At 41.8% G+C, this 273,992-nt stretch overlaps 14 protein-coding genes, 2 long non-coding RNA genes and 1 pseudogene across 43 annotated transcripts; 4 read left to right on the top strand and 13 right to left on the bottom strand.

The window, feature by feature from the left end:
- Positions 1 to 11,123: 11,123 nt before the first annotated feature.
- Positions 11,124 to 18,335, bottom strand: LOC146662667 (uncharacterized). Its single transcript, XM_085417457.1, has 4 exons — positions 17,928 to 18,335; positions 14,705 to 14,810; positions 12,351 to 13,367; positions 11,124 to 11,987 (listed from the first exon to the last, which is right to left on the bottom strand). Exons 2-4 carry the CDS (start codon positions 14,720 to 14,722, stop codon positions 11,409 to 11,411), a joined length of 1,614 nt encoding a protein of 537 aa, XP_085273583.1. The 5' UTR covers positions 14,723 to 14,810; positions 17,928 to 18,335; the 3' UTR covers positions 11,124 to 11,408.
- A 14,434-nt stretch (positions 18,336 to 32,769) lies between these two features.
- Positions 32,770 to 39,926, bottom strand: LOC146662666 (uncharacterized). Of its 6 annotated transcripts, XR_014913148.1 has the most exons (5): positions 39,366 to 39,926; positions 38,955 to 39,140; positions 37,418 to 37,477; positions 35,924 to 37,344; positions 32,770 to 35,570 (listed from the first exon to the last, which is right to left on the bottom strand). XR_014913148.1 is itself a non-coding variant. In XM_085417556.1 (3 exons), the coding sequence occupies exon 3, from the start codon at positions 37,307 to 37,309 to the stop codon at positions 36,275 to 36,277; it is 1,035 nt and encodes a 344-aa protein (XP_085273682.1). In that variant the 5' UTR covers positions 37,310 to 37,344; positions 38,955 to 39,140; positions 39,366 to 39,923; the 3' UTR covers positions 32,770 to 36,274. The 6 variants fall into 6 exon arrangements, 1 of the variants encoding a protein (XP_085273682.1); XR_014913146.1 differs by lacking the exon at positions 37,418 to 37,477 and having other exon boundaries at positions 39,366 to 39,923; XR_014913149.1 differs by lacking the exon at positions 37,418 to 37,477 and having other exon boundaries at positions 39,401 to 39,923.
- A 15,972-nt stretch (positions 39,927 to 55,898) lies between these two features.
- LOC146662665 (uncharacterized) lies at positions 55,899 to 62,050 on the bottom strand. 2 transcript variants are annotated; one of them, XM_085417458.1, is made up of 3 exons: positions 61,865 to 62,050; positions 61,392 to 61,577; positions 55,899 to 58,938 (listed from the first exon to the last, which is right to left on the bottom strand). In XM_085417458.1, the coding sequence occupies exon 3, from the start codon at positions 58,901 to 58,903 to the stop codon at positions 57,323 to 57,325; it is 1,581 nt and encodes a 526-aa protein (XP_085273584.1). In that variant the 5' UTR covers positions 58,904 to 58,938; positions 61,392 to 61,577; positions 61,865 to 62,050; the 3' UTR covers positions 55,899 to 57,322. The 2 variants fall into 2 exon arrangements, with proteins under 2 accessions (XP_085273584.1, XP_085273585.1); XM_085417459.1 differs by lacking the exons at positions 61,392 to 61,577; positions 61,865 to 62,050 and adding an exon at positions 59,012 to 61,339.
- Positions 62,051 to 62,521: 471 nt separating this feature from the next.
- LOC146662664 (uncharacterized) lies at positions 62,522 to 98,938 on the bottom strand. 4 transcript variants are annotated; one of them, XM_085417492.1, is made up of 5 exons: positions 98,819 to 98,938; positions 80,811 to 81,105; positions 80,683 to 80,775; positions 76,387 to 78,836; positions 74,866 to 76,354 (listed from the first exon to the last, which is right to left on the bottom strand). In XM_085417492.1, exons 2-4 carry the CDS (start codon positions 81,068 to 81,070, stop codon positions 77,597 to 77,599), a joined length of 1,593 nt encoding a protein of 530 aa, XP_085273618.1. In that variant the 5' UTR covers positions 81,071 to 81,105; positions 98,819 to 98,938; the 3' UTR covers positions 74,866 to 76,354; positions 76,387 to 77,596. The 4 variants fall into 4 exon arrangements, 3 of the variants coding, with proteins under 3 accessions (XP_085273618.1, XP_085273616.1, XP_085273617.1); XM_085417490.1 differs by lacking the exons at positions 80,683 to 80,775; positions 80,811 to 81,105; positions 98,819 to 98,938 and adding exons at positions 80,104 to 80,204; positions 80,409 to 80,610 and having other exon boundaries at positions 76,387 to 78,972; XR_014913138.1 differs by lacking the exons at positions 74,866 to 76,354; positions 76,387 to 78,836; positions 80,683 to 80,775; positions 80,811 to 81,105; positions 98,819 to 98,938 and adding exons at positions 62,522 to 62,558; positions 80,104 to 80,204; positions 80,409 to 80,594.
- On the bottom strand, positions 93,844 to 98,956 carry LOC146662663 (uncharacterized). 3 transcript variants are annotated; one of them, XM_085417481.1, is made up of 3 exons: positions 97,935 to 98,781; positions 97,758 to 97,817; positions 93,844 to 97,684 (listed from the first exon to the last, which is right to left on the bottom strand). In XM_085417481.1, exon 3 carries the CDS (start codon positions 97,647 to 97,649, stop codon positions 96,225 to 96,227), a length of 1,425 nt encoding a protein of 474 aa, XP_085273607.1. In that variant the 5' UTR covers positions 97,650 to 97,684; positions 97,758 to 97,817; positions 97,935 to 98,781; the 3' UTR covers positions 93,844 to 96,224. The 3 variants fall into 3 exon arrangements, with proteins under 3 accessions (XP_085273607.1, XP_085273606.1, XP_085273608.1); XM_085417480.1 differs by lacking the exons at positions 97,758 to 97,817; positions 97,935 to 98,781 and adding an exon at positions 98,819 to 98,956; XM_085417482.1 differs by having other exon boundaries at positions 97,758 to 98,781.
- Positions 98,957 to 102,094: 3,138 nt separating this feature from the next.
- On the bottom strand, positions 102,095 to 103,579 carry LOC146662662 (uncharacterized). The gene is made up of 3 exons (XR_014913166.1): positions 103,244 to 103,579; positions 102,358 to 102,484; positions 102,095 to 102,192 (listed from the first exon to the last, which is right to left on the bottom strand). It is a non-coding gene; the product is annotated as an uncharacterized LOC146662662 (long non-coding RNA).
- Positions 103,580 to 118,238: 14,659 nt separating this feature from the next.
- Positions 118,239 to 133,809, top strand: LOC146662660 (uncharacterized). 2 transcript variants are annotated; one of them, XM_085417468.1, is made up of 4 exons: positions 118,239 to 118,535; positions 126,600 to 126,705; positions 127,991 to 128,839; positions 132,195 to 133,809. In XM_085417468.1, the coding sequence occupies exons 2-4, from the start codon at positions 126,688 to 126,690 to the stop codon at positions 132,768 to 132,770; spliced, it is 1,443 nt and encodes a 480-aa protein (XP_085273594.1). In that variant the 5' UTR covers positions 118,239 to 118,535; positions 126,600 to 126,687; the 3' UTR covers positions 132,771 to 133,809. The 2 variants fall into 2 exon arrangements, with proteins under 2 accessions (XP_085273594.1, XP_085273593.1); XM_085417467.1 differs by having other exon boundaries at positions 132,192 to 133,809.
- Positions 118,975 to 119,662, bottom strand: LOC146662661 (uncharacterized). Its single transcript, XM_085417590.1, has 3 exons — positions 119,492 to 119,662; positions 119,288 to 119,405; positions 118,975 to 119,156 (listed from the first exon to the last, which is right to left on the bottom strand). Exons 1-3 carry the CDS (start codon positions 119,561 to 119,563, stop codon positions 118,996 to 118,998), a joined length of 351 nt encoding a protein of 116 aa, XP_085273716.1. The 5' UTR covers positions 119,564 to 119,662; the 3' UTR covers positions 118,975 to 118,995.
- A 4,902-nt stretch (positions 133,810 to 138,711) lies between the features above and the next one.
- Positions 138,712 to 142,014, top strand: LOC146662659 (uncharacterized). Its single transcript, XR_014913160.1, has 2 exons — positions 138,712 to 139,158; positions 140,848 to 142,014. It is a non-coding gene; the product is annotated as an uncharacterized LOC146662659 (long non-coding RNA).
- An 11,740-nt stretch (positions 142,015 to 153,754) lies between these two features.
- Positions 153,755 to 162,321, bottom strand: LOC146662658 (uncharacterized). Its single transcript, XM_085417493.1, has 4 exons — positions 162,043 to 162,321; positions 159,864 to 159,969; positions 156,815 to 157,495; positions 153,755 to 155,150 (listed from the first exon to the last, which is right to left on the bottom strand). The coding sequence occupies exons 2-4, from the start codon at positions 159,879 to 159,881 to the stop codon at positions 154,533 to 154,535; spliced, it is 1,317 nt and encodes a 438-aa protein (XP_085273619.1). The 5' UTR covers positions 159,882 to 159,969; positions 162,043 to 162,321; the 3' UTR covers positions 153,755 to 154,532.
- A 3,787-nt stretch (positions 162,322 to 166,108) lies between these two features.
- LOC146662657 (uncharacterized) lies at positions 166,109 to 170,957 on the bottom strand. Of its 5 annotated transcripts, XM_085417515.1 has the most exons (4): positions 170,786 to 170,942; positions 169,766 to 169,951; positions 169,289 to 169,350; positions 166,109 to 168,311 (listed from the first exon to the last, which is right to left on the bottom strand). In XM_085417515.1, exon 4 carries the CDS (start codon positions 168,274 to 168,276, stop codon positions 167,074 to 167,076), a length of 1,203 nt encoding a protein of 400 aa, XP_085273641.1. In that variant the 5' UTR covers positions 168,277 to 168,311; positions 169,289 to 169,350; positions 169,766 to 169,951; positions 170,786 to 170,942; the 3' UTR covers positions 166,109 to 167,073. The 5 variants fall into 5 exon arrangements, with proteins under 5 accessions (XP_085273641.1, XP_085273640.1, XP_085273639.1 ...); XM_085417514.1 differs by lacking the exon at positions 169,289 to 169,350 and having other exon boundaries at positions 166,112 to 168,311; positions 170,915 to 170,957; XM_085417513.1 differs by lacking the exon at positions 169,289 to 169,350 and having other exon boundaries at positions 166,112 to 168,311; positions 170,870 to 170,955.
- Positions 170,958 to 184,607: 13,650 nt separating this feature from the next.
- On the top strand, positions 184,608 to 189,820 carry LOC146662656 (uncharacterized). Of its 2 annotated transcripts, none has more exons than XM_085417454.1 (4): positions 184,608 to 184,920; positions 186,822 to 186,927; positions 187,261 to 189,031; positions 189,385 to 189,820. In XM_085417454.1, exons 2-3 carry the CDS (start codon positions 186,910 to 186,912, stop codon positions 189,028 to 189,030), a joined length of 1,788 nt encoding a protein of 595 aa, XP_085273580.1. In that variant the 5' UTR covers positions 184,608 to 184,920; positions 186,822 to 186,909; the 3' UTR covers position 189,031; positions 189,385 to 189,820. The 2 variants fall into 2 exon arrangements, with proteins under 2 accessions (XP_085273580.1, XP_085273578.1); XM_085417452.1 differs by having other exon boundaries at positions 184,609 to 184,920; positions 189,382 to 189,820.
- A 1,285-nt stretch (positions 189,821 to 191,105) lies between these two features.
- Positions 191,106 to 197,568, bottom strand: LOC146662655 (uncharacterized; annotated as a pseudogene).
- An 8,287-nt stretch (positions 197,569 to 205,855) lies between these two features.
- hhla2b.2 (HERV-H LTR-associating 2b, tandem duplicate 2) lies at positions 205,856 to 217,742 on the top strand. Of its 2 annotated transcripts, XM_085417553.1 has the most exons (7): positions 205,856 to 206,870; positions 210,696 to 210,887; positions 211,439 to 211,753; positions 211,878 to 212,144; positions 213,869 to 214,165; positions 215,502 to 215,595; positions 216,742 to 217,742. In XM_085417553.1, the coding sequence occupies exons 2-7, from the start codon at positions 210,812 to 210,814 to the stop codon at positions 216,887 to 216,889; spliced, it is 1,197 nt and encodes a 398-aa protein (XP_085273679.1). In that variant the 5' UTR covers positions 205,856 to 206,870; positions 210,696 to 210,811; the 3' UTR covers positions 216,890 to 217,742. The 2 variants fall into 2 exon arrangements, with proteins under 2 accessions (XP_085273679.1, XP_085273678.1); XM_085417552.1 differs by lacking the exons at positions 210,696 to 210,887; positions 216,742 to 217,742 and having other exon boundaries at positions 205,914 to 206,870; positions 215,502 to 216,703.
- A 2,501-nt stretch (positions 217,743 to 220,243) lies between these two features.
- On the bottom strand, positions 220,244 to 237,006 carry LOC146662653 (uncharacterized). Of its 9 annotated transcripts, none has more exons than XM_085417471.1 (5): positions 236,862 to 237,006; positions 236,389 to 236,574; positions 222,866 to 223,152; positions 222,667 to 222,726; positions 220,244 to 222,593 (listed from the first exon to the last, which is right to left on the bottom strand). In XM_085417471.1, exon 5 carries the CDS (start codon positions 222,556 to 222,558, stop codon positions 221,188 to 221,190), a length of 1,371 nt encoding a protein of 456 aa, XP_085273597.1. In that variant the 5' UTR covers positions 222,559 to 222,593; positions 222,667 to 222,726; positions 222,866 to 223,152; positions 236,389 to 236,574; positions 236,862 to 237,006; the 3' UTR covers positions 220,244 to 221,187. The 9 variants fall into 9 exon arrangements, with proteins under 9 accessions (XP_085273597.1, XP_085273600.1, XP_085273596.1 ...); XM_085417474.1 differs by having other exon boundaries at positions 222,996 to 223,152; XM_085417470.1 differs by having other exon boundaries at positions 222,667 to 223,152.
- Positions 237,007 to 238,512: 1,506 nt separating this feature from the next.
- On the bottom strand, positions 238,513 to 252,044 carry chrnd (cholinergic receptor, nicotinic, delta (muscle)). Its single transcript, XM_085417455.1, has 12 exons — positions 251,909 to 252,044; positions 249,965 to 250,110; positions 249,797 to 249,841; positions 249,574 to 249,683; positions 248,486 to 248,641; positions 248,217 to 248,329; positions 247,157 to 247,357; positions 246,596 to 246,707; positions 245,619 to 245,733; positions 244,159 to 244,369; positions 243,779 to 243,897; positions 238,513 to 240,736 (listed from the first exon to the last, which is right to left on the bottom strand). Exons 1-12 carry the CDS (start codon positions 251,964 to 251,966, stop codon positions 240,554 to 240,556), a joined length of 1,569 nt encoding a protein of 522 aa, XP_085273581.1. The 5' UTR covers positions 251,967 to 252,044; the 3' UTR covers positions 238,513 to 240,553.
- Positions 252,045 to 254,085: 2,041 nt separating this feature from the next.
- On the bottom strand, positions 254,086 to 273,081 carry cip2a (cellular inhibitor of PP2A). 2 transcript variants are annotated; one of them, XM_085417411.1, is made up of 22 exons: positions 272,936 to 273,081; positions 272,612 to 272,744; positions 272,246 to 272,393; positions 267,587 to 267,699; positions 266,930 to 267,024; positions 266,724 to 266,820; positions 266,367 to 266,489; positions 265,809 to 265,954; positions 265,658 to 265,733; positions 261,922 to 262,143; positions 261,618 to 261,780; positions 260,739 to 260,886; positions 258,976 to 259,075; positions 258,734 to 258,852; positions 258,462 to 258,642; positions 257,167 to 257,241; positions 256,831 to 256,941; positions 256,180 to 256,376; positions 255,592 to 255,705; positions 255,414 to 255,496; positions 254,964 to 255,103; positions 254,086 to 254,383 (listed from the first exon to the last, which is right to left on the bottom strand). In XM_085417411.1, exons 2-22 carry the CDS (start codon positions 272,711 to 272,713, stop codon positions 254,237 to 254,239), a joined length of 2,700 nt encoding a protein of 899 aa, XP_085273537.1. In that variant the 5' UTR covers positions 272,714 to 272,744; positions 272,936 to 273,081; the 3' UTR covers positions 254,086 to 254,236. The 2 variants fall into 2 exon arrangements, with proteins under 2 accessions (XP_085273537.1, XP_085273538.1); XM_085417412.1 differs by having other exon boundaries at positions 272,612 to 272,733; positions 272,936 to 273,036.
- Positions 273,082 to 273,992: the final 911 nt, after the last annotated feature.

The following is a 273,992-nucleotide window of genomic DNA, read 5'->3' as shown; positions in this document are numbered from 1 at the left end:
ATGACACACGAGGAGTAACTAAACAAAACACAATTGTAAACAACAAACATGGCAGTACAGTCTGGTTTGTCTTTATCCTGTTTTCCTTCTCTCACCCCAACCGGTCGCAGCAGATGGCCCCGCCCCTCCCTGAGCCTGGTTCTGCCGGAGGGTTCTTCCTGTTAAAAGGGAGTTTTTCCTTCCCACTGTCGCCAAAGTGCTTGCTCATAGGGGTTCATATGATTGTTGGGCTTTTCTCTGTATCTACTGTACAATATAAAGCACCTTGAGGCAACTTTTGTTGTGATTTGGCGCTATATAGATAAAAATTGAATTGACTTGGTTCTTTAGTAGGTCTAGAGGGGTTAAACTGCGTCCTCACATCTGCTTCATGAATATGAAGGGCTGTAGTGGGAGAAGGTGGTTTGAAATCCTCATAGGTGTGAAGTGAGGAGGGGGCTCCTGTGGGTGAAGTCTTTGATAGTGTAGATGGCTCTGTTGTGGGGGGAGCAGGGAAGGTGGGGGGATGATGGACCAAAGTGTATCTATTGTTGGGGAAGTCTCTATTGAGGTGTGAAAGCCGCTTGATGGATCATCAAACCGACAGTAAAAGTCGTTGAGGGTGTTGGCCAACAGCAAGTCGTCAGTGGAGTGGGGCTGTGTGCTTCCTGAAGTAAAAATCTGGCATTTAAACATAAATAGGAAAAACTCGCTCACAGCTGACTAATGAACATTTGCATGCATGCTTAAGAACTGCATTGACCCCATTTCACCCAAGTAGGGATGGGTACCGGTATCCGGTGCCATGATGGCACCAGTTCTGTCATAAACAGAGATGGGCAGTAACGCGTTACTTGTAACGCGTTACTGTAATCTGATTACTTTTTCCAAGTAACGAGTAAAGTAAGGGATTACTATTGCAAAATCGGTAATTAGATTACCGTTACTTTCCCGTAGGAACGCTGCGTTACTGCGTTACTAAAACCGTGATTTTTTTTGCGAGAATGTCTCATGACAGTGACGTAAGCAAGTGCGACGTTGGTGACAGCAGCTGTGTGCAGATCAACAATGGATAATATATCGAGTGCGGGAGAGAGTATGAGCGTGCAGCGTTTAAAGTGTGGAAGTACTGACCTTACTTTGAGTTTGATTCCATAAAAAGTGACAAAAACATTAGCGTCCATCGTGCGTGGGAAGAAAACTTCTTTTTACAGCGAAAAAAACCCCTAAACTTCCGAGCAAGCACCGAGTAGCTACGACGTGATGGGAAACTCACAGAGACACTCGCGCGGATTCTTCAACTGACCGCAGCACACCTGCACCAGGGTAACCCTCCGCCTACCCTGCTCCTGCTTTACAGGTGAAAATAGAGCAAAAGGACCGCTGAGTCTTTGACTTTATTTATTTTCTGCTGTGTTTTACTTGCATGTGTTTGAAAGAGTGAGTGAAAACACAAAAAATATTTTATTTTATGTGCTGGAATGTGCAGAAAATAGGTTTAAATGTTAAACTAATTTATTCAAGTCAGAGAATGTTGCATATAATTAAATGTTTTGCTTGATGCATAAAGTTAAAAGATTAAAACTGATAAAACAAGTTAAAAAAAGAGACTTTTCCATTTGATTACATTTTGTATGATGGATTATGTAGAAAAAGTAGAATTGGGCTGAAAGATCTATCACTTTATCACCTCTTCAGGTTGTAAATCGTGTTTTTAAAAAGTAACTAAGTAACTAAGTAACTAAGTAATTAATTACTTTTGAAAATAAGTAATCAGTAAAGTAACGGGATTACTTTTTTGGGGGAGTAATCAGTAATTAGTTACTGATTACTTTTTTCAAGTAACTTGACCAACACTGGTCATAAACGGTAGTAACCAGACCGAAAAGCAGCGCACATTTCGGTGCTTTTTTTCCCCTGAGATGTCATATACTTTGAATTCTAGCCAATCATTTTATGTTTCAGAGGACAGTAGGCGGGTCCAGGTACGTACGTTCTTTTAGAGCAGAGCTACAGATTAAAAATGCCCAAGGCAAAGCGGTCTAAAGTCTGGCTGTACTTCACAGCAAAGTATGCAAATTCAGCAGCCTGCAACAAGTGCTTTAAGCTGATACTGTGATACTGTCAAAGGAGGTAACACCTCAAATCCGATGAAACACCTGGCGACACATAGCATTTTTTTTAAAAGAGGATGACGATGGCAGCAGCAGCCGTTCTTCTCTGCGTGAGTAGCTTAATGTTGTTCGTGTATAATTTACGTTGAGTACTCTAGCCACGTTATTAAATTAATGCATGTAAGGTGAACTAGCAAACACCGTTGTTGTTACATGCAGCTGTCTTCTTGTTTGATGGCAGATACTCCCTTCACCCTGGCCAAAAAGACTAAAATGACCAAAGAAAAAAAATGGAAAACAGTCAAACATGAGAGGTTTTTGGACAAAATTGGTGTTTCTCCCATTGTTTAAGCACTGCTTCCAGCCAAGAATGATACCATATATGCCCTCTAGCTGCAGAAAAGGCAGAATTTTTTTTTCAAAAAAACAGCTGAACATGAGAGGTTTTTGGACCAATTTTGTCTTCTCCATTCTTTAAGCACCGGTTTGAGCACCGTTCAAGCACCGGCACCGTTTCAAAAGTACCGGTTTGGCACCGGTATCGGATAAAACCTAAACGATACCCATCCCTACACCCAAGGTTTAAAATTCTGCCTGCAAATGTCAGAGGTGTACTCGTCTGTGTCCATATTTTCTCCAGCATACGGGGGATTCCCATCATAATGAGTCTTTTGGTAAGAGGTGATAAAGAACCTAATCAAAATTTTCCATCCAAATTCCCTCCATCTTTGTGAGGTAGTGCATTTCCATTGTTGTTTCCATATTTGAGTCCATTTATCCTGTGTTATGCACACTAGTAGTAGTAGTAGTAATAGTAATCCAGTCTAGAAGTAATAAATTAATGAACAGCATCACTCTGAGATGGGATATTTTGAGATGTTTAGAGATATTGCGCATATGAAATAAAGCAGCTCTACATATTTGTATAATGTCCTGGTCAAATATTACTCCAAGATTCTGACAGTGCTACTGGAGGCCACGGTAATTCCATCCAGAGCAAGTATCTGGTTAGATATTATATTTCTAGGAATTCCAGGGCCACGTACAATCAGCAGCAGAAAGTTAGACATCACCCAGGTCTTTATATCTTTAAAACATTTCAGCAATTTAATTAATTGGTGTGTGTTACCTGGTTTTATGGATAGACAAAGCTCAGTGTCATCTGCATAGCATCTACTGCAGGGGTCCCCAATCTCAGTCCAGTGTCCCTGCAGGTTTTAGATCGCACCCTGGGTCAACACACCTGTATCACATGATTAGCTCATTACCAGGCCTCTGGAAAACTTCGGCTGTGTCCCAATCAAGAGACCGCTCGCTTGAAGTACGCGCACTACGTACGGTGCGTACTATAAGTACGAGAAGTGCGGAAGTGAGAGGCTTGTGAAATGGGACGTTCTAGCCTTCATCGCGCTAGCAACCATGATACTAACCACGAGAAACGTTACATACAGCTTTGTTTGACAGAAATGAAGGAGAAAAATGTTTTGTTAGTCATTCGTTTTAGTCATGACATCACTCTGATTAGTTGAGTATCTGAGGCTGAGACCACGGGACTGTAAAACATGATTGTTGGGCTTCATTTCTGTGCTGAACTGTCATTTAAGATTAGTTAGTAATAACAATTAGATCACGTTGTTCATGAGACTGAAATCATCTCACTGTTGGGGAGAGAGAGGGGGAGCGAGAGAGCGAGAGAGGGAGAAGAAAGTATACAAACACATAACATCCTTATAGAATATGATGTTACACTATAGATCACATATAAACAATTACAGCAATATGATGCAACAAACACAGCAGTGCTACTGATCCAAAATACTCAAAGCTTCATAGAACTGAAACAAACATTTATTTTTAGCTCCATCCTGCTGCTGATACAGACTTTAGGTTTCTGAACATTAAACTTGTTGCTGCCTTTCATAGTGTGTAACTTGAAGGCCCTGAGTACTTTCTCCCACACTGAAAACACTGGAATGATAAAATGATTTGAACATTACCTAATAAGACTGATTCAGGACAGACAGTTATGTTAAACTTTCCTAGCAGTCCTTCACAAACAGGGAACAGTCTGTCTATTCTCTCCATCTGTCAGCTGCTGCTGGCTCTTCCTCCTCCTCTTCCTCACACACTGCTGAGTTTGTCCTGGTGGATCATCAGGGGTGCAAAGCCTCACAGATGATGTGCAGCAGTGGGTCCCTCAGTCTGTCCTCACTTTGGACACTTGCAGTCGTCACACATGGAAATCAAATGTGTGATAAGCTGCAGGATTCAAACACAAGTGTAACTTATAAACACATGTTCATACTTTTATTCCACAATCAGAGAGAAACGGAGAGAGAGTGCAGGACAGACAGACAGGTGACAGTCTCAGGTGTACACACTACTACAAAACAGGAGGATTTAGTGTTTGTGTTATTACGAGTGTAAACAAGAAGAGTTCCCAGATGGTACAGTGGACACATGTGTGACTCCTGTGATTAAAGCATCTTTCTTTCAGCTTAACGAGTGAACCGTCAGCTCGTTCAAACACACGTTCAAACACACGTTAAACTGACGTCTCTACCTCCCATTCTACTTTTAAATACTAAAGGAACAAGAAGTAAGCGCTGTCAGTATTCTTGCTGCAGCAATTTTAGATTAACTGAAGGTGTCTCAGCGAGTTTTTCGGACATCCTGATAGTAGCAAATTACAGTAGTCCAGTCTAGAAATAATAAATGCATGGAGTAGTTTTTGAGTGTCACTTTCACAGGATACTCCCAGAAGATGGAAGAACAGCTCTCAGCCAACAACCCAGCGTCAGTGTGGAGGGACCTGCAGGAAATCACCAGCTACAGACGCCCCCCACCCACTGTTGAAGAAAACAAAGACCTCGCCAACGAGTTAAACACATTCTACTGCAGGTTTGAGACGGACCGACTCCCACGCCTCACCCTCCCCTCCCCAGGGACACTACTTCAGACACTGACCCCCAACACACCTTCCATCTCTCCCCCCTTCACCCTCACCCTCCCCATTCCAGTCTCAACGACCAAGTGAGGCTGGGGGAGATCACCTCTGAAACTCGGTCCCTAAGATTCACATCATGACGTCCAGCCGAAAAATCAGCTGTCATGTCAATATAGACCAACAACTTCTGAAGAGAGGCAGTGCCAACAAAGGAAACTCTGAAACTGAGCAACTCAAACCACAACTTTAAAAGATTATGTCATGGTCCCTGTGCCCTGCTGGTCAATCCTCTATTGGGCAATATGTTTGTGGTTTGTTTGCTCTCTCGCCCTCTCTCTCTCTCACTCTCTCTCTCTCGCCACGGCGATGCTCACTGCGGGCTCCCGCTGCTGGCCCACATACCTGCTCATCACCACACCGGCCGCTGATCCCAGCTGATTACTGCACTACTTAGATGGCGAGTCTGCACTAGTCTTCGCTGGATCGTTGAACTATCAGCGTCAGTCAAACTTGTGTATCTGCCAACCTGTATCTTGAAAGCCCTTTGTTATTATCCCGCTAACCCGACCTTTTGTGTTTAGATCGTTTTTGGAACCGGATTCTGAGAGGAGTGACTGAGGAGGAGCTTTTGTACAGAAAGTGTGGAGCACCTTTTCCCCTAACCCTGTTTCCCACGGACCCTGGCGACCCGGACCTGTTTCCCCTGCACATTGTACATAGCCACTTGGTGATTGTGTTCACTGTGAATAAACGCACTGTTCTTCGCTTAAAGGGAAACCCTGGCCTGCGCCTGAGTCTCTTTCGGAACCCCTAACAGAACGATCCAGCCATTATGGACTCAGCAGGACAGGACCCCGTGGGCCGGGCTCTGGCCGCCCAGGAAGCCGCGCTGGCCCGCCATGAACAAATGCTCGGGCAGCTACGGCAGGATGTCGCCGCATTGACCCTGGCAGTGGCGCAGTTAATACCGCTGGAGGGAAATGCGCAACCAGGGAATCCCCAGCCGCCCAGCCCGGCTCCCCAGGCGGCACCGCCCGCCGTAGCGTCAGGTAGCTCACCGCGGGTCGGTACGCCGTCTGACGGACCTTTACCCACACCGGAACCATTCTCGGGTGAGTCTGACAAATGCGCCGGCTTTTTGGCTCAGGTGTCTCTGACGTTTCGCGAGCTGCAGCGTTTTCATGGCAACGATGGGGCGAAGATCACTTATTTCGTTCAACTTCTGAGGGGCCGTGCACTAAAGTGGGCCCAGGTTGTGTTAAACTCTGATCCTGTCATCACCTACGCTGACTTTCTCTCCAAGTTTAAGAATGTGTTTAACCCAGGCACCGGGGCAGAGGCCGCTGCTCTCCGTCTCCTCAACTTCAAACAAGGTAGGAGAAGCATGTCTGATTACGCTATCGACTTCTGGATTCTGGCAGAAGAGGCAGGGTGGAATCAGGAGGCGCTACGGAGCACGTTGCTGAACAATGTCAGAGAAGAATTAAGGGACGAGCTAATCATGCGTGATCTCCCTGCCTCCTTTAATGAGCTAATGTCCCTGTGCATTAAGGTGGATGAGCGGTTACGGGCTCGCCGGTCGCAGCGGAACTACAACTTCCATGAGGCTGCGGGAATCTCTGGCACCGGCGCCATGGCGGATGCCGGCCCCTCCCGGACTCACGAGAGCGGGGACGGAGAGGAACCCATGCAGCTGGGCGGCTCCCATCTCACCACGGCGGAGCGTCAGCGCCGGATTACCGCCGGTGAGTGCCTCTATTGTGGTCACAGGGGACATGTTGTGGCTACCTGCCCTTCGCGGGCAAAAGGGCGCGCCCGCCAGTGATGGTAGGAGTACTGGTGGGCGAGCTGAGCCAGGAAGAAGCTCCTCCCCGTTTAACACTACCGGCCACGCTTTCCATTCACTCTAAGAGCCGCTCCCTATCGGTGTTAATCGACTCTGGGGCGGAACAAAACTTTATTGACTGTCAGTTAGCCCGGCAACTTGGGTTACTATTGGAGCCCCTGCCTCATGCATTACGTGTTACGGCATTGTCAGGTCAACGCCTTCCAGACATCACTCTGGTGACGGAGCCTGTCGAGCTCACCCTCTCTGGCAATCATTCTGAAGAAATCTGTTTTTTGGTGTTTAAAGCAACTCGCACTCCACTAGTTCTCGGCCATCCTTGGCTACAACAGCACAACCCTCACATAGATTGGCTGAAGGGGCGTGTCACTGGGTGGGGGGAGGACTGCCACATGACCTGCCTTAAAGCAGCCTCGCCTCCAAGCGTTGAAACGCCCTCTTCTGGGGTATTGGAATCAGCTGATTTAACTAATGTGCCCTCTGTTTATCACGACCTAGCTGAGGTGTTTCAAAAGGCCCGCGCACAGTCACTCCCTCCGCATAGACCCTATGACTGTGCTATCGAACTGCTCCCGGGAGCTCCTTTACCCACCAGTCGGCTATATAGCATCTCACTTCCAGAACGAGACGCTATGGACAAGTACATCACGGAATCCCTGGTTGCCGGCCTCATTCGGGCCTCCACCTCTCCAGTCGCGGCAGGCTTCTTCTTTGTCGAAAAGAAGGATAAAACCCTCCGGCCATGCATTGACTATCGCGGATTAAACAACATCACAGTAAAAAATAAATACCCTCTGCCGCTCCTCAGTTCTGCCTTCGAGCTCCTCCAGGGGGTTACTGTTTTCACCAAACTGGATTTGCGAAACGCATACCATCTGGTTCGCATCCGTGAGGGCGATGAGTGGAAGACCGCCTTCAACACCCACCTCGGCCACTTCGAGTACCTTGTCATGCCCTTTGGTCTCACTAACGCCCCTGCGGTGTTCCAAGCCCTGGTGAACGACGTGCTCAGAGACTTCATTAACCGTTTTGTTTTTGTCTATCTAGATGACATCCTGATCTTTTCCAGAAACCAATCCGAGCACGAGACCCATGTCAGACAGGTCCTGCAACGACTCCTCGAAAACCGATTGTTCGTCAAAGGAGAAAAGTGTGAGTTCCACGTCTCCACCGTTGCATTCCTGGGGTACATAATCGACCAAGGAAACCTCCGCCCGGACCCTGTGAAGGTAAAAGCCGTTGTTGAGTGGCCGGAACCTCCTAATAGGCACCAACTGCAACGTTTCCTTGGATTTGCCAACTTCTACCGGCGGTTCATTCGGGACTTCAGCCGAGTTGCCTTGCCGCTGACCCAGCTAACCTCTCCCAAGCTTCCTTTTCAGTTGAACAAAGAAGCTCAGGCAGCTTTCCAAGAACTGAAGAAACGATTCGCCTCAGCCCCCATCCTGATCCAACCCGACCTCACGCAGCCATTTGTGGTCGAGGTCGACGCGTCCGACTCAGGGGTTGGAGCGGTTCTGTCGCAACGGAAGGACGGTAAGCTCCACCCTTGTGCCTTCTTCTCCCGCCGTCTGTCCCCTGCAGAGAGAAACTATGACGTCGGGGATCGGGAACTGCTGGCGATAAAACTAGCCCTGGAGGAGTGGCGGCACTGGTTGGAGGGCACGGCTCAGCCTTTCCTCGTCTGGACAGACCACAAGAACCTGGCATACCTACAATCAGCTAAGAGGCTCAATGCTCGACAGGCCAGGTGGGCCCTGTTTTTCACCCGTTTCCACTTCTCCATCTCTTACAGACCCGGTTCCCGGAATGTCAAACCCGATGCCCTGTCCCGTCAGTTCTCAGTCTCGGAGGACACCACTGAGCCCGCTCCCGTTCTCCCCGCCACCTGTGTCGTGGGCGCCATCTCCTGGGGGATCGAAGCAGCCATTCGGGAGGCTCAGGTGTTGGAACCGGATCCGGGAGGCGGGCCAGCCCAACGGCTCTACGTCCCTCAATCAGTACGTTCTCAAGTGCTTCAATGGGCCCACACTGCCCGCTTTACGTGCCACCCAGGGGTCCACCGCACTATCAACTTCCTCCAGCGCTACTTCTGGTGGCCCTCTCTGACTAAAGACGCTCGGGAGTACGTCTCCGCCTGCGCGACCTGTGCCCGGAATAAACCATCTCATCAGCTGCCCGCTGGACAGCTCAATCCCCTGCCGACTCCGTCCAGGCCGTGGTCCCATATAGCTTTGGACTTTGTAACCGGACTGCCGCAATCAGCAGGCAACACTGTCATACTTACCATCGTGGACCGTTTTTCTAAAGCTGCCCACTTCATAGCTCTACCCAAGCTTCCCACGGCCATGGAGACCGCACGACTGCTTACCCGTCATGTGTTTCGTTTGCATGGGATCCCGGAAGACATTGTGTCTGACAGAGGCCCCCAGTTCACGTCTGGCGTCTGGAAGGAATTCTGCTCCTCATTAGGAGCAAAGGTCAGTCTGACCTCCGGTTACCATCCCCAAAGCAACGGTCAGTGTGAGCGAGCTAACCAGGAGCTCGAGGCAATGTTGCGGTGCACAGCGTCCTCCAACCAGTCCATCTGGAGTGATGAACTACCCTGGATTGAGTACGCCCACAACAGTCTGACTTCCTCCGCCACTGGTCTGTCTCCCTTCGAGGTCTCACTGGGTTTCCAGCCGCCTCTCTTCCCCTCTGTCGAGGGTGAGCATTCTGTGCCATCTGTCCAGGCCCATCTACGGAGGTGCCGACGAGCTTGGCGGGCCGCACGGACGGCGTTGCTGCGCACGAAGGACCGAACCAAACAGACCGCAGATCGCCGCCGCACACCAGCTCCAGCATACAGCGTGGGACAAAAGGTATGGCTGTCCACGCGCTTTGTTCCTCTCAGGACTGAGTCCAAGAAGCTCAACCCAAACTTCATTGGTCCTTTTGAGGTTTCGGCGCTGATCAACCCCGTCTCTCTGAAACTCCGGCTGCCCCGCAACATGAGGATTCACAATGTGTTCCACGTCTCCCAAATCAAACCTGTACAGAATAGCCCCCTGTGCCCTCCTTCCGGGCCTCCTCCGCCCGCCCGGCTTGTGGACGGCTTGCCCGCCTATTCCATCACGCGGATTATGGACTCTCGCCGCCGCGGGCGTGGCTTCCAGTACCTTGTGGACTGGGAGGGCTATGGCATTGAGGAGCGATCCTGGGTTCCGCGGGCCGCTGTCCTGGACGAGCGTATGCTGCGGGCCTTCCATCTGTCTCATCCTGGTAAGCCTGGTGGGTCGCCGGGGGGCTCCCGTTGAGGGGGGGGTACTGTCATGGTCCCTGTGCCCTGCTGGTCAATCCTCTATTGGGCAATATGTTTGTGGTTTGTTTGCTCTCTCGCCCTCTCTCTCTCTCACTCTCTCTCTCTCGCCACGGCGATGCTCACTGCGGGCTCCCGCTGCTGGCCCACACACCTGCTCATCACCACACCGGCCGCTGATCCCAGCTGATTACTGCACTACTTAGATGGCGAGTCTGCACTAGTCTTCGCTGGATCGTTGAACTATCAGCGTCAGTCAAACTTGTGTATCTGCCAACCTGTATCTTGAAAGCCCTTTGTTATTATCCCGCTAACCCGACCTTTTGTGTTTAGATCGTTTTTGGAACCGGATTCTGAGAGGAGTGACTGAGGAGGAGCTTTTGTACAGAAAGTGTGGAGCACCTTTTCCCCTAACCCTGTTTCCCACGGACCCTGGCGACCCGGACCCGTTTCCCCTGCACATTGTACATAGCCACTTGGTGATTGTGTTCACTGTGAATAAACGCACTGTTCTTCGCTTAAAGGGAAACCCTGGCCTGCGCCTGAGTCTCTTTCGGAACCCCTAACAGATTATTTTCCAAAATTAATCTTTTTTATACACACAAACACAAATCAGAATGTTTAATACCAACAGCAACTTTGTTAAAAAATTAAAAGATTTTAAAGATGATCTTATTTTTTCATAAATTTCAGGTCAGGATTTTCAGTAAGCTGCAGGAACCCTGTTTAGTGTCAGAACAGCCAAGTCTCCTCTGATAAACCTTCATCTGTGTCACTGAGAACATTTGTCACGTCAGTTTTTGGTTTGATATACAGGAAATGACATCATGGGTCAAACTCTTTGTCATTAAACCATTTCTTTATTTAACATTTCAAATTTGTTTTAACTGTTGAAGGATTTCATAACACAAACAACCTGAACACACACAAAAAAAAAAAAAAAAAACACCCAACAAAAACACATGGATCAAAATACATTCAATAAAAACATAAGAGGAAACAGATTTTTTGATTCGACTGCTGGAACAAAGCTAACCACTCAACACCAACACTACAGTAGAACAGTTTAGAAAGCTTAAAATGTAACGAGAGGCACATTTTCATTCATAGCTGCCTCATCAGATCTTTACAGGAGATTCACTGTGAACTCTGTGGAGCCTGATTTCAAGGGTTTTAAGTCTGACCCTGAAACCAGACGAGGATCTTTCTGTCTCTGCAGATTCACAGAGATGGGAGTGATTTCAGTCCTGCATGATCACGCTGATGTTTGCACAGAGCAGACAATGTGGTGAATATTTTGGCACATTGGTAACAGTGAAACAGTTTATTAGTAACGTGGGATCGTTTGTGTTCGGAGTATGAACTGAAATTCCTGAAGCTCTTGTCACACTGGTCACAGCTGTAGTTTACTTCCATGTGTGTACGTTCATGATAGTTACGATTAGTTGATTGTGAGAAGCTTTTGTCACAGTGTCTGCACTTGTATGGTTTCTCTCCTGTGTGGACTAATTTGTGTTTTTTAAGGTGAGTTGCAGTGGTGAAGGATGACCCACACTGATCACAGACGTGCTTTCTAACCCCATTGTGATAGAGTTCGTGTTGTTTTAACTCACTTGTTGTGGGGAAGCCTCTCCCACATTCTTTACAGTAGTTCATTTTGTCTCCAGTGTGTCTACGTTGATGTCTTTTTAGGGTGATTTGATGTCTGAAACTTTTCCCACAAAGGTCACAACGAAAGTCTTTCCCACCACCACAGCGATGACAGGGTTGAGAACTGGATCCATCTGTGTCGCTCTGCTTCTAAACAAAGACACAAAGACAGTGTAAGTCAGTCCTTCAATATTTTTATTGCTAACGTCACCTGAAAATGACAAAAAACAAAACATCATCTGTGTCAACATCCAGGACTAAGACAAGACATAAAATAACATCCATTTACTTTTTGCATTATAATACTCAGCTTAATGTGTTGCAAAAACTATAATAGAAACAATACTACAATAACACTAATATAATTCTCAACTGCTACCACTAAAATACTGTAATTCAAATCTGAATAATCACTCAGAGCTGCTTTTCAATGCAGCAGAAATGCTAACACGTTGCTAACAGATGTTTCAGAGAGTCTGACTAAAAGCACAACATAAAAATAAAAATACATACCTCACAGTAACTGCACTTGGAGAGTGTCTTTCTGGTGTGGATCTGTTGGTGATCTTTCAGGTAATATGGAGTTTTAAAAGTCTTCTCACACAGGTCACATTTATAAGGTCTCTCCTCGGAGTGGGTAATAATATGGTTTTGTAAGTTTGTGTTTGTAGCAAACTCTTTGCCACACTGACCACAACAGTACACATCATGTCTGGTGTGAATGCGTAGGTGTCTGTTTCGGATCCCTAGCCGGCTGAAAGTTTTTCCACAAATGTCACAGCTGTATGCCTTAATTCCAGAGTGGGAAACTAGATGACTCTGTAAGCTGCTACGCTGAGTAAAAGCTCTGCCACACTGATCACAGCTGTATGCTTTAACTCCACTGTGGATGACTTGGTGTTTTTTTAGAGCATCCTTCCAGGAAAAAGTCTGTCCACACAAGTCACAGCTGAACGGTCTCTCTCCAGTGTGGATGACCTGATGGTTTTGTAGTGAAGCCTTCCTAAGAAAATCCTTCCCACACTCGTCACAGCTGTACACTTTAACTCCACTGTGGACGAGTTGGTGTTTTTTTAGACTACCCTTCCAGGAAAAACTCTTTCCACACTCGTCACAGCTGTATGGTTTAACTCCACTGTGGATGCGTTTATGATATTCCAAGCTATCCTTCCGAGAAAAACACTTCCCACACTGATCACAGATGTACACTTTAACTCCACTATGGATGAGCTGGTGTGTTTTTAGGTGTCCATGTTGGCTAAAATCCTTTCCACACTCATCACAGCTGTATGGTTTAACGCCACTGTGGAGGAATTGGTGTGTTTTTAAGCTTCCAGAGTGGGTAAAAGACTTTCCACACTTGTCACAGCTGAACGGTCTCTCTCCAGTGTGGATGAGTTGGTGGGTTTTTAGTGAATCCTTCTTAGTAAAATCTTTCCCACACTCGTCACAGCTGTATTTCTTCTCCCCCTTTCTTCTGTGAGGTTTGTCGGCCTCCTGAGAGCGCTGACTTCTCGCTCCATGTTGGTCCTGCAGTGACAGAGATACAAACACAGGCAGTGAGTGAAATGTAGGGTTGAGCATCATCACTGATTTCGATTCGGGGAAATTTTGCCTCAGACAATCAGAAATATTAGAATTCTGATCACTATGTACTTATCCATATTTTATATTTCTAAAATGAAAGCTGACATGTGTGAGACTTCATCAGAGGTGTAAGCATCACAGCAGATGCCTTTGTGTCAAAGTAACTGAGGATAAAACAGAAAAACATGAAGGAGAATTTTCTGGCCTGGGTTTAAAAATATTCTGCAGTGGATCAAACACGAAAGAAAACCATTAATCAACATATGAACATTACCTGATGCTGCTGAAGTGAAGCAGAGCAAAGTTACAGACGTTTTATTACAGACACAGCTCAGCTAAGCATTTTGAAATTTTGCATAATTTCAAAAACTTTACATTTGTTCTGTATTGAACAGCAGAAATTAGGCTTTGTTGCTGGGAGTGAAAAAAAAAAGAGAAACAAAAAGCAAAACAATAACAAAAAAGAAACAGCACCCGGCAGCGCTGTAAACAACAGTCTTCTTTTCCTGCTGGTTCAGTCAGTTTTGTTTGGAGAGTGACAAAACCTGCAGCTTCAGAACCTAGCGCCAAGAAAGATGTAAACATAAAGGAACTGAGAACGCATCAGAATCAGTGAGCAGCCGGCTTTCAGCCCCGACGGCACGGACGTCTTTGTGCAGAATCCGTGCACATGCTCTCATTTACTGTTTTAGCCGTTTGGTGGTTGTTGAAATTTTCTGAGGTTTAACCTGAGATTCTGGCGTTTTGGGCAAAATTAATTTATATTTAAAAATCAAGTCAGGATTTTAATGAATTGATATCATGTTATCCAAGCTACAATCAATTTTAATCGATAATCAAAACCCAGTGAAATGCAGTCGTGGAACAAACTGTCATTACTTGAAGCTTTTCAACAGTCCTCTTTGGTGACATCTGCTGGTCAAAATATGAAGAGCAGCTTGAATCTACAAATTATAATGAAGCGCTTCATTATGTTTAGTATCATGTGACAGTTCTGTCTGATATCAGGCTACTGTTGTGTTGCTTTGCACATGTATTTTCTGTGTGATTGAAAAGGTTTTGAAATTTCATTAATAAATAATTTTGATGAATATCCTTATTTAAACATGTGCTGTGGTGTGGTTTCTCTTTGCTTGTGACTTCTTGATGTTTGTAAACATAATAGATATAAAATAAAAACATAGTACATAATAAAATACAACACAGTCATATAACAGGTTGGGAGGATGAGAGTTTTAGACGTGACTGATTATTTGGTGAAACTGTGATACTTTCCTCACCTCCTGTGTTGAGCTCATTGTTTCCTCTGTAGTGACTCAGCTGAGTCCAGATGGCTGAAAATGTTCCTCTGCTGCTCCGTCAGACTCTTCTCCTCCTGCTGATCAGCTGGGACACAAAACAGATCTTTGTTAGGCTCCACACTGCACTGAAGAGTCAAAGTGTCTCATATGTTCATCTGACAACACAAAGTACAAATTTCACTCTGATTGCTTGTAGAAATCTTGTGAGACGTGTTGTGCTGCAAAGTGAGGAAACTCTCTCACTCACTTATACTTCAGGAGGAACTTTGTGACATTGGCTCTAATATTCTAAGCAGCCCTTTACTATGACAGGGCCAGAAAGTCCTATTTGAAGGTTTGGGAGAAGGACCATGTTAAAGGTGGATTGGGGTTTATACACTTTGTTATGATACAGGTAAGGCTGTAAGAGCCTGAGAAGGTGTCCTGAATGAACCTCTAAAACCAGTTTTCAGCTAACGACTCTGCTTCAGTCTGGAAAACAGCAACTACAAGTTTAAAGACTCCATCAACAATTCACACCCAGCAACAGCCTGAACAGCTCCTCCTGTGGTTTCCACAAACAGGGACAGACCTGTTACTCCCCCACCCCACACTTTCAACTCCTTCAGGCCCCCAGTCCTACCACCTCCACCATGCAAACAGACTCTTTAACATACAGACCCCAACAAAGCAGCTGAACCAGACTCAGGGTCTCCATCATAAACCATACAGTGGATCACAATATGAAGCAGTTTAAGACGATTGTTGCTGTGAACTTTCACTACGGAAAGAAAACTGAACAGAACATCTGAATTCACTCGATGCTGAACATTCATTTCATAGAAAGAAGAATTGTAATTATACTCAGATCTACCTGTGCTTTAATGATGGGGCCTTTAAACTTACACATTCAACAGTTTTAACCAGCTTTCCTTCCTGCTTTGACTGCAGCTGTGTTTGACACAGGAAGACATTTTTACATTCTTCAATATTATAGTTTATTCTTTTTGGGGGAAGTGCAGCTTTAAACCTTCACATGGTTCAAGTCAACCAAAAAAAAAAAATCAATCAGAAGGATCACAAGTGGACAAAATATGTATAGATAAAATGAAATCAAACCCAACATTCAATCCACAACATGATTAAAAACATGATTCTCCCAAATCACCAAGAGCTGCACATTAACCACCACAATATATTTTTATTCTCTGTGCTTCCAAATATGAACACTGTTTACCGTATTTCCCGGACTACAAAGCGCACCTAAATATTAGCCGCACAAGCTAAAATCAGGGGAAAATCCTGTTTTGTACATACATTAGCCGCACCTGACCAAAAGCCGCAGGTGTTTCAATGTTGACTTATCATATGTAAGAGAATATGCACAAAGGGAATTGTCAGGAAAGAGATGGCTGTTTGGAGACATCACTTTTATTAATATTTTGAAAAACAAGTTATGGGTACATATTTGCACATGTAGTACATAACAATAACCTACAGCACACCAGAACAATAGATTCGGACTACCTTTTAGGCTCAGGTGCAGTGACACAGCTTTAACAAGAAGAAAAGTCAGTCATTCACCACCATCTTTCTCTTCTTCCTGCGCACTAAAACCACCAAAGTCCTCTTCTCCAGTGTCGGATACAAACAGGCTCATGATGGCTTCGTCATCCACTCTTCTTCTCTCCTTCGTTGTCACTTTCAAAACCAAAGAAATCCTCATTGTCAGTGTCAGAGTCGAACACCCTCAGAAGGGCCGTGGCGGTGTCCTCCTCTCCATCATGCAGCAGTCCAGCCCTTCAAAATCCGTTGGTGATCGTGGATGTTTTCACACTTTTCCACGCTGTCAGAATCCACCGGTGGAGTTGGGCATAACTTGCTTTTTGGGCATAACTTGCAAGTTTATCGCCGCTCGTCATCCACGCCTCCCGCTGAACGCGTAGCGCTACTTTGAAGTTTGTTTTTCGCGCTACTTCGTACGGCACTACGTTGCCTGGCGGACGGACATGTGACTAACATACCACTCTTGAACCCCGATCCTTCCGCCAGGCAACGTAGTGCCGTTGTTGTGCCAAAAAGTGATTGTCTGCCAAAAACTGATTTCCGGTATTTGCCAAAAAGCGATTGCTCATATTTAAAGTGCTATAAGTAACTTGTTGGGCTATAATATGTTAAACATATGTCAAATGCATCCCTTATGGATGACATAAAGTCATCTTGAGCCACAAACAACATTCGTGTAGCAAGATACAAGCCGCAATCAGTTTTTGGCAGCGACTTTTATATAACCTTTATTTATGCAGTAAAAAAAATCTCATTAACATTAAAAATGTATTTTGTAAGAGTAAGTTGCCCAACAGGACAGCAGAAATGTCAGCAAATATTACAGTAGTTCTATAAAAATATTTTAAGTGGGGATAAAGGACCGGATTGGTTATAATGTAAGTACAAGTTGTAAAGATACTTAAAAAACAGATAATTTTTTAATTCTTTATGTAACCCCTTTGTATCCCCTGTTCACCGAAGTCTATTTACGAACATACGTAAAGATATTACACATAAAAAATACACAGAAACACTGGAAATCAGTTTTTGGCAGACAATCACTTTTTGGCACAACACCGTACAACAGCGGAACACACAAAACAAATCGTCTTACGATATGACAAAAATCACGGACAATCCATAGAAAAGCCGCACCTGACTAAAAGCCGCAGGGTTCAAAGCTTGTGCAAAAAGTAGCGGCTTATAGCCCGACATTTACGGTACTTTCATCTCTGTTTCATTAGTTTTTGTTAACATCTTCCTGTGCATCACTTTACAGCAGCCACACTCATTAAAATGAGACTTTGTAGGAGTTCACTTCCTCTCATGTGTTCATCCACAGCAGCTGGACAATAAAGTTTATTGTGACCCTGATACTGCAGCAGATCGCTCTCATCCATTTCCTGTTATCACTTCAAATAGAAATGAGGCTGTAGAGGTTTGGTGCAGGCAGAAAAACAGCTGCAGGGACAATGAAAAGACTTTTCTGCTCCAACTTCTCCCAGCATGCTGAGCTAATGGTTAGTTGGTGTTTTTCTCCAAACACTCTCTCACTCTTCTCTCAACGTGTTCACAATAAACTGTGAACAGACACCGAGGAGAGCAGCAGAAGACCTCATTCAGGAGCTAAACTCAACATGAACTGAACTCACAGTAAAGTTAGCTCGGTGCTTACCTTTAGATGAGCCCACAAACCGAGAGAAACTCCGCGATGAAGCTGCAACTCTTTCCAAACACAGGAAACAGATCAGGGAGCAGAGACCCACGTGGTTCACGCTGATCTCAGCTACGATCCAGGAGACAAGGGTGGGCAGATCGATGCAGATATCGATCAGGACGTTGGTAGTGGTTTATGATCGATACTTTACGTTCGTCTCACTCGTCTAAGTTTAGAACTTTACTCTCTTTGGATGAAAAAGCAGCTCTGTCTAGTGATGGGACGTTCTGTATCGAGGCTTCGGAGCGTGTGTCGAGTAATGGAGGGGGCGTTTCCGCGAAGCGCGTATCGAGGCTTGCTTCATTTATGGGAGGAGCTGAAAATGATGACGTCCGAAGCCTCGCTGCCCGGCTGTACCACGTGACTGGTTCATGAAGTGGTTCGAACTTTGCCGCGAGATATGACAGCGATATAAACCCCTCAGACTTCATTCAAAATGTGGGTGTTTGATGGAGAGTTGCGGTTAGAGAGAGTTTGGAGACCGTTTGGAGGTTTATGAGAGTGAGGAGAGAAAGTCAGGAGAGAATGGAGCCAGCTAAGAAGAGGAGGATGTCCTCCCCTGTGTGGGAACATTTTGATTTTATTCCTCCCAACAAGGTATGTAAATTTCTACAGAAGACGTATTGTCATGATACTGATGGTGCAATACAATTTATGTTGAGCTGTCTTGACTTTTGTACAAGGTGAAGTGTTTGCTATGTGCCAGGGAGCTGGGATATAACAACACCTCATCCATGCTTAGGCACTACAGAGCTTTGCATGAGAATAAGGGGAACACCGATTGTGGAGCAAGACCAGGTGAGCCATCAAATGCAATGATAATATAGCATGCAGTAATGTTACTAAATGATATAACAATATTATACAACTGTTATAAGTTACGTGTGTGATATTTATATTTGTGCTTTATCTTTATTGTCTTTCCTCAGGAGCACAATCTCAAATAGATGAAGACCTGGTCAGCATGGTGATTGAGGACTCCCAGCCATTTAGCATTGTGGAGGACAAAGGATTCAAAAGATTTGTTAAATCATTAAATCCCAGCTATGTTCTCCCCACTAAAAAGGTCGTAAAAGCAGTGAAAATTTAGTTTTTACAGAATAAAATGTGAACAGGCAGGACTGAGGCTCAAAGCCTCAGTGTGTAGCTGTCCATACCTCAACGTTACAAAAGCACAACTACTGTCCACACCCCAACCACACCTCACCTCACAGTAAATGATCATTTCCATTTCAAGCATTTCCAAATAATCATTTCCCATACTGCCACTATAAATATACACAGTATACTGCCATCACTACAATATACATGTTTTACACACTCCTTTTGTTGTTGACATTTACAGGCTGTGTGCAAAATGCCACACTCTTCAAATTCATGCCAGCTATTATTTTTACGTCCAGTAGGTGTCCTGCTAGAGCAAATGAAGCTTCATGAAGCTTCGTGTTGGGGTGAACCAATTGGATGAAAAGCTTCAGTGCTTCATGGGGCTTCATCTGCCCATCACTAGCTCTGTCTGTGCAAACACCGCTTCTTATGCTGCAGACTCACTTTGCTCCACCCCCTTCTTTCTGCCCTGCTGGGATTTGTTACTGTGCTGGCACGTGACTCAGCTACGCACAAAAAACCGCATTTGAGCTGCAGAGAGTAGTGATGGGATTTCCGGCTCTTTCTAGAGAGCCGGCTCTTTCGGCTCGACTCACTAAAAAGAGCCGGCTCTTTCGGCTCCGAACCGGCTCTTCAGGTTGTTTTGTTGCTTTAATTAATTTATCTTTAACAATAATATAAAATTATGCAATTTGAATTACTAATGTAAAAAAAGTGGTTTTATTTATATATGTTTATATATGGCCCCTAGAGACAAAGCACGTACAAACTCTAAAGCATATACAAACTCCAAAACACATTTCTAGCGTTAACTGAACTTCCAAAACAGAGCTACCCAGATCACTTAAATTACACAATTGAAAGCATGTGTGTATTGTTTGTGTATTTATAAACAAGCACTCATATTTATTCAAATAATAAAAAAAAAAGTTCATTTACCTGTTACTACCACACACCAAATCTGGTTGTTGATACTTCCTGGCTTGTGTAGCCACTAGGTAACAAAAGCTCAACACTGCGCCTAGCATCCTGGAGCACTTCTGTTGTCTTTTGTAGGTGATTCTGAGTTTGCACATGCTTCTGAGTTTTTACGTGTTTTGGAGTTTGTACGTGCTTCGGGGTTTGTAAGTGCGTCTGAGTTTTTACGCGTTTTGGAGTTTTTCCGTGCTTTGGAGTTTTTACGTGTTTTGGAGTTTTTACGCGTTTTGGAGTTTTTACGTGCTTCAGGGTTTGTACATGCTTAGGAGTTTGTATGTGTTTTGGAGTTTGTACGTGCTTTTTCTCTAAGGGCCACCATAAATATACTTTATTTATTCATTCCACATAAAATGTAATAAATAAAGCATATAATACAAAAAACAATTATTTACATTGTAAACTTTTAACTATTTAAATTTTCAGCTTTTTCTTTTTAAACAAATTTAACATGAAACAACACAAAACACTGCAAACCACAACACAATTAAATATAAATTAAAATATTAAAACAAAAAGAAGATGCACATTCTCTCTCATATGGGCCTGCATGATTTCTGAATCCTTTATCATCTGCAACTGAAAATAGTGGATGATTACTATACCTTTCTAATGTGACGTTGTTGTCCCTCGCTCTCTTTCTCTCTGGCTCTGTTCCTGTGCTACTGCGAGTGTAACTAACGCCCCCCCCCCTCTTCTGAGCGCAAAGTACAGGCCGCGCGTGTGGAGTTTAGCGGAAAAAAGGGTGAGAGAGAGAGGGTGAGAGAAAGAAAGAAAAACCTCACGGCTCGCGTCGTTCACTTCAAAGAGTCGGCTCTAAGAGCCGTTTCGTTCACGAACGACACATCCCAAGCAGAGAGAAAGAGGAGCATCATGTGGAAATATTTTATGGCTGTAAATGAAAATGCTGGAGAACAGATGGAAGGCTTGTCATCACCTAAAGCCACAGGAGACCACAACAAGCTGCAGAGTTCAGCTTTCAGCTCGTTTGTTTGCAGTGTTGAAAAATAGGCAGCATAGTGGCTCAGGCCTGACAGGAGGACTGGAGGAGCTTGTGCAACCTCAGTCTCTTCCTGTGAGCAGTTTGCATGTTCCCGTATTTCCAGGTTCTCCAAAAGTTGATTCTGTTCATATGGAACGGTACGTCCAGGTAAACAGAATCAACTTTTTGAGTTTTACTTACCTGGATGATTGAGCATGCATCACGATATTTCCGGGTTGTTCTCCGGGTATTTTTCCAGCTGTCCAAAAACTTACGCCATGTAGTGCTTGTATAATCTCCACAGAAATATCAGCTGTTACACTCCTTCTTTAATTAGCATTTCATCCACTTGTAGTGACTGTATTACTCATGTTACATGCAGCTGCACTTCACAGACATTTCCTGAACGAACGCCTCATATGGAAGAAAATAAGAGATGTGAGATGAACAAATACAAGAAAAACTCATCCAAATGACTTCGTGCTCAGTTAACGGCCTGTGAAGAACAAACACATTTCCTTCTTACTAGGAAATATGCAGAATTATATTATACAGCTGACACGACCTCAATATTAAATACTGTGATTTTATATTTTTTCACATCCCAGTTAAAGGCTTTGGCTGAATTTTCGCTTCACACATTTTAATATCAAACTTAGTGTTTGTGTACACCTTGGACATTATAACCTGACTCTGATCAGTGCTGCTCTGACGATCACACTCACATCCATGTAATCATTTAACTGGGATGATCTGGGTTTACTGCACAATGCTGAATGTGTCCTTACAGTACAGGGAATAACTCTGTCTGTGTTCCTGTAGAGAAACTCTGGGTTTGTGTGCTGACGAGCATCACTCACAGTAAGATACAAAGGCTCACTCTTAACTTTCCACACATGTGACAAATTCAAAAAGCTGCTGAAACTTTTATAAAATGATAAACTACGCAGTGTTGTAATCCTTTAGGATGGAACAGCTTTCAGATTTAATTACTCTTAAAAGGTAAAAGTTGTTTTTAAGAGTTTTGCATTTTGGAGAATGTTTAAATAAGTCATACACATGGGAATTACAAAGTCTGTGGCACACCATTAACCTCAAATTTCACTAAACCAGACTCTGAAACAATCTTCTGAATGTTGATGTGTGACTGTCAAGCTTTGGCTCTGTTTTAAAACTCCTCAAGCTGAGTGTTCAGAGGCAAGCCCTCTTGTTGTTCCTCAGTAACACTTTTTTCATCAAACAGAGCAGAAATGAACAGACATGAGCGTCTTTTTTCTCGGCTCTGTGTGCACAGCGATCGACTCCTCTCTGCTAAATCTGTGACAAATAAAAGTGTTAGTGTGTTCTTTTTCAATTGGATTTTACTTTAATCATAACAACAGTCTCCTCAAATCACTTTATATGGTAAGGTAGACCCTACAACAGGATCCCCAATCCCATGACTTCGGTCCAAACCCGGACCCCAAGAGGGTTTTGTCTGAACAGCCAAACAATTTTTCATTTAGTATGTAGTTGGAGATTTTATTCCTGCCATCTGCTGTGGGCAACTCTTGAACAGGCATGATGCAGCCTGTAAAATAAATAAATAAAAATAAACATTTTAAATAGTGCGAAGCAGATTGGGATGTACATGAATGCAGGCGATGATAAGTGCAAAAATGGGACAGATGCAGAGAACACAGTATAGGTCATGTGTTTGTGGTTGGAACAGTCTTATGTTTATTGTTCATGAGTCCAACAGCAGAGGGGAAGAAACTGTTCTTATGGCGACAGGTTCTGGTCCGAATGGACCGGAGCCTCCTGCCTGAGGGGAGCAGGTCAAACCGACTGTGTCCAGGGTGAGAAGGGTCAGCTGTGATCCGAGCTGCACGCCCCAGTGTCCTGGAGGTGCAGAGATGGGAGTCTGCAGCCAATCACCTTCTCAGCAGAGCGTACAACACACTGCAGTCTCTGTTTGTAAGTTTGTAAGTGGTGGCGACTCCAGCGTACCACACGGTGATGGAGGAGGTGAGGATGGACTCGATGATTGCAGTGTAGAATTGCATCATCGTCCGTGTTGGCAGGTTGAATTTCTTCAGCTGCCTCAGGAAGTACATCCTCTGCTGGGCCTTCTTTATAATTAAGGTGATGGTGGGCACCCACTCACTCCAGGGTGAGGTCAGGAAGCGGAATGAGTCCACAGTGGCGATGAGGGTGTCAGTCAGGATGATGGGGGTAGTGGGGCTGTGTGCTTCCTTAAGTCCACAATAATCTCCACTGTCTTCTGGTTGTTCAGCACCAGGTTGTTGCAGCTGCACCAGGACACCAGACGTTCAATCTCCATCCTGTAGGCAGACTCATCCCTGTCCGAGATGAGTCGATAATGGTGGTGTCTTCTTCAAAGTTAATTAGCTTGACCGACTGGTGGTTGGAGGTGCAGCAGTTGGTGTACAGCAGGGGTGGACAACTCCAGGCCTCGAGGGCCAGTGTCCTGAAGATTTTAGATGTGTCCTTGATCCAACACAGCTGATTCAAATGGCTAAATGACCTCCTCAACATTTTTTGTAGTTCTCCAGAGGCCTGGTAATAAACTAATTCTTTGATTCAGGTGTGTTGACCCAGGGTTATATGTAAAACCTGCAGGACATCTGCCCTCGAGGCCTGGAGTTGCCCACCCTGGAGTACGGGGACAAGAGCAGAGGACATTTGGTGGATGACTAAGGTGGAGGACTTGTAGCAGGCAGGAGGAATTGAAAATGCCAGAAAACACTGGGGCCAGCTCATTTGCACAGTGAGGCAGGAGACACACCGTCTGGGCCAGGAGCTTTCTGAGCATTCGGGCTCTTAAACTGCTTCCTCACATCTGCTTCATGAATATGAAGGGTTGTAGTGGGAGAAGGTGGTGTGAAATGCTCTCAGGTGTGGAGTGAGGAGGGAGCTCCTGTGGGTGAAGTCTTTGATGGTGGTGATGGCTTTGTGCTGGTGGGAGTGGGGAGGTGGGGATGTCAAGGCTGCTTGATGGCTCATCAAACCAGCTGTAAAAGTCATTGAGGGTGTTGGCCAACAGCAAGTCATCAGTGGAGTGGGGCTGTGTGCTTCCTGAAGTGAAAATCTGCAATTTAAAGATGAATGGGAAAAAAAATCACTCACAGCTGACTAATGAACATTTGCATGGATGCTTAAGAGTTGCATTGACCCCATTTCACCCAAAGTTTAAACTTCTAGCTGCAAATGTCCATGAAACTATCTCCCACTGAAATGAAAGCCAGCTCTGTCTTGCAGTATGATTTAAGTTACATTGTGTTAAGTTTGTCAAACATGTTTACTGCACAGTTGAAAGCACCTGTCAATTTTCCTGGATATTTAGTCTTTTTGTGGTGAATTGTTTGTACCTAAATGTTGTCCCGAAAAGTTGATTCTGTTCATCTGGACGTGGCGTTTTCAGTGTTCCGAGTGACTTCTTCAGAGAAGAAAACAGGATAAAAGACATGCTGTGGAAGAGAGCCAGAGATTAATAACAAGTATGATTCAATGCAGAGAGGTCTATAAACCAGTGTTGGTCAAAGTACATGAAAAAGTAATCAGTAACTAATTACTGATTACTTCACCAAAAAAGCAATCACGTTACGTTACTGATTACTTCTTTTCTTTTCTTCAAATTGTTTTATTTGTTTTCTACAATACAACATCAAATAAACACAGTGGGGGGGGGGGGGGACAAAACAAAACAAAAAACAGAAAATACAATGAGATTATACAGAATCGGGCCTCCCATTTTGTACATATTTCAACCACTAATCTTCAAATGAGTCCGCCTGCCACTTTAGCCTAAAAATTGTTCTTTCCATAACAAAAATAGTATCACATCAATCCACTCATTTATAGTAGGAGTGTCCTCTTTAAGCCAATGGCCTTTTTAGCAGCTACCAACAGCACACTCAACAAATATTTATCCGGTTTGCATAGATTAAGACTCTCTAAGTTACCTAGGTACAATACTGCAAAATGAAATTGTATTTTCTTTTGAAAGATTGTTTCCAGGACCTTATGTATTTCCTTCAAAGATTGAGCCACACGAGGAAATTCCCAAAAAATGTGGAAATGATTTGCTGCTGCATGTCCACACTGCCTCCAGCATGTTATTTTATGAGAATAATTGGATTTTTGAGCCGGGGTATTAAAATGATGAATTACATTCTTCCAGCTGAATTCCCTCCACGAGGGGGAGGTTGTTACCGACCACTGCTGCCTACAGATCCCATCCCATTCCTCTCCTGTTAGGGATAGATTACTCTCTGTTTCCCATCTTGCTTTAACATATCTTGTATCATGACCTCTTAGATTGGTCAGTGAACAATATCATTTGGAAATAATCTTTCAATAGGGTGCATCTCTATATGCATTCTCAAATATATAAATAATTTCTTCATTCCCAGTTGATAACTGGGGATGTTTTAGTTTTTTTTATTCAGGAAGTCCCTCAGTTGCAAATATCTATAAAAATAATCTTGATTTTGCAACCCAAACTTTTTCTTGAGATCCTGGAAACTCATCACTTTTCCATCTTTCAACAAGATACTGTATGTGGTGAGGCCTTTATTAGCCCATGTTTTAAATGTCGAGTCGGTCTTACTAGGCAAAAAATCTGGTCTATATGCAAACCACCTAAGGAATCCGGCCCTTTGGATTAATTGATACTTTTTAAGTACTCTTTTCCATGTTTTTATTGAGCTTACTATCCAAGGGTTACCCGGGTCTTCCAGGTGTCGTAACTCTGAGGGATCTTGTATCAGTACCCCAACAAGGAAGTTACCTCCCAAGGAAAGTTCCACTTCCTTCCATCTTGAACAGTATCCAGGTTTACACCAGCCCACCAGATTTCTTATTTGGGTTGCCCTATAATAGTCATGTAGGCAAGGGAGGCCTAGTCCTCCTTTATCCTTTGAAAGCTGAAGTGTTTTAAACTTAACTCTTGGCTTTTTACTCGCCCATATAAATCTAGAGAGGATCCAATCCCATTCTGCAAAGTATCTATCAGGGTTTTCTATAGAAATTGTCAGGGTCCTGGGTCCCATGACCCAGCATGTTTAGTTCTTTGTGATTTTTGTATTATTGTACTTGTGTGAGTTATTCTATGGTTTCTAGTTTCGATCCCTTGCCCTTCATGTTTCTCTGTGTACCCTCTGTTCTGTGTAAGTCTGTGTCTGCATGTGTGAGTTTCCCTCTGTGTCTTTCGGTTCTTAGAGTCCTCTACCTTATGGTTTGTCTCTGTGTTTCTTAGTTGCTGTCTCCACCGTGTCTCTATATCATACTTCCTGTTTTACTTTGAAGGTCCGTGTCTTATGTGAATGCGTCCTGCTTTTCTTGTCTCGTCAGTCCTGATTTCTCCCAGCTGTGCCCTCCTGTGTCTCATTCCCCTTGTTACTTCCCAGTGTATTTAAACCCTGTGTTTCTCTGAGTCAGTGTCGCGTTGTCGCTCTTGCTGTGTGGAGCTCCCTGTGAGTTTTAGTTTGTTTCCCAGTTTTAGTTTGTATGTTTTTTTTCCCCTGCCAGCCAATAAAGCTGTGACTTTGAGTTAACACCTTGAGTCTGAGCGCCTGCATTTTGGGTCCTACTCCTGCCTGCCACACTGCACTCCTTTTTTTTTTTTTTTTTTTTTTCGTCCCGTTTGGATCTTCAGCCATCAGAATTGTTGTCTTAAGGTCCATTTGATTGACCTTTATTATAATTATGAATTTATTTTATTTTCAGTTGCTACAAACGGGACAGACATGACTGGGGGATAGGACAGGGAGAAAGAATGAAAGAAAGAGAGGGAGAGAAAGAAAACCAAAGGGGAGAAGAGACTGTGAGAAGGGGGGGGGGGGGGGGGGGGGGGAAGAAAGAAAAAAAAACAGAAATAGACTGGAATAAGTATAATATCTTTGGAAGCATTCTCAATTTTATGGTGTCTACTCTAGAAGAGATGCTTAGATAAGGGGTTAATGACCATCTGTTAATATCTACCATAATATATTTTTTAAATGGGGAGTAGTTGATTTCTTCCAAACTGGTAATATCCATTGATAAGTTAATGCCCAAATATTTCATTTTTTTTTTTTTTGTCCCAGCCTAGTTTGTATTTGTTGAGCAATTTTTTTGCGGGGGGGGGCTTTCAAAAGTTACTAAGAACTTTCTGTAGGTTTTGATAAGTGAACCAAAACATCATCTGCGAACAAGGCCAATTTCTGCTCACTTCCAACAATATTAATCCCTTTTATTTTATCATTCTGCCTAATCCTTTGAGCCAGCAGCTCTATAGAAATGGCAAATGAGAGTGGACTCAGGGGGCATCCCTGTCTTGCGGACCTTTCAAGCTTAAAAGCAACTGAAAGTTCACCGTTGGTCTTTATTTTTGCAGTTAGACTATTATACAAAGCCCTCAATATTGTAATGATGGATCTGATTACTTATTTTCAAAAGTAATTAATTACTTAGTTACTTTTTAAAAACACAATTTACAACCTGAACGGGTGATAAAGCGATAGATTTTTCAGCCCAATTCTACCATTTCTGCATAATCTATCATACAAAAATGTAATCAAATGGAAAAGTCTCTTTTTAAAACTTGTTTTATTAGTTTTAATCTTTTAACTTTTGCATCAAACAAAAATTAAATTATATGCAACATTCTCTGACTGGAATTTGTTTAACATTTAAACCTATTTTCTGCACATTCCAGCATATAAAATAAAAAAAAATTTGTGTTTACGCCCAGTCTTTCAAATAGATGCAAGTAAAACACAGCAGAAAATAAATTAAATCAAAGACTAGCGGTCCTGTTGCTCCCTTTTCACCTGTAAAGCAGCGGTCAATGGAATAATCTGCAAATTTCTCTGTGATTTTTCCCATTGCATGGTAGCGCACTTGGTGCTTGCTTGGAAGTTTAGGGTTTTTTTCGCTGTAAAAATAAGTTTTCTTCCCACGAACAATGAACGCTAATGTTTTTGTCACTTTTCATGGAATCAAACTCAAAGTAAGGTCAGCACTACCACTCTTTAAACGCTGGATGCTCATACTCTCTCTTGCACTCGATATATTATCCATTGTTGATCTGCACACAGCTTGTAAGTGTCACAGAAATGGCTTATGTATACAGAAGTTTAATAGATTGTTCCAGCAGTTAAAATGTTCTTGCTTGTACATTTCTGTGGTCAATATTGTAAAGGTGTGTTTATCTTGTCACAAAGAACAAGTTTTGTTACACCGCTATTATTGCGAGGTTTGGGCGTGATAATATAGGCTGTGAGCCCACGTTTAATAATCACACTAAGGAGTTCAGCGAGCTATTGGCAAAGCCCTGTTTAGTCTACCAGCTGTACAAGGTATTTGTCATTTGCTATAACTGTATTGTAATATTGTGAAAATTTGTAATGTACGGTGTTCTAATTATTTTATGTTTTAATTTAGAATCCGCAAGACTGTAAAGGTATTCTTCTAGGACCTCCGAAGTGGCAGGCGGCCATGAGGTAAGTTTTTGTTGTTAAAGCACAAGTGTTATTTCTGATAGACTGAAGCACTTAAAGCCTTTGAGTTTTATGTTTATAGTTTTCACGGCGTTCAATAAATGCAGCGAAGCGCCCGTCTTGAAGAAGCTGTGCCTGTGTTGTCATTTTGGAGTTACAGTGAAAACTCGCCCTAGCCAGTGCCGGTGAGAAGCTAATTACGAAGACGGCAGCTGCAGAGAGTGACGGTGAAGTGGAGCGACACAAGAGGGCGCAATTGCATAAGCTCACCATTCTCAAGCAGCCAAGCACAGCAGCAGCAACGTTATACAACTGGAGTAAGGTGTAAATTGTTAAAGGACAGTGTTAAAGGTAGAATAAGAGTGGTTTAAGTCAAGTTTAAAGAGCCACAATAAGTTTCTATAACACATTTGTCAAAGTTTATTTCATTTCTACTGTACTTCAAGGTATGCTTTGTAGTTTGGTGAATAGTTCTGTGTGCTTGCTTAAGGTCAAAGTTTGAGTGAAGTTTACAAGGTCCTTTAAGAAAAGGTGCACTTAAAGTATACAGTAACAGTAACCCCAAAGTAACTTAAGTCACAAATATAAGAAGTATTTGAACTCTGAACACAGTGCGCTCAATGACATTTAACTAGACTCCGAGATCGTTGACAAAGATCTCGAAGAGCACCATGCTGTACCACTTACCGAAGTGGAAGAAAATGATGATGAACAAATTACAGAACTACAGACTGTTTGTAAAAGTGAAAGAGTAAGAACACTAACAGAAAAGGGTAAAGAGCTTCAAGAGAAGAAACTCAAAGGCCTCCAACACAGATATGCCATTGTTTTTGAAAAATGGAGATATGAAGCAAGATTGAGCAAAGTAATATTAAGAAATGAAGTTTCCGAGAGTGGATTGAATGAGCTCATCAACAATGTAAATGTTGCTTGCAAAGATGTACAAATCATTTATGAACAAATATGGCAAATACAAACTCCTGATGCAGATGAAAGATGCAAAGTGGATACATGTACATCACTTTCCTCGTTCATTGTCAGAAGAGCTAAAAAACACTTACAAGGAGACCTTGCAGATGGTGATGAAGAGCCATGGCCAGATGTTGGGTCGTGCTTAGGATCTGAAAGTACTAAATCAAGATCAAGATCACAAAGGTCTAAAAGTGGTTCAAGCCAGTCATACTCACAAATCAATAGAAGCAGAGGCTGAGGCAGCTGTGTGTCAAGAAATATTAGCAGTAATGGAGGATCAAGAAAGGGAAGCAGCTGAACTAAAAAAGTTGGAACTTGAAAACTTAGAAAGGCAACAAGCAATGGAGGAGCAGCGCAGAAAGATTGAACGCTTGGAAGAGGTTAAAAAACTGAATGCTGCAAGAGCTAAAGTAAAGGTTTATGCAGAAGCTGAAAGTATTTCTGAAAGTCGTAGTTTAGTGCGCAGTACCAAAACTGACAGCGAAACCTCAGCAATCCCTGCTCCACCACAAGTTCCCTCTCAAGCGCCAAATACAACCCAAGCCCATAATGCCACAAGCCCTGCATTTGTTCCACGTACTCCCACAGTCATAAACCAAGCCCAACAAAATCCTGGTGTGCAACCTAAGGGCACCACAGGCCAAGCAGTTAACGCATCAAGTCTGCCATTTATCCCTAAAGCAACACAAGCTGCCGCTTCAGCAACTCATCCACAGCCAAACTTGGATCTAGTCAGCATACTAGCAGACGCAATAAGTGCTAATCGTCTTCCAACTCTGGAACCTGCACTGTTCACTGGTGACCCTTTAAAGTTCAAGGACTGGCAGTTGTCATTTGAGACCTTGATTGAAAGAAAAAACATTCCAAAGAACGAAAAGCTCTATTATCTCAGGAAGTATCTTGGTGGACCTGCAAAGAGAGTGGTTGAAGGATTTCTCCTAGTGGGCACAGATGAAGCGTATGATGCAGCTTGGGAAGTGCGGGAAAGGTGCTTTGGAGATCTGTTCACTATAGGAAAATGCTTCAGAGACAAACTTCACAGTTTACTTTACTGCAAAAGAAATGGTCACACACTGGATAAATGCTTCAAATTCACGGAAAAATCAGTCCAGGATCGTATCAAGTTTGTACAAGCAGAAAGGTTGTGTTTTGGATGTTTAAAGGGGGGACATCATTGTAAGAAGTGTGATAAAAGGAACACGTGTGAAAAATGCCAGAAGAAGCATCCCACGTGTGTGCATGATGACAAGTTTGTAGAGCGTAGAAGGATAATGCCTGAAACGAATGATAACTCTCAAGACAAGGGCGAAGGAGATGAACCAGCAACCGCAATCACTAATAGAGTAACTCAAGTAACTTCGAGCACACTGACATCCACCATTCTACCGGTCTGGGTTTCGTCAAAAAAAAAAAAAAATCACCTAGACAGAGAAGTTCTAGTGTATGCCCTCCTCGATTCTCAGAGCGATACATCCTTTATCTTGGATGAAGTGGCCCAGGATCTCGACACAGATAAGAGTAAGGCTCATCTAAGACTATCGACCATGTCCGCCAAGTCAACAGTCATACCATGCGAGAAACTGGTAAATCTTCAAGTTAGAGGCTACAAGCAGGAAAAGAGAATTACATTGCCACTGGTCTATACAAGAGAGTTCATCCCTGTGAACAGATCACACATCCCGACGTCTGAAACTGCTTTGAATTGGCCTCACCTTGAAAAGGCTGGCAGATAGGTTACCTCCAATGCTTGAATGCAAAGTTGGTCTGCTTCTCGGCTATAACTGTCAGCAAGCCCTTCTTCCATGGGAAATTATTGCAGGTGAGGAGAGTCAGCCTTACACACAGCTAACTGATCTCGGCTGGAGCATAGTTGGTTATACATTAAGTTCAAAATCACAATGATGATATTGGCATAAGCCACAGAATCATTGTTCGAGAAGTTACTCCTGCAGTACAACAAGCAGTTGAACTCAAGCAAGAAGTGCATTTTGTATGCAGAAGTGAAGGAAGTTGGTCCAGTTGATGTAATAAAGGCTTTGGGATCTGATTTCTCTGAGCATGCAACAGATGACAATCCAGTCTCTCAGGAAGACATTTTGTTCATGTCAAAGGTGACCAAAGGCATAAGGAAAACGGTCACTATGAAGTCCCATTGCCATTCAAAACCGACAACCCAAATCTTCCAATCAACAAACAATGTGCTGAGCATAGACTGTCTTCGTTGGAACGTCGGCTCAGAAGAGATAAGAAATACTATGAAGATTACGTCAAGTTCATGGACAACATCATAGCAGGTGGAGACGCAGAGAAGGTCCCAGAGCAAGAACTGGATAATGAGGCAGCATGGTATATACCGTACCATGGGGTCTACCACTCCCACAAACCTGAGAAAATACATGTGGTTTTTGATTGTTCGGCCCATTTCCAGGGGACATCTCTTAACGATCACCTTCTGACTGGACCAGATCTTACCAATGCACTGATTGGAGTGTTATGTCGATTCAGAAAGGGCCCCATCGCCATCATGTGGGATGTGGAGAGGATGTTCCACCAATTCCACGTCACCAAGGAGCATCAAGACTATTTGAGATTTCTTTGGTGGGACAAAGGCGATTTAAACTCTGAGCCTTCAGTGTACAGGATGAGAGTACATATTGTTTCTCAAGGTAGAAACAGATTCAGCTTAAAAACCTTTCAATGGATCAGAAATCCCAGTTTGCAATTAATACAATACAAAATATTACATAGAGTGCGCTATACTGGTCATAGGATGTTCAAGATGGGCTATACGCCTTCCAACAACTGCTCACACTGTCTAGCAAATACACCGGACAATTACATCCACGCTCTTTGTTTCTGTCCACCAGTTCAGAAGTTTTGGCGTGAGATATGTGAAGACTCATCAAAGTGTCTGACAGCACCTCCGTTCTCGTATTGTGGTGTCGACTGTTTTGGTTCATTCATGGTAAAGGAAGGAAGAAAGGAAGTCAAAAGGTATGGACTATTGTTCACGTGTTTATGTTCACGAGTTGTGCACATTGAAACGCTAGATGACTTATCGACAGATGCCTTCATGAACGCTCTTCAAGTTCTGATAGCCGTAAGAGGTCCTGTCCAGCAATTAAGATGTGACTGTGGCAGCACAAAGTGAGAATAAAGTAAATACTCTTCACAGTTTAAAAGACAACGCCACTCTGGGAATTTCACCCAGAGAATACTGGAAGTAACACTAATCACCAAGAAGGCAGTTAGGTTTGTTATACTCAGTACAGAGACGAGGTTCAATGATAAAACAAGTTGACAATTTATTAATAATCATTTAAAACACCATATAAAAGCACAATCATAAATATCCATGTACAAATATGCTTAAAAAGGTATTCAGAGCTGAGGCTTACCAGTGGAGGGGCAGGGATGCCACGCACAAACTCAAAAAAAGAAACACACCAAGATACAAGTGCAACACAAAATCACACGCTCACACTAATGAACTAAACGAGGCAGGTGTGTACACTCAAAGGATCCCACCACCAAGGCACCCTAGTCTACTCCATGTCGGCACTCCGCATCTGAATAAAGGAACAAAGAAAATTTTAATATATTACAACAAAACTAATGTAGCACCGGGGGATAACCCAACTGCAGGACCACACTGGTGATCTTCAGCTAGAAAAAGGGCCTCCCACCAGTGGCGTAACAAAAATCCAAACTACAAATCAAAACAACAGAAAAACAACGTACAATCTGGATAAAACGTTAAAATCTGGAGCAAACGGAATCGCCGTGTTGCTCCAACTTGCCGCCTGCCCAACTATAAGTTAATCATCCGGTCAATTAATATGTACGCCAGCTGATTCCCATAACCGGCATGCATATGGCCGCTGTCCATGCTGACGTCCACTTTAAAAAGCTGGCAGCAGCAGGAAGAGAAACCTCGCAACGGGAACAGACGGTAAAAGCAAAGCAAAGCAGCAGCACTTCAGTTAGCGTAGCGTTGCGTAAAACTAAGGCCCACACTTCCTGCAAAGCATAATAAGTAATTACTATAAAAGAACAATAAAAGGCAGAGATCGTAACAAAATTGAATTACGTACCAAGTAAACCGCGTCATGAAACATGAGCAGAGTGGCTCATAGGAGGCTTCTACAGCTATGACCTAAAAACAATATCTGTTTACCACCAAGTAAGGTAATGTACACACTACAATGAGTAAACACCTACCAGTCGCGATGGAGGCTTCAGAATGATCTCTGCAACACCAAAGGGAAGTCAGGTGACCAAAAAGGAGATCACAGGTAAGCGATCCAGGAATGCTCAAATGGCCACTATTTATACTAGCGCCCCCTAATGCGCCAGGCTGAAAGTGGGTTGAACCAAGGAATAACATTCATCCTGCCACATGACCAAGGGACAAACTTTATGGGCGCCAAAAGAGAATTTTTGGAGCTAATGAAGGATATGGATCAAGAACCACAAAGAGCTATTGGTTGTGAATTTGTGGTGAACGTTCCGGCAGCTAGCCACATGGGGGGCATCTGGGAACATCAAATTCAAACAGTACGAAGTGTACTGACAGCGATGCTGGACAAGTTCTGAAACAGACTCGATACAGCTAGTCTAAGAACACTGCTTTACGAGACAATGGCCATCATTAACAGCAGACCTTGTTGAGTATCTCAACAATCCCTTGGGACCAGAGCCATTAACTCCCAATCACATATTAACGATGAAATCTTCAGTTATTGTTCCACCTCCAGGAGAGTTTTGCAGAGAGGATTTGTACTTGAACAAAAGATAGAAGAGAGTACAATTTCTAGCAAATGAGTTTTGGCAAAGGTGGAGGCGAGAGTATCTGTTAAATTTCCAGCGGCGAAGGAAATGGCAGAACGTCTCACGAAACCTGCGAGTAAATGACATTGTGATACTGCAGGATGATAATGCTCCAAGATGTAAATGGAAACTTGCTCTAATAGTAGAGGCTATAGAGAGCCCAGATGGCAAGGTTCGAAAGGTGAAGCTCAAGACCAGCGAAACTACCTTTGACAGGGGAAAAGCACTGACAAGGCTGATATATCTGGAAAGACCTATTCACAAGGTAGTGACTTTACTGGAGACTGACATGGAAAGTGAACCAGACTTTAATGTTGACACATTAGAAAGTCACATTGCAAACAATGAGTGATTTTGGTGGGAGTGTAAGTGTCACAGAAATGGCTTATGCATAAAGAAGTTTAATAGATGGTTCCAGCAGTTAAAATGTTCTTGCTTGTACATTTCTGTGGTCAATATTGTAAAGGTGTGTTTATCTTGTCACAAAGAACAAGTTTTGTTACACCGCTATTATTGCGAGGTTTGATAATATAGGCTGTGAGCCCACGTTTAATAATCACACTAAGGAGTTCAGCGAGCTATTGGCAAAGCCCTGTTTAGTCTACCAGCTGTACAAGGTATTTGTCATTTGCTATAACTGTATTGTAATATTGTGAAAATTTGTAATGTACGGTGTTCTAATTATTTTATGTTTTAATTTAGAATCCGCAAGACTGTAAAGGTATTCTTCTAGGACCTCCGAAGTGGCAGGCGGCCACGAGGTAAGTTTTTGTTGTTAAAGCACAAGTGTTATTTCTGATAGACTGAAGCACTTAAAGCCTTTGAGTTTTATGTTTATAGTTTTCACGGTGTTCAATAAATGCAGCGAAGCGCCCGTCTTGAAGAAGCTGTGCCTGTGTTGTCATTTTGGGAGTTACACAGCTGTTGCCACGAACGTCGCACTCGCTTACATCACTGTCATGAGACATTCTTGAAAAAAAAAATAAGACGGTTTTAGTAACGCAGTAACGCAGCGTTCCTACGGGAAAGTAACAGTAATCTAATTACCTTTTTTGCAATAGTAATCCCTTACTTTACTGGTTACTTGAAAAAAGTAATCGGATTACAGTAACGCATGCATTACTATCCATCTCTGCTATTAACAAGTAGTGAGAGAGAAAGGTGACTGAGGAAGAAATACTCAATGCATCATGGGAAATTCCCAGCAGCCTCCACCTATTGCAGCATACCTAAGGGAAGATTCAGGGTAACCTGAATTTACCTCATAAGACTTTGTTGTTACACTTTCTCTTACCGTACACTACTAAATCTCCATTTGCACTATTTGCCTATTTGCACTACTCTGCCTGGTTTACACTCAATGTCACTTACCCATTATATTGTATATTGTATAGCTTTCTTGTTATATGTAAAATTGTATTTATTTAAATTTTTACTTTTTAATTATTTTACTTGCATTTTTAATCACTTTTATATTTAAATATATTTAAATGTTCATTTGCTATTTATCTAGGGATTGAAGAGTAACGCAATTTCTATTCTCCGTATGTCCTGTACATGTGGAAGAATCGACAAATAAAGTTGACTTTGACTTTGACTTTGACCTGTCTAGCCATAACTACAGTGGTTTGAATTTGAATTTGAATTTATTTATTTAGGACAGTGCATGTTAATGAATACAAATGTAAAAAAAAAATTACATGAATGTAAACATACCAGATTATAGCCAAGGGCTAATTTCCATCTGGGGCTCAGAATTGATGTAATCCTCCCCCCACCTTCAACCCAAGTATGTGTGGTAGTCACTGCTACCACACAAACATGTCCTGAACCACGCTCACATACTTCTCTGTCACTTCTGACTTCATCATGCAGTACCACAGTGCCTCTTTTTGCACCCTTTCATGTTTTCACTAGATCTACAAAGACAGTGAAGCTCTGACTTTCTCAGGAAATTAAAGCTGAATTCTGTGAAGCCTGATCTCAAGCTTTTTAAGTTTGACGCAGCATCCAGAAGAACTTTTGTTCAGATCCCCCGTTTCTCCCACTGTGTTCAAATGAACCCTGTCAGGGTAATGTCCCATTGGTCTGCCACTTTTCTCACAGGAGGACACTTTGTGGGTCTTTTGATGCCTCAATAGACTTTTGTAATGGATGAAAGCCTTTCCACAGTCACCACATACAAATGATTTAACTCGAGAGTGGGTGCGCTGATGTAATTTTAAGCCAGTCATACGAGTAAAAGCCTTTCCACAGGGACCACATACAAATGATTTAACTCCAGAGTGGGTGCGCTGATGTGAGTTTAAGTTGCTCTTCTGAGTAAAAGACTTTCCACACTGATCACAGACAAATGATTTAACTCCAACATGGATCATATAATGTTTCTTTAAGTCACCTTTCAGAGTATAGCGCTTTTCACACTGATCACAGCTGAATGGTTTCACACCGGTGTGGATCAGCTGATGTGTTTTTAAGTGAGCTTTCTGAGTAAAAGACTTCCCACACTGATCACAGCTGAATGGTTTCACACCGGTGTGGATCAGCTGATGTGATTTGAAGTGAAAAATCTGAGTAAAGGTCTTTCCACACTGATCACAGCTGAATGGTTTCACACCGGTGTGGATCAGCTGATGTCTTTTTAAGTTGTTACTGTGAGTAAAAGACATCCCACACAGATCACAGTTGAAAGCTTTAAATTTCGTGTGGACGAGCTGATGTGATTTTAAGTTGCATCTCAGAGTAAAGGTCTTTCCACACTGATCACAGCTGAATGGTTTCACACTGGTGTGGATCAGCTGATGTGATTTTAAGCTACCAATCAGAGTAAAGGTCTTTCCACACTGGTCACAGCTCAAGCTTCTCTCCTCCCTGTTGGCGCGCTTGCGTCTTCTGGGCTGCTTCATAGCAGGAAAAGTCTTTTCCACAGGGATCGCCGCTGGCTCATCTTTACTTGCTGGTGCTGGATGTTTTTGGTTGATGTCATCCATGTGCTGAGGTTTGGGCCTGCTTTCACTTCTTTCTCCTGTAATGACAAAGAACCCAAACAGTGACATCAGGTCTATATCTTCAGCTCATCCACAAGTGCCCCCTCTTACCTCACAAAGATAAACAGTTTCACCATCTGCCAAACGTCTCAGGTGCCTGGGGACGCTATGCTGTGGTAAATATTTGAAGTGAGTTCATTTTGGGGATAAAAGTAGTAAAAGTTCAACATTGTGAATAAAATATTGGCTCGTATGACTTCAAAGTTTTTTAGTTTTTACTTTGTTCAAATTTGAAGAACATCACACTTACAATGTGCAGTTCAGGTTGTATGTGTGAGAGCTGTACAACCAAATCCACACTGACTCAGATTTCCCTCTGATTAACCACGAGGGTGTCACAGTTATCAAAGTCTGCAGACACTGTCAGCTGCAATCAACACCTTTTATTATAATGCACAGGTGAGTTATAATGCATCTCCACTAGAAGATGGTCCCGTGTTATCTAGTTTTTCACAGGCAAGCGTGGGCGAGAGTCTACAGCTTTCCACCCCCCAAGGACACGTAGTCTAATGCCTTTATTTTTCAGGGCCATGTCCACTTAATACTACACTCAGTGTTGGGAAGGTTACTTTTAAAATGTATTCCATTACAGAATACAGAATACATGCCCCAAAATGTATTCTGTAACGTGTTCCGTTACGTTACTCAATGACAGTAACGTATTCTGAATACTTTGGATTACTTAATATATTATCATGCTTTTTACAACAACGTTAATGTACTATTGCTGTGTGATTTATTACTGTTACTGAAGGTCCGCGACGCCGAACCGTAGTAAAGGGACCTCTGACTAATACGGCGGGGTCCCTGTCGGCTCGTAGCCGAAAAATAGCTTTACTTTGTTGTCTGGGTCAACTTTGCTTGCGAGAGACAGAGAGAGGCGTTGAAAGACTGCTCCAACGGAACTTATTGTTTTCGGAGGAAAACACGAACACAGCGTACAGTCGAGTCTTAATAGCGTACTTACAACTGGGCTCGTCAGGCACTCTTCTTGGCTGAAGTGGTTATTATTATATTTACATGCTTCCAGCTCCCGTTTTTCCTCGATGACAACTCGTACCTTTCCACTCCCCTTTTTCTCCCTCCTCGCGCTCACAGACCCATAACGTGTATGGCAGTCCATTCTCCCTGCAGCACGGACTACACTGCCCATGATGCTACATTCTTTAGAGCTATGCTTGTAGCATTCTGCCTGTTAGCTTAGCACAACAACAACGAAAAGGCGCTCTCTCACCCAGGAAACACACAGTCGCAGAGAGAGAGCATCGCCCTGTAACCATGGCAACCGTAACGCTGCCTCCTGGAACAACACAACGTAGCTGTCAAACAAAACCCAAACAGTCCTGACCCGCGACAATATGAAACAGGAAAGTACCGCAGTGTAATCCATTTATTTCAACAAAGTAACTGTATTCTGAATACCACCTTTTTAAACGGTAACTGTAATGGAATACAGTTACTCATATTTTGTATTTTAAATACGTAACGGCGGTACATGTGTTCCGTTACTCCCCAACACTGGCTAAGAGAGAGAGACCCTGTAGAAAATGATAAAGTTAAGCAACCAGTGTAGTTATAACTGACTTACTCTGGATCTCCTCTCAGACTCAGGAGGGGGCGAGCGGGCCGGCTTTGTAGTTGGAGTCGGACCAGCAGAGACAATGGGCTCACTGACCTCCACTCCCCAAGTCAGTCACCACGAGGACAAGTTCTTTGTTTAGAGATGATTTAATCCAAGCTCACCAACAACATCATTCAGCTGTCCTCGTCAGAACTAATGAAATAAAAGCAGTTACATTTAGAAACGTCAGTTTACTACACATAAAAATATTGCTCTTTTAGCCTCGCTCACATGTTCTGTAAAGATTAAATGACTTAAATCATCACGTGGTTTACAAAAACACATTGTTAATCTCAGCAAATAAGTGCGCATCCAGAAATAACTGTTTCATCTCGTTTGACATGGAAACTTAAAATTACAAAGACACACTGAACGCACCTTCCTACCAGCTGTAACCTAACAGGAGAACGTACGTTCGTCTTCGCAGCTGCAATACATACTGTAACGTCGGGTTGTGTTGCGTGGTTGAGAGGAGGCGGCAAAACACCTAGCAGGCTAGTCGGAAGAACACACACCCACGCTGGTATCGGTAATCCACGGTGGTTCTTTAATACGCCTTCTTCAACAACCATATAAAAGCCCGGTTGAACGGCTGCGGCTCAACAACATAACGCCCAGCGTTCATACAACCCAAGCGTTGCAAATAAAACAACAACAAAAAAAAAGGTCTGGAGAAGAAAACATAAATCCGTCCTTCGTTAAGCACAAGCGTGAAGGCACGTGTCCTCATAATCCCGGAGCGAGAGAGCAGTGGCACAAACTGATGACACCATCAACCCTCGACTTGGGCGTCTTAAAGGGACACCACACCATAGTGGCTGTTACAATACTTCACAACAAGCCGTTCATCAATTAGATTTAACACGACGCTTCTCCACAATACTTTGATGCGGGTTCTTCAAAAAGTGCCCATTTTTAAAACGGCGGCAAGACACAGCAAAGAGCACAGTACGCACACTCCTCCTTCTTCGTCTTCTTTTTTTTTTTTTTACAAACCTTTATTTAAACATCATTATACAAAGTAGAATTAAACAGCACTATATTAAAGGTATTGCACAAGCTCGTGGGAAAAAAAACATAAAAAGAGGGATGTCTTCCTAAACATTTGGATTTGTGAATATGAAATTTAACCATTAAGATTAACAAGTTAATCACACATCTGTTGTGGTTTTGGTGTTTGTGTAGACCATGTTTGTAAATAAGAGTCCATGCTAAAAAAGCTTGGCGATGAAATGCAGAGATTTATATAGGGATTTTATCAATATTAAAATTATAAGTAAGGACACCTTCCTTAGAAAACATGTACATAGGTATAGTATCCAAATGGATGTAGGATTTGTAATTATATTTTTAACCAATTTATTTTGAATGTGTTATTTAGAGTGTTAAAATCGAACACATTAAGTCCTCCATTGACACAGGAGTTCATAAGAACTGTTTTAAAAAAAAGAAAAAAAAGTAGTGTGTCCTATTTTTTCAAATAAAGTTGAAAAGTAATTCTTCCATTCTTTTTATACTCCTCAGTGGCTCTTTCCAGGTACATCTCAGTTTCATATGCAAACTGTGGAATGGGAAACTGTTTCGGCCAGGGCTCACAACGTTCTGTGGTCTTCTGCCTTTTGAGAATAATGGTGTCCTGAGAAGAAGTAGTTGCAGCAGAGTCTGCATTGGATACAACTGACTCAGCATATGAGGAGTCATAGTCAGACAGTTGGCCAGAGGGGCTGCCAAAACTGTCATCAACCGGAGTCAAGTTTATCATGACCGGGGTGACGCCAACAACCTTCACAGTGTCTTTGTCTTTTATCTGGTCAGCTCTGTGAAGAGTGAAGTAGTCCTGGAATTCTGGGTCAAAATACTGAAGACTGAAGTCATTTGAAATCCCAAAAGTATCCTTCACAACACTCTGCAGCTCCTCCAATGTTGGTGGGATCCCTGATGGAAGAACCAACTTCTCGATTTGGTCATCAATAATTACACGAAGCTTTGCCTCCATCTTGTTCAACCTAGAATAAAATGTAAATGGGCAGAGTTAAATTTCCCTTCAATTAAATAAAATTAGTTATTACTTTTCATTTATACAATAGTTGAGATATAAAACTATAAAACAAAAAGCACACTTCAACACACCAAATGTTGCAAATAACAAATACTTGGGAGATGTACATGTTATCAAGTTTTTGTTGTTGTCGTTTTGTTTTTTTTTACCTATTATTCACAGCAGATGTAACGTTTCAGGGTTACCAAGCGTTTTCTTCCCACATTGTAAGAAGCCAAGGGCCACATGTCACCAAGTTTCTGCTGCTCCAAAAGACTGATCTTGCCAGTGTCCTCCAGTTGAAAAGATCTCAGATGCTCTACATACCATGCAGCAAGTAACTTCACAATGAAATATACACAATTGTCCAAAACGACTATCTGTATTATCTCAGCAAAGTCTGGTAGTCCACATGTTGAACCATTAGACAGGATCATCCCAGCAGTGTATCTTGTTCCACTGTAGGTGACAGTGGTGGCAAGCTGCACACAAGTCAGAGATGGTGATCTTGCTCTTAAATCTGCCTGTATGTCTGGATGCAGCACATCTACAGGCATTCTGGATATTTTTGTGACAAGCAGGGCAGGTTTCACCTCTTTTGATTGCATGTGGTATGCCATCATCATTTGATGCCTTGTAGAAAGGGTCAGCAACACATTTTTGAAATTGTTAGTGTGTCTCACAACTTGCTTGAAAAATCTGTGTTTCGCCTCAAAGCGCATTGTCCATACTCCAACCAATGGCCCATATTTTTCTATTACAGCAGGGTAGTGCTCCAAAAAATGGTGTTTTGGTGTGAGCCTTTGATCAGGAAAAACTTCCAAATATCTGACACGATGTTCAGATATTTTAAATTCAAGGTAGGCAATACTTTGTGTTGTGTGAACAGGGGCAACCACTAACTCAACAATGTCCTTCAAAGTCAGAAGAAGTTGCCAAACAGGATCATCTTCAGGTACACGTAAACCAACAAGGAGAGGCAACAAACGTATTAGGGCCCAGTTTTCATGAGCATTTCCTCCTACAGTTTTGCGACCAGCAAAATTTGAAGGGATTGCTTGTGGACTGTTCAATTTGTCTGAGCCCTTATATGGAAAACATGTGATTATATTATTCAGTTCAGTCAAACTGAAGTAGTGCTTCTTCAAAAAAACTTGAAAACACAATGCTAACTCTCTTGGCACTATTCCCTCAAAAAGGTCATGAAGGACATCTGGTGGGTATCCAGACACAAAGTGAAAATTATTAAGTTGATCAGTTAATGGACATGACCGCTTTAAGCCAAAATGAGGCACTAAATTTGGATTTTCTTTGACAGCTTGTACGTGTAAATCATAGTCATCGTTTTTTCGAAGTGGGAAGACCCCAGACCGTACTTCATATGTCTGGTACTCTGAAGAATGTCCAAGGCAAAATCTACAAACATATGGCCCGTTAAAACTTTCAACAAGTCCACTAATTGCATGAGCACCAAGGTTATCAGCTACAACACAGTGTAGGGCGCCTTTAATATTTCTCCCTAAACATGAAATAAAAACCCCCTCCTGTTCAAAAGTGACAAGATCTTTCAAAAGTGGATCCAATACTACTTTGTATTCAAACTGTTTCACATCAACAGATTTGCAAAGTAAAGCTAGTTGTATTGATGTTAAGGCAGACTGTAATCTCAATGGCAAATTGGCCAAAACCCAATAAACTGCAGTTATTTTATGTTTTTTTCGAGAGGTTCCTAATGGGTTACACACCTCAAATTCATCAACATAAATTATTATAGAGAGTCTTGTTTCTTCTACAGCATAAAAGTCATTGTCCTTAAAACACGTACCATCAAAAATGGACTCAAAATGCCCAGTGCTACTTGAGCACCTCGAAAAGGCTTCCACTGCAATATCTTTGTTCTTCAGTACTTCTTGCAAAGTCTTTAGAACTGGTACATATTGAAAGCTCTTTTTTTGTTCAGCATCAAGAATATATTCAATAGGATCCACAAACTGGAAATGCTCCTTAAAATACTTATTTCTCTTGAAAGCTGAACCAAGTGGCCCGCCTGCTCCAAGAGCTCTGCTAATGGGATGAGAGCTGCACAACTGTTCAGCCAAGTCCTTTATGATAGTGTGGTCAACTGTGCATTTGTTAGATTTCAGTGCTGAATCAATTATATTTTTAACCGCCTCCACAGATGCTGAAGAAGAAATATAGAAGAGATCTTCAACCAAAGCATTAATGCACCTCACTGAAACATTGTAAGTGCTTTCTAACTTGAGTAGAAGTAAGCCAAGTCCTTGAAGAACAGTACGAGATGCACTTTCTGGATCAACATCACTAGAGCATTCATCACTGTTGAGTTCAGGGACATCAGAATGGTCAGTGTTCTGACTAGGATGACTTTCCAAGACCTCTTTCTTAAAATCAGTTAAGGAACAACATGTATGTCTCCTGCCTTTGTGCTTTAGAAATGTATTGTATATATTTGTGCGAAAGTCACATCCATTAAAAACGCAAAATACAGTTTCGTGTCTCTTCAAGTGATTTCCTATATGCTGAAAATAGTCCTTCTGAGTAGAGCAAAAAGCAGTGCAAGCCAAACACTTAAATGCAGTGATCACTCCAGGCCTTGGACTCTCTTCAGCGGTATGGTATCTGGACAAATGTGTGCGAAGGGCTCCTTGTGTTTTAAATGTGCAAGGACAACTGCCATACAGACATGGCTGGTGCTGTCCACGACCAAATGTTGCGTGTTGTAATCTGTAATGACGTAGAAGATTCCCCTTTGTAGTAGAAAAAGATTTGCATATCTTACACTGCCATCCCATTTGCCAGGTCCTAAAGTGATGGAAAAATATATATCTAAGAATCTAAATAGTTTTTCATGACAAATGTAAGAGCATGGGTATCTATACACATGTTGAGATTATAGAGAAGAAGAAAAAAATCCTACAAATAATAAGCAATTATTTTCTACTTATTGTTTTTACAAAAACAAATAAGTTAGATTAAGTGGGGTCAACTTGGTAATTTCATGCCGCTTCAATTTCAAAACCATTAGTTTAATTTAATATAACATGTTATCACAACTTACTTTATAATGCACAGTCTACATGCTGATCAGGTGAATTTAAGTTGAGGGATCTTCCATTACCTGAAAGGAAAGCAACATTATCATTAATCTCAGCCAAACCGATTTACTCACGAACAAATAAAACACTGAAAAAAACCAAACAATAACATTTTTAGGTTGTCTAAGTGACTTATACATTACGTTTAAACTGAGTAGCGAAACCCCGCGGTGATCTGAAAATGATGTGCCGGGAGTTGTGCCGTTCTCAGCGGCTTCAGTGACCCTCGAGCTCCCGGCTTGCTATCAAGCTGGTGGGTAGCAGATGCTCCGAAAACGTCGAAGCACTTTTGCAAACATGCGATATCTTGATAAACAGAGCAGATATTTGATGTTTACACAGCTACTTTCGCGCCTGAAAATATGTTAAAAGTTTATTTTGTGACCCAGAAAGATTACTAAGAGTAATTTTAAAACTTAGTAGCGGCCGACATTATTGGAAACTGGAGTTCGAAAAACTGACTGTGGCTGACAAAATCACTCACAACTGACCGCAAAACCTTTTCATGAACTTTTAAACGTGGATGAAAGACGTTAAAACTCATCGGAATATACCGTTGATATTTTTTAATACGGTAAAACATGTGGTTAGTTAAAGCTGTTCAGTAACACAGTTGTGAAGGCTTGGAAAGTGACCTTGTGCTAGCAGTCCACTAACTGCCATTTGTGTAAAAATACGATACTATCATTACAGTGATGATTATTAATAAAATTTCGACGTATCATACTCTTTAAAACCTTTACTCAAAACCAATATACGTTATTGTTTAAACCGTGTCTTATATTTGAACAAATTAAGAAGTCTTACCTCTGACAAAATGGAGACGTCCACTCATGAAGCGCGTGTGTCCTGCACGTGGCACAAAGGATTATGGGCGGAAGTGTACAATGATTAAAATGAAAATGCTTTCATCAGTTAAATCTATTAGATTTCTTAAATTTTTTTAGTACTCAAACATTTTTTTAAAATCTACTCAACAAACCATTGCTGAATTTACCCCAAACAAAACTGTGTAAATTTAAATAACTGAACATCTCAAAATTGTTGAATTTTGCTTAGATTTGATTAAAACTACTCATACACGTTTTTACTGAGTAATAATTACCATTAATCTCCTATTAGATTCTAATTAACCCCAATCACAGTTTTTACAGTGCACAGATCATAAAGACAGATAATACCAAGACAGGAAAAGGGAACAAAAACACTAAACAAACAAACAAAAAAACAAACAAACAAAAAGCACAGCAACAACAGCAAAAAAAAAAGAAAGGGGGGGGGGGGGTGCACCTCTCTATTGTTTTTACAGGACTGTTCTAGGGCAAACAAAAACACTGAAGATTCCAGTTCCAGACCGGATAAATTGTTGACGTATGTTAACAGAGGGTTCCACGTTGTGTGGAATTTGCCGATGGATCCGTTCAGAGTACATCTGATTTTTTCCAGTTTGACATTTTGCATAACATCCGTTATCCAGCGGTGGTGTGATGGAGCAGTAGTAGACTTCCATTTAAATAAAATCAGGCGTCTCGCTAATAATGACAAAAACGCAATGACCCTCTGTAAATGGGCAGGGGGAACAGAAGTCACAATACCAGAGAAACAACCAAAAACTGTCACCAAGGGGGAGGCGAGATGTTATAGGCATAGGCTTTAGAGATGACTTCAAAAAATGATGACCAGAAAGGAGCAATTTTCGAACAGGACCAATACATATGAAGGGAAGTAGCTGGAGTCTGTTTGCATCTATCACACGATGGGTCTATGGCTATGTTCGGAAATATTTTTGCTAGTTTAACTTTTGAAAAATGTAACCTGTGTAACACTTTGAATTGTATTAGGGAGTGTCTTGAACATATAGAAGACGAATGGACCCTGGTAAGAGCCATATCTCACTCTTTGTCAGACAGCTGGGCACTGTCGTGGAAAATTTAACAATAACCTGCAACACACCCAGCAAGCTTGATTTGAAGTGGGTTTAATAAACACATTGCGATGTGGAGAGAGCATCCCAGTGAAACACCAGGACCACCTCCGGATTGTGGCCACCGTCCTTACATCTTATATACAGACACACAGACAAAGAACATTCCACAACCTCACATGTTGGCCCCTCTCACAGGGGGGCCAACATGTTCATACCCTTCACATTCCAACTTATAATTTTTATGTCAGCATTATCTGTGACAGGGTCCAATTTACTCTTTGTCAGAACCATGTAATTCAAAAATATAGATGTTTGCCCAATTTAAGCGATAAAAAGTACAGTAGGTGCACACGGTGAATACAAAGCAAATGCCACACCAAAACAACACATAACACATAAACGGGCCTTAAAAAGGCTACCCCCCCCCCCCCCCCCCAAAAAAAAAAAAAAAACTTCAACAGGGTACAAACTGTAACATCCTTTCATAATTTGAAAAAGAAAAAAAGGGCAATAACATCAGTAAAGAAGAAAAGAAAAAAAAAGTTGAACATTTAAGAAGATGTTCACCGTCAAATATAAAATGTTCATTGCCACTATGACCAATGATAACAGCACACATTAAGAGTAAAGAAATATTCAAAGTTTGACAGAGTAGCCATGTCTAATGATGCCACCTTCTGTGAAGTGATCTTCAATGTAATCAACCCAATCGTTACCATTACCTCGGTCACCAGTCTCTGCAGGGTGCGAGGCCGGGCGTCCGTTATCAATAGTGATATTATTATTAATGTAGGTCAGCGCCTCTACAGGGTCGGTAAACCTCAAGTGTTTCCCGTTGTGTGTGAACTGCAGAGTGGCTGGGTAGAAGAGACCGAACCTGACCTTCGCAGCGTGGAGCTTCCTTTTGGACTCGGAGAAGGCCGCGCGTCGTTTGTTGACTTCTGGGCTGTAGTCAGGAAATATGTGGAATCTCGATCCGTTGAATAGGAGTGGGCCCTTCTGTCTGACAAGGCGTAGGATAAGCTCTCTGGTTTGGAAGTGGTGGAGTCTGACAATGAACGGACGTGATCTGTTGTCGCCATCTACTGGTTTAGAAGCCAAACTCCTGTGGGCTCTATCCACCGATGGCGGTCTCTCAAAGTTGTTCTCACCAAGCACATCAAAGAGTAGTTTGGTGATGAATTCCGTTGGTCGTGGGCCCTCCGCATTCTCTGGTATCCTCACAATGCGTATATTCTGCCATCTGGTGTAGTTTTCCAAGTATGCCACTGTTGAAGTGAATTGTTAAATGTTGTAATTTTTATGCTTACCATCTTTACATTGTTTTAACTCTGTGATGAAAGGAATTCATTAGTCCCCCTCCCCAGCTTCTCGAGGTTCGGGGGGGGGGGACCTGAATATTCATGTGTGCTGTCCATCTAAGCCCCTGGTTAGAGACTTTGTTTCACTGTTGGATTCCTTCAACCTTACTCAGTGTGTGTCTGGCTCCACACATGAGAAGGGTCACACTTTGGACCTTGTCATGTCTCACGGCTTGGGTATCCACATCTCTGAAATTTGTGAGAGTGCGTGTATCTCCGATCATTTTCCTGTTCTATTTTCTGCCACTGCACATTGTTCTGATGCTGCAGTTAAACCTCCTTCACGCCGTCACCGGATCATCAATACCCATGTACCATCTCAGTTTTCTGCTGCTTTTAGCAACTCTGAGCTCTCCACGGTGGACTGGATTGATTCCTTGTGTGCAGAAGATTTAACTGCTCTTTTCAACTCAACATGTACTTCTATTTTGGACCTCATCGCTCCCCTAAAAACACTCCGTCCCAAAGCTCACGCTGAACCCTGGATTACAGACTCTGTTCGTGCTCTCAGGCGCACCTGTAGGTGTGCTGAGAGAAAATGGAAAAAGGACAAGCTGCACATTTCTTTTAATATCCTCAGAGACTCTCTTTCAACCTATCAGAAAGCCGTTAAAGAGGCCAAGTCCTCCTACATATCAAACCTGGTTAGCAGTAGTGTCCATAAACCTCAGACTCTGTTTCGTGTTTTAAATTCCATTGTAAATCCTTACACACAGTAGTGTCCATAAACCTCAGACTCCTCACACCTTCTGCCACCCTCTGTAATGACTTTCTAAAGTTCTTTGTAAACAAGATTTCCTCCCTGCAGTCTGTCATTCCATCTTCACCTTCCAATCCCTGTATTTTGTCTTTGTGCCATTCTGCCTTTAATCAGTTCGAACCAATCTCTCTCTCTCAGCTGCATGAAATAGTCTGCAAGGTTAAGACTACCAACTGTTCCACCGATGCTATCCCCTCTCGGCTTCTGAAGCAGGTTCTGGACTCAGTCGGACCTTTCCTTCTGGTCCTGATCAATGCCTGCCTCAGTTCTGGTTGTTTTCCAACACCCTTCAAGCACGCTGTTGTTCAACCTCTCCTTAAAAAGCCTAATCTAGATCCATCCCTACTCTCTAACTATAGGCCCATTTCCAACCTCCCTTTTCTGTCTAAAGTACTGGAACGAGCCGCCCTCACGCAGCTCCAGCTATTTCTTGACAATAACAATCTCTATGAGAAGTTCCAGTCTGGTTTTAGAGCTCGGCATAGCACAGAAACCGCCCTTCTGAGAGTTTTTAATGATTTGCTTTTAACTGTTGACTCTGGTTGTGCTGCTGTCTTAGTAACCCTGGACCTGACAGCAGCCTTCGACACTGTTGATCACAACATACTGCTATCCCGCCTTCAACATTGTGTCGGTTTAAAGGGCACTGTCTTAAAGTTTTTCCAGTCCTATTTGAATAATAGGAGTTTTTCTGTTCACCTTGGTGAACTGTCATCTCCCAGAGCTCCTTTAACCTGTGGCGTACCTCAGGGGTCCATACTAGGCCCCCTGTTGTTTATTCTGTACTTGCTCCCTCTGGGCGATGTGCTCCGTAAACATAATGTGTCCTTCCACATCTTTGCCGATGATATTCAGATCTACCTCCCTCTGAGGTTGAACTGCAATGTTTCTTTGCAGCCGCTACTCTCCTGCTTGTCTGACATTAAGACTTGGATGACTCTTAACTTCTTACACCTTAATGAAAGCAAAACTGAAGTCATTGTGTTTGGGCTTCCTAAAGATCCCAACTTCTCTCTTGACTTTTTGGGACCCCTAACCTCCGATTGCACTTCTTCCATTAAGAGTCTTGGTGTTATTTTTGACAATGCTTTTAAACTTGATAAACAAATCAGCTCTGTAGTTAAGGGATCTTTTTATCATTTGCGGATTTTAGCCAAAGTCAAGTCTTACCTTTGCAGGAACGATCTAGAAAGAGTGGTCCATGCTTTTATTACTTCACGGCTAGACTACTGCAATTCCCTCTATGCTGGCCTAGATCGTTCCTGTCTACATCGCCTTCAACTGGTGCAGAACGCTGCCGCTCGCCTGTTGACCGGTTCAAAAAAAAGAGACCACATCACTCCGGTTCTCTGCTCTCTCCACTGGCTCCCAGTTGCCTTTAGGATTGATTTTAAAATCTTATTGCTGGCTTTTAAGGTTTTAAATGGCACTGCACCTTCTTACCTGTCAGAACTCCTTAGTACTTATCGCCCCAGGAGATCTTTGAGGTCAGCCGACCTGATGCTTTTAGATGTTCCCAGGTATAAATTAAAGACAAAGGGAGAGAGGGCGTTTGCTGTGGCTGCACCCAGACTGTGGAACAGTTTACCTCCTCACGTCAGACTCTCCAAAAGCCTAGAAACTTTTAAAACCGCTCTTAAAACTCACCTCTTTTCATTGGCTTTTAGAAAGGTTTAATTTATTTGTTTTATATATTTTTATTTTATTTTTATCAGCGAGGTGTTATTACGAAATTGTGTTCTATTGTATTTTATCTGTATTTACTGTACAGCACTTTGGTCAGCCTTGGTTGTTTTTAAATGTGCTCTATAAATAAACTTGACTTGACTTGACAAGCACATCCTTGTGAAGATCTGTTTCTTGTGATGTTGCTTCCTGCTTTTATAACCCTTTTGGTCAGCAGGAGGTCACACACACATTCTCGCATGCATACAGATGTTTACACACACATACACACGCACATTCGTACGCACATACACACATTCTTACCTGCACACACACACACACACACATACATAAAGTGCATTGTCTTTGTAACCAAGTGGGGTTTATGAGGGGAGGTACTATTGTTTTGTGTCAACTGTTTTCCCAATAAAAGGCAGCAAGCAGAGGCCGGATTTGGGGTCATTTTGTGGTAGACACCGACTAGGCCTCCCTTGCATGTAAATCGATTGATCGCTGACTGTCTTGTTTTCTTCATGACAAATAAGTCTCTAAACCAGCGGGCCTTGTGAAAACACAGACCCAACAGCCACCTTCTCTCTTAAAGCCTCATTCTCTTTAACAAGCAAGGATTGGGAGGTCTTCATGCTGCTCAGTCTCTTGTCGAACTCATTCATTCCTTCTTCCATATCGGTAATTCGTTGGCCGTACCCACTCAGGATTGAATGTAGAGAAGCAATAGATGCCCGGTTCTCCTCCCGAAACGAGTTGATAGAGGCTTGTACCGCCGTAACCGCATTTGCTAGCGCATCCATGCTGTTAGCTTTAGCAGCTGTTTCTGTACTGGCCGAGGAGTTTGAATCGCCCCGCGCTGTGGCTTTCCCACCCTGTCGTTTGGGCAGTTGAGGAGGCATTCATCCACTCATAGGATAATAAAGTCACCTACTAAATGTTCAAACGAAGTTCAGTCAGTTGCAAGGTGCAGAATGAATGAATTTAATATATTAAAGCGGGAGCTGTGGAAGACACGACTACTTACGACCTATGCTCAAGCGCCCCCCCCCCCCCCTCCTCCCAATGTAGTATTAATTCTGTTCGAATGTCCTGGAGGAAATTTATCTATTTCAGCATCCATAATACAGTTAAAGTCTCGACCTAGTAATAATTTGGCATTTGGAAATTTATTTAACCAGCTAGATTTTTTTTTCATCACCGTCAAAAATAAATGATCATTTTCTAGCTTTGTGTTAAAATTGGCTTTATGTTTAAAATAGGTTTGAAGACCCCTAGCATTAAAAAAAAAGAAAGTACACAAATTGACAAAGAAATTAAAAAAATATGCCCTTCGGGCCTGGGGAGGGTGCCAGAGGACGAGCGTCTGGTGGCCGGGCCTTAGTCCATGGGGCCCAGCCTGGCACAGCCCGAAAAGGGGACATGGGCCTATCCTCCCACAGGCCCACCACCCGCAGGAGGTACCATAGGGGTCAGGTGCATGGTGTGCCGGGTGGCCCTGGCGGACTGATCCCCAGCTGCTAAAACTGGCAATTGGGACATGGAATGTCACCTCTCTGGTGGGGAAAGAGCCTGAGTTAGTGCGTGAGGTTGAGAGGTACCGGCTAGATATAGTCGGGCTCACCTCTACGCATGGCTTGGGCTCTGGAACCAGTCTCCTGGAGAGGGGCTGGACTCTGTCTCAGTCTGGAGTTGCTCCTGGTGAGAGGTGGCGGGCTAGGGTGGGTATTCTAATATCCCCTTGGCTTGCTGCCGGTACGTTGGGGTTCTTCCCGGTGGATGAGAGGGTTTGTTCCCTGCGCCTTAGGGTCGGGGAACGGGTCCTGACTGTCATCTGCGCTTATGCGCCGAGTGGTAGTTCAGAGTACCCAGCCTTCTTAGAGTCCCTGGGGGGGGTGCTGGAAGGTGCCCCACCTGGAGACTCTGTTGTCCTGCTGGGAGACTTCAGTGCTCACGTGGGTAACGACAGCGAGACCTGGAGGGGCGTGATTGGGAGGAATGGCCTTCCTGACCTGAACCTGAGCGGTGTTTTGTTATTGGACTTCTGTGACAATCACAGTTTGGCCATAACGAACACCTTGTTCGAACCAAAGAGTGTCCATAAGGGCACGCGGCATCAGGACACTCTAGGCCACAGGTCGATGATCGATTTTGTAATCGTGTCACTAGACCTGCGACCATATGTTCTGGACACTCGAGTAAAGAGAGGGGTTGAGGTGTCAACTGATCACCAATTGGTGGTGAGTTAGATCAGGTGGCGGGGGAGGACGCTGGACAGACCTGGTGCACCTAAACGTGTAGTTAGGGTGTGCTGGGGAACGTCTAGCAGAGGCCCCAGTCCGCGAGATCTTCAACGCACACCTCCGGCAGAGCTTCAACAGCATTCCGAGGGAGACTGGGGACATTGAGTCCAAATGGACCATGTTCAGCATCTCCATTGCCGAAGCTGCTTCATTGAGCTGCAGTTGCAAGGTGGTTGGTGCCTGCTGGGCACCCCCCCCCCCCTACTTTATCAAAGTAGATGTCTTTCTGAAAGTGCTGTAACTAAGTTTAAGAATATAATCCACCCACTGTTATCATCTTCAATGCCCTGTACCAACACAGAGCAGAGCAGCAATCTGAACGCTACCCCAACAGAGGTCGATTATCTTATTAATAATTTCACCTCCTCACTATGTACGACTCTGGATACTGTAGCTCCTGTGAAAACTAAGGTCTCTAATCAGAAGTACCTGACTCCGTGGTATAATTCTCAAACACGTAGCCTAAAGCAGATGACTCGTAATCTGGAGAGGAAATGGCGTGTCACAAATTTAGAAGATCATAATTTTGCCTGGAGAAATAGTTTGCTGCTTTATAAGAAAGCCCTCCGCAAAGCCAGAACATCTTACTATTCATCACTGATTGAAGAAAATAAGAACAACCCCAGGTTTCTCTTCAGCACTGTAGCCAGGCTGACAAAAGTCAGAGCTCTTTTGAGCCAACCATCCCTTTAACATTAATTATTAATGACTTCATGAACTTCTTCACAAATAGATTTTTTATCATTAGAGAAAAAATTACCAGTAATCATCCCACAGATGTAATATTATCTACAGCTACTCTTAGTACCATTGATGTTAAGTTAGACTCTTTTTCTCTAATTGATCTTTCTGAGTTAACTTCAATAATTACTTCCTCCAAACCATCAACGTGTCTTTTAGACCCCATTCCTACAAAACTGCTCAAAGAAGTCCTGCCATTAATTAATTCTTCGATCTTAAATATGATCAACCTATCTCTAATGATCGGCTATGTACCACAGGCCTTCAAGCTAGCTGTAGTTAAACCTTTACTCAAAAAGCCATCTCTAGACCCAGCAGTCTTAGCTAATTATAGGCCAATCTCCAACCTTCCTTTCATATCAAAAATCCTTGAAAGAGTAGTTGTCAAACAGCTAACTGATCATCTGCAGAGGAATGGTTTATTTGAAGAGTTTCAGTCAGGTTTCAGAGCTCATCACAGCACAGAAACAGCTTTAGTGAAGGTTACAAATGATCTTCTTATGGCCTCTGACAGTGGACTCATCTCTGTGCTTGTCCTGCTAGACCTCAGTGCAGCATTCGATACTGTTGACCATAATATCCTATTAGAGCGATTAGAACATGCTGTAGGTATTACAGGTACTGTGCTGCAGTGGTTTGTATCATATCTATCTAATAGACTCCAATTTGTGCATGTAAATGGAGAGTCCTCTTCACACACTGAGGTTAATTATGGAGTTCCACAGGGTTCAGTGCTAGGACCAATTCTGTTTACATTATACATGCTTCCCTTAGGCAGTATCATTAGAAGACATAGCATACATTTACACTGCTATGCCGATGACACCCAGCTCTATCTGTCCATGAAGCCAGATGACACACACCAATTAATTAAACTGCAGGAATGTCTTAAAGATATAAAGACCTGGATGGCCGCTAACTTTCTGCTTCTTAATTCAGATAAAACTGAGGTTATTGTACTCGGCCCTGAAAATCTTAGAAATATGGTATCTAACCAGATTCTTACTCTGGATGGCATTACCTTGGCCTCCAGTAACACTGTGAGGAACCTTGGAGTCATTTTTGACCAGGACATGTCCTTCAACGCACATATTAAACAAACATGTAAGACTGCGTTCTTCCATTTGCGCAACATCTCTAAAATGAGAAATATCCTGTCTCAGAGTGATGCTGAAAAACTAGTTCATGCTTTTATTACTTCCAGGCTGGACGACTGTAATTCATTATTATCAGGAAGTCCTAAAAACTCACTGAAAAGCCTTCAGCTAATCCAAAATGCTGCAGCAAGAGTCCTGACAGGGACTAGAAAGAGAGAGCAGATTTCTTCTGTATTGGCTTCCCTTCATTGGCTTCCTGTTAAATCCAGAATTGAATTCAAAATCCTGCTCCTCACTTACAAGGTCTTAAATAATCAGGCCCCATCTTATCTTAATGACCTTGTAGTACCATATCACCCTATTAGAGCACTTCGCTCTCACTCTGCAGGCCTACTTGTTGTTCCTAGAGTATTTAAAAGTAGAATGAGAGGCAGAGCCTTCAGTTTTCAGGCCCCTCTTCTGTGGAACCAGCTTCCAGTTTGGATTCAGGAGACAGACACTATCTCTACTTTTAAGATTAGGCTTCAAACTTTCCTTTTTGCTAAAGCATATAGTTAGGGCTGGACCAGGTGACCCTGAATCCTCCCTTAGTTATGCTGCAATAGATGTAGGCTGCCGGGGATTCCCATGATGCATTGAGTTTTTCCTTTCCAGTCACCTTTCTCACTCACTATGTGTTAACAGACCTCTCTGCATTGAATCATATCTGTTATTAACCTCTGTCTCTCTTCCACAGCATGTCTTTATCCTGTCTTCCTTCTCTCACCCCAACCGGTCGCAGCAGATGGCCCCGCCCCTCCCTGAGCCTTGTTCTGCCGGAGGTTTCTTCCTGTTAAAAGGGAGTTTTTCCTTCCCACTGTCGCCAAAGTGCTTGCTCATAGGGGGTCATATGATTGTTGGGCGATCGTGGCTCAAGAGTTGGGAGTTCGCCTTGTAATCGGAAGGTTGCCGGTTCGAGCCCCGGCTTGGACAGTCTCGGTCGTTGTGTCCTTGGGCAAGACACTTCACCCGTTGCCTACTGGTGGTGGTCAGAGGGCCCGGTGGCGCCAGTGTCCGGCAGCCTCGCCTCTGTCAGTGCGCCCCAGGGTGGCTGTGGCTACAATGTAGCTGCCATCACCAGTGTGTGAATGTGTGTGTGAATGGGTGGATGACTGGATATGTAAAGCGCTTTGGGGTCCTTAGGGACTAGTAAAGCGCTATATAAATACAGGCCATTTACCATTCTCTGTATCTATGAAGCGCCTTGAGGCGACTTTTGTTGTGATTTGGCGCTATATAAATAAAATTGAATTGAAATTATATTGGTTTCACTGGTAAAAATAAATAATTGAAATGGGTATATATTTGTTTTTTGTTAAGTTGCCTAATAATTATGCACAGTAATAGTCACCTGCACACACAGATATCCCCCTAAAATAGCTAAAACTAAAAACTACTTCCAAAAACATTCAGCTTTGATATTAATGAGTTTTTTGGGTTCATTGAGAACATGGTTGTTGTTCAATAATAAAATTATTCCTCAAAAATACAACTTGCCTAATAATTCTGCACTCCCTGTATTAATGATTAACAGCCCATTGTTCATTAGTATGCAAACATACTCTTTATAAGATTGGAGAAACCTGCAGTCAGCTGAGACTGAAGAAGTCTCTGGGATGAGTTACGAAACGTTTGTCCCACTGAAAACGCTACGTCCAGATGAACAGAATCAACTTCTGGGATTTCCTTACCTGGATGATTGAGCATGCATCAAGATATTACCCACAATTACTTAGGTACACGGGAACAAAGGGACAGCAAGTCAGTTTCTTACAGAGGAAGAAAAAAAAATTTATACTGCAATTAATTTTAAGCAGTGTGTAATTATTCAGAAAAAAACCCCCGGAAAGATACATCACATCTTTCTACATTTTATTTTTCATAGGATTCAGTTAATCTTTTACATACTGTCTAGATAAAATGACTACAATTTATGACTTACAATAAAAATATTTTTACTGCAACATAAAAAAAAATGTAGGTTTGTCTCTTCATGGAGCAAAACACACTCACATCCTGTAAGAAAACACAGACCACTGAAAACTTTACACATGGGTAAGAAAATATTTAATTTTCCACATACTGCCTGTTTAAAAATGACACAAATTTATCAATTTACCTTTTTTTTTACTGTAACATTATAAATTGCAGGAGGGGTTGTGTCTTTGTGGAGCAAAACAGACTCACACAATATTGTACGGCAATAGAGCCCATTTAAAACACATTTCATGTGAGTTACAACAGAAGTGGCGCAGCACTGACACTGATAATTACCTCACGATGAACAGCCAAATAAACAGTAACAGGTCTGACAGTTTGATCCAGAAGGTGAACTGTTCTGACATTTTGCTTTTCTTGTGATCAGATGATGGGAGTAATGTTTGCTCTGCATGCTGTTTGTGGACACAGCCAGTGAAGTTTAACTTGCTAAACTTGGAACAAGTTGAATTGTGAAGCCTGATCTCAAGCTTTTTAAGTTTGACGCAGCATCCAGAAGAACTTTTGTTCAAACCCCCGTTTCTCCCACTGTGTTCAAATGAACCCTGTCAGGGTAATGTCTAGGGCTGCCACGATTAGTCGACTAGTCACGATTACGCCGACAACTAATTTAATAGTCGACGCGTCGTTTGAAGCTTTGCAAGATCCCAAAAGACGCAGGAATAAGTAGTAGGATTTAAGAGTGTAATAACGGACTGAAACAGAAGATGGCAGCACTGCATGTACAAGGATGACAGCTGCCATTAAACCCCGAAGAAGAAGAAGCTGTGTCCCAGAATTCATAGCACAGCTCAGTTTCCAACAATGGCGGCAGCTAGTCAGTTTTATTCTTATTATTCTTTCTGGGTCACAAAATAAACGTTTAACATATTTTCAGGCGAGAATGTAGCTGTGTAAACTTCAAATATCTGCTCACTTTATCAAGACACCACATTTTTTCAAAAGCTCGATAGCGAACCGGTGAGAACACCGGACTCCCGGCAAATCGTTTTTCAAACCCACCGGCGTCTCTCACTACTCAGGTTAAACATGATATATAAGTCACTTAGATAACTTAAAAATGTTACTGTTCGGGGTTTTTTTGTATTTTATTTGTTCCTGAGTAAATCGGTTTGGCTGAGATTAAAGTTATAGTTTTTACACAGCTGAATAAACGTCAAGCAGACAGCTGATTATCAGAAGTGTGAGATGCTCGAGAATTTACTCCGGTGTCCTGTTATATTTTAGATAGCAAGGAGTTTATTAAACTTCACCGAAACAATCTGCACATTTCATTAAAATTTAATAAACTATCACCTTGTCAGAGGAGGACACTTTGTGGGTTTTCTGATGCCTCAATAGATTTGTTTTATGGATGAAAGACTTTCCACACTGACCACATACAAATGATTTAACTCCAGAGTGGGTGAGCTGATGTGATTTTAAGCCAGTCATGTAAGTAAAAGCCTTTCCACACTGACCACATACAAATTGTTTAGCACCAGAGTGGATGAGCTGATGTGATTTTAAGCCAGTCATGTGAGTAAAAGCCTTTCCACAGTCACCACATACAAATTGTTTAGTACCAGAGTGGGTGAGCTGATGTGATTTCAAGGCAGCAATGTGTGTAAAAGACTCTCCACACTGCTCACAGCTGAAAGGTTTATCTCCACTGTGGATGAGCTGATGTGATTTTAAGCCAGTCATGTAAGTAAAAGCCTTTCCACACTGACCACATACAAATTGTTTAGCACCAGAGTGGATGAGCTGATGTGATTTTAAGCCATTCATGTGAGTAAAAGCCTTTCCACAGTCACCACATACAAATTGTTTAGTACCAGAGTGGGTGAGCTGATGTGATTTCAAGGCAGCAATGTGAGTAAAAGACTGTTCACACTGCTCACAGTTGAAAGGTTTATCTCCACTGTGGATAAGCTGATGTCTTTTTAAGTTACCAACGTAAGCAAAAGCCTTTCCACACTGATCACAGCTGAGAGGTTTATCTCCACTGTGGATAAGCTGATGTGTTTTTAAATTGCCCATCTGAGTAAAAGACTTTCCACACAGATCACAACTGAATGGTTTATCTCCACTGTGGATGAGCTGATGTGTTTTTAATCTACCAATCTCAGTAAAAGCCTTTCCACACTGATCACAGGTGAAAGGTTTAACTTCACTGTGGACGCCCTGATGTCTCTCTAAGTGATCTCTATAATGAAAAGACTTTCCACACTGATCACAGACAAATGATTTACCTCCAACATGGATCTTATAATGTCTCTTTAAGTGACCTTTGTGAGTAAAAGACTTCCCACACTGATCACAGCATAAAGCTTTAAATGCAGTGTGGAGGCGCTGATGTACTTTTAAGCTGCATCTCTGAGTAAAGGTGTTTCCACACTGATCACAGCTGAATGGTTTAACTTCACTGTGGACGAGCTGATGTGCTTTTAAGCGGTTACTCTGAATAAAAGACTTTCCGCACTCACCACAGCTGAATGGTTTCACACTGCTGTGGATCAGCTTATGTATCTTTAAATGATATTTCTGAATAAAAGACTTTCCACACTGATCACAGCTGAATGGTTTCACATCGGTGTGGATCAGCTGATGTCTTTTTAAGTTGTTACTGTGAGTAAAAGACATCCCACACAGATCACAGTTGAAAGCTTTAAATTTCGTGTGGACGAGCTGATGTGATTTTAAGTTGCATCTCTGAGTAAAGGTCTTTCCACACTGATCACAGCTCAAGCTTCTCTCCTCCCTGTTGGCGCGCTTGCGTCTTCTGGGCTGCTTCATAGCAGGAAAAGTCTTTTCCACAGGGATCGCCGCTGGCTCATCTTTACTTGCTGGTGCTGGATGTTTTTGGTTGATGTCATCCATGTGCTGAGGTTTGGGCCTGCTTTCACTTCTTTCTCCTGTAATGACAAAGAACCCAAACAGTGACATCAGGTCTATACCTTCAGCTCATCCACAAGTGCCCCCTCTTACCTCACAAAGATAAACAGTTTCACCATCTGCCAAACGTCTCAGGTGCCTGGGGACGCTATGCTGTGGTAAATATTTGAAGTGAGTGTAGAATGTTTAGCTGATTTAGAGTTTAGAAATGTGTTATCATAGAATGTAGAACTATTGTAGAGACACTGCCCTTAAAGTAATAAAGGCCTCACTGTGTTGTGAACTTAGGAGTAGATTGTAGAAGGCTTCTCCCCCACTGAGTGGAAATTCCCCAGAGGATGTTTTAGGGTGGGGGTTTCAACATTGTAACTGGATAACTGTGGTCTGGAAGTGAGAGGGGTTTTATGACCTCTAGGGAGTTACCTACACCCACAGTGTTTTAACTGTCACGCACACACATCCACACGCACACTCACTTGAAGGAAATTTCCGTCCCCGGTTTCCTCCAAGGCGTGAGCGATAAGCAGAGTTTTGTCCTTTCCTTATAAGACTCCTAATTATTCAAAGTAACACTCTGGTATGCCGTTCAGCTGGGTTAGTTACGATATCGGGAGCAGTTAGGAGAACAAAGTGATACAGAGACTGTTCAGATTGCTTTCCCAGAATCAACTCAAAGGTTTATTTGGTACACAGCAGTTTATATAGAGAAAAAAAGGTTCGTGTGTCAGCTTTCCCAGTTCAAACCGGTACAGACTAAATAAGGAAACGTCTTCCTGCCTTCTGAGCAAAGTATCCCTTGTGTAGTTTATCAGTTCAGCTACAATTTATGATCATCCCAGCAAAATACACTCCTAGACATAGAATACAGAGTTCTTTCATTAGTGAATTCTGAAACAAACCACCTGGCCTTTAACGAGCCTTTTCCAGGAGATAAAGAAAAAGGGAGGATGGGAGTAAGGAAGTGGTCTCGTCTCTGTGGTGTTTTCGACCTTGGGGTACCAGCTTGTGAGTCTTACACATTAATTCTTGGGTCACAGAGAAAGAGAAAAACAACTAGTAAATGGGCCTTATTGAGTAGCAGTTTCTCTGCACAACATCACCACAAAACATTATCCTGTAAATGCTACCATGGTATCAAAATATCACAACATCACTCATGTGCACACAGTCACACACGAGCACTCATATAGGCACGCGGGAACGCGCACATGTAGGCATTCATGTGCTCGTGCACATAGACACAGACACAGAGTTTGCAGCACACCGTAGGGGGTTTTATGACAGCCTCTATAAAGCTGGCTGTAACTAACAAAGGGGTGAAGATTTTTGCAGAGGGACATCGGCCTCGTCTTCCCTTCTAGAAGTGCATGCTTAAATGAAGATGAATAAAGATTTTGTGAAAATGACTACTGAGTCCGGAGCCATCTCTGGATGCTCGAGGAATAAAAAGAACCGGGGTAAAACTGATTTCACAACATGAGCTCATTTTGGGGATAAAAGTAGTAAAAGTTCAACTTGTGAATAAAATTTTGGCTTGTGTGAGTTTTTTAGTTTTTACTTTGTTCAAATTTGAAGAACATCACACTTACAATGTGCAGTTCAGGTTGTATGTGTGAGAGCTGTACAACCAAATCCACACTGGCTCAGATTTGCCTCTGATTAACCACGAGGGTGTCACAGTTATCAAAGTCTGCAGACACTGTCAGCTGCAATCAACACCTTTTATTCTAATGCACAGGTGAGTTATAATGCATCTCCACTAGAAGATGGTCCCCTGTTATCTACTTTTTCACAGGCAAGCGTGGGTGAGAGTCTACAGCTTTCCACCCCCCAAGGACACGTAGTCTAATGCCTTTATTTTTCATGGCCATGTCCACTTAATACTGCACTATTCGGTTATATGGCATTTTAGTTAATATACAGCATAGAATTGAGGCACTTCAAATATTTTCATCTCAACACCTCCTCCCTGGAGATAAGGAGTCTCACTATCTGCCTAATGTCTCATGGTGCCTGGGAGTGTCAGTCCAACTCACTCACAATACCCATCTGTGTGTGGAATAACCTGTGAAATACTTATTTGATGTTTTCCTATATGTAGAACAAAGTCGCACAAAATGTACTATAGATATTACTAAAGTCATATTGTCAAAACATATGATCAACACATAAAATAAAGAAATGTCCATCACAAGAGTTAGCAGCTTACACAAGAACAGACGTCAGAAAGAATATGAAAGAGAAGTGGAAAAGGAAAACAGAGGATTATTAACGAGGTCATGATCACTCCACAGACATCACCTTCATATGAAGGGAAACAGAGAGTGTAACTCAAATGATAAAACATTAATGTACTGAGGCAGACAAACAGAGAGGCTAAACAGAAGGCAGAAATCAAACCAAAATGAGCTAAGAGAGAGACTCTGTAGAAAATGATGAAGTTAAGCAACCAGTGTAGTTATAACTGACTTACTCTGGATCTCCTCTCAGACTCAGGAGGGGACGAGCGGGCCGGCTTTGTAGTTGGAGTCGGACCAGCAGAGACAATGGGCTCACTGACCTCCACTCCCCAAGTCAGTCACCACGAGGACAAGTTCTTTGTTTAGAGATGATTTAATCCAAGCTCACCAACAACATCACTCAGCTGTCCTCGTCAGAACTAATGAAATAAAAGCAGTAACATTTAGAAACGTCAGTTTACTAAACATAAAAATATTGCTCTTTTAGCCTCGCTCACATGTTCTGTAAAGATTAAATGACTTAAATCATCACGTGGTTTACAAAAACACATTGTTAATCTCAGCAAATAAGTGCGCATCCAGAAATAACTGTTTCATCTCGTTTGACATGGAAACTTAAAATTACAAAGACACACTGAACGCACCTTCCTACCAGCTGTAACCTAGCAGGAGAACGTACGTTCGTCTTCGCAGCTGCAATACATACCTCACAAAAAGCCGTTCATCAATTAGATTTAACACGACGCTTCTCCACAATACTTTGATGCGGGTTCTTCAAAAAGTGCCCATTTTTAAAACGGCGGAAAGACACAGCAAAGAGCACAGTACGCACACTCCTCCTTCCTCTTCGTCTGCTGCCCTGCTTCTTCTTCTTCTTCTTCTTCAGTTTTATTGGCGGTTTGCAAACAATAAAATGGTGCGTTACCGCCACCAACTGGTATGGAGTGTCGACCCTCAAGCCCTACCCAAATGTTTACTCTTTTAAGCTACTGATGTGAGCAAAAGACTGTCCACACTGATCACAGCTGAATGGTTTCACACTGGTGTGGATCAGCTGATGTGATTTCAAGCTACCAATCTGTGGCTGCGCTGATGTCTTTTTAACCTATCAATCCGAGTAAAAGACTTTCCACACTGATCACAGTTGAAAGCTTTAAATCCAGTGTGGGCGAGCTGATGTCTCTTTAAATGACCTTTCAGAGTAAAGGTCTTCCCACACTGATCACAGCTCAAGCTTCTCTCCTCCCCGTTGGCGCGCTTGCGTCTTCTGGGCTGCTTCATAGCAGGAAAAGTCTTTTCCACAGGGATCGCCGCTGGCTCATCTTTACTTGCTGGTGCTGGATGTTTTTGGTTGATGTCATCCATGTGCTCAGGTTTGGGCCTGCTTTCACTTCTTTCTCCTGTAATGACAAAGAACCCAAACAGTGACATCAGGTCTATATCTTCAGCTGATCCACAAGTGCCCCCTCTTACCTCACAAAGCTGGTCCATGAAAATATTGTCAGGCAGGAAAATATTGTCCGTGGTGCAAAAAAGGTTGGGGACCGCTGGTCTACAGCTTTCTACCCCCCAAGGACACGTAGTCTAATGTCTTTATTTTTCAGGGCCATGTCCACTTAATACTACACTATTCGGTTATATGGCATTTTAGTTCATATACAGCATAGAATTGAGGCACTTCAAATATTTTCATCTCAACACCTCCTCCCTGGAGATAAGGAGGAGTCTCACTATCTGCCTAATGTCTCATGGTGCCTGGGAGTGTCAGTCCAACTCACTCACAATACCCATCTGTGTGTGGAATAACCTGTGAAATACATATTTGATGTTTTCCTATGTGTAAAACAAAACCACACAAAATGTACTATAGATATTACTAAAGTCATATTGTCAAAACATATGATCAACACATAAAATAAAGAAATGTCCATCACAAGAGTTAGCAGCTTACACAAGAAAAGACGTCAGAAAGAATATGAAAGAAGAGAAGTGGAAAAAGAAAACGGAGCATTTTTAATGAGGTCATGCTGAGCCTCTTGTCGCGATTGTTTTATGTTGGGCTGAGAACAAACAACCAATACTCAGATCAGGTCCAGTACACAACAATTATGTATTAAGCACATATGTGGGAGACGTGCACGATACCACCCTCAGTGTAATCCGGGAGATCTTAAAGAGGAAGCACAAGCACTTCTTTATTTAAAGGGTTGTACACGCCCCCTTGAACTTTCCCACATTTTGTCACATTACAGCCACAAACATGAATCCATTTTATTTTTATTCCACGTGAAAGACGAACATAAGGTGGTGTACACGTAAGAAGTGTAATGAAAATCAAACATGATTCCACACATTTTTTTACAAATAAATAACTGAAAAGTGGGGAGTGCGTAATTATTCAGCCCCCTGAGTCAATACGTTGTAATGATAATAATGGATTGCATTTATATAGCGCTTTTCAAGGCACCCGAAGCGCTTTACAATTCCACTATTCATTCACTTTCACATTCACACACTGGTGGAGGCAAGCAGGTTGCAGCCACAGCTGCCCTGGGGCAGACTGACAGAAGCGAGGCTGCTATACCGCGCCATCGGCCCCTCTGGCCGGTAGGGTAAAGTGTCTTGCCCAAGGACACGATGACCAGGACAGAGAGATCGAACCGGTGACCTTCTGGTTACAGATGCGCTTCCCAACCGCTGAGCCATGGTCACCCCACCTTTGTAGAACCACCTTTTTCTGCAATTACAGCTGCCAGTCTTTTAGGGTATGTCTCTACCAGCTTTGCACATCTAGAGACTGAAATTTTTCCCCATTCTTCTTTGCAAAACAGCTCCAGCTCAGTCAGATTACATAGACAGGGTTTGTGAACAGCAGTTTTCAGATCTTGCCACAGATTCTCGATTCGATTTAGACACCAGACAGGTCAGAGATAAAATTATTGAAAATTTAAAGCAGGCTTAGGCTACAAAAAGATTTCCCAGGCCTTGAACATCCCACGGAGCACTGTTGAAGCGAACAGTGGGGCTGAATAAATACGGACGTCCCACTTTTCAGTTATTTATTTACAAGCAAAACACTGAGTATAAGCCATCTAATTTATCTTGTAATTTAGCAAGGTTCAATTTATCCTCTTCAATTAGTGTCAATTTGAGAGATTGATTTTTCTTCCTCTAATCTTTTCGATTTCACATTAAGGCTGCCAACCTTCCTTAAATATTTGTCAATTTCAAATTTTAATAATTCCCAGTTATTTGCAAACTTTAATTTTTCTCGAGCTATAGATCAATAGTTTGAGATCAGTTCTTTAAGATCCTTTTTCACATCATCTTTCTCTAAAAAAGAGCTGTTGAGTTTCCAATATGTAGATTTAACAACAGAAGATTTAGGGGAAGTTAAATTTATTTTAATACGGCTTTATGATCTGTTGCTGGCGAAGGCCACCTACATCTATGCTATCGCTATCAAAACTTTCCAAAACTAACCAAAAGGTTGCACTAAGTAAACGTTTTGGAATGAGGATATTTGAATCTCCAAATGTCTATGAGTTTAAGGCGTACTATAACAGCTTTCAATGTAGTAGTAATTCTTTTTTTTAACACTTGTAGTTTTCCAATTATCATACATAGCATTCCTATTATTTTACAGAAAACCACAAAACAACAATCCCACAGATCATAAAGACAGATAATACCAAGACGGGAAAAGGGAAACAAAAAACAAAACAAACAAACAAACAAAAAAACAAACAAAAAGCACAGCAACAACAGCAAAAAAAAGAAAAAGAAAGGGGGGAGGGGGGTGCACCTCTCTATTGTTTTTACAGGACTGTTCTAGGGCAAACAAAAACACTGAAGATTCCAGTTCCAGACCGGATAAATTGTTGACGTATGTTAACAGAGGGTTCCACGTTGTGTGGAATTTGCCGATGGATCCGTTCAGAGTACATCTGATTTTTTCCAGTTTGACATTTTGCATAACATCCGTTATCCAGCGGTGGTGTGATGGAGCAGTAGTAGACTTCCATTTAAATAAAATCAGGCGTCTCGCTAATAATGACAAAAACGCAATGACCCTCTGTAAATGGGCAGGGGGAACAGAAGTCACAATACCAGAGAAACAACCAAAAACTGTCACCAAGGGGGAGGCGAGATGTTATAGGCATAGGCTTTAGAGATGACTTCAAAAAATGATGACCAGAAAGGAGCAATTTTCGGACAGGACCAAAACATATGAAGGGAAGTAGCTGGAGTCTGTTTGCATCTATCACACGATGGGTCTATGTCTATGTTCGGAAATATTTTTGCTAGTTTAACTTTTGAAAAATGTAACCTGTGTAACACTTTGAATTGTATTAGGGAGTGTCTTGAACATATAGAAGACGAATGGACCCTGGTAAGAGCCATATCTCACTCTTTGTCAGACAGCTGGGCACTGTCGTGGAAAATTTAACAATAACCTGCAACACACCCAGCGAGCTTGATTTGAAGTGGGTTTAATAAACACATTGTGATGTGGAGAGAGCATCCCAGTGAAACACCGGGACCATCTCCGGATTGTGGCCACCGCCCACACAGACAATGAACATTCCACAACCTCACATGTTGGCCCCTCTCACAGGGGGCTATAACTCCTCCCTCACAGAGAGAATTATGACCTTGTTTTCTGCTTAGCCTTCACCTAAGAATTTACATCCCTGATAAGCAGAAGGAGTCTCACTATCTGTTTAATGTCTCCCATTACATTGGCCTCACTGTGTTAACTTTCCACATGCATGTAAACTAGTGACAGGAGTGCTCTTACTATAGTAAAGTGAGAAAGTGATATTACTATAACTAATGTGATATGATTAAATGTGTGATTAATACATGAGAAAAGAAATCTGCCACCACAGCACCCAAATCATTCTCCCACTGTTCTCGAATGTATGAAATAGACAGGTTATATGTCTTAGTTACATCAAGCGGCTCTCTCATAAGAACCCGTTGTTAAGATAAGGAAGTTTTTAGGTGTGTGATATATTTCCCACTTTATCATTAAATCTCCCAATTTATTAACTGTTTCTGTAAAAGACCCTCTTCCCCAGTGTTATTAGGGATTGAGGCACACATGTCTCACCAAACATCACACACTCCTTTGTGCCATTTGCTTTGCCCTGTCCAGATGTTTGCCATCAGGGACAGTGAATGTCCGAACCTGTAGGCAAATGAATAGCACAAACATATACTAACACTGATGTTAGTGCTTCTCGAGTTTTAAAGTAAAACCCAAAAGTAGCCATGAGTTTCCACACAGCCAACACTTCTGAGCTACATTTTGCAACAGAATTATAGATCTTTCCTCTCTGTCTATGCAGCGTACTGTACTCTTTACTATTGTAGGGCCATCAGCCCGTTTAAAAGGTGTGAACCCTCTCCAAGGCATTTACAATTATCTTTACTGTGCCCACATCAGTGATTGGGGAAACCAAAACAACCACAACTCTGGAAGAACGACTTCCTTCTTTAGTGCTTCCAGCATTTTTGAGGCCGATCAAAACCCCTCAATGAAATGGGATAAACCAAAAATCCAATCTTTACGGTGTCAAATGTGTAAAAATTGAGTACACATGTCAAAAGAACTCACGACTGTTACTATTGTTAAATTCTCCCAATTCTTTCGATCTTTGGGCTGAAGGACGGACAATACTCGGTGTACAAATGCTCAATCAACAATCTTTTATTACATACAATTGAACACTTTACGAGCTTAAACCATCCAGATGGGGAGACATGCATGAAGAGGGTCACAGCAAATCTCAAACTGGTGGAGGGTTACTCAAACTCTTATAGCCTCTAGTGGCCCGCACCTAGTCGTAAAAACCTAAACATTCACATTCTTTCTAACTCCTAGCGAGCCTGACTTATGGCCTTGGCTCCCTATTTTGTCTGCCTTCAACAACGGTGGGGGTGTAGTCTCCCGTGGAATGTGCTCTCTGTCTCCTCCACTATGAGAAAAAGCAAGGTCCTGACTCTCTGAAAACAGCATTTCTTATAACTCAGCAGTATAATGCATCATAAACAATATCATTCATTCACACTGAATCAGCAGTCTAACGTAATACAAATCAGTTTAATAACTGTAATAGTTTTCACCTAATTCAGGAGAATACTACAAACTAAAACTACATAATGATTTCACAATCTTTAATCAGGGGTATAACATGGCATAAGATCATATTATAATCCCACACTATGTTTACTCAGACAATGAGGGCCTAATGCACTTACGCATCAGGAACTGACATGCTAGATAATCAGTCTACCTACCCTACAAAATCTACACAAGTTGCTGTAAAACTTGCATGCTATAATTACTCCAATCACTTTTACTCATGCTCAGGACTCTAACAGAGTTTGTGATGTTCGGAGAATCATGTAAATGCATATCATTTATAAAATGATTATTAACGTCACAACAACGACCTCCGTAACTTAAAAACACACTAAGCTTTCCAGGGAAAGTGATTGGCTGTTTTAAGCAGGTGTGATAAGCATTCATTCGCTGATCCCTCTTGGGTGCCACAGAGTCTCACTCTGCAGTTGCTGAGTTGGAGCTCAGCACGCTCTTGTTGGAGGAGGGGGCTCTTTTCAGCCCTCACCCTCTCGTTCCAACGCAGCTTTATGGTTATTGCTGTGGTTCTGGAATCTTCTCATGATGACTAGTAGGGCCCCAAACCCCATGACCTTTGACCTTAACCACTGCCTGGGCTGTCAGCTCTGTTATGAATGGTCCCTGTTCTTGCTGGGTCTCTGAAGACTTCTGATCAGCACGCAGACTCAGTCAGGAGATTCCACCCTTGGGATGATTTCTTCCAGCAATACTCTGGCTGCTGCACCTGTATCTCTTCACTAGGAGGAAAAACTTCTAACCATTTAGAAAACACGTCAACCATCATCATAATAATAATAATAATGAATTGCATTTATATAGCACTTTTCGAGACCCTCAAAGCGCTTTACAATTCCACTATTCATTCACTCTCACATTCACACACTGGTGGAGGCAGCTACAGTCATGGGCAGACTGACAGAAGCCAGGCTTCAAACCACATTTTCCTTTCAGTTCAGTGAAGTTTACTTATAGATCATCAAAACCTTATCTGAACATGGACTTAACCCCCCTGTAGAGGTTTAATACCTGTACATGAACGGTTAATCCCACAAATCACAGTAAAAAGCCATGGACAAAAACACCATGAAAAAACTCATGGAAAACATAGAAAACATTGTTTAAACCTAGAATCCCTCCGTTTGACACGTGGTCTCTCCCATGAGTCAACTCATCAGAACTAGGAGAATAACAAAAAGGAAAAGGTTAGTTACACAAATTCTCAGACAACATCAGGGCTCCTCCTCCGGAGTAATTTTGCTTCAGCCCTGTTAAAGACTAAAATCAGCATTAATGTCATGTCAAGTGGGTCTAACTCTTGGCTCTGCCTGGAGCCTGCATCCACACCACAATTACCTAGAAACCAAAATTGGTGAGTAAATACAAACTTCACCGATTTTAACACAGTATGTGTTTCACATTGAATACACATTTTTCTCCTGTAGCATTTAACATTTTCCAACAATACAGTGTGTTACTGTAACCAACAAGCAGCCAGGAAAACACAGTTTTCTCCACACAAAATCAGTAACACAGAAAAGTAGCAGCTTAACCTTCCTGCCTTCTTGGGACCTTTTTGTGCCACTGCTATGTGTTAAATGGCTGCCATTTCCACTGTGTTCAGTGGAATATAACCAAACTTGCCACAGGATAGTTTTTACCTGTCAATGTTAATATTCCAGTGTGAATTCCTTAAATCAGCCTAAAATGGCTGAGCAGCAGAAATCCCCACACCCATCACCCTGGGGACCATTTTCTGCCCATTGACTTCCATTATAAACGCTATTTTTCAACCCCAAATTATCATCATATGATTTTATTTTTTCTTCTTTTCTTGGATGTCAATGAAGACTCAGGGCCTTGAAGTTTTAATTTTTAAATTGCAAAAAAAATGCAAAAAAAATAATGGCAGGTCAAAATGTATGTTGGTGCCAATCTTTGGTCCATCTAAAGGCCTACTTATAATGACAATCACATATTACTTCAACTGGTTTTTTGTGGAAATATTTAGTTTCGTTTTTTGGTTTTTGGGGCTTATAACACAGGGCGCTCATGTAATAACACTGGGATTTGAAGGGTTAAAACAATGAAAATATAATTAAAACTTTACATGAATATTTCAGGGAGAAGTAGTTTTACAAGGTTGGCTAATTTAAAGTGGAATAAAATATGGATATATGGTCTTTTTATGGCGTGGCTGAGAATGGTCCCTAGGGTGATGGGTGTGAGTTTTTTAAAGGATGGCAGGAGGGTTAAGGGTTAAGTCTGTAAGGCCCACACACACTCATGTGAACCTACAGTCTCCCCTCCTCTGGTCTCTGTCATCCTCCTGCTCCTGCAAAAACAAGCAAACAAAAGCACATACATCCACCCTTTTTCACTGTTTGGGTGGGTTAGGCATTAGCAGTGACTAATGCTAAAATAGTTAACGTCTTCACAATTTCAAGTCAGTCACACTTAGTCCACATCATCAGTCCAGCCACAGTCCAATCACATGCATTCATCCAGTCACATGCAATCGTACCAATCATTGCTGATAGTAGAAAACCGCGCATGAATTTAAATATCCACTGACAGCAATATTTCATCATTCCAAAAATAAAAACTATTCTTATTGCTTTTGAAATGGATTGAATCGCTACAATCCTTTTAAAACAGAGGACTTACTATCTAATATGGTCAGCGTCCTATGTAGGTGAATTTTCTCAGAAGCCCATTGTAATCTAGAGAAGCTCACCTTATATTTGCTCTCAATTAAAGTATTTTATAACACTTTTACTCCCGATCTTGCAGGCCTGCTTTTACATCATCAACACACAAAATATCACCCCCAGAGGGATGATACCTGGCAGGTTTTTTCCCCCTAAGTGCACCGTTACAAACAAAACATATTAGGCCTTGTTCAGGACATGTCTAAATATATATAAAAAATAAACCTGTGTTTCTCTTACAAAAAGAAAACAACCCTAACCTATCTGGCAAAATCAGCCTGGTACTAAAACAAACAAACAAACAAACAAAAAAACCAAATCTACCAGAAATCACAGGAAAGGTTTTGCTTTCTGGTGACACAACATGCTGTAGGGATTAAAATCTGCCATGCAGTGCTGCAGTCACTGCTTCTGTTCATGTTCCCCACATCATATTTACGCCTTTAGACGAAGAAGAACACCCACTAGAATACCCAAACTGAGTTTCTAGGAACCTGCACCCAATAATTGCAGCAGTAAGGAAGCGAGGCTTTCCCTGTTGGTCCGCTTGAAAATCCTCCCAAATCAAAACAGCTCACCGTTGCAGATCCTTTTCAGTGCCTCTCTTGGTTCTTTTAAAAATTCCTGCATGTGTGAGTCGCTGAAGCACAGTTCGCAGTTCCCCCATGTACTTGAGGAACACGAGACTTTTTCAGATAAATAAAGGCAAATATTGCAAACTACACAAAAGGCAGCCGCTAAAGCGTTTAAGTTTCAAAATAGGACAAACAAAACAGACTAAATTGTCAATTCCACTTAGAAACAAAATATTAATTCTATAAATAAATCTTAGTTGGTTTTACAGAAGAACAGACAAAATTGACTAACTTTTGTCAATATCAAATAAACTGAGAACTAAAAGGAAATTCTCAATCTCTCCTTGTTGTATAGATTAGCTTTTCAAACAGTTTTAACAGTTACTTTAGTCTGACAAAAGCCGAATGACGAATTAGTGATTCTCTGTGCAACTTAATTTGGATTGGCTGTTCTTTTTTTTTTAAGAGTCCAAGATAGATGAGGCCTATCGCAATAGTTTAATTTTTCTATTGAGAAAAAGTTATTTCGCAATACATTTAGTTATTGTTCTATCGCCCAGCTCTAATGCTTATCCTACAAAATCAATCTCTCACTCTCCCTCTCTGTCTTTCACTCACTCACACAGACACACACCACCACTGTCAACTTTGCTAAATTACTAATGAAAAACATTGACCAGGCAGCTGTGATTGAGCAGCAATGTCCATCCAACTCTTTTCATGGTTGTTGTAGTCGTGATAACTTTGTGAGGCCACATTGAAAAGCCTCGGATATGGAAGCGTAGAGCTGCCACCCAGGCAAAAGAAAAGTGAAAAGTATATTGTTCTAACAATATACCTTTCACGTTTTTTAACAATATAATATCACATTATTACAATATACAGAATTATCACATTCGTACAATATAAATATTATATAGACTACATCGCAGCTCCAGTCACGCTTCCATCACAGTCTTTCTCGTCTTTTCCCAGAGTAACAGCCAAACAGGAGGATCTATTGGCTAGCACTGCTTCGCCTTGCACGCGTTCTTATTTTAAACTTAATCTGGAATTCATTGCAAACTGTTTGTGCGGGATATGAATGACAAGATTTTGTTTTTCTACAAGAGTTAGTAAAAAACATCTCCAGTGTGATCAAATCTTCTTGCCAAACATCCGCAGCTTTGCAGTGTATACAGCACTATAATGACCAGACCTGATTCTTTTGAAAACCATACATCTTTCCACAGGTCTCAACTTCATCAGACATCACCTAGACACAAAGCTGGATGATGCCAGCGCAAACAGCAGCCTAACCGACTAAGATGATAGATCCATGGGGTCAGGAAAGCCAGATGCAGGGCTGGAGCGGTACCTTTCATGTCCATTCACTGGAGGTGTGGATCTATTGCATGGCGTTCCTCACATCAAGAAGCTGTCAATCAAAGGCAATACAGCTCTTCCTGCATCTGGAGCTTGTGAAGGACTTCTCAGTCATGCAGGACTCCTGTTCACTGCTAAACAGTCACAGCTTCACAGAAAGAACCTTGAGAGCAAACTGCTGCTGAAGCTTAACCATCACCTCACTGAGTGAAGAAATGGCACATTTTTGCTAAATATGCAGAAATAGATGCACACCCATACAATTTATGATGAACTGAGCTGGCTTGTATGTACATGAGGAAGATGTCTCGTTCTGTTTTCTCTGAGGTTGCTGTGCCATTTGGAGCAAAAATGAATATAAAGTTTACAGCAAATCTTGTCACTGGAAATTGTTTGCACTGTTTATATATTTATATTATTTACTGTAGGTATTGGTGAAAAAAGCTTGTTTGAAAAATGTTGTGAAAATCTGGAAATTAGAATTGTTGTGCTTTATTTTGTTGATCTTTTTACATATATTCCTTTTGGAAATACTAAAATTTGTATATTTATTTATTTTTGTTTGTCTGATAGCATTTATAAAATAAATCGGACATTTCAAACAGTTACTCGCTACTTGAGTAGTCTTTTCACCAAGTACTTTACTCTTACTCGAGTAACTTTTTTGAAGACTACTTTTCACTTTTACTTGAGTAATAATATTTCAAAGTCATGCTACTCTTACTTGAGTACAATTTTTGGATACTTGACCCACCTCTGTAACCGGGGCATGATCAGAAATGACAATTGGATCATATTTACAGTCTGTAATAGCACTCAGTAAGTAGGGGCCAACCAGAAAAAAAATCTATCCTAGAAAATGACTTATGCACATTAGAGTAAAATGAATACTCCCTTCTAGTGGGATACTTAAATCTCCAAGGGTCTACAAGTTTATGTGGCTCTACGAACGACTGAATTGTTTGCACAGATTTAGATGGTCTTGTTAGGATGCCTGGGTCGTTGACCCAGGGTTTTTGAGTTTATTATTTATTATTTCTAGTCTTTGGTTTCTTTGAGTTCTGTCTTATGGTTTATGTCTCTGTCTTCTCTAGTTGCTCTGTCTCCCCTGTCTGCTATATCCCCGTGTCCAGTCAGTGTCTGTGTCTGCCCTGGTCCCACGTCTCTGTTCCCTCTGTTGTAGTGCTTGCATGTGAGTCTGTGTCTTTTGTTCAGTCTGTGTTATGGGTTTCCTGTTTTACTTTGAAAGTCCATGTCTGATGTTACTGTGTCTGGTTTTGCTTCCCCTTGTCTCGTTAGGCCTGATTTGCCCCAGCTGTGCTTCCCTCCTGTTACCCATTCCCTGATTGCTCCCTCTGTGTATTTGAGCCCTGTGTTTGTGTTGCGATCTACCGTTTACCTAGCTGTGTGTTCTGTCAGTCCTCTGGTGTAAGTTTATTTTGATTTTTTCCAGTTATGTTATATTTGAGTTTAACATTAAAGCTGTTTTGAGTTCACATCTGTCTCCGGAGTCTGCACCTTGGGTCCTTTTCCTGCCTGCACACAGCCGTCACATAACAGGTCTTAGTAAAGATTGGGAAGAGCGATCCCAAACAGAATCCATTACCAGGTTGTAATCCCCAGACATAACCAGATGATAACTATCCAGATTGGGAATGGAGCTTAGCATTAGCGCTCAGCCTGAGCTGGAGGTTTAAGGGTCGAGGGTCTGCGAGCCAGAGGGGTCTGCTCAGCCAGAGCTGGAGGTTTGAGCTCCGGGGGTCTGCGTGCCGGATGGGCTGCTTAGCCCAGGCTAGAGGTTTAAGGGCCGAGGGTCTGTGCGCCAGAGAGCGCCATTCAGCCCAATCTGGGGGTTTGAGCTACATGGGTCTGCACACTAGAGGTGCCCGCTCAACCTGAGGTGGAAGTTTGAGCGCAGAGGATCTGCGCACCGGATGGTCCCGCTCTGCCTGAGTCGGAGGTTTGAGCACCGGGGGTCTGCAAGCTGTCCATACCTACCACACCTGCACACCCGCTTCCTCATCCAGCACCGACTGCACCGCTGCTTCCGAGTCCAGCAGCGAAACACCAGCCATCAGCCAAGACCAATAATCATTGGCCACTTTCCAGGCCAACAGCTAAGGAGCTGTTGAGAGCCACCGGAGCCGTTATGTTATCACTGCCACAGGACCCAGGGCAGGCCGGTTGATCTGTAACACCACTGTCACTGGACCCGGGGCAGGCTGCCTGAGCCGCAATGCTGCCGCCACTGGTCTCATCGCAGGCCGCCTAGACTGTTTTGGTGCCACTGAACCCATGGGAGGCTGCCTAAACGGTCTTGCCGGATTTGCCACCAACCAAGTTGGCCACAAGAACTTGGCTTGTTGGACTGTGTGCCGCTGCTGCTGGAGGTGCAGCCGGGTTTTTTAATTGTTTGGACTAAGGCTCTGATATTGTTTTGAGTCCTTCGTCATGGAAACCCCCCCCAGCAGGCACCTTCAGGCCTGCTGGGGGGGGTTCATTCATTATGCAAATGTACTCTTTATAAGATTGGAGAAACCTGCAGTCAGCTGAGACTGAAGAAGTCTCTGGGATGAGTGACGAAACGTTTGTCCCACTGAAAACGCTACGTCCAGATGAACAGAATCAACTTCTGGGATTTCCTTACCTGGATGATTGAGCATGCATCAAGATATTACCCACAATTACTTAGGTACACGAGAACAAAGGGACAGCAAGTCAGTTTTATCATAAATGACACACATTTATGACTTACAATAAAAATATTTTTATTGCAACATAAAAAAAATGTAGGTTTGTCTCTTCATGGAGCAAAACACACTCACATCCTGTAAGAAAACACAGACCACTGAAAACTTTACACATGGGTAAGAAAATATTTAGTTTTCCACATACTGCCCGTTTAAAAATGACACAAATTTATCAATTTACCTTTTTTTTTACTGTAACATTAAAAATTGCAGGAGGGGTTGTGTCTTTGTGGAGCAAAACAGACTCACACAATATTGTAAGACAATAGAGCCCATTTAAAACACATTTCATGTGAGTTACAATAGAAGTGGCGCAGCACTGACACTGATAATTACCTCACGATGAATAGCCAAATAAACCAGGGGTCCCCAATCCCAGTCCACGAGGGCCGGTGTCCCTGCAGGGTTTAGAGGTGTCCTTGATCCGTCATAGATGATTTAAAAATGTTAAATTATCCCCTTCAACATGTCTTGACGTTGTCCAGAGGCCTGGTAATGAAGTAATCATGTGATTCAGGTGTGTTGACCCAGAGTGAGATCTAAAACCTGCAGGGACACCGGCCCTCGTGGACTGGGATTGGGGACTCCTGAAATAAACAGTAACAGGTCTGACAGTTTGACCCAGAAGGTGAACTCTTCTGACATTTTGTTTTTCTTGTGATCAGATGATGGGAGTAATTTTTTCTCTGTATGCTGTTTGTGGACACAGCCAGTGAAGTTTAACTTGCTAAACTTGGAACAAGTTGAATTGTGAAGCCTGATCTCAAGCTTTTTAAGTTTGACGCAGCATCCAGAAGAACTTTTGTTCAGACCCCTGTTTCTCCCACTGTGTTCAAATGAACCCTGTCAGGGTAATGTCTAGGGCTGCCACGATTAGTCGACTAGTCACGATTACGTCGACTATCAAAATCGCCAATGACTAATTTAATAGTCAAGGCGTCGTTTGAAGCTTTGTAAGATCCCAAAAGACGCAGGAATAAGTAGTAGGATTTAAGCGTGTAATAACGGACTGAAACAGAAGATGGCAGCACTGCATGAAGAAGGATGACAGCTGCCATTAAACACCGAAGAAGAAGAAGCTGTGTCCCAGAATTCATTGCACAGCTCAGTTTCCAACAATGGCGGCAGCTAGTCAGTTTTATTCTTATCATTCTTTCTGGGTCACAAAGTAAATGTTTAACATATTTTCAGGCGAGAATGTAGCTGTGTAAACTTCAAATATCTGCTCAGTTTATCAAGACACCAAATTTTTTCAAAAGTGCTCCGACGTTTTCGGAGACTTCGATAGCTAGCCGGGGTTACAGGCTCCCTGGAGCCGGTGAGAACACCGGACTCCCGGCAAATGGTTTCCAAACCCACCGCCATCTTTCGCTACTCAGGTTAAACATGATATATAAGTCACTTAGATAACTTAAAAATGTTACTGTTCTGCTTTTTTTCAGTATTTTATTTGTTCCTGAGTAAATCGGTTTGGCTGAGATTAAAGTTATAGTTTTTACACAGCTGAAAAAACGTCAAGCAGACAGCTGATTATCAGAAATGTGAGATGCTCGAGAATATACTCCGGTGTCCTGTTATATTTTAGATAGCAAGGAGTAGGGATTTGGTATCGTTTAGGTTTTATCCGATACCGGTGCCAAACTGGTACTTTTGAAACGGTGCCGGTGCCTAACTGGTACTTTTGAAACGGTGCCGGTGCTTAAAGAATGGAGAACACAAAATTGGTCCAAAAACCTCTCATGTTCAGCTGTTTTTTTGTAAAAAGATAACAATGTTAGTCTTTTCTGCAGCTATGGGGCATATATGGCAACACTCTTGGCTGGAAGCAGTGCTTAATCAATGGAAAAAACAAACTTTCTCCAAAAACCTCATGTTTAACTGTTTTCCAATCTTTCTTTGGTCATTTTAGCCTTTTTGGCCAGGGTGAAGGGAGTATCTGCCATCAAACAAGAAGACAGCCGCAAATAGATATGATGCTGTTTGCTAGTTCACCTTACATGCATTAATGTAATAACGTGTTTAGCCTACTCAACGTAAATTACACACGAACAACATTAAGCTACTCACGCAGAGAAGAACGGCTGCTGCTGCATCATCATTTCTGCTACACTGGCAGGGCTAGGGGCCAGGACTCCCCTCTTCGGGTTTTTGGGGGATGTTGCTAACTCCGGGTCCGATAACAGGCACCACACCCGCAGTAGATGTGCTCGGTGTGAGGTCTCGCAGCAAGCTATCAAATACGGCGCATTTTTCGGCTTTAAAAAACACCGTTATGCGTCGCCAGGTGTTTCATCGGATTCGAGGTGTTACCTCCTTTGACAGTATCAAAGTATCACCTTAAAGCACTTGTTGCAGGCTGCTGAGTTTGCATATTTTGCTGTGAAGTACAGCCAGACTTTTCACCGCTTTGCCTTGGGCATTTTTAATCTGTAGCTCTGCTCCAAAAGAACGTACGTACCTGGACCCGCCTACTATCCTCAGAAACGTAAAATGATTGGCTAGAATCTAAAGTGTATGACATCTCAGGAAAATAAAAGCACCGAAATAAAGCACCGAAATGTGCGCTTCTTTTCGGTCTGGTTACTACCGTTTATGTCAGAACTGGTGCCGTCATGGCACCGGATACAGGTACCCATCCCTAGCAAGGAGTTTATTAAACTTCACCGAAACAATCTGCACATTTCATTAAAATTTAATAAACTATCACCTTGTCTCTATTCTTAGTTAGCACAGACCTTAAACACTTAAAGCTGTAAGCTCATGATAGTTATATAAGAGCAGATGCATGCTGTACATTTTACGTCCAATGGATGCATGATCTGATTAGTCGACTAATTGCAAAAATAATCGGTGACTAGTCGACTATCAAAATAATCATTTGTGGCAGCCCTAGTAATGTCCCATTGGTCTTCCACTTTTCTCAGAGGAGGACACTTTGTGGGTTTTCTGATGCCTCAATAGATTTGTTTTATGGATGAAAGACTTTCCACAGTGACCACATACAAATGATTTAACTCCAGAGTGGGTGAGCTGATGTGATTTTAAGCTAGTCATGTGAGTAAAAGCCTTTCCACACTGACCACATACAAATTGTTTAGCACCAGAGTGGATCAGCTGATGTGATTTTAAGCCAGTCATGTGAGTAAAAGCCTTTCCACATTGACCACATTTAAATGATGTAACTCCAGAGTGGTTGAGCTGATGTGATTTTAAGCCAGTCATGTGAGTAAAAGCCTTTCCACATTGACCACATTTAAATGATTTAACTCCAGAGTGGGTGAGCTGATGTGATTTTAAGCCAGTCATGTGAGTAAAAGCCTTTCCACACTGACCACATACAAATTGTTTAGCACCAGAGTGGATGAGCTGATGTGCTTTTAACCTTTCGATCTCAATATAAGCCTTTCCACAGTCACCACATACAAATTGTTTAGTACCAGAGTGGATAAGCTGATGTGATTTCAAGGCAGCAATGTGAGTAAAAGACTTTCCACACTGCTCACAGCTGAAGGGTTTATCTCCACTGTGGATGAGCTGATGTCTTTTTAAGTTACTAACGTAAGCAAAAGCCTTTCCACACTGATCACAGGTGAGAGGTTTATCTCCACTGTGGATGAGCTGATGTACTTTTAAATTGCCTATCTGAGTAAAAGACTTTCCACACAGATCACAACTGAATGGTTTATCTCCACTGTGGATAAGCTGATGTGTTTTTAAATTGCCCATCTGAGTACAAGACTTTCCACACAGATCACACCTGAATGGTTTATCTCCACTGTGGATGAGCTGATGTGTTTTTAATCTACCAATCTCAGTAAAAGCCTTTCCACACTGATCACAGGTGAAAGGTTTAACTTCACTGTGGACGCCCTGATGTCTCTCTAAGTGATCTCTATCCTGAAAAGACTTTCCACACTGATCACATCTGAATGGTTTCACACCGGTGTGGATCAGCTGATGTCTTTTTAAGTTGCTACTGTGAGTAAAAGACATCCCACACAGATCACAGTTGAAAGCTTTAAATTTCGTGTGGATCAGCTGATGTGATTTTAAGTTGCATCTCTGAGTAAAGGTCTTTCCACACTGGTCACAGCTCAAGCTTCTCTCCTCCCCGTTGGCGCGCTTGCGTCTTCTGGGCTGCTTCATAGCAGGAAAAGTCTTTTCCACAGGGATCGCCGCTGGCTCATCTTTACTTGCTGGTGCTGGATGTTTTTGGTTGATGTCATCCATGTGCTGAGGTTTGGGCCTGCTTTCACTTCTTTCTCCTGTAATGACAAAGAACCCAAACAGTGACATCAGGTCTATATCTTCAGCTCATCCACAAGTGCCCCCTCTTACCTCACAAAGATAAACAGTTTCACCATCTGCCAAACGTCTCAGGTGCCTGGGGACGCTATGCTGTGGTAAATATTTGAAGTGAGCTCATTTTGGGGATAAAAGTAGTAAAAGTTCAACTTGTGAATAAAAAGTTTTTTAGTTTTTACTTTGTTCAAATTTGAAGAACATCACACTTACAATGTGCAGTTCAGGTTGTATGTGTGAGAGCTGTACAACCAAATCCACACTGGCTCAGATTTGCCTCTGATTAACCACGAGGGTGTCACAGTTATCAAAGTCTGCAGACACTGTCAGCTGCAATCAACACCTTTTATTATAATGCACAGGTGAGTTATAATGCATCTCCACTAGAAGATGGTCCCCTGTTATCTACTTTTTCACAGGCAAGCGTGGGTGAGAGTCTACAGCTTTCCACCCCCCAAGGACACGTAGTCTAATGCCTTTATTTTTCATGGCCATGTCCACTTAATACTACACTATACGGTTATATGGCATTTTAGTTCATATACAGCATAGAATTGAGGCACTTCAAATATTTTCATCTCAACACCTCCTCCCTGGAGATAAGGAGTCTCACTATCTGCCTAATGTCTCATGGTGCCTGGGAGTGTCAGTCCAACTCACTCACAATACCCATCTGTGTGTGGAATAACCTGTGAAATACTTATTTGATGTTTTCCTATGTGTAGAACAAAGTCGCACAAAATGTACTATAGATATTACTAAAGTGATATTGTCAAAACATATGATCAACACATAAAATAAAGAAATGTCCATCACAAGAGTTAGCAGCTTACACAAGAACAGAAAGAATATGAAAGAGAAGTGGAAAAGGAAAACAGAGGATTATTAACGAGGTCATGATCACTCCACAGACATCACCTTCATATGAAGGGAAACAGAGAGTTTAACTCAAATGATAAAACATTAATGTACTGAGGCAGACAAACAGAGAGGCTAAACAGAAGGCAGAAATCAAACCAAAGTGAGCTAAGAGAGAGAGAGACCCTGTAGAAAATGATGAAGTTAAGCAACCAGTGTAGTTATAACTGACTTACTCTGGATCTCCTCTCAGACTCAGGAGGGGGCGAGCGGGCCGGCTTTGTAGTTGGAGTCGGACCAGCAGAGACAATTGCTCTTTTAGCCTCGCTCACATGTTCTGTAAAGATTAAATTACTTAAATCATCACGTGGTTTACAAAAACACATTGTTAATCTCAGCAAATAAGTGCGCATCCAGAAATAACTGTTTTATCTCGTTTGACATGGAAACTTAAAATTACAAAGACACACTGAACGCACCTTCCTACCAGCTGTAACCTAACAGGAGAACGTACGTTCGTCTTCGCAGCTGCAATACATACCTCACAAAAAGCCGTTCATCAATTAGATTTAACACGACGCTTCTCCACAATACTTTGATGCGGGTTCTTCAAAAAGTGCCCATTTTTAAAACGGCGGAAAGACACAGCAAAGAGCACAGTACGCACACTCCTCCTTCCTCTTCGTCTGCTGCCCTGCTTCTTCTTCTTCTTCTTCTTCTTCAGTTTTATTGGCGGTTTGCAAACAATAAAATGGTGCGTTACCGCCACCAACTGGTATGGAGTGTCGACCCTCAAGCCCTACCCAAATGTTTACTCTTTTAAGCTACTGATGTGAGCAAAAGACTGTCCACACTGATCACAGCTGAATGGTTTCACACTGGTGTGGATCAGCTGATGTGATTTCAAGCTACCAATCTGTGGCTGCGCTGATGTCTTTTTAACCTATCAATCCGAGTAAAAGACTTTCCACACTGATCACAGTTGAAAGCTTTAAATCCAGTGTGGGCGAGCTGATGTCTCTTTAAATGACCTTTCAGAGTAAAGGTCTTCCCACACTGATCACAGCTCAAGCTTCTCTCCTCCCCGTTGGCGCGCTTGCGTCTTCTGGGCTGCTTCATAGCAGGAAAAGTCTTTTCCACAGGGATCGCCGCTGGCTCATCTTTACTTGCTGGTGCTGGATGTTTTTGGTTGATGTCATCCATGTGCTCAGGTTTGGGCCTGCTTTCACTTCTTTCTCCTGTAATGACAAAGAACCCAAACAGTGACATCAGGTCTATATCTTCAGCTCATCCACAAGTGCCCCCTCTTACCTCACAAAGCTGGTCCATGAAAATATTGTCAGGCATAAACCGGTCCGTGGTGCAAAAAAGGTTGGGGACCGCTGGTCTACAGCTTTCTACCCCCCAAGGACACGTAGTCTAATGTCTTTATTTTTCAGGGCCATGTCCACTTAATACTACACTATTCGGTTATATGGCATTTTAGTTCATATACAGCATAGAATTGAGGCACTTCAAATATTTTCATCTCAACACCTCCTCCCTGGAGATAAGGAGGAGTCTCACTATCTGCCTAATGTCTCATGATGCCTGGGAGTGTCAGTCCAACTCACTCACAATACCCATCTGTGTGTGGAATAACCTGTGAAATACATATTTGATGTTTTCCTATGTGTAAAACAAAGCCACACAAAATGTACTATAGATATTACTAAAGTCATATTGTCAAAACATATGATCAACACATAAAATAAAGAAATGTCCATCACAAGAGTTAGCAGCTTACACAAGAAAAGACGTCAGAAAGAATATGAAAGAAGAGAAGTGGAAAAAGAAAACGGAGCATTTTTAATGAGGTCATGCTGAGCCTCTTGTCGCGATTGTTTTATGTTGGGCTGAGAACAAACAACCAATACTCAGATCAGGTCCAGTACACAACAATTATGTATTAAGCACATATGTGGGAGACGTGCACGATACCACCCTCAGTGTAATCCGGGAGATCTTAAAGAGGAAGCACAAGCACTTCTTTATTTAAAGGGTTGTACACGCCCCCTTGAACTTTCCCACATTTTGTCACATTACAGCCACAAACATGAATTCATTTTATTTTTATTCCACGTGAAAGACGAACATCAGGTGGTGTACACGTAAGAAGTGTAATGAAAATCAAACATGATTCCACACATTTTTTTACAAATAAATAACTGAAAAGTGGGGAGTGCGTAATTATTCAGCCCCCTGAGTCAATACGTTGTAATGATAATAATGGATTGCATTTATATAGCGCTTTTCAAGGCACCCGAAGCGCTTTACAATTCCACTATTCATTCACTTTCACATTCACACACTGGTGGAGGCAAGCAGGTTGCAGCCACAGCTGCCCTGGGGCAGACTGACAGAAGCGAGGCTGCTATACCGCGCCATCGGCCCCTCTGGCCGGTAGGGTAAAGTGTCTTGCCCAAGGACACGACGACCAGGACAGAGAGATCGAACCGGTGACCTTCTGGTTACAGATGCGCTTCCCAACCGCTGAGCCATGGTCACCCCACCTTTGTAGAACCACCTTTTTCTGCAATTACAGCTGCCAGTCTTTTAGGGTATGTCTCTACCAGCTTTGCACATCTAGAGACTGAAATTTTTCCCCATTCTTCTTTGCAAAACAGCTCCAGCTCAGTCAGATTACATAGACAGGGTTTGTGAACAGCAGTTTTCAGATCTTGCCACAGATTCTCGATTCGATTTAGACACCAGACAGGTCAGAGATAAAATTATTGAAAATTTAAAGCAGGCTTAGGCTACAAAAAGATTTCCCAGGCCTTGAACATCCCACGGAGCACTGTTGAAGCGAACAGTGGGGCTGAATAAATACGGACGTCCCACTTTTCAGTTATTTATTTACAAGCAAAACACTGAGTATAAGCCATCTAATTTATCTTGTAATTTAGCAAGGTTCAATTTATCCTCTTCAATTAGTGTCAATTTGAGAGATTGATTTTTCTTCCTCTAATCTTTTCGATTTCACATTAAGGCTGCCAACCTTCCTTAAATATTTGTCAATTTCAAATTTTAATAATTCCCAGTTATTTGCAAACTTTAATTTTTCTCGAGCTATAGATCAATAGTTTGAGATCAGTTCTTTAAGATCCTTTTTCACATCATCTTTCTCTAAAAAAGAGCTGTTGAGTTTCCAATATGTAGATTTAACAACAGAAGATTTAGGGGAAGTTAAATTTATTTTAATACGGCTTTATGATCTGTTGCTGGCGAAGGCCACCTACATCTATGCTATCGCTATCAAAACTTTCCAAAACTAACCAAAAGGTTGCACTAAGTAAACGTTTTGGAATGAGGATATTTGAATCTCCAAATGTCTATGAGTTTAAGGCGTACTATAACAGCTTTCAATGTAGTAGTAATTCTTTTTTTTTAACACTTGTAGTTTTCCAATTATCATACATAGCATTCCTATTATTTTACAGAAAACCACAAAACAACAATCCCACAGATCATAAAGACAGATAATACCAAGACGGGAAAAGGGAAACAAAAAACAAAACAAACAAACAAACAAAAAAACAAACAAAAAGCACAGCAACAACAGCAAAAAAAAAAAAAGAAAGGGGGGAGGGGGGTGCACCTCTCTATTGTTTTTACAGGACTGTTCTAGGGCAAACAAAAACACTGAAGATTCCAGTTCCAGACCGGATAAATTGTTGACGTATGTTAACAGAGGGTTCCACGTTGTGTGGAATTTGCCGATGGATCCGTTCAGAGTACATCTGATTTTTTCCAGTTTGACATTTTGCATAACATCCGTTATCCAGCGGTGGTGTGATGGAGCAGTAGTAGACTTCCATTTAAATAAAATCAGGCGTCTCGCTAATAATGACAAAAACGCAATGACCCTCTGTAAATGGGCAGGGGGAACAGAAGTCACAATACCAGAGAAACAACCAAAAACTGTCACCAAGGGGGAGGCGAGATGTTATAGGCATAGGCTTTAGAGATGACTTCAAAAAATGATGACCAGAAAGGAGCAATTTTCGGACAGGACCAAAACATATGAAGGGAAGTAGCTGGAGTCTGTTTGCATCTATCACACGATGGGTCTATGTCTATGTTCGGAAATATTTTTGCTAGTTTAACTTTTGAAAAATGTAACCTGTGTAACACTTTGAATTGTATTAGGGAGTGTCTTGAACATATAGAAGACGAATGGACCCTGGTAAGAGCCATATCTCACTCTTTGTCAGACAGCTGGGCACTGTCGTGGAAAATTTAACAATAACCTGCAACACACCCAGCGAGCTTGATTTGAAGTGGGTTTAATAAACACATTGTGATGTGGAGAGAGCATCCCAGTGAAACACCGGGACCATCTCCGGATTGTGGCCACCGCCCACACAGACAATGAACATTCCACAACCTCACATGTTGGCCCCTCTCACAGGGGGCTATAACTCCTCCCTCACAGAGAGAATTATGACCTTGTTTTCTGCTTAGCCTTCACCTAAGAATTTACATCCCTGATAAGCAGAAGGAGTCTCACTATCTGTTTAATGTCTCCCATTACATTGGCCTCACTGTGTTAACTTTCCACATGCATGTAAACTAGTGACAGGAGTGCTCTTACTATAGTAAAGTGAGAAAGTGATATTACTATAACTAATGTGATATGATTAAATGTGTGATTAATACATGAGAAAAGAAATCTGCCACCACAGCACCCAAATCATTCTCCCACTGTTCTCGAATGTATGAAATAGACAGGTTATATGTCTTAGTTACATCAAGCGGCTCTCTCATAAGAACCCGTTGTTAAGATAAGGAAGTTTTTAGGTGTGTGATATATTTCCCACTTTATCATTAAATCTCCCAATTTATTAACTGTTTCTGTAAAAGACCCTCTTCCCCAGTGTTATTAGGGATTGAGGCACACATGTCTCACCAAACATCACACACTCCTTTGTGCCATTTGCTTTGCCCTGTCCAGATGTTTGCCATCAGGGACAGTGAATGTCCGAACCTGTAGGCAAATGAATAGCACAAACATATACTAACACTGATGTTAGTGCTTCTCGAGTTTTAAAGTAAAACCCAAAAGTAGCCATGAGTTTCCACACAGCCAACACTTCTGAGCTACATTTTGCAACAGAATTATAGATCTTTCCTCTCTGTCTATGCAGCGTACTGTACTCTTTACTATTGTAGGGCCATCAGCCCGTTTAAAAGGTGTGAACCCTCTCCAAGGCATTTACAATTATCTTTACTGTGCCCACATCAGTGATTGGGGAAACCAAAACAACCACAACTCTGGAAGAACGACTTCCTTCTTTAGTGCTTCCAGCATTTTTGAGGCCGATCAAAACCCCTCAATGAAATGGGATAAACCAAAAATCCAATCTTTACGGTGTCAAATGTGTAAAAATTGAGTACACATGTCAAAAGAACTCACGACTGTTACTATTGTTAAATTCTCCCAATTCTTTCGATCTTTGGGCTGAAGGACGGACAATACTCGGTGTACAAATGCTCAATCAACAATCTTTTATTACATACAATTGAACACTTTACGAGCTTAAACCATCCAGATGGGGAGACATGCATGAAGAGGGTCACAGCAAATCTCAAACTGGTGGAGGGTTACTCAAACTCTTATAGCCTCTAGTGGCCCGCACCTAGTCGTAAAAACCTAAACATTCACATTCTTTCTAACTCCTAGCGAGCCTGACTTATGGCCTTGGCTCCCTATTTTGTCTGCCTTCAACAACGGTGGGGGTGTAGTCTCCCGTGGAATGTGCTCTCTGTCTCCTCCACTATGAGAAAAAGCAAGGTCCTGACTCTCTGAAAACAGCATTTCTTATAACTCAGCAGTATAATGCATCATAAACAATATCATTCATTCACACTGAATCAGCAGTCTAACGTAATACAAATCAGTTTAATAACTGTAATAGTTTTCACCTAATTCAGGAGAATACTACAAACTAAAACTACATAATGATTTCACAATCTTTAATCAGGGGTATAACATGGCATAAGATCATATTATAATCCCACACTATGTTTACTCAGACAATGAGGGCCTAATGCACTTACGCATCAGGAACTGACATGCTAGATAATCAGTCTACCTACCCTACAAAATCTACACAAGTTGCTGTAAAACTTGCATGCTATAATTACTCCAATCACTTTTACTCATGCTCAGGACTCTAACAGAGTTTGTGATGTTCGGAGAATCATGTAAATGCATATCATTTATAAAATGATTATTAACGTCACAACAACGACCTCCGTAACTTAAAAACACACTAAGCTTTCCAGGGAAAGTGATTGGCTGTTTTAAGCAGGTGTGATAAGCATTCATTCGCTGATCCCTCTTGGGTGCCACAGAGTCTCACTCTGCAGTTGCTGAGTTGGAGCTCAGCACGCTCTTGTTGGAGGAGGGGGCTCTTTTCAGCCCTCACCCTCTCGTTCCAACGCAGCTTTATGGTTATTGCTGTGGTTCTGGAATCTTCTCATGATGACTAGTAGGGCCCCAAACCCCATGACCTTTGACCTTAACCACTGCCTGGGCTGTCAGCTCTGTTATGAATGGTCCCTGTTCTTGCTGGGTCTCTGAAGACTTCTGATCAGCACGCAGACTCAGTCAGGAGATTCCACCCTTGGGATGATTTCTTCCAGCAATACTCTGGCTGCTGCACCTGTATCTCTTCACTAGGAGGAAAAACTTCTAACCATTTAGAAAACACGTCAACCATCATCATAATAATAATAATAATGAATTGCATTTATATAGCACTTTTCGAGACCCTCAAAGCGCTTTACAATTCCACTATTCATTCACTCTCACATTCACACACTGGTGGAGGCAGCTACAGTCATGGGCAGACTGACAGAAGCCAGGCTTCAAACCACATTTTCCTTTCAGTTCAGTGAAGTTTACTTATAGATCATCAAAACCTTATCTGAACATGGACTTAACCCCCCTGTAGAGGTTTAATACCTGTACATGAACGGTTAATCCCACAAATCACAGTAAAAAGCCATGGACAAAAACACCATGAAAAAACTCATGGAAAACATAGAAAACATTGTTTAAACCTAGAATCCCTCCGTTTGACACGTGGTCTCTCCCATGAGTCAACTCATCAGAACTAGGAGAATAACAAAAAGGAAAAGGTTAGTTACACAAATTCTCAGACAACATCAGGGCTCCTCCTCCGGAGTAATTTTGCTTCAGCCCTGTTAAAGACTAAAATCAGCATTAATGTCATGTCAAGTGGGTCTAACTCTTGGCTCTGCCTGGAGCCTGCATCCACACCACAATTACCTAGAAACCAAAATTGGTGAGTAAATACAAACTTCACACTTACGAACAACTGTAGGTTATGAGAGTAATAAGGCATCCAACACAGACAAAAGTGTGTCATATGCAGTTTATTTCCCCAAATCATTAAAACACTACTGTTACCATAATTTGCTCAAACCATGGATCATCCCATGTGTTTAATTAAGTTACTGGTTACAGTAGTTTTATCTTAAGTAATGTCACTCACTTGTTTTCACACTTTGAGCTCAACACCTTAAAATGAATAACGATATGATAATGAGTAATCACTGCACAATCTGCTTCATTTCACTCATGTCTGCCTGCGTGACGCCAGAACCCTTAGAGAGGGAAAAAAAACATTAGCCAGTGGTGTTTCCTCGCAGGTCGGGCCTGGATCAACAGATTCCAGAGGTGTTGCTGTAAATCATGTGGTCAACCCTCCTTGTCTGTGAAAGGAGTGATACCGATTTTAACACAGTATGTGTTTCACATTGAATACACATTTTTCTCCTGTAGCATTTAACATTTTCCAACAATACAGTGTGTTACTGTAACCAACAAGCAGCCAGGAAAACACAGTTTTCTCCACACAAAATCAGTAACACAGAAAAGTAGCAGCTTAACCTTCCTGCCTTCTTGGGACCTTTTTGTGCCACTGCTATGTGTTAAATGGCTGCCATTTCCACTGTGTTCAGTGGAATATAACCAAACTTGCCACAGGATAGTTTTTACCTGTCAATGTTAATATTCCAGTGTGAATTCCTTAAATCAGCCTAAAATGGCTGAGCAGCAGAAATCCCCACACCCATCACCCTGGGGACCATTTTCTGCCCATTGACTTCCATTATAAACGCTATTTTTCAACCCCAAATTATCATCATATGATTTTATTTTTTCTTCTTTTCTTGGATGTCAATGAAGACTCAGGGCCTTGAAGTTTTAATTTTTAAATTGCAAAAAAAATGCAAAAAAAATAATGGCAGGTCAAAATGTATGTTGGTGCCAATCTTTGGTCCATCTAAAGGCCTACTTATAATGACAATCACATATTACTTCAACTGGTTTTTTGTGGAAATATTTAGTTTCGTTTTTTGGTTTTTGGGGCTTATAACACAGGGCGCTCATGTAATAACACTGGGATTTGAAGGGTTAAAACAATGAAAATATAATTAAAACTTTACATGAATATTTCAGGGAGAAGTAGTTTTACAAGGTTGGCTAATTTAAAGTGGAATAAAATATGGATATATGGTCTTTTTATGGCGTGGCTGAGAATGGTCCCTAGGGTGATGGGTGTGAGTTTTTTAAAGGATGGCAGGAGGGTTAAGGGTTAAGTCTGTAAGGCCCACACACACTCATGTGAACCTACAGTCTCCCCTCCTCTGGTCTCTGTCATCCTCCTGCTCCTGCAAAAACAAGCAAACAAAAGCACATACATCCACCCTTTTTCACTGTTTGGGTGGGTTAGGCATTAGCAGTGACTAATGCTAAAATAGTTAACGTCTTCACAATTTCAAGTCAGTCACACTTAGTCCACATCATCAGTCCAGCCACAGTCCAATCACATGCATTCATCCAGTCACATGCAATCGTACCAATCATTGCTGATAGTAGAAAACCGCGCATGAATTTAAATATCCACTGACAGCAATATTTCATCATTCCAAAAATAAAAACTATTCTTATTGCTTTTGAAATGGATTGAATCGCTACAATCCTTTTAAAACAGAGGACTTACTATCTAATATGGTCAGCGTCCTATGTAGGTGAATTTTCTCAGAAGCCCATTGTAATCTAGAGAAGCTCACCTTATATTTGCTCTCAATTAAAGTATTTTATAACACTTTTACTCCCGATCTTGCAGGCCTGCTTTTACATCATCAACACACAAAATATCACCCCCAGAGGGATGATACCTGGCAGGTTTTTTCCCCCTAAGTGCACCGTTACAAACAAAACATATTAGGCCTTGTTCAGGACATGTCTAAATATATATAAAAAATAAACCTGTGTTTCTCTTACAAAAAGAAAACAACCCTAACCTATCTGGCAAAATCAGCCTGGTACTAAAACAAACAAACAAACAAACAAAAAAACCAAATCTACCAGAAATCACAGGAAAGGTTTTGCTTTCTGGTGACACAACATGCTGTAGGGATTAAAATCTGCCATGCAGTGCTGCAGTCACTGCTTCTGTTCATGTTCCCCACATCATATTTACGCCTTTAGACGAAGAAGAACACCCACTAGAATACCCAAACTGAGTTTCTAGGAACCTGCACCCAATAATTGCAGCAGTAAGGAAGCGAGGCTTTCCCTGTTGGTCCGCTTGAAAATCCTCCCAAATCAAAACAGCTCACCGTTGCAGATCCTTTTCAGTGCCTCTCTTGGTTCTTTTAAAAATTCCTGCATGTGTGAGTCGCTGAAGCACAGTTCGCAGTTCCCCCATGTACTTGAGGAACACGAGACTTTTTCAGATAAATAAAGGCAAATATTGCAAACTACACAAAAGGCAGCCGCTAAAGCGTTTAAGTTTCAAAATAGGACAAACAAAACAGACTAAATTGTCAATTCCACTTAGAAACAAAATATTAATTCTATAAATAAATCTTAGTTGGTTTTACAGAAGAACAGACAAAATTGACTAACTTTTGTCAATATCAAATAAACTGAGAACTAAAAGGAAATTCTCAATCTCTCCTTGTTGTATAGATTAGCTTTTCAAACAGTTTTAACAGTTACTTTAGTCTGACAAAAGCCGAATGACGAATTAGTGATTCTCTGTGCAACTTAATTTGGATTGGCTGTTCTTTTTTTTTTAAGAGTCCAAGATAGATGAGGCCTATCGCAATAGTTTAATTTTTCTATTGAGAAAAAGTTATTTCGCAATACATTTAGTTATTGTTCTATCGCCCAGCTCTAATGCTTATCCTACAAAATCAATCTCTCACTCTCCCTCTCTGTCTTTCACTCACTCACACAGACACACACCACCACTGTCAACTTTGCTAAATTACTAATGAAAAACATTGACCAGGCAGCTGTGATTGAGCAGCAATGTCCATCCAACTCTTTTCATGGTTGTTGTAGTCGTGATAACTTTGTGAGGCCACATTGAAAAGCCTCGGATATGGAAGCGTAGAGCTGCCACCCAGGCAAAAGAAAAGTGAAAAGTATATTGTTCTAACAATATACCTTTCACGTTTTTTAACAATATAATATCACATTATTACAATATACAGAATTATCACATTCGTACAATATAAATATTATATAGACTACATCGCAGCTCCAGTCACGCTTCCATCACAGTCTTTCTCGTCTTTTCCCAGAGTAACAGCCAAACAGGAGGATCTATTGGCTAGCACTGCTTCGCCTTGCACGCGTTCTTATTTTAAACTTAATCTGGAATTCATTGCAAACTGTTTGTGCGGGATATGAATGACAAGATTTTGTTTTTCTACAAGAGTTAGTAAAAAACATCTCCAGTGTGATCAAATCTTCTTGCCAAACATCCGCAGCTTTGCAGTGTATACAGCACTATAATGACCAGACCTGATTCTTTTGAAAACCATACATCTTTCCACAGGTCTCAACTTCATCAGACATCACCTAGACACAAAGCTGGATGATGCCAGCGCAAACAGCAGCCTAACCGACTAAGATGATAGATCCATGGGGTCAGGAAAGCCAGATGCAGGGCTGGAGCGGTACCTTTCATGTCCATTCACTGGAGGTGTGGATCTATTGCATGGCGTTCCTCACATCAAGAAGCTGTCAATCAAAGGCAATACAGCTCTTCCTGCATCTGGAGCTTGTGAAGGACTTCTCAGTCATGCAGGACTCCTGTTCACTGCTAAACAGTCACAGCTTCACAGAAAGAACCTTGAGAGCAAACTGCTGCTGAAGCTTAACCATCACCTCACTGAGTGAAGAAATGGCACATTTTTGCTAAATATGCAGAAATAGATGCACACCCATACAATTTATGATGAACTGAGCTGGCTTGTATGTACATGAGGAAGATGTCTCGTTCTGTTTTCTCTGAGGTTGCTGTGCCATTTGGAGCAAAAATGAATATAAAGTTTACAGCAAATCTTGTCACTGGAAATTGTTTGCACTGTTTATATATTTATATTATTTACTGTAGGTATTGGTGAAAAAAGCTTGTTTGAAAAATGTTGTGAAAATCTGGAAATTAGAATTGTTGTGCTTTATTTTGTTGATCTTTTTACATATATTCCTTTTGGAAATACTAAAATTTGTATATTTATTTATTTTTGTTTGTCTGATAGCATTTATAAAATAAATCGGACATTTCAAACAGTTACTCGCTACTTGAGTAGTCTTTTCACCAAGTACTTTACTCTTACTCGAGTAACTTTTTTGAAGACTACTTTTCACTTTTACTTGAGTAATAATATTTCAAAGTCATGCTACTCTTACTTGAGTACAATTTTTGGATACTTGACCCACCTCTGTAACCGGGGCATGATCAGAAATGACAATTGGATCATATTTACAGTCTGTAATAGCACTCAGTAAGTAGGGGCCAACCAGAAAAAAAATCTATCCTAGAAAATGACTTATGCACATTAGAGTAAAATGAATACTCCCTTCTAGTGGGATACTTAAATCTCCAAGGGTCTACAAGTTTATGTGGCTCTACGAACGACTGAATTGTTTGCACAGATTTAGATGGTCTTGTTAGGATGCCTGGGTCGTTGACCCAGGGTTTTTGAGTTTATTATTTATTATTTCTAGTCTTTGGTTTCTTTGAGTTCTGTCTTATGGTTTATGTCTCTGTCTTCTCTAGTTGCTCTGTCTCCCCTGTCTGCTATATCCCCGTGTCCAGTCAGTGTCTGTGTCTGCCCTGGTCCCACGTCTCTGTTCCCTCTGTTGTAGTGCTTGCATGTGAGTCTGTGTCTTTTGTTCAGTCTGTGTTATGGGTTTCCTGTTTTACTTTGAAAGTCCATGTCTGATGTTACTGTGTCTGGTTTTGCTTCCCCTTGTCTCGTTAGGCCTGATTTGCCCCAGCTGTGCTTCCCTCCTGTTACCCATTCCCTGATTGCTCCCTCTGTGTATTTGAGCCCTGTGTTTGTGTTGCGATCTACCGTTTACCTAGCTGTGTGTTCTGTCAGTCCTCTGGTGTAAGTTTATTTTGATTTTTTCCAGTTATGTTATATTTGAGTTTAACATTAAAGCTGTTTTGAGTTCACATCTGTCTCCGGAGTCTGCACCTTGGGTCCTTTTCCTGCCTGCACACAGCCGTCACATAACAGGTCTTAGTAAAGATTGGGAAGAGCGATCCCAAACAGAATCCATTACCAGGTTGTAATCCCCAGACATAACCAGATGATAACTATCCAGATTGGGAATGGAGCTTAGCATTAGCGCTCAGCCTGAGCTGGAGGTTTAAGGGTCGAGGGTCTGCGAGCCAGAGGGGTCTGCTCAGCCAGAGCTGGAGGTTTGAGCTCCGGGGGTCTGCGTGCCGGATGGGCTGCTTAGCCCAGGCTAGAGGTTTAAGGGCCGAGGGTCTGTGCGCCAGAGAGCGCCATTCAGCCCAATCTGGGGGTTTGAGCTACATGGGTCTGCACACTAGAGGTGCCCGCTCAACCTGAGGTGGAAGTTTGAGCGCAGAGGATCTGCGCACCGGATGGTCCCGCTCTGCCTGAGTCGGAGGTTTGAGCACCGGGGGTCTGCAAGCTGTCCATACCTACCACACCTGCACACCCGCTTCCTCATCCAGCACCGACTGCACCGCTGCTTCCGAGTCCAGCAGCGAAACACCAGCCATCAGCCAAGACCAATAATCATTGGCCACTTTCCAGGCCAACAGCTAAGGAGCTGTTGAGAGCCACCGGAGCCGTTATGTTATCACTGCCACAGGACCCAGGGCAGGCCGGTTGATCTGTAACACCACTGTCACTGGACCCGGGGCAGGCTGCCTGAGCCGCAATGCTGCCGCCACTGGTCTCATCGCAGGCCGCCTAGACTGTTTTGGTGCCACTGAACCCATGGGAGGCTGCCTAAACGGTCTTGCCGGATTTGCCACCAACCAAGTTGGCCACAAGAACTTGGCTTGTTGGACTGTGTGCCGCTGCTGCTGGAGGTGCAGCCGGGTTTTTTAATTGTTTGGACTAAGGCTCTGATATTGTTTTGAGTCCTTCGTCATGGAAACCCCCCCCCCCCCCCAGCAGGCACCTTCAGGCCTGCTGGGGGGGGTTCATTCATTATGCAAATGTACTCTTTATAAGATTGGAGAAACCTGCAGTCAGCTGAGACTGAAGAAGTCTCTGGGATGAGTGACGAAACGTTTGTCCCACTGAAAACGCTACGTCCAGATGAACAGAATCAACTTCTGGGATTTCCTTACCTGGATGATTGAGCATGCATCAAGATATTACCCACAATTACTTAGGTACACGAGAACAAAGGGACAGCAAGTCAGTTTTATCATAAATGACACACATTTATGACTTACAATAAAAATATTTTTATTGCAACATAAAAAAAATGTAGGTTTGTCTCTTCATGGAGCAAAACACACTCACATCCTGTAAGAAAACACAGACCACTGAAAACTTTACACATGGGTAAGAAAATATTTAGTTTTCCACATACTGCCCGTTTAAAAATGACACAAATTTATCAATTTACCTTTTTTTTTACTGTAACATTAAAAATTGCAGGAGGGGTTGTGTCTTTGTGGAGCAAAACAGACTCACACAATATTGTAAGACAATAGAGCCCATTTAAAACACATTTCATGTGAGTTACAATAGAAGTGGCGCAGCACTGACACTGATAATTACCTCACGATGAATAGCCAAATAAACCAGGGGTCCCCAATCCCAGTCCACGAGGGCCGGTGTCCCTGCAGGGTTTAGAGGTGTCCTTGATCCGTCATAGATGATTTAAAAATGTTAAATTATCCCCTTCAACATGTCTTGACGTTGTCCAGAGGCCTGGTAATGAAGTAATCATGTGATTCAGGTGTGTTGACCCAGAGTGAGATCTAAAACCTGCAGGGACACCGGCCCTCGTGGACTGGGATTGGGGACTCCTGAAATAAACAGTAACAGGTCTGACAGTTTGACCCAGAAGGTGAACTCTTCTGACATTTTGTTTTTCTTGTGATCAGATGATGGGAGTAATTTTTTCTCTGTATGCTGTTTGTGGACACAGCCAGTGAAGTTTAACTTGCTAAACTTGGAACAAGTTGAATTGTGAAGCCTGATCTCAAGCTTTTTAAGTTTGACGCAGCATCCAGAAGAACTTTTGTTCAAACCCCTGTTTCTCCCACTGTGTTCAACATATGTGTTAACATATTTTCAGGCGAGAATGTAGGTGTGTAAACTTCAAATATCTGCTCAGTTTATCAAGACACCAAATTTTTTCAAAAGTGCTCCGACGTTTTCGGAGACTTCGATAGCTAGCCGGGGTTACAGGCTCCCTGGAGCCGGTGAGAACACCGGACTCCCGGCAAATGGTTTCCAAACCCACCGCCATCTTTCGCTACTCAGGTTAAACATGATATATAAGTCACTTAGATAACTTAAAAATGTTACTGTTCTGCTTTTTTTCAGTATTTTATTTGTTCCTGAGTAAATCGGTTTGGCTGAGATTAAAGTTATAGTTTTTACACAGCTGAAAAAACGTCAAGCAGACAGCTGATTATCAGAAATGTGAGATGCTCGAGAATATACTCCGGTGTCCTGTTATATTTTAGATAGCAAGGAGTAGGGATTTGGTATCGTTTAGGTTTTATCCGATACCGGTGCCAAACTGGTACTTTTGAAACGGTGCCGGTGCCTAAACGGTGTTCAAACCGGTGCTTAAAGAATGGAGAACACAAAATTGGTCCAAAAACCTCTCATGTTCAGCTGTTTTTTTGTAAAAAGATAACAATGTTAGTCTTTTCTGCAGCTATGGGGCATATATGGCATCACTCTTGGCTGGAAGCAGTGCTTAATCAATGGAAAAAACACAAACTTTCTCCAAAAACCTCTCATGTTTAACTGTTTTCCAATCTTTCTTTGGTCATTTTAGCCTTTTTGGCCAGGGTGAAGGGAGTATCTGCCATCAAACAAGAAGACAGCCGCAAATAGATATGATGCTGTTTGCTAGTTCACCTTACATGCATTAATGTAATAACGTGTTTAGCCTACTCAACGTAAATTACACACGAACAACATTAAGCTACTCACGCAGAGAAGAACGGCTGCTGCTGCATCATAATTTCTGCTACACTGGCAGGGCTAGGGGCCAGGACTCCCCTCTTCGGGTTTTTGGGGGATGTTGCTAACTCCGGGTCCGATAACAGGCACCACACCCGCAGTAGATGTGCTCGGTGTGAGGTCTCGCAGCAAGCTATCAAATACGGCGCATTTTTCGGCTTTAAAAAACACCGTTATGCGTCGCCAGGTGTTTCATCGGATTCGAGGTGTTACCTCCTTTGACAGTATCAAAGTATCACCTTAAAGCACTTGTTGCAGGCTGCTGAGTTTGCATATTTTGCTGTGAAGTACAGCCAGACTTTTCACCGCTTTGCCTTGGGCATTTTTAATCTGTAGCTCTGCTCCAAAAGAACGTACGTACTATCCTCGGAAACGTAAAATGATTGGCTAGAATCTAAAGTGTATGACATCTCAGGAAAATAAAAGCACCGAAATAAAGCACCGAAATGTGCGCTTCTTTTCGGTCTGGTTACTACCGTTTATGTCAGAACTGGTGCCGTCATGGCACCGGATACAGGTACCCATCCCTAGCAAGGAGTTTATTAAACTTCACCGAAACAATCTGCACATTTCATTAAAATTTAATAAACTATCACCTTGTCTCTATTCTTAGTTAGCACAGACCTTAAACACTTAAAGCTGTAAGCTCATGATAGTTATATAAGAGCAGATGCATGCTGTACATTTTACGTCCAATGGATGCATGATCTGATTATTCGACTAATTGGGAAAATAATCGGTGACTAGTCGACTATCAAAATAATCATTTGTGGCAGCCCTAGTAATGTCCCATTGGTCTGCCACTTTTCTCAGAGGAGGACACTTTGTGGGTTTTCTGATGCCTCAATAGATTTGTTTTATGGATGAAAGACTTTCCACACTGACCACATACAAATGATTTAACTCCAGAGTGGGTGAGCTGATGTGATTTTAAGCCAGTCATGTGAGTAAAAGCCTTTCCACACTGACCACATACAAATTGTTTAGCACCAGAGTGGATGAGCTGATGTGATTTTAAGCCAGTCATGTGAGTAAAAGCCTTTCCACATTGACCACATTTAAATGATGTAACTCCAGAGTGGGTGAGCTGATGTGATTTTAAGCCAGTCATGTGAGTAAAAGCCTTTCCACACTGACCACATACAAATTGTTTAGTACCAGAGTGGATAAGCTGATGTGTTTTTAAGTGAGCTTTCTGAGTAAAAGACTTTCCACACTGCTCACAGCTGAAGGGTTTATCTCCACTGTGGATGAGCTGATGTGCTTTTAACCTTTCGATCTCAATATAAGCCTTTCCACAGTCACCACATACAAATTGTTTAGTACCAGAGTGGATAAGCTGATGTGATTTCAAGGCAGCAATGTGAGTAAAAGACTTTCCACACTGCTCACAGCTGAAGGGTTTATCTCCACTGTGGATGAGCTGATGTGTTTTTAAGTTACTAACGTAAGCAAAAGCCTTTCCACACTGATCACAGGTGAGAGGTTTATCTCCACTGTGGATGAGCTGATGTACTTTTAAATTGCCCATCTGAGTAAAAGACTTTCCACACAGATCACAACTGAATGGTTTCTCTCCACTGTGGATGAGCTGATGTGTTTTTAATCTACCAATCTCAGTAAAAGCCTTTCCACACTGATCACAGGTGAAAGGTTTAACTTCACTGTGGATGCCCTGATGTCTCTCTAAGTGATCTCTATCCTGAAAAGACTTTCCACACTGATCACAGCTGAATGGTTTCACACCGGTGTGGATCGGCTGATGTGTTTTTAAGCCACCAATCCGAGTAAAGGTCTTTCCACACTGATCACAGCTGAATGGTTTCACACCGGTGTGGATCAGCTGATGTGCTTTTAAGTTGGATCTCTGAGTAAAGGTCTTTCCACACTGATCACAGCTGAATGGTTTCACATCGGTGTGGATCAGCTGATGTCTTTTTAAGTTGCTACTGTGAGTAAAAGACATCCCACACAGATCACAGTTGAAAGCTTTAAATTTCGTGTGGACGAGCTGATGTGATTTTAAGTTGCATCTCTGAGTAAAGGTCTTCCCACACTGATCACAGCTCAAGCTTCTCTCCTCCCCGTTGGCGCGCTTGCGTCTTCTGGGCTGCTTCATAGCAGGAAAAGTCTTTTCCACAGGGATCGCCGCTGGCTCATCTTTACTTGCTGGTGCTGGATGTTTTTGGTTGATGTCATCCATGTGCTGAGGTTTGGGCCTGCTTTCACTTCTTTCTCCTGTAATGACAAAGAACCCAAACAGTGACATCAGGTCTATATCTTCAGCTCATCCACAAGTGCCCCCTCTTACCTCACAAAGATAAACAGTTTCACCATCTGCCAAACGTCTCAGGTGCCTGGGGACGCTATGCTGTGGTAAATATTTGAAGTGAGCTCATTTTGGGGATAAAAGTAGTAAAAGTTCAACTTGTGAATAAAAAGTTTTTTAGTTTTTACTTTGTTCAAATTTGAAGAACATCACACTTACAATGTGCAGTTCAGGTTGTATGTGTGAGAGCTGTACAACCAAATCCACACTGACTCAGATTTCCCTCTGATTAACCACGAGGGTGTCACAGTTATCAAAGTCTGCAGACACTGTCAGCTGCAATCAACACCTTTTATTATAATGCACAGGTGAGTTATAATGCATCTCCACTAGAAGATGGTCCCCTGTTATCTACTTTTTCACAGGCAAGCGTGGGTGAGAGTCTACAGCTTTCCACCCCCCAAGGACACGTAGTCTAATGCCTTTATTTTTCATGACCATGTCCACTTAATACTACACTATACGGTTATATGGCATTTTAGTTAATATACAGCATAGAATTGAGGCACATCAAATAATTTCATCTCAACACCTCCTCCCTGGAGATAAGGAGTCTCACTATCTGCCTAATGTCTCATGGTGCCTGGGAGTGTCAGTCCAACTCACTCACAATACCCATCTGTGTGTGGAATAACCTGTGAAATACTTATTTGATGTTTTCCTATATGTAGAACAAAGTCACACAAAATGTACTATAGATATTACTAAAGTCATATTGTCAAAACATATGATCAACACATAAAATAAAGAAATGTCCATCACAAGAGTTAGCAGCTTACACAAGAAAAGACGTCAGAAAGAATATGAAAGAAGAAACATGGAAAAGGAAAACAGCATTTTTAACGAAGTCATGATCACTCCACAGACATCACCTTCATATGAAGGGAAACAAAGAGTGTAACTCAAATGATAAAACATTAAGGTACTGAGGCAGACAAACAGAGGCTAAACAGAAGGCAGAAATCAAAACCAAAATGAGCTAAGAGAGAGACTCTGTAGAAAATGATAAAGTTAAGCAACCAGTGTAGTTATAACTGACTTACTCTGGATCTCCTCTCAGACTCAGGAGGGGGCGAGCGGGCCGGCTTTGTAGTTGGAGTCGGACCAGCAGAGACAATGAGCTCACTGACCTCCACTCCCCAAGTCAGTCACCACGAGGACAAGTTCTTTGTTTAGAGATGATTTAATCCAAGCTCACCAACAACATCACTCAGCTGTCCTCGTCAGAACTGATAAAATAAAAGCAGTTACATTTAGAAACGTCAGTTTACTAAACATAAAAATATTGCTCTTTTAGCCTCGCTCACATGTTCTGTAAAGATTAAATGACTTAAATCATCACGTGGTTTACAAAAACACATTGTTAATCTCAGCAAATAAGTGCGCATCCAGAAATAACTGTTTCATCTCGTTTGACATGGAAACTTAAAATTACAAAGACACACTCAACGCACCTTCCTACCAGCTGTAACCTAGCAGGAGAACGTACGTTCGTCTTCGCAGCTGCAATACATACTGTAACGTCGGGTTGTGTTGCGTGGTTGAGAGGAGGCGGCAAAACACCTAGCAGGCTAGTCGGAAGAACACACACCCACGCTGGTATCGGTAATCCACGGTGGTTCTTTAATACGCCTTCTTCAACAACCATATAAAAGCCCGGTTGAACGGCTGCGGCTCAACAACATAACGCCCAGCGTTCATACAACCCAAGCGTTGCAAATAAAACAACCAAAAAAAAGGTCTGGAGAAGAAAACATAAATCCGTCCTTCGTTAAGCACAAGCGTGAAGGCACGTGTCCTCATAATCCCGGAGCGAGAGAGCAGTGGCACAAACTGATGACACCATCAACCCTCGACTTGGGCGTCTTAAAGACTGCGGTCAAGTGAGCCCTCACTTAGGAAGTCACAGTCAAGCTAGCCGCTCCGCCAGCCGCACCGAAAATGTGGTTGCACTACTCTTACGTATATTACGGTATGGGTGAAGACTGGCTTAGAAACGCAGTGTTTTGTGTCCTGATACTATTTTACTTCACAATCCACTCCCAGTTTTGGTTTATCTCCACTTTCCCCCCTGTGATCCACAGCCCAAATTACTGTATGATTCAGAGAAAATTAACAATAAAATTTACCCAATTTACTCAACTGTACTTTTAATGTCCTCATCTTTGACCTCAGATTACAGGAAAACTATAAGAGGTGACGCAGATATTTCACTGGATTATGACTCTGGGTGACCCCCACTCTGCACCCTGTGATCCACAGCCAAACTTACTGTACGGATTTTGAGAAAATTCATAGTAAAATCTTCCCATTTTGCTTTACTGTACTCTACATATTGACATCTTTGAGCTCAGATTACAGGAAAACTGTAAGAGGTGACGCAGATATTTCACTGGATTCTGAATCTAGGCCATCTCCACTCTGCACCCTGTGACCCACAGCCAAAATTACTGTATGGATTTCCAGAAAATTGATAGTAAACTTTGCACAATTTACTGTACTACTCAATATATTCTCATCTTTGAGCTCAGATTACAGGAAAACTGTAAGAGGTGACGCAGATATTTCACTGGATTCTGAATCTAGGCCATCTCCACTCTGCACCCTGTCATCCACAGCCAAAATTACTGTACGGATTTTGAGAAAATTCATAGTAAAATCTTCCCATTTTGCTTTACTGTACTCTACATATTGACATCTTTGAGCTCAGATTACAGGAAAACTGTAAGAGGTGACGCAGATATTTCACTGGATTCTGAATCTAGGCCATCTCCACTCTGCACCCTGTGACCCACAGCCAAAATTACTGTATGGATTTCCAGAAAATTGATAGTAAACTTTGCACAATTTACTGTACTACTCAATATATTCTCATCTTTGAGCTCAGATTACAGGAAAACTGTAAGAGCTGACGCAGATATTTCACTGGATTCTGACTCTGGGTGACCCCCACTCTTCACCCTGTGATCCACAGCCAAAATTACTGTACGGATTTTGAGAAAATTGATAGTAAACTTTGCACAATTTACTGTACTATACTCTATATATTCTCATCTTTGATCTCAGATTACAGGAAAACTATAAGAGGTGACGCAGATATCTCACTGGATTATGACTCTGGGTGACCCCCACTCTGCACCCTGTGATCCACAGCCAAAATTACTGTACGGATTTCTGATAAAATTAAATCCTATTCCATTACCAAACAAAATGAGTTCATTGAAGTATTTGCTTAACTACAAGAAATGTCTTTCCACACACAATTTAAATTTTTCAAAATGTCATTCACACACCACCTCAAGTATCAACTTCAGTTTTAGACATTATTTATTCAGTGCTTAATCACAACAATAGTCAACTTAAGGCACTTACATAATAAGTTAAACCTTACAATAATACATACAGAGAAAAACCCAACAATCATATGACCCCCTATGAGCAACAGTGGGAAGGAAAAACTCCCTTTTAACAGGAAGAAACCTCCGGCAGAACCAGGCTCAGGGAGGGGCGGCCATCTGCCTCAACCGGTCAGGGTGAGAAATTACATTTCTCAGATTACTGATTTCTCATATTACTACTACACAGTTTAGATATATTGTTATTCATTATCTGTCATCACACAAATCAACCCAAAAAATCAAAAAGGAAATACTTGAAGTACGTGCACAAAGCAAGAATGTTATACACATTGTGTTTTACACATGTGTTCCTCAAAACACCAATAACAACTATAAGCAGATTATTCAAGTAGCTTTCACCGCATGTGGAATTAGGTTACACAAAGCACACACTTCCACTCTGTCTTCTGAGCACTGCTGAGCTGTTCATTTGTCATGTCCAGGCATTCAGAATGGAACCAGCGGTTGCAATTATCACACTGGATCTGTAAACAAAAACATATGAACTTTCATAAACACATTACATAAATAATTCTATGTTTTAATCAATTACAATCATTAAAGACACAGAGTCAAATATTTTTTGGAAGATAACATAAAACAATTTTTAAAAATACTATACCCAGTCAATGATGGAGGGTCCTGGATTAGGTGGTTTCACCGTTGCACACATGGCACAGTTGTTGTCACTGTCAAATACTAAAACATAATATATATATATATGTTAGTGTTCATCAGTTTGACACAAATAAATATGTCCATTTGAAGAAGATATTACACACCGGAGGCCTCAAGTATTGTCTGTGCAAATGTCCTTCGTGCCTGGGCCATCTCTTTTTTTGTCGTCAAAAATCTCTGTGTGTTGGCCCTGCGACAGACAGGCGACCTGTCCGGGGTGTACCCCGCCTCTCGCCCCATGACAGCTGGGATAGGCTCCAGTGCCCCCCGCGACCCTGAAAAAGGATAAGCGGAAGCGGATGGATGGATGGATGGATGGCTTCCATTACTTCTTTGGCCATCTGAAATAAAAAAAAAAACAACAAAAACAATTAATTGAAAACATCTGCAAATGTTACACTTCCTGTTTACACAATTTAACCTTTTAAGATTGTTTTAACTTCCCCCACCCCATCTTCTTATCTAATTTCACAGAAAAATATTATTGCGTTAATGTTGTACCATACCATGATGACCATTACTCCGCAGCTAGAACCATCCCGTTGAAATGGATGTGTCAGTACTCCTCCTCGAAGTCTCACATTCACCCAGTCTGTTTTGTTGTAGCATGTCCTCCTCATTTTGAAGTATTCACTTTGTGAACATAACATACATCACATTTATATAATAATGAAAGATAAAAGTCACACAGAAAAAGACACATATAGTACAAAGACCGTTGCTCTGAACGGACTTTACAATCATTATCACAATCACCATGACTTGAAAGAGTCATTGTGTCAAGCCAATGAAAGATTAAATTCTGGTAATACCCAGTGCAAATCTTTGCTTAAAAGAGAATTTATGACCTTACGTGACAAAAACATTTTTGTAAGATGAGTTATTTATCATGGTGAACAGTGTTACTTATTATGTTTGTGTTTTTTTTTACAAGTAATGCAACCAAACATTGATTTTGTTTTAACGTATTTCTTCGTACTACAAAATGTTACGTATTTTTCAATTATCTGAATGTGTTATCACTTCTTTTTCTCAATGAATATATATATTTTGGAAAAGATACAACATCAAAAGTCAAAGGACTGAGCAGTTTTCACTAAGCTTAACTGGAGGGTGTTACTTTTAAATGTACGCCTAAGAGTACAAAATCTAATCTTCGGTATATGCTATATCTCTATATATGCTCTCTATTGGTTAGTATATCAATATTATTGAGGTTTTCAAATTCTAAAAATTATGATTTTAGACACATTTCTGGACGAAGACTATACACAAAGCGCAAACAATCTAAAACAATTTTCTGTAATTAGACTGAGGAAAATAACTGGCATTAAATGGCTAGAATGTGCTCGTTTCTTGTTAATAGTCCCATTTGTAGTGTTAATTACTCACCTTTCCATTTTATTGTTGGTGGGTAAACCAAAAATTTTAGTCCACGTAGGCCTCGATGAAAAGTTCAGTGTACTAATAATAATTATATGTAATGACAGCGTAACCACATATAAACGTTTCCTGTCGCAATGAAAGCTACGTTATCTGTCCGTGCGACGCAACACCTCAATAAATACCGAAAGATCAAAAGTGGGTTGGCTCTATGTCATGTGACTCTTGTCCCACACATCAGTTTGCATTGAATTAACAAATAATACTAATTTAATTCTAATAATGAAGCAAAAACTAAAAAATGTTAAGGCAATGTACGACCTTGTTATTTCATGTATAAAATATAATCAAAATAGTATTGGCAGAAATATTTCTACGAGTTACAGTATGAAAAAAAAATTATGAAACCTGTAATCAAAAGGCAAGATATTGAATAGGTAATTCATAATATTAATGTTAAAGACAATGAGTGTCAGAGAAAAAGGCAAAAGCATATTGCTTAAAATATATTGTAAAAGATGTGATTAAAGACTTTCATATAAATTATGAGAATTGAAAGTTGTTTTTATACTTCTAAGACTACTATTACTTAGAGTGACGTGAAAATTAACGAACAAGAAGGAAAATATTATTTTCTATTAAACAAGTGAGTTGAATTAGATTTTCAATGTTTTTGCAGTTAACATATTTACTGAGACAATCAAAAATGAGCATGGAACAACATCTGTTACATGCCATGGTACCCAGCTCTTTGTTTTCTCTTACTCTTGTCTTTCAGGTGTCAAGCCTCATTCAATACTCAATACACTCAATACAAAGGTAATTGGCACGTCTCTATTGGCTGATCTGGGGAACAGTAGACCAATCGCTTGCCTGGGATAATTTCAAAAAACCAGCTCCCAGGCCAGCAGGTTGGCTTCAGACTGTCTTTGAACTTTTGTTAGTAGGTGTCTATGTGTGTGAACAGAGTGTTTGGGTGTGAGGCTGGACAGATAAGATCGGGGTACCCCAAACACATTCAACTGAGCTTTAAGTGTTAAAAACACTGGGTTAGGCAGGTGATGACACTTTTGTGTCCTGTGACTGATCTTATGTGTCAAGCAGGTACACAGGCCTTTTGTTTTGCATATTATTTTATTTCCACTTTAGGGAAGCTGTTGGCGTCTTTTTGTTTTAGTAATGTCTTTGATCTGGCTCAGCCGCCTGGTTCTCGTCCCCAACATTTTTCTTTTGTTAAGCTTACTGTTATCAGGGCATGGTAAATGAACAGTAAACCTTGCCTGATGACTAATCTTCCCGTTTCCCTATCATTGATTTATTTGGGTTGTCATGGAAGAAGTATTAAACAATGCCTTTTATTAGAACATAAGCATTGATATGCAGTAATTGTATTTGAATTAGTTAAATATGAGTGGGCAACTCTGACCATGACAAGACTGCATTTACTTTAAGGAATTAATAAAAAACATGTAGACATATTGTTGTCATTATTTTTACTCTTCAATTTGATGTGTTTTTTCTTTAAGATAGTATCAGAAGTTGCTCCTCCACCATGAAAAAAAAAACAACTGCATGTATTATTTTACTACATCCATGATTCTCCTCTGTGGTCTTCCTCACTCATCCTGTTTGGAGCTTAATGTTCAACATCCTTTATCTATTAAAATTACAGAAGTAGAAGAAAGTAATCATCAGAGCAGGAATCATGATAAATGATAAATAGATTACCAGTACATAAAAACATAACATTTGCATAATTTCTCTGATAACCCTGCATTGGATGGGTTTATTAACGGTGGGCTGAAATTGTACTATAGTCTGCAGATGAGGAGCTTTTTAGAGTGTTGAATTAAATGTCCTCCACAATCTGTATATGAATTGTCATTAAAACCATAGAGATTCTTACTTATAAAGGAAAGAAAAGTGTGACAATGCCCATCAACATATAGTGTATATTTTTTGAAACATTACAAAGATACATGTAATTCTGGGTTCACCTGAATTACAGATTAGACTGGTGGACAAACAGAGATGTTGTGTACAACTGGTGACAGCATCAGTGACAGGGATGCCAAAAGGAAGACCAAATTAATCAACAAGGCTGGAAGCAGAATTAGGAGGCGTCATAGTCAGCGAGGGTCAGAGATCAATGAACAAATTGCCCACCTTCTTGGATAATGCATCACCCTCAAAAGGATTCAAAATTTGGGCCATGAAGAACAGTTCAGGAAACCTATTTTATTGTTTCGTCTGTGAAACTGTATAAATGAAATGTAAATTATGTTAAAGGCAAACACATTTGTAAGCCATAAGAAACAAACATGCTTTGCATTATGTCTCTAAACATCTGTATAGACTTGATGCAATATTTATTAACTGAATTTAAAAACATGTCTTACATAGTGGGAGTATTTCTTTTACTGATGATATTTCAATGATATGTATTTTCTATGACTAAATAATGCTCTATCTAACACATGGCAATAACAGCAGATGTGGCAATTTTGTAATTTGTTGTATAAATTTGATATTATTATAGGCAGTATATTTTCTTAGCCTTTGTCATACTCTGTCAACACAGCAATCTCAGAAACCGTACAGTATATTTGGCTGTGGATCACAGGGTGCAGAGTGGAGATGGCCTTGATTCAGAATCCAGTGAAATATCTGCGTCACCTCTTACAGTTTTCCTGTAATCTGAGCTCAAAGATGTTAATATGTGGAGTACAGTAAAGCATAATGGGAAGATTTTGCTATGAATTTTCTCAAGAACCGTACAGTAATTTTTGCTGTGGATCACAGGGTGCAGAGTGGGGGTCACCCAGAGTCATAATCCAGTGAAATATCTGCATCACCTCTTATAGTTTTCCTGTAATCTGAGCTCAAAGATGAGAATATATAGAGTATAGTACAGTAAATTGTGCAAAGTTTAATATCAATTTTCTCAAAATCCGTACAGTAATTTTGGCTGTGGATCACAGGGTGCAGAGTGGAGATGGCCTAGAGTCATAATCTAGTGAAATATCTGTGTCACCTCTTACAGTTTTCCTGTAATCTGAGCTCAAAGATGTCAATATGTAGAGTACAGTAAAGCAAAATGTGCAAAGTTTACTATGAATTTTCTCAAAATCCATACAGTAATTTTGGCTGTGGATCACAGGGTGCAGAGTGGGGGTCACCGAGAGTCATAATCCAGTGAAATATCTGCGTCACCTCTTACAGTTTTCCTGTAATCTGAGCTCAAAGATGAGAATATATAGAGTATAGTACAGTAAATTGTGCAAAGTTTACTATCAATTTTCTCAAAAACCATACAGTAATTTTGGCTGTGGATCACAGGGTGCAGAGTGGGGGTCACCCAGAGTCAGAATCTAGTGAAATATCTGCGTCACCTCTTACAGTTTTCCTGTAATCTGAGCTCAAAGATGAGAATATATAGAGTATAGTACAGTAAATTGTGCAAAGTTTACTATGAATTTTCTCAAAATCCGTACAGTAATTTTTGCTGTGGATCACAGGATGCAGAGTGGAGATGGCCTAGAGTCATAATCCAGTGAAATATCTGCGTCACCTCTTACAGTTTTCCTGTAATCTGAGCTCAAAGATGAGAATATATAGAGTATAGTACAGTAAATTGTGCAAAGTTTAATATCAATTTTCTCAAAATCCGTACAGTAATTTTGGCTGTGGATGACAGGGTGCAGAGTGGAGATGGCCTAGATTCAGAATCCAGTTAAGTAAATAATATCCTCTCGGGAAAATCGATATCTCTCTATGAGCACACTGTCGCGCTGAGCTAAAGGATCCTGTCTGTCCCGCAATATACGCTGAATTCTGAAAACTCTCCTTATCAATCTTGCACCTTCCGCAATGGGTTGCTCGCGTATACGGACAGGACATGGCTGCGACAGGCTTCCCAAATCCACCTTCGCTTTTATAGCCGTGGTCTCTCATCTTGATTACACGAAGTAATTTACTATTACTACTCTAAAATATGAATTACATCTGAAATAATCAAATACATGAAATAGAATGATTAACAGTACATTTCCCTTTTTTTAGGAAATGACCTGTATGTATCTGTATGAAATCAATAAAAGAATCAAATACTGCATTATCTTTAGTTACATTGATAATATTTAGTTATGGAAAAACAGTGGGAAAATATCGCTGTTGCTTTCGTATAATGAAGCGGACATACCTGAGTGGCCGCGATCTAATCCTGTTTACATAAAGTAAATCGTCAACAATCAAATCCAGCTAACTTACTTAGCGAGGTACGAAGAATGGACCCCTGGACTACATGCCCCACAAAACAAACACATGCCTGCTCCTCTCGTTAGCTCAAAGAACTGCTGGCATATTGGTTTTACATCTATACTGTCCAGTCTCTCCTGGTGGACATGGCATCACATTATTCATGGTTACATACAATTTTAGACTGATGTGGACCAGGCCTAGCACCTACTTGCCAACCTTGAGATCTCAGAATTAGGGAGACATTCAAAGGGGCTGGGGGGGATATACATGTACATATATATACAAAAAACTTGAATCTTACACTGTTTATTTATAAAATAAGATAAAATAAGTTAAATGTCACCGTTATTATTGTCCGGCCGGAAACAGGCCGGGGGTGTCCAAATTCAGAGGCTGCGCCCACCTGAGGACCTGGCCTTTGTGGTCTAAGTGAGCCGGGTCCTCCGAAAGCCAGGTAGACCGGAAATGACCGGAAACTGTGAAATTGGACGGTCTAGCCTTCAGAATTACGTCACCTGCCGTCTGCTCCTTGCTGTCTAAAATATAACCGGATGCTGGCGTAGATGGTCGAATAAACTGCTGTTTTCACACAGCAGTTTATTCAGCTGTGTGAGAACCCGGAGTGTTGATGTAACTACAGGGGTCCAACAAAGAATGGCCACGCATCATACTGATGTCTTCGGAAATTTATTTCTCTCTCTCTCTCACTCTTATTGTCTTCAGACACCGTGAAAACTGAAGAAACACAAAGTTTACAACATAAATGTTTTGAGCTTATCAGTCTCTCATATCAGTGTCCATAAACAGTCTTGTGCAAGCAGAACAGAAAAAATGCACAATAATGGATATCACAAAAATGTCCTCTCATTACCAGTGTAGAACACGTATGCAACATTATACAAACAATATACATGAAACCATACCGTGTGCGCCTCTTGGACCACATGCAGAATAACATTAACGCTGAGGCTGTAGATGCATCTGTAGCCACGTATCCATGCTAGCTCCACAATGCCGTGGTTGTGCTCTCAACCAAACTCTGGTCATGTGACAATTACAAACTTTACCTCATACAAACTTTACAGCACTTTACATGTTTAACAAACCCATATTTTGTAATCACATATTTTAGACATGTTTTTTAATTAATGTTACACTTTTATCATCTTATCTTATAAATAAATGAACTAAATTAAGCATGAATCTATCACAGAAACACAAAATAACCAACTTTATTTTAACTGTCTCAGGGACAGTTACACTCCCACCAAATTACTATAATTTATGAAATCTGTAAATAATTTGAATAAATCTAGGAATTTACAGAACCAAACAGTACTTAATTGTGACAAACTTGCAAGTCAATCCTTCGTCTTTCACAATGACAATGTCGCCTATTCTAACATTTCGTCTTGGAGAGTGCCAGCGTTGTCTTAGTGTGATGTTTGAGAGGTACTCATTCCTCCATCTACTCCAGAATTGCTCTGCCAAATATTGAACTCTGCGCCACCTTTTCCTGGCATACAGATCTTCTGGCACAAACTTTCCAGGTGGAGGCAGTGGTACAGAGGTTTTCATGGTGAGTAAATGGTTTGGGGTGAGTGGCTCTAAGGCTTTGGGATCACTGATGGTGTCGGTGGTGAGAGGACGGCTATTAACAATTGCCATGGCTTCATAGAAGAATTTTCTCAAAGAAGCATCATCTAATCTTCCAGCACTCTGTGAAAGGACCTTGGTTAAGACACCCCTGACTGTCCTTATCTGCCGTTCCCAAACACCTCCCATGTGACTGGCGTCAGGCACATTCATGACAAAGTCACACTGTTTCCTGGCCAGGTAAGCAGACAGTCTGTCCTTATCTACTTCCTTTAAGGCCTCTGTCAGTTCATTTTTTGCCCCAGCAAAGTTTGTTCCTTGATCAGATCTGATTTGTCTGATGGCTCCACGAATAGCTATAAAACACCGCAAAGCATTTATGAAGCCATCTGTCGTGAGATCTTCCAACATTTCTATGTGGACTGATCTAGAGGACAAACAAGAGAATATAAGACCGTACCTCTTATAGTCCTTGCGGTTTTGCTTTGTATGGAAAGGTCCAAAGCAATCCATCCCGCAATAGGAAAATGGTGGTGAGGGGTCAACACGAGCAGCCGGTAAATCAGCCATCCTTTGTGTTTCTGTTGGCCTGCGAGCTCTCCTGCATGTAACACATTGCTTAATGTGATTAGCCACAACTTTGCTCCCACCAACAACCCAGAAACCATTTGCTCTCAGCTCATTAAGTGTCTGTCCTCTGCCTTGATGTTGGGTTTTTTCATGGCACTGATCTAAAATCAGGTGTGTAATTATGCCATGTTTGGGTAGGATTATTGGATGCCTCATGTCAAGCGGTAAGGAAGCCTTCCTTAACCGCCCTCCTACCCTGAGAACACCGTCTTGCAATATTGGGTCAAGTTGGAACAAAGGATGGCTCTGTGGTAATTTACCATGGTTCAGTGCTTGGATTTCCTCCTTGAAAGCATCTTCTTGTGCTAATTTTATAAGCACATGACTTGCTTTTCTCCTGTCTTCCACATTTATACCCTTTGTTGCATTGGCTCTTTTGGCTAGTTGCTGGATTCTGGCAACTACATTTACTGCTGTATGCCATTTTGAGAACCTTTTGAGTCTCTCCAAGAAGTTCCTGTCCTCTACTACCTTTGTTTGTAGTATTTGTGTTGTTTTGACCTCTGGATCACCTACCAGAAGGTCTGGAGTTGAGTCTGGTGTGACAAACTCTCTTTCCCACAGGAAATGAGGTCCAATGAGCCAATTTGAATTGATCAGTTCCGCTACTGTGAGGCCTCTGGAAGCGTGATCCGCTGGATTTTGATTGGTGTCAACATAGTGCCACTGTGCAGGATCAGTTGCTTCTCTGATTCTTTGCACTCTATTAGCAACAAAAACGTGAAATCTGCGGGCTTTGTTGTTAATATAGCCCAAAACCACCTGTGAATCAGTCCAGAAATACTCTTGGTCAATTTTGAGCTCCAGTTCCTCTTTTAGCATTCTGCTGACTGCTGAGGACACCACTGCTGCTGTTAATTCCAGCCTTGGTATGGTTACAACTCTTGTGGGTGCAACTCTTGCTTTGCCCATGACTAAGGAGCAATGCACTTGGTCTTCACTCATCACCCGAACATATGAGCACTGACCATACCCACGATTGCTCGCATCTGAAAAGTGGTGGAGTTCTATTCTCTGGACTTTCCCAAGGCTTTCAGGTACGAAGCATCTTGGGATTTGGAGTCTCTGCAGGTTCTTCAGATCAGTGACCCAACTCTCCCATTGTGGCTTCAATTCACCAGGCAGTGGCTCATCCCATCCAATGCTCTTTAGACACATTTCCTGTAGAATTTTCTTTCCTATTAGAAGGAAAGGAGCCAAGAAGCCTAATGGGTCAAACACAGAGGCTATAATGGACAGAATTCCCCGTCGTGTTACTGGTTTCTCCTCCAGGGCAACTTTAAAGGAGAAGGTGTCACTGCTTACACTCCACCTTACTCCCAACACAGTCTGAACTGGGAGTTCATGATGACTGATGTCCACATCCTGGGCTCCACTAGCTCGTTCACTATGTGGAATTGACTCCAGGACTTCTCTGTTGTTGGATATGAACTTGTGGAACCTTAGTCTTGCCTTTGCACACACCTTCCGCACATCTCTCACTAGTTCAATGGCTGCATTCACAGTTTTTACACTGATTAGCCCATCATCAACATAGAAACTTCTTCTGATGAAGTTGCCTGCTGTGGGATGTTCCCTTTCATTTTGGCTCGCAAGATACTTCATTGCATAATTTGCGCAGCCTGGTGAGGATGCGGCCCCGAAAAGATGGACTTTCATGCGATATTCTTTTGGCTCTGTGTTTGTTTCACCATTTTCCCACCACAGGAATCGCAAGTAATTTCTGTCCTCTCTGTTTACATGAAATCTGTGAAACATCTTCTCTACATCACAGATGATTGCAATTGGGTGTTGGCGAAATCGGCAGAGTACTCCAGTCAAACTGTTGATGAGATCAGGTCCAGTCAAGAGGTGATCATTCAGAGCTGTGCCACTGTACTTTGCAGAGCAGTCAAACACAACCCTGATTTTTTCCGGTTTTCTCGGGTGATAGACGCCTTGATGTGGAATATACCACATATTTCCTTCTCTGGGATCATCTTCAGCTCTTTCAGCATCACCTTCCTTGAAGACATTGTCCATGAACCTTACATAATCGTCCTTAAATTTGGGATTTTTCTCAAACTTCCCTTTCAGGTGCTTAAGTCGCACCAGAGCCAGACGCTTATTTTCTGGCAGCTGAGGGCGTGCCTTAAAGGGAAGTGGCATCTCTAGGTGCCCATCAGCATTCTGGTGTATTTTCTCATTTAGCAGTTGCATGAACTGTATGTCATCTTGTGATATGCTCTTTTCTCCAGGAGCTGTGTCTTTGAAGTCTGACTCAAGCACTCTGATGATGGTGGCTGGTGTCAAGGGTGGAAGTTCCTTAACAGATAAGCGATGGCACAGGCCTGTCACTTCTGCTGATGTTGCCATTTTTTGTGAACTACCAACAATGCTCCAGCCCAGGTCTGTCTTGATTGCATATGGCTCTTCGTCACCTCCCGCGATTACTTGCCGTGGTGCCAGTGCTCTAGGACAGTCGTAGCCTATTAACAGCCTGACCTTGCAATCCATTAACTCAGGCATCTCCTGTGCTATTCTGATTAGATGTTCCCATCTTTTGGCAGTTTCAGAGGTGGGAATGTGTGAACGTTCAAGTGGGATGAAGTCTCTGGTATAGGCAAGTGGCAAGTTGATAAAGCTTTTGGAGGAAAACCCTCTAACTCTGAGCCCACTAACTCTTTCGCTCTGAACAATGGAATCTCTTCCCATCATAGTGGTTAGCTTTAACTTCACTGGCTCTAAACTCATCCCCATCTCCTCACATACCCCTTGATCTACAAAAGTGTTGCTACTCTGTGTATCTAATAGAGCATACACTAAGGTCTCTCTCTCTGGAGTGGTGGTTGAAGAAACCCACACAGGCACGATCATGGATGTGCTCCCACCATCTCCTCTGTCCATGCAACAAGAAAGTGCAGATATGTTTTCTTCTGCCTGCATTCTATGTGATGATGTGTTCACTGGAGTCTTTGGACGGTCTTCGTGAAGAGCTGTTGGATGATGTTTTTTACAAACCCCGCAAGTCGCCTTACGCTTACAGTCTTTTGAATTGTGTCCTCTTCTGAGACAACCAAAGCACAGGTTATTGTCAAGTATGAACTTTCTTTTGTTCTCCACGGACATTTTAGCAAAGGTCTGGCATTTGTGAATAGAATGGCTTTCTCCACAGCAAATACATGTGACTGAGTTTGATGGCAAAGCATTTGCTTTTCTTTCTATATCAGGCTCATTTGAATTGTTCTCCACTCCGCTGTATCCTGTGGTTGTTCTCTCTGATGCTTTCACATTTGTGATGTATGCATTAGCCTTTGGACGCTTTATGTCTCTAGCTGACCTTTCTTCAGTGTGTTTCAAGGCATGAAATGATGTTACAGGATTGCATGCAACTTTCGTTTCTTGTGCAACAAAATCAGCAAATTGTTTGAAGCTTGGATATTCTTCTTTTTGCTGTAACTGCACTGTGACGCGACGATTCCAACGAGAAGTCACCCAGTCAGGAGGTTTTTGGAGCAATTTTTGATTCTCTTCACAGTCATTTAACGCCTGCAGTTCTTTGATGTATGGCATAGCATTGCTGCAGGCTGTCAGAAAATCACTGAATTGTCTCAGTTTAAGCGACTCTCTTGAACCAATCTTTGGCCAGTTGTTCAGTTTTTCCCTAAATGCACGCTGAATTATAAAGGGGTGGCCATACCGAGCATTCAAAGCTTCCCAAGCTTGGTCATATGCTTCGTCATCCTTTCTGTAAAAGCTTCCCTCCAATACAGACCGTGCTTCTCCACTGATGTATTTGCGTAGGTAGAACAACCTGTCAGCTGGATTTGTGCATCGCCGCTCTATCAAAGCTTTGAAACTAGTGCTCCACTCTAAGAACTTAAGTGGGTCCCCTGAGAAGACTGGGGGCTCAGGTGCAGGAAGTCTGGTGAGGACCATTGTGTCATGCAAGGCTTGCATTAACAATGACTCATTGTTGTTTGGTTGTTTATTGTTATTATTCTTGTAGGTTTGCTCTGGTATGATTTCTTCAGGAGCTAATGGAGGACAACTGACTACCGCACTGTGTGCGCTTTTGTCTTCTCCACAGGCTTCACTTGAATCTGCTTGAGAATAAGCCTTTAGCTTTGCAGTTATTACCTGAAGATCTCGCTGATTTTCTAGTCTTTTAAGCTCTTGCCTTTGTGTAGCAATAGCCTCCTCCATCTCTATCTCAGCCTGCTTCGCGGCAAGCTGTGCAGCGCACTCTGCCTTTTTTACATTGATGCTTTGCTGCTCCGATAGACAGCTTGAGCGGCAGCTACGTACAGAAGGTCGGGAGATTGTAGTCCCAAATATTGACTGAGCATATTCTCTGTCTAGCACCATGTGAAGTCTCGCATTTTCTGCCTTAGCATCAAACTCTTCTTGCCCCACTTCACTCATACGTACTTTAAGTATTCTCATCAAGTCCGCTGTTACTGCTGTGCAGGAATCAATTTTTCTTCTAGTCTCAGTAGAAGGGGCTGACTGCGATCTCATATCTTCGTATGTATTTTTCACTTGTGACTCTAGCCCTTCGACAGTATCCATCATGTCAGCTAATTCCTGGTCAGAGCACTCATCTTTAAGTTTGGAACGTGTAGCTTTAACTTGTTCTTTCCAGCTTTCATATAGTTTGATAAATTTACTCTCCTGAGAGAACTCTTGTTGCTTGAGTTCTAGCATTTTGGGCGTTAACTTTCGCTCCCTTGAGGATTTCCTGGGCTCTAGTCTTGAAGTATTAGAGGCAGGCTTCTTCAACATTATCAGCTGGATTTCTATTTTATCATGAATAGCACCTATCAGTAACTCCAATTTCTCCCTTTCAACATCATCAGTCTGTAATTTCAATTGTTCATTCAATCTACTTAGCTCTTCCTTAAGGGAATCAATTTGTTCTCTGCATTCTTCAATTTGTGATTTTTCTGTGTTTACTGACATTGTGCATGGTTCAGCAAACCTGCTGCATAAACAAGTTGTTGCTATATGTACATGCGATCCTGGCAAATATACAATTCTCAGTACAATCTGATTCTTGCAACAATTTGCTTAACTACACCCCTTGTTATTCTTCTTTTAAGTTGAACTCTTAAACATTTTTAGAACACTTTAAACAACACCACTTGTAAAATAAAAGGGAACACTTTGGCTATAATGACAGGTTGGTTACCTTTAACTCAGTACCTTTCTTAAACAAAATAAATTATTATTTTAATAGACCTCTCCAAACTCCAAACCTCTCCATGAAGTTGTGGATATATCACAGCCCAACCTGGCGCTGACTGAAGAGCTGTTATCTTTTCCTTGAAGACCGCCAGGGATTTTACAGTTCTTGCTGTGTGCAGCGGCAGAGATTTGCAGAGCTGTAGTTTATGATGGTCAATGTCGCCCTCTATTGGTGAAGTCATGGTCGTTGCCGTCCAAAGCGCCAATAATGGTGTTTCCTCTTTTTAAGTTTGCAAGCCTCTTTTCCGTTGTGTTCTCGAACCACACACACTGCGCTGTCAAGAACATTTCTTCTTTTCTTATTCTGGAACATGCATTGCTTCTAACGTCGAACTTCCAGCCACGTTGGCGGTACGTTTTCACTGTAACTACAGGGGTCCAACAAAGAATGGCCACGCATCATACTGATGTCTTCGGAAATTTATTTCTCTCTCTCTCTCACTCTTATTGTCTTCAGACACCGTGAAAACTGAAGAAACACAAAGTTTACAACATAAATGTTTTGAGCTTATCAGTCTCTCATATCAGTGTCCATAAACAGTCTTGTGCAAGCAGAACAGAAAAAATGCACAATAATGGATATCACAAAAATGTCCTCTCATTACCAGTGTAGAACACGTATGCAACATTATACAAACAATATACATGAAACCATACCGTGTGCGCCTCTTGGACCACATGCAGAATAACATTAACGCTGAGGCTGTAGATGCATCTGTAGCCACGTATCCATGCTAGCTCCACAATGCCGTGGTTGTGCTCTCAACCAAACTCTGGTCATGTGACAATTACAAACTTTACCTCATACAAACTTTACAGCACTTTACATATTTAACAAACCCATATTTTGTAATCACATATTTTAGACATGTTTTTTAATTGATGTTACACTTTTATCATCTTATCTTATAAATAAATGAACTAAATTAAGCATGAATCTATCACAGAAACACAAAATAACCAACTTTATTTTAACTGTCTCAGGGACAGTTACAGTTGCCCTATCATATATGTATGTGCTCTTAATCTGAAAGGTATAAATACGGAAGTGTGTGTGCAATAAATGATGGCGCAGAGGAAGGCGTGTGCCTCTGATGTAAAACTCTAACAACGTGTGTGTGGTTTATTCCTCCGTGAGATATGCGAGTTACCACGGTATTTCTGCCCTAAAAAATGGAACCTCCAACACGGAGGAATCCTCCCGAGGGATTAATAAAGTTTTATTTAATCTAATAACTTTAGTCTCAGACAAAACGCTTTACTCACCAACAAATAAAACACAACTAAAGCACTGAAAAAGGCCAAACAATAACATGTTTATGTTATTTAACGTTTACACAGCTACATTCTCGCCTGAAAATGTGTTAAAAGTTTATTTTGCGACCCAGAAAGAGAAATAAGAGTAATATTAAAACTAAGTAGCTGCAGTAATAGTAGCCATTGTTGGAAACTGGAATTGGCTGGGCCGGTCTGCGATATGGTTTTCAGTTTTGTTGTCCGGGTGGAAAATCAGGAGAAATTGGGGGGAGAATGGTCGCCCCGGGAGATTATCGGGAGGGGCACTGAAATTCGGGATTTCTCGGAAAAATCGTGAGTGTTGGCATGTATGGCCTAGCATAGCCTGTAACGTTATTGTGACGGACACAATATATGAGTGAACTTGACTTTACGTGACTTACAGGTTTCTTTGAAAAACAATTTCTTATATCCAGGTTCTTCCTTTGCGCTGCCATCCTCCTCTCCTCCTGGCAGCGCAGGTTTGCCGCTGCTGAAACTAAACAGAGCTCCCTTATGAAAGGCTCAGCCAATCACATTGGCCATATTTGTCACATGACGTAGGACTCCAGTAGAGAACATAATTTAACTCTTTCTGCACCGAGACGCTGACAGATCATTTTTTTCTTACTATCGGGCTTGTTTTTCTTTACTCGAAGAGATCAAATTATTGGTGGGGACATGTCCCTTCCGTCCATGCCAAATCTACGCCCTTGAGTGATGGCCAAATGAAGCTTTCTGAAGCACTGAGGCTTGTATTGAAAAATGGTTCATTACTCGAAGCTTTTCAACACAGTCCTCTCTGGTGACATCTGGTGGCCAAAAATATGAAGAGCAGCTTGAATCCACAAAATAAAACCAACTGCTTCATTATGATTGCCCACTCACTCTACAGAGTGGAATTCTGTCTGCTATTGGGCCACCGTTGTGTTGCTTTGAACGTTTATTTTTTGGGGTTAAAAATGTGATTTATTTGTTTAATAAATAATTTCGACCAGCAAATTTTCCTTGTTTAAACATGCACCATTGTGTGGTCTTTCTTTGCTTTTCACTTCTTGATGTTGGTAAATAGAATAATTGGAAAACACCACGTTACATACAATATACATATAATAATGTACAACACATTATGGAGTATGCTTCTGCTGTGAGGTCCTGCCTCCATCCACTTGTGAAATTAATCGCAAGATGGGTGTATTTATCAATAATATTATATTAGGGAAATTTTCCTATAAATATTTCTGACCTGGGGGTAGAATTGATTGTGAAAGGGAAAGTGCTTATGAACTTGCAAACTAAAAACATGATGCATTTAAGGTAACCCTTTTTCATTTTTATTTAAGAAGAGAATTTGTTCCACTGTGCGATGGCCGAAACTGTTCCTTTTCATGGAGATAATTTCTCCTGCATTAAGGAAAATCCCTTCACGTGGAACAGAAGAGGCTGGAGTGCAGAGAAACTGGTAGAGATGCAGTTATACAGTCTACCTGGGCCCCACAAACTCAGCTAAAGAGAATAAATACATGAAATTGCTGCACATTTGGCAGACTAACATTTTAAGATTAATTGAAAAATAAAATATATATTTTAACATTAAATGTAACGAGTCAAATGGAAGTTTTTCTAAAGATATTTGATGATATTTATATTATGAAAAACAGATTTTTGGCATTTTGAGTTTTTCCCGTTTTCAGATAAAATAAACACGCACAAAACAAAAGCAAACAGCCAGAACACAAAGCTGGAAAACCCACCGAATGACCAAAATCTACTCAAAATACTCCCACACAACAGAACCTCCTCTCCTCCTCGCTGGCTCCATGTCTCTCAGTAGAAATATCAGTGGTTTGCTACCTGTCACCATCAAAACACCACAAATCCTGCGAATTATTCACTTCCTTATAAAGCATTGAATGAGACACCGAAGCAGTCATGTTCTAAACAAAGCTTCGGACGTCACTGATCACGTGACTTTGGCCAAACGAATCAAGCTTCGACACGGAGCTTCTGAAGCAGTGTGTTGATTTTTTGACACACGCACCGGAACTTCAGCTTCAAGCGGACCATCACTACAAACGTTTCCCTCATCTGTTTCCTGGGTATTTTTGAAAACGCAGGTTTTTCTATGCGTTTGCACCTTTCGTCCACACGTAAACGGCGTTTTCGGTCACTGAAAAACGCCTGCCAGGGTGGATACTTTCGAAAAGTCCGTTTTGACTATTTTGAAATCTCCGTTTTCAAAATACCCGTGTACGTGTGGACGTAGCCAAAGCTTCATCACGGAGTTTCTCTCGGTTTGTGGGCTCATCTAAAGGTAAGCACCGAGCTAACTTTACTGTGAGCAGGGCTCTAGACTAGTGATAGGCAGATGAAGCCCCATGAAGCACTGAAGCTTTTCATCCAATTGGTTCACCCCAACGCGAAGCTTCATGAAGCTTCATTTGCTCTAGCAGGACACCTACTGGACGTAAAAATAATAGCTGGCATGAATTTGAAGAGTGTGGCATTTTGCACACAGCCTGTAAATGTCAACAACAAAAGGAGTGTGTAAAACATGTATATTGTAGTGATGGCAGTATACTGTGTATATTTATAGTGGCAGTATGGGAAATGATTATTTGGAAATGCTTGAAATGGAAACGATCATTTACTGTGAGGTGAGGTGTGGTTGGGGTGTGGACAGTGGTTGTGCTTTTGTAACGTTGAGGTATGGACAGCTACACACTGAGGCTTTGAGCCTCAGTCCTGCCTGTTCACATTTTATTCTGTAAAAACTAAATTTTCACTGCTTTTATGACCTTTTTAGTGGGGAGAACATAGCTAGGATTTAATGATTTAACAAATCTTTTGAATCCTTTGTCCTCCACAATGCTAAATGGCTGGGAGTCCTCAATCACCATGCTGACCAGGTCTTCATCTATTTGAGATTGTTCTCCTGAGGAAAGACAATAAAGATAAAGCACAAATATAAATATCACACACGTAACTTATAACAGTTGTATAATATTGTTATATCATTTAGTAACATTACTGCATCCTATATTATCATTGCATTTGATGGCTCACCTGGTCTTGCTCCACAATCGGTGTCCCCCTTATTCTCATGCAAAGCTCTGTAGTGCCTAAGCATGGATGAGGTGTTGTTGTTATATCCCAGCTCCCTGGCACATAGCAAACACTTCACCTTGTACAAAAGTACAGACAGCTTAACATAAATTGTATTGCACCATCAGTATCATGAAAATACATCTTCTGTAGAAATTTACATACCTTGTTGGGAGGAATAAGATCAAAATGTTCCCACACAGGGGAGGACATCCTCCTCTTCTTAGCTGGCTCCATTCTCTCCTGACTTTCCTCACTCTCATAAACCTCCAAACGGTCTCCAAACTCTCACTAACCGCAACTCTCCATCAAACACCCACATTTTTGAATGAAGTCTGAGGGGTTTATATCGCTGTCATATCTCGCGGCAAAGTTCGAACCACTTCATGAACCAGTCACGTGGTACAGCCGGGCAGCGAGGCTTCGGACGTCATCATTTTCAGCTCCTCCCATAAATGAAGCAAGCCTCGATACGCGCTTCGCGGAAACGCCCCCTCCATTACTCGACACACGCTCCGAAGCCTCGATACAGAACGTCCCATCACTACTCTAGACTAACTTTTTGACATGGGCGCACCGGTACGCCTAACTTGAAAAATTTAGGCGTACTGGCACAAAAGTTAGGCGAGGGGACACTTGGGCACTGCATTTATTGCAGCATATAGTGTGTTTCCTGGATACACTGTGCTTTTTCCGAGCACTGGCTATGAATTTCAGAAGGATCAGGCCTTAACTTAACAAAAAAGTTATCTCCAACGGGAGATCGAGAGACCAGTGTCAGTGTCACTGTTTACTTAGCCTGATAGAGCAAAGGACACTGTCTCAGCTGAACTCTGGACACACTTACACTGATAAGCACGCACTCATCCCCCTCCCTTTCCAAACGCCTTCGATGCTTGTTTCCTGCGGGGGAAGACTGCGGGTCTGCGTGCCGCGCTGAAATGGTAGCGCTGTGTAGGACGACTGCTGTGTTCCTTCGGATTACCCCCCACCCCCCTATCCAACCCCTGTGGCTTGTCACGTGCTCTAATGTTGTGATGTGGACATTAATGTGCTCTCTGTGTAGAGGAGTTTTTTTGTTTCCTGTTCTCATGCTGTCCTCCCATAGGTGCTGTTACCAGTTCAAAATTGGGGATGGAGACAAGAGAAAAAACCACAATAACAACACTGGTCCGGCCGGGTTAAGTCAAACGATGATTTTAATGATCACACGCGTGGGAGATGGACACTGTATGCAGACAGCCTCAGATCTCAAAATGGTGGAGCATTGCTCAAACTCTTATAGCCTCTGGTTCTCCCACCTTATCATAAAAGCCTAAACATTCACATTCTTTCTCTCACATGGCGCCTAAGCTACGACCTTGGCTTCCCGTTTATCTGCTCCTGCTGAGATGGGGCAGAAAACTCCAGCATGTTCCGTTCTCTTCTAATCAGACAAATAAGGCGATGACTTTCTGCAAACAGTATTTTCTTGTAACATCATAAAACAATATCATTCATCCACAATAAATCAGCAGTCTAATTTAATGCAAATCAGTTTAACTAATGCAATAGTTATCAGCTTCTTCTAATTCAGGAGAATAATGCAAACTAAAACTACATAATAATTCACAATCTTTAATTAGGGGTATAACATGGCATAAAATAATATTATAATCTAACAGTGCCCAGCGTGAGAAGAGGTCTCTTTTTTTCCTCTTGTACTTTTCCCATTGTTGTGTAATTTTTCTGTGTTATTCTCTGCAACGCTGCCGATCTCCGACTGTATTCCCATGTGATGTCTTTGTTGTGTGTGTAAGTCGGGGGGGGGGTCCTATTCCTCTGCGGGGCAACCTGCATATGGCCAATAAAGCATTAACTTAACATCAATGATACTAAGAGTAGCTGTAGATAATATTACATCTGTGGGATGATTATTGGTAATTTTTTCTCTAACGATAAAAATTTTATTTGTGAAGAAGTTCATGAAGTCATTACTAGTTAACGTTAAAGGGATGGTTGGCTCAAAAGAGCTCTGACTTTTTGTCAGCCTGGCTACAGTGCTGAAGAGAAACCTGGGGTTGTTCTTATTTTCTTCAATCAGTGATGAATAGTAAGATGTTCTGGCTTTGCGGAGGGCTTTCTTATAAAGCAGCAAACTATTTCTCCAGGCTAAATGATGATCCTCTAGATTTGTGACACGCCATTTCCTCTCCAGATTACGAGTCATCTGCTTTAGGGTACGTGTTTGAGAATTATACCACGGAGTCAGGTACTTCTGATTAGAGACCTTAGTTTTCACAGGAGCTACAGTATCCAGAGTCGTACGTAGTGAGGAGATGAAATTATTAACAAGATAATCGACCTCTGTTGGGGTAGCGTTCAGATAGCTGCTCTGCTCTGTGTTGGTACAGGGCATTGAAGATGATAACAGTGGGTGGATTATATTCTTAAACTTAGTTACAGTGCTTTCAGAAAGACATCTACTTTGATAAAGTCTACTCTTCACCGCTGTGTAATCACTTATTGTAAATGTAAATGTAATCAGGAAATGATCAGACAGGAGAGGGTTTTCAGGAAACACTGTTAAATGTTCAGTTTCTATGCCATATGTTGAAACAAGATCTAGAGTGTGATTAAAGTGGTGGGTGGGTTCTTTTACATTTTGAGAGAAACCAATTGAGTCTAATAACAGATTAAATGCCATGTTGAGGCTGTCATTTTTAGCATCTACATGGATGTTAAAATCACCCACAATAATTATTTTATCTGAGCTCAGAACTAAATTAGATATAAATCTGAGAAATTAAAACGTACAGCTCTGTTATCACTTCCAGCATAAATGAAGACCGAAAACTAAAAAGCAGTGACGTTTGTAGGGTTACTGAAGTTGGGCTAGCTTGTATATAATGATGTGCTACGTGACCGCTAGCGACACAGCTATGTTAGCATAATATAAACAAGCTAACTTTTTTTCCAATCGATAAAAGTTAACGTGAGTGTTCTCGGTGGTCAGGAACAAATGTAATCGCATGGCAGGATGCTGTAAAAGGACCAAACTTCAGCCAGGACAACAACTGAGATAATCCATCCACAATACGAGGTTAGTCATTCATATGCATGGGCTGGGCTGTAGTTACATCCTAAGGTTTTAAAAACTGAGCTTAAATAAATGATTAGCGGTAATAAAAGCCGAGGGAGGCCAACAGTGATCACTGACTGTTTTAGGAGCTTTTTGAGATCAAATAGAAGAAAATACATAACATTAAACATGTTAACAACACAAAAGCCATATTAAACGCAGACTACTTTAGGCCCGGAAGTAGGATTCGTCGTGTCATCACTGAGCATCACTGCTCATATTTATAATTATACGCTTCTTGGAATGAGTGCATACACTCGTGAAGTTTAGTAACTTCAGGTCACTGCAACAAGCCCAGCTACAGTTTACCGACAGATGGGTACAGGACCTTGAAATGCACCGTGTAGAAAGTAAAGACCATCGTACATATCATAAGTTTACCAGTCTCACAAATCGTCGTCATAAATACACATTCATTAACCGTTTATAAATAGGACCTTTGAGCTCAACGGTAATTAATTAGTAGTGGAAATAATTTCTGGTAGCATCACAGAAATGTAGCAGTGACAATAATACTGTATGCTGTAATCGTACCGGGCAATTAGTGATACAAAACAACTGTTTTATCCTGTGAATAAAAGTACATGTTTCTGTCAATGTACCATGGTAATAACAGAAGCGAAACACAATATTGTGTCAGGACAATTCACTATTTATGCACAATAAATAAAGGAGCATAGCGCGACAATTTCTGTTCAGTGCCAGACTTGCTTGTAACCTATATCACCAATTATGTTATGAAAAATGACGCATTAACTACAACAGAAGACTGACCTTTGTGGAAATGCTTGGAGCAGACTAACCTGTGAGCTGGAGTGTTCTGGGACGTTATATTTGGTCTTTGAATGGCTGCAATCCAGTCGCCTCTTTGTTACTTCGGAAACATGGCTCAAACAATTTCTCTTCAACGACGTAATCCGATAACAACCGATCTCTTTACCCGTCGGCTTTCCGTGGCTGTCATGGGACCGGCTATTGCAGTTAATAATACAACAGCTTCTTGCCATTTTTTGTTTCTTTTTATCGCTGTATAACTGATTTCAATTGAAAGCCTGCGTGCGCTTGTACCTCTTGCCATGAGTTCCCAGAATTCTTTGCGGTTTTACCCCTGAATGACGTCACATTTTCAATCTCTATTGGGCTGCGGGCCAAATTTGGCGCGCGGGCCAGAGTTTGACATTCTACAGCCTCATTTCTATTTGAAGTGATAACAGGAAATCAGAGCGATCTGCTGCAGTATCGGGGTCACAATAAACTTTAATGTCCAGCTGCTGTGGATGAACACTAGGGCTGGGTATCGTCACTGATTTCTAGAATCGATTCAATTCCGATTCACAAGGTCCCGAATCGATTCGATCCACGATTCGATTTAATTCGATTCGATTTAAATCTGGGATATTTTGACAGTCAGAAATATTATAATTCAGATCAGTACATTTACATATTTTTGTATCAATAAAAAGGAAGCTGACACACGCAAGACTTTTTCAAAGGTGTGAGCGTCACAGCAGATGCCTTTGTGTCAAAGTAGCTGAAGATAAAACACAGAAAAACATGAAGGTGATTTTCCTGGCCTGGGATTTTATAAAAATATTCTGCAGTACATCAAAAACGAAAGAAAACCATTAATCAACATATGAACATTACCTCTGACGTTACAGCGGTTTTATTAGAGACACGGCTAAGCGTTTTGCATTTTGAATAATTTTAAAAAGTTTAAATTTGTTCAGTATTGAACAGCAGAAATGAGGTTTTCTTTTCGGAAGAATGTAAAAGGGGAAAAAAACAGCGGCCGACAGCGCTGTAAACAACAGTAGACTTGTGCGTAACAAGCAAGCGAATAATGAAGAAAGGGAAACTGTTCTTGAAGTACAGAGAGAGAGAGCTGCGCATCGCGGTGGAAGCAAAACAGTAAAAGTCAGAGTGAATTCATGACGATGTTTATGTGAAGCGTTTGGATCTTCTTTTGCTGCTGGTTCGGTCAATATTGTTTGGTGAGACATCAAACTAACAGCTTTAGAATCTGCTCATAAAGGGCGTGAACACAAAGCGCGGACCCGCCGACAGATCAGAATCAGCGAGCTGTCGGCTTTCAGCCCCGACCGTGAGAAAGGCGACATCTAACTGATTCTGATCCGCGGGTCGCGCTGTGTGTTTAAGTCTATGTGCAGAATCCGTGTTCCTGCTCTCATTTACTGTCTTAGCTGTTTGGTGGTTCTTGAAATTTTGTGAGATGTCACCTGAGATTCTGGCATTTCGGGCAAAATAAATTTATATTAAAAAAATCGATTCAGGATTTTAATGAATCGATTTTACGTTATCCAAGCCAGAATCAATTTTAATCGATGAATCGATTATAAAAACCCACCCCTAATGAACACATGAGAGGAAGTGAACTCCTACAAAGTCTCATTTTAACGAGTCTGGCTGCTGTAAAGTGATGCACAGGAAGATGTTAACAAAAACTATTCTATGAAATGAATGTTTAGCATCAAGTGAATTCAGATGTTCTGTTCAGTTTTCTTTCTATAGGCAAGGCAAGTTTATTTAGAGTGTTAGGGCAGCCTGAAAATTCTCCTGGGCTGCTCGCATGGAAATTTACAAAATCAACATCGAGATTGCGGACCCCCATAACGGCACCAGCTGCAGGCCCAAGGCCGGAGCCGAACAATCACTCCCTGATAACGACTGTGTTTAGTCTGTTCCCCCCATTCCCTACAAGGCCACCTGGGTTGGCTGGAGGACTGTTTACTTAGCCTGATAGGCCGAAGGACACTGTCTCAGCTAAACTATGGACACGCACACACATACACTTACACTGATAAGCACTCACTCATCCCCCCCCTCCCTTTCCAACGCCTTCGATGCTTGTTGCCCCCTGGGAACACGAGGCGGGGGAGGGGGGGGGGGGTTTCCATCTCGCTGCAGGGCAACCTGCAAAATAAAGGCTGTTTCATTCATTCATTATATAGCACAATTCAACAGCAAGTTGATTCAAAGTGCTTTTCAGAGACATTAAAAAACAAAAAAATAAAAAGCATGATTTAAAAAGGGGGGGGGGGGGGCAGTACATAAAATCAGTAGTTAAAATGTAGGTTTTGAAATTTAAGCTTAAAAGTAAAACCGTGCAGATTTGGTGCTTTATTCAAATGCAGCTGAGAACAGGTGAGTCTGCAACCTGGATTTAAATAAACTGAGTGTTTCAGCTGCTCTGAGGCTTTCTGGGAGTTTGTTCCAGATATATGGAGCATAAAAGCTGAATGCAGCTTCTCCATGTCCAGTCTCACAAGATTTCTACAACCAATCAGAGTGAAATTTGTACTTTGTGTTGTCAGATGAACATCAGAATCAGAATCGTGTTTCTTGGCCAAGTATATGTGCAGACACATACAAGGAATTTGGTTCCGGTAGATGGAGGCTCTCAAGCACAGCAATGTAAAACAAACAAACAAACACACACACACACACACACACACACGTGTCTATATATACATTACACATACATACACAAAGCTGTGTAAACCAACTGTATGGTTTATGATGGAGACCCTGAGTCTGGTTCAGCTGCTTTGTTGGGGTCTGTATGTTAAAGAGTCTGTTTACATGGTGGAGGTGGTGGGACTGGGGGCCTGAAGGAGTTGAAAGTGTGGGGTGGGGGAGTAACATGTCTGTCCCTGTTTGTGGAAACCACAGGAGGAGCTGTTCAGGCTGTTGCTGGGTGTGAATTGTTTATGGAGTCTTTAAACTTGTAGTTGCTGTTTTCCAGACTGAAGCAGAGTCGTTAGCTGAAAACTGGTTTTAGAGCTTCATTCAGGACACCTTCTCAGGCTCTTACAGCCTTACCTGTATCATAACAAAGTGTATAAACCCCAATCCACCTTTAACATGGTCCTTCTCCCAAACCTTCAAATAGGACTTTCTGGCCCTGTCATAGTAAAGGGCTGCTTAGAATATTAGAGCCAATGTCACAAAGTTCCTCCTGAAGTATAAGTGAGTGAGAGAGTTTCCTCACTTTGCAGCACAACACGTCTCACAAGATTTCTACAAGCAATCAGAGTGAAATTTGTACTTTGTGTTGTCAGATGAACATATGAGACACTTTGACTCTTCAGTGCAGTGTGGAGCCTAACAAAGATCTGTTTTGTGTCCCAGCTGATCAGCAGGAGGAGAAGAGTCTGACGGAGCAGCAGAGGAACATTTTCAGCCATCTGGACTCAGCTGAGTCACTACAGAGGAAACAATGAGCTCAACACAGGAGGTGAGGAAAATATCACAGTTTCACCAAATAATCAGTCACGTCTAAAACTCTCATCCTCCCAACCTGTTATATGACTGTGTTGTATTTTATTATGTACTATGTTTTTTTTTTATTTTACATCTATTATGTTTACAAACATCAAGAAGTCACAAGCAAAGAGAAACCACACCACAGCACATGTTTAAATAAGGATATTCATCAAAATTATTTATTAATGAAATTTCAAAACCTTTTCAATCACACAGAAAATACATGTGCAAAGCAACACAACAGTAGCCTGATATCAGACAGAACTGTCACATGATACTAAACATAATGAAGCGCTTCATTATAATTTGTAGATTCAAGCTGCTCTTCATATTTTGACCAGCAGATGTCACCAAAGAGGACTGTTGAAAAGCTTCAAGTAATGACAGTTTGTTCCACGACTGCATTTCACTGGGTTTTGATTATCGATTAAAATTGATTGTAGCTTGGATAACATGATATCAATTCATTAAAATCCTGAATGGATTTTTAAATATAAATTAATTTTGCCCAAAACGCCAGAATCTCAAGTTAAACCTCAGAAAATTTCACAAAACAGCTAAAACAGCAAATGAGAGCAGGTACATGACATGGACTCGACGTCGGGTGAGAAAGCCGGCAGCTCGCTGATTCTGATGCGTTTGCCGGTCCGCTCTTTGTGTTTACGTCTTTTTCGGCGCTAGATTCTGAAGCTGCAGGTTGTGTCTCTCTCCAAAATAAAATTAATTAAACCAGCAGAATTCTCTCTCTCCATTGTTTACAGCTCTGTCGGGTGCTGTTTTTTGTTTTTTCACTCCCAGCAACAAAGCCTAATTTCTGCTGTTCAATACAGAACAAATGTAAACTTTTTAAAATTATGCAAAACGTTTAGATGTGTCTGTCATAAAACGTCTGTAATTTTGCTCTGCTTCACTTCAGCAGCATCAGGTAATGTTCATATGTTGATTAATGGTTTTCTTTCGTGTTTGATACACTGCAGAATATTTTTAAACCCAGGCCAGAAAATTCTCCTTCATGTTTTTCTGTTTTATCCTCAGTTACTTTGACACAAAGGCATCTGCTGTGATGCTTACACCTCTGATGAAGTCTCACACATGTCAGCTTTCATTTTAGAAATATAAAATATGGATAAGTACATAGTGATCAGAATTCTAATATTTCTGATTGTCTGAGGCAAGATTTCCCCGAATCGAAATCAGTGATGATGCCCAGCCCTAAATTTCACTCACTGCCTGTGTTTGTATCTCTGTCACTGCAGGACCAACATGGAGCGAGAAGTCAGCGCTCTCAGGAGGCCGACCAACCTCACAGAACAAAGGGGGAGAAGAAATACAGCTGTGATGAGTGTGGGAAAGATTTTACTAAGAAGGATTCACTAAAAACCCACCAACTCATCCACACTGGAGAGAGACCGTTCAGCTGTGATGACTGTGGAAAGTCTTTTACCCAGTCTGGAAGCTTAAAAGCACACCAGCTCATCCATAGTGGAGTTAAAGCATACAGCTGTGACGAGTGTGGAAAGAGTTTTTCCTGGAAGGGTAGTCTAAAAAAACACCAACTCGTCCACAGTGGAGTTAAAGCGTACAGCTGTGACGAGTGTGGGAAGGATTTTCTTAGGAAGGCTTCACTACAAAACCATCAGGTCATCCACACTGGAGAGAGACCGTTCAGCTGTGACGAGTGTGGACACACTTTTTCTCGGAAGAATGCTCTAAAAAAACACCAACTCATCCACAGTGGAGTTAAAGCGTACAGCTGTGATCAGTGTGGCAGAGCTTTTACTCAAAGTATCAGCTTACAGAATCATCTAGTTACCCACTCTGGAATTAAAACATACAGCTGTGACATTTGTGGAAAATCTTTCAGCCTGAAACAGAGCCTAAATACACACCTACGCATTCACACCAGACATGATGTGTACAGCTGTGAACAGTGTGGCAAAGAGTTTGCTAAACACACACTATTAAAACGCCACATGTTTACCCACTCTGAGGAACTACCTTATAAATGTGACCTGTGTGAGAATACTTTTAAATCTCCACATTACCTGAGACAACACCAACAGATCCACACCAGAAAGAGACTCTACAAGTGCAGTTACTGTGAGGTATGTGTTTATATTTTTATCGTGTCATTTTAGCCTGACTGTTTGGAACAACTCTGCTCATTAAACCGTGTTAGCATGTTGCTAACACAATTTAATAAGCAGAGTTCTACAGAATGGAGAGACGGTGTTGTGTGATTATTCAGATTTTCAATTCAGTTATCATTTTTGTTTAAATGATCCTAAAAAACTAAACTGAAAGTGCTGAAAAGTGATATGATGGTGTTATTTAAAATTCATGTAGTTTCGTGGTATTCAATTCAGTTTTATTTATATAGCGCCAAATCACAGCAGTAGTTCCCTGAAGGTTCTTTATATTGTAAGGTAGACCCTGCACAGTTACCAGCTGTCAGCTACATAGAAAAGGATCTTGGTGTTATTTGTCTCTCAGAAACAGTTCATAACTTCAACTCATTCATGTCACCTAAAAGGTAAACCTGTTTCTCCATCACCTGTTCAGCTCTGATGATTCAGTAAGGACATCTCCTGGTTTCATCTTCATGTTTCCCTCTCACCACATATCCAAACCGACATCATGACCAGCAGCTTTTACAGCTGTGGCTCCAGCAAACCTCAGCTGATACTAGAAAGGAATATTAAATAAATTCTAACAACAGCTGATCAAGCTTAAACGCGCTGCTGTTGTTTAGCGCGACATCCGCTGGTTTCCTCTCTCTGGCGCAAAGTGGGCGATAAACAAACAAGAGAGGAAAGCCGATCAGCTGATCATTGATCAGTTTCATGATTGAAGTAGCAACAGGAGAGGCAGGGGGGAGAATGAGAGAAGAAGAGGCAGCTGTGCAGCGTAAAGACAGAATAAATCAATCTTTGTCTTTTTTTCATTCTAGCTGAAGTTCGGGACAAACTCTGTTCCTTTTCACCTTAATACGAAATGCGTAATAATTTCTCTGAATGAGGGACGATTCCGTCTTTTTACAGGCAACTCTACTAACTAACCTTATGAATAAAATACAGTTCACTATGGTATCACTAACATCAAAGCACCCACCCAGCTGTATAGGAACTCTGTCATGCTAGCTAGCACGCAGTACGAGTTATTGTAACTGACTGTAAAAAGTCAGCACAACGAAAATAAACTCCACCTAAACTTGGTTTATATCTGACCAAGATAGACTGCAGGTCATAACTTCTTACCTGAAGTTCAGTTCACCTGACACTCGGACCGGCGGCCGCCTCGGGTCTCTCCTCCTCCTGCCTCCCCTTTCCCTCATCCACCCGCTGGCCTCCACCACTTGCTAATTTTACTGAATCTGAGGAAGCTCCGCCACAGCCACCACCAAACAACTGAGTTATTTTTACAGCATCTGGCCAATCCACCACCTTTCATTGTTTATACCGTTACAAAGGGAAAAAAGTCACCGGGCCACCGAGCAAATGCCCGATGGCCAGTCCAGCATTGGTCGTGCCATCAGTTAACCCTTCCCGTGCCAACTGTGGCACACGTGCCTAGGGTTGCCGACCCCTGCCCTACAATAATACATACAGAGAAAAGCCCAACAATCATATGACCCTCTATGTGCAAGCACTTTGACGACTGTGGGAAGGAAAAACTCCCTTTTAATCAGTGATGGGAATAACGGCGTTACAAGTAACGGAAGTAGCTGACTACGTAAGTAATCTGGAAGCTACAGCTTTAAGCAGCTGTGTGCGCTCCCGTGGACGGTAATCACGATCACTTTCTAGCACAACACCTGGAGCTAAGGGGGCAAAACAATCGCATGAGTGCTGCTGTTTGACTGAGGAAGAATAAAGTAGTCGTGGTAAGCAAATCACATGACCACTTAAAGACAAAGCAAGCAGAGTCACGATAAACAATATGTATCCGGCGTTTTTAGAGAGAGAGAGAGAGGGAGAGAGAGAGAGAGAGAGAGATGGATGGATGGATGGATGGATGTTTAGCGTGTTTGCAGTGTGTAGTTAATGTGTTGTGTAGTTAGTGTGTAGTGTTGTGGATAGTTTTGTGTTGTGTGTCAGAACAATGAGGCGACTGCTGTCTCCAGGTAGAAACAGGAGTGATACAGCTGCTGCTGTCAGACCTGCAGGTATCAGGCTGTGATGTTTCCTTTATCGTGGACAGAAATTTTTGGAGTGGCACAAATAATTTGTGTGGCATCTTATTGAAGAACAGCTGATTGTTCTTAAATAGTTTGAAGTGGTTATTTAAAAAATCAGGATAAAAGGTAAATGGATGCAAATAACTTTGTTGTTTGCAAAACTTGTGCATAGGATTTTAAAATTGACAATTTATATTTGCATTTAAAGTTATGAAATATGATTCATTAAACATGTTTGTGGTTGTTACAGTAAAAAATATAACTTTTTCTACTCTGATCTTATGTTTTTTGTCTGACCTTTAGATCAGTTGTGTTAATACAGTATGTAAAAATGAAAACATGACTGTAAATTCAGGGTCACCTGGTCCAGCCCTAACTATATGCTTTAGCAAAAAGGAAAGTTTGAAGCCTAATCTTGAAAGTAGACACTGTGTCTGTCTCCTGAATCCAAACTGGAAGCTGGTTCCACAGAAGAGGGGCCTGAAACCGAACGATCTGCCTCCCATTCTACTTTTAAATACTGTAGGAACAACAAGTAAGGCTGCAGTGCGAGAGCAAAGTGCTCTAACAGGGTGATATGGTACTACAAGGTCATTAAAATAAGATTGGGCCTGATTATTCAAGACCGGATTTTGAATTCAATTCTGGATTAAACAGGAAGCCAATGAAGGAGAAATCTGCTCTCTCTTTCTAGTCCCTGTCAGGACTCTTGCTGCAGCATTTCGGATTAACTGAAGGCTTTTCAGCGAGTTTTTAGGACTTCTTGATAATAATGAATTGCTTAATGTGCATTGAAGGACATATCCTGGTCAAAATGACTCCAAGGTTCCTCACAGCGTTACTGGAAGTTACTGAAGTGTTTCCTTATAATTGCCCACTCTAAGAAACTCAGTCGACGGGACTGAGCTCTGCAGCGTGGGTAATTACAAGGAAACGCTTCATAATTTGTAGATTCAAGCTGCTCTACATATTTTGAACAGCAGATGTCACCAAAGAGGCGACAGAATTTGTCCTGGTCCAAAATGAGTCCAAAGTTCCCCACAGTGTTACTGGAGGCCAAGGTAATGCCACCGAGAGTAAGAATCTGGTTAGGTACAATACTGTTCAACTGATGCTCACAAGGGTGTGGTACCACAGTGTGTGTTTGTATAGCCCAGTAAACTGTTAACTGAAGGAGTAAAATGTAATTGGCCGTCTGCAGAGATGCTCTTTATTTCAGGCGACGTTCAGGATAAAAATGTTGAAGGACTGACTTACACTGTCTTTGTGTCTTTGTTTAGAAGCAGAGCGACACAGATGGATCCAGTTCTCAACCCTGTCGTCACTGTGGTGGTGGGAAAGACTTTCGTTGTGACCTTTGTGGAAAAACTTTCAGTCATTCAAACACCCTAAAACTACATCAACGTAGACACACTGGAGACAAAATGAACTACTGCAAAGAATGTGGGAAAGGCTTCACCACAAAACGTGACTTAAAACGACACGAACTCTTTCACAGTGGGGTCAAAAAGCATCTCTGTGATCAGTGTGGGTCATCCTACACCTCTGCAGGTGAGCTTAAAAGACACAAATGCGTCCACACAGGAGAGAAACCATACAAGTGCAGACACTGTGACAAAAGCTTTCCACAATCAGGTGATTGTAACAGGCATGAACGGACACACATGGAAGGAAACTACAGCTGTGACCAGTGTGACAAGAGCTTCAAGAATTTCAGTTCATACTCCGAACACAAACGATCCCACGTTACTAATAAACTCTTTCACTGTTACCAATGTGCCAAAATATTCACCACATTGTCTGCTCTGTGCAAACATCAGCGTGATCATGCAGGACTGAAATCACTCTCATCACGGTGAATCTGCAGAGACAGAAAGATCCTCGTTTGGTTTCAGGGTCAGACTCAAAGCCCTTGAGATCAGGCTCCACAGAGTTCAGATGGAATCTCCTGTAAAGATCTGATGAGGCAGCTATGAATGAAAATGTGCCTCTCGTTACATTTTAAGCTTTCTAAACTGTTCTACTGTAGTGTTGGTGTTGAGTGGTTAGCATTGTTCCAGCAGTTGAATCAAAAAATCTGTTTCCTCTTATGTTTTTATTGAATGTATTTTGATCCATGTGTTTTTGTTGGGTGTTTTTTTTTGTTTTTGTTTTTTTTTGTGTTCAGGTTTTTTGTGTTTATGAAATCCTTCAACAGTTAAACCAAAATTTTACATGTTAAATAAAGAAATAATTTACTGACAAAGAGTTTGATCCATGATGTCATTTCCTGTATGTCAAACCAAAAACTGATGTGACAAATGTTCTCAGTGACCTGAAATTCATGAAAAAATAAGATCTTTAAAATCTTTTGTATTTTAACAAAGTTGCTGTAGGTATCAAAAATTCTGATTTGTGTTTGAGATTGTTAGAAGATTTTCTACATTATACATTATAACCAAATCTCTATAATACAATATAATCAAGTAGGCCTTATATTCTAACCAAGTGAGCCTTATATTCTAACCAAGTATGCCTTATATTTTGTGTGTTCATATATTTTCACATAACCAAGCCTATTGTTGAAGAATCACCTAACCAAGTTTATTGTTAAAGGAAAACTGATGCATTCCTTACCTAAGTGTTTGAGATGTTTGACAGCATGATATAATGATGCATTCTTTCCTATAGTGTCTGTGATGTCAGATAAAGCATGATATACTTCTGTATTTTTATCCCAGTGTGTGAAAGATCAGATAAGCTGATTTAATGTTTAACCTCTCGTCAACATCTGTTAAAAGAGGAAGTACTATGTAACCCATTTTTGCCTTATAAATAAAGCAAGCGAGCCTGTGCTCGGAGTGTGTGTCTTCTCAGAGAGACATTCACCCGTGCGCACGTTTTCTAATTACACTCTGAGTCGGTCTGAAGTTGTCTCATTTCTCTTACTTGTGTTTTGAACAAATGTCTACCCCTGACAGAGATATAAAAAGATTAATTTTGGAAAATTATCTTTTAAAGTTGTGGTTTGATTTGCTCAGCTTATCAGAGTTTCCTTTGTTGGCACTGCCTCTCTGAAGTTGTTGGTCTATATTGACATGACAGCTGATTTTTCAGCTGGACGTCCATGATGTGAATCTTATTTCACCACATCCCAAAGGTGCTCTATTGGACTGAGACTCAGGTAGGCTGTGGTCTGTAAATGATGTCAGTTGGTACTAAGGGACCCAAATTGTGCCAACCAAACATCTCCACGCTATTACACCAGCAGCAGGATGGATCCATGCTTTATTTTGTTTAAGACAAATTCTGCCCCTAAAATCTGAAAGTTGCAGAGATTGAAAAAAGTTGCCTGGACTGATGGGTCTCAATCTTTTCTTGTCCACTTTTGTTGATCTCGAATGTAAAGTAACCCACCCATCACGTTAATCACACTCTAGAACTTGTTTTAACATATGACATAGAAACTGAACATTTAACACTGTTTTCTGTAAACCCTCTCTTGTCTGATCGTTTGATAATAACATTTAAATTTACAATAATGGAATGAAGCCAGATAACACGCATATAAAGACCTGGGTGACCTCTAACTTCCTGCTGCTGATTATACTTGGCCTACAATACCTAGAAATATGGTATCGAACCAGATACTGTCCTATATCCTGTCAGAGTGACACTCAAAAACTACTCCATGCATTTATTATTTCTAGACTGGACTACTGTAATTTGCTATTATCAGGATGTCCTAAAAACTCCCAGAGAAGCCTGCAGGTAATCCAAAATGCTGCAGCAAGAGTACTGACAGGGATTAGTTGTTGTTCCTAGAATATTTAAAAGTAGAGTGAGAGGCAGAGCTTTGAGTTTTCAGGCCCCTCTTCTGTGGAACCAGCTTCCAGTTGGGATTGGTGAGGCAGACACGATCTCTACTTTTAAGATTAGGCTTCAAACTTTCCCTTTTACTAAAATATATAGTTAGGGCAACATCAGGTGACCCTGAATTCTCCCTTTTTAATGCTGTAATGGGTGTAGGCTGCTGGGGGATTCCCATGATGTATTCAGTATTTCTTCCTCAGTCAGCTTTCTCACTCACTATATAGAGCTCTCTGCATTGAATCATACTTGTTATTAATCTCTGTCTTCCACAGCATGTCTTTTCTCCTGTCTTCCTTCTCTCACCCCAACCGCCTGTGGCAGATGGCTGCCCCTCCCTGAGCCTGGTTCTGCCGGAGGTTTCTTCCTATTAAAAGGGAGATTTTCCTTCCCACTGTCACCAAAGGGATTGTTGGGTTTTGTATGTGTTATTGCAGGGCAGGGGGTCCACTACCTCCATGATCCAATCTGGAGCCACTAACCCTGAGGGTACATCTTTCACCATCTTACAAAGCTGGGATTGCAGCCATTCCCCAACTCTCTGTGAATGGTACTCATGGAATTTGATCTGTGGCTGTTGATCAATGGTCATGATTTGCATATTAATGATGAAGAAACTTATCTTACAGCTCATTGTTCATTCAGTGGGCTGTTTTCGTCATTATGCAAATGTAGTGTTTACTAGGTTTGGGAAACCTGCAGTCAGCTGAGTTTGAAGAAGTCACTTGCAACACTGAAAACGCCATGTCCAGATGAACAGAATCAATTATTTTGGTACAAACAATTCACCACAAAAAAGACTCAATATTCAGAAATGCTTTAAACTGGGCAGTAAATATGTATGACAAACTCAAAACATTGTAATCTAAAACATACTGCAAAACAGTGCTGGCTCTTATTTCAGTGGGAGAAATTTTCATGGGCATGTGTAGCTAGAATTTTACTTTGGAGGAAATGGGGTCAATGCAATTCTTAAGCATGTGTGCAAATGTCCGATGGATGGATGGAACTTTATTAATGCCTCGGGTCGGTTCCTCCGGGAAATTCAGTTTCCAGTAGCACAGCACCGACAGAAGTTGCATGTTACAGATATGCTAAGGGAAATGAGAGTAAGGATATAAGCACACAGCCCCACTCCATTGACGACTTACTGTTGGCCAAAGCCCTCAACGACTTTTACTGCCGGTTTGATGAGACATCAAGCAGCCTTGACATCTCCATCTTCCCCAACAATAGAGACATCATCCCCCCACCTCCCCACTCCCACCAGCACAGAGCCATCACCACCATCAAAGACTTCACCCACAGGAGCCCCCTCCTCACTCCACAGCTATGAGGATTTCACACCACCATCTCCCACTACAACCCTTCATATTCATGAAGCAGATGTGAGGAAGCAGTTTAACCTTATAGACCTACCACAGAACCAAGTCTGCCTGAGCTTATCTTTATATTTTTACATGTTGTACTTCCATTTCTGGGAGCATTTCAAGTTGCTATACATCAATACAACCCTTATATCCCACATTTTAATCATATGTATGCATTAAGTCAACAGTAACTACATAAATTGCAAAAGTGGTATTTTTACACACATTTCTAGTTAAAGAAATTTCAGAGGTTCATCCCTCAAAATTGTAAATGTAAAAAAGTTGCATAAAACAGTTTGTGTGCTTCCAACCAGACGAAATTAATTTTGAGTGTCTTCATAGTTTTATTTTTGAGATACACCAATTTGTTTATACTGCAGCCACCAACTTTGTAATTCTCATTTACATGACTTATTTAAACATTCTCCTCTTGAATGCAAAATTCTTAAAAACATCTTTTATTCTTTAAGAGTAAACAAATCTGAAAGCTGTTCCATCCTAAAAGAGTACAACAATGTGTAGTTTATGATGTTCTAAAGGTTTCAGCATCTTTTTGAATTTGTCACATGAGGAAAGGTATGAGTGAGCTTTCGTAACGTACCGTGAGTGATGCTTGTCAGCACACAAACCCAGAGTTTCTCTACAGCAGGGGTGTCAAACTCAACTGCACAGGGGGCCAAAACTCAAGGCACACTTTAGGTCGCAGGCCGAACAAGATAACCATTTTTTGAACACACTTAAACAGTTTTTTAAACATAAATATGAATAAAAACAGACGGGAATATTATTCCAGAAAAAAAAAACCTTAAAAAAACTTTAACTTTATATATTTTGCTCTTCATAAAAATAGATCCTGTCAAAATTATGCAAGTTAGAAATATGAACATGCTGCCAAAAACCCCAGATTAAATAAATGAAAGCATACACAAGGTTGGAGCCGCATGTAAAGAGCTGGGGCATTACTTCAGGAATGGAACTAATAAACTGTGCGGGCCATTCAGTGTCATACTTTGCCTTGAGGGTCCCATTACAGTGGAACTCCATCTGAATCTGCACAGGTGCAGTTTTCACGTAAATGGGTTGCGAAGCAGCTCGAAATTCTCTTTGTGTGCTTCAAAGTCACCAAAGCGCCGTGCGTACTCAGTGCGCAGTGCGCTCAGTTTACCAGCAAAGTGCGCCGACATGGTTCAACATTACTTGGCAACAGTGAAAGTGAGACAAGTTGCACTGGTGCATTTGTGACAGCTTCACTTGAAATGCCTTCACCGCATCATACATGCCATGTCCATGAACCGACAGATTTCCTTGCTGAGCACAAAAACACTATTAAGAACTTTTCCCCAACTCAGCCAACGGACCTCTGTATGACAGGGAATGTCGGCAAACTCTGAATCTATTTCTCACATAAAAGACTGAAATTGACGGTGATTTAAACCTTCAGCTCAGATAAAATTTACGGTCGGCGTTACGGTGATCATTACATGCTCCATCTGTCAGTGCGCCCCAGGGCAGCTGTGGCTACAGTGTAGCTTGCTATCGCCAGTGTGTGAATGTGTGTGTGAATGGGTGAATGACTGAATGTAGTGTAAAGCGCTTTGGGGTCCTATGGACTAGAAAAGCGCTATACAAATGCAGGCCATTTACCATTTACCATTTTAGGACTTTACCACACAGCCTTTCCTGGTGTGTGATCTGCTGTTAACTCACCGGTACATTTCTCCTCCTGCATCTTTACTCTCATTCTGCCGACTTGTCCACTGCACAACACCGGCGCTCCATCTGTTGTAAGTCCAACAAGTTTGTCCCAGGGCAGTTTCATGTCGGTTACACTTTGACATACGTTTTTAAAAATGTCTTTTCCTGTCGTTGTCCCGTGCATCGATTTAATGTTCAATATTTCCTCTCCACTGATGAAGATGGCGAGCTGTGCAATGCCCATCATGTCTGTACGTTCATCACAGCAAGAGAGTATGCAATAACGTGTTTGCTTCTTTCACAAAACTGTGTTTCTAAATCAGTGGCCATCTCACAAACCCGATCAGCAATCGTATTTCTCCTCAGGCTCACATTTGCCAAAATCTGCCTTTTTTTCTGGATAGCATCGCACAGCTTCATCAGAGTGGTACCGGGCTGATTTGACTGTCTCCTCTGCTACAATAAAATTTGCTTTCACAACAGCTTCACTTTGTGATTTACCAGTTTACTACCAATGTAAACTGTTGGTTTACCAGCAATGTCTGTAAACATACATTCAGTCTCCCACCGGTGCTCTCTCTTTGCCATTGTGAGGGGCTAGCTTCGCAATAACAGAAGTTTGACTTGATTGACGCGGGAATGTCTGGGAAAGAGGCCGCAGCGCTGCGTTACAGGATCTGTTGTTTGTGGGTTAATAGCACCTCATATCGTCGGGCCATGCATAACAGTAATTAAAAATAATCTATATAAAATGATCTCACTGTCCTGATATGAATGTACGCTGGGCCAGTTTGAGTGTGTGCAGTGAGAATTCAGTCAAAGTATTTAACTGGAGTGTGAAAAAATAAGCTGAACTCTACAGCTTGTGTGGTCTCCTGTGGCTTTAGGTGCTGACAAGCCTTCCAGCTGTTCTCCAGCATTTTCATTTACAGCCGTAAAATATCTCCACATGTTGCTCCTGTTTCTCTCTCTCTGCAGTCCAAATGGGTTTTCTGTGTGTAGCCGAGTCACGTGACGGCACAGTATCAAATCCGAGCAGGGCAGAAGAAGGGGGCGGAGCAAAGTTAGTCTGCCGCATAAGAAGCGGTGTTCAAACAGACAGCTGCTTCTTCATCCGCAGCGAGTAAAATAGTGAACTCGGAGGAGCATCGATCGTAAACCACTACCAACGTTTGGATCGATATCTGCATCGATCTGCCCACCCTTGTCTCCTGGATCGTAGCTGAGATCAGCGTGAACCACGTGGGTCTCTGCTCCCTGATCTGTTTCCTGTGTTTGGAAAGAGTTCCAGCTTCATCGCGGAGTTTCTCTCGGTTTGTGGGCTCATCTAAAGGTAAGCACCGAGCTAACTTTACTGTGAGTTCAGTTCATGTTGAGTTTAGCTCCTGAATGAGGTCTTCTGCTGCTCTCCTCGGTGTCTGTTCACAGTTTATTGTGAACACGTTGAGAGAAGAGTGAGAGAGTGTTTGGAGAAAAACACCAACTAATCATTAGCTCAGCATGCTGGGAGAAGTTGGAGCAGAAAAGTCTTTTCATTGTCCCTGCAGCTGTTTTTCTGCCTGCACCAAACCTCTACAGCCTCATTTCTATTTGAAGTGATAACAGGAAATGGATGAGAGCGATCTGCTGCAGTATCAGGGTCACAATAAACTTTATTGTCCAGCTGCTGTGGATGAACACATGAGAGGAAGTGAACTCCTACAAAGTCTCATTTTAATGAGTGGCTGCTGTAAAGTGATGCACAGGAAGATGTTAACAAAAACTAATGAAACAGAGATGAAAGTAAACCGTGTTCATATTTGAAAGCACAGAGAATAAAATATATTGTGGTGGTTAATGTGCAGCTCTTGGTGATTTGGGAGAATCATGTTTTTAATCATGTTGTGGATTGAATTTTTATTTCATTTTGTCTACAGAAGTTTTTCCCACCTGTGATTGTTCGGATTGATTTGTTGGGTTGACCTGAATCATGTGAAGGTTTAAAGCTGCACTTCCCCCAAAAAGAATAAAGTATAATCAAGAAAAATGTAATAATGTCTTCCTGTGTCAAACACAGCTGCAGTCAAAGCAGGAAGGAAAGCACTGAAACCACTGATCAAAGCTCATTAATCAAAGTCTGCTGATCAATAGCAATGAGTACCATTCCCGCTGCAAGTGATCAGTGGTTGTTGATCAATGATCATGAGAATTTGCAAATTAATGCTCAATAACTGACCTCCCAGCCCATTGTTCCTTCAGTGGAGCTCGTTTCAGTCATTATGCAAGTGCACTGTTGAAGATTGGGGAAACCTGCAGTCGGTTGAGACTGAAGAAGTCACTTGGATGAGTGACGAAACGTTTCTCCCACAAAAAGCTACGTCCAGATGAACAGAATCAAAGTTTGGGGAATGGTGGAGTTTGGAGAGCGGCACCATGGGGGCTGGAGAGACTTGTGAAGTGGTGATCAGGTGTGGGCCTCTGTTATTATGAATGGTGGGGGTGGGGGGTGGAACTGGGGGGCTGAAGGAGTTGAAAGTGTGGGGTGGGGGAGTAACAGGTCTGTCCCTGTTTGTGGAAACCACAGGAGGAGCTGTTCAGGCTGTTGCTGGGTGTGAATTGTTGATGGAGTCTTTAAACTTGTAGTTGCTGTTTTCCAGACTGAAGCAGAGTCGTTAGCTGAAAACTGGTTTTAGAGGTTCATTCAGGACACCTTCTCAGGCTCTTACAGCCTTACCTGTATCATAACAAAGTGTATAAACCCCAATCCACCTTTAACATGGTCCTTCTCCCAAACCTTCAAATAGGACTTTCTGGCCCTGTCATAGTAAAGGGCTGCTTAGAATATTAGAGCCAATGTCACAAAGTTCCTCCTGAAGTATAAGTGAGTGAGAGAGTTTCCTCACTTTGCAGCACAACACGTCTCACAAGATTTCTACAAGCAATCAGAGTGAAATTTGTACTTTGTGTTGTCAGATGAACATATGAGACACTTTGACTCTTCAGTGCAGTGTGGAGCCTAACAAAGATCTGTTTTGTGTCCCAGCTGATCAGCAGGAGGAGAAGAGTCTGACGGAGCAGCAGAGGAACATTTTCAGCCATCCGGACTCAGCTGAGTCACTACAGAGGAAACGATGAGCTCAACGTGTGTGTGTGTGTGTGTGTGTGTGTGTGTGTGTGTGTGTGTGTGTGTGTGTGTGTGTGTGTGTGTGTGTGTGTGTGTGTGTGTGTGTGTGTGTGTGTGTGTGTGTGTGTGTGTGTGTACACACACACGGTGGTCCAAGTGTGCTATAGATAATCTCTATAGCACACTTGGACCACCCATAAAAGGTTAATGGAGGGAGTTCAATTTGTTCCACGACTGCATTTCACTCACTGCCTCTGTTTGTTTCTCTGTCACTGCAGGACCAACGTGGAGCGAGAAGTCAGCGCTCTCAGGAGGCCGACAAACCTCACAGAAGAAAGGGAGAGACAAAATACAGCTGTGACGAGTATGGGAAGGATTTTACCGTAAAAGCTTCCCTAAAAATGCATCAGGTCATCCACACTGGAGAGAGACCGTTCAGCTGTGGAGACTGTGGAAAGTCTTTCACCCAGTCTGGAAGCTTAAAAACACACCAACTCATCCACACTGGAGAGAGACCGTTCAGCTGTGATGAGTGCAGAAAGTCTTTTATCCAGTCTGGAAGCTTAAAAACACACCAACTCATCCACACTGGAGAGAGACCATTCAGCTGTGGAGACTGTGGAAAGTCGTTTTGTGCAGAATCCGTGCACATGCTCTCATTACTGTTTTAGCCGTTTGGTGGTTGTTGAAATTTTCTGAGGTTTAACCTGAGATTCTGGCGTTTTGGGCAAAATTAATTTATATTTAAAAATCAAGTCAGGATTTTAATGAATTGATATCATGTTATCCAAGCTAGAATCAATTTTAATTGATAATCAAAACCCAGTGAAATGCAGTCGTGGAACAAACTGTCATTACTTGAAGCTTTTCAACACAGTCCTCTTTGGTGACATCTGCTGGTCAAAATATGAAGAGCAGTTTGAATCTACAAATTATAATGAAGCGCTTCATTATGTTTAGTATCATGTGACAGTTCTGTCTGATATCAGGCTACTGTTGTGTTGCTTTGCACATGTATTTTCTGTGTGATTGAAAAGGTTTTGAAATTTCATTAATAAATAATTTTGATGAATATCCTTATTTAAACATGTGCTGTGGTGTGGTTTCTCTTTGCTTGTGACTTCTTGATGTTTGTAAACATAATAGATATAAAATAAAAACATATCAGGGACAAACAGCGGGAATTTTACTGTTCTGAACTTCTAGACATTCCTTTTGGAAATAAACATTTACTAAAAAGATGCAATGGTTTTTTGAAAAACATTTATTCTGAACTGTGCACCACAATTTCAAAACATTTTCTGAAAGATGTAACAGTGTACATGTTCTCACTTTCATTAGAATTGTGTTTATCAAAAGGTCTGACATAGGTGAGCTGGTAAATGCAAATAACAGCATTCTCATCACTTATTTCTTCAATACAATATGCATGTCCTTCATTCATCACTTTGTGGAACTTCAGCGCACTTCTGCTCTCCCCCATATTCCATCTTCACAAGCATATCCTGTGTGGAGATTGAATAAAAATTAGTTGACACTAATTAATGGCACAAATAATCCGGTAATCAATTCCAGCACAGTAAAAAAAGGAATCCTCTTTGAGCCATTACTTGTGTAAAGTATTTTCCCAAAAGACAAGGACACAGGCAACAGGTAATACTGAACTAAATGTAAAACCTCAACCTTTTTTATTTTTACCTAAACTGTGTGCACAAAACTCTGGAGGGATCTATGCTAACGTAGAATCCAGTCAGGACGTCTGCTACTGCTGTTTGCTCGTTTTTTTTTTATGGGCGATCGTTTTCAGGCTTCCAGTAGCACCATTATACCAACATTTCACATTCTAGACATTGTTTTAGGCGTATTTGACCAAAAGTTTGACTGAAAATTCACATGCAAGCTTTTTTTCAAGGCTGTGGTATTTGCCCGCAAACAATACCTTTCAGCTAGCTAAAACAGAATGTTATGCGATCAGCGAGCAACATGGCTAATGCCTTCCACACAGCTTTGTCTCAACTCCAAAGAGCCACAGAAGTAAAAGCTCATAATAATAATTGAAACAATCTTTGAAAGAATGACTTACCAAGCATGGCAAACAACTCAAATATGTAGAGCAAAATGTTCTGAAGCGGCTTCACTTCAGCTTCGATTGGAGCCGTGCTGGGGGCGGAGTCTGTGAATTTACTCTGTTGGTGTCATAGCCCCTGTAGGAGTTCAGAGTTAAGAGGTCAAGAGTTAATGTTTCCATTGTAACACCTCCAGATTTGACAGAGAAACACTCATTTTTAACACTCGATTTTAACTACTATCATTTTACACCTCAGAGTTACATTAAAAGAATGTGACTCTGCTTAGAGTAAAATTAACTCTACTTTTGCAAGGAGACTATTAACACCAAAACATTTAACACTTTTGAATTTGCTGTGTATTATTGTGTTTTTGTTCCATGTATTTTGGCACAGATTTATGGTTGTATTTTCACATCTGTTGTTTCAAAGTTTCAAAGAAAAGGTTTGGGTCTCCAAAACCTGGAAATTCTACTTTTCATTTTGTAAAAAAAGAAAAACAATTCTACAAAGTTTTGTTAGGCGTGTGACAGATCATTTTTCTCTCTCTCTGATGTAACAAATGGAAAGTTCTCTTAACGTCAGCATACCTGTTTTCATTGGCACAGACTGAGGCCTATCAGAGGAGGAGACTTGGCTGATTTCCACATTGAAATTCTACCTTCTGTACAAGCACTGTAGGAGTGGCGTTGAGGCAAAGATAATCTGGCAAATGATCAAGAATCTCAAGTGTCAACAAACCAGATTTTTCTTAGTTGAGCAGAGCTGATGGCAGTGAAACACTGAAGACATTTCTGATTTTGCTTTGTGATGTCGGAGGAGAAGCTGAAGTCCAGACAACACCAGAGGGTAAGCTGACTTGCTGCAATCCAGATCACAATCAGGCAGAAAGAAGCAGGTTTTGTTGTTATTTTTATTGCGTGTTTTACTGAGGCTGGATTATCAGCAAAACACACCTGGGGCCGAGAAGCTCTGACCTCACGAGTAAGTGTCAGGTATTTTTGGATAATCTGTCAGTACAAATCTACAATGTTGTAGTATGTGAATATCATGTGTGTCAAGGAAAAGCAATAGAGAGAAAAACACGTATAAAACTGGCACACTGCATTGTGTGAGAAATGACCTGATGCAGAGCACCGTACAACAAAGCACTTTTAACAACCCAGGGTTTGTTTTCCTTATTACGCCTCACTGACTGTAACTTATCCTCATGTGTTACATGACTGTGGATTCCAGCTCAATACACCAGCTGAGGGCTATGAGTCCATTCACAATACAGAGACAGTGTTGGCAGCAGGTTCCCTGTTTCTGTATATTAAGTGGACAACAAACAGGAAAAAATGTGAAAAATAAAGCTCATCTTAAAAATCTGTTTTTCTTGTTAGTTTTTATCAGTTAAAGATAAAAACTTCAGGCTTGCTTTCAAAAATTCAGGTCTTATTATCTTTGCACTAAGATCTTTAAGAACAGTGATGCTATTTTCCAAACATTGATTAGTTGGGACCTGTGTAGGTGTAGCTTGGACTTGCTCAGGCTGCACGAGAGACAACTCAAAAATCAAAAGCAGGGGCTGACCTCTCCAGACAGAATCCCACTATATCTCTGCATGACAAATCTCCAGACTCGAGCTTTAATTTGGTTATTCTTCCTTATGAAACAAGCAGGAAATAGTAAAGAAGATCAGTCAAAGTTGTGAACAGCTGTCAGGCTTGGATTGGATTTCAAAGATATTTGGGATGTGTGTGTGTGTGTGTGTGTGTGTGTGTGTGTGTGTGTGTGTGTGTGTGTGTGTGTGTGTGTGTGTGTGTGTGTGTGTGTGTTCCTATACTGTCTTGCCCAAGGACACTTAGTAGGCATAAGAATGGAGACAGCAGCAGCCAAGGATTAGCAGATGACCTGCTCTCCAAAGCACCCCAAGCAGAAAAACCTCACAGCTGAATTACTGTTGCATTTTCTTTTTTCAGTTTTCTTTTGCTTGAAAAACATTCATGTGAAAATAGTCACCCCGTATGCTTTTCCGAAATCACAGTGAGCAAGAGCCACATGTTCAAAATACCCTCATAAAAAATGCTTGTTAACCAGAGGTCATCCATAACCAATATCTAGTTGGTAATATAATACGTTATAAAATACACCTTTTAAAAAGTAGACAGAAGATGTTTAATTGTTCATCATTTTTTATGCGTGTCATGTGTTTCGGAATGAGATCTCAGATTACTAGTAAAACAAAGTGCTCCCAATATTCAGATCTGTGCACTACATGGGGACAGTATCTTCTTATCTTTCTAATCCCCACATCCAGCTTCACAGCACAGACTTCTGCTTGATCAGCTCTGTTTTTTTATTTAACTCAGCCTGGAGTGGACTAAATGCAACATTACAGCAGTTTAGAAAATATTCCCCACCAAGTTGACCCATCGTGCATGTTTTATGTTACTATTGTTTATTTCTTCAAAACTAAAGTCGTCAGGGCTGACATTTTCTTTCCCACACAGAACGATGGACACTGGAACACCTGCAAATGTTTCCTTAAGCCTTTTGTGTGCATTGTGGAATATATGTAAAAAGTGCTTTAGAGTGTAAAATTTCAAACAGTAGAGGATACGATTACTAAAGCTGGACAAACACAGAGAATTTCCATAAAGTCTGAATGACAAAGGAAAAGAAGCTAGGCGTGTTTCTTTGTTTAGCGCTTTTTATGTGTTACGTGAGCCGTGGTGGAGAAAGAGCTCCGTTTGCTTGAGTAACCAAACACAGTACAACAAAGTGCAGGCATGCAAAGTACTGGCCTGTAGATAAGAATCAATAAAATGTGCTTCAAGTGTTACAGTGTAAGCATCTTTGTTTATAATGTAAAGTGATTAATATTATTACCATAATAAAAATAATATAAGGGCAATAAATAAGTGGCATTGCAAGTCTACAAAACGTTTGGGGTTTTTGTGTTTAGAAGCGATTTAAAGGATGTTGTTGATGACTTAAGCTTTTATATTTAACCCTTAAACAACCAGAAGGACCGACCTGATGATCTAAGACCATTTGAGCGATAGTGGTGTAACAGAAATGCTACCATGTATAGAGGGATTCAGTCTGAGAGCTGGGTTTTGTTAATAACTTAATCAAAGTGTTTTTATTGAGTTTTCAGAAAGCATATCATTCATACAGAAAAGCTCGAACTCAAGTCCTACAACACAGTGTAAGACAAAACTATACCCAGACTTTTGTTAATAACTTAATCAGTGATTTGTGTTTTTGACGCATTTTAGTTCATGATAATTCATCTCATTATTAAATTGAACCAATGTTAGAAGACTTCTCAAACAAGAGGAAACTGTTGGCATAACTTCAAACAGTCTTTACACAAAAAATGTGTACATATATATCTGATTTAACAATCAGTGGGTCATATGATAGTTGGGTTTTTCTTTGACATTGTAGGGTCTACCTTACAATATAAAGCACCTTGAGGTGACTGATGTTGAGATTGGTACGCTGACAAAATCTTCTGAGTAAACGAGAAGCTGTTCTTAGAAGTTTCTGCATGAATGCATCACTTAAAAAATTGGCGCTCAGGTTCACTGTACAAATGTTAGAAAAGGAAACCGGCCTCTTAAATGTTAAATCCTCTGCACCGGGTTAATGTGTTCTTGTGTGGCATGTTTGCATGACATCATCCAGGAAAGTAAAAAAAAAAAAAACCCTCCTGAGTCTGTTATTGTAAGATTGAGAGTAGTGAAGTCTTTGTGTTACTATTTATAGAGATGTGACTCAATACCAGTCTTCAAATACCAGTTCAGTTTAAGCACACAGACTTACAAACTGTGTAAGCAAGTGATAAAAAATTAAAAAAAATTATTATGTTGTTATTGAAATGTTATTATCATTAAAATATAAAATATTATTATATTATTAGTAATAAATATTCAAATGTTATTATAAAATATTAATCGCTACAGGAAATAGATAAACAAAAGACAACATTTTTTTAATTGAAATTGTTTATATCAGGGGTGCCCAATCCCGGTCCTCGAGAGCTAATATCCTGCAGCTTTTAGATGCATCCCTACTCCAACACAGCTGAATCAAATGGTTTGATCTCTTCAGCATGCCATCATGTTTGGCAAAGGCCTGATAACAAGCCATTCATTTGATTCAGGTGTGTGGGAACAAGGATGCATCTAAAAGCTGCAGGACGGTAGCTCTCGAGGACCGGGATTGGGCACCCCTGGTTTATATGAACAGGTAATGGGACATTTTGCACGTATCCACATACTGAGGAGGCAGTGACCCAATGATATTATGTGATTAACATCATCAGTGCAGATCATATGCTTGTAATGACGTGTTTCCACGCTGTGGTATTGTTACTGATTTAAATCATCCGCCTGGCCCTCTGCCAGCGAGCCACAGTTTTACTGAACGCACCTTTGTTCGCTTCGCTGATCTCGTTCAGGTTTTCTGGCCGTGCCAAAATGAGGCCCTGTGATGGATGCCATCTTGGAAGCATCACAGATCAGCACATACCAGAGACTGGAGCGACCAGCTGCTCTAGTTTCACAGAGCGCCTCATCAGTGCAGACTTCAGCCATCACCACAAACCTACAAAGTGAGACCCATGTAACAACTTAATGTTACTGTAACAAGCTTATTGTTCCATGTGTTCTTCCTTAAGGGTGTTTTTATTCAGAGATGGTATCAGGGTAGCTTTGCATGATTCACAGCTCATTATAATCCTTATTTATCTTATAATGGATTTTTGTGTAAATACCAACCAGTCATGTGAATAAATACAGTAACTGTTGAAGTATGTTTAGCATATGAATTCAGATTTACATTTTCTAGCACTTTTGCACTCACTATGTTCATCTTTCAAATCTCCAACTGTTTACACATTGACGCATGGCTGCCGTAAAAGAAATTATGATTTTAAAGAAATGAGGCACACTTCTTCTTTACTTGGCCCGCAGCTACACAACATTTGTCTCTTTAAACCGAACTGACAGACTGACCCTGTCTTTCAGTGATGACCTGCAGATGGATGCGGTGGAGTTTTCCACGATTCTTTATCTGCTGATGAATCACAACCTAGACCTGATAAACTTTAACTTGGAGAATAAAATCGTCAAGTAAGCTTGATTACCCATAAATACGCAGTGAACAGCAGCTCCTATGCTTAAAGCCCTGTCTCTGAGAGTTTCCTGATTATCTTCGATCTGACTGTACTCCTCTTTGATTGTCTCCCTGGTCTTGATGCTTTCACGTGGCTTCAATGTGCCCAGTTTGTGTATAAAATCTCGTCTTCCCTCACCTATTGTTAGATCATCTGTTTGTTCTCTCTCTGCGTCTACCTCACATCACCTTATTTGGCCTGCATCTGCATCCTCCCTTTAAGTCCTCTCACTTACTGTAATATTAAAAACTAGAAGCAGGGAAAAACAGCTGGCCCAACATGTGCACTACTCTTGTACAACCTGACATCCAAAATGTATGAAATGAAAAAAGTAAAATGTTTTTTTTGGCCTAAAATCATATGCGTTGTTTACACACAAACATTTAGCAGAGATAATCACATTTGAATTAAAGAAACTGCTTCCGGTGCCTCAGCAAGTAGCTCAGCATGTTTGATTCAGCAGTTACCCCAAGGCTGGAACTGACCCACAGACTGTTTGCTTGCAAGTGAATTTGTTAACCACTACACCCGACGGACATTTACAAACTAATTTTTTAAACTTTGTCTCCACTATAAATCACAAATGATCTGCCACTACATAACTACGCTACATACATATTAATACATCTGAACTTTTATTACTTCACATGCCTTCATTCTGTGTTTTACTCAGGATAAGATTTTATGTTAGTCATCTGCCTCCATTTCACCCTTTCTTTACCATCCTCGTTTGTCACACCAGCCCACTGTCCTCCTTTACGACCTTCATCCATGAGGTGTTACTTCTTTCCTGGCAGCTCCATCTTCAGCATGCTTTGGCCAGTATATTCACTTTCCATCTTCTGCACATGTGCAAACCATCTCAGCCCTGCCTCTCTAATTTTTTCTGTGTTTCGCACTCATTTTTAATCCTGTCCATCCTCTTGCCTTTTTGTTAGTATCACCATCTGTAAAATACGCATCATAGCAGACCGTACTAACATCTTGTAAACCTTCCCTTGCACTGTTGCTGCTTCCTTATTTTACAAATGACCCCTAACACTCATCTCCACTTGCTTCACCCTCCCCACGCTCTCTTCTGCACCTCTTTTGTTCATTGTTTGATGCTTTGAATGTTTGACCCCAGGTATTTACTCATCCACTTTCAATATCCTTGCTCCATGCATCATCAACTTTCTACTTTGCTCCCCTCTGTCACTTGACTTTTATTATTTTTAATATTTCACAATAGCAATCACATATTAGCCATCTTTACTTTTATTTGTACTTCTGCAAGTGAGATGAGCTGATGGTTTGTGTTTTTGTAGCCTTGCACTGTTGAGAGTTCATAAACACTTGGCTTCTTTTTTTTTTTTTTAATTTCTTTTTAGAAATGCTTGCGTGAGAACCAACAGTAAAGGGCTGGACGTAAAATTCTAGACTCCACCCTCAGCATTAAAGTAAGATACCTTTTCTTTGATCAGTTTTTACCCTATTCCTTATACCATCAAGTTATACTCATCCTTTTCTCTGGTGACACATGGCTAATGGAAGTATATTCCACAGGTCATGACATTATCAGCTGGAGAATAGTCACGAATCCTAGAAAGGTGTTCCCTCGATGGAAAACCTTGGATCCAAAATGAAGTTATTGGACCACAATTCTTCCAACTAACCTGCCTTGAAGTCATGTTAATGATTCAAAGCTCTTCAAACTTTGAAGATCATTATTTAAATCACTTCAGAAAGTGAGGACTGCTGTTGAACCTTATTTTCCAAGGTGCCTTCAGAGCAGATGGATTGATTTAGCACAGGTTTTATGCTGGACCACAACCCAAACTCAGCTGAAACAGTTCAAATTTAACTGTGGGATTCTCTCTTCTGCATATGTCTTTAGGTGTAAGTCATTGCTACACCTTACAGTACGAATGGCATCCTGGTGTGTTATGTAGCATTGTATAGTCTCAACATTAAAGCTTTTTAAGGGTCTGTACAGATACAACTGGAATCAAGTGTAGGTAACTTCTAGTTTGCTAAAGCCCCCATGTTAACAATTTGTATTGTAGTTATGACTTCTGTCACATATGTAAAGAGCAACAGAGACAGAGTGTGCCGGTGAAAATCTGGGACATCTCTTCCCCGAAAAGCACCAGCTGTGCTTGTAGTCGACTGGTTTTGTCTTCACTTTACACTTTTGCTCATGTTAACAGATTCCACAAACATTTAAACAATCCTGGGGGGCGGGGGTGGGTTATTTCCATTAACAGCCGGCTGCTGTTGGTTTTCTCAAAAACAAGGGACTTTGTTGGGGATGACTTTCAGTGGTCGAATAATCCACATTTTTTGCCAGAGAAAAACCTGTTTTTGTTTATACTTCATTTGGAATTAATTTCCAATAAGAAAAATGTTTCCTTCCATATTTTTACCTTTTTGTTTCACTGATGTGATTATTTTTCTTCATTAAGTTTTTCCAGTGAAAAATATCCATTAACTTATACACACACACGATACCGGTGTTTGCTTACCACAGGAGTGCACAAAGCAAGTTTGGCATAGCCAGTGTGATAGGTGGCTCAAAATAAGCTAAAACCGTTTAGTTCTAAAATGTAAAAAGTTGAACTAATAGACGCTTTCAGCTGCTCCTCTATTTCCACAGAAGTCCCAAAACAGATGGATCCACATCACTTGGCACAGAATTTATGATGCAACCTCCCATTTGTCTGAGCTTAAAGTCCACAAACCTGGCCTAATGTTTCGTTCACTATGACCTGAAATTAGCAAATCAGCCCATGAACTCACCAGGAAACAATTTAAAGAGGTCCAGGCAGACAGATATTTACACAGGAGCTTAAATCTTTTTTGCAACCATAACTATCGCCCCCTGGTGGCCAGCGAGAAAAAAAATATAGGTTTAGGGCACTTTGTATTGGCTTCACCTTTCAGACCTGGAGTTTGAAAAGAGACTAAAGAGGACATTTGAAACACCAGCTGAGTCTCCATCAGCACATAAAGAAACTATTGATTGTCCCCACTTCAGTCAGAGACGTCACAGAGAAGCATGCAGTGAAAGGAAACACTGCAAATACCTGAACTCTGTTACTCACATCAATTCAGGTGTTAATCTATTTGTTTTGTGAAATTACATACAATTCCTTATGATCTTGGAGGATAAAAATCCTACAAGTAATATTTTTTTCTCATTTGTGCTCTGTTAGCTGAAATTCCAGCAATAAACACATTTAGCAGCTAATCAGCAGTAATGAAAAGATGAAAGTGTTGCACTCGACATTAATGTGGCCTTGTGGCACACCCGTCTGCTGCCACCATCTTTACATCATCAAACACTTCAAAACTAATGCTGGGCACAAAATTTCAACTGTGGAAATCTAACGTGCAGATTTTGTATCTGGAAAAGTATCGACTGAACTGAAGAAATTATCGACGGTGGGACTGAGTATGTGTGCTGTGCATCACAATGTTTTGTTCAATTTTGTTAACACCAGTGAGGTTTTTCTTGTGGTAGTGTTTTTTTAAAAACTTTTTTTTAACTCTTTCTCTCATTAAGTTGAAATTTGTAATTTTTTTAAACCTGAGTAAGCTATGAGAGCAGTTGTATGAGCTGTAGTTTATGTTTTCTGTTATTCAACTGAATGAAACAGCATAAAGAGTTTTTGAATAAATTGAGACATGTTTTCAACAGTAGATGAGTCGATGTGGGCTTTTAACTGGACTGCTAGGATGAGTCAGGATGTTGGGTTAAATTTGATTTGGAAAATAACTAAAGCTGTCAAACAAATGTAAAGGAGTAAAAAATACTGAATTTTCTGCAATAAATCTTTTAAAATAACAGCTGTAAAAATGCTGTAAAAAGACTATAATCTTAAAATGTGAGTTTAAGGTTCACCATAATCCAGTTTGCATTTGTTCCAGGTTTGCTGTACTGCAACCTTAGAGATCATCATGACTACATTTGACTTGATTCACAGAAAGTCTTAATGAAGGAGGATTTACACCTTTCTTCAACAGGAAGAGGAAATATATGCAGGCACCAACTACTGACAATGTGACACATTTAATCTCACTTTATAGGATTTCTGTTCCTTTTTCTGTCAAAGACAGAATTATCGATGAACATAATTTAGATAGACGTGTTTGGCAGTTAGCCTCTGATGGTATGTCTTGGCAGAACGGACCCCAGCTGTGAAAGGGATTAGAGTAGGACCCCTAAGAGCCTAGATCCTGATGGTGGAGACGAAGGTGGTTTATATGGAGCCTGAGTGAAGAGGGGCAAAGAAGAGGAGGGGGTGGGTTGCACAAAGGCGTCTGTAAAGGCCAATGGCAGATGCAAGGTTAGATTTAAAGTATGGGGCATGACTGCTGATTGGTCTGGTGAAGGCGGAACTGGACCAGTGATAACACAAAGAGTTTGACAGTGTGGGAAAGTCAGAGTGATAAAGCTTAGATTTAGCTGGCAGCACACTCCAGGCCTCAAGGGTCAATGACCTGCAGGTTTTAGATCTCACCCTGGGTCAACACACCTGATTCAAATGATTGTTTCATTACCAGGCCTCTGGAGAACTTCAAGAAATATCGAGAAGGTCATTTAGCCATTTAAATCAGCTGTGCTGGATCAAAGATACATCTAAAACCTGCAGGACACCGGCCCTTGAGGCCTGGTTTTGGACACCCCTGGCATAGATCTTGGTTATGGAACTTCATTTATTTATTTATTTATTTATCTTCACACCACATTATGGCTTTATAAGTTCTACTCTGAGTTCTAGTTAATTTTATTTTACCATCAGTTATTTCATAATTTATGGACTTGAATCTTGCTTTAACTTTGGATTGAACTCTTTTATCTAAGACACAAAAAATGTTTACTGTATGTCAATAGACACCAATAAAACATGCATGAGACAGAGTTGGTTTTCAAACCTTTTTCCATCACTTGTCTGTCAGGCTCCCGTTTACAGATCAAAAAGACGAGAAAAAGGCCAAACCTCCTCAACCTGGTGAAACCAAACTACAGATGCTGGACCCAGGGCGGATTAGGACTACATGTTTGATATGGATACATCATAGATTCATAAGGTTTTCACTGTTAACCGTGCTAATTTCAGTTACTGCCCCAATGCACTAATCAATGGAGAATTTTGGATTGACCTCGAGGCGAACCAGACTGCATGAGACACGTTTATAGAGCAAAAGACATTGAAATAGTTTTTCGTTTTAAAGCGAAAGTAAACTTTATTGTCATCTCTGCTATATACAGTACAGTATATAGAGATGAGACGACGAGGCTCCAGTTCCATTCAGTGCAAAAAGAACAACAATTAATATAGGAAGAGTAGGAATAAATATACACTATAAGACTAAGGTAAGGGGAGTAAATATACACTTTGAGGTAAAAAAGGTTAATTTCAGTCTAACTTTACAATTTAGAATTGTGATTTAAAGTGACCTTGAAGTGGTTTAAAATGACCAACGTAGCAGCTTTACAGTTTACAGTATGAGTGATTTAAAGTGACCTTGAGTGAAATAAAGTCACCAACATAAGCAGGATTGAGTGTAGGATTGTAGGATGGGTCCAATGGCTGTAACGATAATATACGATTATTTCTTTATTTTTCACACTGAAACATTTAATAAGACAAACTTTAAAGTTAATTAAATATAGCTACAAACTAACATGTGGGCAAGGTTACATGAAACGAACTGAGCCTAAATTAGAAACCAAAACTAAAAGATTAAATCATTTGAATTAACTGAAAAAAACGAGTCAGGAAATGAGTCTCAGTGCTGCCATATTTATCAAAATAAAATATCGAATGGCTTCAGGTTCAGGTTAGATTCGATTATTTGTAGGTACATTTGGTTTCCACTGAGCAACTCATCCATGTTAAAATGAAAAACTTTCATTAATCTTTGGTTCTCTTCCACAGCATGTTTATGTCTCTTCTTCATCCCAGCTCCCTTCATAAAAGGGACTTTTTCCTTCCCACTGTGGCCAAAGCACTTGCTCGAAGGGAGTAAACTGATTGCTGGGACAAAGGCTTTTACTTCTGCGGGCCACCACTGTAAATAAGTATTACACAGAAGTACAGCCCAGGTCTAGTTCAAATTTAAAATTATACTGGTCCCATGGTTAGTCATGTATGCCACAGCTCAGAACGCCAGGGCCTCTGACTACCACCTGGTCCAAATGGCACTAAACCCATATGGCACCTCCTGTTGGTGGTGAATGTCTGTAGTTTTCAATGGTTGCCACTTATTAAATACAAAGAGTATCACTGCCAGTCCAAAAGTCATAGCTATGTCATAAGAACCAGGTGTGACATTAGCTGACTCTTTACAGGGGTAAACAGTCAGAACTATGTGGAGCCTGATCAGGAAGAGGTTCTTTCTGTCTGTTCAGATTTGTTGTGATCCAATGGCAGCAAAGATTTTAGTCCTGCATGATCATGCAGATGTTTGGTCAGAGCAGATAATGAAGTGAACGGTTTTGCACATTGGTCACACTGAAATAGCTTATTTGCAGAGTGCGATCGTTTGTGTTTGGAGTATGAACTGAGATTCTTGAAGCTCTTGTCACACTGGTCACAGCTGAAGTTTCCTTCAATGTGTGTACGTTCATGATCATTACGAGTATTTGCACGAGAGAAGCTTCTGTCACAGTGTCTGCACTTGTATGGTTTCTCTCCTGTGTGGACTCGTTTATGAGCTTTAAGCTCACCTGCAGTGGTGAAGGATGACCCACACTGGTCACAGAGGTTCGTTTTAATGCTACTGTGAATGAGTTCATGGCGCTTTAATTCGCCTGCTGTGGGGAAGCCTTTCCCACATTCTTTGCAGTACTTGAGTTTGTGTCCAGTGTGTCTACGTAGATGTATTTTTGGGCTCCTTTGCCAATTGAAAGTTTTTCCACAAATGTCACAATGAAACGCTTTCCCACCACCACAGTGATGACAGGGTTGAGAACTGGATCCATCTGTGTCGCTCTGCTTCTAAACAAAGACACAAACACAGTCAGAGTCAGGGAATTTCTTCAAAATCTTTTTTCCTGAAGGTTGCCTGAAATTAAGAGAATCTCTGCCAATGTCCAGTTACATTTTACTATGTCAGTGATAACTAAAAAGTAAAATATAGTTATTGTAGGTATACCAAAAAGAATACAACAATAACACTCATGTACTTTCAACTAATGCGTTCACACCGAACGCATTAGAAGCGACCAGAGCTTCAGGTTAACATGTAAAGTCAATGGAGGAGCGTGATGAAGCGCGACAGATTTGCATCGCAAAAAACACTTTTCTGCCTGATTCGCGCAAAAAGAAGCCTGGCTGATGCGTTTGAAGCGCGAAGTAAAATACGCACTGCAGTTTGTGTGGTGCATTTTGTGCATTCCCGCTTATTGCGTCTACCGCTTGAGTTGGAAAAATCGGAACTCCAGCGTCAAGTCGCGCCGCGAAAACCAATCAGGAGCCTCCAGGGCAGAAACAATGTTCTTATTTTTCTCCTCCTTCTCCCTGAGGCTCTTCCACTTTAAGCTGGGTCCTTTTTATTCCTGTCTCTCTGTAAATAGTTATATTTTATATATTCATGTTTAATGTTTTTCAGTTTGAGCATCTTAATATTGTTTCAAATAAATTTTTGTAATGACTAATGTGTAAAGCGTCCTTTACGCCGCTGCTCTGCTCTCCACGGTGAATAGAGAAGGGAGACCCTCTCTTCAAACGCTAGATCGACAGCTGCCATCTGGCACTACTTCCTCCCACATTTCCGCTTCACGGGCATGAAAATTGCATATTTTAAAGCCTGACCAGTTCGCTTTGGACGTGCTTCGAGGTGCGAATGCGCACACGACCAGTGAATGCACCATTACTCTAAAATTGTCACTTGAAATAACAAACTTAATGTTTCTTTGCAATATTAATCTAATATTTTTACAATTATGTAGAAATTTAGTGTTACACTTTTATTTTCTTTATATTTCACCACTTTATCATCATTGGACAATGTCTTCGATTAGATTAGGTGGCACTCATGGGGATCTTTTTATGGTTGACATTTTTTATATGACCTCGTACAGAAGCTGAAGCGGAAAACTTTATCTCTGACAGTGGTTGAAATTCCCTCATAGTAAATCCCTCAGGTGCGTCAAAGATAACTAAAATGTGTTTTGAACGGAGACAGAAGAATTTGTGCCTCAAAAGTTTAGGTGTGGACAGTTTCTAAGGCCCACTTACCAGCTGTAATGGAAGTGTTATGAAAACATTAATGTTAACAACCAGCAGTGGCATCACAGCCAAACAGCCTACTTGAGAGTAGACTATTTAGTTGTGGTTGTTTTTTAAGTCTTATATCTTTATAATGACACTACAATTCTTTTTATTCTATGTAGACCAGACAGAAAATGAGTAACTGTAAACTCACATACAGCCACATTTTTACAGAAATAATCTTTTAATACCATGAAAGTGCCATTAAATAATATAGTTACATAAAGGTTTGTTTTGTTGACCTAATCATGAAAGAAACAAAACAAAAAATGATATTGAAATGTGATGAATCTCCTGTACATACAGCATAGTTGCTAATATTGTAACAAAATTTAATAAGCAGAGTTGTTCAAACACTAAAATTACAAGATAAAAATGTAAACACATACCTCGCAGTAACTGCACTTGTAGAGTTTCTTCCTGGTGTGGATCTGTTGGTGCGCTTTGAGGGAACTTGGATCTTTAAAAGCCTTATCGCACACGTCACATTTATAAGGTCTCTCTCCAGTGTGAGTGAATTTGTGGATTTTTAAGTCTCTGTTTGTCATAAACACTTTTCCACACTGTTCACAGTAGTACACATCCTCTTTGGTGTGAATGCGTAGGTGTGCATTTCGGTGCCCTACTTGGCTGAAGGTTTTTCCACAAACCTCACAGCTGTATGCCTTAATTCCAGAGTGGGCAACTTGATGAGTCCATAAGCCGCTACGGTGAGCAAAGACTTTACCACACTGATCACAGCTGTACTGTTTAACGCCACTGTGGATACGTTTGTGCTCTTCCAACCCTTCTTTCCGAGAGAAACACTTCCCACACTGATTGCAAGTATGTTCTTTAACTCCACTATGAATGAGCTGGTGTCTTTTTAAACTTCCAGGCTGTCTAAAAGACTTTCCACACAAGTCACAGCTAAACGGTCTCTCTCCAGTGTGAATGACTTGATGTTTTTTTAATGAGACCTTCCAGGTAAAACCTTTCCCACAATCGTCACAGGTGTATGTTTTGTCTCTCTTTCTTCTGTGAGGTTTGTCGGCCTCCTGAGAGCGCTGACTTCTCGCTCCATGTTGGTCCTGCAGTGACAGAGATACAAACAGAGGCAGTGAGTGAAATGCAGTCGTGGAACAAACTCAACCTTCAAACTTCCTCCATTAACACGAGCTTTAAACCTGATGTTGAATCATGGCAGTTGCCAAATACCTTGTGGATTACCCCAACCTTCTGGTGACAGGAGCATACTTTACTATCAATTATTCATTTTTCCATAACTTAACCATTAGAATATCTGTAAATGGCTATACCTAGTGTTTAGATTGAGATATTAATTAAAACTATACCAGACCCCTTATGACAAAGAAGCAACTAAAAGTGGTAAATATCATCTCTCTTATGTTTCTCATCCCCACCCAGAACAAGCAGTAATTAGTAGAGTGAAGCTGATTAAAGCAGGATTATCACGATGCTACAAACTCAATCTCAATACCCAGAAAATTACCTGACTGCCAGAGGGAGGGGAAAAAGAAAATCAGAACAATACTGGACCATGAAAACGTATCCAGCTACTATCCTGTTTATTTTCTCTACTTCTAGTCATATTTCACTGCTGATCAGCTGAGAGTTGTTGGGTGGCACTCCACTGTTTTAATCCTATGATATTGTTGAAATGGGAGCTTTAAAGACTTCACAATATTTCTCATAAAGACCAGGGCTGTCACTCTGAGATGTTTGTAGATCAGATTATGTTTAAATGGGAAATTATTACATTTAAAATTTGGGGGTTTAATATGAATTTCAATTTTCTTAATCTGCTATTTTAGTGTCCTGTTAATGTGTGATCTTCTTATTTCATCTATTAAAAAAAACAGTCAAATGAAGTGGGGACATTTTTGACCCCTGAGGACCACCAGTGTGATTATTTGCTGCCATTAAAAATTTTCAAACGCTTGAAAAAAAACTTTCTCACTAAAGTTCAACATACAGCACTCTCTAGTTATTCAGATAGTCAAAATTATCTAAACAATTAAATATTTAATTTTCTCAATTTGTTTTCGCTAAAAAACAGGGTTTATTTTTTGTAAAGAAGGTCTGGTGGCCCTAAAATGTAAAATGTTGAGTAAATTTTGTGTTAATGTGTTGGTCTTAAGTAAAACTAAGGTGTAACACTGAATTGATTGACAATTTATACTTTTTACTTTAAAAAACAGTCAAATGAAGTGGGGACATTTTTGACCCCTGAGGACCACCAGTGTGATTATTTGCTGCCATTAAAAAAATTTAAATGGTTCAAAAAAAAAAATTCTCACTAAAGTTCAACATACAGCACTCTCTAGTTATTCAGATAGTCAAAATTATCTAAACAATTAAATATTTAATTTTCTCAATTTGTTTTCGCTAAAAAACAGGGTGTATTTTTTGTAAAGAAGGTCTGGTGGCCCTAAAATGTAAAATGTTGAGTAAATTTTGTGTTAATGTGTTGGTCTTAAGTAAAACTAAGGTGTAACACTGAATTGATTGACAATTTATACTTTTTACTTTAAAAAACAGTCAAATGAAGTGGGGACATTTTTGACCCCTGAGGACCACCAGTGTGATTATTTGCTGCCATTAAAAAAATTTAAATGGTTCAAAAAAAAAATTCTCACTAAAGTTCAACATACAGCACTCTCTAGTTATTCAGATAGTCAAAATTATCTAAACAATTAAATATTTAATTTTCTTGTTTTATTTTCGCTAAAAAACAGGGTTTATTTTTTGTAAAGAAGGTCTGGTGGCCCTAAAATGTAAAATGTTGGGTAAATTATGTGTTAATGTGTTGGTCTTAAGTAAAACTAAGGTGTAACACTGAATTGATTGACAATTTATACTTTTTACTTTAAAAAACAGTCAAATGAAGTGGGGACATTTTTGACCCCTGAGGACCACCAGTGTGATTATTTGCTGCCATTAAAAATTTATAAACGCTTGAAAAAAAAAATTCTCGCTAAAGTTCAACATACAGCACTCTCTAGTTATTCAGATAGTCAAAATTATCTAAACAATTAAATATTTAATTTTCTCAATTTGTTTTCGCTAAAAAAACAGGGTTTATTTTTTGTAAAGAAGGTCTGGTGGCCCTAAAATGTAAAATGTTGAGTAAATTTTGTGTTAATGTGTTGGTCTTAAGTAAAACTAAGGTGTAACACTGAATTGATTGACAATTTATACTTTATACTTTAAAAAACAGTCAAATGAAGTGGGGACACTTTTGACCCCTGATGGCTCACATTGTATGCAAATCGGGAGGACATTATGAGGGTTAACTTGATTCTTGTTTGTATAGGTATGAATGTGTAGCCTGGGGCTAACACACAGCAGCCGATGTGGAACCAGCTCCCAGTTTAGATTTGAGAGCCGATGAAGTGCACCCAGATTCACCAACAGAGAAACTGATATTTTTCTCACCTTTTCTGCGAAACTCATTGTTTCCTTTGTAGTGAGTCAGCTGAGACCAAATAGCTGAAAATCTTTCTCTGCTGCTCCGTCAGACTCTTCTCCTCCTGCTGATCAGCTGGGACAAAGAACAGATTTTTATTAGACAACGAGACTACTGAGAGGGACTACAAAGAGAGAGAATACTACACTGGCGTCCCTTCATTGACTCTCTGTTAAATCGAGAAGTGAATTTTAAATCTTCCTCCTCACATACAAGGTCTTGAATAATCCGGCCCCATCTTAATGACCTCAAAATACCATGTTTCCACTGCAGACCACTTTGCTGCAGGTTTACTTGCCGTTCTTATGATATTTGAAAGTAGAATGGGAGGCAGAGACTTCAGCTTTCAACCTCCTGTTGCCCCTCTCTGCTGCAGAACTAGCTCCCAGTTTGGATTTGGTAGGCAGATTCTACTTTTGAGATAAGCTTCACAACACTCATCTTTGATCAAGATGGATGTCAGTGTAAACTTTTTACATCACATTTAGCCCGAGATTGAATTTTGTGTCATTTCTATACAAAACCTAACACAAGTATAAAAAAGTGCTTTTCATAGGTTTTTTGAACCACAGAACTTTTTAGCCTGAAACACAGTTTTTTGCAAAGTCAAACTTTAGTGTACCCATTGTACGACAAGGCCCAGACATTTTTCTTTCCTTCTCGGTTTTGTTACTTTAAAATGATGAAATGATGAGCCAAAAGTGCATTCATGCCTGTATTTCCCGAATAAAAACTCAAATAACAAAAAACTTACTTAAAATTCTCCTGTTTAATAAAACTTATAGTTAATGTTGGATCAAGTGACCCTGAATGCTTCATTAGTTATGCTGCAACAGGCTCATGCTGCTGAGGCCTTCCCATGATGCAATGAGCACGTCTTCACACACCTCTTTTTTTAATCCACATGTGTTAATGTGTCACTGCTGCGTTCTTTGTTATTATTAAACTCGGTGTGTCTTCTGTCCCATCTCACCCCTCCCATAGCACATTGGTGCATCTCCCTGAGTCTGGCGGACATGCACAAACACATGCACATGCTCAGTGGAGTTGCAGCTTCTATGTGAGGCTTTATTAATTGCTCCTTGGGGATAAATAAAGTCTTTCTGATTCTGATATAGCCTAAAAGACAGCATGTTTGCAAACATTAACCAGATTTATGTAGCTAGCTACATAGAAACAGTGAATATCAGCTTCCTCTTAAGCTGGGCTTTTACTCCTAGCTCTGTACATGCTCACAAAAACAGGCATATCGGGCATCAAAATGACCCCTATGAGTGCACAATACTCTAATAAGCGACCTTATCAGACGGTGATACAATGCAGATGACAAGTCTGTAAAGAGAATCAAAGTGTAACAGTAAAATTGCTACATTGTTGCACATAACACGCTCTTCATTTGTAACCTCACAGCTGTCCAGTAGAGCTCTCAAACTTTAAAATGGACACATTTAAACATTTAATGTTATTTAGGCATCCTGCCACAAAATATGACCAATAATTTTAACACCTGCTGCTATCAAGTAAAAATGTGATATTTCCAAGTTGGGTTTTAAAAATTTAGTAACTCCCCTGCAAACAACCTCCCTGGCTTTTGGAGTATAGATAGCCGAGTTCCCCAATTTCAGCTTAAGCCTAATTTTCTCCTGGCCTCAACACACAGACCGCAGTCACCGGTGCATGTCTTTCTTTTTGTCTCCTGCAGTTTGTGTTTTGTCTTATGTGTTGTTACTGGTATCTCTATTCTCTCCTCATCACTCTCACTGCTGTCTGCAGATCATTTTAGGAGTTCACTTCCTCTCATGTGTTCATCCACAGCAGCTGGACAATAAAGTTTATTGTGACCCTGATACTGCAGCAGATCGCTCTCATCCATTTCCTGTTATCACTTCAAATAGAAATGAGGCTGTAGAGGTTTGGTGCAGGCAGAAAAACAGCTGCAGGGACAATGAAAAGACTTTTCTGCTCCAACTTCTCCCAGCATGCTGAGCTAATGATTAGTTGGTGTTTTTCTCCAAACACTCTCTCACTCTTCTCTCAACGTGTTCACAATAAACTGTGAACAGACACCGAGGAGAGCAGCAGAAGACCTCATTCAGGAGCTAAACTCAACATGAACTGAACTCACAGTAAAGTTAGCTCGGTGCTTACCTTTAGATGAGCCCACAAACCGAGAGAAACTCCGCGATGAAGCTGCAACTCTTTCCAAACACAGGAAACAGATCAGGGAGCAGAGACCCACGTGGTTCACGCGGTTGTCAGGTGCGATCGTAGCTACAGGTGACGCCACGCGCTGTTTTCTGAAGCCGTTTGAAAGCATCGGGACGAGCGTTTCCGCGGTCGCCATCTTGGTGATAGAAAACCCACGTAACTTTGGAAGCACGGATCTGGCTGTGAAACGGCTTGCTCATTGGCTAATAATTTGTGATTGACAGGCTCCTGTCCAATGAGCATGCGGAGAATATCAAATCCGATTCTTCTTATTAAAATACGGTATGACCAAGAGGATCCCTCAGGGATGGAGAAGTGAACTTGATTGAACTGTGATTAGCAGAGTCGTAACAGCTTTGGTATCTGTAAGAGCCAAAGTCAATGTTTATGTTTTGCTTATTTGTTACGGTGGCACAGGTGTATAGCTTTACCTGCGTCTTAGGTGATGGCATGTGGGTGTGGTCACAGTCTATTTACCTGATGCAGGTGTGTTGGGTGAGTGGATGTGGGCAAACTTTTCTGTTGAGCGTCATTTTTTGGCACACCAGTTAATCCATGCGCTATTTGTAAATTGATTGAAAGCGCAAACGTTTGTTTTTGTTTTGTTCTTAAAATAAATGCGCAAAGTACAAGTCCGACTCATATGGATTATTGGAGGCGCGTCACAGGGACACAACCAACTCAGCCGGCCGCGGCTTTATTTATGGATGAAAGTCGCAACAGTATCGATCTGATACTGAGTTACTACAGGACGGGTATTCCTGATGCTAGTAAATGCAGCTTATGCGGGCTCCATATTGTGTCATGATTTCTGAGATTAATTATCTTCAGTTTACAAATTATGAACACATACACCAGTTTAGCCTCTGTACAAAACCACAGCGGATTTCCAATCAAGTGCAGATGTTTAATTTACTTCAAACACAGTCCCTATTTCCAGAGGCTTAAACGTATTAATTAAGGACTATCCCATTTCATTCCCCACAGTTTTTTTGAATGAGACATTCACTGACCCTGTCTGAAGTGACCCGAAGTCACCTGCACATCTGTTTGGTCTGCTTTTATATGAAGTGCATGAACCATCACTGTAACCAGTAGCGGTTTTTGATACGGGCGGTTGCCCTAGTGGGCATCGGCAAAAATAAATAAATAATTGCTCGTACTCATGCTGCTCCAACATCAGCCAGCGCATATTGGGAATGGCATGGGCACCAATCGTTTTTCTATCGCCCATTTGCTGGGAGTAAGGGCGCCCTCCGTTTGCCAGGTGCGCCTGCTGCTTGCGGCACAGAAAGGAGAGGGCGGGGCGGCGGGGGATTCTCTGACCGGCTGGAGCAGCATCTAATAACCGACTCGCAAAATAAAAACAAAATAAAAACAAATCAACAAACACTAAAACACCAGACATCATGATACAGACTTATAATTTGCACCCATGTTTTTCCTCGGTGCTCCTGCTCGCTGCTGAAGTCAAAGTAAACTTTATTGTCATCTCCGCTACAGACAGTCCAGAGAGACGAGACGACGAGGCTCCAGTTACAGCAGTGCAAGTAAACAAACAAAAAATATAAGAAGAGTAAGAAAATAAATATACACATTAGGACTCGGGGTAAAGGATCAATAACAATTTAAAATGTATAATTTACAGTTTGATGATTTAAAGTCTCACACACAACCTGTCGAAAGGGGCGGGGCCGGCTGCTTCCAGATAGAGCACATTTCATTCATAATGATGTAAATCCAAGCCCATTATGTATTCATGATTTGAATCCTGGGTTGTGTGAAATCCCAGAAATAAAACCTACACAAAGGGAATCTGTGAACTAAGGTGTAGGTCTGTTAGGTTATGTTGTGGTGATCCTCGAGTTGAGGGATGGGTGTTCATACTGGAGTGCAAAATTAAAACCAATGGAAGATGTACAAGAAAAGTTCAAAGCCATCAGGTGCTCAGTTTAGAAAAAATAGAAAAGGGTGATAACAGGGTTCTTGCCATGATAACAGGGTTCTTGCTGATCGGAGCTGGCTTGGCCCTGACTTATCGGAGAAATAAGAGAGCGGAACCAGCTGTTCAAACTCCCCCTAAGCTGACCGCTGGAATTGAAGCGATGGGACGAGGCGCGGCCTCCCACACCGAACGCAGCATGGTTAACACCTTGGAGACGCTTACAGCTGCCGTGAAGACTCAAACTAACACCATTGAGCGTATGATGGGATACATCAGAGAGGGGCCTGCTCACAATAACACCCTTGAGCGGAAGTTGGATAACATCGCGGAACGGCTCACTGCAGCTGTGAGGTCTCAGAACCAAAAGAATGACAACACCACGGAACAGAAGCTTGATACCATCATGGGGAGGCTCGCAGCGCTCCAACGGGAAATCGAGGCCCCAGTGTCAGAGTGCTAAATTCGCTGCTCGCATAAAGGAGAAATCAACAATATTCAACATTTGGACACCACGGCGCCAGCTGCTAGGCCCAAGGCTGGAGCCCACCAAAACAACTCCCTGATAACGACTGTGTGATGACTATTCTTCCCATCCCATGAAGGACACCAGGATCGGCTGGAGGACTGTTTACTTAGCCTGATACAGCGAAGGACACTGTCTCAGCTGAACTATGGACACGCACACACATACACTTACACTGATAAGCACGCACTCATCCCCCTTCCCTTCCAAACGCCTTCGATGCTTCCCCCGCAGGAACATCCTGCGGGGGAAGGCAGCGGGTCTGCGTGCCGCGCTGAAATGATAGCATGGTGCAGGACGACTGCTGTGTTCCTTCGAATCACCCCCCACCCCCCTATCCATCCCCTGTGGCTTGTCATGTGCTCTGATGTTGTGATGTGGACATTAATGTGCTCTCTGTGCAGAGGAGTTTTTTTGTTTCCTGTTCTCATGCTGTCCTCCCATAGGTTGCCCAGCGTGTGAAGAGGTCTCTTTTTTTCCTCTTGTACTTTTCCCAATGTTGTGTAATTTTTTCAGTGTTATTCTCTCAACGCTGCCGGTCTCCGACTGTATTCCCTTGTGTTGTCTTGTTGTTGTGTGTGTAAGTCGGGGGGGGGGTCCTATTCCTCTGTGGGGCAACCTGCATATGGCCAATAAAGCATTCATTCATTCATTCATTCAAAAGAAGAGGAGGAGAAACGAGCAAAAGATACAGGTAAGCAGACGTGTGATTGGATAATGGCAGCTCATCCTGAAACAATCAGAGTCAGAATACTTTATTAATCCCTAAGGAAATAATGTGGGTTACAGTTGCTCCAAGAAGAAATGGTAAAAATAGTAACAGTAACGGACTAAACTCAAAACAATATGTTATGTTACAGATTTTAATATTAATTAGTCAGTGTCAGTTGTTGATTTGTCCTGTTCTCATTGTATGACGAATTATGATGGCTGTTTGGTAGCTGTTTGCATACTATGTATACTCTCTCTCTCTTCATATGTGTGTGTGTGTGTTTTTGGGGAAATTCAGTATGGTTCCGACAACACTTTTATGTTAATATGTTTTATGTGTGTGTGGCGGGGGAAGGGGGGTTCCAATCAAATTGATTCATGTTTGTGGCTGTAATGTGACAAGATGTGGAAAAGTTCAAGGGGGCCGAATACTTTTGCAAGCCACTGTATAAAATATCCTTGCTCTTATACACAGCGACTTTACCATTTCTGGTTCGGGACCACTGTCTTCTAAAGGCTGGTGAATCTTCTGGTACAAAATGTGGAGAAGTAAATGTGATGCATTCAGCTATGAATGGAGCGGACAATGTACACTCCAATAGTGGATTTAGTGATCAGTGGTCATGACACTTTGCATGCTAATGATTAACAGCCTTCATTATTCATTATGCACAGATGAACAGAATCAACTTCTGGGATTTCCTTACCTGGATGATTGAGCATGCATCAAGATATTACCCACAATTACTTAGGTACACGGGAACAAAGGGACAGCAAGTCAGTTTTATCATAAATGACACACATTTATGACTTGCAATAAAAATATTTTTATTGCAACATAAAAAAAAAATGTAGGTTTGTCTCTTCATGGAGCATCGTAAGAAAACACAGACCACTGAAAACTTTACACATTACCTCGTCCCCCGCGGCATGAGCCTTACTTTTTCAAAGTCAAAGTCAACTTTATTTGTCAATTCTGCCACATGTACAGGACATACAGAGAATAGAAATTTCGTGACTCTCAAACCCTAGATGAAATAGCAAATGAACATTTAAATATAATTTTGGTTCCCTTAGCTGTGTTAGAAGATTCCTCAGTTATATAAAACTTGTACATAGTTCTGAGCTTGGGTGTACTGAGTATGCTTTTGGGGTTCTGTTACCTGTACACTCCGTGTTTTGTGACAATAGAGCCCATTTAAAACACATTTCCTGTGAGTTACAACAGAAGTGGCACAGCACTGCCACTGATAATTACCTCACGATGAACAGCCAAATAAACAGTAACAGGTCTGACAGTTTGACCCAGAAGGTGAACTCTTCTGACATTTTGCTTTTCTTGTGATCAGATGATGGGAGTAATGTTTGCTCTGCATGCTGTTTGTGGACACAGCCAGTGAAGTTAAACTCGCTAAACTTGTGTTGGGATAACTAACTCCATAAGCTAAGATTTTGTAATCGCGGCTCGATCGCTTCACAACATTCATGATCTTCTCTTAAACTCTTTTTCTTTCCATCCTGTCTTGCAGCTCTATTGTCATCATCCTTTCCTGAGTATTGCCCTCTCTTTGAAAAAGGAAGAAGGGGCTCAGAATTGATGTAATCCTGCCCCCACCTTCAACCCAAGTATGTGTGGTAGTCACTGCTACCACACAAACATGTCCTGAACCACGCTCACATACTTCTCTGTCACTTCTGACTTCATCATGCAGTACCACAGTGCCTCTTTTTGCACCCTTTCATGTTTTCACTAGATCTACAAAGACAGTGAAGCTCTGACTTTCTCAGGAAATTAAAGCTGAATTCTGTGAAGCCTGATCTCAAGCTTTTTAAGTTTGACGCAGCATCCAGAAGAACTTTTGTTCAGATCCCCCGTTTCTCCCACTGTGTTCAAATGAACCCTGTCAGGGTAATGTCCCATTGGTCTGCCACTTTTCGCACAGGAGGACACTTTGTGGGTCTTTTGATGGCTCAATAGACTTTTGTAATGGATGAAAGACTTTCCACACTGATCACATACAAATGATTTAACTCGAGAGTGGGTGCGCTGATGTGATTTTAAGCTAGTCATACGAGTAAAAGCTTTTCCACAGTCACCACATACAAATGATTTAACTCCAGAGTGGATGAGCTGATGTGAGTTTAAGCCAGTCATAGACGTAAAAGCCTTTCCACACTGATCACAGCCAAACGGTTTATATCCACTGTGGATGAGCTGATGTGCTTTTAAGTTGCTCTTCTGAGTAAAAGAATTTCCACACTGATCACAGCCAAACGGTTTATATCCACTGTGGATGAGCTGATGTGCTTTTAAGTTGCTCTTCTGAGTAAAAGAATTTCCACACTGATCACAGGTGAAAGGTTTAACTTCACTGTGGATGCCCTGATGTCTCTCTAAGTGATCTCTATCCATAAAAGCCTTTCCACACAGATCACAGATAAATGATTTACCTCCAACATGGATCATATAATGTCTCTTTAAGTGACCTTTTCGAGTAAAAGACATCCCACACTGATCACAGCTGAATGGTTTCACACCGGTGTGGAGTAGCTGATGTTTTTTTAAGTTGCATCTTAGACTAAAGGTCTTTCCACATTGATCACAGCTGAATGGCTTCACACCGGTGTGGATCAGCTGATGTCTTTTTAAGGTGCATCTCAGAGTAAAAGACTTTTCACACTGATCACAGTTGAAAGCTTTAAATCCAGTGTGGATGACCTGATGTAATTTTAAGCTCCATCTAAGAGTAAAGGTCTTCCCACATTGATCACAGCTGAATGGTTTCACACCGGTGTGGATCAGCTGATGTGATTTCAAGTGACCTTTCTGAGTAAAAGACTTTCCACACTGATCACAGCTCAAGCTTCTCTCCTCCCTGTTGGCGCGCTTGCGTCTTCTGATCTGCTTCATAGCAGGAAAAGTCTTTTCCACAGGGATCGCCGCTGGCTCATCTTTACTTTCTGGTGCTGGATGTTTTTGGTTGATGTCATCCATGTGCTGAGGTTTGGGCCTGCTTTCACTTCTTTCTCCTGTAATGACAAAGAACCCAAACAGTGACATCAGGTCTATACCTTCAGCTCATCCACAAGTGCCCCCTCTTACCTCACAAAGCCGTCCGTCAAAATATTGTCAGACATAAACCGGTCCGTGGTGCAAAAAAGGTTGGGGACCGCTGGTCTACAGCTTTCTACCCCCCAAGGACACGTAGTCTAATGTCTTTATTTTTCAGGGCCATGTCCACTTAATACTACACTATTCGGTTATATGGCATTTTAGTTCATATACAGCATAGAATTGAGGCACTTCAAATATTTTCATCTCAACACCTCCTCCCTGGAGATAAGGAGGAGTCTCACTATCTGCCTAATAGGGGTGGGGGAAAAAATCGATACTGTGTAGTATCGTGATATTTTGTTTGCTAATAATGTATCGATACAGGGACAGCAGAAATCGATATTTTGTTACAAACAATTTTTTCGTGGACTGGAACATGATCTGACTTCATGTTGATCCTTTTTCTGAGCAAGAATCCTGACATTCCTTCACTGTCCAAATGTGTTTAACTTTTTTTTTGGCAGCAATAAACATGACAGTTTGCTTATTTTAATTTAAGACATGTTTTATTTTAATTAAGTTTAAAACTTTTTTATTTAATGTAAAATTAGATTTTGTTTTAATTTACTTTCAAATTCTTCAGTTGCTGAAGGGGCTGCATAGTTTTCATAAATTGCATAGTTCAGAATAGCTATAATTGTACCAGATGGTTGCATTCAGTTAAGTTGGACTAGACTGTAATACAAACCGTTCAGTTTGTCAACAATAAAACTGAAATGAGAGAAAGACTGAGTGTGAGACTTTGTTATTAGATAAAATGAATATTGATAAAGTTTACCTTTATGTACAGAATCTGAATATCGCAAAATATTTTTAAAAAATTGCAATAATATCGTATCGTGCGTTAAGTATTGTGATAATATCGTATCGTGAGTTGTATGGTGATTCCCACCTCTACTGCCTCATGTCTCATGGTGCCTGGGAGTGTCAGTCCAACTCACTCACAATACCCATCTGTGTGTGGAATAACATATTTGATGTTTTCCTATATGTAGAACAAAGTCGCACAAAATGTACTATAGATATTACTAAAGTGATATTGTCAAAACATATGCTCAACACATAAAATAAAGAAATCTCCATCACAAGAGTTAGCAGCTTACACAAGAAAAGACGTCAGAAAGAATATGAAAGAAAAGTGGAAAAGGAAAACAGAGGATTTTTAATGAAGTCGTGATCACTCCACAGACATCACCTTCATATGAAGGGAAACAGAGAGTTGAACTCAAATGATAAACCATTAAGTTCCTGAGGCAGACAAACAGAGAGGCTAAACAGAAGGCAGAAATCAAACCAAAATGAGCTAAGAGAGAGAGACCCTGTAGAAAATGATGAAGTTAAGCAACCAGTGTAGTTATAACTGACTTACTCTGGATCTCCTCTCAGACTCAGGAGGGGGCGAGCGGGCCGGCTTTGTAGTTGGAGTCGGACCAGCAGAGACAATGGGCTCACTGACCTCCACTCCCCAAGTCAGTCACCACGAGGACAAGTTCTTTGTTTAGAGATGATTTAATCCAAGCTCACCAACAACATCATTCAGCTGTCCTCGTCAGAACTAATGAAATAAAAGCAGTTACATTTAGAAACGTCAGTTTACTAAACATAAAAATATTGCTCTTTTAGCCTCGCTCACATGTTCTGTAAAGATTAAATGACTTAAATCATCACGCTGTTTACAAAAACACATTGTTACCAAACTCAGCGAACAATTGCGCATCCAGAAATAACTGTTTCATGTCGTTTGACATGGAAACTTAAATTTACAAAGACACACTGAACGCACCTTCCTACCAGCTGTAACCTAAAGCTGGGCAGACGCTGTGCGATTTTTTCAGTCGCATTATTCAGCTTCTGCTCGAACTGCACGATTGACTCGCAGGGGTTAGAAGTTCGTAGGTCACGATGCAGAGTCTCACACTATACGGCCCGATGCTCTGATGCGACCCGAGTGCTCACACTGTGCGTCCATAAAATGAAGGTTATAACAGAAATTCTGTCGCTCGCTCTCCCTCTCTGCCTTTCACTCACACAGACACACCACCACCATCAACTTTGCTAAATTGCTAATGAAAAACATGATCAGCTGTGTTTGAGCAGCAATGTAAATCCAACTATTTTCACGGTTGTTGTGTTTGCGCGTGCGCAGTGCGAGAAGCTGCGGTGACACCCTCCCGACCAAGCGATTTATGTTCGGGAGCTGCTCGGAGGTGTTAATCGCTTCTCGTTACCCCCACGTATACTACACGACGCACGATGAAGGCCAAAACCGGGCCGATCGACAAAACGGTCGCACGACTCAAAAACTGGCTCAAAATGGGCCAAAAATCGCACAGTGTGAGCCCAGCATAACAGGAGAACGAACGTTCGTCTTCGCAGCTGCAATACACACCTCACAACACGCCGTTCATCAATTACATTAAACACGAGGCGTCGCCACAATACTTTGATACGGGTTCTTCAACAAGTGCCCTACTTTTAAAACTGTGGCAAGACACAGCAAAGAGCACAGTACGTACACCTCTTCTTCTTCGTCTCCTCCCCTGCTTCTTCTTCTTCTTCTTAAATTTTAATGGCGGTTTGCAAACAATAAAATGGTGCGTTACTGCCACCAACTGGTATGGAGTGTCGACCCTCAAGCCCTCCTCAAATGTTTACTCTCTTTTAAAAAGTGGAATAGGGCCTGATAACACTCACGTCTTGAGTCCTTTTGCAGTAAATCAATAAGATCCAGTTTAATTTTTATGTTACTGAGGTTTTGGATCAGTTACCTTCTCTCCACCTGATATTTCTGACAGTGTAATCTAACACGTTCTATAGTTCACCCTTCTCTGCAGTGATCACGTTTCCCTGCATCATGTTTCCCTGTCATGAATAGTTTTGTGTTCAAACCAGTATGTCCAAACCTTATTCTAGAAATGACCACCTCCTCGCGCCTACTCCAAACTGTGCTCCTCATTTCTCCTGCTCTCCTTTGAATTTTATTACAAGCATCGTCCCCTCCTTTCTTTATCCATTGTATTTCTCCCTCTTCTGAAACCACTTTGATGTTTAGATATGTATCCTTTATTTTCTATATAACACATTAATTTGTCATTTATTATTCGCTCCGTAATTTTAAAGATAAATGGTAAATGGCCTGTGTTTATATAGCGCTTTACTAGTCCCTAAGGACCCCAAAGCATTTTACATATCCAGTCATCCACCCATTCACACACTGGTGATGGCAGCTACATTGTAGCCACAGCCACCCTGAGGAGCACTGACAGAGGCGAGGCTGCCGGACACTGGCGCCACCGGGCCCTCTGACCACCACCAGTAGGCAACGGGTGAAGTGTCTTGCCCAAGGACACAACGACCGAGACTGTCCAAGCCGGGGCTCGAACCGGCAACCTTCCGATTACAAGGCGAACTCCCAACTCAGATGTTAAAGCTATGAGACTGTAATTTCCTGGATTTGTATCATCCTTTCCTGGTTCATGTATGGGCACAACCACAACCTCTTTTTTAAAGTGATTTAATAAATCATCCGTATCTTCTATCTGTTTCAGTAAAGCCCTATTCTCTATGATGGCATTACTCTTCCTCTTCACCCTTCTTCACTAATATTGCCTGAACTGTGGATTTTAACAAACGTTTTTGCCAACACATTTGCCTTCTCCTCATTTTTTACTGCTCTTGCCTCTCCATTCCTCAAGATTGGACATCCATACTCCTCGTTTATTCCATCCATCTGACCGTACCAGCTTTATTTATATGGTTTTATGTTAACGTTTATATAGCGCTTTAAAAAGTACTGTATATATACAGGTAGATTTAAACAAATAAACAAATAAACAAAATAAAATAATTTCATTAAAAATGTTTTTAAAGAAAGTTGAGTCAACCCCTTAAAATAGTGCCAAAGGCTTCAGCAAATCAGTATGTTTTCAGATAAGTTTTAAACTCAGAAAGAAAAAAGACCTGCCTAACGTGCAAGGACAGATTATTCCACAACAACGGATGCATCACTAACCCCACAATAAAGTGTGTTACAATATTCCAGCCTAGATGTAACAAAGGCATGTATTGCTGTCTCATAACACTCCTTTGATAAGATGGGCTTTATTTTGGCTAATTGCCTCAAATATAAAAGCTTGATCTTAAGACCTCTGAGACTGCATTACAAGTAGAAGAATTTAATCAGCAACCTCAACATTTATATCAATCTTTTGTATTTCCTGGTCACTGACTAATCTAAATGTTTACCAATCAGCAGTACTGCAACACCACTTCTAAACACCCCCTTTGTCATGTTTCTCTACATTCAGCTCTATCTCAGTCATAGGATAGCGGTCTTTACCTACAGTCGGTACCTGCCATGAACAAATACCTGCCAATGAGTCTGACACTATTGTGAGGTCAGTTGCTGATTCTGAACTTGTTCTAACATTCACTCTTGGACAGAGGTGGGTAATGTCGAGATGAAATATTATTTTATATTCATAATCAATATTACTGTTGTATCATTTATGATTTATCATTGTAATCTTTCATTGACACATTTATTGAAACTGGTGAGGTTATATTAAAGTCTGTATTTCACGGGTTGGCATAAGCACATAATCTTTCATTGCAGGTGCAACTGTAATCATGTTATACACATATTGCATAATTAAAGGGTTGAAGCTCGGTCAAGTTAATTAATGGTTTGAAGCTACGGGCAGCGCGATGTCTGGCCGATCAATGGAGCAAAGTTCAGCTATTGAAAGGTTGCCTACATGTTTATCGTATAATTTACTGCATATTGCCTGTGTGCATTCAGCAGCCTCCTGCATTGAAGTTTGCCTGGTAACAGAGGACGTAGAGGGGGGTCAGGCGCTAAGGTCACAACACAGACACATAGTCTGCCTGAGGGAACTGATTGCAAAGGCTGTGTACCTGTATACGTGACAGTTTAGTTCTGATTAGTCCAGTGTAAGAGTGTAATGACAGGATGCATCTGTTAGGTGGAGGAACATCGGAAGGAACTGTTCTTTTTGGAATATCTCCTGAGATAGAATTACTGGAACATGCATGTTGTTTTTCATCTGTAGTGACGCATGTCACCATGGTCATCATGTCTATAAGTATCACACCCCAACTATTGTTCGGGGAAGATCGATGCTGTTTGAGTGATCGTGCTCGACTTCCCCCCATATACGTTTCAATAAAATCCTTGTTTTGGCGCACCGTACTGGGACTCTGCAGTCGTTGTCTTTCCTCAAAATACGAATCAGGTAACAGTAGTAACAAGTTACATTTACTCCATTACATTTACTTGAGTAAGTTTTTGAAAAAAATGCACTTTTAAAGTATCTTTTTTGCACGATACTTTTTACTTTTACTTGAGTACATTTGTGAAGAAGAAACGGTACTTTTACTCCGCTACATTTGCAAAATTCGACTCGTTACTTTTTAAAAAAATAATTAGTTTAACACATTAGATAACATGACGTCAGTGGAGTTTCTGGTAACTTTTTTTACCAATGAGATGTGGCCATGCAGTCACATGACCAGTTTGAAGCTGTGGTGGGCAGAGCGGCCCAAGCGTTTCAAAGTAGCGACACATGGAAAGAAGAAACATGAAAACATTGCAGAGTCTACGCTAGAGCTGAAGAGGATGAACAGCATTTTCCTCACATGCAAAGAATGTTTCGTTTAAAAGCAGCACAAAGGAACAGCTATGTCTGCAGTGTCGGTGTCTTCGGTGAGAGCCAAAACAAACCAACTTTTCAGCGTGAAAAAACTCAACTCGTGTAACTTGAGGAAATGGTACGTTTTCTCTAAATATCTTTTTAGCTGTGGCTAGCTGGATGTCAGCAGCTGTGTCGTGCTGGAGCTGCGAGTCATATTTTCGGCACCACGTTGTAGTGAGATAAGTTTGTAGGTGTTTTGTGCAGCTTCGGCTGTCCTTTTAAAAGGGAGATTTTCCTGCCGTTTTCATCAGATTCCACTACACTGCATTTTCGCAGGAAATGCAACCTTTTCTAGCTTTTATTTAACATTTAATTAACAATATATATTTTTGAATTTAAGCTAGAACAAGACTTGGCATTATTTAAAGGATATGCTTATGTCTGTGACGTTACCCCAATTAAATTGGACTCACGTCTTGAAAGTTGGTCTGCTAAAGGATTACCTACATTTGATAGTCTGATTAAAGTTGGGAATTTAATTAGTGTTGATACATTGAAACAAAAATACAATCTGGAAAGACAGGATTCATGCCGATACTTGCAAATAAGGAACTAAAGACGACGATGAGAGTGGCGTCGGACACTAATGTAGATTTGATAGCAACGCTCAAAAAGGCATGTAGTGGCGAAGTCAACAAAAAACACATTTCCTCTTTGTATACATTTTTTACAAATAAGATATTATGGGAGAAGGAGGGAGGAGTGTGCATAACACAGGATGAATGGACTCAAATATGGAAACAACAATGGAAATGCACTACCTCACAAAGATGGAGGGAATTTGGATGGAAAATTTTGATTAGGTTCTTTATCACCTCTTACCAAAAGACTCATTATCAGAATCAGAATCAGAATACTTTATTGATCCCTGGGGGAAATTATTTTTTGTTACAGTGCTCCATTTTAAACCAACATTAAGACAAGACAGACAATACGCTAACTAAGAATAGTACAATATATACATATATATACATACATACATACATAAGTCACTTATAAATAAATATTTGGAAAAGAAACATGTGTAGTTGTAGCAGCAAACAGTGTGTTAAGTGGATGCGTTGTACAGGGAGATGGCCACAGGCAGGAATGATTTCCTGTGTCGTTCAGTGGTGCTTTTCGGTAATCTCAGTCTCTCACTGAACGAGCTCCTGTGACTGACCAACATGTCATGGAGTGGGTGGGAGGTGTTATCCAACATTGTCTTTATCTTGGACAGCATCCGCCTCTCCGACACCACCTTGAGGGAGTCCAGCTCCATCCCCACAACATTGCTGGCCTTACGGATCAGTTTATTAAGTCTGTTGGCATCTGCGACCCTCAGCCTGCTCCCCCAGCATGCAACAGCATAGAGGATCGCACTGGCCACCACAGACTCATAGAAAATCCTCAGCATTTTCTGGCAGATGTTGAAGGACCTCAGTCGCCTCAAAAAATAGAGACGACTCTGGCCCTTCCTGTAAAGTGCTGTGGTGTTTTTAGCCCAGTCCAGTTTATTGTCAATGTGTACTCCAAGGTATTTATAGTCCTCCACAATGTCAACACTGACCCCCTGGATTGAAACAGGGGTCAAGTGTTTCCTGGTCTTCCTGAAGTCCACGATCAGTTCCTTGGTCTTTGCCACGTTGAGCTGCAGATGATTCTGCTCACACCACGTGACAAAGGAGTCGACCACAGCCCGGTACTCTGTCTCATCATCCCTGCTGATGCATCCAACCACCGCAGAGTCATCAGAAAACTTCTGAAGATGGCAGGTCTCTGTGCAGTGGCTGAAGTCTGTGGTGTAGAGGGTGAAGAGGAAGGGGGAGAGGACAGTCCCCTGTGGTGCCCCTGTGTTGCTAATCACCTTGTCAGACACACACTGTGGGAGACGTACATATTGTGGTCTTCCTGTCAGGTAATCAACAATCCAGGACACCAGAGAAGCATCCACCTGCATCGCTGCTAACTTATCACCCAGGAGGGTCGGCCTGATGGTGTTGAAAGCACTGGAAAAGTCAAAAAACATGACCCTCACAGTGCTCGCCGGCTGGTCCAGATGGGTGTAGACACGATTGAGCAGGTAGATGATGGCGTCCTCTGTTCCGAGACGAGGCTGATAAGCGAACTGAAGGGGATCCAGATGTGGTCTTACTATGGGTCGCAGCTGGTCCAGGATGAGCCTTTCCAGGGTCTTCATGATGTGGGAGGTCAGTGCCACGGGCCTGTAATCCTGGGGGCCACTGGGACGAGGCGTCTTTGGTACAGGGACGAGGCATGATGTCTTCCACATCACCGGGACCCTCTGCAGACTCAGACTCAGCATAAACAGTTTATGAAAGACTCCACACAGCTGGGGGGCACAGGCCTTGAGGACAAGGGGACTCACTCCGTCTGGTCCAGCAGACTTGCCTGAGTGAAGTCTCCTCATTTGCATCTCAACCTGGTATTGAGTGAAGGTGATGGGTGGGGGAGGGGTGTCAGGAATCTCACAGGAGGCAACATGTGAAGAGAGAGGCTGGCACAGTGGTGTGGCTCTGGATTCCAGGCTGACTGCAGGTGAGGTTGTGGGGGTGGGAGCAGACACTGTGGTGTCGAATCTATTGAAAAACAGATTCAACTCGTTGGCTCTATTCTCACCTCCCTCAGCTCCCCTGCTGTTGGTTGGCCTGAATCCAGTGATGGTCTTCATGCCCCTCCACACCTCTCTCATGCTGTTCTGCTGGAGTTTCCACTCCAGCTTCCTCCTGTAATTGTCCTTAGCCTCTCTGATCTTGTCCTTTAGTAACACCTGGACCTTCCTCACCTCCTCTTTGTTGCCCCCTCTGAAAGCCCTCTTCTTGTTGTTGAGGAGGGCTTTGATGTCCTTAGTCACCCACGGCTTGTTATTTGGGTAACAATGAACAGTCTGAGCTGGAACAATGGAGTCGGTGCAGAAAGTTATGTAGTCTGTGATACACTCAGTAAGCCCATTGATGTCCTCGGCGTGAGGCTCACAGAGTGTTTCCCAGTCGGTCACCTCGAAACAGCCCTGTAGTTCCGCTATTGCCTCCTCTGACCACCTCCTAACAGTCCTGGTGGTCACAGGTTCCCTCCTCACAATTGGCACATAGCGGGGGGTGAGGTGAATCAGGTTATGATCTGACCTACCAAGTGGGGGGAGGGAGGAGGAGCTGTATGCATCCTTGACGTTAGCATACAGTAAGTTCAAATTCAAATTCAAATTCAAATTCAAATTTTATTTGTCACGTACACAGTCATACACAGTACGATATGTAGTGAAATGCTTGGACAACTGCTCGTGACCTAAAGAAAACAAAAAAGGAAAGGCTATGAATAAGATAGGAAATAAATATGAAAAATTAAAAAGGGTAAATTTAACTAGGAAGGAATAGAATATAAATTAAGGTTAAAAATGAAATAACTGTACAACACAAATTAGAATGAAGGGTAAATTTAACTGGGAAGAATAAGATAAAGATAAATATATAAATTAAAGTTGAAAATAAAATAACTGTACAACAAAATACACAATACACAATATAGAACTATATAAGAATGTATGAAGAAATCTAAATATAAATAAATATATACACAATAACAGCAGCTGTACAAGTATTAACCGGAAATGAAGAATATAGTGACCAGTGTTGTGCAAAACCAAAGTCCAGAAAGTCCAGTGTGTGTAAGAACTGTACGTGTGGGTCAGTACTGTGTGGTGGTGTGATTGAGAGACCGTATCGCCTGCGGGAAGAAGCTCCTCCTCAGTCTCTCTGTGTTGGTCTTCAGGGAGCGGAATCGCTTTCCTGACCTCAACAGAGAGAACAGTCTGTTGTTGGGATGGCTGAGGTCCTTCACGATCTTCCTGGCCTTGGTCCAGCACCGCGTCTAAAGTCTAAAGTTTTCTCTCCCCTGGTGGGACAGTCCACATATTGTTTGAATGTTGGTAGTGTATTGTCCAGTGATACATGGTTGAAGTCACCCGAGATCACAATAAAGGCACTCGGGTGCTGAGTCTGTAGCCGAGCTATGGCAGAGTGGATAGTGTCACATGCAGCTGTGGGGTTAGCAGAGGGGGGAACATAAACAGCCACCAAGATGACGTGAGAGAATTCCCTGGGTAAATAATACGGCCTGAGTCCAACAGCACACAGTTCAGTGTCCGGGCAACAAATCCTTTCTTTGATTGTTATGTTGGCCGGGTTACACCACCGGTTGTTAACTAAAACAGCAAGCCCACCTCCTTTACGCTTACCGCTAGCGATGCTGTCCCTGTCCGCCCGAACAGTGTGGAAGCCTTCCACGGAAGCATTCTCATCGGGAATGACCTGGTGCAGCCATGATTCGGTGAAACACATCAGGCTACACTCTCGGTATTCCCTCTGACTCCGTACCAGTGCTGAGAGCTCGTCGATTTTACTTGCCAACGATCGCACATTTCCCATCACGATAGACGGCAGACACGGTTTAAACCTCCTCCTCGCTTCGAGCCTCCGCTGTCTCACCGTCACCTTTTTTCTTCTCTTCTGTCCTTGACCTCTGCATCCCCGATGTGTTTTCCTCCAAATTTCAGCTGGTACTTCTGCGGGCACTTCTGCGGGCCTGGCCAGCGAGCCGGCCGGCATCAGGGCGATCAGCTGATCTCTGGAGTAAACAGTCCGTGCGTGTAGGAGATGTGCCGCGGTCCCGTTCCATGATAAAAGTAACAGTTCCACGGCCACCAGAAGAACAAAAACTCTCTCAATCCACATGATTGAGTAAGAGATAGAAAACGGAGGAAAATACAAGTCAGAAAAAAAAAAGAATACGTAAGAAAAAAGAGCTAAACTAAGAGAAAAGCAGGAGCGACTGTAACAGGCTGCACGCTGGTTGGCGCATGCGCACTTATGATGGGAATCCCCCGTATGCTGGAGAAAATATGGACACAGACGAGTACACCTCTGACATTTGCAGGCAGAATTTTAAACCTTGGGTGAAATGGGGTCAATGCAGTTCTTAAGCATGCATACAAATGTTCATTAGTCAGCTGTGAGCGAGTTTTCCCATTCATCTTTAAATGCCATATTTTCACTTCAGGAAGCACACAGCCCCACCCCACTGATGACTTGCTGTTGGCCAACACCCTCAACGACTTTTACTGTCGGTTTGATGATCCATCAAGCGGCTTTCACACCTCAATAGAGACACTTTGGTCCATCATCCCCCCACCTTCCCCGCTCCCCCCACAACAGAGCCATCGATGCTATCAAAGACTTCACCCACAGGAGCCCCCTCCTCACTTCACAACCTTGAGGATTTCAAACCACCTTCTCCCACTACAGCCCTTCATATTCATGAAGCAGATGTGAGGACGCATGCCCCTCTAGACCTACTAAAGAACCGATTCAAGTCAATTCAATTTTTATCTATATAGCGCCAAATCACAACAAAAGTAAAGCTTTCCCTTTTACTAAGTCATATAGTTAGAGCTGGTTCAGGTGACTCTGAACCCTCCCTTATTTATGCTGCAATAGGTTTAGGCTGCCAGGGTTTCCCATGATGTATTGAGTATTTCTTCCTCAGTCATCTTTCTCACTCACTATGTGTTAATAGACCTCTCTGCATTGAATCATACTTGTTATTAATCTCTTGTTCTTTTCCACAGCATGTCTGTTATCCTGTCTTCCTTCTCTCATTCTACCCGGTTGTGGCACATGGCCTCCCCTTCCTGAGCCTGGTTCTGCAAGAGTTCTGCTTTCTTGTCAAAAGGGAGATTTACCCCAAATAAATTGGACTCAAGTCTTAAAAGCTGGTCTGCTGAAGGATTACATACATTTGATAGTCTGATTAAAGATGGGAATTTAATTAGTGTTGATACATTGAAAAAAAAATACGATCTGGAAAAGATCGCAGGATTTCTATTGATACTTACAAATAAGACACTATATAAAGATGACAATTACAGTGGTGTCGGACACTAATGTAGATTTGATAGTGTTAAGAGTCAATTATACATAATGTGATCAGTTTTATGAAATGTGCCCTTGTAAGGATAGTTAAGCAAACCTCATGTCTACGTGACTTTTCATATAACAACTTTTAATAATAATAATAATAATAATAATAATAATAATAATAATGGATTGGATTTATATAGCGCTTTTCAAGGCACCCAAAGCGCTTTACAATGCCACTATTCATTCACTCTCACATTCACACACTGGTGGAGGCAGCTACAGTGGTGATAAACTTATTTAGCAACTAACAGCTTCCTCTGTTCTGAGAACATACAGATGCAGAAAAGGGGAACCTCAGCTCTGAGTTCTTGGAATAACTTTGTTATCTTTGTACACACGTGTAACCAGCTTGTATAAATAAAGAACGCAGACAGTGACAGAGCACGAATCCGTGAGCGTCTCTCTGCGAGTACGAGCGCTCTGGCTGCCCTCGGGAGTAAAGACAACTGCAGTGTTTGTGTTTTCTAACTCAGGTGTCTCAGCTGAAGAACTGTTGGGAGATTCTTAGAAATTCCCTGACAGATAGCAATGCTCAAAAAGGCATATAGTTCAATTCAATTCAATTTTATTTATATAGCGCCAAATCACAACAAAAGTCGCCTCAAGGTGCTTCAACAATCATATGACCCCGGGGCCTGGCGCCTGTTGCTCGGTCAGGCTTCCTCCGGGGTGCGGGGGGGCCCTCGGGCCTCCGGCCTCTGGGCCTGCGGCTCGGTTCACTCTGGCACAGCTGGCTGCCGGCAGAGCCGGCGGGCACGCCGGTGCAGCCCCCTCTAGCTTCTGCTCGATGGCTACTGGGTGACCCCTCGTCTGGGGATCCTCAGCCCTTCCCATGAGGGTGGCACGGATGCCCTCCAGTGGTCCTCCTTGGGCTCTTGCACTCTGGGGCCTCTGGATGTCTGGGGCCTGGATCTCCTCCATGCCTACTTCATGCCCTGGGGGACAGGGCTATGGCTCTCTACATCCTCTTGCAGACCATTACATGGGGAAACCATTTGAATATAAGTGCGCTGATCCACACAGGTGTGCACATGGGTGTTCACTGTTCATAGACTTAAATCACACCTTTCTTGGCTGCTACGTCAAAGCACATTGTGCGCTGTCTGTCCTGCGTGCTGCACAACAACATTCAATATTTAGTGTTTACTGCTGTTTACACTTAGCTAGATTAATGCGATGCTAGAATAATGTGTTGTGTTTAGTATGTTGCTTTGGGTTTTTTTGCTTGTTTTCTATTCTTTTTCTCTCAGCAGGTGATCCAGGAGATTTTTTTCCCCTTTCTCACTGTCCCTCTCCCCTTCTATTTTTCTTTTCCTTCCTCTTTCTTTCTCCCTTTCCTATCCCTCACTCATGTCTGTCCCGTCTGTAACAACTGAAAATAAAATAAAATAAATAATAAAAACAAAAGTCGATCAAATGGACCAATAGGGCAATGCCATGATGACCCATTTGGCAAAATAAATCCATTGGGTATCCTTGTAGGTCTTCAGACAACAATTCTGACGACTAAAGAACCAAATGGGACAGGAAAAAAAAAAAAAGAAATTCCCTGACAGATAGCAATGCTCAAAAAGGCATATAGTTCAGTTCAATTCAATTTTATTTATATAGCGCCAAATCACAACAAAGGTCGCCTCAAGGTGCTTCAACAATCATATGACCCCCTATGAGCAGCACTTTGGCAACAGCGGGAAGGAAAAACTCCCTTTTAACAGGAAGAAACTTCCGGCAGAACCAGGCTCAGGGAGGGGCGGGGCCATCTGCTGTGACCGGTTGGGGTGAGAGAAGGAAGACAGGATAAAGACATGCTGTGGAAGAGAGACAGAGGTTAATAACAGATATGATTCAATGCAAAGAGGTCTGTTAATACATAGTGAGTGAGAAAGATGACTGAGGAAGAAATACTCAATGCATCATGGGAAACCCCCGGCTGCCTACGTCTATTGCAGCATAACTAAGGGAGGATTCAGGGTCACCTGGTCCAGCCCTAACCATATGCTTTAGCAAAAAGGAAAGTTTTAAGCCTAATCTTAAAAGTAGAGATAGTGTCTGTCTCCCGAATCCAAACTGGAAGCTGGTTCCACAGAAGAGGGGCCTGAAAACTGAAGGCTCTGCCTCCCATTCTACTTTTAAATACTCTAGGAACAACAAGTAGGCCTGCAGAGCGAGAGCGAAGTGCTCTAATAGGGTGATATGGTACTACAAGGTCATTAAGATAAGATGGGGCCTGATTATTTGAGACCTTGTATGTGAGGAGCAGGATTTTGAATTCAATTCTGGATTTAACAGGAAGCTAATGAAGGGAAGACAATACAGAAGAAATCTGCTCTCTCTTTCTAGTCCCTGTCAGGACTCTTGCTACAGCGTTTTGGATTAGCTGAAGGCTTTTCAGCGAGTTTTTTGGACATCCTGATAATAATGAATTACAGTCGTCCAGCCTGGAAGTAATAAATGCATGAACTAGTTTTTCAGCGTCACTCTGAGACAGGATATTTCTAACTTTAGAGATGTTGCGCAAATGGAAGAAAGCAGTCTTACATATTTGTTTAATAAGTGTGTTGAAGGACATATCCTGGTCAAAAATGACTCCAAGGTTCCTCACAGCGTTACTGGAGGCCAAGGTAATGCCATCCAGAGTAAGAATCTGGTTAGATACCATATTTCTAAGATTTTCAGGGCCGAGTACAATAACCTCAGTTTGATCTGAATTAAGAAGCAGAAAGTTAGCGGCCATCCAGGTCTTTATGTCTTTAAGACATTCCTGCAGTTTAACTAATTGGTGTGTGTTATCTGGCTTCATGGACAGATAGAGCTGGGTGTCATCTGCATAGCAGTGAAAATGTATGCTATGTCTTCTAATGATACTGCCTAAGGGAAGCATGTATAATGTAAACAGAATTGGTCCTAGCACTGAACCCTGTGGAACTCCATAATTGACCTCAGTGTGTGAAGAGGACTCTCCATTTACATGCACAAACTGGAGTCTATTAGATAGATATGATACAAACCACTGCAGTGCAGTACCTGTAATACCTACAGCATGTTCTAATCGCTCTAATAGGATATTATGGTCAATAGTATCGAATGCTGCACTGAGGTCTAGCAGGACAAGCACAGAGATGAGTCCACTGTCAGAGGCCATAAGAAGATCATTTGTAGCCTTCACTAAAGCTGTTGAAACCTGACTGAAACTCTTAAAATAAGCCATTCCTCTGCAGATGATCTGTTAGCTGTTTGACAACTACTCTTTCAAAGATTTTTGATATGAAAGGAAGGTTGGAGATTGGCCTATAATTAGCTAAGACTGCTGGATCTACAGATGGCTTTTTGAGTAAAGGTTTAACTACAGCCACCTTGAAGGCCTGTGGTACATAGCTGATTATTAGAGATAGTTTGATCATGTTGAGGCTGTCATTTTTAGCATCTACATCAGGGGTCAGCAACCCTAGGCACGCGTGCCACAGTTTGCACGTGAAGGGTTAAGTGTTGGCACAACCAATGCTGGAATGGCCATCGGGCATTTCCTCGGTGGCCCGGTAACTTTTTTTCCCCTCTGTACACAAATATTAAAATAAACAATAAAAACAATAGACATTATATACAATGTAAAAGATCAAATGTAAATAATGTAAAAAAATAAAATAAAATATGTAGATCAACAAAAGGCTTGTTTGAACAGAAAAGATTTTAACTGTTTTTTAAAAGAATCCACAGAGTCAAGCAAACGTAATTGATGTGGTAAACTGTTCTACAGGCTTGGTGCAACTGACTGAAAGGCTGTCCCCTTTTGTCTTCAGTTGTGTACGGGGAACAACTAACAGACTCTGAGTCTGTGAGCGGAGATGACAAGCAGCAGTGTATTTTATAAGAAGCTTGGATAAATAATCTGGGGCCTGGCCATTTAGTGCTCTGTATGTTAAAACAAGAATTTTAAAGCAAATTCTAAACTGTATTGGGAGCCAATGTAAAGAATATAAGATGGGAGTGATGTGAACACGCTTGGTAGAGCGAGTTAGTTGTCTGGCTGCTTCATTTTGTATTGCCTGGAGGCGACAGAGAGATGATTTATCCAAGCTAGTAAACAGGGAATTACAGTAATCTAAGTGTGATGACACAAATGCATGAATGAGTTTTTCCAGTTCAGCTGAGGAAACCACATGTCGCAGTTTAGAGATGTTTCTTAAATGATAGAAACAGGAACGAGAAAAATATTTTACATGAGAGTCAAGGCCCAAAGAAGAGTCGAATATTACTCCAAGACTGTGAATATTTTACTTGACAGACTGTGCAGTGAGAATTCAGTCAAAGCATTTAACTGAGATGTGAAAAAACTAAGCTGAACTCTACATCTTGTTGTGGTCTCCTGTGGCTTTAGGTGCTGACATGCCTTCCATCTGTTCTCCTGCATTTTCATTTACAACCGTAAAATATCTCCACATGGTGCTCCTCTCTCTCTCTGCACCCCAAATGCGTCTTCCGAGCGCATCTGAGTCACGTGACCGCACAGTAACAAATCCCAGCAGGGCAAAAAGAAGGGGGCGGAGCAAAGTGAGTCTGCCGCATAAGAAGCGGTGTTTTCACAGACAGAGCTGCTTTTTCATCCAAAGGGAGTAAAGTTCTAAATTTAGAGGAGAGGGACGAACTAAAGCATCGATCATAAACCACTACCACCGTTTGGATCGATATCTGCATCGATCTGCCCACCCTTGTCTCCTGGATCGTAGCCGAGATCAGCGTGAACCACGTGGGTCTCTGCTCCCTGATCTGTTTCCTGTGTTTGGAAAGAGTTGCAGCTTCATCACGGAGTTTCTCTCGGTTTGTGGGCTCATCTAAAGGTAAGCACCGAGCTAACTTTACTGTGAGTTCAGTTCATGTTGAGTTTAGCTCCTGAATGAGGTCTTCTGCTGCTCTCCTCGGTGTCTGTTCACAGTTTATTGTGAACACGTTGAGAGAAGAGCGAGAGAGTGTTTGGAGAAAAACACCAGCTAATCATTAGCTCAGCATGCTGGGAGAAGTTGGAGCAGAAAAGTCTTTTCATTGTCCCTGCAGCTGTTTTTCTGCCTGCACCAAACCTCTACAGCCTCATTTCTATTTGAAGCGATAACAGGAAATGGCGGCGCGGCAGTAGCACGCAGCGGCCACTCCGGAGCCAAAACTGGTGCTGCATTGTTTATTGTTTACGTTTTTGTGTGTAGCGTGCTTATTTTGCACTATGTATGGATAACGTCGCAACTGGTGTCGGTGTTCGTGCATACAACAGCCAGACACTTTTCAACCTAAATAACCTAGTTGACGACATCCAGGAGGGGCTGCGGGAAACGCTGCGTGAACTCGGCTTGCTCCGCGAACCAGGCCTCGAAGCCTCGGCGTTGCCTGATGCCGGCGGACGGAGGTGGAGACATCGGAAGCGTTGCGCGAGGAAGCGGAAGCGCGGCAAGCGGGCGGGAGTCTGTGCTAGGCTAAAAACAAACCCTAGCCGGCCGGCTCTACCGTCCATCATCTTATCCAACGTCTGCTCCCTGGATAACAAACTGGATTACATCCGACTCCAGCAGGCCACACAGCGTGAGATTAGAGACTGCTGTGTCAAAACATTGAGACTGGACTGACTAACCAACACAAAGCGCAAACACACTGACCTACACCACCAAACCATCGCACACACCAACCTGTAAATGCTCTTTTGCACAATATTATTACTAGATATATTATATATTATTATTTTTTTTTGCACTAACTTGTCTTGTAGCACCTTGGTTCCTGGAGGAACGTTGTTTCGCCTCACTGTGTATTTTTAAACTGTATATGGTTGAAGTGACAATAAAGTTGAACTTGGAACTTGGAACTTGGAGAGCGATCTGCTGCAGTATCAGGATCACAATAAACTTTATTGTCCAGCTGCTCTGGATGAACACATGACAGGAAGTGGTTTTCTTTTTTTTAATTAGCAAAAGAAAAACACCAACTAATCATTGGCTCAGCACGCTGGGAGAAGTTGAGCATTTGCTGGCAGAAAGTTGGAGTAGAAAAGTCTTTTCACTGATAGAAGCTCATTGATCAATGGTCATGAGTACCTTTCACGAAGAGTTTGGGGAATGGCTGCAATCACATGGTCATGAGAATTTGCATATTAATGGTCAAGGAACTGACCTCCCAGCCCATTGTTCCTTCAGTGGTGCTAGTTTCAGTCATTATGTAGGTGGAGCTGGGGGCCTGAAGGAGTTGAAAGTGTGGGGTGGGGGAGTAACAGGTCTGTCCCTGTTTGTGGAAACCACAGGAGGAGCTGTTCAGGCTGTTGCTGGGTGTGAATTGTTGATGGAGTCTTTAAACTTGTAGTTGCTGTTTTCCAGACTGAAGCAGAGTCGTTAGCTGAAAACTGGTTTTAGAGGTTCATTCAGGACACCTTCTCAGGCTCTTACAGCCTTACCTGTATCATAACAAAGTGTATAAACCCCAATCCACCTTTAACATGGTCCTTCTCCCAAACCTTCAAATAGGACTTTCTGGCCCTGTCATAGTAAAGGGCTGCTTAGAATATTAGAGCCAATGTCACAAAGTTCCTCCTGAAGTATAAGTGAGTGAGAGAGTTTCCTCACTTTGCAGCACAACACGTCTCACAAGATTTCTACAAGCAATCAGAGTGAAATTTGTACTTTGTGTTGTCAGATGAACATATGAGACACTTTGACTCTTCAGTGCAGTGTGGAGCCTAACAAAGATCTGTTTTGTGTCCCAGCTGATCAGTAGGAGGAGAAGAGTCTGACGGAGCAGCAGAGGAACATTTTCAGCCATCTGGACTCAGCTGAGTCACTACAGAGGAAACAATGAGCTCAACACAGGAGGTGAGGAAAATATCACAGTTTCACCAAATAATCAGTCACGTCAATTAATGTAGTTTAAAGCCATGTCAGAGGTGTGTGTGTGTGTGTGTGTGTGTGTGTGTGTGTGTGTGTGTGTGTGTGTGTGTGTGTGTGTGTGTGTGTGTGTGTGTGTGTGTGTGTGTGTGTGTGTGTGTGTGTGTGTGTGTGTGTGTGTGTGTGTGTGTGTGTCCAAATGTGCTATAGATAATCTCTATAGCACACTCGGACCACCCATAAAGGGTTAATGGAGGGAGTTCAGTTTGTTCCACGACTGCATTTCACTCACTGCCTCTGTTTGTTTCTCTGTCACTGCAGGACCAACGTGGACCAAGAAGTCAGCGCTCTCAGGAGGCCGACAAACCTCACAGAAGAAAGGGAGAGAGAAAATACAGTTGTGACGAGTGTGGGAAGGATTTTACCATTAAAGCTTCCCTAAAAATGCATCAGGTCATCCACACTGGAGAGAGACCGTTCAGCTGTGGAGACTGTGGAAAGTCGTTTACTGGGTCTCGAAGCTTAAAAAGACATCAACTCATCCACACTGGAGAGAGACCGTTCAGCTGTGGAGACTGTGGAAAGTCTTTTACCGAGTCTGGAACCTTTAAAAGACACCAACTCATCCACACTGGAGAGAGACCGTTCACCTGTGATGAGTGCGGAAAGTCTTTTACCCAGTCTGGAACCTTAAAAAACCACCAACTCATCCACACTGGAGAGAGACCGTTCAGCTGTGGAGACTGTGGAAAGTCTTTTACCGAGTCTGGAACCTTTAAAAAACACCAACTCATCCACACTGGAGAGAGACCGTTCAGCTGTGATGAGTGCGGGAAGTCTTTTACCCAGTCTGGAAGCTTAAAAAACCACCAACTCATCCACACTGGAGAGAGACCATTCAGCTGTGGAGACTGTGGAAAGTCTTTTACCCAGTCTGGAACCTTAAAAAGACACCAACTCATCCACACTGGAGAGAGACCGTTCAGCTGTGGAGACTGTGGAAAGTCTTTTACCGAGTCTGGAACCTTTAAAAACCACCAACTCATCCACACTGGAGAGAGACCGTTCAGCTGTGGAGACTGTGGAAAGTCTTTTACCGAGTCTGGAACCTTTAAAAAACACCAACTCATCCACACTGGAGAGAGACCGTTCAGCTGTGATGAGTGCGGAAAGTCTTTTACCCAGTCTGGAAGCTTAAAAAACCACCAACTCATCCACACTGGAGAGAGACCATTCAGCTGTGGAGACTGTGGAAAGTCTTTTACCCAGTCTGGAACCTTAAAAAGACACCAACTCATCCACACTGGAGAGAGACCGTTCAGCTGTGGAGACTGTGGAAAGTCTTTTACCGAGTCTGGAACCTTTAAAAACCACCAACTCATCCACACTGGAGAGAGACCGTTCAGCTGTGGAGACTGTGGAAAGTCTTTTACAGAGTCTGGAACCTTTAAAAAACACCAACTCATCCACACTGGAGAGAGACCGTTCAGCTGTGGAGACTGTGGAAAGTCTTTTACCGAGTCTGGAACCTTTAAAAAACACCAACTCATCCACACTGGAGAGAGACCGTTCAGCTGTGATGACTGTGGAAAGTCGTTTACTCAGTCTGGACACTTAAAAACACACAAACTCATCCACACTGGAGAGAGACCGTTCAGCTGTGGAGACTGTGGAAAGTCGTTTACTCAGCCTAGAAGCTTAAAATCACATCAACTCATCCACAGTGGAGTTAAAGCGTACAGCTGTGATCAGTGTGGCAGAGCTTTTACTCAGAGTAGCAGCTTACAGAGTCATCTAGTTACCCACTCTGGGATTAAAGCATACAGCTGTGACGTTTGTGGAAAAACCTTCAGCCTGAAACAGCACCGAAATACACACCTACGCATTCACACCAGACATGATGTGTACAGCTGTCATCAGTGTGGTAAACTATGTTTAACAGGCACACAGTTACAATGCCACATGTTTACCCACTCTGAGGAGAGACCTTATAAATGTGACTTGTGTGACAAGACTTTTAAATCTCCATATGACCTGAAAGCACACCAAAAGATCCACACAAGAAAGACTCTACAAGTGCAGTTACTGTGAGGTATGTATCTATATTTTTATCTTGTCAACCCAACTGTTTGAAACAACTTGTATTAGCATGTTAGCAATTTTACTGCATGGAAAAACACCTCTGAGTGATTATTCAGACTCTAATCACAGGTTTTTAGTGATAGTGTTTGAGAATTGTATTATTGTTATTGTAGCATTAAACTAGTATTAATTTAATGGTTTTACTCTTATCGTTTTTATAGCAATTTAAATTGAGCCGAGTGTGATAATGTAAACAGTAAAATGTAATTGGACTTTGGCAGAGATGCTCTTTATTTCAGGCAACGTTCAGGGTGAAAATGTTGAAGGACTGACTTACACTGTGTTTGTGTCTTTGTTTAGAAGCAGAGCGACACAGATGGATCCAGTTCTCAACCCTATCATCGCTGTGGGAAAGACTTTTTTGCGACCTTTGCGGAAAAACTTTCAGTCATCAAAAGACCCTAAAAATACATCAACGTAGACACACTGGAGACAAACTGAACTACTGTAAAGAATGTGGGAGAAGCTTCACCACTTCAACGGACTTCAAACAATATGAATGAAAATGTGCCTCGTTACATTTTAAGCTTTCTAAACTGTTCTACTGTAGTGTTCATGTTGAGTGGTTAGCTTTGTTCCAGCAGTTGAATCAAAAATCTGTTTCCTGTTATCATGTTTTTAATGAATGCATCGATCCATGTTTTCTGCAGTTTTTTTTTCAGCTTGTTTGTGATATGAGATCCTGCAACAGTTAAACCAAAATTTTACATGTTAAATAAAGAAATGGTTTACTGACAAAGAGTTTGAGCCGTGATGTCATTTCCTGTATATCAGAGCAACACCTGAAGTTACCAATGTTTAAAGTCATAGTCAAATTATGTGTCAGCATGACCTTGTGAAAACTGCTTGGCGCTGCTTCACTATGTTATCTGCTAACTGTTAGGGCGTAGAAGGACAAAACTCCCAGGATGACCAGTGCCAGGACCTTCCTGATGCAGAGAGTTGTGTGTGGGGGGGATAAAGGAGAAGCTGAGGCATCCCAAAGTTAAAGCTGGCATAACTGAACCTTAATGTTTGATGTGTGTTGTGGTTCTCCTGCGCGCAGTAATTAATAGCTTGAACACAGCAGAGCTTGATATAAAGACCTGGGTGACAACTAGCTTTCTGCCGCTGATTATACGTGGCCCTAAAATACCTAGAAATGTGGTATCTAACCAGATACTTGCTCTGGATTGCATTACCTTGGCCTCCAGTAACACCTTGGAGTAATATTTGACCAGGACATTAAAGAAATATTTAGGGCTGTGTGATCGGCCGAGTTGGAAAAAGCAGGAGTCACAGGAATTATTAGAAAAACAGGGTTTTTATTCATTTAACCCAAAAATTATATTTACCAAAGTAATTAATGTTGAGCTCATAAAAAAGGTCAAAGAAACAAAACTGAACTCAGGCAAAGAACTGCAAACTTAACAAACCAAATGACTGCACAAAGAAATATAACTGACCTAAACATGAACTGACACAGAAGGGTATATATAAAGTCTGATCAGACCACTATGACACACGAGGAGTAACTAAACAAAACACAATTGTAAACAACAAACATGGCAGTACAGTCTGGTTTGTCTTTATCCTGTTTTCCTTCTCTCACCCCAACCGGTCGCAGCAGATGGCCCCGCCCCTCCCTGAGCCTGGTTCTGCCGGAGGGTTCTTCCTGTTAAAAGGGAGTTTTTCCTTCCCACTGTCGCCAAAGTGCTTGCTCATGGGGGGTCATATGATTGTTGGGCTTTTCTCTGTATCTACTGTACAATATTAAGTGCCTTGAGGCAACTTTTGTTGTGATTTGGCGCTATATAGATAAAAATTGAATTGAATTGGTTCTTTAGTAGGTCTAGAGGGGTTAAACTGCGTCCTCACATCTGCTTCATGAATATGAAGGGCTGTAGTGGGAGAAGGTGGTTTGAAATCCTCATAGGTGTGAAGTGAGGAGGGGGCTCCTGTGGGTGAAGTCTTTGATAGTGTAGATGGCTCTGTTGTGGGGGGAGCGGGGAAGGTGGGGGGATGATGGACCAAAGTGTCTCTATTGTTGGGGAAGTCTCTATTGAGGTGTGAAAGCTGCTTGATGGATCATCAAACCGACAGTAAAAGTTGTTGAGGGTGTTGGCCAACAGCAAGTCGTCAGTGGGGTGGGGCTGTGTGCTTCCTGAAGTGAAAATATGGAATTTAAAGATGAATGGGGAAAACTCGCTCACAGCTGACTAATGAACATTTGTATGCATGCTTAAGAACTGCATTGACCCCATTTCACACAAGATTTAAAATTCTGCCTGCAAATGTCAGAGGTGTACTCGTCTGTGTCCATATTTTCTCCAGCATACGGGGGATTCCCATCATAATGAGTCTTTTGGTAAGAGGTGATAAAGAACCTAATCAAAATTTTCCATCCAAATTCCCTCCATCTTTGTGAGGTAGTGCATTTCCATTGTTGTTTCCATATTTGAGTCCATTCATCCTGTGTTATGCACACTCCTCCCTCCTTCTCCCATAATATCTTATTTGTAAAAATGTATACAAAGAGGAAATGTGTTTTTTGTTGACTTCGCCACTATATGCCTTTTTGAGCGTTGCTATCAAATCTACATTAGTGTCGCCACTCTAATTGTCGTCTTTATATAGTGCCTTATTTGCAAGTATCGGCATGAATCCTGTCTTTCCAGATTGTATTTTTGTTTCAATGTATCAACACTAATTAAATTCCCAACTTTAATCAGACTATCAAATGTAGGTAATCCTTTAGCAGACCAACTTTCAAGACGTGAGTCCAATTTATTTGGGGTAACGTCACAGACATAAGCATATCCTTTAAATAATGCCAAGTCTTGTTCTAGCTTAAATTCAAAAATATATATTGTTAATTAAATGTTAAAAACTAGAAAAGGTTGCATTTCCTGCGAAAATGCAGTGTAGTGGAATCTTATGAAAACGGCAGGAAAATCACCCTTTTAACAGGAAAGCAGAGCTCTCAAAGAACCAGGCTCAGGGAGGGGCGACCATCTGCCACAACCGGGCAGGGGTGAGAGAAGGAAGACAAGACAACAGACATGCTGTGGAAGGGAACCAGAGATTAATAACAAGTATGATTCAATGCAGAGAGGTCTATTAACACATAGTGAGTGAGAAAGGTGACTGAGGAAGAAATACTCAACACATCATGGGAAATTCCCCTGCTGCCTACACCTAATGCAGCATAAATAAGGAAGAATTCGGAGCCACCTGATCCAGCCCTAACTGTATGTTTTATCAAAAGGGAATGTTTCAAGCCTAATCTTAAAATTAGAGATAGTGTCTTCCTCACCAATCCCAACTAATAAGCTGGTTCCGTGGTAGAGGGCCCTGAAAACTCAAGGCTCTTCCTCCCATTCTACTTTTAAATACTCAAGGAACAAGAAGTAAGCCCTGTCAGTACTCTTGCTGCAGCATTTTGGATTAACTGAAGGCGTCTAAGCAAGTTTTTAGGACATCTTGATAATAGCAAATTACAGTAGTCCAGTCTAGAAGTAATAAATTAATGAACAGCATCACTCTGAGACGGGATATTTTGAGATGTTTAGAGATATTGCACATATGAAATAAAGCAGCTCTACATATTTGTATAATGTCCTGGTCAAATATTACTCCAAGATTCTGACAGTGATACTGGAGGCCACGGTAATTCCATCCAGAGCAAGTATCTGGTTAGATATTATATTTCTAGGAATTCCAGGGCCACGTACAATCAGCAGCAGAAAGTTAGACATCACCCAGGTCTTTATATCTTTAAAACATTTCAGCAATTTAATTAATTGGTGTGTGTTACCTGGTTTTATGGATAGACAAAGCTCACTGTCATCTGCATAGCATCTACTGCAGGGGTCCCCAATCTCAGTCCAGTGTCCCTGCAGGTTTTAGATCGCACCCTGGGTCAACACACCTGTATCACATGATTAGCTCATTACCAGGCCTCTGGAAAACTACGGCTGTGTCCCAATCAAGAGACCGCTCGCTTGAAGTACGCGCACTACGTGTACTACATATGGTGCGTACTATAAGAACGAGAAGTGCGGAAGTGAGAGGCTTGTGAAATGGGACGGTCTAGCCTTCGTCGCGCTGTTCAGGTTGCCTAGCAACCATGATACTAACCACGAGAAACGTTACATACAGCTTTGTTTGACAGAAATGAAGGAGAAAAATGTTTTGTTAGTCATTCGTTTTAGTCATGACATCACTCTGATTAGTTGAGTATCTGAGGCTGAGACCACGGGACTGTAAAACATGATTGTTGGGCTTCATTTCTGTGCTAACAATTAGTTAATGTTGTTGAGACTAAAAGCATCTCACTGTGGTAATGTAAATATAATATAGTCAATATTATATGTGTTGTCAGATCATTATGAGATAGATAGATAGATAGATAGATAGATAGATAGATAGATAGATTGATTGATTGATTTTGAGGGCTGCATTTCGAGCAGCCTTTAAATTGGGACAGCCTTCATCGCGTCGCTGTGAAGAAGTCTAGTCTAGAAATAATAAATGCATGAAGTAGATTTTCAGCGTCAGGATATTTTGCGATGTTTGGGCCAAGGTAGCCACCCAGAGCTGGTTAGATAACATATTTCTAGAATTTTAAGGGCAAACTACAATCAGCAGCAGAAAGTTAGACATCACCCAGGTCTTTATATCTTTAAGACATTTCAGCAATTTAATTAATTGGTGTGTGTTCCCTGGCTTCTTTCCATTCTAGAGTGTGATTAACGTGATGGGTGGGCTCTTTTACATTCGAGATCAACAAAAGTGGACAAGAAAAGATTGAGACCCATCAGTCCAGGCAACTTTTTTCAATCTCTGCAACTTTCAGATTTTAGGGGCAGAATTTGTCTTAAACAACATAAAGCATGGATCCATCCTGCTGCTGGTGTAATAGCGTGGAGATGTTTGGTTGGCACAATTTGGGTCCCTTAGTACCAACTGACATCATTTACAGACCACAGCCTACCTGAGACTCAGTCCAATAGAGCACCTTTGGGATGTGGTGAAATAAGATTCACATCATGGACGTCCAGCTGAAAAATCAGCTGTCATATCAATATAGACCAACAACTTCTGAGAGGCAGTGCCAACAAAGGAAACTCTGATAAGCTGTGCAAATCAAACCACAACTTTAAAAGATCATTTTCCAAAATTAATCTTTTTATTTCTCAAACACAAATCAGAATTTTTGATACCTACAGCAACTTTGTTAAAATACAAAAGATTTTAAAGATCTTATTTTTTCATAAATTTCAGGTCAGAATTTTCAGTAAGCTGCAGGAACCCTGTTCAGTGTCAGAACAGCCAAGTCTCCTCTGATAAACCTCCATCTGTGTCACTGAGAACATTTGTCACATCAGTTTTTGGTTTGATATACAGGAAATGACATCATGGATCAAACTCTTTGTCATTAAACTATTTCTTTATTTAACATTTCAAATTTTGGTTTAACTGTTGAAGGATTTCATAACACAAACAGCCTGAACAAAAAAAAAAAAAACCAACAAAACAGATTTTTCTTTTATTCAACTGCTGGAACAAAGCTAACCACTCAACACCAACACTACAGTAGAACAGTTTAGAAAGCTTAAAATGTAACGAGAGGCACATTTTCATTCATAGCTGCCTCATCAGATCTTTACAGGAGATTCCATCTGAACTCTGTGGAGCCTGATCTCAAGGGCTTTGAGTCTGACCCTGAAACCAGAAGAGGATCTTTCTGTCTCTGCAGATTCACAGAGATGGGAGTGATCACGCTGATGTTTGCATAGAGAAGACAATGTGGTGAATATTTTGGCACATTGGTAACAGTGAAACAGTTTATTAGTAACGTGGGATCGTTTGTGTTTGGAGTATGAACTGAGAATCCTGAAGCTCTTGTCACACTGGTCACAGCTGTAGTTTCCTTCCATGTGTGTACGTTCATGACAGTTATGACTATCTGTATGTGAGAAGCTTTTGTCACAGTGTCTGCACTTGTATGGTTTCTCTCCTGTGTGGACTCGTCTATGCACTTTGAGCTCAAATGCAGATATGTAGGATGACCCACACTGATCACAGAGATGTGTTTTAACGCCACTGTGAATACGTTCATGTTTTTTTAAGATACTTGGTTTGGGGAAGCCTCTCCCACATTCTTTGCAGTAGTTCATTTTGTCTCCAGTGTGTCTACGTTGATGTAGTTTTAGGGTGTTTGGATGACTGAAAGTTTTTCCACAAAGGTCACAAAAAACTTTCCCACCACCACAGTGATGACAGGGTTGAGAACTGGATCCATCTGTGTCGCTCTGCTTCTGAACAAAGACACAAACACAGTGTAAGTCAGTCCTTCAACATTTTCATCCTGAACGTCGCTTGAAATAAAGAGCATCTCTGCAGACGTCCAATTACATTTTACTGTTTACATTATAACACTCAGGTCAGTTTAATATGCTACAAAAATGATAAGAGTAAAAACCTTAAATTAATACTAATTTAATACTACAATAACAGCAATATAATTCTCACTATCACTAAAAACTGTGATTAGAGTCTGAATAATCACTCAGAGGTGCTTTTCAATGCAATAGAATTGCTAGCACAACTTGATGAGCAGAGTTGTTTCAAACAGTCAGGCTACAATCACAAGATAAAAATATAAATACATACCTCACAGTAACTGCACTTGGAGAGTCTCTTTCTTGTGTGGATCTTTTGGTGTCGTCTCAGGTAACGTGGAGATCTGAAAGTCTTCGCACACAGGTCACATTTATAAGGTGTCTCCTCAGAGTGGGTAAACGTGTTGTTGTAAGTGTGCGCCTGTTAAACATAGTTTACCACACTGACTACAGCTGTACACATCATGTCTGGTGTGAATGCGTAGGTGTGTATTTCGGCTCCGTTTCAGGCTGAAGGTTTTTCCACAAATGTCACAGCTGTATGCTTTAATTCCAGAGTGGGTAACTAGATGACTCTGTAAGCTCTTACGCTGAGTAAAAGCTCTGCCACACTGATCACAGCTGTACGCTTTAACTCCACTGTGGATGACCTGGTGTTTTTTTAAGTATGAAGCTGAGGAGAAAGACCTTCCACAAATATCACACTTGAACGGTCTCTCTCCAGTGTGGATGAGTTGGTGTGTTTTTAAGCTTCCAGACTGAGTAAAAGACTTTCCACAGTCGCCACAGCTGAATGGTCTCTCTCCAGTGTGGATGAGTTGGTGTGTTTTTAAGCTTCCAGACTGAGTAAAAGACTTTCCACAGTCGCCACAGCTGAATGGTCTCTCTCCAGTGTGGATGAGTTGGTGTCTTTTTAACTTTGACATCTGCGTATAAGACTTTCCACAGTCATCACAGCTGAATGGTCTCTCTCGAGTGTGGATGACCTGACGCATTTTTAGTAAAGCTTTCACAGTAAAATCTTTCCCACACTCGTCACAGCTATATTTTTTCCTCTCTTTCAATCTTCAACAAATTTGTCGGCCTCCTGAGAGCGCTGACTTCTCGCTCCACGCTGGTCCTGCAGTATCAAAGATACAGAGGCAGTGAGTGAAATGCAGTCGTGGAACAAACTCAACCTTAAACTCGATTCTTTGTAGCGAATGAGACAACCTGGCTTCTGTCACAAGGAGATAAATAATCTCCCCCCCGACCCCACCCGCTTCAACATCTTCAGCCCCCTAAGACCCACCACCTCCACCATTCAAAATAGCCTGGACCTGATCACCACTTCATTAGTGTCTCCACGACCCATTATGCCTCCCTCCATACTGGAGAGTAGAGATGCAAAAAGCGTCTTTAACATACAGATCTCAAAAAAAGCAGCTGAACCAGACTCAGGGTCTCCATCATAAACCATACAGGGGGATCACAATATGAAGCAGTTTAAGACGATTGTTGCTGTGAACTTTCACTATAGAAAGAAAACTGAACAGAACATCTGAATTCACTCGATGCTGAACATTCATTTCATAGAAAGAAGAATTGTAATTATACTCAGATCTACCTGTGCTTTAATGATGGGGCCTTTAAACTTACACATTCAACAGTTTTAACCAGCTTTCCTTCCTGCTTTGACTGCAGCTGTGTTTGACACAGGAAGACATTATTAATTTCTTCAATATTATACTTTATTCTTTTGGGGGGAAGTGCAGCTTTAAACCTTTACATGATTCAACTCAACCCAACAAATCAATCTGAACGATCACAGGTGGGAAAAACTTCTGTAAACAAAATAAATAAAACCCAACATTCAATCCACAACATGATTAGAAACATGATTCTCCCAAATCACCAAGAGCTGCACATTAACCACCACAATATATTTTATTCTCTGTGCTTTCAAATATGAACACTGTTTACTTTCATCTCTGTTTCATTAGTTTTTGTTAACATCTTCCTGTGCATCACTTTACAGCAGCCACACTCATTAAAATGAGACTTTGTAGGAGTTCACTTCCTCTCATGTGTTCATCCACAGCAGCTGGACAATAAAGTTTATTGTGACCCTGATACTGCAGCAGATCGCTCTCATCCATTTCCTGTTATCACTTCAAATAGAAACGAGGCTGTAGAGGTTTGGTGCAGGCAGAAAAACAGCTGCAGGGACAATGAAAAGACTTTTCTGCTCCAACTTCTCCCAGCATGCTGAGCTAATGATTAGTTGGTGTTTTTCTCCAAACACTCTCTCACTCTTCTCTCAACGTGTTCACAATAAACTGTGAGCAGATGTTAAGATATTCATTGTGTGTACTCATGTTGTACATTGTTTAACAGCATTATGGTTACTGTGGTTTAACAGAGACAGTATTTTAGTTGTCACCACAATGAGGCACTGTTTCATTGTAAGAGCACGGATGTTGCATCATCGCGCTCCTAAAACAGAAGAAGAAAATAGATACGGCACCTATGAGAAAAGTTTTGCCGCGTGTTGAAGAGGAATAAAGTTCATAAAATATTAAGGACATTTTTGCCTCCGTCATCATTTTCCTTCGAGTTGATCGCTGTCGATGCTGCAATACTCAACAGCAGACACCGAGGAGAGCAGCAGAAGACCTCATTCAGGAGCTAAACTCAACATGAACTGAACTCACAGTAAAGTTAGCTCGGTGCTTACCTTTAGATGAGCCCACAAACCGAGAGAAACTCCGCGATGAAGCTGCAACTCTTTCCAAACACAGGAAACAGATCAGGGAGCAGAGACCCACGTGGTTCACGCTGATCTCAACTACGATCCAGGAGACAAGGGTGGGCAGATCGATGCAGATATCGATCAGGACGTTGGTAGTGGTTTACGATCGATACTCCTCCGAGTTCACTATTTTACTCGCTGCGGATGAAGAAGCAGCTGTCTGTTTGAACACCGCTTCTTATGCGGCAGACTCACTTTGCTCCGCCCCCTTCTTCCTGCCCTGCTGGGATTTGTTACTGTGCTGTCACGTGACTCAGCTATGTCCAGAAAACGCATTTGGGCTGTAGAGAGAGAGAGAAAGAGGAGCATCATGTGGAAATATTTTACGGCTGTAAATGAAAATTCTGGAGAACAGATGGAAGGCTTGTCAGCACCTAAAGCCACAGGAGACCACAACAAGCTGTAGAGTTCAGCTTTCAGCTCGTTTGTTTGCAGGGTTGAAAAATGGGCAGCATAGTGGCTCAGGCCTGACAGGAGGACTGGAGGAGCTTGTGCAAGGAATTTGGTTCCAGTAGATGGAGGCTCTCAAGCACAGCAATGTAAAACAAACAAACACACACACACACACACACACACGTCTATATATACATTACACATACATACACAAAGCTGTGTAAACCAACTGTATGGTTTATGATGGAGACCCTGAGTCTGGTTCAGCTGCTTTGTTGGGGTCTGTATGTTAAAGAGTCTGTTTACATGGTGGAAGTGGTGGGACTGGGGGGCCTGAAGGAGTTGAAAGTGTGGGGTGGGGGAGTAAGAGGTCTGTCCCTGTTTGTGGAAACCACAGGAGGAGCTGTTCAGGCTGTTGCTGGGTGTGAATTGTTGATGGAGTCTTTAAACTTGTAGTTGCTGTTTTCCAGACTGAAGCAGAGTCGTTAGCTGAAAACTGGTTTTAGAGCTTCATTCAGGACACCTTCTCAGGCTCTTACAGCCTTACCTGTATCATAACAAAGTGTATAAACCCCAATCCACCTTTAACATGGTCCTTCTCCCAAACCTTCAAATAGGACTTTCTGGCCCTGTCATAGTAAAGGGCTGCTTAGAATATTAGAGCCAATGTCACAAAGTTCCTCCTGAAGTATAAGTGAGTGAGAGAGTTTCCTCACTTTGCAGCACAACACGTCTCACAAGATTTCTACAAGCAATCAGAGTGAAATTTGTACTTTGTGTTGTCAGATGAACATATGAGACACTTTGACTCTTCAGTGCAGTGTGGAGCCTAACAAAGATCTGTTTTGTGTCCCAGCTGATCAGCAGGAGGAGAAGAGTCTGACGGAGCAGCAGAGGAACATTTTCAGCCATCTGGACTCAGCTGAGTCACTACAGAGGAAACAATGAGCTCAACACAGGAGGTGAGGAAAGTATCACAGTTTCACCAAATAATCAGTCACGTCAATTAATGTAGTTTAAAGCCATGTCAGAGGTGAAAGTGTGTGTGTGTGTGTGTTCCTGTGCTCATCTCACTGAACAGGTGTACGGGCACTTTGCAGGCCAAATGTCTCTAATCGTTGCCCTAGAAACAAGTCGAATATTTATCTTTGTCTGGAAGCGTGTTTGACCCTCAAAAGACTCAATGCCATCTCTCATGAGCACATTTGCAATGTGTGTATGAAAATGAGTATAACTACTTATTTAACACAAGCTTTGCACAAAGTACCACTAATAAAAGCCCAGTTAGAAGAATGTGTTTCCCACAACTCACTGCCTCTGTTTGTATCTCTGTCACTGCAGGACCAACGTGGAGCGAGAAGTCAGCGCTCTCAGGAGGCCGACAAACCTCACAGAAGAAAGAGAGAGAAAAAACACAGCTGTGACGAGTGTGGGAAAGATTTTACCGTAAAAGCTTCCCTAAAAATGCATCAGCTCATCCACACTGGAGAGAGACCGTTCAGCTGTGACGAGTGTGGAAGGTCTTTTACTGTGTCTGGAAGCTTAAACAAACACCAACTCATCCACAGTGGAGTTAAAGCGTACAGCTGTGATCAGTGTGGCAGAGCCACAGTAACCAGTTACAGAGTCATCTAGTTACCCACTCTGGAATTAAGGCATACAGCTGTGACATCTGTGGCAAAACTTTCAGCCGGATAGACGGCCTAAATACACACCTACGCATTCACACCAGACATGTGTACAGCTGTGGTCAGTGTGCCAAACACTTTGCTATAAACACACAGTTACAACAACACATGTTTACCCACTCTGAGGAACAACCTTATAAATGTGATCTATGTGAGAAGACTTTTAAATCTCCACGTTCCCTGAAAGCACACCAAAAGATCCACACCAGAAAGACTCTACAAGTGCAGTTACTGTGAGGTATGTATTTATATTGTTATCTTGTCAGCCTGACTGTTTGAAACAACTCTGCCTATCAAGTTGTGTTAGCATGTTAGCAATTTTACTGCATGGATAAACACCTCTGAATGATTATTCAGACTCTAATCACAGGTTTTTAGTGATAGTGTTTGAGGATTGTATTACTGTTATTGTAGCATTAAACTAGTATTAATTTAATGTTTTTACTATTATCGTTTTTACAGCACATTAAATTGAGCCGAGTGTGATAATGTAAACAGTAAAATGTAATTGGACTTTGGCAGAGATGCTCTTTATTTCGGGCGATGTTCAGGATGAAAATGTTGAAGGACTGACTTACACTGTGTTTGTGTCTTTGTTTAGAAGCAGAGCAACACAGATGGATCCAGTTCTCAACCCTGTCATCGCTGTGGTGGTGGGAAAGACTTTTTTTGCAACCTTTGTGGAAAAACTTTCAGTCATCAAAAGACCCTAAAATACATCAACGTAGACACACTGGAGACAAACTGAACTACTGTAAAGAATGTGGGAGAGGCTTCACCACTTCAAAGGACTTCAAACAATATGAATGAAAATGTGCCTCGTTACATTTTAAGCTTTCTAAACTGTTCTACTGTAGTGTTCATGTTGAGTGGTTAGCTTTGTTCCAGCAGTTGAATCAAAAATCTGTTTCCTGTTATCATGTTTTTAATGAATGCATCGATCCATGTTTTCTGCAGTTTTTTTTCAGCTTGTTTGTTATGAGATCCTGCAACAGTTAAACCAAAATTTTACATGTTAAATAAAGAAATGGTTTACTGACAAAGAGTTTGAGCCGTGATGTCATTTCCTGTATATCAGAGCAACACCTGAAGTTACCAATGTTTAAAGTCATAGTCAAATTATGTGTCAGCATGACCTTGTGAAAACTGCTTGGCGCTGCTTCACTGTTATCTGCTAACTGTTAGGGCGTAGAAGGACGAAACTCCCAGGATGACCAGTGCCAGAGAGTTGTGTGTGGGGGGATAAAGGAGAAGCTGAGGCATCCCAAGGGTAAAGCTGGCATAACTGAACCTTAATGTTTGATGTGTGTTGTGGTTCTCCTGCGCGCAGTAATTAATAGCTTGAACACAGCAGAGCTTGATATAAAGACCTGGGTAACAACCAACTTTATGCCGCTGATTATACTTGGCCCTAAAATACCTAGAAATGTGGTGTCTAACCAGATACTTGCTCTGGATGCCATTACCTTGGCCTCCAGTCACACCTTGGAGTAATATTTGACCAGGACATTAAACAAATATTTAGGTCTGTGTGATGGACCGAGTTGGAAAAGCAGGAGTCACAAGAATTATTAGAAAAACAGGGTTTTTATTCATTTAACCCAAAAATTATATTTACAAAAGTAATTAATGTTGAGCTCATAAAAAAGGTCAAAGAAACAAAACTGAACTCAGGCAAAGAACTGCAAACTTAACAAACCAAATGACTGCACAAAGAAATATAACTGACCTAAACATGAAATGGCACAGAAGGTCCATCTGCTGTATATCACTGGGAAAGAAAAGAAGGGGAGCTAATTTCACGCAGAGATGGAGAAAGATAATAAAGACAGGAGAGGAAGAAGAGAGGTGAGATTTAAGGGTAAGGACTGCTTATATTAAGAGTCGGTGAAGGTTCTCAGCCATCCAGTTCATTGTAGTCTAAGGAGCTTGGAAAGAAAAGCGTCTGGACTTCCTTAAGTTGCTTGAAGACGCTTCACCTCTCATCCGAGAAGCTTCTTCAGTTCTCAAGAAGCTCATCACAAAGACGGCAGCTGCAGAGAGTGACGGTACAGTAGAGCGACACAAGAGGGCGCCATTACACAAGCTTACTGCTCACAAGCAGCCAAGCACAGCAGCAACTACGGTATACAACTGGAGTAAGGTGGAAATTAACAAAGGACAGTGTTAAAAGTAGAATGAGAGTGGTGTAAGGCAAGTTGAAAGATCCACAATAAGTTTCTATAACATGTTCATCAAAGGTAACTTAATTTCTACTGTACTTCAAAGTGATGCTTTGTAGTTTAGGGAAGAGTTCTGTGTGCTTGTTTAAGGTCGAACTATGAGTGAAGTTCGCAGGGTTCTTTCAGTACAAACGCATCTGCATTAAGAGTGAATGTCATTACAGCTAAAGTATATGCAACAGTAACCCCAGAGTAATACTTAAGGATTTTGAAATCTAAACACAGACCATTAAATGACATTTAACTATACTCACAAGACGGTTGACAAAGATCTCCAAGAGCACTATGCTGTACCACTTACTGCAGTGGAAGAAGATGATGCTGAGCAAATTACAGAACTACAGACTGCTCATAAAAGCGAAAGAGTATGAACACTAACCGAAAAGGCTAAAGAGCTTTAAGAGAAGGACTTCAACATTTTGTGGCGTCAGTGGCGGTCCTAGCCTGTTTGGCGCCCTGGGCGAACACTCCCTCTGCTGGGGCATGTGACCTGGACTCACACTCACTGCAGCCCTGAACTTTTCTAAAAGATACATCTGAAAGGCTTTCTTTGCAATTAAGCAGATCTTTAATCTTTTATCTCCCTGTAATGAAGTCTGCGTGATGTCTGAGTGTAGTCATGTGACAGCTGTGCAGAAAATGGTGATTGAATTAAAAGCCAGCAGGCCTCATCTAAACGCATCTTAAGTGCAGAAGGCAAAACCTATATACCAAAAGCACATTTTGGTCATTGCATTATCAGCGACAGCAGCTGGTGTGGTTCTGCACTGGACGAAGAAAAGAGGTAAAATGATATTATGCCGTCTTTTGAATTTACATGCTGCTTGCATCGATGATGCTTTACAGGTCAGGGGACTATGACTGAATACGGTCATGTTCGGTTTCGTGTAGCGATGGGTAGATGAGGCCTCGTGAAGCGTTTCAGCACAAACTGTATCCATGCTGTGTCGACACAGTGTTGCTGTTTTGCTCCATGCTGACACCTGCTGGACCTTAAATACCATTGCAGGCAACTTGAGACTCACAACAGACACTGATTCAATGGCCAAGTCACACTTGTACACTGTAAGGTATTGTACTTTCCATGGAATCATTTTATATCTTTTACATTGCAAATATTTTACACATCTTTATTTTATACTCTACAAATATATTGTGAATGACATTAAGTGAAAATTAAAATGAAAGTATTGTGAATGTAATATTACCCATTTGACTCAGAGTTTATTATAAATTTCTATTCAGAAAAAAAAGTTTATCCAATGTTTTTGAATTCAGTCTATTGCATTTTTTTTTGCACCATTTCCACAGCTTTGGAAAACTCACAGGCACAGATGAAGCTGGGCTACACAAAAACTGTAAAGCCAGGTGGATAAGGTTCTGATAATATGTCTTCCTTTCCCCCCAGTACGTTAAAGGATCCTCTGATCTTGGAATTTTTCTCTCCGACACTCTCCACAATACTAAGGGGTTGGCAGTCCTTTATAATAAAATCCAGGACTGCCTGGTCCAGGACAGTCTTCCTAGATGAAAATAATAAAACACATTAATTAAAACAAATGATGATAAAGCTGTTCAGTGTCTATATAGGCCCACCAGTGTTCACCCTCGGTGTGTTTGTCTCCTCATTTTCATGTTTGGCTCTGTAATGCCTAAACACTGAGGAGGTGCTTTTGTTTGTGTAAGAAAGCTCCGCAGAACAGATGCGACATTTAACCTGCATAAAATGAAATAAATAATTTACACTTCAAGTCACATTGCTGTTTTTCCTATTATGATAGGTTACACTGAAACAAAGACAGACAAACTATTACCTTATTTGCAGTTAAAAGATCAAAATGATCCCACACAGCAGAAACATTTCTTTTTCTTTCGGGCTCCATTTTGTTATGGAGAGATGTGTATTTTTTTATCTTTGCGAGAGTAATTTTGTGTTTTTTGGTGGCGACTCATTCCGTTGACAGATGCGGAACCTTTTAAACACAGATTGGGTCGTTGGCAATGAGCGATACTGCAGCTGTGTCGATCACGTGACTTTTTCTTAAAGCGACGCACGCAGGCTTTGCTATGTGAGCTTGATACATGCGTCGGTGCGTCAGTGTTGCAGGACCCATCACATTAAATCATTTTTCTTGTTTCTGTTGCAGATTTGTCCCACAGCTTTGAAAACCAGTTACATGTTTAATCCGATGATCCTGCAACATTTTCTGGTTTGTTTGGGAGAGTTTTTGGTGACGAAATATGCAAATGGGTGTTCAACAGAAAATAACACGACAAGTTACAAAAACCCCCGCAGATTTAATAAGTTTGTTTTTGAGTTTAATATCGCATATTATTCATTTTGACCTGTAACAGTCTGAAGTGTATTTCATGCCCGTAACTTCACTTGCATGTGTAAACAGGCCCCTTTTTAACCTTTGCAGCAGGAATTATGGTTCTGAATTTAAAGAAACATAAAAACAGTCACTGCACCATAACTTTCATGATTTTAATGAAAACGTTAATGAAAAAAAACTTTGACTACAGGGAGCTTTGTGTTTGACTTCATCCACCTCATGTAAACTATACTATACTCACTCTACACCTACGACTGCACGGCCACTAACAGCTCCAACATCATTGTGAAGTTTGCGGACGACACTACAGTGGTGGGTCTTATCACCAACGGTGATGAGACGGCTTACAGGGAGGAGGTCAGCGCCCTGACCCACTGGTGTCAAGACAACCATCTCACCCTCAACGTCACAAAGACAAAGGAGTTGATAGTGGACTTCCGGAGGTGCAGAGAAGTACACACCCCCATCACCATCAACGGCGCTGCTGTGGAGAGAGTGAGCAGCTTCCGGTTCCTTGGAGTACATCTGGCTGAGGATCTTACGTGGTCAGTACACACAAACAAAACAGTGAAGGCGGCGCAGCAGCGCCTCTTCTTTCTCAGGAGACTGAAAAGATTCGGCATGAGCCCCCGCATCCTCAGGACCTTCTATCACTGTGCCATTGAGAGCATCCTCACTGGATGCATCACCACCTGGTATGGCAACAGCACCGCCTACAACCGCAAAGCTCTCCAGCGAGTAGTGCGGTGCTCTGAATGGATAATCGGAGGTGAGCTTCCCTCCCTCCAAGACATCTACAGGAAGCGGTGCCTGAGGAAAGCGGGGAGGATCATCAAGGACTCCAGTCACCCCAGCCATAAACTGTTCAGACTACTTCCATCAGGAAGGAGGTTCTGCAGCATCCGGTCCCGTACCAGCAGACTGAGAGACAGCTTCTTCCATCAGGCCATCAGACTGCTGAACACGTCATAGACACCTCACCTCCACTACTGGAACTTTAACATTATGCATTCCATACTGTACAGTAATGCCACTGTTTTGCACATATTCAACTCTGTATATTTTATATATTTTATTTATTGTTTACTCTATTTAATTTGTAAAATATGTGTACACACACACACACACACACACACACACACACACACACACGTGTAGAAAAATATTTAGTATACACATCCAGAAATGCATATACTATTATTTCAGATGTAGCCATTCTTGTATTTTGCTTGTTTACATTATTGTATTTTGCACAACTCTGTTGCTTGTGAAGCTCGCACACAAGAATTTCACTCACATGTGCTGTACCAAAGTACCTGCACATGTGATGTGACAATAAAAGTGATTTGATTTGATTTAAAAGAAAACTGTGGACAGTAGGTCCCTGGTGAGGAGGCGGGACACAGCGGAGAATGTAACTAACTGCTCCTGAAGGTTTTTCATGTTCGAAGTAGAATAAAGGGCCATGGTCCAACTGATGTTCAGCCAGTATTTTAATCTTCTTTTCACCAGCAAACACCGTGAAAAACTATGGTGAAACGATCAATGAAAAACACGGATATTACATCAGCAGAACAAAAATTACAACTCAAATAAAACATACACACAAAGTAAATGCACCAACATACCGTGCGCGCCTTTCTACTGAACATTCATGAGCAATTGTAGTCCATATCTTCTATATTTCCACCCTTTACACAGGCCAGCATTCTCTTTCTGGCTCGAGCCTTCAGTCTCTGGTGACACGTGCACTTAATTGAGCATCACCCCAAAGCATGCGCACCACAAAGCGCCACACTCAGGCCAACCAGTAGGTGGCGACAACACAACATGAATCCAGATTAAACACCAAAGTTTGAACATTGCAATCACAAAATAATTACATTTCAATGCGACGGCTACAGTAACAGTAATGGTGCGTCAACGGAGCTCGTATTTGTTGCTCTGGATCTTTCTGACGATTGTAGATGGAGGTGAGTGAGATGTTTGCTGTCAGTTGATCAGAGCGTTTGTAAAAAAAAAAAAAACATTTTGGGGAACTTGGTCGAAACTTTTCACTGTATTCAGTTTTCACGCTTTGGCTCTGCGACTGGACTTCTTTCGATGTTTCGTGAAGGCATTTACTGCTCCCTCGTGACAAGGCGGGGTTTGTTCATTTATCTATTTATTTATTATCCCTGGCTGGAACTGAACCAACGAACTTTTGCTTAGAAGTAACGAAAATAAAGATCTACAATAAGCATCTTAACAGAGTACAGGCTGTAATAAGAAGCTTGGCGTCTGTGTTCTTCAAAAGACGCATAAACTTTTTAGTTAAAAACATTAAAAATCAGGAAACAAACTCAGCCCGACTACACGGGATTTCCTGCGACGGAGGGAAAGCCCTGAAAATCTCAGCAGGCTGAACAAAAATCTAAACGTAGACATGATGTCGCAGTCAGGATTTGAGTAATGCGTCGTATTTATCAGTGGGTCTGGAAATGCTTTTAAAGCGGAGAAGTTAACGGTCGGGCTGGGTGGGAGACGTCCTCTTCCTGAGCGACTACAATGGGACAGCAGCAAAAGCACATCTCGGCTTTTATTCGTAGCCAAAGCCAGTTACACGAGTCTGGACGGCACGTCAGTGAATGGGCTCCATAGTTAACTTTGATTATTAGAGGAAACTGTAGTTTGGTTATTGGGGCTTAGAGCAGAGGAGACATGCATCACTGTGCTTGTTAATCATGTAAATATAATCAGTAACTGAAATCTCTGAACACTGAAGTCCTTATGTCTGAATATTTGCGAAGATCAAGTATCAATGTTACTTCCTTTTTCCCTTCCTCTTCTGAAAACCTCATTCTAAGTACTTTAAACATTTCAGTTTGCTTTCCAATCAGTCCGCCCGCTTTCACTTACAAAATATTAAACAGAAGTCTAAATTCTGTAATTTAGGTTGTAAAAATACAGCATATCAAAACACAACATAGCTAAAGATCTACAATAATTAAAAGAGTGCAGGCTGTAATAACAAGCTCACACTCAGGGTTAGACACAATGTTAATAATCAGGGCCGTGCAGAGAGGTTTAAAGGGGCACATTGAACCAGGCTGAATAACAACAACAACACATTCATCAAGAATCTAATATGGGCAACAAGGCAAAGCAAACGTAGCCGATGCTTTACCTGATGGGTACAATGTTGCTGTTGAGGGGTTGCTGTGGATAGTGCTGGTGGGCAGGGCTGTGTTGATCTGAGACTGTAGACATTAAAAAGTCCATAGGAGAGATGGTAGCTGATTAAACAAGTGTCATGAGATAATAACAAAATGCAAAGATTGGTGACAGCGCTTGGAACCATAAGGCAACAAAAAACTGTGAGAAATAATTTAGGCTCTGCCTGTGAATCACTCTTTGCTTCTCTTCTTCCTTCCATCCCATCTTTTCATATATCACTCTCCACTTGCTATGTGAGAACAAAGCACAACTTGCTATTGCAATAAACTATAAGCTAATTATCCACACCTAACAACTCTTGCACTTAATCTAAAATAAAATGATGACAGAAAAATGTTATAGCCCTGCCTTTAGTAGCCTCACACAGCTCCTGCTGTTTCCTCCTCATGTCCTTACCAGCCATGTCTGGACAATGTTATATCATGAGTAATATTTTTTTTTAAAAATCCATCAAAATAAAACACACACATGCACGCACACAGTGACATTTTAGACCTTCTTCAGAATACTGTATATACTATGGGCATCATGGTGCTGATCCAGAATCCTTACATTATTATTTATTACTAGAGCTACAATAATAAAGCAATGAGGAGGGGGAAGTAATAAATATGAAATAATGTCATTATGATGATTCCATTTGTTTCACTATCCACTCTGTGCAGGGCAAAGCTTATTACATGTTTAAACTGCAGAGATACAATCATTTTACTGCTGTAAAATCCAAATTTTGTCTTATTTAAAATATAAATCTAATATAATTGCTTCTTAATGTATGTTCTTTAAAATACAGCGTGTGTTTTTAATATATTATAATTATAATTATTATTATGTGGACATGCATATTAGATCGTTTTTAGTGAAATATAATCCCTCCAGAAAGGCAGGAAAAGCCCTGAAACTTACTTTAAAACTAAATATGTTCCCTAAAACGGTGACAGAGCTACAGACCCATGACAGCCTTACACAGGTAGCCAGCAGCTGTGACCAGCACTACCTGTGCAGTTAATAAAAGGACAGGTAATGTTTGTCGCGCTGTTGCACACACAGCACGCTCGTTTGTTTCAGTTCGTCAGTTGCAACAAGACAGCTTACCAACGTGTACGTAATAAGCTAATACTCCTGTGTGCTACACACTACAGTGTACGCTGTACACCTACTTACTGGTTGTGTCGCATCAGTCTGTGTCTCTGAGTTAACTTGTGTTTCTCCTACAGCTCTGGACCGCTAAAAATGCGCGTGCTCTTTGTGAGCTCGTTCCCGGCTCGTAACCAGCGCGTTCTGCCGTCGAGGGCGATCATTGGTTAAATGTGATCATGTGACTGATGCAAGCCAGATCCTTTTATTTAGCAAAACTGTGATTAATAGTTAAATATAACATTGTTGAGGGGCACAGACAGGACTCCGCACGCGCGCACACACACACAAAAAATCTTTTAAAAGTTGCCTCAACAAAAGGGCACTTTGGGCACTCATCAGGAAAGGGGCGGGTGCTCAAGCCCCTCTAGCCCCCCCTCTGCACGTGCCTGTTAATAATGTCTGAGACCTACAGTCAAAATGTTTGATTACAAAGACCGAAACTAAGAATCCCATCACTCAAAATCTGTTTCACTTAGTGAACTGAACCAAACGTAAGAGCAGATTTCAAACAAGAGAAGTTCGATAAATCACAGCCGACTGTCCAACATGAATACAAATGTAATAGCCTGCACACACTCATCACCAGCAGGTACATCTTGTTGCGTCCTCTTGCCTTCAGAGCTGCCTTCATCCTTCATTACAAAGACGCAGCTATTTTCTGGAAACCCTCCTCTGAGATTCTGTTCCACGTTGACTTGATAGCTTCTCACAGCTGCTGGAGATTTGTCAGATCCGTGATGTGAATCTGCCGTTCCACCACATCTCATAGTTGCTTTATTGGCTGTCGTTTTATAGCAGTGAACTCACAGCCATTTTCAAGAAGAGAGCGTGCTCTCCTCCTGCCTGGGTGTTTGGAGCTAGATGTGCAGGGGCCACGACTGAGAACAGGCTGCTCAGAGGGTAATTAACACTGCCCAAAAATCACTGGCTGCCCTCTGCGACCCCTGGAGGCCATGGCCAGATCCTCCTGTGTCAGAAAAAGCAGGACTATCTCAGGTGACCTCTCGCACCCCGTCCACCACCTGTTTGACTGCTGCCCTCTGGTCAGTGCCTCGGGTAAATCTCCCACTATTTAAACCCTAGTGGGAGTTGTCCATTAAGACAGAAATAATGGCTGTCCAACACAATTTTTAAGCTCTCCTCTAGTAACAGTACGAAGTTACAACATGTAACCTTGCAGGAAGAAGTGCTGCAGCTGTTACGTATACAGTGCTGTGTAAAAGTTTTGAGCCACCACTCATGTTTTTATAATTCACTAGAAAAATTTAGGAATTTGCAAACATTCATGGAAATACAGCATATAGGGCAAAATCGGCATTTACACAACTGTAACATGCTTGAAAGTCAACGTTTGGTTTGACCATATTTATTCTTCAACACAGCCTGAACTCTTAGGCAAGCTTATTTCTAATATTTTAAAGTTAGATGTTCTTATGTTTCAGGTACATGGGCCAGACGTGGCTGTCAAAAAGGCCAGGTGGGTCAGATACTAATAGTTGTGCTATGGACAGATTCCCCCACCTGAGCTGTAGATCTCTGCAGCTCGTCCAGAGTCACCATGGGCCTCTTGGCTGCATTTCTGATCAGCGCTCTCCTCGTTCGGCCTGTGAGTTTAGGTGGACGGCCTTGTCTTGGTAGGTTTACAGTTGTGCCGGACTCCTTCCATTTCTGAATGATGGCTTGAACAGTGCTCCGTGGGATGTTCAAGGCTTGGGAAATCTTTTTGTAGCCTAAGCCTGCTTTAAATTTCTCAATAACTTTATCCCTGACCTGTCTGGTGTGTTCTTTGGACTTCATGGTGTTGTTGCTCACAATATTCTCTTAGACAACCTCTGAGGCCGTCACAGAGCAGCTGTATTTGTACTGACATTAGATCACACACAGGTGCACTCTGTTTAGTCATTAGCACTCATCAGGCAGCGTCTATGGGCAACTGACTGCACTCAGACCAAAGGGGGCTGAATAATTACGCACACCCCACTTTGCAGTTATTTATTTGTAAAAAATGTTTGGAGTCATGTATGATTTTCGTTCCACTTCTCACGTGTTCACCACTTTGTGTGGGTCTTTCACGTGGAATTCCAATCAAATTGATTCATGTTTGTGGAAAAGTTCAAGGGGACGAATACTTTTGCAAGCCGCTGTATGTGTTTAATTTTAGTGTTTGTCTGTTCTGATGTTTCAGATACTGAGGTGTCCTGTGTTTTCATGGAGAGATGCGTCTTACCGTGCAGTTTCAAGATTGGGAATGAAATCGTCATCCACTGGTTTAAGACACCAAGAGACCTTCATGTCCACTCATTCTACTACAGCAGAGACCAGCTTGGAAACCAGGACCAGTACTACAGAAACAGGACTTCACTGTTCAAGGACCAGATCTCCAGTGGAAATGCCTCACTCCAGCTGACAAGTGTGGAGGTTCAGGATGAGGGCAGATATAAGTGCCACACCAGCACCATCACGGGAAACCAGGAGTCATTTGTCAACCTAAAAGTGGACGGTAGGAGAAACTTGCAGTGAACATCAGCTCAGTTCTCCGTGCACTGTCAGATGAATGAAGATTTTGTGTTCATTTTTGTCATCAGATTAATGATGAGTTTTTGATCCGTGATTTTTTGTTGCAGCTCCAGTTAATAAGGTCAAAATGAATCAGGTTGAAAACAGGATCAGTTGCAGGTCAGAGGGGATCTACCCTGAACCTCAGCTCACCTGGTCCACAAGCCCTCCATCCAACATCACCTTCACTAACACCACCACAGTCGAGCGGACTGAGCAGCTGCTTTACAACATCAGCAGCTCTCAGATGCTTTCAGCCGGTGTTTATCACCTGCTCTTTATCTGCACCATCAGCACTCGCAGGAACAGGAGGAGAGCCACTCTGCAGAGACTATGTGAGTATTTCAACCAAACTAGGAGAACTGCAGATGGGACGTAGATAACTAGGAAAAATATGAAGGAAAACTGCATTAAATATGTTGTCTGTAAAATTAAAACAAACAAACAAAAAACACAAAACCTGTTTATCTATCCTGATGAAACAATGCAAGGAAATCTCTATCCGTGATGTATCTTCGTCACCGTGCACTTTCAGATAAAATGCAGCATCCACACAAAGACTGTGGACCTTTAAAAAGTGTCAAGATGAACAAGGCGCACCAGAATGATCAAAAAGCAGAAAAGTTAAAGGCGGACTTTGGATGTGGTTTATGCAAAAAAGAAGAAAAAACTGTTGAGCTCTCTCTCATCAAAACACTGTTAGAAAATACAGGAATTTCTTTAAATATCAGTAATAACATACATATATCAGTATGTGGAGGGCTCAGCTGCAGGGGTCTATATGAGCTCAGTGAAAACAAGGAAGATTGGTCTGCCAGCGGGGCAGAGGTCACTGAGGTATTTATTAAGCTGTTTGGTGGTTGGTGCACTGAGGTGGATGAAATTCAACTCAAGTTCTTTTAGGCTTTGGGTCTTGAAGGCTTCTCCTGGGTGACATCAGTGGGGGTTTGGGGACAGCTCCTCCGGATTGGTGCTCTGGATCCACAGAGGAACCAGAGGGTTCACATTTCTCAGCCATCCTGGGAAGGTCCGTGCTACGATACTTTTAGGAAGACTCCAAGCTTCAGGAGGAACAGTGCAGCATGGATCAGTCTGATACCCTGTTACAAATATCTGAGGATATTGACTTGGATGTTTTGTTCTAGAAGTGAAGCACAACAGTGGGTGTGTGATGACATTCGTAGACGACATCACGAGTTCCTGTTGATATCCCAAATTGATGGCTGTCTGAGAGTCCCTCAGAGTCAGGACTCCTCTTCTTTACCATTTTTCCTGCTTTTTGTTACAGAATTAAAATCACCAAACACAAACTTTGTATCCTTAACTTTTGCCGGTGAGTTTAAGTTTCGCTTCTCGTCCAATTGCATTCTGTCTTCTCTGCATTGTAAGATGCTGTGGCAACAGAACCTGAAAACTCAAGCAAATATCACATCACTGATGAGTGTTGGACAACGCTCTTTGCTGGGGTCTTTTGGCTGGTGAGGGTTCACTATGTGGTTACCATGGATATGTCTGTGAAGGTTCTCAGTCATCCAGGTCATCGTAGTCAAAGGAGCTTGCAAAGAAAAGCGTCTGGACTTCTTTAAGTTACTTGAAGACGTTTCACCTCTCATCCGAGAAGCTTCTTCAGTTCTAAGGTCAAATGGTGGAGAGTCCCAGATATAAACCTAGTGGGAGTTTCCCCCCCACAGAGGGACAAAAGGACCCCCTGATGATCCTCTAATTACCTGAGCCAAGGTGTGAAACTGGGTGTGGGTCTCAATCAGCCAGAGTTTCGGGTGAGTTCATTGTGAAACCTGGCCCCACCTTATCATGCAAATTCCTGAGATCAGATGGCCCAGGATGTGAGTGGGCGTTAAGGCAAAACGTCTTCAAGTATCTTAAAGAAGTCCAGATGCTTTTCTTTGCAAGCTCCTTTGATTACCATGGATACATGACGCTCTGTGTGGGAGTGCTCGCCTCGGCTCGGTGTTGCTTGGGGCTGCATGGACCTCTTAGTAATTTCCCAAGACTGTAGTTTTTAATATTGTTGTTAATCATTTACGTTGTATGCCTTCAGCTGATATCAGTGGTCCCAGCACTGGTGTGACAATCCCCTGCACCCCCTCAAACACTTCACTCACCAACTTCACCCTCCTCTGGAGATTCAACCACACTCAGACCGTCCTGAGCCAGTCCTGGACCGACGTCACCTACTCGGTGTCAGACGGGTGGAGGCAGAAGGTGGAGAATGTGTCCAAGTCAGGCAGCCTCATGCTAAAGGACTTATCCACAAAGCAGGAGGGGATGTACACCTGTAAGCTCAGTAATGCTGAGGAGACGCACATTACCCACATCCACCTGAGAATAACTGAAGGTAAGATCGAGCTGATATAAAACACTGCAGGGAGAAACTTGCCCAGCTGATGACCAGATAAAGCCAGATTTCTAAAGAAATTAATTAATCATTGGGTGATCGTGGCTCAAGAGTTGGGAGTTTGCCTTGTAATTGGAAGGTTGCCGGTTCGAGCCCCGGCTTGGGCAGTCTCGGTTGTTGTGTCCTTGGGCAAGACACTTCACCCATTGCCTACTGGTGGTGGTCAGAGGGCGCCAGTGTCTGTGCGCCCCAGGGTGGCTATGCAAATAAATTTGGATAATTGGACAAAAGCATAAAATAAACTACTAAATGTGTATTTTGGACATTTTCTTTGCATTGGTTTAAAAAGTGAAACAACATGACCCAAAATCTCAACTTCTCATAACAAATAACTTCTTACCTGTAGAGTCCTGACTAAATGTGTAACCATGCACCTGCCAGAGCTTTTATTATTGCATTTGTAAAGTGGGGACATTCAGCCAGACAAAGACTTATTCTACTCAGAAATAATAATAATGGATTGGATTTATATAGCGCTTTTCAAGGCACCCAAAGCGCTTTACAATACCACTATTCATTCACTCTCACATTCATACACTGGTGGAGGCAGCTACAGTTGTAGCCACAGCTGCCCTGGGGCAGACTGACAGAAGCGAGGCTGCCATATCGCGCCATCGGCCCCTCTGGCCAACACCAGTAAAGTGTCTTGCCCAGGGACACAACGACCAGGACAGAGAGCCCAGGGATCGAACCGGCGACCTTCCGGTTACAGATGCAATTCCCAACCCCCTGAGCCACGGTCGCCCACACCCAGAAATGTTTGCTGTTGAAACATAACTACACAGACCAATAACGTAAAAGTAAAGATTCAGTGTAACTGTATCAAAAGTGAACCTATCAGTGTTTCTGCAGCTATGACCTCGTGTTATTACTGCACGTGAGCTTTACTCATAATTTCCTAAAATAAGACATGTGAGCGACTGTGAGGGGAACAATTGGAGGGGAAATGGACTTTTTTACAGGTTTCTCTCTTCATGGTTCAGTTAACAAGTTAAAGCTTATTGAGGAAGTGAATCTGTCAGTTGAACCAAAACAGAAAACATAACTAATCCTGATGCAGCAGCAAGTTTTACTGTCACTTAGTCATCATACACTTCAGTTTTTGAATAATTCAGCAGTAAAACAAGCCTGTCGGGATTACAGTAATATTCTGGTGCGCAAACTAGTATGAAGTATTAAGTCAGCTGTGTTTATACTTATAAAGATCATGTACATTCTTTGATAATCACCAACATTATGATTAGTAACTGTACTTTCATTACACATTTTTCCACAGGGGCTCGCTCTAACACTGCAGTCATTACTACAGCTGTTATGTGTGGACTGGTATTGATCGGCCTGTCGATCGCTGCCCTAATCTCCATCAGGAGGTCTGTGCTACACTTTAATCACTTTGTTTGACTTTGAGTTGTTTATAGTCCAGGGTTGAATCACTGCAGTGTCTACACACCATAGAGTGTGATGGCGTTTGTTTGTGCTGGTCTGTCTGCATCGTTCTGCCATCATGAGGGAAACTAATCTGTTCATGTCACACTTTGAGCTGATAAATATTGAACAGCTGGTACTTTTGTTCAAGTAAAAAAAAAGAAAGTTGATTCTGTTCATCTGCACGTAGCGTTTTGTGGGAGAAACGTTTCGTCACTCATCCAAGTGACTTCTTCAGTCTCAGCTGACTGCAGGTTTCAATCTTATAAACAGTACATTTGCATAATGACTGAAATCAGCCCACTGAAGGAACAAAGGGCTGGGAGGTCAGTTCCTTAATCTTAAGCAGAGAGTTTAGATGAAGGAACTCGGGAACTATGTTACTGATGACACCCAGTTTGTGCTCCAGTGGATGACGAGAGTCAAACCTTAAATACTGATCCGTATGTGTGGGTTTATGGTGCACGTCTGCTCCCACAAAACGCTACGTGCAGAATCAACTTTTGGAGATTTACTTACCTGGATGATTGAGCATGCACCAAGACAATGAAACTCTCAGGGTTTTTTACAATAAGGTGAAAAGAAAGCACCAAAAACATCAGTGAAGTACAAAAACAATAAAAATATATAACAAATATAACAAGAAACAAACAACTTAATGAAACAGGAAATAAACTAATTCATTGTGGATACAGAAAAATGAATACTAAACTAACGGATCCTATAAATAGATTTTAAAAAATCTAAATTTTTCTACTTGATATGATGTAACAGCTACTGTAGATTAGACATGAATGACTTTCTGACCTTCTTATTCTGAGGACGAATATGTGTCTTACTGTCTTTTTATTTTGCGGGTGACTGTGTAATGAAGCCGAGCCTCATCCATAACCTTTGTTCATGGCATCAGCTGAGTTTACCTCATCATTGCCAACGTCTCTAATACATAGTTAATATTACATTGATTCATTAATTGTACTAAATTTAATAATCAGGAAGTTAAGAAAGGATTCATCAATCATCCGCAGGACAGTTGGATAGAACAGCAATAATCACATGAGCCTTCTTTTTCTGTGTATTACAATATACAGCTACCCACTGCTGCTAACGCGCTACAGACACGCGGCCTTTGTATCGTCGTCACAAACCAGGATGGACTCTGTTTTGTTCAGAGTCACAACAAAGAGAAACCTTATTTTACTACCTGATGAAGAACAAAGTAAAAACATAGTGACGTAGAGTTAACCATTAGGCTGTTTTCACCAACAGTCTCTGTATGCAGTCAGCTCAGATCAGACGCTGCTGTGATTTGAAAAATGCTGACCCCTGGTGGACAAAGTCTTAATTACAAGAACTAGTTCAACTTGACTCACTTGTACTTGTTTAGTCTACGAAACAATTGATAGACTAAACATGCTGTATCAGTATTATTAGAGGTGGGGAAATGGACCATAAGCATATTTGTCTGTTCAAAGATGTTTGATGAAGGACCATCACTGAGAACTCTTGAAAACAACGTTTGTAAATCAGCAGTCTTGCCTTTGACAATCTGTTGTGTTTAAAGGATGTGCTGAATGTGTTTATGCTTCAATTGATTCCTTTTCTTTCAAGAATTGTCTCCAGTTTTATTCTTACCTGAAGTGAAAACATCCCAGTGAAAATGTGGCCAACTGTCAGTTTAGACAAAGGTTTCAAAACAGCCACAGCTGTTAGTTTGTGTGTGTAAGCTAACAGCTAAAATAATGTTAATTATTAGTTTTTAGCGCTTAGTTTTTTATGTTGTTTAGTCTAGAAAACATTTTTGGCCAATACTCTGACAGTATTATGATCACTATGATCACAACACAGCTAAACACAGATCAGGTTCAGCATCTAAACTGCTGATGCAGACCTCTATAGAGGGGGGACGTCACGCTCTGACGTTTTTCTGGCCTAATGTTTAACATTGAAATGTTTCCCATTTAAAAAATTTCAAAAACGCCTTTTTCGATTGATATATGTTTGTAATTTGCTGATATTTGCACAATTTGAATGAAAATGTGAATTTCTGTAAATGTCTTAATTAAAAAACAGTGGTCGCATGCCAATAAAGATTTCTGTCATAATGTATATGTAAGTGAAGAACTGAGACTTTATTTTTTCAACCCTGTGATACTTCGTGTATCACATTTGATACATCACATTACATCATCAATAGTGATGCGCGAATCGTTCAATACTGGAGAATCACTTTACTGACTCATGAATCATGATTCACAAGTCCAACTGACTCACTGACTCATCCCTGTTGCTGTTAGCAGCAATGTATCTAGCTTATAATTAAAATTGTGGAGAAAAACACAACATCCAGTATCTTAACAAAAACATTTCTGCTCTGAACTGGAAGAAAAGACCTTGAGTAGAAGCTCAACCAATGTTGAGCTTCTACTCAATGCGCTTTAACCAATGTTAAAGCGCATTACCGCCCCCAGGCTCACATTTCAGTGGACATTTAGATGAGAAAATATATATTTAACACATTTAAGGAAAATACTAATAAAATAAAAATAAACAAAATAAATGTTTATTAAGCAATTTTGATAGGAAATTGCTTAATTTTAGAAATTTTTTTACTCTTTTTTTGCTCTATAAAATAGTTGTTTTTAGAATCATTCATCTTAGCAGTGGGATTTACATGAAAAGAGAAACAAATTAAGTTTGAGTGAAAATGTAAATTTTTTTGCACTCTCTGGTCAACTGACTCAGTGAATCAAATGACTCAAAAAAGCCGATTCACTTTGGTGAGTGACTCATTAAAACTCGATTCAGTAAAAAGTATCAAATTTACCATCACTACCTGTGTCGGGTAATCTCGGCGAGTTTTTGTGAAGCGCGTATCGAGGCTCGCTTTGATTACGTATGCAGTGACTGATTCAGTAACTGGCTCGCCGGTTCGCGCCAGATTCGAAATAAAATGGGCAGCAAAACACAGCTGATTGGAAGAAGGAAGAGATTTTTTTAAAATCTCATCTCTTCTAATAAAGTATGCACACAGTACTAAATATCACGAATGATAAGAACCATAATATAAATAAACAACACTACAGATCCTATAATCTGATTTCTGTCTTTTAGTTTATTAAAAAGTGAAGCGCCACACACTAGTTTGTGTCATTATCCAGATGTACATAAGCATGATTACACAGTTACTAGGGGTGGGTTTTGATGATCGATTAAAATCGATTCTTGGATAACGTCATATCGATTCATTAAAATCCTGAATCAATTTTTTTTATATAAATGTATTTTGCCCGAAATGCCAGAATCTCAGGTTAAACCTCACAAAATTTCAACAACCACCAAACAGCTAAAGCAGTGAATGAGAGCAGGAACACAGATTCTGCACAAAGACATAAACACAAAGCACGGAGCCTCCGACGGATCAGAAGCAGTGAGATGTCGCCTTTCTCACCCGACGGCTCGTACGTGGACATGGACACGGTCGGGACTGAAAGCCGACAGCTCGCTGATTCTGATGTTTCGGCGGGTCCGCGCTTTGTGTTTACGCCCTTTTTGCACCGATTCTAAAGCTGTTTGATCTCTCTCCAAACAATATTGACCGAACCAGCAGCAAACAAAGATTCAAACTACGCTTCACATAAACGTCGTCATGAATTCCAAATGAATCATCACAATGCTTCGAACCATGAGTCGACCAGTTGGATGGAAAGCTTCAGTTCATCACAAGGCTTCATCTCACCATCACTACCAAGACGGACCACTATCTGAAACAACTTGTCAAGTGAGCACAGAGCAGAAGTACACAAGGGTGAAGGCTTATGAGAAGTGTTGGCACTGGGATCTGCAAAGTGTCATCTTAAGACTACTTGCAAGCAATTTATAAAGACCCACCCGGATGCCCTCCATGCTGTAAATATAAAGCATGTTCCAGACGACAGGCCTGCTCCCAGAGAAAATTATGTATTCAATCTGAATCAATGGTCAGGCTGCTACTTAGTACTGCTGTTAATATTTAATCAAGTACCATTTATATTGTCAGACCCTATAAAATATTCTTGCTCTTATACACAGTGACTTTACCATTTCTGGTTCGGGACCACTGTCTTCTAAAGGCTGGTAAATCTTCTGGTACAAAATGTGAAGAAGTAAATGTGATGCATTCAGCTATGAATGGAGCGGACAATGTACACTCCAATAGTGGATTTAGTGATCAGTGGTCATGACACTTTGCATGCTAATGATCAAGGAACTGACCTCACAGCCCATTGTTCATTCATTATGCAAAAATTATGCAAGTGTTTATAAGATTGGAGAAACCTGCAGTCAGCTGAGACTGAAGAAGTCTCTGGGATGAGTTACGAAACGTTTGTCCCACTGAAAACGCTACGTCCAGATGAACAGAATCAACTTCTGGGATTTCCTTACCTGGATGATTGAGCGTGCATCTAGATATTACCCACAATTACTTAGGTACACGGGAACAAAGGGACAGCAAGTCAGTTTCTTACAGAGGAAGAAATAAACAAATAATTATACTAAAATTAATTTTAAGCAGTGTGTAATTATTCAGAAAAAGACGGAAAGATACGTCACATCTTTCTACATTTTATTTTTCATAGGATTCAGTTAATCTTTTACATCCTGCCTGGATAAAATGACGAAAATATATGACTTACAATAAAAATATTTTTACTGCAACATAACAAAAAATGAAGGTTTGTGTCTTCATGGAGCAAAACACACTCACATCCTGTAAGAAAACAGACCACTGAAAACATTAAATATATTCTTACCCACGTGTAATTTTCCACATACTGCCTGTTTAAAATGACACAAATTTATGAATTTACTTTTTTTTACTGTAACATTAAAAATTGCAGGAATGGTTGTGTCCTTCTGGAGCAAAACAGACTCACACAATATTGTAAGACAATAGAGCCCATTTAAAACACATTTCCTGTGAGTTACAACAGAAGTGGCACAGCACTGCCACTGATAATTACCTCACAATGAACAGCCAAATAAACAGTAACAGGTCTGACAGTTTGACCCAGAAGGTGAACTCTTCTGACATTTTGCTTTTCTTGTGATCAGATGATGGGAGTAATGTTTGCTCTGCATGCTGTTTGTGGACACAGCCAGTGAAGTTAAACTCGCTAAACTTGTGTTGGGATAACTAACTCCATAAGCTAAGATTTTGTAATCGCGGCTCGATCACTTCACAACATTCATGATCTTCTCTTAAACTCTTTTTCTTTCCATCCTGTCTTGCAGCTCTATTGTCATCATCCTTTCCTGAGTATTGCCCTCTCTTTGAAAAAGGAAGAAGGGGCTCAGAATTGATGTAATCCTGCCCCCACCTTCAACCCAAGTATGTGTGGTAGTCACTGCTACCACACAAACATGTCCTGAACCACGCTCACATACTTCTCTGTCACTTCTGACTTCATCATGCAGTACCACAGTGCCTCTTTTTGCACCCTTTCATGTTTTCACTAGATCTACAAAGACAGTGAAGCTCTGACTTTCTCAGGAAATTAAAGCTGAATTCTGTGAAGCCTGATCTCAAGCTTTTTAAGTTTGACGCAGCATCCAGAAGAACTTTTGTTCAGAACCCCCGTTTCTCCCACTGTGTTCAAATGAACCCTGTCAGGGTAATGTCCCATTGGTCTGCCACTTTTCTCACAGGAGGACACTTTGTGGGTCTTTTGATGGCTCAATAGACTTTTGTAATGGATGAAAGCCTTTCCACAGTCACCACATACAAATGATTTAACTCCAGAGTGGGTGCGCTGATGTGATTTTAAGCAAGTCATATGAGTAAAAGCTTTTCCACAGTCACCACATACAAATGATTTAACTCCAGAGTGGGTGCGCTGATGTGATTTTAAGCCAGTCATGTGAGTAAAAGCCTTTCCACAGTCACCACATACAAATGATTTAACTCCAGAGTGGATGAGCTGATGCATTTTTAACCTACTAATCCCAGTAAAAGAATTTCCACACAGATCACAGACAAATGATTTACCTCCAACATGGATCATATAATGTCTGTTAAAGTGAGTTTTTAGAGTAAAAGACTTTCCACACTGATCACAGCTGAATGGTTTCACACCGGTGTGGATCAGCTGATGTCTTTTTAAGCTGGCTCTATGAGTAAAGGTCTTCCCACATTGATCACAGCTGAATGGTTTCACCCCTGTGTGGATCAGCTGATGTGATTTTAAGTGACCAATCTGAGTAAAAGACTTTCCACACAGATCACAGCTGAAAGCTTTAACTTCAGTGTGGATGACCTGATGTAATTTTAAGCTCCATCTATGAGTAAAGGTCTTCCCACATTGATCACAGCTGAATGGTTTCACCCCTGTGTGGATCAGCTGATGTGCTTTTAAGTGACCAATCTGAGTAAAAGACTTTCCACACTGATCACAGCTGAAAGCTTTAAATTTCGTGTGGACGACCTGATGTGTTTTTAAGCTCCATCTATGAGTAAAGGTCTTCCCACATTGATCACAGCTGAATGATTTCACCCCCGTGTGGATCAGCTGATGTGATTTCAAGTTACAAATCTGAGTAAAAGACTTTCCACACTGATCACAGCTGAATGGTTTCACACCGGTGTGGATCAGCTGATGTGATTTTAAGTTGCATCTTAGAGTAAAGGTCTTTCCACACTGATCACAGCTGAATGGTTTCACACCGGTGTGGATCAGCTGATGTGATTTTAAGCTACCAATCAGAGTAAAGGTCTTTCCACACTGGTCACAGCTCAAGCTTCTCTCCTCCCCGTTGGCGCGCTTGCGTCTTCTGGGCTGCTTCATAGCAGGAAAAGTCTTTTCCACAGGGATCGCCGCTGGCTCATCTTTACTTTCTGGTGCTGGATGTTTTTGGTTGATGTCATCCATGTGCTGAGGTTTGGGCCTGCTTTCACTTCTTTCTCCTGTAATGACAAAGAACCCAAACAGTGACATCAGGTCTATACCTTCAGCTCATCCACAAGTGCCCCCTCTTACCTCACAAAGATAAACAGTTTCACCATCTGCCAAACGTCTCAGGTGCCTGGGGACGCTATGCTGTGGTAAACATTCGAAGTGAGCTCATTTTGGGGATAAAAGTAGTAAAAGTTCAAGATTGTGAATAAAATTTTGGCTTGTGTGACTTCAAAGTTTTTTAGTTTTTACTTTGTTCAAATTTGAAGAACATCACACTTACAATGTGCAGTTCAGGTTGTATGTGTGAGAGCTGTACAACCAAATCCACACTGACTCAGATTTCCCTCTGATTAACCACGAGGGTGTCACAGTTATCAAAGTCTGCAGACACTGTCAGCTGCAATCAACACCTTTGTGGCGGAGGTGTGGTCCGGGGCGCGGCTGCAGGGGAGGAGTGGTGCAGTGAGCTCGACGGGGCGGTGCTGGTAAGAACAGCTGATGGCGATTTTGGACTGATGGTGGTTTTCCTTCCCTTTATATAGTGAGGCGGAGAGGAGTGGAGGAGCGCTAAGGGAAAAGAGACACACATCAGCTGGGATCGAGAGCTGTCAGTCTGTGCGTCATATTGTCTGCTGTGTAAATATCAATAAATGTGGTCCTTGGCAATACGGATCTGCGTGTGTGTGTGTGTGCGCTTGGGCCTGGTATACTCCACAACCTTTTATTATAATGCACAGGTGATGTTGTGGATAGGTGTAGCTTTGGGTCACGTGGTGCCGGTAATAGTAATAGTGATTGCTATATCACCTGTTCACATCCCGAGGGAATTTTTGTGAATGAGTGGGTGATGGAGGAAGTCGACCATTGCTGACCGCTCAAGCTTAGAATGTTTTTTTGATCACTGTTTTTCTACAGATTTTAAGGATTTGATAACAAACAAAGAAGTTTTTAATCTGGAACTTTGACATACGTTTTGAACTGCGGGCGCGTCAACATTATTCCCCTATTCAGCTGCTCGGCAACTCAAAGGCTTGACAGTCGCCAATATTTGTCAGCAAAAACGTGCGACGGCAATGGAGCCTCCCGCAATCAGCGCTGAATAAACGCCGACGCGAGCCCACACGCCATCGCCACTACACCCATAAAATCGGCTAGTCTGACAGATAAGGAGAAGACGACGGTGGTATGTAAACTGTGTTATTGTGCTGCGTGTTGTTTGTTTGAACGCAGTTTGGATTCTGACCATACGAAGATGTTTTCGTGACACGCCCACCGCTACGTTTGCTGTTGGATTTGGTGTGTGTGTGTGTGCTGTGGCTCTGCAAGCATTCAACTGAGTTTGAAGGAATCGCTGTTGCCTTTGTTTTGGATTTTGGCATGCTGCTTATGTTGAATGCTTAAAATGACTGGATCGCAGGCTGCATCTGTTGTTGGAAAAACTGAAAAGGATAAAAGATTAATTTCCCTCACTGAGAAAGCTCTTGCAAACAAAATTGAAACCATCCAAACAGATCGGAAAAGGCATGTAAACAAAATAAAAAGTGTTATTATGGCACTTAAAGAGGTAATGAAAGGTGATAAAAATCATTCACAAGTCAAAAAACAGTTTGATGAGTTAACACACCTGTTTAAGGATGCCAGTGCATTGCATGAATCTTTACTTTCTCTAATCTCATTTGATGAGAAAGATAAACAAAATACATGGTTCTCAAGCATCGCTAAATACAATAAAGGGTTTATGGAGGATGTTAAGATATGGCTTTCTGAAACGTTCGGGGAGGCCATCATCTGACAAAGCACAGTCACAGGAAACTTCCCTGGGAGGAGAAGTGGAGGTGCGAGAACACATTGGAAAATCAAGATGGCGGCGTGCACGGGTGCAGCTCTCCAGTTTGGTGCTCATTTTTACTTTTAATGTGGATATTTTTTAATGTTTGCAACGCCGCCATCTCTTACAGTCGCCAGAACCTAATTGACCTAGGTTTTAAATATAGTTTGTCTGTTTCTGGCGACTATCAGCGAACACAAAACATCCTGGAGGAGATAGCGAGACCGCCGGGGTCACCGTGGATGGTCTGCCCGCCCAGCAAGCGTAGAAGGCGACGGAGGGAAAGAAAGAAGAGGGGATGCCGGTCGGGCTCAGACGCTAGGCTACGCAAACATCCACACCGGCCAGCACTTCCGAGCCTTTTCCTATCGAACGCCAGATCCATCACCCACAAATTGGAGCTACAGATAGCCACCACGAGCTTTGCACGTAACTGCAGCATTATTCTTATTACGGAGACGTGGCTTCACCCGCTGATTCCCGACGCTGCAGTCGAGTTAGCAGGCCGCACGCTACACCGGCATGACAGAAACAGCAACTCAGGTAAAAGCAGAGGAGGGGGGCTATATGTTTACGTGCATAACGAGTGGTGTTGTAACACAGCAGGATCATTCACACACACTGCTCTCCTGATTTGGAGGTTCTGGCAGTCTCGTACAGACCTTTTTACATCCCGAGGGAGTTTAGAGTAGTCATTGTGATAGCTGTTTATATACCGCCGGATGCTAACGTTAGCACGGCTCTTTGCCTCTTGCTCTACACCATAAACAAACAACAGCTTGCCCACCCCGATGGGGTTTTTATTGTCGCCGGCGACTTTAACAAAGCGTGCCTAAAGACTGTGCTTCCTAAATTTGCCCAGTTTGTGGACTTTGCTACGAGAGGAGAACCCACTTTGGACCATGTCTATAGAGATTGACAGACCACGTGACTTTCGCGCATTGCAAAACAATCCAAGTACCGCATCAAATGCAAGCATTTGCAGCACCGCAAAACGTTCATTCTTCGGTTCCAATAAATTCTTGCTTTTTCTTTGCCCCCCAAAAAGGTATGTACAAAACGAAGGAGAACAATCCCGGTCCGTACAAAGACAGACTTGATGAAAAGTCAAAGAAAAGATACGAGGAAAAAAATCAAACCAGTGAAAGGGTTAGACCCTTACGAGCACACAGAGGGACAAAATACGTTAGCATGCTGCCCAACTTTCACCATGCTCATATTTATAATTATACGGTTCTTGGAGTGAGTGCATACACTCGTGAAGTTTAGTACCGTATTTTCACGACCATAAGGCGCACTGTGCTAAAAGGCGCAGTCTCAGTTATGTGTGCCCTTACTGTATTTAACACACACATAAGGCGCACTGGACCATAGGGCGCATACAAGTACCGTATGCGTATTTAAAAATAAAGCGGGAGCAAACCTGAATTCGGTACCTTACTCACATTTCTATTGCCGGTAATCGTCATCATCAACAACACACAAGCATACAAGTGTGCGTATTTAAAAATAAAGCAGGAGCAAAACTGAGTTTGGTACTCACATTTTTATCATCAATCAAACCCATCGAAGTCCTCATCCTCTGTGTCTGAATTGAACTGCTGCGCTAAATCTCCATCAAACATGCCAGGTTCACTGTCTTCACTGTCAGAGTCACTTTCCGTGCCGTGCGGCTCCTCGGAAACGATGCCGGCTTTTGCGAAAGCTCGAACAACAGTGCCAGCAGACATGTTAGCCCAAGCATCTACAATCCATTGGCAAATTGTGGCGTAACTCGCCCGGCGCCGCCTTCCACTCTTAGTGAAACTGCGTGGAAAAAACCACCTGGTCTCCTTACATACACCTCCCTCAGCCAGTCTTTCATCATTTCCTCATCCATCCAGCCCTTTTCATTTGCCTTAATGATGATTCCTGCTGGAAACTTCTCTTTAGGCAAAGTCTTTCGCTTAAAAATCACCATAGGCGGCAGTTTCTGTCCATTAGCATGGCAGCCAAGCACAACAGTAAAAGAAGACTTTTCATACCCGTTGTGCGTATCGCTACCGTGCTGGTCCCCTTCTTCTCCACAGTGTGACTCACCGGGATGTCAAAAGTGAGCGGGACCTCGTCCATGTTTGTGATGTGGCTGGGCTGGATGTTTTTGTCGCCGATGTGTTTGCTGCAGTAGGAGCGGAAGATGGCCAGCTTTTCCTTATAATCCGCTGGAAGTTGCTGCGCTACCATAGTCCTGGTCCGGATGGAAAAATGGCACCGTTTCATAAAACGAAAGCACCAAGACGGACCTCCTTGGAAATGTTCAATGTTCATCTCTTCAGCTAGTGAAACTGCTTTTAGCCGAATGGTGACCGTCGAAACGCTTCTCCCGCTCGCTCTTTGCTCGATGATCCACCGCTCGAGTCTTTCCTCCAACTCGGGCCACCTCGCCTTATGTCCGCGGAAACTCAGCTGCGTTTTCTTGACCTGCCGGAGCTTGTTTTCCAGCTTCCTCCATTTGCGAACCATCGATTCGTTAATCTTAAATTCTCTCGCCGCTGCTCGATTTCCATGTTCCTCCGCGTAGCTGATTGCCTTCAGTTTAAACTGTGCTTCGTAAGCGTGTCTCTTTGCCATTTTCAGGGTTGTTAAAACAACGATGTCCTGCATAATGCACATACCTGTTCTTTTATACAGGTATGTGCGATTGTCCCGGTATATACGATCAACGCCCACACTTCACCCTTTAGCGTTCTCATGGTGTTCTCTACTACGTCCTCCTTACAACACATAGGGCGCGCCGCACTTTTTGAAGAAAATCTAAGACTTTTAAGTGCGCCTTATGGTCGTGAAAATACGGTAACTTCAGGTCACTGCAACAAGCCCAGGTACAGTTTACCGACGGATGGGTGCAGGACCTTGAAATGCACCGTGTAGAACGAAAGACCATCGTACGTATCATAAGTTTACCAGTCTTACAAATCGTCTTCATAAATACACATTCGTTAACAGTTTATTAATAGGACCTTTGAGCTCAACAATAATTAATTAGTAGTGGAAATAATTTCTGGTACGCATCACAGAAATGTAGCAGTGACAAATATTGTATGCTGTAATCGTACTGGGCAATTAGTGATACAAAACAACTGTTTTATCCTGTGAATAAAAGTATATGTTTTTGTCAATGTACCATGGTAATAACAGAAGCGAAACGCAATATTGTGTCAGGACAATTCACTATTTATGCACAATAAACAAAGGAGCATAGCGCGATAATTTCTGTTCAGCGCCAGACTTGCTTGTAACCTATATCACTAATTATGTTAAGAAAAATGACGCATTAACTACAACAGCAGACTGACCTTTGTGGAAATGCTTGGAGCAGACTAACCTGTGAGCTGGAGTGTTCTGGGACGTTATATTTGGTCTTTGAATGGCTGTAATCCAGTCGCCTCTTTGTTACTTCGGAAACATGGCTCGAACAATTTCTCTTCAACGACGTAATCCGATAAAAACCGATCTCTTTACCCGTCGGCTTCCCGTGGCTGTCATGCGACCGGCTATTGCAGTTAATAATACAACAGCTTCTTGCCATTTTTTGTGTTTCTTTTTATCGCTGTATAACCGATTTCAATTGAAAGCCTGCGTGCGCTAGTACCTCTTGCCACGAGTTCCCAGAATTCTTTACGGTTTTACCCCTGAATGACGTCACATTTTCAATCTCTATTCAAACATCAGGCATGCTTTCAGAGCGACACCCCTCCCCCACCTGGCTGGATCTGACCACCTCTGCATGTCCCTCACCCCCACCTACACCCCCCTGCTGAGAAAAATAAAGCCCCAGACAAAGACAATAAAAACCTGGCCTGAAGGAGCCCTTTCTCAACTGCAGGACTGCTTCTCAACAACTGTATGGGATTTATTCTGCAGCCACAACCTCCAGGAGTACACGGACACTGTACTCTCGTACATCAGGAACTGTGTTGACAATGTCACCGTCAACAAAAGGGTCAGGGTGTTTCCAAATCAAAAACCCTGGATGAATAGCAAAGTGCAATCCCTCCTAAAAAGCCGCAACACTGCCTTCAAGTCAGGGGACAGGGCTGCATATAGGGCGGCCAGGGCAGACAGGAGTAGAGGAATCAGAAAAGCTAAGGCTGCCTATAGGAGGAGGATTGAAGATCACTTTGCTGACAACGACCCCAGAAAAATGTGGCAGGGGATCAATCACATTACCAACTACAGAAGCAATAACCAGGCGACATCTAGGACTGATGCCTCGCTGGCTGAGGATCTAAACCGTTTCTTCGCCCGCTTTGAGACGACCAGGCCCCCAGCTGCCACACCACTTCCACCCGCCCCCAGCACTGGCACACTAACACTCAGGGAGCATCAAGTGAGGTGTGTTCTAAGGTCAGTGAATCCCAGGAAGGCGGCAGGTCCTGATGGAATACATGGAAAGGTTCTCAGAGCATGTGCTGACGAACTGACCGGAGTCTTCACTAAAATCTTCAACCTTTCCTTGTCATCAAACACCATCCCGCCCTGCCTCAAAACCTCCACCATCATCCCCATCGCCAAGAAGACAGCTGTGGCCAGCCCAAATGACTACAGGCCTGTTACACTTACGCCTGTAGTGATGAAGTGCTTTGAGAGACTGGTCTGTCAGCACATCAGGGCCAGTCTGCCTCCCACTCTGGACCCCCACCAATTTGCCTAGAGGACAAATCGATCCACCGAGGACGCTATCACCATAGCGCTCCACACTGCGCTGAGTCACCTGGCGCACCAAGGAAGCTATGTGAGAATGCTCTTCCTGGACTTCAGCTCAGCATTCAATCATATCATCCCGGAGATCCTGGTCCAGAAACTGTCTCACCTGGGACTCTCCACCCCCATCTGCCTCTGGATCAAGGACTTCCTGACAAATAGACCACAGTCTGTCAGACTCGGCCCCCACCAGCACCATCACACTCAGCACCGGGTCTCCACAAGGATGTGTTTTGAGTCCCCTCTTGTTTATGCTCTACACATCCGACTGCTCCCCTACCCATCTCTCAAACACCATCATAAAGTTCGCGGATGACACCACTGTGCTTGGACTCATCTCAAGGGGGGATGAGTCGGACTACAGAGATGAGGTCAACAGACTGACTAAGTGGTGTTCAGTTAACAACCTCCAACTGAACACCACGAAAACTAAAGAACTTATCTTGGACTTCAGGAAGGACAGAGCAGACCCGGCCCCACTCTACATCCACGGGAACTGTGTGGAGAGGGTACACTCCATGAGGTTTCTGGGCGTGCACATCTCTGATGACCTCTCCTGGACTGCAAATACCACAGCGGTGGTTAAAAAGGCCCAGCAGCGTCTCCACTATCTGAAAGTGCTCAGGAGGAACAACCTGGAGGAGAGGCTGCTGGTGACATTTTACAGAGCCACCATAGAGAGCGTCCTAACGTACGGCATAACATCATGGTATGCAGGATGCTCAGCTGCGGACAGGAAAGTACTGCAGAGGGTCATCAACACAGCCCAGAACATCACTGGCTGCTCTCTGCCCAGCCTGGAGGTCACTGCAAACTCTCGGTACCTCAGCAGAGCTGGCAATATCATCAAGGACCACTCTCACCCCAGCAACCAACTGTTTGAACTATTACCGTCAGGCCGACGGTACAGGTCACATAAAACCAGGACAAACAGATTCAGGGATAGCTTCTTTCCCAGAGCTATCACCGTAGTAAATAAGCACAAAAACAATTGAACCATAGCTATTCCATACAGTCACTGTCATTATATTATGCTGCTATTCATGCTGTCATTATATTAATGCTGCTATCCTGTATATATTGTACATACTATTGTTTGAGTACTTACGATTGTTTTTTTTTTCGTACTTTTTATATTTTACATTTATATTTATTATTGAAACTTGCACCAAGGGAGTGGCACTCCAATTTTGTTGTACTCTGTATAATGACAATAAAGGCTATTCTATTCTATTCTGAAAAGAACCTCAATCATCTCTTAATCCCCAGAATGATGTTAATGATAAAGTGTCGCCATCCGACAGTGTGTCAAATAAAGGCAGTAGGTCAAGCTCAAGAGTATCATCTACTTCATCTGCACGTCTCAGGGCAGAAGCTGAAATGGCCGCCTTGCTCGCACATCAACATGTGCTGAAAGAAAAACACTCTCTTGAAGAACAAGAGGAACTGAGGAGAAAGAACAACTTCAGCTTGAAGCAGATATAGCTGCAACTGTTGCAAAGGTGAACGTGCTAAGAACTGGATCCACTATGCGGAGCGTCACTTCACGGAAATCTAATGGAATGGAATCATATTTTAAAACAAAGGGAAAACGGCCTTGAAATTCTTAATGCGGATGCAGAGACTTTTGTTCCACAGACGCTTACAAAAGGAAATGCAATCACTGGGAATGCAGAGCTTCAAGTAAAAACAGTGCAACAGAATATGAAAAGGGAAAGGCCTGCACCAGCTCTTATGGGCCTTCTGACGCTTTTGGATCAATTCCACCTTTGCCTAAGCCACAAGCTGCTCATCCAGTAGCCAATGAAAATCTGTTGTCCATTATGGAAAAACAAAATGAATTAACTTGTATGTTGGTCCATCAGCAAAGTCTTTCTTCACTGCCCAAAAGGGAGATTCAAACCTTTGATGGTGACCCTTTACATTTTCAGGCTTTTATGCGCTCGTTTGAACAGGTCATAGAAGCAAAGACTGGCGATGCTGGCGACTGCCTGCATTATCTTGCAAAGTACACCAAGGGGCAGCCCAATGAACTTGTTAAAAGCTGTCAACATATGTCTGGAAGTGCTGGATATGTAAAGGCAAAGACTCTGCTGTATGAGCACTTTGGGAATGGACATGTGATTGCATCTGCTTGTTTGAACAAAGTTCACTCATGGTCACTGATTAGATCGGAAGATGGAAAAGCTCTTCAGGCATATTGTTTGTTCTTACGTGGATGCTGCAATGCAATGGAAGAGATTAATGATCTCTCTGAATTAAATACACCTGCCAATATGCTTGCTGTGATTAGAAGACTGCCATATAAGTTAAAAGACAAATGGCGAACAGTACCATGTGACATTCAGGAGAGGCAACATCGCAGAGCCGCATTCATTGACATTGTTTCCTTCCTTGAGCGTCAAGTTAAAATTGCAACAGATCCTGTCTTTGGAAATCTATGTGACATTCCAGCAACACATCTAACAGCCAAGGGCAGCAATGGAGGGAAACGTTCTCCACATCTAAGAGCTAAAGGAAGTAGCTTTGCCACAACAGTCTCTGATGTTGAGAGACAGAATCAGACAGGGGCTCAAGATCGTCACAGCACTGTGAAGGCTTGTTTTTTTCTGCAAAGGCAGACACACACTGGAGTCATGTGCTCTGCTTGATAAGAAACCTCATAATAAGAAGATTTCTTTTCTTAAAAAGAATAGCATCTGTTTTGGCTGTTTGTATACTGGGCACATAAACAAAGAATGCAGAAAACGCCTTTCATGTAAAATCTGTGGTCTCTGACATGCAAGTATACTCCATATCCACCACAAAGAGAAGAATGAAGTCAAACCTAATAATGAGGCAGATAACATTCCTGTTACGATCCAGACTAGTGGTCTTACTGGGGCCGGTGAACAGGACTGTAAGCTTGCCATTGTGCCAGTTAAAGTAAAATCAAAGAGAGGTCAAAGAATAGTGGAAACGTATGCCTTTCTGGACCAAGGGAGTTCAGCATCCTTTTGTACAGTGGGTCTTATGGACAAGCTGAATTTTTCTGGGAGGAGGACAAAGATTCTCCTGCGCACCATGGGACAGGAGAAAGTGGTGGACAGTTTCATTGTACCTGAACTTGAAGTTGCTGGATTGGACAGTGACATGTACTGTGATATGCCTAACCTCTTCACTCAGCATAAAATGCCTGTAGATATTGGTAACATCCCAAATCAACAGGACCTGGATGACTGGCCACATTTGAAGCATGTTCATTTGCCAGAAATTAAGGCCAATGTGGAGCTTTTGATTGGCATGAATATGCCCAGAGCTCTAGAACCTTTGGAGGTCATCCGGAGTGTAGGTGATGGACCTTTTGCCATTAGGACTGTGCTTGGCTGGACAGTGAATGGGCCACTTAATCGAGAATGCTGTGGAAGGCCAGGATGTTTGGCAACAGTTACTGCCAACAGAGTTTCTGCTGTCAACCTGGACAAGCTATGGAAACAGCAGTTCAAGATGGACTTTCCAGAGAGCAGCGATGATGAACAGATGGGGCTGTCAAAGGAAGACTTGAAGTTCCTGGAATTGGCCAGCAAGTCGGTGACTTTGGGGGATTGGCACTACAGCATTGCCCTGCCACTGAAAGACCGAGACATAAGAATGCCTGACAACCGTGCAATCGCTGAGCAACGAGCCTTAGGTTTGAAGAAAAGGTTAATCAGAGATAAAGACTTTCACAAAGACTACACTGCCTTCATGACAGATCTCATATCTAAAGGATATGCAAAGAGAGTGCCAGTCGCAGAATTAGAGCGCAGTGATTGGAAGCTTTGGTATATCCCTCACCATGGGGTTTACCATCCTACCAAGGGGAAGATGCGGGTCGTCTTTGACTGTGCAGCATCATTCCAGGGTGTCTCTCTTAATGCGCAGCTCCTGAGTGGTCCTGACTTAACAAACTGTTTGGTTGGCGTACTGACGAGGTTCAGAAAAGAGCCTATTGTTTTGATGTCTGACATCGAGGCTATGTTTCACCAGGTGCATGTGCCAGAGGAAGATGCTGACCTTTTGAGGTTTCTTTGGTGGCCCGGTGGTGATTACAATCAGAGCATGCAGGAGTACAGGATGGGTGTTCATTTGTTTGGGGCAACGTCCTCTCTGAGCTGTGCTAACTACGCCCTGCGGAAATGCGCAGAGGACAACAAAGCATACTTCAGCCAGCAGGTGACTGACACCATTCTGTATAGTTTTTATGTGGATGACTGCCTTGCTTCAATATGCTCTGAAGAAGAAGCCATCAATCTTTACTCAGACCTCAGAGACATTTGCACCAAGGGTGGTTTCCACTTAACAAAGTGGATCAGCAATAGCCGCAGCGTTTTGGCAGTTATACCTGAGGAGGAAAGAGCAAATGAAGTTAAGGACCTAGACCTGGATTGTGACCTTTTACCTATTGAGCGGGCATTGGGAGTGAAGTGGTGCCTGCAGTCAGATGCATATAAGTTCTGCATATCCATCCCAAACAGACCATTGACTGGGAGAGCGATCCTATCCACAGTAAGCTCCTTCTATGACCCTCTGGGGTTCCTTGCTCCTGTTATCTTCACAGCCAAGAGAATCCTTCAAGATCTGTGCCAGAGGGGGATAGGATGGGATGATGCTATACCATCAGCAGTTGCTCAAGAGTGGAAAAGCTGGGTAGAAGAATTGCATCTGTTGAACAACATCAGCACGGGACGATGTTTAAAACCTTCTGATTTTGGACAGACGACCACTGCTCAGTTGCACCACTTTGCAGATGCGAGTGAGTGAGAAGGGCTATGGGGCCGTTACCTACCTGTTGCTGTACAACAGTCGCTCACAGATGCACAGTTCCTTCATAATGGGAAAATCCAGGGTGGCACCTTTAAAACCAGTCACAATCCCTCGCATGGAATTGACGGCAGCAGTGGTAGCAGTTTGCATGGATAGAATGTGGAGGAGGGAGTTGAGACTACCTCTCCTAAACTGTCTTTTGGACGGACAGCACCGCAGTGTTGAAATATATAAACAATGAGACTTCCAGGTTCCGTGTTTTTGTGGCGAACAGAGTGTCAGAAATCCTCAAGGCTTCTAGTGCCTCCCAATGGAGGTATGTGAACACCACACATAACCCTGCGGACCTTGCCTCCAGAGGTATGAAGGCAGAGACCTTTTTACGTGACACTGAATGGATATCTGGTCCTGCATTTCTTACACAGCCAGAGAACAATTGGCCTGTGAACCCAGAAAACTTGCAAGAACTTCCACATGAAGATCCTGAAGTTAAGGTGTCTGCTGCCATCGAGGTCTTACAAGCACACGATGATGATCATCCTCTGACCCTTTTAATCCATCGTGCCTCATACTGGACTCGTCTCATCAGGGTGATGGGTTGGATTTTGAGGTTCAAGACATTGGACGAGGAAGGGCTCCAAACTGCTCTTTGTGAAGTGGAGTCAGTCCTCAACAGTAGACCCATTACGCTGGAATCCACTGATCCAAATTATTTGGAAGCATTAACACCAAACCATCTCCTTCTCAAGTCCAACCCGTCTTTACCACCTGGCCTGTTCCGCCTGTTCTACGCACGTAAACGATGGAGGCAAGTTCAATATATATCTGACCTGTTTTGGAACAGATGGACTAAAGAGTACTTGCCACAACTTCAGCAGCGCCAGAAATGGGGAAGGATTAAATGCAACTTTGTTCCTGGAGATGTGGTCCTTCTAGTGGATGATTCTGCACCTCGTGGTTCATGGATCATTGGGAGAGTCACCGGAGCTGCACCAGATGAAAAGGGGCTTGTGCGTCAGGTCTGGATTAAGACCCCAACCAGCCATGTGTGCAGACCCGTCACAAAGATATGCCTTCTTCAGGAGGCCTCTGACCCATGACGATGACATTTTTGACACAGAGTGACATAACTAACTTTGAATTGACTTTAATGTTATGAGATGTACATCACAGACTGACTATATTTAGGCTAAGTGCTGGTAACCTCTGGCCTATGAATGACTGACCGTGTGCAGACAGAAGAAAAGAAGAGAAGAAATGAGAAAATAACTTTGGTGGACTTTTGAGTATGTTACGTTGTCTCACTGGGTGTCTGTGATGTGATGAAGTGTGTCTGTGATGTGATGAAGTGTGTGTTGTGAGTTATGGTGTTGGATGTGTAATTATTACTGTAAGAATGTAATAATTAGGGGCCGGAATGTTATGGATAGGTGTAGCTTTGGGTCACGTGGTGCCGGTAATAGTGATTGCTATATCACCTGTTCACATCCCGAGGGAATTTTTGTGAATGAGTGGGTGATGGGAGAAGTCGACTTTTGCTGACCGCTCAAGCTTAGAATGTTTTTTGATCACTGTTTTTCTACGGATTTTAAGGATTTGATAACAAATAAAGAAGCTTGCAATCTGGAACTTTGACATACGTTTTGAACTGCGGGCGCGTCAACATTATTCCCCTATTCAGCTGCTCGGCAACTCAAAGGCTTGACAGGCGCCAATAGGTGAGTTATAATGTATCTCCACTAGAAGATGGTCCCCTGTTATCTACTTTTTCACAGGCAAGCGTGGGTGAGAGTCTACAGCATTCTACCCCCCAAGGACACGTAGTCTAATGCCTTTATTTTTCATGACCATGTCCACTTAATACTGCACTATATGGTTATATGGCATTTTAGTTAATATACAGCATAGAATTGAGGCACTTCAAATATTTTCATCTCAACACCTCCTCCCTGGAGATAAGGAGGAGTCTCACTATCTGCCTAATGTCTCATGGTGCCTGGGAGTGTCAGTCCAACTCACTCACAATACCCATCTGTGTGTGGAATAACATATTTGATGTTTTCCTATATGTAGAACAAAGTCGCACAAAATGTACTATAGATATTACTAAAGTGATATTGTCAAAACATATGATCAACACATAAAATAAAGAAATGTCCATCACACGAGTTAGCAGCTTACACAAGAAAAGACGTCAGAAAGAATATGAAAGAAAAGTGGAAAAGGAAAACAGAGCATTATTAATGAAGTCATGATCACTCCACAGACATCACCTTCATATGAAGAGAAACAAAGAGTGTAACTCAAATGATAAAACATTAAGTTCCTGAGGCAGACAAACAGAGAGGCTAAACAGAAGGCAGAAATCAAACCAAAATGAGCTAAGAGAGAGAGACCCTGTAGAAAATGATGAAGTTAAGCAACCAGTGTAGTTATAACTGACTTACTCTGGATCTCCTCTCAGACTCAGGAGGGGACGAGCGGGCCGGCTTTGTAGTTGGAGTCGGACCAGCAGAGACAATGGGCTCACTGACCTCCACTCCCCAAGTCAGTCACCACGAGGACAAGTTCTTTGTTTAGAGATGATTTAATCCAAGCTCACCAACAACATCACTCAGCTGTCCTCGTCAGAACTAATGAAATAAAAGCAGTAACATTTAGAAACGTCAGTTTACTAAACATAAAAATATTGCTCTATTAGCCTCGCTCACATGTTCTGTAAAGATTAAATGACTTAAATCATCACGTGGTTTACAAAAACACATTGTTAATCTCAGCAAATAAGTGCGCATCCAGAAATAACTGTTTCATCTCGTTTGACATGGAAACTTAAAATTACAAAGACACACTGAACGCACCTTCCTACCAGCTGTAACCTAGCAGGAGAACGTACGTTCGTCTTCGCAGCTGCAATACATACCTCACAAAAAGCCGTTCATCAATTAGATTTAACACGACGCTTCTCCACAATACTTTGATGCGGGTTCTTCAAAAAGTGCCCTTTTTTTTTTTTTAAACGGCGGAAAGACACAGCAAAGAGCACAGTACGCACAACCCTTCGTCTTCGTCTTCTCCCCTACTTCTTCTTCTGCTTCTTCTTCTTAAATTCTATTGGCGGTTTGCAAACAATAAAATGGTGCGTTACCGCCACCAACTGGTATGGAGTGTCGACCCTCAAACCCTCCCCAAATGTTTACTCTCTTTTAAAAACTGGAATAAAGCCTGATAATTAGTGATGTGTCCTGTGTGTCGAAGCTTCGATACCTGTGTCGGGTAATCTCGGCGAGTTTTCGCGCCAGATTCAGTTCAGTTCAGTTCATTTTTATTTCAAACATTTCAAACATGTGCCTTCACGATCATTACAAAATATCATTCCATTATTTGTTTGAAAAGGAGTAGGCAGAAGTATTTACTTATTTGTCCCTACCCCCTCAAGTTCAATAAATTTATTCGAAATAAAATGGGCAGCAAAACACAGCTGATTTCCCCATCAGTGTTGTTGAACAGATTACGTACGTGTTACATAGTTACTTGAGCATTTATTGTTCGATGGAACCAGCAAGGAAGAGATTTTTTTTATCTCATCTCTTCTAATAAAGTATGCACACAGTACTAAATATCACGAATGATTAGTACCATAATATAAATAAACAACACCACATATCCTATAATCTGATTTCTGTCTTTTAGTTTTTTAAAAAGTGAAGCGCCACACACTAGTTTGTGTCATTATCCAGATGTACATAAGCATGATTACACAGTTACTAGGGGTGGGTTTTGATTATCGATTAAAATCGATTCTTGGATAACGTCATATCGATTCATTAAAATCCTGAATCATTTTTTTATATAAATGTATTTTGCCCGAAATGCCAGAATCTCAGGTTAAACCTCACAAAATTTCAACAACCACCAAACAGCTAAAGCAGTAAATGAGAGCAGGAACACGGATTCTGCACAAAGACGTAAACACAAAGCACGGAGCCTCCGACGGGTCAGAAGCAGTGAGATGTCGCCTTTCTCACCCGACGGCTCGTACGGGGATGCGGTCGGGGCTGAAAGCCGACAGCTCGCTGATTCTAATGTTTCGCCGGGTCCGCGCTTTGTGTTTACGCCCTTTTTGCTCAAGTTCTGAAGCTGCAGGTTTTATCTCTCACCAAACAATATTGACCAAACCAGCAGCAAAAGAAGATCCAAACTACACTTCACATGGAAGAAATAAACATGATAATTATCTCGTTTGGCTCTCAGCGAAGGCGGTCGCACTTTTTCTCCTCTCCTCTCCCTTATCTTCCCTGCAATTGACACCCCTTTCTCAACGAGAAGTCTGGGCTTGGGTGAGCCTGAGTGCTGAAGATATCTACCTATTAGGAACCATGGTAACATTGTTCTGGTTGATCGGAGCTGGCTTGGCCCTGACTTATCGAAGAATTAAGAAAGCAGAACTGGCTGTTCAAACCCCCACAAGGCTGCCCACTGGGATTGGAATGATGGGAGAGGTGTGAGTTTCTCAAATGGGCTCATTGAGTCAGCACGGATAAGATCTGGACTTCTTTAAGTTGCTTGAAGACGTTTCACCTCTCATCCGAGAAGCTTCTTCAGTTCTAAGGTCAAATGGTGGAGAGTCCCAGATATAAACCTAGTGGGAGTGACCCCCCACAGAGGGACAAAAGGACCCCCTGATGATCCTCTAATCGCCTGAGCCAAGGTGGGAAACTGGGTGTGGGTCCCAATCAGCCAGAGTTTCGGGTGTGTTCATTGTGAAACCTGGCCCCACCTTATCATGCGAATTCCTGAGATCAGATGGCCCAGGATGTGAGTGGGCGTTAAGGCGTCTGGGAAGGATCTCAAAACTGGATTATAGATGGCAGAGAGTTGGTGTCGTAAACCCCCGCCTCTGTTCAAAGATGGTCGCTCACAGTGGACATAGATGGCTTCTTTCACTCCTCTTTCAAACCATCTGTCCTCTCTGTCCAAAATGTGAACATTGGCATCCTCGAAAGAGTGTCCTTTGTCCTTAAGATGCAGATGGACTGCTGAGTCTTGTCCTGTGGAGGTGGCTCTTCTGTATTGTGCCATGCGCTTGTGAAGTGGCTGTTTGGTCTCTCCAATGTAGAGGTCTGGGCATTCCTCGCTGCACTGTACAGCATACACCACATTGTTAAGTCTGTGTTTTGGCGTTTTATCTTTCGGGTGAACCAGTTTCTGTCTGAGCGTGTTGCTGGGTCTGAAATGCACCGGGATGTCATGCTTGGAGAAAACTCTCCTGAGTTTCTCTGATACACCGGCTACATAGGGGATGACAATGTTGTTGCGTCTGTCCTTCTTATCCTCCCTCGCTGGTGTCTGGTCTTCTTTTCTGTGCCTCTTTGCTGACTTTAAGAACGCCCATTTAGGATAGCCGCACGTTTTGAGTGCTTCCTTTACATGTGTGTGTTCCTTCTTTTTCCTTCAGGCTTAGAGGGAACATGTTCTGCCCGGTGGTGTAGGGTCCTGATTACTCCAAGTTTGTGTTCCAGAGGGTGATGGGAGTCAAAGAGGAGGTACTGGTCCGTGTGTGTGGGCTTCCGGTAAACTTCGATGTTGAGTTTGCCGTTCTCTTCAATGTGCACAGCGCAGTCCAGGAAAGGCAAACAGTCGTCCTTTGTGTCTTCCCTGGTGAACTTGATGTTTTTATCCACAGAGTTAATGTGCGCAGTGAAGGATTCCACTTCTTGTGTCTTGATTTTGACCCAGGTGTCGTCCACATATCTGTACCAGTGGCTGGGTACTCTTCCTTTGAAAGAGCCAAGAGCCTTCCTTTCCACTTCCTCCATGTAAAGGTTGGCTACAATAGGTGACACGGGGGAGCCCATGGCACAGCCATGTTTTTGTCTGTAAAAGCCTTTCCGCCATTATGACAGGTAATGTAGGACTGAAGTGTCCTAAAAATCACACTTAAACAGTTTTTTTAAAGGTAAAGTACATTCTCACATCATACGAGTTTATTATCCAAGTCTCAGAATCCAACAAAGTTACATCCACTTTACAGACTGTTGTACTAATGCTGACTAACAGCAGCACTTAACAACAGAAACATGCAGGATATCCTCACCAGCTCACCTTGATATCTGTGTCACTGGACAGCTTTCTCCAGAGTGAATCGACGTGGACACCAGCCGAGGTAAACAGCTGACTGACAGAGGAGTCACATCATAGACTTGTTTGTCCTGCTGCAGCTGGACATGCATTCGAATTGGGAGAGTTGCAAACATAGAATTTAACTGACTGCACTATGCAATCTAATAACATCTAGTGGTGACATTTTACACACCGAACCTTGGAGAGTTTAAAAAAAACAGTCTTTAGTTCATGCAAAGAAAAAAAGGTTAAAGAGTGAAAGTGAATATTCTCTGCTGGTTCAATCATTGTGAACAGAAACAAATCATGTCAAAGATTTCTGATTATAAATCTTTATTCAAACCACAAACCCTGGATTAAATCAAATACAGACTTATTCATTCAACACAAGAAAACACACAGCTACAATATTTTGTCATACAGAGTAACAAACCTCAGGATATGAACACAGTAACAGCGCTCTCTGCTGTGTTGGGTGCTTTTGTTCATGTGCTACAGCAGACGTGCATGGTTCTCCATGTAGTCATGCGGGTCTCCTTCAAAGGGCAGACGTGGAGGACTGTTGCAGGCTCCCATCAGGAAGATGATGATGGTGCCAAAGATCATCACAGGAGTGATCAGGAAGAGGCAGAGACGGTCGACGGTGCGAGCGATGCCGCTCCAGTTATCTTTCTCCTGTGACGACACCAGCGAGGGCAGAGTTTTATGTTTCACCTCATTTTTTATTCAATAAAAACAATAAAGCCATAACCAAAGGAACTAATGAGCTTCTAGTCCTCTCATCAGATGTTGTTACAGTCTGGCCCCAGATCCAAGAATAATGAAGTCAACACAGCAGTGTTAAAAACTGCTGGTTTGGGGACTCCAGTGAACCACAGTGGAAGATTTGGAAGAGACGTGAATCTTCCCAGCAGTGGCCAGACTACCGAAATTACTCCAAGAGCACATCAACGACTCATCTAGGATGTCACAAAAGAACATCTAAAGAACTGCAGGCATCACTTAAGGTCAGAGTTCACGATTCAACAATAAGAAAGTGGGTTAGGGGTTCCCGCTCCTCCACAACCACCCACACATGCAGGGCCTTGGAGTGGGGGTATGTCACCAGGGTGCAGAGGAGGCTACCCCCCCCCCTGTCCCCTTCTGGCTGCCTCTGCCTCAATTTTATCCCACAACTTAGACATTCACATTATTCACACTCTCATTACACATACATATAGGATCTTGGGGGTGGGCACAATCACGGAGTCCAAATTACCATCAGGGTGTATACCTCACCCCTGACGTCGTTGCCCACCTCTCAATTTTAAATACACTTAGTCATTGAGGGCTAGCAGGAGGGACTATGCGCTTACCTGCTGCTCCTTGGCAGGTAGCTCCATGCCCTCCTGGGTTTTAATTGCACCTTAGAACACATATGCATCAACACTACAATGAGCGGGTGGAGGGAGGTTTGGAGTCTTCTCCCACCCCCATTCTCTGCGGCCTGCTGGAGCGGGAGGGCTAGTAGGAGGAGTTGGCCGTCCGACTGCGGTCTGGGGTGTGGGGCCTCCCTGCTGCTGCGGAGTCGGGGTGGTCTGCCTCTCCCCACCGCAGGGAAAAGGGTAACACCACCTGGGTCTGGGTGCAATTCCCCCCTCCAGGGGCAAGGGTACCTAGACCCGGTTTGTAGAGTACGCTTGGGGAGTGTGATTGTGTGTACAGCGTCTCTTTATGTCTGTCTCCACGTTGGTTGAGTGTGGAGTGAGTGCATATGAGAGCATGAGGGTGGGAATGGATGTTTGTGTCTGTGTGTGCCTGTATGTCTGTGTCTATATGTCAGGTTGGGTATCAGACGCCACCTCTCTGGGGACATCTCAGGCCCTCCAAGGTTTGGAGGCCTATCTCCACCCACCACCACTTCCCCTGCCGGTGGCGGACTCCCTCAGGTGTCGGTGTGTTGGTGGTTCTTTGTGTCTGGGGGTGGGCGTCCGGGTACACACCGGCTCACTCCTTGGCGGCCGCTTGTCGGGGCCTGGGACCTGGGGCTCGCTCGGGCCCCTTTGGAGGTGGGGTGCCCCCGGCCTCTCGGCCTGGGGCTCGGTCACTCAGGCACAGCTGGGGGCCGGCGGAGCTCACGGGCGCGTCACTGCAACTCCCCCTGACTTCTGCTCCGCGGCTGCTGGGCGAGCCCTCATCTGGGACTCTCCTCAGCTCTTACTGGAACAGTGGCGCGGCTGCCCCTCCGTTGGTCTTCCATGGTCTCTTGTGTTCTGGGGGCCTCTGGATGTCTGGAGTTTTGATCTCCTCCATACCCACTTCACACCCTGGAGGACGGGGCTGTGGCCCCCCCACACTCCCTAGCAGATCATTACATGGAGAAACCTTTGGAATGCAAGCATGCTGATCCACACAGGTATGCACACATGGGTATTCACAGACGCGGACTAAAGCTTTCTTGGCTGCTGCCTCAAAGCACACTGTGCGCTGTCTATCTTGCATGCTGCACAATATCGTTTATTATTTAGTAAATATTGATATCTATGACTAGCTAGTTTATTGTGATGGTGCTTTGTTTTCTCTATTATTATGTTGCTCTTTGTTGTTTGCTGTCTCCTCTGTTTGTTTTTTTTGTTTGTTTGTTTTTTTTTCTCTCCATACAGGTGACCCAGGAGTTCTTTTTTTTTTTCTCTCTCTTCCCCCCCCTTCTCACCGTCTCTTCTCCCCTTTGGTTTTCTTTCTTTCTCTCCCCCTCTTTCTCTCATTCATTCCCCCTGTCCTATTTATTTAAAAAAAAAAAAAAAAAAAAAAAAAAAATGACAAAGGATGAACTGAAGCTCTGCCATCACGTAATGTCGCATACTGCTGTTTCTGATGTCATTTAGAAAAAAAAAAAACAAAACAAAAAACAATAAGAAAGTGACTGGGCAAAAATGTCATCCATGGGCGAGATCCAAGACGAAAACCACTGCTGACCAACAAAACATCTGGATGATCCCCAGACTGACCAGATGTAACGGGTTTAAGTCCAGTTACATCAGGTTTAAAACGAATACAACTTTTCAATCAAACATGGAGGTAGTGTGATGGGTTGGGGCTGCGTTGCTGCTTCAGGCCCTGGACGACTTGCTGTAAATGAACCGTGAATTCTGATCTGTACCAGAAAATCCTGAAGGAGAATGTCCGACCATCAGTTCATACACTGAAGCTCAAGATCACTTGGGTTATACAGCTGGATGATGAGCCCAAAAAAACAGATGAAAGTTTAGGACTGGCTTTGGAGTCCAGACTAAAGTCCAATGGAGATGCTGTTTATGCTGAAAAACCCTCCAATGTGGCAGAATTCACACAATTCTGCGAAAAGGAGTGGGGCCAAAATTCCTCCCCAGTGATGTGTAACATTTGTTTTTATTTATTATCAATGCATGAACTTCCCCCCCCCCAGGTTGGCACAACCAGTTCTGAGGCTTAAGGGGCGATGACTTTCACACAGGGCCAGGTCGGTTTGGGCAGCTTTTTCTCTTTATCAATGAAACCATCATTTGAAAACTGTGTTTTGTATTTTCTTGGATTAACTTTGACAAATATTAGAATTTGTTTGTTGATTTGAAACATGTGCGTGTGGGAAATACTGAAAAAAATGCAAAATGTTGATGAAAACGTGCTAACATTTTTTACACAATTCAAAGCATCTTGAATCAAGCAGAGCATCGTCACGTTCTGGTTGTTCGCTCTCACCTCGTTGTATTCGTTCTTGTTGCGCATGTGTTTGATGATGTAGTTCGCTCCGTCCACAGCTGGCTTCATTTCAGAGTACAGCTGATCCGTCACACCTCCGTCATCCTGGGGTTTCACCACTACACACACACACACACACACACACACACACACACACACACCTCAATTTAAACATCCTCTCTGCAGGTTTTACTGCAGAGTCCACTGATCACGTATACGACCAAACAGCTGGCCCCAGCAGCATCAGACTCCAACACAAAACTACGTGTAATACTGATGTGCTGAAGCCTGGCGACGAAGGCCACATCACTACATCTGATTCTGATTTCCTGTCACAATAACGCAGCATCTTATAAACACACTCAGGCGACGGTGCGTACATGCTGCATGGGTGACTCGAGTGGTGAAGCCGTGTCTCTCCGATTGTTTCTCAAACATCAGCTCGCTGCGAGACTTGACGGTGTAGTACTCGTCCGCTTTGGCGATGTAACCCACTGAACTCGATCGTCGCGGCAACGCTCCATCCCACGCTGGCTCTGCCTCCGCAGGGTGGGACATGAGCAAGAGCCGAGGCAACCGTTCGAGGAAAAACTGGACGTGGAGAGAAACGTGTTTATTTACATAAAACTCAGAAAGTTTTATATTTTATACATTACTATTGCTGTATGGCACTATTACAGTACTACACTGCAGTGTGTCTGAAAGCTGACACTTTAAGTTGGCATATATTGGACAAACAAAAGTAAATCAAATATAAACAAATGAATTTTAATGCCATAAATATTCTTAAAAATGTAGTCATTGAATTAATGCTCAAATACGCCATAAATAGATATTTGTAGTATTTAATTCTGTAGTTATGTACCTTGATATTGATTCTCCTATTTTTGCTTTTGAATTAATTGTACTTTATTATTTTATTTTCAGCTGTGCTGCCTCAGCGCTGTCAGTGTGAATCAGTGAATACACATCAATAAGCAGCAAAGCATTAAAATAAGCTGGGAAAATATTGTGAGAGAAAGATGCAAAGCAAATAAAAAATTCTGCAGCTCGGGTCATAACTCGCACTCCGTTGAGAGCTCATATTACCCCAGTTCTTCAGAAGCTTCACTGGTTGCCCATAGAGGCCAGAATAAATATTAAAATCTTACTTCTTACATACAGGTGTATCCATAAATCTGCTCCTTCATATTTATGTGACCTGCTCCATATCACCACTGTTTCCCGCCTTCTCAGATCATCATCTGCTATTCATCTTACTGCTCCATCCTCACACCTTAGCACTCTGGGGAACGGAGCTTTCAGTCGCTCTGCTCCTCGGCTCTGGAGCTCTCTTCCTCCTCCTTCCTCCTGTTGACTCCCTCTCCGTATTTAAGTCACAGCTCAAAACACATCTGTTTAAACTGGCTTATTCGCTTTAATGCTGATTTTATCTGTTGTCAAGCTCTGTTTTGTAATTTTAACTTATTTTATGTATTTTATGACTATTGTTTCTTTTATTAATTCTGTTTTTTGTAAGGTGACCTTGGGTTTCTGAAAGGCGCCCTTAAATAAAATGTATTATTATTATTAGAAATAAGTTCTAAATAAATAAATCAGTTTTTAATACGTTTTTAAAACGTGCAACAGATATTTAAAATAAATGCACAGAAATATTCTTTGGCTGCTGCTTAAAATGTGTAATATGTTTGTGCATTGAATGGTATATTTTATAAATTCATTTCACCTGGACAGGATGTACATCACATGGTGTGTGTGTGTGTGTGTGTGTGTGTGTGTGTGTGTGTGTGTGTGTGTGTGTGTGTGTGTGTGTGTGTGTGTGTGTGTGTGTGTGTTTTACCCTCTTGGTCCACTCAGTCATGACGTGCGTGCTCGGCGTCCTGAAGTGCAGGTTGAGGACGACCACACAGTTTAAAACGACCACAGTAACCAGCACCATGATGAACATCAAATACCTGGGAGACAGTTTAACTTTAACTTTGATCTATTATTTCTTTCTTTTTTAAATTAAATATACACATTATTTTCTCACTTTTCATTTCTTGTTATTTGTCAGCGAGTGTTTACAGACTGGGAACTTTAAAAAACAGCAGTCCATATTTGGAGAGTCTTCACCCCAAACAGGAAAACTGTAATTCTGTAATTCAGCTGTGCTACACTTTACTGAACAAATGATGCGCTTCCAGTATGCAGACTCTTTCTCCAAGATCTCATTATTACTTCAGTCTCGTTTGAAGGCTTCTGTCCTGCAGTCCATTCCTCTCATGACTCTCTCCTTTGAGGCTACAATTCCCAACTGTTGGACGTCACATATCTCAGTCGTTTTTCGTTTGCTTCCTGCCTCTGCCAGGCTCGTTCTGTCCTGCGTGTCTCTGAATTTCTTGACGACACTTCTCACTCCAGTTCATGATACACGCTGTGATACTAACTTTGAATATTCATCTCCTGCGTTGTGAGCATCAACGATTCTTTTTCTCAAATCTAAACAAATGTATCTGGTTTTGGCGTGACGCTTTCTCAGGTGACATGTTAAAGCCTTGTTGAAGTTTTTAAACTGCATTGCAAAGTTTAAGTACATCTCTGCACAGCAGTGGTTTGCGCTCTGGCTCAATAAAAAGGGCGTCAGAAGGCTAATAACACTGACCCTGGTAACTCTGACTGTTCTCTGAAATAATCGTGTTGCTGTGTGCAAACAGAAATCATTCATGTTTACTGAAGAAAACCAGCATATTATAATGAAGCACTTGGAAAAGCTTCAATCTGAATCTAAAGCTGATGTTTCCAGCTGTTGTTGGGAGTATGTTTTGCGTTTCTTACTTAACAATGAGCGGCACAGACATGGAAGTTTCCGGCAGCCTTTGAGAGATCAGCAGCAGGAAGACAGACTGAGCGAGCAGCACAGAGATGGACAAGGTCATCTTCTCGCCACCTGCACACAAAACGCACAAACTGTTTCAACAAGTGAAGGAAACCAGTTCAGACTGGGATCATTTTAAACCTCCAACAAAGTATTTCTGGGCAGTTTAAGAGCAAAGTGTTTGCAAAGTGTTTGCAGGTGAGCTCTGTTTACACTAAGACCAGAGGAATCGACAGGAGATTCCCAGTTACGGTGATTTCTGACTTTTTCCCAGATTAATGTTTAAAAATATAAATGATTTAATTATAATTAGTTTACAAATACATTTAATCTGCCTTGCTGCAGTTTCCTGTTGACAGCCTGCAGAAGATTTTAAGCTTTCAGAGTTGGCACATTTCTCTGTCTTATAAAAAAAACAAAACTGAGTGTGTCTCTGTGCATGTCGAGGAATATTTGCACAGCTCGGTAACACCACAGGTTACAGAGAATTGGTTGAAATTGCTCTTTAAACGTGCACTGACTGTCAGCGGGCAGGTAGTAGACGAGGCAGGCCAGGAAGGAGATGAGCACACAGGGAATGATGATGTTGACAATGTAGAACAGAGGTTTGCGTTTGATGATCAGGTAGAAGGTGATGTCCTGGTGCTTGTTGCTGTCCATGGGGATGTGCTTGTAGATGTTTCTCTTGGCTGGCCGGTGGACGATCTCCCACTCGCCGTTTTCTGCCAACATTAGTGGAAAACATGAGATGAGACCCAGACAGAAGAAAGTTTACATAACGGCGCTTCCTCCACGTTTGACTGCCAAACCTGACTGCGTCGTTTCAGCCTAAAGTGAAAAGATGTCTAATCTTTGACATTAGAAGCACTAAAATGTGTTTTTCATGTCCATGTTTGTGAAAAATGTATCTAAATGCAGTGAAGTCCAAACTTTTTTTTTTTTTTTGCCTGTGCACACTACAGTAATTATACATTTTTTATAAAGATGCAATAAAAGTGTTGGAGTTTCAACTCTTCATATGAGGTGTTGATGTACTGGTGATGAAATAAAAGAGGCCAGAGTTGGGCTGAAAAAACTGAATAAACCCATCGAAGAAAGAGCAACACTTTCAGTCTGGTTCATTCATAAAAAGACGGAATCCACTGACCAGCTCAGGATCACCAAAAACCCAGAAAGACCACAAAAGACAATTAAAGTGGATGATGACAGAATTTTTTCCATGGTTAAGAAAACTAACTTCACAAGATCTAACCTTAAGAAGAGACTCAAAGAGGTAAGAGTATCACTGTTAGCAATCAAGAGACGCCTTCATGAATACAAATACAGACGGTTTACAACAAGATGCAAAGCTCAAGACAAGAAGACCAGCTACATGATCTTTATGTGCAAGTTAAATCCTGACCAACACTGTGGGAGGAGGTGTGGTTCTTTGTGGACAGGCGGCTGCACGGACACTTTTCCAGATGAGCCAGAAATATATATTTGGACAGGATCGAGTTACAGTACAGTATGGCATGGGCATTTCTGACAGGGAAAAGTAAAGTGTGAACATAACACTGGAGTGCAGAAAAGAGCATCTACCTGTAAAGCTAGCAGGGTCAATAACGACCCACTCTACTGTATAGTTGGCGACTTCTCCGGCGTATTCTTCTTTCAGGAGCATCCGGATCTCTTTGGCGTTGTAGGTCAGAGAGCTGCAAAGCACCGTGACAAACACGGATTAAATTAATCTGAGATCTTTCAGGAGAAAAACACCATAAAAACTTTACAGATTTGCTTCACAGCAGACTGTAAATTCTGATTTTGGATGCATAACTGTCAACAGAGAGCTTTAAATAATTCTTTCTTACGTGAACTTGAGCGTGCAGTTCTGCCAGTCGAAGGGGAAGTATCTGACGTTGATGGAGCAGGAGGAGCGGAAGATGGCCGGTGGCAACCAGTAGCAGAAACCATTTTCATACACCAGTACATTACTGTAGTAGGCCACTTCAAACTGGGCATCATTACTGAGGCATGGAGGAAGGAGGAAAGGACATACAGTTAGGAAAATCTGTTTTTGCCCAATGATTTATTTATTTTATTTGGGCTCTTTACTTCACCACAGTGGGTTTTACATCAGTGCAGACTTTCAGCTGTAATTTAAGGAGATCAACACAAAGTGTAACCTTAAAACTGATTTGGTTTTGCAGTACTGTGAAAAGGTTTTTGCAACACTTGAATGTTTGAGATCTTTAAAGACAACCTGAGTAAATAGAAATGTAGTTTTTAAATTATGATTTTAATTATTAAGGGGAAAAAACATTCAAACCTGCGTGAAAAAACCTAATAACATGTGCCAGCCTTACCGGCAAGAACTGCAGTCAAGTGTTTGAGATAACTGCCAGTGAGTCTTTCACATCACTGTGGAGGAAGTTTGGCCAACTTTACTTTGCAGAGTTGTTTTAATACAGTCACATTGGAGGATTTTTGAGCATGAACAGCAGCTTTAAGGTCACACCAAAGCATTTGACTCACTCATTCTCAGATAGACTTCCTGCTGTGTTTTGGATCATTGTCCTGCTGTATAATACAAGTGCTCCCAAGGTTCAAGACAGCAAATTAATGGCCAAACAGACCAGAATTAATGGTTCCATCAATTACACCAAATCGTCCTGAAGCAGCAAAGTAGCCCCTCCACCATTCTTTTGCTGTTGGCTTGGTCTAACACCAGATGTAACAGGACTCAAACCTCCCAAAAAGTTCAGCTTTTGTCTCATAAATCCACAGAATACCAGCAGTGGTTTTCACTCAGGGTGGCAAAAACAGGGCCAGGCCTTAATGACTGGGATTATCATGACAAAATAGTTTTCATTTACTTATTTCATAGAGACGGACAAATACATTTAAAATTTTTAATTTTCCATTGACATAAAAATGAGGTTTTTTTGTGTGACCTCACTTGTTTTCCAGAACGATCTCCGGCAGCCACACCATGCTGGGCGGCAGCCGGAGTATCTCAATGCCACCAAACTCTGTGGAATTCCACGTCAGCCGGTAGTCAGTCCACGTCTGCCATAACACACACACACACACACACACACACACACACACACACACACAGAAGTAAATAAAGAGCTGCAAGTACTGAATATGAAGATGTAAAAGAATGAATTGTTACCCACAATTTCCAGCCACACGTTCGTCAGCAGCGTCTCGTCTACTTCTTTCTACAGAGGAGAACAAAGACAAACATCGATGTTTCTGTTTGAATGTGTTCGATTTAAACCTAACGGACACATTTAAAGTTTTAATGACAGGATGAACTACATAAACACACAGAAGCTGCGAACCAGAGAGATGAGGTTGGAGAGCGTGAGGGCGAGGTTAACATCGACAACATCCTGCTGCTTCTCGACGGGGCGCAGCTCCTTGTTGTATCCCATCTCTTTGAACACGTATTCAATAACACGCTCCTCTTCGTTCCTGCCATTGCACTCTAACACACACACAGATTAAAACACACACGTTTTACAACTGCTGTTCATATTCTCTAAGCTGCTTCTACTAAAGCTGGGAGAGATTATACAAAAGTCCAGCAGGCCAACAAAGGACACGTTTCAGTATTTAAGATGAGCAAACCAAACCTGCTGAGGAGGCAGTGGGCAAAAAACTCTGTTGGAAATCTAGAAAGCAACCAGTACTGTGATGGAGGAATGAGACACTCAACAGTAAATCCATTTCTATAATTAAACATGAGTTAAAAGAAAAAAAGCAACTTTACTTTTTTCTACCTTTTTTCAAGTTATCTTTAAAATTTTGCACAAAGATGTCAGTTTTCATTTTTTTCTCATCACGTAATAATCTATTATTTAAACAGCTTTCCGATTTTTTGCTGTTGTTAATAATTTCTGGTTGCAGTCCAATGCTTTTCAGGATCTTTATGATTAGATGGGCCACTTTTTTCCTTGACTCGCTGCCACTTCTGACCCTGCTCAGAGTGATTTTAATCCCAGCTCCTCTCGTCACCTTCCAGCCTTAAAGTCATTTATTGCCGAATATGGAAGGAAGACATGCATGAAAACACACACGCCTTTCATATTATACTGCTAATTCATTTCAGTTCAATTCAATTTTCCTTACACTGAGCTTAATCTCAACCACAGTCACTTCAAGGTGTTTTATATTGTAAGGTGAAGTAAACTCTTTGGACTGACCAGTGCTCAGAACAATGGGAAGGTCTAAAGATCAACTGCAAACATTAGAGGTGGATGCTGGGTGGGTGCAGCAGTGCTGACATCAGAGGGACAGGTGGGGTATGACGTGGATGAGGCGTGTAGAGAGTATGAAGCAGTGCAGCTCAACTCGGCTCCCTGCACTAGCTCAGACCCCCCCAACCAGCTTCTTTCTGTTGACGGTGTTTGAATTTAGACATGTTTACTCTTTAAATTAAAATCTGAGTCTTAAGATCAAAATAAATCAAACGGTATCACCAGTGACAGTTTGGTTTACAGTGTGGAGTCTGATCCCAGTATTAGTCCAAAGCTGAATCAGAGCGACACTTGAAAGCTTCAATGTTGCTTCCTAATGGGCTTCCAGCTCCTGTTTCCAAGGTCAAACATAAACTCATCTCTAAACTCAAAGAATGTGCTGCTCAATTTAGAAATCCACAATCCCACAAAGTCCAGGTGACATCTTTTTGTGTTTGTTTTTAGTTTGGTTTTTGACTAACGGCCAGGCCTAGTGACACAAATACACTGTAAACAAGCATGACATTCAGAGAGGAAAACCGACGGGATCCAAGCGCATGAATGCTTCATGCTGCTCAGATTTCACAGCTGCTCTGCAGATCCATCGACCACGACGGATAACCGGCTTCCCATCCTACAGCTCACCACACTGCAGCGCTTTGATTTTCACCAATCTGATTCAAAGGGAACGCTGCACATCACTGAGTTTACATTTTTCTATTTGAGATGATCATTTTTCACTAACGAGGTTTTAATTTGGATTTAAAAAAAACTCTGTACTGTCTCAATACCCAACTATTTGCTCAATGAGTCCTTCCTTAAAAACCCCCCCAAAAACACTTCCATTTAAAAAAAAGACTTGAAATAAGTCTGACACAAAAGTTTAGTCGGTCACATAACAGACCAACTGCTTTAGCTGTAGATTACATTTTCCAGTAAGAATAAACTTCCTGCTTTATGATTAAAGATATTTTCAACCTTTAAAATAAAAGATTTGCTTTGAAAACATTTCGTCAGGTTATCAGCTTAACGTTTTCACTAACTTACCCGACGACAGCAGTGTGAGCAGGAACAGAGTGGCCAGTGCTGCACGCTGAAGCTCCATGGCTGAGTGGAAGTGAGAGGTCCAGAGCCCTTTCACCCACCGACCTGCTGCCAGAACCCGAGAGGCAGAGTGACAAACAACAGCTGCAGACACACCGAGCAGAAAATAGAAAGCACAGAGCAGGCCTGAGCCGCCAGCTGCTGTCACCTCCACCCCGTACGGGAAACTGATAATAAACATGGAGTTTTAAATTATGAGATCTGAATAAGTTAAAAAAACAACAACAACACTCAGTTTGAGACACTTTTTTCACTCTTGGGTCTGTATGATGTCACAGACAGGCGATATTCAAACACCAATAAATATGAAAGCAGGTACAAATAAATCGATCATCCCTCTAATTTATATTTGGGCAGAAAAAAAATCCTGATTCCTGTTTCTCCCTGCTGACCTGCTGGATTCAAAGCTCATACCATTACATCGTTAGTTACTATTATTCTAATGTTTTCACAGTAAGCTTTAAGCTGTGTTTGACTCTCATGGTTCAAGGTAACTTTATTTATACCCACAGGCAAGAAAAATGACAGCATTTGGCATCCCTTCAAAAACACACATACCTAATAAAAATATAAACCTCACTGTAGCACATGTATAGTAATTTAAACATTTCGAATCAAAAACAAAAACTGTCCCTGTTGCTGTCACTGAATTAAATAAGCACTAAGCTGTTTTTATAACGCTTTGTCCTGCATCCCGGAAACAGAAACCTCCGTCCTGAGGAAAGAAGCTGAAATTCAGCCCTTAGAGGATGGGAACCATTTTTAAGGACTGATAAAGCCATCCTCTGTACCTGCTTAGAGTACAGGGAGGCTAAACAAGACTGTTAGGGATGCACCGATACCGATACTGGTATCGGGGCCGATACTGTAAATTGTGTGTGTACTCATACTCGTAAAAGTTAACCGATACCATGAACCGATACCAACTTATTTCATTAATCAGAGGGTGGCTTGTCATTTCTGTTGTAGTTTTTTAGATTGGCCACTAGGGGGACATCCCGTGCTAAACAGGCACAGGGTTAGGCGAGTGAGACTGGTGACTCCAGATTAAAAAAAAGAGAGAAACTGGAGGCTGCTGTAGCTAGGCTAAACAAAATGTCAGCAGTGTGGACCGGAACAGCCAACTTTAACTCAGGTTTTGGAAAAGCGATGAAAAATGTCAAGAGAAAATCCACGGGCAGTTAAAATAACAGAGGCTCTGACTCATTTTATCGCTCTGGATGACCAGCCAATGCCGGTCGTGGAAAACATAGGATTGCATCGTCTTCTAAGCATCCTCGAGCTGCGATATGAAATTCCCAACCGCCCATACATCAGGGAGGTAATGGTGCCAAAACTTTCTGAAGAGGTAAAGACAAGCAGTGTGTGCGCGATGTCAGTCCTCGGTTTAACGGCACAGTGGACTGATGATCCACGCGCAGATGAGGAGTTCGTTCGTCAATGCCAAATACTTTCGTTCTTTTGTTTGTTTGTTTGTTTACAATATGGACACTGCAATAATTTAAAAGTTTATTTTATTCGCAAATCTAATTTGTATTTATTTTATTCCAAACAGAAGTGTTTATTTATTATTCTGAAAGCTCGAGACTGTGCCAATAGTTCAGTGATATTTTGTAAAATTACAATGTGGAGACTGCAATAATTTAACAGAAGTGCTTATTTTTCACTTGAAATTTTTTTTGTGGTCATTTTTAGATTTAATTTTTTTATCGGCAGAGAATATAATAAAACCTGTCTTCCAATTAATTGTATTATAGTATCGGTATCGTATCGGTTTGAAAAAACTGGTATCGTTGCATCCCTAAAGACTGCGGCTCACCTATCAGACGACTGGACCATCTCGCTATTTGATCTGTTGGGAAGCCAGATAATATTCTGTTCACAAGAATTATGAAAAAATACTGAACAAATCAGAAACATCTGCCTGAAAACATCCGTCAGCTCTATAAATATGTAAATGATAATTAAAAATTTATTTCAAAAAGCAGGCCGAGGCAACAGTTTATTTTAGTTACGTTTTTAAATATTTTTTAAAAGAGGAATTTACAAAAACGATCTAGGATGTACACACATATCTATCATTTATTTACCAAATAAAAACACAGACACAGAAAAACTGACATATTTTAAAATATAAGTTGTGTTTAATACAGTTCATTAAGTGTTTTCTATAAAAAGTTTCCTGAAGGTTTAAAGCTCAAGCTTATAGTCTTGAAAGTTGATGGGGATGTTTTTCAAATCAGATTTTCTCCGGTGCAGCTCGGTCGCTGCTCAGAGCGACAGGTTGACGTCGCTCTTCATCTTGCCGCTGCTGAGGCTGTGGATCATGGCGATCATCGCAGAGTGTTTGTTCAACTCGTCCTCCTTCTGCTTCAGCTTCGTCTCCAGCTGACTCTTCTGCAGCTCCAGAGACGACGCCTGGAAAACAGAAAATGTTCTACATCAAGAAACCAGCCTGGGTTTATCTCCTGTCTGCTGCCTGATCATCGACTTAAACTGTGACAAGCTTGGATTCGTCTGTGGACAGAAGCTTTGGGACAGGCTGCAGGAATCTGTTTTTGACTCCGTCTCACGCCTCGATGGTTACAAGCTCTTCAATTTTGGGATTTTTTTTTTTTTTAAAGATCTGAATCTAAAAGGCTGTTTTATTTTATTTTATTTTATTACGTTTATTAAGTTGTCAAAAAGGCGTTTCACTTTATGTGAATTTGGACATTTTGTTTTCCCTTTTTGGAGGATTTTAGTTTCTTTCTTTGTTCATTTTTCAAGCATCGTTTGTTTCTTATCAGCATCTCTTCACACACGTGAGAACAGAGAACGACTTTTCTGTCAATTGTCCATCAAATCACAGGTGCATGCATGAGCTAAAATTAAGGCATCAAATAAAAGAAAAAGAAGCCCAACAAAATACTTTACATGTTAAGGAAACAAAGGTATAGAAGCTGCAGGTGTAGCTTGGAGCAAACGTGTCGCGTTTGATCGGCACTCCTGTTGTTACCTTGATGCTGGCGTCCTTCCGGGCCTGCTCTGTTTTGTTGAGTTCTTTCCTTAAAACATCCACCGTCTCCTCCAGGTCTCTCCTCTCCTGCTCCTTTTCCTTCACCTTCTCCTCCTCAGCCCGGAGTTCAGCACGCAGACCTGACAGGAACAAAGCAAAGTGCTCCTGAGGCTCATGGATAGGTTACAAATCCTTTAGGTTGTCTTTAATCTCAGCGCTGATAAAAACATGTCTTATAATCTTGACTTTATCAGTCAGAGGCGGTTTTAGACAAACATTTGCAGGCGACAATAAAAACGTTCCTCTAATAAACAAATAAAAGTTACACAGATTTTCTCACATCTCTGATGAATGAAGAGTCTTGGGATCAGATTTCAGGGGGGAAAGGTCCTTTCCCATATTTAGGATACACACATTTGTCTGTTACGGTGAAATTAACTGAAAACCAACCTGAGATTTCACCGTTTTTCTTCTGTAGATCTGAATTAAGCGATCTGATCTCCTCTTCTCTCTCCTGCAACAATGACGCCGTCCTAACAAAGAGCAACGAGCGTCAGAAACCTCGTCTTCAGGTCAAAGGAAACAAGTGTCGCACGTGTGTGTGTGTGTGTGTGTGTGTGTGGCACACTTGTTTTGCTGCAGCTGGAGGGCTTCGTGGTTCTTCTTCAGGGTGTCCGTCTGTTTGGTGAGAGAAACGTGAGCCGCCTGCACCTCCTTCAGCAGCCGCTCCGTCTCATTGAACCTGCAGAGCAGAACTGTCACACATCTGCACGTCCCAATAAACCAGCCCAAAGTTTCATTTCCACAGCCTGAAATAAAGTCTTGTTATACACGTGTTATAAGATCATTTCTCTCAGGCGGAAACAAAGCAGGACAGTACTGGTTAAATCTGCAGCAGTGATCACAGATCAGGACTGTGGACTTTAAAAGTGAGAACAAAAAAAGGAACAGAAAAAAGAGACTTTGGTGGTTAAGAAGTCAAAACACGTTTGACCCCAGCGTCTGTAACTTCATCAAAACACAAAAAAGTGTTTTTCCTCTTCTTACTGGCGTTAAAAGGAAATAGTGCAGATTGAACTGTGTTGGCTCAGAGAGCGAAGTGTGAGGAGAAAAACCTTCACTGTTTAACTACAGCTGTTATTAAAAAAAAAAAAAGAGCTCAAATAAACAAACAAATAAATAAATCCCACCATGGTTTCACCAAAGTGCCTCTGACCTGTTGAGCAGGGTGTTGTAGGCTCCTTTCAGGGCCTGGTGCTCCTCAGAGTCCCGCTGTAGCCTGGAGTTGTGCTGCAGCAGCTCCTCCATGTCAGCTCTGGAGCGCTCCACCTCCAGCACCTGGCCGCTCAGCTCCACCTTCAGCTCCTCGCGCCGCCGCTCGGCGTCCTTCAGCAGACCGCCCAGCTTACGAGCCTGCGGGCAGAACACGGGGCAAAATTAACATACAGGAAAAGTGGATTTTACTAAAAACAGCGAGGATCAGTGATTGAACTTCTAAGCAAAGATGAACTTTCCCATGGCTTGATTTAATTTAATGATTTTAGGAGGTGCTCACACTGACACTGCTTCACATTTAACATCAGAAAAGCATTTGGCACGGACAGCGTGACGCAGTGCATCTGCAAACTACAACCTGGGACTGCATTAAACATCGTAATTACACGTATTTATTCACTATTAATCTTCTAGCACAAAATGTGAGAAAAAACAGGAAAAACAAAGTTTAAATAGCTCGTTATGATTTTTTTTTTTTTTTTAATGTTTTAACATCACAAAAAAGATAAAGCACATGATCCTCACATTTAAGAAGCTGGCACTGCAAACAGTGTATTATCAAAATCTAAAGGAAAGAATAAAAACATGTTACCTCAGCCTCAGCCTGAGCTCTCTGAAAGCGATACTGAGCGAGGAGACGGTCGGCCTGAGAAAGAGCCAGAGCCTTCGCCTCCAACAAGTCCTGCAGACGGCTCTCCTTAGACTGAGGAGACACACAGAAACCTTCATCAGATACAGAAATGCTAAAATCCAGATAAAGTCTGAATGCTCCTGCAGAGGCTTCAGTGTTACATCAACAAATAACTCTCAAGAAGTAAAAATCAGACTGTTAAAAACAAACTGCAAACATATGACAGATTTTTAAACTGCGTGGTTACTCGTCTGCAACATTACAGCAGTGTTCATTGCTTAGGCCTGATGTACTCACCGCGTACGCGCCCAGCTTCTGTTCATACACGTCGATGATCTCGGACACGTGCGAGTCTTTGACCTGCTCCTGCAGCTGCAAGCATCAGACAGACTTCAGTGGAAACGTCGACGGGAAGATTGAAAACATTTATGACACAGTTTTGTTTGTCTGGAAATGTTGCCGACACCGTTTCCAGGGGTTACACCAAATGTTCCCAAACTTTACGACCTTTAAACACTTTAAATAATAAAATATTTATTTGTGAAACAGTTTTCGAGGCCCCGACGACTTTAAATTATCCAGGGAACAAAGAAAAGTGGAAAATAATATCAGAATCTAATATTTTAGTGTTTTTACTTCTGTGCATTATCTAATAAAACTGCACTGTGTGTGCACAGCCTGTAGCTACATTATAAAGTTTGATAAATCACGTTTGTTTCTGTAATTTAAGACGTTTCCTTTGTTAGCAGCAGTCCAAACAACGTTTTATTGTTTTGACCTACAAAAATCAAGCAAAAAACATTTTGGTCCTAAAATATTTCAAAGTAAAAGTTAAACATGGATGCAGGACACGCATGTGGTTGGGCGCCACGACATTTTAGAGAACCCATAATCTGCAGTACGCTCAAAAGGTGATTTTATTTAAATTATTTTTATTGTATCAATTGATTTTAATTTTGGACATTTAAACAACTTATGGTTTCCGGTAAAATGTGAATATTAAAATGAAAATAAATAAAATAAAAGCCTAAACAGGTCACTGCTACCCTGGTGGTGTTCTTGGATAATTTACATTACATTATTTAATAGTTAATTTGAGGATGAAATTTAATTTGCATTTGTTAAAGTGCACCAAAAGATGGCGTCTTCCCCCTTTTGGTTGTGTTGATCTGACTGATCCTCATCATGTATGACTAATGAACGCAGGACTTCACGCTGTGAGCCACCGAGAGGCCACGATCCTTGACTAGCATCTGTAATCTAGTTTGTACATGTGTAGTCTGTAAAGCATGCTTCATCTGATGACAACAACAACAAACAAAGAAAGAGACTAACCAACCCAACCATCCCAGTTTCCAGGAGTCGATCTGAAGGCGTTTATTGTAAAACTTTTTCACCTTTTTTGGTCTTAAAACTTTAACAGCTTTAATAAAAATTAACCCGTAGAAGCAAATCACCTGAAGATCAAATCTGTTTGAATGAAAGAAGAAAATGCTTCATCTTGGTCTTATGTTCTGATCACAGCTGTTTGCCTCCCCCATGGAAATGTTCACGTTTCAACAGTCACAGAGAAACACTCTTGCACACTCTACCTCCAGCCCAGTCTGAATCTTCTCCACCAGACTGTGGACACTTTTGCTGTGGACACTGGAAGAGTCCAGCGTGCTGGTGTTTGTCCTGAGAGGCGGGACTTCCTGCACTGCCACGCGCTTCACAGACAGCTCGGCCTCTCGCTGGCGATAAGCGTTGTTGGCGGCGATGCTTTCTCCCAGACTTGAGAAAAAACAAAGAAATGTTGTCCACGATTCACAGAACTATTAAATATTTCTGGATAAAAATGTGTAGTTTGGATCATGAGACTCACACGAACGAGGGGAAGTCTGGGAGGGGAGTGGCTTCAAACAGCAGAGAGAGCCCGGTCTGCACACTGTCTCTGTGGTGGGACGTGAGGGCCAGAGAGAGCGGCGTCACAATCCTCTGGTCCTGAGGGATAAAACAGAGAGAATAACAACTCGTTTCAACTGAACACAAAACCCTGCGTGCACTAAAAACATGCAGTCAGTGAGAATGTACGGAAGGTAAATAACGTCAGCCTGTATGTAATACCTGCAGCATCCTGTAGAAGCTGGTCTCCATGTCCTTCACATGCTGTCTCAGTTTGCTCATCAACTCCAGGGTCTTCAGCAGAGCTTCTGCACACACCTGACTGAAACCACACACACACTTTAATATCTTAAAATACCTCAAAAGTAGTTAGAAAACTTTCATCAGCTAAATTAACTCAACATAATAACATAACATTATGTCTATGAGTTCTTTAATTCATCATGAAAAGCTGATTTAAGCTGTTTCAGGATCAGGGTGGCAGCTGACTTTTCAAACTTACATTTGTGCCTGAATGTTATTTGCAGCTCTGTGGGAAGGAAGCATTTTAAGGCCTTTCTAAGTATGTAAGTGGGCAAACGCCTTCGCTTAAATCCTGTTATCAATAGTAACAATACTAAGTATAGAGTGATCCATTTCACATGTGTCTGTTAAGTCACAGACACATCTATACTGGTGGTGTAAAGTGGCCCGTGTCAGTTGTTCTTTTGATGCACAGACTGCAGCTCTCTGAACGTCGTCTGTGCAGTCTGCACGCCAGCTGCAGAGGTCTGCAAGTGTGGTGTCCTTTTAAAAGGGCCTCATTACATTAGTTTCAGCGTTAAGTTTAATATGTTATTGTATGAAGGACAGTCTTGGGTCTGTAGACAGCCAATGACTCAATAAACACGCCCACCAAAGCCTCATCAGCTAAGTTATGATACCAAACTGTACCAGATTAACAAGCAGTAACACTGAGGATATTTCCTGTTTTTATATTTTCATTTGTTTTTCGAGTTCCTAAAATAGCTTAAACTTTTCTCAAAAGTCTTGTTTGTTATATTTTTACTTGAATGAACTCAAATGTTTTTTCATATGTAGTTTCAGTTTTTAGTCTAGTTTTAGTTAATTACATAGTGGATTGCTTAGCGGATGCCTCTGTAGAAGTGAAGTGAATGACTGTAGCAAGTCTGCACAGCTCTTTAAAAATAAAAATAAAAGTTGATACAGCATTTGGTGGATTGCTTTCCTTATCTGTTATGTAGATCAGCGCTGTGTCGCTCATGTTTACTCTTGCTTGTGGCTCTTTGTGTAATTGAGAATGGCCTCTTAAAGAAACAACAACAACAAACAGACGTTCTCCCAAAGCTTGTTGGGCATCATGTTAGCATTAGCCAGCTTATCCCAGCAGAGGATTCACCTGGGCTGCTGACATCTTTGGTTCAGCTCGTGGGCTGTGTTGATGGTTGGTTGGTGTTTTTCTCTACATATCAGAGCCAGTGGGTGAAGTTTCATAACAACCACCAACAGTGACCAATAAATGGAGCATGGCTGACTTGGCTCAGCACGGCTGTTTTAGGGGATTTTCTGAAATCGTTTCCCTCCATAATTACATTTGATTATCTCCACTGCACCTTTACTGATGAGGTTTGACACGTCAGTAAATATCAAAAAGATGCAGTTTGACAACACTAAGAATCATTTTCGGGTAGCTGCATGGGCAGAGACCACCCTCACTAACTTCTGATGCAAACACCTGAAAAATGGCAGAAACCACTCAGTTCAGAAAAGAGCTTCAAGTATTACTCATGGTAGACTTTCAAGGGGTAAAGAGTTAAAGATTTTTAGAGACAATGTGAGTACAAAGTACTGATCACATAAAGCAGTGCAGCTGTATTTTGCATTAATAATGCACGGTCTGGAAATCCCACTGCTTTTCTAGCATCTCTAAAAATCACTTGAACCCAGAAAAATCTGAGCAAAACATCGTCAGAGCTTTCACTCACCTGAGATCATCGTCAGAGCTGGGAAGCAGACAGCTGAGTGGATTGCTGCTATGACAACATGAGAGAAGAGCTTCAACCTGTGAGAGGCACAGCTGAGCGCTTATCTGACAGGACACCAAGGATCTGGTGGCATCCTCTGTGCACAGGAGTGGGAGAGTTAAGGCTTCGAGGGAATCAGACATGTGCAGTAGAGGTGGGAATCACCATACAACCCACGATACGATATTATCACAATATTTAACGCACGATACGATATTATTGCAATTTTTTAAAATATTTTGCGATATTCAGATTCTGTACATAAAGGTAAACTTTATCAATATTCATTTTATCTAATATCAAAGTCTCGCACTCAGTCTTTCTCTCATTTCAGTTTTATTGTTGACAAACTGAACGGTTTGTATTACAGTCTAGTCCAACTTAACTGAATGCAACAATCTGGTACAATTATAGCTATTCTGAACTATGCAATTTATGAAAACTATGCAGCCCATTCAGCAACTGAAGAATTAGAAAGTAAATTAAAACAAAATATAATTTTACATTAAATAAAGTTTTAAACTTAATTAAAATAAAACATGGCTTAAATTAAAATAAGCAAACTGTCATGTTTATTGCTGCAATAAAAAAAGTTAAACACATTTGGACAGTGAAGGAATGTCAGGATTCTTGCTCAGAAAAAGGATCAACATGCTCTGAAGTCAGAGTTCCAGTCCACGAAAACTTTTTTTGTAACAAAATATCGATTTCTGCTGTCCCTGTATCGATACATTATTAGCAAACAAAATATCACGATACTACACAGTATCGATTTTTTCCCCCACCCCTAATGTGCAGATACAGACAGACTGCAGGGCGGCAGGGTCACGAGAAGGATATTTAGCAGCAGGCTGGTGACGTAGCTGATGCGGAGACAGTGTTTTCTCAGGTGAGCATCTCCCTGTGAGAGATTGAGGCCCTTCAGCAGCCCTAACAGTGTCGGAAGCAACATTTCCACAAAGCTCAGTGTAGAATCAGGCATACTCTCTGCTCCCAGTGTCTCCTGGATGGAGAGGACAGGAAGAGAAGTGGGTGGACAGCTAACAAATTTTATTTTAATCATGACTACAGCTTCCAGGTAATCAGAAGAAAAGGTTCTGCCACTGTCAGACCGCTCCCCTGTATCCCAGTGGGGCTACCTTACCTCCAGTAGCTCGCTCAATAGCTGCAGGACCTGCAGAGAGCAAGATTCGCCACCCTCCACGGGCGAGCTCAGCCACTGCACCAGTGCCAGCCCACACTGCGCCTTGCGTCCACCGTCCCGTCCTGCGGCTCTGAGTTTAGGTCCCGCCGGTTTGAAAACCACCTCGCACAGGAGCGAGCGCAGACCTGAGACACTGCACATGGCAAGGAGAAGCTCCAACACCTGCGAAGCACACACGTAACACACATCAAGATGAAGGTTTGTAGCAGCTGAGCATGGCTTACAAAGGCTTTCCTTCCCCTTTATCCAAAAATAGGCTGCAGAAAAAGGCAAGTGTGCAATCATGCAGTAAAACTCAAGGTGGGCCGATAATGCTTTTCCATTTTCTGTCTTATATGTTAGAATGGATGCTGATTAAGAGTAGGAACAGTCTGATCATATTCACAGTAGACAGCAGAAGCATCTTCATGCATCTGCTTACAATCTTTAGATAAACTTCAGAGAACAAAACACCCAAATTTCAACATAACCTGTGAGTAATACGAGCAGCAGCTTCAAGCTTATAATAATCACAGAATTGACTAAAAATCGAATAAAACTGCAACAAACATCTGATACTTTTCTCAGTTTTGTACCACTGAAACTTGAATATCTATTTATTTATTGATAAATTGTGAACAGACGAATCTATATATAACAAAATTTTTGCAACATTATTATCATTATTAATAATATTATTATGGCACATTTGTATATTTATGTTAGTATGTATATAAAAAGTATCTATTTAAAAAAAATCTGTTGCCGTTGCTTTTGTGACACATGTCACGTTACACATTGTCACAGGTTTCACTCCTGATATTTTAACCCAAACCATGATGAGTTCCTAAACCTGCATTATTAGTTCCTGAGCATCATGGAAAAGGTAGCGAAAGCAAAACATGAAAGATGAAAGCAAAACTGAACAAGTTCGGTCTTGTGATATAAAACCATCGACCAAATAATAACCAACAAATGTCCAACAGCTTTTCAGCTGAGATCACAAAAAAAAGGTTTGCAAACCAGCTATGAACCAGTTAAACAACATAATTGTATTGCTTGTTAATATTAAAACTATTAACTACAGTTTTTACAGCGTTTCATTCTTCAATTCAAACATCAAAGGTAAAGTGCAACCAAAATGCCGTGAAGCCCCTGCCCTGCTTCCTCTTGCGCTCGCGGTTTTTGATATTTTACAGCATCACGTTTTCATTTCAAGGAAACACACTGAGTGACTTTAAAATCAACAGTTTCCTAAATTTAAAAATCAATTTCAGTTTCTGTTTAAACTCCTGAACAAATGTAAGAAAACCTCTAGATCTGACAATTAAAATCGAAATTCAAGTTGAATCCTTTCGGGTTTTGGGACGTTTTATTGTTTCTTTTTAGTTCAGTTTAGTTCCAGTTTTTGATAGAAGATTTTTATCATTTCAGTTTAGTTTTTCAGTTTAAGAAAGTATGAGGTCATTTCTGCTTCTGTTCTTCCAGAATAACTAAAAATGAACTCATCATGACATTTAATGTATTGCACAGTCTCTTTATAAGGCAGCAGTTGATAAAAACGCTGACAGCTGCAGAATCGTTCAACTCAAACGTAACCACTTAAACCTGCACGCACAAATAATGAGAGAACAGGCTGTTACAAAAAAGCAACATTAACATTTTTAAAGACTAAATATTCCTTGCATTTATTTCCTGGTTTGTCGGCAGCAGCTCCTGAAAGCGTTGTTTCACTGTCATCAGTTAATAGGAGACACCGGTTTATCAGAAACGCTGCTGTCCAGTTATAAGAGGAAGAAAAAACATGTGAGTCTGTGTGAGAATAGCTTTCTTTAACTGCTGCACAACAAAACAAAACAACAACAGCAAAACCACACAGGAACACGTTTGGACCATCTGTACGCACGCTCAGTAATCCAGAGTGAGACTCCTTTCAGCTCTTGTGCTCACCAAGGACATTTCTGTCCGTTTGACTTCAGTTATTCATTTTGAGTTAACACAGATATTTATGTTAGAATTTCAACACCAGGTCCCAAAATAAGCTGTGAAACCAAACACTAAACAGCTCCACTGAAGCACATTACAGCCTCTCTGCAGTGCTGAAACAGCAGCTCTCCCTCTGTGACCCTCAGCGTTCGCTGGATCGATCGTTCTTCTGGTCAAACCTCAAAGGTCTTCAATGTCAGCCAAGTCTAGAACTTTGAAACTGTGATTCGTACAAGTGTGGTGTGTGTTGTCAAATTGATAACAATCGATTAAGTAACAGGATATGAAATACTTCTGTCTTATTAACGAGCAGTAAGAAATATTTAAAATAATTATTTGTCTAAAAACAAAAAAACATTTGTATTTACCTCAGAAATTCATTTTATTGTTTTATATGTTTTTAAATATATTAATTTTATGTGTTAAAGTGCAGAAATGAGTGAGTTTGTGTCTGTAAGCCTTGAAAGGAGAATGTGGTTCAGTGGCTGCACTGAACAGACGTGAGCATATCCTGAAGTTGCTCCGTGATTTGATGCAAAGCTTTTGTGCTGCTTGAAGACGCCGTGATGGTGCAGACGTTAACAATAATTCGCTGATGTTCAGACAGACGTCTCAGAGCCATAAAGACAAAACTAAGACTAAAGTACAGCTTTCTATCCCTCAGCCATGCTGAACGCGCTCCTCTTGTTGTCATTTGCATCAAAGTAGGTGAAACGGATCCACCCAGGCTTCTGCTTCTTACCTGGACATGCTCATATCCCTGAAGTTTAACTGAGTGCTACCTTTTGTTTGAGCAGGACTTGCTTGTTTGCCTTCATGTGCATATGAACTTGAGTGACAGCCCATTCTTCATTCATAGGGTCGGCCTTCTATCAGGTTGAGGTCAGGACTCTGTGCAGGCCAGTCGAATTCCTGCACATCAAACTCACTCATCTATGTCTTTGTGGACCTTGTGTTGTTTCTGGTGCACAGCCATGTTGGAACACGGAGAGATGATCTCCAAAATGTTCCCACAAAGTTGTGACCATGAAATTGTCCAAAATGTTTTGGTATCCTTGAGCTGCTTTCAGTGGAACGACGAGCCTGAGCACAACTCCAGAAAAACAACCCCACACCATAATCCCCCCTCCACCAACGTCTCTCCAGAGAACACATCTGCCCACTCTAGAGTCCAGTGGCGCCGTGCTTTACATCACTGCATTTTAAGCTTTGCGTTGCGCTTGGTGATGTAAGGCTTGGACGCAGCTGCTCAGCCATGGAAGCCCAATCCATGAGGCTCTCTATGCGCTGCCTCTGAGCTAATCTGAAGACCAGGTGAAATTTGGAGGTCTGTAGTGATCTCTGTGCACTGCTCCTCAGCATACGCTGACCCCGCCCTGTGATTTTACATGGCCTACCACTTTGTGGCTGAGTTGCTGTCACTCCCAATCGCTTCCACTTTGTGATAATACCACTAACAGCTGACTGTGGAATATTTAGTAGCGAGGAAGTCACATGGCTGGGCTTGTTGCACAGTTTGCACCTCATCACGGACCGCACTGGAATTTACTGTCTAAGAGCGACCCACTTTGTTGCCACAAGAAGGTCAGTGTTGACGTCAGCGGCATCACGTCTGATGCAAACTGTGTCACACGTGATGGTTTCAGGAAATACTGGGAACTTACAGAGTTAAGCACAGCTGGTGTGGGTTATCATATTTGTCGTCTCTCACCTTGGCTGCAGGGTCCGGGTCTTTCGAATGCAGCAGTCCTAACACTTGAGACACACATGCCGAGAAGTGGGGATACCTGGAAATGGACAAAGGCTTTCAGCGGAGTTTTAAAGCAGCTGTTCAGGAAAAGAGCTGTGAATTATCTGCATACCTTGTTAGGTAATCAGCTATTTTGGGGTTCTTTAACAAATCAACCAAAAGGTCGACTGAGTATTTTCTCGTCAGAGTACCATCACCGTTCACGATGATGTTGAACACAAGCTGGAACGTTTGATGGATGTTCTTTGCATCAAAGAGCTACGAGGAAATCCCAGAGATTAGAGACAGGATATTATGTGAATCAGCATGAATGTTGTTTACTGTTCAACAGATAAAAACGAGAAGAGAAAATAGGAACAAAGTAAAAAAGGAACAATTGTTTCTGCTGTTAAGAAAAAAAAATCGAGTCATGGCAGAGACCTGCAGAAGTCTTGAGTCTCATTTGATGACATTTTGTCAGATTGTCTTGTAATTTTTTATAAAAAGTGTTTTTTGAGCAAAAGTTCTCCAGGTTTTTTTGGAGTTCTTTCAAAGTTTTCTGATTTTTGGACGTTAGCTGCTTTTTCACTCTTTTTCAGTCCAGTCTGTGCATCTGAACATTTACAGAAAGATTTCTTTGTTTCGTCTTTAGACACTTTGTTAAGCGCAGATCCCAGCAGAGTTCACCTACCTTCTCTCCAACCTTCTCATTCAGGCTGAGGCTGGCCAGTATAGACAACGTGAAGACCACCACAGTCAGGCTGTTGTGCGCCAGAAAGTTGATCAGTGTGCGATAAAACTGCTTCACGTTGTCCTACAAAACAACATAACCAGTTTCACTCCTACTGGTCACCAACAATAAATGCATGTGGCCCAAAAAACTGAATAGTGCATCTCAAAAACATTAGAGTATCCTATTATTGTATTGTGAAATATTTAAAGGCCTTTTTTGGTTTAATTTTGATGATTGCGGTTTACAGCTCATGAATTTCTCGGGCCTCCAATTCTTAGAACTCTTCCTCTTGTATGTGAATCAGCAGAAACTCACCAGAGACTTGATGTAGATCTGCACGGAGATGTTGTCGCGACAGAGATTGGCCAAGAGGCCGAGACATGACATGACAACGTCTTCATTTTGAGATTGGCTGTGATGAAAGACCGTCGGTAATCTCGTTAATTGAAACATAATGAATCAAAACATAAAGAGCAGTATTTCAGTATAACATAAAGGCAGAGATGAGATGTGTTTCTCACATGTTGGTCATGAGAAAAGTGATGAGCTCGTGGATGCAGCTGGCGGACTGGAAGATGCGAGTGTTGTAGGTCAGCTTCTGCAGCACCTGGAGGCACTGAAATACAGAGCAACACGACACAGACAGTTTTAGAGAAAGACTCAAAGCTAAAAGGTAAAAGTCTGTCGAGTAGATAGTACAGTCATAAATCTGCTTCAGGTAATTACTACATCTATATTAATAAAGATTTGGTTTGACCACTATTGGAATAGTTTTGGGTTTGTCTGCACAGGCAGAAACTACCCTCACGAGCTCCTGGTGCACACACAGTTTGTTCTGCTCAGTACAGGAAAGGGCTTCAGCGCTTAGTCCTTGTATGCCTTCAAGGGGTAAAGAGTTTCTTGTAAAACACAATTCTCAATTTTACATTTTGCTCATGAAATATGCTTTAACTTGTATAAATGTCAAGGACACCAAGAGCAGAAGCACCACGGCACTTTCTTTCTGTCTTTCTTTCTGTCACTGTGAACTGGCAGAGACATTTGTGCTCGCACAAGCTGACGGTAATGTTTAGAAGACTTCAGGGCTTCAGTTTGTGTGAAAACAGCTACGACGTTTCCTGTAATTGCTTGAGTCTCACCCCCAGCTAGCAGCACACCGACTGTATTGATGGGCTTACCTGCAGCACCAGAGCCTCCCCAGGTGTGTTGCTGTGACAGTGTATGACAGCAGCCAGGGTGCTGGTGAGGTTGTAGCTGCTGTGCAAAATCTCCCGGCTCTGATCGTCGCAGGCTGTGAGGAATGAGTGTTTATGAAGTCGTTAGCATTTAGATTTTCTGTCTCAGAAATCATAAACATCCTTTTTTTATTATTATTCTTACTACACTATACATTCTGTTTACTATTCTCTGCTTACTGATGCAGCAGTTTCCTGACCCAATACGATAGGATTCTTTGGGAGACAATAATAAACCTAACTGACCAACTGGCCTCTGATTATTTATGCATTCAAAGGTTAGCTTCCAGCACACTGTGAAAAGTTCGGCACACAAACAAATAGTTTGCTGTTATTATCGGAATTTTGTAAAAACAGTGGAAATCCACATACTGCACATATATTTGAGGCAGACATGATTTTACTCAGAACCGTAGGAGGGCAGCCATACTTAGTGCTGTAAGGAGATGAGCTGAAAGAGGGCCTGACATTGAGAAAAGACGGTGAAACCTCAGAGGACATACCAGGGTCTGAGAAGCCTGTGCAGGAGTATATATATATGTATAAGCTACACGTAGAACACCAGGCTGTGAACCATCCTTCTATGGTCTTAGCAGATTAAGGGAGACTTGTTGAACTATCTTTAAGAGAGGTCTCACTTTTCAGAGGGATTTATTCTTTCCCCCTTACCACAGACCATTTCTTAATTTGGACTCCCTTATATCGAAGAATCTGTCTGAACTGACTGAACTGGATAAAACCAGGGATGAGAACATCTGGATCCTAGATTACTGATTACCTGACAAGGTTCTTATTTCCCTTCTAGGAATCATAATACTTAAACTTCAAAGCCCCAGATTACACATTGTCCATGCTCAGGCTTCTCAAAACATTCCTGTTCTAATGTCCGGTCTTACAGCACTAGGTCTGACTCCCCTCCCCTCTGCCTGCAGTATGGACATGAGTTAAACATGTGAGGTAGTAAGAACACTGTAGTAAAGGGCAATGAATGAAAGTTTTGGTTTTGAATTGGAAAAAGTTACTGTAGATTTCTGAAATCCTGAAATCAAAGTTAAGACTTGTTTTAATTTTGAAAAAACAAAACAAAAACACACACACACACACACACACATTTTCAAGCCAGTGGCACCATGTATTTCTATATATTATGCCTGTATAATCAACAATTGTCAAGTATTGTTCGGCTCCATAAAATAACACTGCATCGCAGAAATACTTTGAAAGCGTGGAACGACAATATTTTATATAAAGCCGGAGATTTGATGTGTGAGCTCGAACCTGTAACAGTCTTTGTGGCAGTGAAAAACTCACTTTGTATGATGTCCACACAGCTGTAAACAAAGTTACTGATGCTTTAGATTTTCTTATGACTTCTTCCACATTAGTTCTCTTTGAATTTGATTTCCACTCAGTTTAATTTCAGTTCCAGATTTGCTCGTTTGAGTTTAGTTTTCAGTTTTAGTGTTTGGACTAAGGAGCTTGGAAAGAAAAGCGTCTGGACTTCTTTAAGTTGCTTGAAGACGTTTCACCTCTCATCTGAGAAGCTTGAGATCCCTTCCCAGACGCCTTAATGCCCACTCACACCCTTTGCCATCTGACCTCAGGAAACCACATGATAGGGTGGGACCAGGTTTCACAATGAGCTCACCCAAAACCTTGGCTGATTGTGACCTACATCTGTTTTCACACCTTGGCTCATGTGATTAGGTAAAGCATCATTAGGGGGTCATTTTGTCCCTCTCGGGGGGGGTTACTCCCGCAGTGCTTAAATCTGGGACTCTCCACCATTTGACCCTAGAACTGAAGAAGCTTCTTGGATGAGAGGTGAAACGTCTTCAAGCAACTTAAAGAACGCTTTTATTTCCAAGCTCCTTAGACTACGATGACCTGGATGACTGAGAACCTTCACAGACTTAGTGTTTGGACCAGTTATACTATGAAAGGTTCTTGTCAACAGCTCAGGGAGGCATTGTAATCGCATGTGAAGTGCAGTTTTTTATGCAGAAGAGCATATCGGTCACAGGTGTGCACATTTGACTTGTTTTTAAGGTTATTTCACCACAGCGGTAAATTTAAATTGCTCGGCTATAACACAGGAAAAGTAATAAAACTTCAGACTGAATTAAAGAACAAAGTCATCTGTGTGCCCATCTTCATTAGTTCCTACATGGTGCTTACATTTTCTCCTCTCTTTTTTTATTCTTCCCTGTATGATAGGTCACCCCTCTGACTGCGATGCCATCCCTCTGCCTCATTATCTGGTGAATTTTGAATTGTCCCTCTATTCTAGCATTAACCTCAAGAGTTACACATATATCTGACGACTCAGGTGGAGGTAGGACTCATCCAGAGTAGAGCTGTTTTATTCCAAACTATTCAACCACATAGGAATCTTTGACAGTGTCGATGTGCAAAGAACACAAGATGTTATTTACACTCTGATCCTAACCCGTCCCTGTGCTGAAGTTACACATTACTGTGTCACATGCATAAATCGACACACTGATCTTTTTTCTTTATGTCATGTAATGATTGGTATTTCAAGGTAAAAAAAAAAAATGCACACACACATGCCATATGTCTTCAGAGAAGTTGAGATCTGATGGCAAATGCCCTGTATTTGTATAGCGCTTTACTAGTCCCTAAGGACCCCAAAGTAGGGCTGGGCCCTATCATACCGTTCACGGTGATACCGGTGTAATGTTGGGCAATGATAAGAAAATGAAATATGGCGATAGAATATGGGTAAAACGCGCGTGCGCAGTGCCTTTGTTTACATACGCACATGGTGGCTACGCAGAATGAGAAGAGCGAAAGTGGATCGTTGAATGAAACAGATGAACCAGAACTGGTTTGTAAAAATGCTGCAACTTCAGTGGTGTGGAACTGGTTTAGCTTTCGTCCGTCAGATACACAACAAAGCACTATTTGTGGTAGAGCATGCTAGCGGGCCACCGTTATTACCGTGTTGTTTGGAAAATACAGCACACTTAAAATCAATCCTTTGATTTTTCTGAAAGTTGACAGAGCCCCTTATAATCCCGTGTGCCTTATGTATGAACTCTGGTTGTGTTTACTGACCTCGAAACGATTTTATGTGCACGGCGCTCAAAAATCTGTCACATGTTTTAGTACAACTTTGCTAAGCTACGAAGCCACACCGCTTGATGGATTGTCGGAGCATCACGGCTATCGTGGGCAGGAGCCTCGCGGAGTGATACGTACTGTGCTTCAACATAGTGTTACGGTATTGTGTGTGTTTAACCTCTTTTTAAGTTTTGTGGATATTCTACATGGTTATGCTGAGGATATGTCGGCCAGTTTCCACTGGAAACGCCTTTTGGCTAAACTGTCAGCAAAGAATTTGCATTTGCACTGTTACATTTTTATATAACTTTAATGCACATAAAAAACAGCTGCTTGTTTAAGTGCAAATACATTGATGGTTTGGTTTTTTCCCCCACTAATAAAGTTGTGGAGTTGTAAAGCATTTTGTCTAGTGTCAATTATATCGTCAGTTATATCGTTATCGCAAATTTTCAAATGTACATCGTGATAATTTTGGTCATATCGCCCTGCTCTACCCCAAAGCGCTTTACACATTCAGTCATCCACCCATTCACACACACATTCACACACTGGTCATGGCAAGCTACATTGTAGCCACAGCCGCCCTGGGCGCACTGACAGAGGCGATGGCAATTACTTTGTGTTCTTCTGCACATTGTACAGATCAGCTGTTACACACAGATGTATACGGTGGGACAGTTTGTGGTAATACAGCTGTCTTCAAGATAAATCCTCCGCTCCACCCAAGTCTCAGACCTCAGGACCTTATAACAGTCCCTAACGAATTCTATCAGATAAGTTCAACCTTATAGAAAAATATATTGATTGTTCTTCAACCTCCTCTCATTTGTCACACCGTTTTCAGAGAGGGACATGTGTAAAACCTGCGTGTTCACTATATTACTTTTGTTATAGCATCCCTGGCTTCAACAGACTCCCTCATCGGGTGTGCTCATTTCTGAGCCACTAATCTGTGATGCTCTTTGCAGATAATTATTGAAATGAACTGAATGCAAGAAATTAGTACACCGTTAGTAGATCACCTAAAGAATTTTCCGCTCCCATGGGATTGTTTTGTAAAACCACTGTCACATTAATCTGCCCGGCAGCTTTCAGCCACAAAACTGACACGGTGCCTCTTTGGTAAACCCCGCCAGCAGCTTTGTGATGCCTAAAGAAGGCTTTACAACACTTTCATAATGACAACCGATACAGATTAAGTTGTCTGTGAATGTTTTAAATACTTTTGCTCTGGCAACTACTCCTCTGCTTACAATATAAACGCAATAGTTTATGCCATTTAGATAAAACTACATCCCTATGACATGATTGCAAAGGCCCCTAATGCTTGTTGGGTTGACAGAAGCAATCACATAAAGACTCAAATCTGGGACTTTTCTGGAATTTCACATTTCTGTGAAAAAACAAAGTTTTAGTTAACTAATAAACTTGAATTCAAAATGCCAGAGCACTCAGGTGATGGTCCATTACTGGTGCTGAAGTGTGTATAAAGTATGAAGAGGTCTTCCGTACCTAGCTGTGACAGCAGGGAGATGATGGAGCTCGTCAGGGTGGGGCTGGTGCTTGGGTTTCCAGCCAGCTCTACCAGCCCACTCACACACTCGCTGGGCAGAACCTGAGCTGAGGACAGCAGCTGCTCGCACTTTAGGCCCGAGAGCTTCTGCAAACACACGGCATGTACGTAAACTACACAGGGATACGATACACATATCCCCAACAGCATTTTGAGTTGTAATCACAGGCCAAATTATTGCACAGCAAACCCCTACTTTGTATATTCTACTCCCAAACCACTGCTTGCCTCACGTGGTGCCTCATAAAGCCACTCAGGTGTTATTCTCCAGTTTGACGGATGTATAAACTGAACAGTTAGCTCACCTCCACCTGTTTTTGTAGCTGCGCTGCGTGCTGCGCTGTCCTGCTGTCTCTGTACTGCTGTATAGCCAGCAGCAGAGACTTCAGACAGGTCGTCACGTCCATCTTGTACAACAAAAACTGCACTGTAAGGAGACTTTGTCAAAGAGAGAGACAAGAGAGAAACAACCAATGTCCGTGTTAACACTAGCTAGCCAGCTTATCTTTCATTGTAATGACAACAGAAAATAAACTAATCATAAAAGCCTGAAACTGTGACTCGTTTATTCAAAACATAAGATTAAATTACGATAAATATGATAAATGTCAATTCGATAAATAATATACCTGCGGTGCCTTTTCTTTTTTCAGAGAAACATCAACAACCGGCAACACATCGACAGCTTCCTCCCGCTTCAACTTCGAACGGGAAGGGATCGTACCATGTACGAGAAAGGGGGAGACAATAAATGAAATCAATATTAACGACATTATAATTGATTATTTGGTGCCATATTTACACAATTTTTAAAAATGAACAAGGGTTTTAAGAGCCAGATTGAAACAATGCTTAGGAATTTAATGGTAATGGCTTAAAATAGATTAAGCTGTTGAAAATGCACACCCTTATTACAGGGACGAGACCATGTGAGAATACACGTAACAAGAGGGGGCGGAGCAACAATTACCCGTAGTAGTTCAACAGTGAAAAGTGAATTAAATTAAATTAAATTATTACATTTATTTAAATGTAATAAATTTACATTGAAACATGACTTTCAGAAAATTTTATTTTATTGAATTACTTATCAACAAATGTAATTGATTTTTACACACAAACCCCTGTAAGGTTTACTCTAAAAGAAATAACAGCAAACTGTTTCTTCCACAGTATACTTTTCACCAAAAAATAGAAACCAAAACAGTGTGTGTGTGTGTGTGTGGGGGGGGGTCATCAATTTATTGAATCGTCATACAAGAAAATACAGCATATTTTCCTGTCCTGATGTATACCCTTGTTAGAATAGCAACAAGAGTATACATCAGTTTTTTATATAACCACCTGTTTTCTTCAACGTGGTCTGCACTTTCTTAGGCAACCATTCTCATCATTTCTTTCAGTAGTCTTCAGTAGGATCAGGGTCTGGAGAGGCCAATCCACGACTGATAGTGCTCCAATGTGTTTTCTATCCAGGAATGCTTTAACTGCATTGGCTGCAGTGTGTATGGGTTCATCATTGTGCTGAAAATGCCTCAAAACCAGTCTGTATTTTTCTATTTCCACAATTCCATTAATTTTGAAAAGATCAACATCCCTGGCTGAAATGCATCCCCAAACCACAACAGAGCCTCCACTGTGTTTTACAGAAAGCTGTGGAAATTAATTATTGTAACTCTCTCCTCC

Source organism: Rhamphochromis longiceps, linkage group LG9 (assembly GCF_057381845.1).
Source record: "Rhamphochromis longiceps isolate RC_006_pf linkage group LG9, R_longiceps_female_GT1.1, whole genome shotgun sequence".
Classification (NCBI taxonomy): Eukaryota; Metazoa; Chordata; class Actinopteri; order Cichliformes; family Cichlidae; genus Rhamphochromis; species Rhamphochromis longiceps.
The sequence above is the reverse complement of the archived record's forward strand: the minus strand, read 5'-3'. Positions and strand labels throughout refer to the sequence as shown.

What these genes read in the sequence shown, in the direction of transcription:
- LOC146662667 (XM_085417457.1), bottom strand. An exon ending in CCAAGTGCAGTTACTGTGAG is followed by an intron (nt 11,988 to 12,350) that starts GTATGTATTTTT and finishes GTCTTTGTTTAG; the next exon opens with AAGCAGAGCGACACAGATGG.
- LOC146662666 (XM_085417556.1), bottom strand. Translation starts at nt 37,309, where the DNA reads ATGGATGACATCAACCAAAAACATCCAGCACCAGCAAGTAAAGATGAG.
- LOC146662665 (XM_085417458.1), bottom strand. Translation starts at nt 58,903, where the DNA reads ATGGATGACATCAACCAAAAACATCCAGCACCAGCAAGTAAAGATGAG.
- LOC146662664 (XM_085417492.1), bottom strand. Translation starts at nt 81,070, where the DNA reads ATGGATGACATCAACCAAAAACATCCAGCACCAGCAAGTAAAGATGAG. An exon ending in TCTTTTACTCGGATTGATAG is followed by an intron (nt 80,776 to 80,810) that starts GTTAAAAAGACA and finishes ACAGATTGGTAG; the next exon opens with CTTGAAATCACATCAGCTGA. An exon ending in CACATCAGTAGCTTAAAAGA is followed by an intron (nt 78,837 to 80,682) that starts GTAAACATTTGG and finishes GCAGCCCAGAAG; the next exon opens with ACGCAAGCGCGCCAACGGGG.
- LOC146662663 (XM_085417480.1), bottom strand. Translation starts at nt 97,649, where the DNA reads ATGGATGACATCAACCAAAAACATCCAGCACCAGCAAGTAAAGATGAG.
- LOC146662661 (XM_085417590.1), bottom strand. Translation starts at nt 119,563, where the DNA reads ATGGAGCCAGCTAAGAAGAGGAGGATGTCCTCCCCTGTGTGGGAACAT. An exon ending in ATCTTATTCCTCCCAACAAG is followed by an intron (nt 119,406 to 119,491) that starts GTATGTAAATTT and finishes CTTTTGTACAAG; the next exon opens with GTGAAGTGTTTGCTATGTGC. An exon ending in CGATTGTGGAGCAAGACCAG is followed by an intron (nt 119,157 to 119,287) that starts GTGAGCCATCAA and finishes GTCTTTCCTCAG; the next exon opens with GAGAACAATCTCAAATAGAT.
- LOC146662660 (XM_085417467.1), top strand. An exon ending in ACAAGTGCAGTTACTGTGAG is followed by an intron (nt 128,840 to 132,191) that starts GTATGTGTTTAT and finishes GTCTTTGTTTAG; the next exon opens with AAGCAGAGCGACACAGATGG.
- LOC146662658 (XM_085417493.1), bottom strand. An exon ending in ACAAGTGCAGTTACTGCGAG is followed by an intron (nt 155,151 to 156,814) that starts GTATGTGTTTAC and finishes GTCTTTGTTTAG; the next exon opens with AAGCAGAGCGACACAGATGG.
- LOC146662657 (XM_085417514.1), bottom strand. Translation starts at nt 168,276, where the DNA reads ATGGATGACATCAACCAAAAACATCCAGCACCAGAAAGTAAAGATGAG.
- hhla2b.2 (XM_085417553.1), top strand. Translation starts at nt 210,812, where the DNA reads ATGGGCCTCTTGGCTGCATTTCTGATCAGCGCTCTCCTCGTTCGGCCT. An exon ending in AGCCACTCTGCAGAGACTAT is followed by an intron (nt 212,145 to 213,868) that starts GTGAGTATTTCA and finishes GTATGCCTTCAG; the next exon opens with CTGATATCAGTGGTCCCAGC. An exon ending in CCACCTGAGAATAACTGAAG is followed by an intron (nt 214,166 to 215,501) that starts GTAAGATCGAGC and finishes ATTTTTCCACAG; the next exon opens with GGGCTCGCTCTAACACTGCA.
- LOC146662653 (XM_085417470.1), bottom strand. Translation starts at nt 222,558, where the DNA reads ATGGATGACATCAACCAAAAACATCCAGCACCAGAAAGTAAAGATGAG.
- chrnd (XM_085417455.1), bottom strand. Translation starts at nt 251,966, where the DNA reads ATGGAGCTTCAGCGTGCAGCACTGGCCACTCTGTTCCTGCTCACACTG. An exon ending in TGACCCTGCTAGCTTTACAG is followed by an intron (nt 247,358 to 248,216) that starts GTAGATGCTCTT and finishes TAATGTTGGCAG; the next exon opens with AAAACGGCGAGTGGGAGATC. An exon ending in TCTGTGCCGCTCATTGTTAA is followed by an intron (nt 245,734 to 246,595) that starts GTAAGAAACGCA and finishes ACTGTCTCCCAG; the next exon opens with GTATTTGATGTTCATCATGG.
- cip2a (XM_085417411.1), bottom strand. Translation starts at nt 272,713, where the DNA reads ATGGACGTGACGACCTGTCTGAAGTCTCTGCTGCTGGCTATACAGCAG. An exon ending in CTCCCTGCTGTCACAGCTAG is followed by an intron (nt 267,700 to 272,245) that starts GTACGGAAGACC and finishes CATTCCTCACAG; the next exon opens with CCTGCGACGATCAGAGCCGG. An exon ending in CTCCAGCTGCAGCAAAACAA is followed by an intron (nt 255,497 to 255,591) that starts GTGTGCCACACA and finishes GCTCTTTGTTAG; the next exon opens with GACGGCGTCATTGTTGCAGG.